Here is a 268,556-nt window from a genome sequence, read left to right as displayed (position 1 = left end):
AAGTTGGGTGGACCATGGTCCATGCAATAACAATTGCATTTTGACATTTTGACTTCAGTCAAAACGCCAAAAACCATGTTTGGTTACTCAGCGATTTGGAGCAGCGGTTTGCTCCAAACCGCTGAAATCCTAAACGCGGAGCAGCATTTGGGGTTGGAGTTTTGGGGAAGGGAAATTCTTCCCCCAAAACACCCTCCATTTTTATTTCTATTTTATAAAAAAAAAAAAAAAAAAAAAAAAAAAAAAAAAAAACTTGTTTGGTTAATAGCGAATCCATCATTTTGACGTTTTGACTTCAGTCAAAACGCCAAAAACCATGTTTGGTTACTCAGCGATTTGGAGCAGCGGTTTGCTCCAAACCGCTGAAATCCTAAACGCGGAGCAGCATTTGGGGTTGGAGTTTTGGGGAAGGGAAATTCTTCCCTAAAAACACCCTCCATTTTTATTTCTATTTTATTATAAAAAAAATAATTACACTAATCCGTACTTTAAATAAAGAAGCCTCAGGCTTCTCTTCTCTTGCCCATCCGATGTGGGATGGGCAAGAGAAACTAATTGGCGTTGAGCTCCCTTTTATAAGGGAGCTCAACGCCATTTATTTTCTAAAATTTTTGATGTGGGATTTTTATCCTACATCATTTTTGTTTTTTTTTTTCCTTATTATTATTATTATTTCAAAAATTATTATTATTATTATTATTATTATTATTATTATTATTATTATTATACTTTTTTGGTCATTTTACATGTTAACCGCTAATCTAAACAACTAATTTTACCTAACATCTTTTTACAAACCGCTGATACAATCTGCTGGTCAAACCCGCTAATATAATCCGCTATTTGCTAACCGCTAATACAATCCGCAAACGCTAATTGCTAAACAAGGTCATAATCCGCTAACGCTAACTGCTAATTGCTAATTGTCAAACAAGGACATTGCGAGGTAATTCTCACTTCAATTTGTTGTGTGATTTGAATACTCTTTTTGTCAACAAATCCCTCAAGTAGTTAATATGATTGGCTTTATTAATTATTATTTTTTAAATTTTTTCATGGTATTAATAAAATACTTGGTAAATAAATATATAGCATTATTTTGTATTTTAACTTTGATATTTAATTAAAAAATAGTGCACAACAAAGATAATAGACAATGTAGTGAATATAATCAATTGATGAATTTGAATGTAAAGAATTTTTACATTGGAAAAATATAAAGACAATATAACTAATAAAATTATTTTTCTAATTGATTTATTGATAATGAATAATTTTTTTAATAAAGACATTGTAGGGACAATATAGCAATATAATCAATTGATGAATTTGAATGTAAAGAATTTTGATATTTGAGAAAAATAAAGACAATATAACTAATGCAATTATTTCTCTTTTTTTTTTTTTTTTTTTTTTATTTTTTGAATGTTACTGGCCCTATTACATTGTAGTATCTGTTCATATACCTTCTCAACCTACTGAAACACAAAGAACCAATAACGCCTCCACTGAGACACATAATTCTAAATTAAAGAAATGCATATGTATTTTTTTTTTTTTGTTGTAGCTACTAAATTATTGTTTTTTAATTTAATAAGAGTAAAATAGAGTACTAATTATGCCAACTTTGATTTGGATGAGGTTCGAACCTAAGACCTTTCTTATTGAAATCAATGAGTAAGTTAACGGTGAACTAACAGAAGTTAACGGAAAAGATAATATTTAACGGAAAAGTTAACGGATAATCATATTCATTAAGGATAAATTAGGAAATCTTAAGGAAAAATTAAAATCTGATCAATCTGAGCCATTCATTTGATTAAAAAATTTGACCGCCATTTTTTCTACCCATTATAGGCCTAACTCTCTTGAGCTCTTATTAGTATATATATATATATATAGTAGATAGATAGATAGTAGATATTTGCTCCAATTACTCAAAAATCAAACCACTTTCAAAACTATTTTATACAAACATGTAATTAATGTAATCAGTTGACCAAATCAGTTAATATTTGATTCTTAAAACAATCCTGCTTGGTAACGGCAGCCATAAACATCTATGCTTATTGCTTTTGTTGTAATGAGGTTGAGATTTTGTTGGGATTTCCACTAATGCCAATGCCAATGCCAAATCTTTGATTTACTATAAAGTCCGTTATTAAAAGACACATGAAACATGTTTTATAACTGAGAATGTCAAATCTGATATGGAGTAATTAAAGTTGTATACTAATCATCTGGGAAGGAAGTAACAATTTCAAATTAAAGCAAGCAGCAAAAACCATATTGAAAATTAAAGATTGCAAGGATTGGAAAGCCTGTGGGGGCAAATGGACAACATTTTTTAATCTGCTTGGGTCGGTGGATTATATTGTGAAAGAGTCAATCTATAATTAGATCAATTTATCTTGCTTAAAAACAATTACCCCGTATATCGTAAATGTTGTCACGTACATACAAATTCAAACTCTTAACTGTAATTGAGTTTCAAATAACTTTTGAATTAAACCAAATCATTTTATATGTTTGAATTGTCAAAACCCACATCTACATCCAAAATGGGCCAATCTTTCTAAAACATCCCCATTTCAAAATCACCAATCATTGACGCAAAATGGACAAGGAGGATGGCTGAAGAGATGATGATGATGCACATTAGGATTATTGGGCTGTCGGATATCCAACCATTGCATGTGGAGTAGCACATAGAAATTGGGACTTTGTTTCTTTACGCGAAAACGACAGCCGAAGACTATTTTAACGTACGCTCAACCACAAGTCAGCATCAGACCATTTAATTTGAAACTACTTAATCAAATAGCTGTAATCGCCCACAGGGGGTGTGATTAAGATAAGATTATGTGCAATTTAGGTTCCTGTCATTTCAATTACTCATCCTTGGTTGACAACATTTTTGTGCAGAATAAGAAAAGATTTGGTTGGTCTATGAGCATTGGTTGCGTTGTTAGGGGCGAGAGTGGTTAAGACTCGTGAAAAGGGGTTTGAAAAAATATGTTTGATTTAATACATGAGTGTGACATTTGATACTTATGACAATTATAATTTTGAGTTTAGGTGAGGTTATTTGCATCATTTAATTATTGCAAATTATATCTTGAACCAGGATTCACAATGTATGTTCTGAATTATAATTTTCTTTGAAAAACTCTTATAATTCATATTATGTACATACTATTAATATATTATATATGTATTTTCAATAAACATATTATAATTGAATGTACATATATAATTAACTAAACATACATAATAATTGATATACGTAATCTATTAATTGTATGTATATAATTTAGACCAGATTCCAAATGCTATTGGTTGACCCATGATCCACGAGATAACGATTATATATTAAAATATTCTCATAATTTAAAAAGTATACAATATTGTTATATCATAATATTTGCATTTCAATAATAACCAATTCACCACTATTAATTATAGTTATCCACGTATTTCAAACTTATTCTATGTTTTTTACTTATCCAAACTTTCATTATTTATAAAAAGACATAATTTATCCTATTAACAGAGTATGATAAAGACTTGTATTAATTTATTTCATACTATATTTGAAGATTGAACTATATATATCTCAGGATTTAAATCTATAAATGAGTGAAGCATGCGGCATGAAACCGAATCAACCTCATCATAATTCTAATTTTGAAACATAAAAGTGGGAGAAAATGAGATGATGACTTTTTTGCTGAGGTTTAGTTGGTGGGACATATACCTGAGGTTGTTGGCTGTTGGACAAAATTTTTGAATTTAAAGCAATTTTCAAACAACAAACAAAATAAAATTATTAAACAAAACATTAATCTTGCGGCTGCACCTGCGGGTTATTGACTTATTGTGAAGATTCAAATTAAAGTTCCTCGTACAGTGATTATAAAATATTATTTATATTTTAAAAAGTATGTGGTGTCAATCGGTAAGTGTTTTTTACACGGATTATACTCTTTTTAGATAAAATGTTAGATTTGTATGGAGTATAATGAAGATAATGTTTTGACAATATGCAATAAAAATTAATTTAAAGTATTTTCCTTTTACTTTTTGGTTATTTTCGATGCAAGAAGTATTGGTGTTAATCGATACTTTACAAATTTGCTATATGTTTATAGTAGATAAATTGGTTAAGTGGTTGACTTAGTAACCACAATATTACTAGTTCGACTCCTAACAGGAATGACCTATTGACATTATCGGTTTGAGTTGATCATATATGAGAAGCATAAATTGATTTACCTCATTATGATCTTCTGCACAAAGTTTATCTAATGCACACCATTTGGTGTAACAGTCAGCATTATTGCCCCTAGATGGATGGTCGGGTGAGTGGATAACTCTTATACGTGTTAACGGTATTGGCCCGAAATTGATGGTTAAGTGGGTGGATAACGCTTTGTACATGGATGTTATTACTAACATCTTTTTCAGTTGAACCTGTCGCACATGGTCTTCATAATTCAATTTATTTATTTTGTATTACTTGTGAACTATTACATAAGTAATGACTACAAGTTTTTATCATAATGGGAATTTTTCTAAATTCTAAATTCTTATAGATAAATTGTAGATTTTTAATATGGAACTGTACATTGACCATTAAAATGACGAAAAGCTAGTCTAAATACAAACAATATTATGTGTTTAAATTTATAATTATTCGTTGATATAATTTTATTTGATTGATTATAAAATAATAAATAATGAATAGTCAATTTTGTTGTTATAATAAGATGCAAACTAGGTCAGCGATTATTAAGTACAAAATTGATGACATCTACGGTTTTCTATTGATGAATTGGAAGTTTTCAGTTGAAAATTGACTTGGTTGTTAGATATTGAATTCTTTTTAATATATGGTCATGTGTAATTATTTGTGATATTATGACTAAGTTTAGCCAAATTGCAGGTTCAACTATCATCTAAATGTTGACTCCATAATGAGTTTTAATTACAGTATATTGTAAATCAAGAGATGCATAAATGAATATTTAAAAGATTACAAATACAAATAGAGATCGTAACGGTTAAATGAAATAAAGCACAAAAGAAGAAGATTGGGAGACGATGGATAATGTTTATACTTATCAACGATAAGTTATTCACGTAATGCATAATTGATAAAGTGACATGCACTTTTGAATAATACAACAAATGTGTTCGATTGTCTAATCAATTTAAAATAAGAGAATGCATAGAAAAAAAAAACATGAGAAAAACTATATTGAAACAACAACGTGATTTTTTTAGACGTTGTTATAATGTAGTCTTGTTATGTCGCTTGACCACAAGATGTTTGGTTTCATTCTTTTCGTCTCTAAGGGCTCGTTTGGTTCGCGAAAAATATTTTAAGGGAAGTGGAATTGGAATTTCATGGAAAAAAAATTACTAGGAAAATGAATTTCATTGTTTGGTTGGTGGAAAAAGAATTACTGGGAATATTAATTTTATTGTTTGGTTAAATTTGAAATTGTAAGGAATAATGAGTATAAAGATCTAAATGCCCCTACAAATTAATAAAAATAATATAATTAAAAAAGAAAGTAAGGGTAAAATAGACAATCTATTCACTTTTTCTTCCCATCTTCCATAGAAAAACAAAATCATTGGTTCAACCAAGGATTTTGTTTTCCTCAAATTTGAGGAATTTATTTTCAAATGGAAAATGAATTCAATGAACCAAACACTAGAAAATAACATTTTCCTTCACTTTAAGAAAAATGGAAGGAAAGCCTCTCCGAGAGAGCATTGGGGTCTTTGCACACAAGGAACCCCCGCTCATACATTACCGTCGGTGACACTCGATCCTTAATCATTTTTCTTAAATTTCACCCCTATGACCAGTTGAGCTGCCCATGCAGGGATGATTTTTTTTTTTTTTTAAAGTTTAATTTTATAAAAAGAAAATGGACGAGGAAGTCTTGCTCAGCAAGGCAACGATGGACGGTGAATGACACAATTGCCCATATTTTGAAAACTGAAACAAACAAAAGTGCAGATTTATGGGCCCCAGGACAGCATGTGACTGATACCTACGGAGAGAGAGAAAGTGAGCCCCACTTCTAACGTTCGACTTATTTTCTTTTTTCATTTAAAAAAAAAAATTATTTCTGTTGAGTCACCACAAACAAACCACCACCCCCATCCTCCGTCCCCACGTCCACTGCCCACCGCCACGTCGACCACCATTTTTTACGCTCTATTAAATTCCTCACTAATTCTTCTGAAATAAACAAAGACAAAAACAAAACCAGTTTTATTCAAGATTTTGCAGAAATTCTTTCATTTTCTTGATTTCTTCTTCTTTTTTTGATTACTTGATTTCTTGATTTTCTTCCCCAGCTCAGAACCACCATTAGTAACCTTAAATAGCTAAATCCCATTCCTTAATCCGACATTATTAAGGAATACACACTGTTCTCATTCCTCTTCTTTTGTCCCATGAGGGATTATGCGCAGTAGAGAGAGTGAGAGAGTGAGCAGTGTAGTTGAAGTTCTTACCATTATAATCCGGCTTTAGAAACTAATTTTAGTGTTCTTTCCATACTTGGTCTTCTCGCTTCTGGAAACACTTTCTTTCTCTCTCATTCTGGTAATGCCCATGCCTCCTTTTATTATCCCTCTGTAGATTTTATTATATTTTGGTCTGTATTGTATATGCGTTTGGTGTTTGTGTAATGCTGCACTGCAAATCTGCAATTATCTCTTTTTGATGTTATTGGCTGTTTGCAGAGAGGAGATCAAGGAAGATGTTTACAGAGGGCTTGGACAGTAACGCCCTCAAATGGGTTCGAGAGGTCATCTTTTGCTCTTCCTCTTTCATTTTAATTTTCTAATCGTCCTTGACTAGATTCCAAATAGATTTTTACCTAATTCGTGAATTTCAAACTTCAAATTGCGAGTCAAGTACTGGAGTTTTTATACAATGTTCTTCATAAATGATTATTGTCGTATCTAGTTTGACATTTTGGGGTTTGAATGGTTTGATAGTTGGTTAGTAAGGAGAATTGAAATTGGGGTTGGAATTGCAGGGTTCTGGTAATAATCATAAGAATGAAGTTCATTATACTCCAATGTCGACTCATAGAGCCAGCAGGATTGATACTCTCACTGGTCTTAGAAGTGGAGGCAGAAGTGCTGGGCTTCCGCCTTCTAAGTTCCAGAGCGGTAACTTGTCGGGGGTGATCCCGGTGTCTAGAGTCATTCATTGCGATTCAGACGACAACGGGACAGCCTCTGAGAATGACATGTGCACAGATTCAGATTCAGAGGTTTACCGGGGAAGATACTCGCTGGATTCGTCTCCCCAGGACGAGAGACTCCCGGGCAGGGGCCCAGCTCAGAGATACTATAATTATGCACAAAGGCGTGTGCCACAGTATGGGAGCGAGAGTGCATTCTCTGATGATGTTGATGTTAATTCGTCCAGGGAGACAATTGGGAGAGGGATTGGCCATGTAGCGGAAAGGGCAGTTAGGGGAGCTAGTAGGTTCCCCGAGAGAAACGGTGCTTACACGGAGGAGGAGGAGGAGGAGTCTGATTCGGCAGCGAGTTCGGAATTCTCCACCACACAAGTCGGGACCAATAGTGGAACTGTTCTAAGGTCAGCAACTAATGCATCTGAAGGTTATTCATCCAGTGTTCCCTCAAAATCAAATAGGGGGAGTTTGACTCAGAAGGTACTTTGTGATTGCGCTTCATTCCTTAGATTACTAAGTAATAAATGCATACATACATTATATATGTTTGTAATAAATGCATATTTATATTCCAGTTTTGATATACATCCACATAGCTAGTTGTTGTGATTGTATGTTAATATAAATGGGAACTTATCATCTTTATCGTGGCATGATCAGTTTGAGAATATGGGATTTTTAACTGATATATAGACTTGCTAAGCAAATGTGATTTCAGGATATGGTTGCTGGAAGTTTGAGGAAAGTTTCTTTTGATGAAGAAATCCCCAGTGCGCCTCCCATTTGTGGTTCTGCTGGGGAAATCAAACAAGATAACGACGAGGTTCCAGCCTGTGGAGCTACTTGTAAATCATCTGCAGTGGATGCAAATGGTTCCTCAGCAGATGCGAATATTTCAGCCAGCATTCACAAGCAGGAGAATGTTACGAATCTTTCTGGTTCACCTCTGAGGTTTTTACTTTTTACCATCATGTCTATAAACCAATTAGGCCTTAATAAGTAAATTGGAAAAAGAATTTTTAGTATTATATGTTAAAATTTCTTCTTTTTCTGTTTTGCAGGGCTACTGTTGGTGTGGAAAATGGTGGACCTTCAGGTTCCCATCCCACTCGGCTGCCAACGTTTCATGTCAGGTAATTCTATTTTAAACTTTAGAGACTAAAATGCATACGCTCTTCGTATTGTTACCTATTCTGAAACCTTTTTCTCCAATCCCAGTGCACTGGGCCCTTGGCACCGTATTATTGCATATGATGCATGTGTACGGCTTTGTCTTCATGCGTGGGCCAGAGGTTGTATGGAAGCTCCAATGTTTCTGGAGAACGAGTGTGCTTTGTTACGGGAAGCTTTTAGGCAAGTTTTGTTCTCTCAGTTGATGCATTTTCAAAATGTTTCATCATTTTTCCTGTTGTATAAAAGGGTTACTTGGTTGACAGTTTGCAACAGGTCCTACTACAATCAGAGGAGGACCTGATGGCAAAGCGTTCATCAGAAAGGACCGAGACTGCAATTGAGGGGGCTGCTCCAAAGTCTAAGCAATTGGCTGGAAAGATGAAGGTGCAAGGTAATGCTTGCCATTAACTTTCTTTATTCCAGTATTTAGATTATTTAAAAGGGTCTCCTAACACTCTGCTCGTTTTACAGTTAAGAGAGTGAAAATGGTTGTTGACCCGCCTACTGGATGTAGTTTTTCATCCTTGAAAGCCCCAAATTTAAAGATGGACTGTGTAAAGCAACGCCTATATAGTCTGCGATTATCTATCTCTTCTGGATGGCGAGCACTTTGCAAGGTCCGGTTTGCTCCTCAAGCTCCTAGAAATGGTTCTTTTTCACGCCAAAGCTTGGCATACATGCAAGCAAGTACTCAATACATAAAACAAGTTTCTGGGCTCCTGAAAATAGGAGTCACATCTCTGCGCAGCAGTCCATCATCTTATGATTCTGTGCAAGGTATGTAAACTTTTTAATAATCTTACATAGCAATTTACAGATGTATTGTTTTTTGGTACAATATTTACATGTCAAGCCTCTTCTGATGTGATTTATTAACTATAGCCATATATTTTTTATGAATTAATTAAAAGGTGTACCAATTGGGTTATCTCCTGAAGATATACCACTGCTCTATGCTAAAAGGAATCTTATTCAAGTAACTTTTCATTTGATCAGAGTCATACTCTTGCTTACTGCGACTAAAAAGTTCCAGAGAAGAGGATGCAGTTAGAATGCAGCCTGGATCTAGTGAAACCCACATATTGTATGCTATCTTGCGAACCTTGATGTCTTTTTTGTTTTGTTTGATGAATCATGTCCTCTTTTAATTTGAACCTGCTTTAATCTACTGAACAGCTTTCCAGATAGCCTAGCAGATGATCTAATTGTTGAAGTTTATGATTCCAAAGGCCAACATTATGGTCGTGTCCTTGCTCAAGTGGCTACAATTGCTGAGGAACCGGTATTTATTATTCTTATTTTTTTTTTTCCTTCTATGGAGATTGGATTTTCTTTTTGGAAACTGATAATTCTTGATACTCACACTGGATAATGATTGCAGGGTGAGAAACTACGGTGGTGGTCCCTATACCATGAGCCAGAACACGAGCTAGTTGGAAAAGTGCAATTGTTTATAAACTACTCAACAATTATGGATGAAAATAGCAATCTCAAGGTGAATGTTCCTTGCTCAAGATAAGTTCTATGTGGAATGTAGAGAAGAAAAAAGAACCACAATAAAATATGATGCATTGAATGTAAAAGCAAATCTATAATGACAGATCTGCTGAAATGTTTGAGTCTCTATTATTATTATTATTATTATTCCTTTTCTTGAAATGGTGATACATTCCTGAAGGGATATCCATTTCATCTCATGGTTTAATTTTTCCTCCCCCTCAAGATGTAATACTAAAAAGATCAATACGCTAATTTCTTATTGCGAGTTTTGACACATCTTTGTTCTTGTTCCAGTGTGGCTCAGTTGCAGAAACTGTGGCATATGACTTAGTGTTAGAAGTTGCCATGAAGATTCAGCATTTCCAACAAAGAAAATTATTACTGCATGGCCCGTGGAAGTGGTTGCTCTCTGAATTTGCTTCATATTATGGGGTTTCTGATACATATACCAGGCTAAGGTAAAAGATACATGCAATAAGGCTCTTTAAGATGCTAGTTGAGCAAGTTATCTGCTTCCCATACCTACCAATTTTATATTATACTCCGTAGTTGCTAAGCTAGAGGAACTGCTGTGTCATCACAGGTACCTCTCATATGTTATGGATGTAGCAACCCCGACAGCCGATTGTCTAACGCTGGTGTATGAACTGTTGTTGCCAGTAATGATGAAAGGCAATTCCAGGAGCACTCTAAGCCATCAAGAGGTAAGGCTTCAAATCAATAAATAGGTGTTTATCCTGGTGAATACTGTTATTATCAATAAATAACATTCTTTTGGTATTCCAGAATCGCATCTTGGGAGAAATCGAGGATCAGTTAGAACAGATATTTGCATTAGTTTTTGAAAACTACAAATTGTTGGATGAGTTGGCACCGTCAGGGTTAATGGACATTTTCAGACCTGCTACAGGGGTGGCACCACCTGCGTTGGAGCCTGCTGTTAAGCTATATTCACTTCTTCATGATATTTTATCTCCAGAGGTCCAAAATAAGCTTTATAGCCACTTCCAGGTTCGAAAGGGGTGCATTGTTGTGATATAGAGTCTAGATATTTGCTTATTATTTTCAATGTTTATTGACAAGAAATTTTTGCACACACATGCAGGCAGCTGCCAAGAAAAGATCGAGAAGGCATTTAACTGATACTGATGAATATGTTAGTGGTAATAATGAAGCAACTTTGATGGACGCAGTGACTGTTTCTACAGCTTATCAGAGAATGAAATCCCTGTGTACCAACATTAGAAATGAAATTTTTACAGATATAGAGATCCACAATCAAAATATACTTCCCAGGTATACCTTATTTTGTGAATATGCCGTTTTTCACTCATAGATAATGCAACTCACGAGCTTTTGGCTTCATTCTTGAATTTTGCAGTTTTATAGATCTTCCAAACCTGTCTTCTGCTATATATAGTGCCGAACTTTGTAGTAGGTTGCGTGCATTCCTCATTGCATGCCCTCCAACAGGCCCATCACCTCATGTAACCGCACTTGTGATTGCAACATCGGATTTTCAGAGGGACCTTGCCAACTGGAATATAAAGTATTTTCTTTCCCCCTCATGAATGCACTTCTCGCAATTAGTTTACCCGCTTTAATTTATACTGACTTAGTAAATAATTCTTCCAGGCCAGTCAAAGGAGGTGTTGATGCAAAGGAATTGTTCCATTTGTATATTATGCTCTGGATTCAGGATAGACGACTTGCTTTGCTTGAATCATGCAAGCTAGACAAGGTATTATATTCAACACTATCTTGCTGATACTTTATGTTTGTGACATTTTGCAATGAGGCTTTAGAACTTATTTTGACGAAGTGCTTGTTTGGCCTAGCTTGAGCTTTATGAAAAAAGAGGCTTTTCAAAAAGCATCAACTTTTGGATCTTTTTAAAGAAGGGACCTTTGCCTCTTAGCCTTTTTTCTCTTTTTAGTGTTTGGCCTAGCTTATGCTTTTTTTGGAGTATTAAGCTCCAAAATAAATTGCCCCAAACAAGCACTTGGAGATAAGGAACTAAAACTTCACAAGATTGAATCCAATCAATTAACTAGTCTAACCCATAGCCTTATAAACCCATATATATTCTTTCTTATCTTTTAAATGTGGGACTCTTAACAAGCAACATGTATTGCAGGTGAAGTGGTCAGGAGTTCGCACGCAGCACTCAACAACCCCGTTTATTGATGAAATGTATGATAGACTGAAAGATACTCTAAACGATTATGAGGTCATCATTTCACGCTGGCCTGAGTACTCATCTTTCTTGGAGAGTGTATGTCTTGACGGAGACCTCGTTCTTCTTAAGCTATTTCTACTGCACTATATCTTTAATACAGTCTGTGTATAAGTTTTGTCATTATTCATCACTGCATCTTGACTTGTATATTCTCCTTTTCTTTTAATTAAATAGGCTGTTGCTGATATCGAGAAGGCAATTTTGGAGGCTCTAGAGAAGCAGTATGCAGATGTCTTGTCGCCACTGAAGGAGAATTTGGGACCTAAGAAGTTTGGACTCAATAAATATGTCCAAAGACTTGCCAAAAGATCAGTATGCCATTATGTAGTGCCAGATGATGTAAGCACTTCTTCAATTTTGTTCAAAACGCATATTTTTAAAAAAATATATATATATAAAATCATCTTTCTTTCATTTCCAGCTTGGCATACTTTTGAATTCCATGAAGCGCATGCTTGACATACTGCGCCCAAAAATAGAGCAGCAATTTAAGTCTTGGGGGTCGTATATTCCTGAGGGGGGAAACACTGCCCCGGGAGAACGTCTCAGCGAGGTGACTGTTATGCTTAGGTCCAAGTTCAAAAATTATTTACAAGCGGTCGTTGACAAGCTTGCAGAAAATGTAAGTAGTATTTACAAATCATATTGAAACCTTCTTCTATGAAGACCATTTGTTCATTTCTTGCCTTTCTCTGATTTAGATGAAGGCACAGGGAAGCACGAGGCTAAAGAAGATATTGTGTGATACTAAGGATGCCTTGACGGAATCAGATGTGAGAAGCAAGATGCAGCCATTGAAGGACCAGTTAACAAGTACGATAAATCATCTGTATACCATCTTAGGTCCTACTGTCTTTGTAGCACTTTGCCGCGGCTATTGGGATAAGATGGGACAGGTAAACTCATCTGCCTTTATTACTATTGATAATCGTGCACATGTTCACCAAAACTTGCAACTTAGTTCTTGTTTATACATCTCTGCAGGATGTTCTCAGTTTCCTGGAGAGCAGGAAAGAGAATCGAGCTTGGTATAAGAACTCGCGCATTGCTGTCTCTGTGAGTGGCCAATCAATCTCTCATAGAGTCATACATCCATTTCCTTATGTGTTGAAACTACAATCAATTGGGGTCAACCCCAACCCCAACCAACAAGTTCGACTCTCAGCGAGAGCGGCTTGTTGTTATTGACCTTCTTGGTTTGAGCCAGTCTCCTATGGACAACCTAGGCTGGTTTACCACTTGTGGTGTTCTTTTGCGGGCTAGGATAGTGGTTGCGGGTTTTCCTCGCCACTCAAAAAAAAGAAACTACAGTCAATTGGGGTCAACCCCAACTTACAAGTTCGACTCTCAGCGAGAGCGGCTTATTGTTAATGACCTTCTTGGTTTGAGCCAGTCTCCTATTGATAACCTAGGCTGGTTTACTCCCTTGTGGTGTTCTTTTGCCGGCTAGGATAGTGGCTGCAGGTTTTCCTCGTCACTAAAAAAAGAAGAGAAAAAAAAAAAAGAAACTACAATCAACTAGCAAATCCCTATTGTATTCTCATTGTGATATTTTTGGCCTTTGGTTCTTGCAGATTCTGGATGATACATTTGCCTCACAGATGCAGCAGCATTTAGGACATTCACTTCAAGAAAAGGACCTGGAGCCTCCAAGGTCCATTCTTGAAGTGAGATCAATGCTTTGTAGAGATGGATCTGCTAACAAGGGCCCAAACTACTATTACTAAAATGCCATTTTTTGTGTACATATCTTACAAAATGATAGGAAAACTATTTCTCTTTCCCCATAATACTTTGGGGTGGGGGTTGAATTTTTTGATCAGGACCTTAGCTTCCATACATAAATTGCTAGTTTTTGTTATAGAAGCACTTCTGCATGCTGATTGAGGAAACCTAATGTTGTATGCTGACTACATTCTTATAAAGCTATTATGCATTTTGCATTCATATTTTCATGTATTTTGCAATAAGATTTCATGTTCGATTTCTAAAGAAAATGGCCTATTTACCTTATTAATTTTACCTTATTAATACAAACTTTAATGTATGCTGTTGAGGAAATCACACCCTAATGTATGTCGATTAATGAAACATGTGATCTTACCAAAAGAAAAACACAAAATTTTGTCTTATACAAGATTAATTGAAAGAAATAATGGTGTTTAAACTTTTTTTTGATTAAAGTTTGTATTTAATGATATGTTTGAAGGTGTTTTATATTATTTGATTATTTGTAAATGAGTATATATTATTACAAACTAATTATATAAAATATGGTAGATGATAGAAAAATAGGGGTGTAAAAAAATTAAATAAAAAAAATTCGATTCGTGATTCGAATTCAAATATTTCGAATTCGAATACGTTTTTTGATTCGAATATTTTTCGAATACAAATACGAATTAGAGTGTATTCGATTCGAATAGTATTCGAATATTTTATGTTATTTAAATATAAATTTTTATTACATTTTATCTTAATTTATTAGTAAATTTTGTAAAAAATTAAATTAGGCATTTCGAATTCGAATATTTGAGTCGAATCGAATATATTCGAATAAACTGATCGAATCGAATACGAATCAAATTTTAGATTCGAATATTAAACGAATACGAATACGAATATTTGAATATATAGTCGAATTCGAATCGAATACTGAGATATTTGACTCGATTCGATTGGTTTACACCTATAGAAAAATTACAAATTGTATGAAAGTGATAAAAAAAAAGTGTAAATTGCAAAAAAAAGGAAAAGAAAAAGCAAAAGAAAAAAAAAAAAAAAAAAAAAGAAGACGAGAAGAAAAACAAGTTTACTAATTAATCTGGGAGAACTTGACCTTTGGCCCCACGCGAAATCTATTAGGGGTCGTTTGGTTCACGGAATGTCAGATTACCTTAGGGAATGTTAGATTGTTGGGAATGTTAGATTACTGGGAATGTTAGATTCCTGTGTTTGGTTAAAATTGAGGTATGTAATATAATCATGTTTGGTTTAGGTTATCTTTTATACACACTATAATATCCTTAACATATTTTCATATATTTTAATAAATTTAAAAATTAAAATAAATAAATAAGATAACGGTATCATATATAATTACATGATTTTAAAATATTAACTAAAATCTTGAACTTGAAAAACAAAATTATTTTATATGCTAACATAACATAATAAAAATAAAATATATATATATATATATATATATATATATATATATATAATTACAAAAATAATTATATATATATATAATAATAATAATAATAATAATAATAATAATAATAATAATAAAAAACTAACATAACCAAGGTTATCTTACATTACCTAAGATTTTGAAGGGAATCACATTCCCTTCAAAATCCTATGTGGAGGGAATGTGACATTCCTTGGGAATGTTAGATTCCTTAAGATAATATGAACCAAACACCGGAATGTGAACTTTGGAATGTCACATTCCCTTGGTTATGTTATATAACCTGAACCAAACGCCCCCTTATTGTTGTCCTCCAGATTCCATAATATGCCCAAACGGAAACCCAACAACGCAGGCGGCTTACGCCACCACCAATACCAAATTGTATTTTTCCCCTAACCCCAAATTGACATTCCTCCTCTTGATTTTGGATCCGACCCGGTCTGAGAGCTTAAGTTCCAACCTCCGAACCCTAGCCATGGGGTATTCCAATTCACCAATCGTATAAGAAGCACAGAGGTCTAGTTGACTTTAAACCATTCGCCGCTTGTTTGTCCCGTCCTCGTCGCGTGCATAGGTGATTAGGTAGTTGTGGATTGCTTGGGCATGGAGGGGACGGGTGTCGGTGCGGATGAGAAGACGATCCGGGTTGTGAGAGCCAATTCGGGGACGGATCGTCTTCGGGTGAAGCGACAGACCTTGGAGACGGTGCTCCAGCAGTGCCAGAGAGCTCTTGAGCTCATTAATTCTGTAGGGGGTACTGAGGAAGACGACGACGATGTTGGAGATGCTGGGAGAGATGTTGTGGAGGAGAACGATGAGACCTCATCCACGCCGTCTCCTGATGCTGAGACGGAGGAGGTGATAGATTTTATTGTTTTTTTGTTTTTGGATTTTAGGTTTTCTGATTCATTTTTTTTGGGAACTTGAGGTGCTTGGTTAGCTGGGAACTTGATGAACTGCAGTTTTTTTTTTTTTTTTTTTTTTTTTTTTTTAGTTAGTGATGAACTTGAGGTTCATGCTGGGTTTTTCTTAGGGTTATAATAGTCCTAGATTGGCACTTGGATCATGCACTTAGACTTTTCAGTTGATACATTCAGAAAGAAAACAAGTTATACTTGCATCAGAGAATTTCTTATGCTCTTTTGATGGCCCTATCTCGATTAACCTCATAGTTTTATCATACTTGTATTAATGCATTAACATGGCCTTTTCAGTTGCATAGTACATCTATCCTAAGGTCTTGTATTATACAGCAATTGCCAATTGCTATAAAGCCTTTTGACTTCTTGTTTGCCTATCACAGTTTTTAATTTACACTTTTGATATACTGATTTATGTAGAAAAAGTCTCCTTCACATTCTGCAACTGTATCTACTTGTGCAATTTAGCTTGCTTAATTGGTTTCTGTATGAAAATGTCTTCAGATGAGAAATCATTTTTGTTTTTTGGTATTCTTAAGAATTATCTTGCTTCTTTTTTGATGAGTTCTGTTATTTATTTTGAACAGTTATGTGATCTCTTGAAATCTAGAGTTGATAGCCCAGATTTCCTTCAAAAGCTAGAAAATGCCCAAGCATCAGTTCCACAAAGCATTGCTGGTATGCTCACAAAGACTAGTCAGTAGGAGAACTTTCTCCCATCGTCTTTAGAATTACTCCAATTTTTTTTTATTTTATACATTGATTTTTGGGGGGTGTCAAGGGAAAAACTTTTTTTTTGCAACTTGTGCTGTTAATGTGTAAATCTCTGTCAATAGTCTGGGGGCAAAATATTCTTGCTGTCAACCAAATGTATAGCTTATTAAATTCTTGCATAATATAGAAGAATGCAGTTCATGGGACATGGTCAATGACAGTGATCTGTGGGAAAGTGGAGATCCTGAATTGGACAATGACGATTATGTTTTAGTTCGGCAAGAAGACATAGTGGATGGTATAGCATGTTTCATGGCTGCATATCTGTTGTCTCTTAAACAGACTAAGGTAGGCAGTGCCTTCTTTTTATTGCTGAAGAAAAAAATTAATTTAATTGACAAGTCATGAACAAAGGTGAGGTTGCATACATCTTCTTTCCTTGGAGCCTTATGCACTTGTGTCCATAGAGCATAATAGAGAATTTCTTGCTTATACTAGCAAAGAAAATACTGTCAGTAGTCTTTTTGGATATGTCTCTCTGGTCAGTTAGTCTCAGTTATGTACCTTACTTTTTGCAGGATCTGACACCAAACCAATTGCAGGATGGTTAGTTTTTACTGTTTCCTTTCTTAATTTTTTCTGGAGAATAGTTGTACAAATAAATTTATGGTGTACATGAGATGGGGAGCAGAAATCTCAAGGCTGAATTTTCTTACAGCCCTCAGCAAGACATTCTCTGTAAAAAAGAAGAAAGGAAAGCTTCGGAAGGCATGGGATGGAAGCAAAATAATTTATAATGTAGCATCTTGGGGGGCAACAGCAGTTGGGTAAGCAAATTTAATGTATTCCCTGGTATCTATTTCTTCTTTCTCGTGTCCTGAGGGGGTAAAATCTTTGTTTTTGGCTCATACTTGTCACTTGTAGAGTTCCATCATGCTCTGTGATTTGATGCTTACACACTAGCATTTGAACTGAGAAAGTTCTGCCAATGTGAATCGAATAGAATGTGGAAAATTATTGGTTAAACTTGTTTACCTGGCCTGAGTAGGACTTTACTCCCGGCATGTTTGCTATACACCTACCTTAGTGATTTAGAGACAATTTCAACAATTGATTGCAACTATGATCTAGGAACATTGGGAGGACATTTTCGTGAGCATAGCTGTGCTATGAGTCTACAAGTCCCAAAATTCTGTAACTATCCTAAATAGCATAGAGGATATGCACGTGTTAAAGTCATTGTTGATCTTTGATAACGAATTATGTTCTCGTGTTGAACCGCTCTATTATTTAAATTTATTTTATTGAATTGAGGGATATTTCTACATCTCAACTAATGAAGCTCTTTGACTGATGTAATGTTGTTGTGGATATGGCTTGACCAGGATATACCAAAACCCGGCCATTCTTAGAGCTGCCTCGGCAGCCTTCTGGACATCCTGCCACGTTATATCAAAGCTGTTCTGAGCAGCACATGTAAATAGGTGGAAGAAGTTTGATTCTCAGAATGATGTAGTGGTCAGACTGCCGTAGTAGCCTTAAACGTTCATCTACTATCTGTAACATAAGTACCATTCTTTCGTGCAAATTTGATCAATGTCTCCTGTCAATTAGTCCTGTAAATATGTGATGCCTTCAATTGAAATGCCCTTTGTGTGTAAAACTTGTTTGCCTCATTATTTATTTATTTGGGTGACAAGAAACTCGTAGCCACTACTTAAAAGTGTGAATTGGATGAATCTCTATTCTGTGTAATAGCTCACAAACCACACATGAGAGGTAAATCGCATTGAGAAACTTCTGTGTGACAACCGAAAGGATGACAAGAATCGAACTAGTGACCTTCTAATATGTAATTATGTTCTACTTGTCACCCTTTGTCTTCAATTTTAATTTTTAATAATGGTTAAGATTTTACATTCAATCTTATTCATTTAATTTGATTGCATTACCTTCGTGATTTCAAAAATAAAATCAAATTGAAATCATGAATATAATATAATTAAATTAAAAATGTATAACCCTAAATTACTATACGAGAATAAGATCAAAATTTAATTCAATCAACATAAATTTTTTATAATAAAAATTTAATAACTTTAATTTATGGGAAATATGAAGTATTTGGTTTTGTCATTAGTTAGTGGACAATCAATTTTACTTGCGTTTAGAATTGTTACTTATAAACAGAATGATTGTTAACGTGTAATTGTCACATCACAAACATGCAATTATTGTTACATTTGGAATTGAATGGTAAAAGTATAGAAAAGTACGTGACAACATGATAAATATTTTATTTATTTTTAAATAAAAAAAGTTATGAAATCTGATAAAAATGTAAAAAGTTATGTCTAAATCTCTATACGGAAAATATAAAAACAATATATTAAGAGTCGACGAAAAACAAAACAGAAGCTTTAAGACCTTTAATAGTGAATAAAATTTCCCTCCAAAATATAAGTTGGACAATTGGGAGGGAGAGATGTACGGCCCACGTGTAAGGAAATCAATGGCTGCGAATAGGCAGAGGCCTAAATAGAAAGATAAAAAACCAGAGCTCTCTCTCTCCTCTCTCTCTATCTCTCCAGGCTCAATGCCCATGCGTTCTTTGCTTGACCTTCGGGTTTCCGTTAGCCAGAGTCCTCCACGAGGGCCGTCGCTACTCTCAGAAATGAAAATGTAAAAACAATCCATTCTTTGTTTTGTTTTTAAAGAATAAAAATTCAATTCGCCATAGGAAAAAAACGTCCTCTTCATCATTGCTTTCCCTTTTTGGATAACTATATACGGATGGTTTGTATTACTTTCTGATCCGCCTTTTTTTTTTTTTTTTTGGGATTTGAATCGAAGAGGAGCTCCGATTCGTTATGCGGATGACGAGGCTTTAGAATAATTGAATCTGATCATTTGAAAATGTAGGATAATCCTTCCTGATTGAGATTGTGGATGACGTTATTCAGAATCGCAACATGACCAACCGCAACGGTGATGTTCCTCAGGTATGATTTATGCCTCTCCGTTTTATGTGTGTTTTTGAAATGTTTTGGCTTTTGAATCCAGTGTCATTATTATTATATTGAATTTTTGAAAATTTTCCTTTTTCTGTTATCATTTTGGGTTGCAGGGGGAAGGCGGTAATTTGCCGCCTGTTAGCTCCAATGATCAAGACCCGAATCGCGCTGGCAATAAGGTAATCATGATCTGCGAAACTGTCTTTTATTTTATTTTTAAAATTTTTAAATTTATCCGCAAATGCTTTTCTGTTTTTACAGGAATATACGTTTTACATTATACTTGCAATGCTATATATAGATTATAGAGTTGGTGTGTGTGTGTTTTTTTTTTTTTTTTTTTTTTTTTTTTTTTTTTTTTTCATTTCAAAGGTCCAATCCAATTTTATGTTTTTTTTTGCAGGTTTACAAAACCGGCCCCCTGTTTATATCGTCTAAAGGTTTGCCTATCCTCTTCTTTTGCTTTGGTTAGAAATCTTATTGTACTTAGGATATAAAGGATCTTTTTTAGTGTTATTCTACATTTACATGATGTTTATTGAATTTCTGTCACTACTTATGAGTTAGTTAATTGATTGAGGCATATTTTCCTTTTTACCTATACTTGTTTCTAAACTATTGCATTGCATATGTTCTTTGTGAACTGTGAACTTCACTGGTAAAACATTTAACAAGATTCCTTCCTATACTCCATAATAAGATTTAATCTTGAGTTCCTAGTAAGAGTGTAATAGTGTCTCAAGTTTGTTAGTGGTCAATGAGTAATCTAGGTAGTATTTGCCTCAATTTGGTCTCTTTTAATATATAATTATATTTCTTGGGTAGTTTTGAACAACCTAATTGCTTTGGTAGCATTATCCATTCTCTTACATTTCATCATTTGCATTTATAGATCATTTGGCACATCATAGTCATCTTATTTAGCAAAAATCATATTTAGTATAATCCCTGTTTCCTGCATTATACATTGTACACAACACTCCTTGTCGCAAAATATTTGTTTTATAATTAAATAAGAGTAATGTCCAAATAGAAATTCAGTACATAACAGAATGGAAAATGCAACACCTGAAATTTGGTAGCCAATAGCATGTTCCTTGAATTTCCTAATTAATTTTGCATGTAGGTATTGGATGGACTTCATGGAAGAAAAGGTGGTTCGTTTTAACACGTACCTCATTGGTCTTCTTTAGAAGTGATCCTGTATGTCTCTCTTTCTTATTCCACAGTTTTATATTAAGACTTAGTTGGTATTATTGCTCTCAGACCAATATCATTTTATGACTGATTTAGTATAATGTACAAATGCTGCTCCAGTTGACATGCAACATCCATATAGATATTGTTCTTCCTTTACTAAATTACCTGAACTATTAACTTGAAACATGTTTTGGGTTCTTTGCACTTGGTGTGGGGGACAATGGTTTAGTTTCACTCGCTGATGGTTAGGATATTATTGTAGGATTTTGTGGAAGGTAGATGGCTTTTTGGTACTTAAGTTGCACATTCATTATTAGTATTATTTTAAATTTGAATTAATTATCATTGTCCTAATTCAAGTCTCAACTTCTGCTTCAGGCAGGTTGATTTAACTTTTACCGAATCAGTGTTGTTGTCTTCTTCATTACTTATGCCTTTATGGAATTAATGCACTATGCCTTTTATTCTTCATGTTAACAGAAAATCTCATGCTAGTTTATGAGAATATGTGTGTGTGTATGCATGTGTCTCACTAGATTTCTGTTTTAATCCTATTGGTTGGATATTTTAGACTGCTGCTCCTCAAAAAGGAGGTGAAGCAAATTTAACACTTGGGGGTATTGATCTCAACAGTTCAGGCAGGTTGGCTTGTCTTTATCATTATGCTTCACAAAGTTTAATAGCTTCTTTCTTTTGTTGTAAATCAAATGTATTTCCTAGAAGTCTGTACCCTTTATTGTGCAAGTGTTTAATCACTTGTCAATGAATTTACAGTGTGGTTGTCAAAGAAGATAAGAAGCTCCTGACTATGCTTTTTCCTGATGGTCGTGATGGGCGAACTTTCACACTTAAGGTGTTTGGTCTTTTTGATGCCTTTTGTCTAGATTTTCCTTTTCTTTTCAAATGTTTTTTTTTTCCTTTTTATTTATCTTGTATCTTTTCATATCTTTGTTTCTGCTTAACTATTATTTTCTTACTTCTCTTCTGATTTTGATATTCTGGTAGGAACTAGGGGGATATGATATATTTGAATATCTGGACTTTGACTTTCAATTTAAACTTTCATCCTCTACTTGTGTCGTCTGCAGTCATCTGCTTGTGTATAATATGCTCTCTTTAGTTGTTATGTTGTGTTGAGCACTCCTGATATTTTAGGCTGAAACATTAGAAGATTTGCTTGAGTGGAAGACTGCACTGGAAGAAGCCTTGGTAAATGCACCAAGTGCTGCTCTCATGGTGGGACAAAATGGAGTTTTCAGGAATGATCAGGCAAATGGGGTTGATGCTTCTTCAGAACAATGTAAGTGTTTTACTAATATTGCTATGGGTCAAATGAGCTGTTTGATATAATAAGTTTCTGTTAATATTAGCTCCATGAACTTTTGAATTGTTGTAGTACAGAAAATGAAATAAAAAAGTAAAAGAGAAAGGCTTGCTTTGTCAGTCTGAAAGTCTCTGATGTGAGCAAAATACACTGTCTTTTCAGCTTTCTGATTTAATTTGCATGGCATATTGTGAAGCCCATGTACTGACATGCATGAGGTTGTGTCTGCAGTGGGTTCAAATTCATATGCTAGAATACTATTTTTATTTTTTTTTCTCATTAAAAAAAACCATAGGCTTCCAATTTAGCAAGTACAAAGTATTTTTTGTAGAAGTTTATGCATTATTTTCTTTAGAAATTGTTAGATTCATTATGTAAAATGATAACTGGAGAACTTCTGGTAACAGTTGGCTACATTTGGTTTTCTACAACCTGATGCCGTTTCAGCAAATAGAAATTCATCAGGGGAGCTTTACTAGAAAATGGCATCTTTTTGAGTTATGATCACTGCTTGACTACTATATATTTCTCCAAAGAGGGGAGATTCCCTTTGACTGAATTGAGATACATATTTGGTATTAAACTAGCTATGATAAGTCAGCAGAGTTATTTCCTAGACTTAATTGTACAAGATTCCTCTCATCTGAAAATTCAAAATTTTATTTGACCAAAAATGCATTTGCTTCAGTATTTAAGTATCTTTCTCTTGGAGCTAACTTCAAACTGCATTCATTTTCGTTCTGTAGCTAAGGACAGGCCACCCATGAAATCCTTGGTCATTGGTCAACCAGTTTTACTTGCTTTGGAAGAAGTAGATGGAACTCCATCTTTTTTGGAGAAAGCCCTTAAGTTTCTAGAAGAGAACGGTAAAGTTTCCTACCACTTTGATGTCTTGAATTTGCTAAATATGTACTTATGTACTCTCTTTTTTTGAAGAGACCTGAACTTGCTGTAGTTTCTAAGTAGGGTTTGGGTTTCCTTTGTACTGGTACTAGCATATAACTGTTGCTGCTGGCCATGTGCTTAAATGAACTTCTATTTTTAATCAAGTTAGAGTATTACCAAAAGGATTCTTGGATTAAAAATGATTAAATTAGATGTGTTATGCATAAAATGTAACAGTAAATACTAAATAGTACCCAAAGCAATTCCCATCTAGCCTCATTTATGCAAATCCTCTGTCATCCTCTAGAACCTGCAGGTTTTAAAATTAAAAAATAAAATTATTCTGAGACATAAATCTGGATCTCATCCTGATTCTTGATTCCTGATTTGACAAAGAAAGGTTGCTTTGAGGAATTATTAGGTACTACATGGTTTTGGTAATAAAGTATGATTCCTGATTTGACAAAGAAAGGTTGCTTTGAGGAATTATTAGGTACTACATGGTTTTGGTAATAAAGTATGCATTCTTACATTTGTTCATATTTGGGGTAAAGAATTTGTACTCCCTATGCATATATTATTGGGTTAATTTCCTTGAGGACCTTTTGTCCAGCATGGGTGCTGCAATTATTTTTGGAACTTTCCCAGTGCATTTAATATAGGAAAAATTGTAAAAAATGCCCCTCTATAATATGCCAATTATCAATGTCACTCCTGAATTATGAGTGGTGTAAATGTTGCCCCTCAATTATCAAAACGGTGCACATATAGCCCCTCTCGTAACGAACATGTGGTTCCTCGTTAGTGTACGACACTCTTAAGTCGGAGTAAATATGTAATTTAGTTGTTTTTTCCCTCCCTCTATTCGAAGTACCAACGATGGACAACTGTGGGGAACCACAAGTCCGTTACGGGAGGGGCTATATGTGCACCATTTTGATAATTGAGGGGTAACATTTACACTACTCATAATTCATGGGTGACATTGATAATTGGCATATAATAGAGGAGCATTTTTTAAAATTTTTCCTTTAATATATTATTGGGTTAATTTCTTTGAGGACCTTTTGTCCAGCATGGGTTCTGCAATTATTTTTGGAACTTTCCCAGTGCATTTAATACATTACTTGGCTTACCAAAACTGAAAAAGAGAATTACATAGCACACATAAAGTCAACGCACTCACCTTAATTTCTCTTAAAAGAGAAACCTGCAAAGGAAATCATTTTAAAGAATTTTCATTCATCAAGTTCTTCGACTTATTATTAGTGTTCAAGCATAACTTGCCTTTTCTTCCTCATACGCTTTAGTCATAAAATTTTTATGCTTATGTATGATTAAATTTGACCACTTAATAAGCCCTTTTCTGTGTAGAAAACAGTGGTTGAGCCTTCAATTGAAATACATATTTGCCAATTGTTAGGTGCTGATTGATTGGATTCCTTTTTTCAGGGCTTAAAGTTGAAGGCATCTTGAGACAAGCTGCTTATGTTGATGATGTTGAGCGTCGAATCCGAGAATATGAACAGGGTCTGTTGCTTTTCCACTTAGCTTTTGATGATCCCTTTGAGTTTTTTCTTTAATTGAGAAATGAGCTGGATTAAAGATATTTTAGTAGAGAACTAGCAGGGAAGTGCTATGTTTTGCATTCAAAAAGCATCTGAAGCTCTCATAACAAGTGAATCATTCTTGGAAATGACTCTTTCAATTGGCTACAAACTTCTTTCAAAGATCCATTTGTTAAGGACCGACTTTTCCAAGATACATGTTCACAGCATGAAAAAAAAAAAAAAAAAAAAAAAGTAACCCTCCCCTCCTTTTTTTTTTCCCCTCCATTTTGTTTAAACTTAAAATAATTTTTAATGTGTTGGGAGGACTTATTTAAAATTTGCAGACATGAGGTAGAGAGAGTGAGAGATTGCAGTTCCTATTTAGTATGTTATGCTTTTCTTGATAAGCGAATAGCTCTGTCCTAAAATTGAAGCCTAGATATCACTACATATACTTGATATTATGAATGCCCAGGTAGAAATTAAATTATTTGGTACTGTTCAACTTTTATTCCAGGGAAAGTTGAGTTTTCTGCAGATGAGGATGCACATGTTATAGCTGATTGTATAAAGGTATATCCTTTTATGAGAAGCATAAACAATGGTTATGTTAAATAATTGTAGAAACTTTTCTTATGTTGTTTTATACACTGAATTGCTCTATAGTATATACTCCGGGAGCTACCATCTTCTCCAGTTCCTGCATCTTGCTGCAGCGCTCTTTTAGATGCATGCCGTAAGTTTCTTGCAACAATTTTCCATTTGGACATTTTCTATTCCTGGTCCGTAATTTTTACAGAAGAGCATAGAGATCCTTGTGATGGTGAATGGTATAAAAAAAGACTTGATAGAACAGCATGATTTGCTGTACACAATTGGGCTCAAGCACATAGAGTTTCTATTTCTTTTGCTTAATTAAACAAAACTCAATCACACTATTTTCTTTGTAAACATCAAATTAGTGCATTCAAAAGGGGATTTAACGATATTTGTCCAGGGGAGTCCTCCAGTGAAGGAATCAAGTGAAGCTATTTCTTTTGCTTTCTTTTTACATACACACATGAAGGAAGAGATTAATCATGACACAGGACCAGGAGAAAGTGAACTAACTGAGGGAAGAAAGCAAACCACTTCTTACCAAAGATTTAGGACTTAGGAGAGTGCCATAGATTGAAATTCTTGGAGTAAATAAGTTTATTCTTGTCATCCACATGGGTGGAATATCACGAAATTCAAAGGAAGGGTGAAGTCAAATTGGCAATTCTATTTTGGCAGTTCTTTATAATTTTCCGCTTATTTTCTTTAATAGTTCTTTATAATTTTCAAAACCGGCCTTCTGTGTGTTTAATATAATTTTAAATGTAGTTTCTAAATATATAAATTTTATTCAATAAATTAAATATTACAAAAAAATAAATTGTAAATAAGTTGAGTAAAGTTTAGTTAACCATGTAAGGCAACCATTTTGGGCAGAGATATCATAGGTAGTTTCTCTACCTAATGGCTGGAGATCTTGAATATATTAGGTTTTGTGGTTGTTATACATGTTCTCTAAAGTGGTAAAATTGAAGGGTTTGTCACATCTAACTACTCTATTAGAGCTTTGGTTAATTTTTATTTACTGGATTGTTTTATATTTACTGTTAGGTATTGACCGTGGCATGAGAGTCAATGCTATTCGTTCAGCTATATTGGAAACATTTCCTGAGCCCAATCGACGCTTATTACAGAGGTGTCAATAATAACTACACTCTTGATTCGTTTAACTTTTGTTGTATGATGTCAGGATTGTCTTTGAAGTTGCATTTTTAAAATCCTTTTTATGCTTCTTAATTTCATTTTAATCCCTTTATGTGTGTGCACATGCATGCCTGCTGATGATTAAGTGCATTCTTGGAAAATTTCTTAGTTCTATGTTGAATTGATTTATTATAATTCCCCTAAGCGCATAATGTTCTTGCTAGAATAACTAGATACATTTTGTTGGATGTAGACCCTTGTAACTTTTATTTCATTATTCTGCATATGTTTTTTAAATGCTGAAGAACTTCAGGTAAATTTTGACGAATTCATTTTGCTTTTATGAACCAGAATTCTTGTAATGATGAGACATGTGGTTGCTTACAAGAATGAGAACCGAATGAGCACTTCAGCTGTTGCTGCTTGCATGGCACCTTTGCTACTTCGCCCTCTATTATCTGGAGAGTGTGAACTTGAACATACCTTTGATTTAGGTGGTGATGGTTCTGCTCAACTTCTGCAGGCAGCTGCTGCAGCAAATCATGCTCAAGCTATTGTTATCACTTTACTAGAGGAGTATGATAATATTTTTGGGGTATGATTATTTTTTAGTTATTTTTATATCTTGTGATTGCTATTAACTAACACATCAATTGAGAAGTTGAGATTTAAATCATCAGTAAATTTGTAGTCATTTTGGGAGGGCATCCAAAATTTCTTTGGTATGCATGCAGAAATGAATTTGCTTGTGTGACACATACATCATTTCATTTGGTATGTGTCGGTTTTAATTTAGCTAGCCCAACATAAACAGCAAGTTTCCTTGCAATCATAGCAAGAAAAACAATAGATGGGTTAAAGCTTTTGTAGCAACTAAGGCCTGTGACTACACATTTGCTAGAATGCTAGTAACTGGCTGAGATTGTGTGAAGATAAACAGATAAGGTGAGGGCCTTTAAATAACTCCTATGTTGACCTGAGAGCAATGCTCAAGAACCCACTTCCACATCTACTGCCATGTTGTAATTGATTCATTGCTACCTTTCAATGTCTCTAGCAAAATCTCAGCAGCATCTGATCCCTCTTGTCATACTGGGTATTTGCCCCTGGATCTAGACCCTGTGACCTGGGCCTCTGAGCACCCTTCTGATGCCCCCCTAGGATTGTTGGACCCAGACCAAATTATGGCCAATTCTGGGCTGGGCTGAGTATATTAGCCCTGATAGTATGCATCTTGCAAATTCATGAGTAATGGTTATGACCTTACAATAAACTCACACTCCTAGCGAAAAATGAAATTGTTCTGTTTCTCTTATAAACTTCTTTACATTCTCATATATTAAGAGTTAATGCAATAGGATTTCTCTGGTTGTTTGTTTAAGGTGTTACTAGTTGATCCATATAGTTTTTTTGGTCTAACTCATTCAGGTTTGTCGGGTTTTCTTCTGTCCTAGTGTACTCCCAAAAAATTGTTATTATCCTCTCCCATGGGGGAGATGGGATTGCTATTTCCTGGAACTATCTATTTTGAACCAAAAAACACATTTTAGTTTTCTTGAGAACAACATTGCTAATGACCCACCCACCACTGAGGTGGCTTGGGGAACCCATGTTCCTTGAAACAAGCAGCACTGTGAGCATGCCTGAGATTGGAAGGATGATTCCATCCAGGCTTTGTTTTACTGGTTCTAGCAGGCTTCTTGTCAACCCACCAAAAGTAGTTTGCTGCTCTCTCTTTTTTTTTTTTTTTTTTTTTTTTTTTTGAAACATTTGCTGCTTTAGTTTATCACTGTTTTACTAAACAATAAAAGATATGTATTCTGGTCAGCCTTCTTTTTTCAGTTACAAAGAATATTTCCATCTTCTGTTCTTTTGTGCCTAGTAATCTTTCTTTCCCACCCCCCCTAAATTTATACTTGGTTAATAACCAATTTAACTGGTAGCAGGAAGGCTCTGTGCAACCTGAACTTTACTCTGACTCGGATGGTAGCGGAAGCGGGAGTGAAGAACTTACTGATGATGATGGAAGTTATGAAGGTAGTGATTATGATGAAGAAGGAGAAGAAGAATATGAAGATGATGGTGATGATGCTGATGAGGGCTCTGATGCAGACATCATAGAAGATTCTGAGCATGCATCTAACGCTACCAGTGAGACTGGAAATGACTGTGCTAGTAAGGTTTGTTGAAATTTCCCTCAGCATCTACCAGACATAGATGAATATGAAATCATCCATGACACCCCTTTCACTGATTATATATTCTGGTTCCCTCATTGCATTACCATCTTTGCAAAACCCCAGTATGCATCTTTATGCTTGAGAGTCCTGTAGCTTGGACTTGTTTTTATTTTTTTTAATACTTCAGATGGATCTGATGCCATGCATGGCAAAATATCCGACAATCTAAATTTGAGAACATTCAAAAATGAACTAATATAACAGCTTAACTAATTTCAAGAAAGGCATGAGTGGTGCCTATCGAGAACAAATCGAGCAAAAATAGATTAAGATGGTTTCAATATGCTTCATGTAAGGCAGGTATTCTGAAACTTTCTTGGCTTGAAGTAATTACAAAGATTTCCTACATCAAGAGCTTGCAATGAATTTAGCACTTAGTAGAGTTGAATAATAGTGAAATTCCTGCACCAACTAAATTAGAATTAGGGCCTAATTGAGTTGAGTTGTGTGCAGTCACCAAGTCATCCTGGATGGTATAACCTGGTATCTCTCTTGAAGAATAGCAGTAATTTAAGCCCTTTACCACCATATAAATATTTCATTTTTGGTAGAAGTGTTTGTTCACAGTTAAAATGTTTCAAAGACTTGTGCTGAACTTTTTCCAATGCTTTCTGTTGAGTGTCCAATATTCAGTTTCTTTTGTTTATTCCATTTTCCTTTATATGTCAACCATAGCCTTTATATCTCAACCACAGCCTTTTATTCATCCCCCAGCCATCTCCCTCTCTCTAAAACTAGTAAACTTATTCTGCTATACTGAAGATGCAGGTCTCCAGTCCTAGGTCACCTGAATTAGGCAATGCTCTTGAAACAAAGGGAAGGATAGGCAGTACTGAATCCAATGCTGAAAGTTCTGACATGTCCCCTTCTCAAAATTCTAGAAATTATGCAACAGTGCCTGCTGTTCAGCGACAAGCCCTCTTGGGACGTGTTCCTGTTAGTATTACAGTATCTTTTAGATAACATATACCTTTTCAATGCAGACTTGTTCTCATTTCTATGTCACTTCAAGTTCTCATTTACTATTTTACTTGGGTCATCAATTTTTTTCCTTATTGTTAAACTATTTTCTAGATAAGTCTCTACATTTGAAATGCTTTTAATAGAATTGTTACTCATGTTCTTTTCTTTTGTTTCTTGAACACAGGGCAAGAAGAAGAAATCCATGGAGGCTGTTGCTATCGCCCATGACGATGAGTAAGTGATTCCCTTGCAATCTGTTAAATTATAAGGCAAAACATTTTTTTTACTTTACTCATTTACAGCTCACAGCTCTTGTTCTTATTATTTTGGGATTACCCAGCTTGATACCTGAGCCTTTTGCATTGGGGCAGACCAAATGTTATTTGCTTTACAACCTTTTCTCTATCTATAAAAATTTGGTGTTGATTACTTTTGTCTTCACCTAGATCTTTTTGGACTAGATTACCTACTAGGATAACATACTGTAGGTTAAATTGGTAATAGGATTTGGTAAATTTCAGATTGTGTTACGATTCCATCTTGATATTGCATGCAATATTTAGAATGAGATGTGCTTCTTCATGCATCATATCTCTTTTTTTTTTTTTTTTTTAAAAATCTGCAAACTGACTTCTTTTTGTATCATCTGCACCAAAATATTTGACAAATTATTCTGGTATCCTGTTGTTTCATTCTTCTTAGTGCTGACCTCGAGAGGCTTGAGGCCACCAAAACTGACTTACAAAACAGAATCGCTGAGGAGGTATCATAATCATTTTTCATATGGAGTATCCACACTCTTTATCTTGATTATATGTTTCTTTTCTTGTTCATTTTTGTTATCATAATTTTTATCTTGTCTTGATAGGGTAAGGTGAATCAAGTTCTACAAGAAGGTATGGAGAAACGAAGGATTACTTTGCATGAGCGTCGTTTTGCTCTTGAGAAGGAAGTATGTTCTTGATCTGGTACTCTTGCTTTTTTAGTTTCTAGATGAGTGCCTTTTTAGTTAATACTTTTTTCTATACATATATAAAATAGAACTCACTTTGAGGTTGCAGTAAACCCTTGGACATGCTAAAGTGATATATATTGATGCTTACAACTAATTTTTATAGACTGGTGCAATGCCATGATGAAATGAATACGTACATTAGCTTTAAAACACCTTAAAGCATATTTGACTGCAGGAATTTCCCTGACTAACATTGCACCTTCAATCAGGAATTGTTTGAGGGAACAAAAAATAGCATTGTCTTTGATTTGCACATCTCTTTGGTATCAGTCGGGTCCCTTTTGAAAGCCTCTAACAACAGTTACTGTTTGCACAATGTGGTCAAATATCTTATCATCTATCTTTCCACTTACATCTGTATTGTGCCATATCCCATTCATTTTTGTGTAAGAAGTTCTAGACATGCGGACTATTTAGCTTTAGGATTCATTTTTCTGATTTTAGATGCTGTCTTCCCTTTTGTAATTCTGATACCCTGATCAAACTGTCACAAAGTTTTGATTGCCTTCTTGTCTAGTAGATTTGAAATCTTTAAATTTTTTACATGGACAGGTGGCTAGGCTTCAGGAACTGTTGGAGAAGGAACAGGAGTTGAGGATGATATTTGCAGCTCAACTTACCAATCCTCAAGGATCACAGTCCATCCCTTCCACTATAAACAGAACTGTGAGTTTAACTCCATCTCTGGCAATTATATCTTATTATGCTGGTAATAATAATCTTCTTTGTTGCAATAGGTGAAAGCAAAGCTTGAGGAGATTGCTCAAATTGAGGTAGATGTTATGAATTTGAAACAGAAGGCTTCTGATATTGAAGCGGAACTCAACAAACAGCGGGAACAAAATATGAAATATCATACCGAGGCAGGCATTCCACATCAAAAACCAAATTATCAAGGAAAACTGTAAGTGTTTTTTTTTTTTTTTTTTTTTCCCCTTCATTTCCTTTGGGACAAGTCTCTATCTGATTACGCTTTACATGCTTTGCCACTCTATTGTCTTGTTCGTTAAGGCCCTCTTCAGCCTTCCTGCCTCCCAAGTCCCAAATAGAAAATCCCGTCTTTAAAAAAATGAAAGAAATATGGATGAAATGGCATTCTATTTTCATCTGCTTATATTTGGTTATCTGGCTACAGAAAGGACAAAGCAGAGGGTGACAAGGACAAGAAAAATGATTTTCAGCTGGCAGTGAATAAACCGCTGATAAATTTTAACGCTCCCGCAGCATCATTTGCTGCCTCTGTGGAATCTCTGTTGGCTAATAGGCCTCCAACTATCACCAAGAAATCTGGTTCAAAAACTGAGGTATTTTTGTTAATAAAATGCTAGTTTCACCACTTTAAGCTCTCAGCTTGTGTGAAGTTAACGGTTTACATGTTTGATTGTCAGGGGGCCACTACTTCTTCAGCACTGACAAAGCTAACAAATCGGCTCAACTTCTTGAAGGAGCAATCACAGCAACCTCCAGATAAACCAAAACCCTCAGATGGGCAAAACAATCCGGACCGAGAAAAATCAGAAAGCAGTGGCAGCAGCAGCAGCAGCAGCGCCCCTGATAAAAGCCGAAATAAGGTCTCCCCTAGGACAGCCTCCAGATGATCTGACGGATTAGGCACATATATGTATGTATTATCTGATGGATTGTTGGAGGACAATAACACCAGAAGGATGGATGATAAACAAGCTAGCTAGCTTTCCAAATGTGTCCTTGCCCTGCTGCAGCTGATCAGCTGGTTGGGACTTGGGAGCAAAGGTAGTGCTGCTATTTTATTTTATAGGTTTCTATTGCCAAAATAGAGAATCTATCTATTTTTTTTTTATAAAAGTAATGTATAGTGGCTCATTAGAACTCACTCATCCGCAACCTTTGTTTCCCCTAGAAGCTTAAAACCACTGACATAAATCTTTACAAAGAATTTTACTTATTTATTTATTTATTAATTTATTTATTTTGTTTAATTGTAAAGAACATGAATTTCTCCCTCTCGGGATAGTTTGAGAGCAAAATTCAATAAGGTTTTTGCTTCCTTCGTTCTCTTGTAAAAATACATTACTGTCTCTAATAGTCTGTAGTTACTACATTCTCAATTTGATTGGATGGGGTATGCACATAATGAAATAGGTTCAAAGATGAGCTCATAAATTACACTACTAAAATAAGAAATACCATTTACCCTATTCTATAATATGGTATTACAGTCTTGCATTTTTATTATTATTATTATTATTATTATTATTATTATTATTATTATTATTAAATACTAAAAGAAAGAGAGAAATATGGGTAAATTGATCTGCAGTCCCGCACTTTAATTTTTTCTCTTTATTTTACAAATTTAAAATGATGTTACATAAACTAGTATTTGCGCCCGTGCGATGCACAAAATGGATTTGTTGTAATATATTAAGAATATTTGGATTGCTATATAATTATTTAAATTAGAATATCAAATATTATATAGTGCAATTGAAAATATGGTTCGGATCGTTTATATGTTTTGATGTTATCATTGCTTGAATTTGAGCAAATAATTGCTCAAATTAATAACTGATGTGTAGATCTACGCATGCGGTGCTGCGGTACTGTAACTTTGAAGATTTTATTTATCATTGTTTAGTATTTTTATAAATTAGGCAAACATGATCATTCTTTAGCAACTCAGTTATATGAATGAATTGCTTTCCTAATTCATTTGTATGATTTTTTTTTTTTTTTTTTTTGTCTAGATATATAGCAGTTTTGTCATTTAAAAAAACCTAATATCATTGATTGTATTTACACATTATTGAACCTCATTGTATACGACATTGGTAGTAGCAACACAATCTTGTCAATCCTCGTCTATAGTTAACATCTTCGGTCCATTAGGATGGGTGACTCAGATGAAAATATATAATCGTAGAATATTAGTCAATTAGTGATCCTTTTATATTTTCAGTCAATTAGTAATATCATATTCATTTTCAGCCAATTATTTTTATTTTTTTTTATTTTCTGTCAATTAGTCAATTAGAATATCAGATATAGTGATATTTTTACCTAATTTTCGTTCTATTTTTAATTGATGATGTAGAATATTATTATTGAAATATTTCTGTTCCATTTTTAATTTACCTTTACTATTGTTTAAAATATGCATTTACTATTGATGATGTATATTATTATTGAAATATTTCCGTCCAATTTTTAATTAAAATGCAATGATCTGACCATTTTTTTTCACTTTAGTCAATTATGAATCATTTTTTATTTGTAGTCAATCCTTTTATATTTTCGGTCAATTAGTAATATCATATTCATTTTCAGCCAATTATTTTTTCTTTTTCAGTCAATGAGTCAATTAGAAATTAGATGTAGTGATATTTTTACATAATTTTCATTCCATTTTTAATTGATGTTGTAGATATTATTATTAAAATATTTCCGTTCTATGAAGGCCTAAGTTTTGGGGGGAAATTTTCATTAGATTTTAAATAAATGTTACCATAATTATATGCAATAATTTGTCATATATAAATTTCTTACTTTAGTAATATTAATCATATGATAATCTATTCTATTAATAAAAAATAAAATCCTCCCTGCATAGCACAAAGAGAACAATAAAAAACACCATCAGATACTCAATACTTAAAACACAACCCACAATATATGTTAAAAAAATTGAATCGAACAAATAATCCATACTCTAAAAACAAAAAATATAAGAACATTTTTTTTTTATATAAGAATTAAATTACAGGAAATCAAGTTTAGGTCAATAAAAGCAAAAAAAAAAAAAAAAAAAAAAAAAATACTAAATGGTACTTTCAAGCATGCACATACATGGATATTTTATCTACTGACCTTCAATTCTTTCTCAGAATCAAATGAAGAGGAACCCGCTTTTCACCACATTCTTCTGAATCTTGCCTTCAACATTTTTTTTTTTTTTTATCTCTATAACTTGTTTTAAAGTTGAATCTTTTTTTCTGCTTTTTTTGCGTTGGCCTTCTCGACCGCAGCTTTCGCTTCCCTATTAACTACAAAGTCACCAAAAAACAGGGAACTCGGGTGGTATCCCCTACTGACTCTGTAACTATTGCATCGCACAAATAACAAAAACCGTGCCTGGAAATAAAATATATAAACAATATTTCAAACTTAATGTTTTAAACAAAGCAAAAATACAAAAAAAAAAAATACATATAATACAAAATTTTAAAAACAAAACAATAATTAAAAACTACGGAAGATAAATTATAAACAAAAATAATACGAAAGAAATACTTTTCTAAAAAAAATAAACTTGTTTGCATCGGCTTAGTCGAAGCAACTACAACTGGTATGAAGTTGCATCAACCCGGACAAATCCATAATAAAGAATGTAAATGAAAAAATAATAACTTTTTCATAGAGATAATAATAGCTAGAAGAGAAAGTGTACCTTTAATGCTTTTAAATATGCATATTAGTTTGAGTGGCTATTGAACCACAATGATTAATAAATTGATAAATGAGTGATGAGAGAGTCATCTGCAATGGGAAAGAGGGACCAAAGATAAAATGAAGACTCATAATTTTTTTAGTCATCAACTCATTGTATTTATAGGTGAAAAATATGAGAATTATAAATTTGTAAAATTTTTCAAAAGGAAAGTGTATTTATTTATTTAAGGTATTGCCATAATCAATTCATTATATTGATATTCCTAATCAAGTCATTATATTAATATTAATATTCCTAATTAATTTTATTCCTAATTAATTCATAACATTGATATTACTGGCTATTCATTATAGATTGGATTTATATTTACTTAATTTACTACCTAATTGTTACCTAATAAGCTAATATATAATATTCACACAGAATTTACTTTATATAGAGTATATAGACGGAAATGAATAATATATAATATATAATTTCTATATTTTTTTAATTAATTAAAGTAGAAAATTAAGATGTTATATAAATGTCCATAATTTTTTTTTTTGGGGGGGGAGAGAAATTTGGGAAGGAGGATTTCACTTTTATATATATATATATATATATATATATATATATATATGTGTGTGTGTGTGTGTGTGTGTGTGTGTGTGTGTGTATATATATATATATATATATATATATATATATATATATATATATATATATGACTTAGTAACTTGGTAATTGGTATCAACATAGGCAATGGAAGAATTATACAAGTGAGAAAAATATGAGAATGTAAAAAGAAAATAGCATTAATATGATCCACAGAGAATTGTAAGAATAAAGATTGTCTAATGCAATATTTACAAGACACTTAAAAACAAAATAGAGAAAAAACAACCCTCTGACAAAAATAAAATAAAATACTCCGTATTATTACACATTTTTTTTTTCAAATTTAAATTTCTATTTAAAATTTTAAAAAATACTACTCCGTAAAAAAAACAACCCTCTGACAAGCCAACTTTTTAACTCCTTATATTTTAAAAGTTTTACTATTTACAAGACACTTAAAAACAAAATAGAGAAAAAACAACCCTCTGACAAAAATAAAATAAAATACTCCGTATTATTACACATTTTTTTTTTCAAATTTAAATTTCTATTTAAAATTTTAAAAAATACTACTCCGTAAAAAAAACAACCCTCTGACAAGCCAACTTTTTAACTCCTTATATTTTAAAAGTTTTACTATTCTATGTGATGGATACTGATAAACTATTTTTTCCATGGAAGTCCTAATACAATTATACAAGTGTTTACGTCAAAATTTTGTGTATAAAATAAAAAGAAATAAAGGTCAAATAAACCACTGAATTACACATTATATTACAATTGAGTCATTCAACTTTAAAAAGAACTACAATTAAGTCTCTAAATAATGCAAAATTATACAATTAAATCAAAGGTGACATATTTGACGGCTGACGTGAGAGTTATTAAATTTTAACAATAAATTTATAAATATTTTAAAAATGATTTTAAATTAAAAAACAAAAAAAAAAAAATCCCAAACCCCGCGTTGACTGCATTTTAAATTGGATTACAATTTTTTTAAAATTAGATAATCCAATTACAATTTTATGTGTAATTAAGTAACCTATTTAAACGGGACAGCACATCAGTAAGTTTACTCACGGATTGCATGGAATTGGCTACGATTATCAGGCACCATCACACGCCGATCCATTCGTACGTTGGGGTCACAGTTGACCAGTGCAGAACGTTTATGTCGTTGTTTAATCGTATTACTTTGGATTACATCTCTAGGCAGGTTAATTTACATGCGCATACTTTAGCTACGTTAGCATTTACTCAGGATCAAGCTATGTACTGGGATGCTATCCCACCTGACGCTATTTCGACTTTGATTCATTAATACAATCGCAAGATTGACCTTCAAAAAAGTAACCTATTTTGATTTTTATTCCAAATAAAAGTTAATAATAAAAAATAAAAATACACATAATATTTTCAATATTTTAATGACTGGTAAGTGGTAACCTGTCGTGATGTGAGTATACAAGAATCTGTGGATGCATGGTGAAGGACAGCCAGCATACTAAAAGCACACTACTTTTAATTTGGTTCCGATCCCACAATCATCACATTTCCAATTTTACTCTCTCACTTGATTTCAATCAACTCGCCGCTGTTTCTCACTTCTCGCTCGCAAATTTCACTGTGTTCTCTGTTACAAATGGGCTCTGTATCGCTCAAAATAGGAGACGGCACAGCAAGATTCAAGAAGAGGGCTTCCATTTGCTCCTCAGCGGTAAATGTTCTTATGATCTGCTCGGTACTCACCACAAATCTCTTTGCTTTTTACGCTTTCACACACGCCCCCAACACCCATCAAACCCATCTCCTACTTCACCAGACCCACAAGAACATCTCCCTCATCTCCGACCAAGTCTCCTTGATCCTCAGGGAGATCGATTCCTCTCAGAAGAAGCTTGCCCAGGTGCAGAAACAGCTCCTAGGGTATGAAAGCATTGATCTTTCCACACCCAATGTTGCTGCTGAGCTCAGGGCGTTTCTGCTTCACCACCACCTCCCTCTGGGCAAAGATTCAAGAACTGGGATCACTGAAATGGTGGCTTCCGTCGGCCATTCTTGTGAAAAATCTGTGGATTTGCTGTCACACTTCATGAACTATAAGGTCAGTGGGGCTTGTCCGGATGATTGGAGTCTTGGGCAGAAGCTGATTTTGAGGGGCTGTGAGCCTTTGCCAAGGAGGAGGTGCTTTTCCAAGACTATACCTAAGGTGGGTTTGCAACCTTTTCCTATTTCTCTTTGGAGCAACACTAGTGAAAAGATTTATAGTTGGAGTGGCCTTGCTTGCAAGAACTTTGCTTGTTTGAATGCTAAGAAATTGAACAGAGATTGTGCTGGTTGCTTTGATATAGTTAGTGGGTATGAGACTCAGAAATATGTTAAGGCTAGAGGGAAGAATGATTTTCTGCTTCATGATGTGCTCTCAATGGGAAATGGTGGAATCAGGATTGGGTTTGATATTAGTGGTGGCTCTGGAACTTTTGCTGCTAGAATGGCTGAGAGGAATTTAACTGTGGTGACTGCATCTTTGAATATTGAAGCACCTTTCAATGAGTTCATTGCTTCAAGAGGGCTTTTTCCGCTTTATATAAGTTTGGATCATCGATTCCCCTTTTATGACAATGTGTTTGATCTGGTTCATGTTGGAAATGGACTGGATGTTGGTGGCCGCCCTGAGAAACTGGAATTCTTGATGTTTGACATTGATCGGGTTCTTAGGTCCGGAGGGCTGTTTTGGTTGGATAACTTTTATTGTCAGAGTGATGATAAGAAAAAGGCTTTAACTCGGTTGATCGAGGCATTTGGATACAAGAAGTTAAAATGGGTTGTGGGAGAGAAGAGCAATGGGTCAGAAAAGTCGGAGGTGTACCTGTCTGCTGTCTTACAGAAACCAGTTAGAGCATAAGTACATCACGAGATCAGAGTAGTTTTGGTAGCACTAAATTTCTATGCAATGCCGGGAGGTAACTATTCATGTAATTTCAACGTTTTAAACTCATGAATTTCTTTATAGCTTTGAATGAGTGATATGCAATGCCTAGGATGACCAATTCTTCAATTTAGATGGTTTGAATTCTGAAAAAACGATCTCACTTTTTTCTACTATGGCTATAAGAATTGAAAAACTAAACATGGTATCAACTCAATGTTTTGTTTGCATCAAAATATACCGCTTTTGAATCCCATTCGACCATTCCCTGACACTTTCAGTTTTGGATGGACTTATACTAGAACTGTAGCCTATCTGGTTGTGTTCCACAATTTCAATGGTTACAACATTTCAGTCTCATCTAATATGTTAAAAACTTTATTGGTTTCATAGTTTGTATTTTGCAGAATGCAACTTACCAAAGTGATAATTGAACAAAATAAGTTGTGCTATAAGATGCCATGAAGGCATAAATTGAATTGTCTGTATGAATTTCTTGTGTTATTGTTTACATTGTTTGATTTCATCTCCCATCAAATGTCCCCGAAAAAGAGAGAAGAGGGGGGGGGGGGGGGGGGGTGTGGGGTTGATCCAATTATTACTGATTTATCAATATGTATAAAGCTTCATAATGTGGTGGCACTACTTTTTCTTGGTGGATCTTTTAGCTTCTTCACCATATAATAAAACAATTCCTTTTCTTTTTTTTTTTTCCTGCTCAGATGCATATTTTCCAGACAAGCTTATGGAGAGTAGATTTGCGACAAGTGCTTGTTGGTAAATTTTCAAAATGACATCTCCATTGTTTTCCATCTGAAGTAGAGAGATTTGTGCTTGGCCAACCACTCCCGTTGCAACCTCATATCTCTTTGTTATATGTTGTTTTTTCCCTCAAGAACGAACAAAGACAAATTAGTGTAGAGACACCCACCCGCAAATATATAACCATAAAAAAAAAAAAAAAAAAAAAAAAAAAAACCCTCCCTTCCTATAGCTGTGCCTCCTCCTTCCTTCTTTGATGGAGTTGAATCACCCAACATCAATCTGGAAACCTTAGAAAGGAAGGTGGAGTGTAAATTTAGGAAATGGAGGTGCAGAGATTGCGAGGAGTGTTGTTACTCTGGTTAAGGTTGCAAAATAATCGAGTTGCATTTGAGGGCGGTAATCACACTGCTGCCAGGTTTTGCACTCGCTAATCTTTCCATTTTTTGCATCCTTCAACCCAATTTTGCTCTTAGTTAAAATAATAAATAAATTTGCCTACTTTCTTCTTCAACTCTCTCTCTCTCGAGTCCCCTAAAGATCTGTAGCCTTTGTTTCCTCCGATTTCATATAAAAAGTTTTCATTTCAAGATCCTGCTTTCTTCTCAGCCTGTTTAATCCCAGAGATTCGAGTTTTAAAGGAATGGATCCTCTGTTGGGTTTTCAACCAAAACATCAGGATAAAACGAAGATCCTGCAGATTGATGGTGGAGATGCCCATTTCTTGGTGATTAGATTGTGTAATTCTTGGATTCTGAAATTGTTGGGTGCTGTGATTTTGGCATTGGTTATTGTCTCTTTTCCCTGGGTTAGAACAATGACTGGAGAATCATGGCCTAATCTGCATGAACCTAGGAACATTTCTGATCCTATCAGTGTGGATCTATTGCCTGGAGTGTTTCATGATCTGGCTAATGAAGGGCTTCTCAGACATGGCGATCGAGCCCTTTTTGTCAGCAACGAGGAAGGCATTTGTGGTTGTCGAGTAATTTCTGATTATAACATGGATTTGGTCTCTGTTTCAGACATCCAGCGCCAAAGGTTGATCCCAGAGGAGACATATGATTTCGCATTTGCCCATGGCTTGACAGAAACCTCGGATTTCGTGAACCGGGGTGTTAAGGTAGGTGGATTTGTTGTTGTGCAGCTCACTGACAACCCTGCCGTGGGGTTCCAGAAGCCTGGGAACTCGAGGATTGTGTACCTCAGGAAATTCGAGTCCGCCATGATTGTAACCATGAAGAAAACAGGCACCAATTCCACCCCGAATAGGCGGCGGTTGCTGGGGATTGAATCAGAAGCCCGAGTGGCGGCGCTCAAGAATCTTGAAGATGTCCTCCTGGAACCCCCCCGAGCCGCCTCCGGCAAATCCACCTCCTACAGCAAGAGAACCCGGTATCTCCCCGACCTGATGGGCGTCTCCCTGGAAAGCTACCCCCGCCGAGTGTTCATCTACGCCACCCTGCGTGACAACAACGACGCCTCCACCTCCACCTCCACATCCGCCTCCGCTTGGTTCACAAAGAACTACCCTTTAGGAAACTCCAAATTCGAGATATTCCAGGTAGGGAATAGGGATGTCAATCCAGCACTACTAGAAATTATGAAATCTCCGACCACCTGAAAGTGATCTTAAATCAAGTTGAAAGCAAAAGGTGATCTGAAATAGCAACAAAGGTTTTTCCAGATGCCAAAAGTGGTCGGAACAAGGCTTTCGACTTGATTTAAGATCACTTTTAGGTGGTCAGAAATTTCATAATTTCCAGCAGTGCAGCCAGCTCGTTCCTTTGATAGTTTATCAGTTTCGGACTATAAGATTGATGTAATTTCAGGTTGAAGCAGTGGCAGAGGCGTCGGGGTCGGGTGGTGGCGGGGAAGTTCCGGGGGTGAGCATGTCGGATTGGGTGGGGAAGAACGTGGAGGAGAAGGATTATGTAGTGATGAAAACGGAAGTGGAAGTGGCGGAGGAAATGATGAGGAGTAGAGCAATCAGGTTGGTGGATGAACTTTTCTTGGAATGCAAGCATCAAGGGATAAAGAAAGGTGGTGACAAAAACAGGAGGGCATATTGGGAATGTTTAGCTTTGTATGGTTCACTCAGGGATCAGGGTGTTGCTGTGCATCAATGGTGGGGTTGAATTACTATTTTAATTAAAAAAAAAAAACAATTTTCATGTTTTGTTATTTTTTTCATCTATTAATAGGATTTGATTTTATCCTTTTGTTAATCTTTTATTTATTTGTCTGAAATTAAGAAAGTATAGAACATATACTACTTTGTAATAGAGTCAATAGTACTCAAAAAAAAAGTTTATTGAATTTTTTTTCAAAAATAGAAAAAGTATAGAACATATACTACCTTGTAATAGAGTCAATACTCAATAGTACTCAAAAAAAAAAAGTTTATTGACTTTTTTTTTACAATTTTTTTAAGACTTGATAATTATAAATTATTTAATACTTTAATAGTTAATACTAAAATATTAAATATTAACGTAAAAACATATAAGATTTGAACGATTTAGAATTATTTTGCTCAAAACGACGTCATTTTAAGTAAAATAACTCTTTAAAAAAAAATAACAATATCTAATCAGCTGACTAGGCAGCCTAAGCAGTTGATGCCTAATCGGCCTAGTTGGCCGTCTAGTCGGTCGACTGCCTAGACCGCCGATTATGATGATACACTAGGTGATTGGCAGGCGCCTAAGCGCGATTTTTACCATATTGATTATATGTTCAAACCTAGATCCTAACGCGGATTTATGCGCTAATCGAATGGATCATCACATTATGAGAGTTCTTTAAAAATCCTCAAAATGTCTTAATTTGTTGAGACACGAATTTATATAACGTTTTTGTTTGATTTAATTATTCTATTGTATTTTATATATAGTCACGAGGTCACAGCCTCACAGGTGATTAATCAAACATATCAGCTTGATAACGCCAAATGGAACCTGGTGTGGAAAACGAAACTCCCTTACAGAATTAACTTTTTTCATGTGGCTCGTCATGCATGGACGAATCATGTGTAATGCTAAGCGAAGAAGAAGACACTTCACTCAAGATGACTATTGCCATCTTTGTCATGGAACCAGTGAAGATATTGACCATGTGTTGAGAAAATGTTCAGCTGCTGCAAATGTCTGGAAAGCTCTTATGCCTCCCATTATGGTGAACACTAGCACCTATACTAAATTGAGCACCTGGGTGGCGGAAATCTGAAGTTCAAGCTAAGGGTGCCAAGCACGGCTTCCAGGATTGGAGTGCTGCTTTTAGCGTTACTTGTTACAAGCCTGAAGATGGAACAATCGCTGTGAATGTTGATGGCAGCAGCAACGCTAAGAGTCAAGAGGCTGGTTGTGGTGGAGTTTTGAGAAATCATAAAGGCGAATAGATCGTGGGTTTTCAACGTAATCTTGGAAACTGTCCTGGAGATGTTGCTGAAGCCTGGGCGATCCTCACTGGTCTTAGAGTAGCTTGGCATATGAAGTTTATCAAGGTGGCTATCTAAAGTGATTCTGCCAATATTGTCAACTCGATTAATGATCCGCTTTTTGACGCCAACCGTGGAGGTACTCTTAATAACCTCATTTTTGAGTGCAAATCTTGGTTGAAAAAAAATTGGACTGCCATTTGCTATCATATTTTGAGAGAACAAAATTAAGTAGCGAATTTGCTGGCGAAGAATTCTCGATTTCATCCCGATTTGGCCCTGTTTTATTTTTTCCCAAACGCCGATCTCGACACGTGTTCAGAGGGACTATATCGGGGCGCCCTATGCCCGTGGTGATTGACTTTTCCCTTTTAACCCGGGGCTTCGCCCTTCCTTTTTTGTAAAGAAATATAACCTTTTTGTTTGATTTAATTATTCTATTGTATTTTATATATAGTCACGAGGTCACAACCTCATAGGTTAGAGTCTCAGCTAAAAATTATGTAGTCATGAGTTCTAGACAAATCAAGGTTGGCAGGCGTGGGATGAGAAATTGTAGGATCGTTATATCGTGGACCATGGACCTTAGTCCAATACACATAATTTATGTTCATAATGCACATACTTCATGTTTATAATGCACATAATTTATGTTCATAATACACATACACATAAATATGATATAATGAACATAAGTTATGTGCATTATGAACATGAATTCTGTACATTATGAATATGAACTCTATGTATTATGTTAAATGCTTATGTGTATTCATTATACTGTATTTATGTATATGTATATTATAAACATGAATTATGTACATTATAAACATAAATTCTGTACATTATGAAATCAAATTGTGTGTATTGGATCAGGGTCTACAGTGCACTGTAGACGCTGATCCACGATATAAATTGTCGAAATTGTAGTGCGGAGGTCGGAGAAGGGCCAAACGGCCTATCAATATAACTTTTGGCCTAGTGGTTAAGGGGATGAGGGATTGTTACGCTTGATTCATGGTATCCTGTTTCAAATTCGAGTTTACTTACATAGATTAGGAAAATTCTCCCTTGTGATGATGGTATGAAACGTATGTAGAAAATGAATAAGAAAGTGTTGGCATTCAACACCGGAGGCTCTTGCGGCCGGGGCGGGGAAGTCAAACAATGGATGCAAATTAAAAGTCAAAAGGCACCACTACAAATAACAATTTAACGTCGTTATTTGATTAAGGCATACAAAGTCATGAATTGAAGCAACAAAAACGTACGACCAAACTAACCCACCACCGCAAATCAGTAACTCAACCGGGCCGACAAACAAACAACGATGGTCCCTCGTCCCTGCGGTCAGCCGTTAGATTATGCGAATGCTGACTATAACAACAATATAATGAATTGAAGGCGACAATAATTATTTGGGCATGTCCAGTTCAGATGGATCGGATATCCTTCTTCATCTATCTCTCTTCTCCTTTACACCGCCTCTTTTGACTTAGCTCAATCTTCCCCTTTTCCTGTAGGCCACCCATCATTCAATTATAGGGTAACTTATTACTGCCCAATTGCCCATGTTTAATAAAGTTAAATAGATGTTGAAAAAGTTTGGGATTTTTAATTTTATTATCAAAAAATATTTATTGGTATTTCTAATCACCACCGGAAAGTTATATGATTTTGCTTCTTAATCCTGGAAAAAATAGCTAACAAAATACAATGTACAATTTACTCATTATAAAAATAGAGCGTTGTAATTAAGCACTGTAGGAAATCGGAATTAAAAGAATGTGGTTTTTTCAACGGCGGATCGGAGCACCGGAACGGGAATCTTTTAGGCACAAATCAAATCATCATCTATCTGTAGAAAGAATGAAAATGACGGCAGCGCCGCCCCTGCGGCGGCGCAGCGGCAGATCCCAGTGCAGGCGGATCGGAGGCTTTGTCCGACAAAGCACCGACATTATTGTACTTATATTCTAGATTAGATCAGAAATCCCAATTCTCTTATATATTCTAGAATCTAGATTAGATTATCAGTAACATCTATGAATCAGCATGCACGCATGCATTATAAATTTTGGATCTTTTTTAAGCCTATATCTTATAGGCGCCGCAGTATCTAGTTTGCTTTAATTTGTCTTATAATGCACCCAAAATGAAAAATAAAATTAAGGGACTTAATATAATGTATTAAATTAATTGGAAATTTAATTTCCATAAATGGGAATTAATTGTCAAGTAATTTTTTTTTTTTTAATGTCAAACACTATCATCTTAATATTTGTAGTTTTCTTACAATACAATTAACAAAAAATATAAGAGATTATTTTAGAACTTCTAACTTATTTTATAAGCTTTGTTTGGTAAAATAGGGAGAAGTATTGATTTCATAATTATTTTTTATTTTCTTTTTTTATTAATTTACAAAAATAATGACATCTACACTTCATTAATCAAAATTCTAATATCTTAATTTATCTTTGTAAGATTTTTCTAATAATATATATTATATATTAGAGCCTTAATTAAGTGGTACAAGTTGACTATGCTTATTAAGTGGTCTGGTTAGACTGAATAACTAGAAGTTGTTGTTAGTTAACTAAACTCTTTACCTAATATAATCTTGGATTGACGGGATACAGGATGATTATGCTATAGCACATTCAGTTACGATACTCATACTGCTTAGTAGACACAAATACATCATCTAGGGTTCTGAGTCAGGTATGAGGATGATTATGCTATATTCAGTTACGGTACTCATATTGCTTAGTAGACACCAATACACCATCTAGGGTTCTGAGTCGTTATGAGGCAAAACATGGTTAACGGTCTACTGTTCCGAGGCAACACAACAAGAACATCAACTGTGGCTGGAGATCAACACGGTTATCGCTTCCGCTTATACAAGCTCGGGTTTCTCATATACTATTATTTAGTACAGTTAGATTATTTATATCTAACATTCTTTTTATATCCTTTTACACTATCATCTAATTTAACAATTAATTTTTACATCTTCCCAAATGCTCTGTCGGGCCGGGATGTGGAGGACCCTTAGGGTTGGGATTCAACCTTTTGGAAGAACAATTAATTTTATCAAACATTTTAATTACAATTAGTTTGTTTATTAGCTACTTGCATTTTAACTTTCAACTAGATTTTCACTAGACGTGCCAAAAAGAACTTATAAGAAATATAGAAATGTCACACTAATATAATACGGAGTATGAAATAATTTAGGTCTACGGGTCCTACAACCTCAACCTCGAGTTGCACTCTTCTTCCTTTGACGCGCGTAACCTGACGTACCCCAGCTTGTTATTTATGGACCTACATAATAAAAATATCTGATCTTATTCATAAATAAAAGTTGAACTCTATCTAATTATCTATTGACATAACGAAGGTGTGAATTAAAGAAAGAAAACTCAAAGTTGATTGGATAGCTCGCCTGTCTCATCATAAGAACTGACCCAACCCCCACAAAATAATAAATAAATTATCAATTTAACTATGTTTTTTGTCATTTTGTTTTCGTCTAGTAAGCTCGAATAAAACTTTAATGTCCAATAAAGTAAATAAAGATATTATTCACCAGGACTATGTGGTCTAATGGTATCCGGGTTGGACTTCTATTTGGAAGATTATGAGTTCAAGCCTCAATGGAGGCGTTATTGGTTCTTTGTGTTTCAGTAGGTTGAGAAAGTATATGAACAGATACTACAATGTAATAGAGCCAGTAACTTTCAAAAAAAAAAATAAAGATATTATTCATTTTCTTTTTTCTTTTTGATTTTATACTCATCAAACAAAAACCTATTATGATGAGATTAATTTTGAGACATGTACATCATAAGTTTTATTCAATTCGCATACCAATAATAATTGTAAATTGCATACTGATATATTTATTCTCATATAATTCTCTTTTCCATTTTTTTAAATATGTATATTGTAAGAATTCTAAAATTAACAATCTTTATAAATATGACACTCTCAATTTTAGGGTGCCCGATCTAAATTTAGTAATAAAATGAAATGTTATTTTCATTATTATACTTCTTTTAATTCATTTTACATGTCACCTTTAATTTATTACTCATTAGTTAAATAAATATAATTATTTTTTCTTTAGTATTTTCTTATCATTTTTTATATTTTGTATGTTTTTTTTGTATGTTTAATAGTACTTTAATTGTAATTTTTAAATATGTAACTTTTATATGTTAATATGGAGTACTAAATTTAATATAATAAAAAATTAAATTGTAAATTATATCAATCAAACATCATTAATCAAACAAACACAAAATAGGACAGATGTATTATAGTACTATATTTTGAGATTGAATTAAAATTGCGAGGATAAGAAAGAATTCCATGAATGATTCTTAACTATTGACATTTACTAATTTTTATTTTCAACTTTCAATTGGATCATAAATGGTTTATAGACTATTTACAAGTGTCAAGTTTCATCCTCGAATTTTAATTTGACCGTAAATGGTCGCTTGACTATTGATTTTGTTTCATATTTAGTCATCCAGTTAAATATCAATTTAGTAAACATTAAATTTAAGGATAATAATGTAAAATTTTGGTTCTGCACATTTCCACTAATGATGAAACCAATGTATTAAGTTTATGAACTCAATTTGCCATCTCAACAATAAGTCAATTTGTGCATACACTATTACCCTTAAATTTAATATTTACTAAATGAATATTTAACTGGGGGACTAAATTTAGAAAATAATTAATCAATAGTTAATAGATTATTTATGATCAAATTAAAACTCGAAGATGAAAATTGATAAAGGTCTCAATACTCAAAAGACCATTTATGATCCAATTAAAAATTGAGAATAAAAATTAATAGACGTCAATAGTCAATGAACTATTTTTCTGGAATTAGCTCGTAAAATAATGATAAATTTCAAGAGCAAATCAAGGAGGTAGATAGCCTAAAAGTCCAAAAAAAAAAAAAAAATTGTTAATACCTAGTGAACTACATAGATAATGACACGTTTCAAAAAAAAAAAAAAAAAAAAAAAAAAAAAAAAAAAAAAAACCAAAACAAAATGACACACTTAAAATAAAATAAATAAATAAACAAAAAAAACTTTTTATATAGAGTGGCAATGTGGCATATCTCCTATAGTGGGCTATAAATTGTATGTATCTTTTTTACATATTGCACTAATATTTAATCTTGTTAATTTAATTGAGTTTCGCCTAACCTCATTTAGAAAGAAATTAAATTAAATCTCTTCCTCAGGCCTCAGCCAGCTGCCCAGCCACGTGCATCTTTAAAATCACTTCAACAAATACGTTTGTCATGTTTATATAGGTGCAGAATATATATATATGACGAAAAGGAGGCATGCATGCACGCTTTATAGGTTTCTTAAATTTTAGACTCTATTCCACTTATTCATGTATTGTACTTTGGAATAACATATAGTCCAGTAACATTACCATATTTTGATGTGCATGCGCACATTTAAGAAAGCATCCTCGACTCCGCTGGATTATTGCAAATTGCAAATATAATAATAAACTTATTTTTGTGCGCATACTTTACAAATAGTGGTTTGTATTTATGTTATTCTCTTATTGTGTAATACAAATTATATAAATTGTATTAAGAAAATTACGAGTGTGTTAACAAGAATCAGACTCATGATCAGCTTTTGATATGAGAATTATTATCCACTTAATCGGTCATCTAAATTTTTGTTTTAAAGATGAGATCAAAGTTGGTGCATGGGAAATCAAACTGAATGGAGAAGGGCTCAGGGCATTGGTATAATGGATAAGAACTCTTACTTAATTAAGACTTGTTTTTAGCGGCAGGATAGGGTTTAAGTTCTACCACGAATATTAGGGGTTTGAGTTTGGATTTAGTTCATTGTGCGTAAAAGTATACAATTTAGTATATATTAAGTTTCAAAATTAGATTAACTCAATTTACCTCCTCATAAATTTTGACGACGAATTTATGAAGTTTAGATTATACTCCAACCAAAATGAATGGAGAAGCTAGTAGGTTAGAAGAGCAGCTAATGCAGTGTTTAGTTGGCATGAATTACAATTCATACACTTCTTCCCAAAGAATTCCAATTTAGTAGTAGATTGCAATGAAAAAATAAAGAAATTTATAAATTTGCCCTTAATTAATTATTACGAGATATTATATAAAATCATTTTAATCTTTATATCACATTTTTCTTCCATTCTCAAAATTTTATTACTTATCCCTACCAAAATACCAAACAATATAATTTAAATTCTTACCATATTCTCACTAAATTACATTTCATTTTCCACGTAATTCTTTCCTTCTAACCAAACACTTCTTTAAATGTTGAATGTTGACGGGAAGGAAGTGGTTGAAAATTGAAATTGGGATTCATTAAGATGTGAGAGGAGTGGAAGGGCTTAGTGTTACGTACAGCTACTCCACTAATTATTAATATAGCGATGATAAGACCGGAAGAGGCCAGCACAGAATATGCAAAACCACTACCATAACCCATCATTATTAAATTCAACCATTCCACACCTATAATCTGTTGACTACGCACCGGATTTTTTGAAAAAAAAAACCATGGATAATAATGCCATAATAGAAGCTGAAGTCCAGAATATCAAATCACATTTCAATCTGAACCTGCTAGGTAGACACCACTCCTTACAATCAGTCAAAAAAACAGACTTCCGAGCTAAGCTATAGACTGCTTAGTTCACAGATCGTCTAACATACCTAATGAAAATGTGATTACAATTACTTAATGTTACGCACCTAACTCGATCTTAATTGGAAGAAACTTGCATTATTCTTACATATTTTGATCAATTAAGACTTATCCGATCCGTTCATTTGAATGTTTGAAAAGAAATCGAATAGTAAAATAAAGAACTTTAGTAATATGTCTGTATAATTTCAATGTAATTAAAACACTATGATATGCATATTGCTAGCTATGTCGAGAAATTAATAGTAAAATTAAGAATAAAGATTGGTTGCATGCACGGGTTTAGTTCACTAATTCAGTAGGTAGTATTTAGGAGAAGAGAAGAATAAAGATTTGTCATTATTGGATAGATAAGTGCATGGAGCAAAGTGTGGTATTGTAAATGAATATTTTAGTACAAGATAAATCGTGTTTTTTTCATTACAATTACTTAACTATTTATACTAGATTGCCAACAAACACATGCGTTCTCCTTGTCCGCTTCGCCAGGGGTAGTTTTATTTGGGTATATTCAGGATTTTCACTGTCGGACACAGTGACTAATCCCTTTGCTGGATTGTAGGCACCGCCAGCAAAGATGGAGCCAAAGGGAGAGCAGGGGGGCAATTGCCCCCCCCACCCCCCCCCCACCCCATATATAACGTAACCTTTGTATGTATATATGTATATATAGTACAAGTTTTAGTATTAGTATAAAAAACAGATGAATGTTAACAAGAAGTGATTTAGATTAGTTGGCAAAGTATGTATTTGGTTATAATGAAGGTTATGAGTTCAAATTTTGGCATTAATACATTTTCACAGTTGCAACCCATGACCGTTGGTCTAGCTCATGTGCTCCATCTCAACTATAAGCTTATAGTTGGATTGCATATTAATGGTTAAATTGTATGCTCAACATATATAACATTCTTTTATATTAATAATGAGATGTGTAATTTATAATATATTTTTTATTCAAATTATTTTATCAAATTAATTATGCTTCATATGTTGTTATGAATATTTTTATAAACCTCCCAAATGAGTTTTATTTTTTTTTGGAAGAATGAATATTTTTATAAAGTTTCAATAAGTTTTATTTTTTTTTTTCTCATATCCAACAATATTTATATTTATATTTTTTAGATTTTTTTTTTCAAATTATCTCTTTTGTTTTAATGTTTTGCCTTCACTGAAAAAAATTTCTGGATCCGTCCCTACTTCTTCGCCCTCTTAACGGAATTCCTGACTTTGTCCCTGACCACCAGGATAGTTGGCATCAAGTCTCTCGACTCCTACCCAACTGCTATGGTTGACTCCAAACATGTAATGAAATCTTGAGTTGGCTCAAGAGTTAGCCATTAAATTGAATTATACCAGATGTACGTAAAATCTCCGATCAGCCAAATACCTTACTCGTCATGAAGCATTAAATGTTTGTCTTGTTACAAACTAATTAACCAAACAATATATAAGCCAAATTAATAAATATTTAAGGTGTGAAATTTAATGATTTATTTAAGAGAAGTTGACGGTTCTAGTCCATTAGTTATATCTAAATTGTAAAATCAGTTCATAAATTATTACTTTATATAACTTTTTACCTTTAATTATGTTGAAAGCGGCAATTTCAATCTATTACTAATAAATTTTGTTAACATTAACAATTTATTTTAATTTTTCAAATTACTAAAGAACAAATGGGTCATTTTGTAAAATTTTTCCAAGTATAAAAAAAGGCTTTTTCACATTGATGATTTCAATTGAATGTTAGGTTTTCTGTAATGTTGATCACTCAAGAATATGAGATGATGGGAAGTTGAGACCATGAAAACACAATTAGTTGATGCATCCACCACTTCTTTATCTTCATATCAGAACATATTAAACTAATAACATGCTAAACTTATAATTCAGTGTATCTTCAATCCTAAGTAATTTTTTGCTTGTTATTTTTGCTTCTCGTATTATTTATCAATTAGGATAAACAACAAGGCTAGTTTTTGCCCCGTGCATAATGCTCAATATCACATGGCCTCAATTTTAGAGGGCCCAATATCTATTTTTGACCTAGCTGCTTAAGAAATTAAAAAAAAAAAAAAATCTGCAATTAAATTCACATTCCTTCACTTCTCTTTTTATCTTGCCTAGTACTCATTAGTTTTTTCCCCAAATCACACACTACCATTGAAAATGGCAATATTCTTCATTCCTCCATTAATTTTACAAAATTTTCCCAAATTTCTTTGATTACCTACCAAAGTTGCAATTCAATATTCACTTCTCTCTCCTAATTAATTGAGCATGATTATGGCAATATCGTTCAAAATCTTTGAAATAATCTTTATATTGGAAAATAATATATAATTAAAAATCATATATTTTACGATATTGATTTTAAAAATTACCGCTTATACTTTTAGTAGGGCCTCATTTATTTACAAGAACGGGGCCACAAAAATCCAAAAGACGATCCTGATAAACAAGTATTTGCCAAGGGTTTCCCGTAAAAGTGTTGTATATAAGAAGAGTCATAGAGAAAATTTTAGAAAATTTTACAAAATAACCAATTTATCCTTTAATAGTTTGAAAATAATATTTTTTTAATATTAACAAAATCTGTAAGTAATGGACCAGGACTATGTGGTCTAATGGTACTCGGGTTGAACTTCCATTTGGAAGATTATGAGTTCGAGCCTCAGTGGAGGCGTTAATGGTTTTTTATGTTTCAGTAGGTTGAGAAAGTATATAAACAGATACTACAATGTAATAGAGCCAGCAACTTTCAAAAAAAGACTTCTCCAACATAGGAAGAAATTGCTATTAATTAACTACCATTCTGAGACTACATCCGAGGTAAGATATAAAGAGGTCTCCATCATCCAATTCAATTACTCAATGTATAACTTCCAACAAAAGAAAAACATGTACTAATACCATTTGAATTTAAAAAAAAAAAAAACAGAACAAAACAAAAATCAAATTATTGTAGAATAACATTATTACTGGTATTTGGTCGCACAGTTGACTTGTTTATCATAATATTTTAAGTTTGACTTTCTACGAGAGTTGTCTATTGACTTTTTTTATTTGAGTCGATCATCTATGAACAATCTAAATTGGTTTACCCTTTGTAATCTTTTATCTACAAATTTCACCATAAATCAGAATTTTGTATTATTTGATGTGATTAATGATGCTAATTGATTGATTGGACAAAAAATCATATCAAATAATGCAAAAGTGGGGGTGATGTATAAGTAAGTGTTGACTAAATTTGGCTAAAAATGTGAGGAGAGGGTAAGTAGTAAGTACAGCTAAGAAAGGAGGAGTGGGCCAAAAATGGGAAAGGAAACAAGTCTTGAGAGGAAAGCTGTGTGGAAACACCTCCACTTTAGATCATGTACTTAGAAGAAAAGGCAGGCCTGAGGCCTCCCCAAAACCCAGAAGGAAACAGACAAAACAACCAAAGTACAGATGAGATCAGAAAATGGTGAAAGATAAAGTTAAATGAGCTATGGGTTTTGAAAGCATTGTTTCATCATTTCGGATAAACCAACTCATCACACCTCATTCATTTCAATCTCAACCTGCCCATCTCTCTCTCTCTCTCCCTATCTGTGAACCACACAGCTGGAAAACAAGTGGCCAGGATTTAACCCTGCCCATACCCCCGCTGCACTTTATCATATTCTCAAACTCTCCGGATTGAACTTAATCCTTTTTATCCTATTCTTGAACTCTCGGGATTGAACTGCAATCCTTTTTCTGTATTCTTAAACTCTCGGGATTGAACTACAATCTTTTTTACTGTATTCTTGAACTCTCAGAATTAAACTGTAAGTCTGTAGTCCTTTTTACTCTATTCTTGAATTCTCGGAGTTGAACTGTAATCCATTTTACCCTATTCTTGAACTCTCGGGATTGAACTATAATTCTTTTTACCGTATTCTTGAACTCTCGAGATTATGGTGCAACTCAATAACCATCAATCAATCAAAGGAGAGTCGTGGAAGATCAGAGGGACAAAGCCATTATCTGATGTTGTTGACCCACTTGCCTCTGCAAGTCCAAATGGGCACCTATCATGCCTGCAAGCTGCACCACCACAGGGCTGACACTGCACCATCCTCTCTATTCTCACACTTCAAGGCAATTCCCATTCCTTATGGTCACTCTCTTTAACATTGACTAAACCTTAGCTTTTCACCACATTTCCCTTCCACCTTACAAACCAGAGGTTGGAATATAATGGCAGCATTTAACATACTATACCCTCCCAACCTTCAATCCCCATTCTTCACAAACTTCAAAGTTCAAACCCCCCCTTCACCATTATACCCAAAAACCCTAACTTTAATACTAAATTAAAACATATATTCTTAGTTATAAGTATAAGTTTGACTCCTAATATTTATTATCTTTATCGGCTAGGATCACAATGCAAGCACATCTTCAAATAGTAACTGCAAATTACCCTCGTATATAAACTCTAAACTAAAAATCTACCAGTTCGTTCCTAGTTCAATACTATATTATATTCGATCTCAAATTCAAATTTACTTAACTCTAATACTAAATTAAAGCATATATTCTGTCTAGAATAATATGAACTTTGACAATCAACTTTCACATTTATATTGCAAGATTGGTATTTTAGTGTTATACTATTTGTAGTAGAACACACAATAAATGTTTGGACAAACTGAATTATAATATAAGGAGCATCAAGGAAGCTAAAGCCATATTTGGATCGAATTACTAGCTTGGATAGCTTACAGTGCAAAGAACTATATTGGGTAGTGTGTGAGGCAATGAAGCATAGATATATGCATATATCGAAGATATTAATTTAAGTAGGACCAGCAAGAAACTAAATAATATAATATATATAGTAATAGAGGGAAAGTACAGAGAGATGATACAAACTAATTAATCAAAGGCGAATTGAAAACTACATTAAAATATGCGATAAAAGCAAAAATCTACGGAGTTTTCGCAGTACCATGAAAGAGTTGTGAACATGAAGAAAACATTCCATCTAGTAAGGTGGCGGTGGCTGTCTGGCGGTGGGAGCCCAAATCACATCAGGAGGCATATGGCAACTATTATACATCGAAATCCCGCACGAATCGGCGGCGCCGCTGTCGCCGCCGCCCGAGACGTCCGTGTGCGGCGGCGAGTGCTGTAGGTCGGGGCCGTCATTCCCGCCGCCCGAGCCCTTCCCGTCTTCCTCCGCCGCCGCCGGGAGTCTGTGATAGGAAGGGTTGGTGAAGGTGGCTGCGATTAAGTATACTGTCCCGGCGGAGAGTAAGGGTCCGGCGACGGCGCCGCCCACCACCTGGCCCTGCGGCCCGGCTAATGATATGGTGAAACCGTTGGCGATTCCGTTGGTCATGAGGATCGAACCCAGAGACGGAAAGGTGGCATTGGGGCCCACCAGGGTGGCTGAGATCGAGAGAATATCGAAGCGGCCGTGGAAAGTAACGGTGGCCCCGGGCGTCGTGGAGGGCTGTCGGAGCGTCACGTTCGAAACGGTGCCCGACCCGTTGAGTATACAGAGCCCCATATTTCGCTTCCGGCAGAACCGGGTGGTGGAGTCGATTATATCAACCCCGCCGGGGAGTTCAAGAATGTAAGGGCTCATGCCCGGCTCGGCGTCGCGGGTTATGACCACCGGCGGCCTCGGCTTATTCTTCGACCCCGGCGGCCGCCCGCGCGGGCGCCGAACCACTTCAATGGTGGCGCCGTCGTTGCCGGAGGAAGGCGTTCGCGCCCCCACCACCGCGGAGATTGGTTGCGGGGTGATGGGTTGCTTCCCTGTGGTGGATGGAGTGTTGGGGCTGCGACTGTCGGTATCCTCGGAAGTTTGGCATTCCCGGGCGGCGGCGGCGACCTGGAAGGGGTGGTGGAAGGTGGGCTGAGCTTGAGGCTGCGGCGGCGGGGGCGGAGGTTGGTGATAAGGGTGGTGGTGGTGGTGAAACTTCTGGGTTTGATGGAGCTTAGCAAACATAGTGTTGGAGTGATCTTTCATTTCTTCTACATATTCCCCTTTCATCATATAATAATCTTTATAAATTTATATAGACTATATAGTTTTAATATATCTTTCAACAAGCAACTCTTTCTCTCTCTATCTCTATCCCCCCACTCTCTCTCTCTCTACGGACCGTCTATGGATGATTGGGGTGTATGTCATTGAATTGTGTATAATATAATAAAATAAAGCCAACAAAGTTGAAAGGCTAGATAAGGAAAGAGATCAGATAAGGGGTTGTTTGCTTTTCGAGAATTGTAATAACAATCCCTTTTTTTCATATTTGGTAAATTTTATAGATAGATCCCTAAAACACAGAAATAATCCAATAATAAACAACTTCCATTTATGAAAAGTTTGAAGTTTTGACTCAGCATTAAATCAACTTTGTAATCCTAATTGGTAAGGATCACAATGAAATAAAACAGTTTAAGTTATTCAGTACGAAAGAACTATGTAATTTAAATGGTGAATTTGAGTGTGTTTTATATTTGGTAGGTGATCGATATGCAATTTTTCTTTGAGTGAATGTCATATGTGGTCTTCTGAGTATAGTGATTTTGTCACGTTTAGTTTAAACTTTCAAATTGACTATATGTAATCCTTCAACTTTCAAATTATTACCATTCATGGTACATGTTAATCACCCATGATCCTTCAACTTTCAAAATTTAATCAACTGTGGTCCTTCTGGAAAGACCATGGCGAGTTAAGATTTGATAGTTGAAGGACCATGAATGATCAACTTGGACCAAAACCAATCTAATCCGAATTTCTTGAGTTTTACACACAAATTATTTAAAAAAATTACATAACATTATTTAAAAAAAATTATATGAAAATGTCTAAATATAATTGTGACCAATCCTTTATATAATAAAACTATATGGTTTGGGAAATAATTAATATTACAATTAAGTCACAACATCCTTTATTATAAAAAAAAAAAAAAACACAACATTTAAAAAATAAAATGGCTATATATTATATAATCATATAAAAAATATACTTTTAAAAAATAAAATAGCTATATATTATATAATTATATAAAAAATGTGTTCAATTAGAGTTTAAATTTACACATACAAAATTTGAAATTTGCTTTCCAAATGTAATTATCTTAGTTATTATTTGTATTGTGAAAATTATAATATAGATGAAATACAATTAAGAATAAATCAATGTAATTATGTAAATTATCTCTATAAGTTTATTTGAATATGCACATAATTATAGATTATATTAACCATACAAAATTTTAATTTTAATTGTAATTTTGTATTCTATAAAAATAATAAATACTTAACCAATGGAAACTCAAAAATATTATTATATTAAATAATTTAAAATATTTTAATTTTTCTATTTTTTATTTATATTTATAATAACATAATTTTTTTCCGTGCATCGCGCGGGTGAATTACTAGTTAATACTTAAATCAAGAATATTGAATCATTTTTAGAGTTATATACTGTAATTGGATACCATTGTCACAAAACACAAAAGTTTGTGTTTTTTTCACCAAGTTTTGAATGTTTGGATATAATTGCTATAAGGCTTCAAGATTTGTTTAAAAAAAAAAAAAACAAACAATAAGCCTATTTTTAATTGCTATGTATAAATATATAAAATTTGAAACTCAATCACTCATAATCACATAATTACTAACTTCATTTGCCAAATACCTTATGGTTAAGCGGTATAATTGTAACTCTTCTAAATGGGATGTGGGGCATTACCTATTTGTGCTTTAATAGGTTGAGAAATATATTGTAACAGAGTTGATAATATTAAAAAAAAAAAAAAAAAAAAAAAAAGTCCAATTGGTGTGTTGACAATCCCTTAATTATTGCCCATTATGTATGTGATAACTATCTTTCAAATTGAATAAATGCGACCTTCCAATTGTAAAAACTTAAACCCTCATATTAAAAATCAAGCAAACACTATCTCATAGCTTTGTCCAGTTTTTAATAAAAATTAATCACGGTTTAAAGAATTGAGGAAGTACACTTGTCCAAATTGAAAGGCATAAACCACATTGCATAATTAGTAATAATAGTTGAGGGATTATAAGTAGATTCTATTCTTAACTTTGTATATATATGGAGTAATAAGTATACATGTTATATTATATTAGTGTAGTAAGGCACTGAGTACCATTAGCATTTTTTTTTTGAGAACCATTAGCATTAGTTTTGACAATATCGTGTACACTAAAATATAGTATACATAATTACCACGATTATCAACATCGGTGCTTATTGACATACAAAAATTCTCTATATGTATATAGAATGAAGTTTTTAAATGCTTTTACTACAATTTTTTTTTTTTTTTTTGTCAGAAAGTAATAAAATATGAAACATTGTTGTTATATGTGATTTTTTATTTTCAACCCAATTAACATGACCAAAATATTTTGTTTTTGTTTTTGTTATTTTTTTCATTTTTAAAATGGAATATGATAAGCCATTTGCAAAAGTTCATATATATACCTTATTATATTACAAAAGAAGAAAATGTGAATGATATTAAAGGAAAGATTATTTGTATAATTATTTTTTAAGCTCCTACCAAATATGAAACTTACTATTAACAATTTAGATTTTGTTTTAAGGGTTTTAACTTTTAATCCCTCCATTTTGCATATATGAATATAAAAGTGCATAGAAATAATGTTAAAATAGGCCATTGAAATGCAAGTGATAATGCAATTGGGTTATTGAATCTAAAACAAGTACAATTAGATCCATAAATTAATCAATTTTGTGTAATTCATCCAATTTGTTGATAAAATCTTCACTACCCAGTTACTAACTGCAATATAAATATATATATATATATATATATATATATATATATATATATATATATATTAAATGAATGTTTAAATTGAAATTGATTAATTTAAAGATTTAATTATACTTTTTTTTTTAAGTTTAAACTTTTTTTTTTAAATACTTATTGACTCTATTATAATGTAGTATCTATTCAAACATATTACAAGTCAAATAGTCAATGCTCCACACTGGAGTTTAAACGTAAGACATTTCATTTGAGAGTTCACCCGCTTAACTACAATACCTTTGGCTTAAGTTCAATAGACTAATTGCATTATTGCATACAATGTGATGACCTATTTAAGCAAGTGAATAAAATAGAAACATGGAATTTACCCTAAAAGAGATTAGATATAGGAGAGGGGAAATGTGGGTGGGGACAAGGGGGGTGGGGGTGGGGTATTGTATATGGAAATGTAGGGAGAATGAAGAAAGGATTTTGGAATTTTGCTTGAAAGGGGAAATGAATATGGGAGAAAGTGATGAATATTGCTTAAAGGGTAAATGAACATGGAGGAAAGAGAGAGCGGTGAGGTGGGTGAGCTTGGAAACCAAGTAAACACCATTGGCGCCGCTAGTTGAGTTGGGTGTTAAGTAGGCTCCACTTATATTGCATACATGATACATACATCCAGATAGAGATACGCCACGATTCATATATATGATGTGCTTCAAATATTATATTATATTATAATAATACCAAATCTTCCCAAGTTCATCGCCTCAATTGGGTGTGGTTCATTGTTTCAACTGTATTCTTACATTATACAAGTTCTATCATATCAACTTTAATTTTATATTATTCACGATTAAAGTTCAGAACTTATTTCATAACTCTGTATATTAAAAAACAAAATCAAAACAAACGATTTTTATAACATGCCATTCAAAAAAGTAAAGTAGGAAACGTCGTAGATACATAGACATAAAGTTATAGACCTATTTCGGCAACATTAATCTACCTCCTATTCATCTATTGACTAAAGCTAAAATTACAAATTGTTCTCCATATAACATTTTTTGAGTAACAATGAAAACTTGAAAACACTATTTAAGGGTACAAATTTTAGATCAAATGTTTGTACTCAAATTGACACTCTAAATCCATAATCCAACGTAACACTCATTAAGAACATTCACAGCCCTAATCGCTTTATATTTAAATAAATCAACTAAAAATTGAATACTATATATCGTCAAAGTTGTAATAAGCCTCATTCCTCCGGACAAAATTGAAGTGATTAATTGGTGTAGGCGATCACCGGCCTTGAGTTGTCCCACGAGAAAGAAAGAGGGATGGGGCGTGGGGCAAGGTTCCGACCGAGTGGATTGATAATGACTTCTTCATGTGTCCTTCTTTTTGTGTAATGGGGGGTGCTGCTTTTATTTTCTATCTTTCTTCCTAGCTCTTTCCCTCTCTCATCTATTACTATTACACTCTTCTTTTCTGTTATTTCTATCATGTTTGGTAAATGATTGTTAGCTAATTGAGTTAAAAGGCATAACTAAGAGTGTGTTTGGTTCGCACATAGGAATCGGAATTGGAATGGGTATCAAATATTTGGTAATGGTAATGGGTTTTGGTGAAAGTATTTAACATGTTTGGTAGTAGGGTGGAATGGGAATGGTTAGTAATAGTAGTGCTTGAGAATGAATAAGGGAATGATACCCTTATTTTATTTGGGTATGGGTTTTTTAATTGATAGGGTAGTCCAAACCCATAGTAGTGTTCTAAAAACCTATCAACCAAACAACGGCAATCACTTTCATACCCATTTCTATGGGCAAAACCCACCATAATTGATAACATTAGCTAATTGTAGAAAGGTGTTTGATAAATTAATTTTAACTGATGATTTTTTATTATAATTTTTTTTAAAAAAAATTAATTGAAAAAAAAATACTTTAAATATTTTTTTAAATTTTTAATAGTATTTTAAAGTTACAAAAATGTAATTAATCAAATACTTATATTAAATTTTTAATCATGTTAAACAATTAATAATTAAATTAAGTATTATATCAAACAGAACCTATGTGTTTACATACTCAGCCTACATCATTTCATATAAATCAACTCACCTTTCCCATCTTCCAGCCATGCATGTATGCCGCCACTACACTGTTAAATGTATGTACCACGCCGTAACACTTTTGCTTTATAAAATAATAATGATTTTCGCCCGAGATTTTAGGTTTACAATAAGTATTGTAATTTTATAAAATAATGATTTTCGCCTGAGATTTTAGGTTTACAATAAGTATTGTAATGATAGTAATTGTATATGAATTGGTCGATATAGTTATGTGTATTGAAATTTTACCAGTTTGAAAATTTACGCTTATAATAAATACTGTAAATAATAGTAATTATGTATTCCGTCTTTCAATTTTAGTCAGTAAAAGATTATAAAAAGATAAATTAATTTATATTGCACATAGCTAACTGATGCTCTCATATTATGATTTTAGTCCGTAAAAGATTATAAGATTGTAAATTAATTTATGTTGTATATAGTTGATTGGTTCAAACTAAGATATTTATTCTGGAATTGTGCTATGATATTTATCTTTTGACAGAGGTTGTCCCGGTACGCTGTATTTAAGTGGCAGCTCACTTCTTTTGACTATTTTCCATTTTCTCTTTGACTTTCAAAGCTTTCACTTCTTAATCTTGTGATCGACATGGAGGTGGGGGGTGATCCTGACATTGTAGCAGCAATCTCTGCTCTTATGACTATTGGAATTCAATTCAAGCTCAATCCTCTACGACATTCTAGAAGATAAGGAACCCTGGTAGACTGAAATACTTAGCTTGCTCACAAATTCAATAGTTTGGGAGTTTCAAAAATTTTTGGTGAGTGATATTTGAGGTAATAATACAAAAAATTATGATAAAATAAACGTAACAAATACGCACACATAATTTTTTGGGCAAGTAATATTATCTTGATAGGATATATTTAATACATTATGAGTAATAACCGCAATTATAATATCTTTGATTTAAGAAAAAATTTGTTATTGCTATCCATAGCTGCAATAGTGCCATTTAATTTTACTTATGAAGGAAGAGTTATTTTGGTCTTACAAGATTGATGACATTTTCAATATGAGCAATGTTACATATCTCTCATAAGTTTTTCTTCCAGACGTGACATTATCTGTTTAGATTTTTCATTACTAAGTAAAATCTTATGTTTTAAACTTGTGGTTTCATTATTTGATTATTAACTAGTGCTACACACCCTTCATAAATTTTCCATCCAATTTTTATTTCTTAGACATTATTTGATTAGCTTTTTCAGTATTTGATTACTAAGTAAATATATTTTTCAATTCATTCTTCCAAAGGCTGAACCCCAACCCTAAGGGCCCCCCACACCCCGACCCGAGAGAGCATTTGGGAGGATGTAAATCATGGTAACTCAACTGAACATGAACCACAGAGGCTAGACCTGTGCTCACTGCGCACAAGGAACCCCCTCACTTTGAGAGGTTGCTCCCACAATGTTGCTGGTGAGACTCGATCCCTGGTCAATATATTTTTCAATTCATGGTGGGGGTAAGAACATCTACATCAGTAGATAATAAGGGGATATTGCAGCATTAATTCACCCACGTCAAGTTTATAGCTGATGTAGGGGAGAATTAATTTGAGGAGAATTCATCTGCAAAATCAAAAATAATGTCAGAAAAGGAGAAAATGAAGAAACAAGCTGCTGTGCGCGTTCTGCGCACAGCAGCAGCCCACACGGGCGCACCTGAACCCTTTATTTATTTTTTATTTTTTTTATTTTCGTTTTTTAATTTTGGTTTTTTTTTTCCCTCCCCTTCCCACATTCTCTTTCCTAATCACTCTTACATTATCCCCCCATTCTCCCCAACCATTGTGGATGCTCTAAGCCCCACCTTGTGACAATAGAAAGAGTTTTATTGCTACATAACTTATGAGCAATCAAAATTCGCACTTTCTACTTGAGCATGTCATGTGAACGAATATTTTTGCCCATAAACTTTAATTGCAAACAAGCTAGCTAGCCATGTGACAAAGCTCAATGAAATTTCATTAGTTTCCTTGCCTAAAGAACCAAAACTGATTAAAACAAAGCGTGCACCTATAGCAGCAATTTTTATAGTCTCACATCATATCATCAATAGTAAAAAAATATTACGAAATTCATAGGATAAAAATAACACAGACAACAATCGGTGCATATATGTAATAATGTAATGCTGAATATTACATAAGTGAATCCAACTCACAAAGACCGAGTTAAAGCTTATGATGTACATTTGAATTTTGAGATGAATTTGAAGGGGTGGGGGGGAGGCCTACTTAGTTGAGGAATGGGAATTTAAAGGCAGCAATGATAATGGCTTACGCGTTACGTGTGGACTTTGTTGACAAAGAAAAGTCAGAACAGTGGAGGCGGGAGGAGGTTTCGGGTTGGTGTAGTTGTAGTTGTTAGTATTCAACCCCATGGGAATTGGGAAAAGTCAGGTATTGGATCTGCTTCTCTCTTGCCTTGTACTGGAGTTGTCAACATGTGATCGTTCTTGAGCCGTCTATTTCATGCTCATTCTCGGACTGCTTAATTCATTTTTCTTCCCATCCATAATTTGACAATTGAAATGATTGGATTCAATCATCTTTCTCCAATGATTTCAATACGAGTAATATAAATTCGATTCTCTCTAATTTGGTTTCAACACCAAGATTGAAGTGATGTAGGATAATAGGGACATAGGGTCCTATTGGTGAGCATAATATGTGCGGAGTATTAATGTGTAAGTCAAGCTCTAAACCAATCTAATTTTGGTTGATGCGTATAGCATTTGCTGCCTTAATTATTGTTACTATAACACTAATTCAAATTCAATCCAAATTGGTAAATTTATTTTAATCTTTATTTCAGACTGAAGTCAAACTATATCCTAAACTCTATAAATCCACCTCCAACATCATGACGATTCCAACCCAAATCCAAACCATTAATATTCATGGTAAGAATCAAACTCTTAACTCACCCCAGAGATAAATCTTAAGTAAGACTTTTTATCTATTAGACTAATGTCTTAAGGGTTAATAGTCTTATTAATGATTCATGTATCTATTTTGTGGATGTGTTATGTGCTGATGAGTTTTCATATCAATTAGAAGCGAATGTTGATTACTTTCTATCAAGGGAATTTAAACGAATCTTACTATAAATTTCAAGCATACCAAAACTATATAGTAAAAGCGGGACGAAAGAACAAAGTGGACGGCCCAAAATAGGAAAAAGGAATTATAGATTTTCCCAGAAGAGGACAAATTAGTAGGAATCCCACAACAATTCCCCCCTTGGCTTTGAGAGTTTTCACTGAAAAAGCAATGAATAAAAGTGAATTCCCCCTCGTGTTAATTGGCTTGGAGTTAATTCAGTGAAAAGTAGTTCAACTTCTTTGCTGTCCCATGGGTACGTAAGACACGCTTCCAACACCGTGAAAATAAACTTTAGTGGGTGGTTTACTGCACAGTTCTTACCACTACATTCGCATTAATGTCCTGATTCCAGATAAGGACAACCTACATTACTATGCCAATAGACATTGATTCATAAACCACCAAGAATTCTAGTGAAACACGCCCATCTATTCTAGTCTGCAGATAAGATGTGTTTGGTTCATCGATTTACAAGCCAGAAATGAAAATCAAAATCATAGTTATTGTTTGATTGATAACTTTTTAAAACACAACAATAAAATTTGATTACACATCCAATTAAAAACAAGTATCATTCCAGCTTATTAATAATCTCATTTTTTTTGTTTGGATTAGTGATTTTTTTTTTTTTTTCACATTGATGCTTTGGATGTCATTATATTAAGATAAATTGCCTTGATTTTTTGTTTTTATATTTTTAAAATTTTTATTTCCATTATAAGATTATACATAACTAAACACTTGGTAATCATTCTAATTTCACCTTACTAAACCCATTAACATTAGAAGTATTTGATTAATTCCGGTTCAGATTTCCATGTGTGAACCAAACACACCCATAGTTTAATTTACCTCCATGGCCTGTCTAGTTTATGTTTTTTTATGGCAGCCTTTACCATGGTTGTACAACAAAGTTATGCCTAAGGGCAACTTTCAGTTCAGACATTATTGTAGAACTAGTCCCCAATATAGCCAAGAAAATGGTTAGGAGAGACGTTCTTCAGGTAATGTGAGAAAGAAACTGCTCAGATGTCAGCATGCCTGGTACTAAGTTATACATATGCCAGCCAGGATAACAGAAGCTGAAAAGGAGATTAGGAGAATGAAGAAGGGGAAGCCAAAAGGATGGCCATCAGATCAGATCCGAGCAACATAAGAATTGGCTTGTGTCACGTATCTCACCCACCGATAGGGGTTGTGCGTTTTTGACTTCTTTGGGATTTGTAAATATTTCACCTGCATCAAACATCCATCCCATTGCTTAAAGCTGAGAGTTGAGAGTAAAACTACTTTTACCCAACATACTTGTATTTAAAAATGATGCGCGCTGTATAACTCTGGTTTAGAAGGATTTGCTTCTAAATCAACAGTAGAAAGTTTAAATTGTTTTTTTATCAAGATAAAATAGAGAACTAAATAGTAGAGAAGTCAGGTCCAGAAATAAATTCAATATGATGCCTTTTACCTGCAGTCTAGAAGGATTGTACATAGGTATGGTGAAGGTCATGCTGACAGGCCCAGCTTCTTTTGTGATATTTCCTGTATCAGCCAGCACTCATATATATCAAGGGAAAATGTTATGTGTACTCCCATTTTCTACTCTCAACTTTTACTCCCATACTCAAAACCTTGATGTAGACACTTGCATTGGGACCCACATAGAAAACATAGCCTATAGAGCCCGCCACATAAAGAGTAAAATTGAGGGAGTACATGTACTACAACTCTAAATCAAGATACTTGTAGAACAGGAATAAATATAAGAGCTCAAGGTAATAATGCACATAAAAATTTTTAACTCCTTACGCAGACCATGTGCCTCTTGTGAAAATGTTAGCTTTGCATGAAGTGTGCATTCAGACCCACCCACAATCTGTGATGTATTGGAGATATCAATCAGAAACATTATTTCATAAAGCCAGACTTGATTATTGTAGGTTATTAGGCACTGCAAAACATAAGAAAAGAGATAATACCTTCTTCAGATACCACTCCAGCCTCTTATTAGATTCTTTGAAATCAGTTGTTTGCCCAACCGCTGCAGGTTCCAACTCAAAACCAACCCTGAATTATTGACAGGGGCAAAAAAAGTGAGTTGACAACTACACAATGTACTCAAAGCTAACCCTGAATGATTTAGAACTTGTCTTGATAAATGAGAAAAAGTGACTAGCATTGTAATTACCTGGACGTATATGTTGGCACTGGCATCTGTACCGCAACTGTATTTGCTGTTATGCTTGAAGGAAACTCGGCTCGGATCTTCAAAATGACTTCCGCCTAGTATATAATTAATGTAAACAAACAAAAATAGCAGTGTGTTTAGATAAATATTGCACATGACTATCTTTATTTTTTTTAATAAAAAAAAAAAAGGCTCACGTTATAAGAGAAAGCCTGAATGAGACTCAAATTGTGCAAAAAAAAGTGCAATCACTTTGATCATTAACACAACTGCATCTTAACCCAGAAGGTAGCTGGCAAAATTCAAAATCTACAGATCCTTCTAGCCTCTTGAATATATATATCCTACCTTAAGCAACCCAGCTTCTTCAATCAATGCATTAATACGGAAAGGAGGTTTGAATTCCTGGGTTATACGGTAATTCATGACAGGAAATTCACCATCTGGTGGGACCTAATAAAAGATAGCAAAATCAAGCATTTGATGTCACAAGAAATTAATTTCCATGAAAAGGCCAAATTAAACAATCTCTTCCATCATCCTATTTCACTCACAAGAGTCAAGGTTCTGTCCATGTCAAAACTATCAAGATGTACCGATTCATGGAAATTGCAATCATCCAATATCACGGCACCAGCCCCAGAAGAACCACTGTAATCTTGTTCCAGGGAAAAATAAGAAAGACTGATTGAGAAATGAACTTAAATTTAGTATTGATGGCATAACTAGGAATTATGTACCGGAGCATAAATATGGTTGAAGGAAGAAAATAGGAAGCTCGCCAAAAAAAAAAAAAAAAAACAAAAAAAAAAAACAAACAAACAAACAGTAGAAGTAACAAAGTATTGTGGTGAATTAAATAGTTCAAGATAAGAGTACCATAAATTGACCCCCCTCCTCTGCCTATGCTCAGATTGTCATTAAGAGCTAATCTGACTTCTGGATTACCAGTTAGGTAACTCTTCATTTGAATAGTGCCATCAATTTCAGAAGTCAATATATATCCCTGTTATTTTTTTAGGGAAAAAAATGGATTAAAAGACACATCTTGAAGCAATGTATGTCGAAAGTAAATGCAGCAAGTCAATAAAACTACAAAACACAATGGAAAACTGGAAAAGGGTGCCAATCTAATTATTAAGCCACTAGCATAGCCGGTACATGGAAACAATTTGAAATTTTGAATTCAGGAGAAATAAAGGGTGCCACCAATCTAATGATTTTTCCCCTGAAAGTCAACATATCCACCAGTTATTACTTTTGCCTCCCACAATTTGTTTTCATAAAGGTTGAAAATATATTGTTCTACAGATAGGGTGTTATGGCATAAATGTCAAATTTAGATTGAAGTTTTTTGTCACATGAGCATTAGATAATCATTTACAGACATTTCCTACCTAATCCACCAAGTGCTCATACTGTGACTCATGATCGTTACCTTGGTTCCTTAATAAGAACAAGATTTGCTGCAACACATAAATTGCTACAGAATCTAAAACTGTTACTCACACTTGAGCTGAATGTAATGCTTATTTTCTCAATTACATCCACAAATATTTCCTCCCTCTTTCTACCACCTGGCTCATTCGCTACAACAGACTTAGTAATAGCTGTCCCTGGCATTCTTTTCGTCCCTTGCTGCCAATGTCAAGGTGAAAGAGCATCAAGGAGGGAGATGAATTACTAATACCAAAGTAAAATTGGTTCTAATCATGTTGTTAGTCAATCTAAAATACCATAAATATAGCAGAAGGACTGATTGGTGATAAATGTCCAGCATCAATAACAATTGGCTCATTAAATATATAGGATTTCAAGACCTCAGTGGATGTTGTTTGAACATAACCAAAATCCTGGAATAAATAAAACACAGATAGATTAAGTTTCCTTTTCAATCTTTAAAGAAATATTTTAAAAAATCATTAAAGCAGCTGAAACTCCAAAGCCTCAATCATCAATGCACAAAGACCAAAGGCTAAAGGTAAAAAAGAATCACAGATATCACTAAATATCCTGAACGTAATTGCCCAAAAAAACTCAGAACTGTTGGACAGATTGACACAAATATTTTCAAAAAAACAAAAACAAAACAAAACAAAAATGTACTATGATATAATATATCTACTGCAGTTTCAGCAATAAGTGGCAAAATGCTGTAGTTGAATGAAGGATAGGTGTCTTGCTTCTTAATTTTCATTACAGATCATGCCAATAAATTACTTACAATGACTTCATCAAGAAGCTCATACACCAGCACAAAATTTTTTCGCAGGGAGTCTTCATTGAGAATGCCAAGGTAATCTTTGGTGACACGTGCAATCCTTTGCAGAAGCTCCAACACTAGAGAAGGTGATAAATTGGTCCTTGTAGTTGCAACAAAAAGGAGGCCAACAACCTTCACATGGAAATAGTTCACACCATCGGCGTTCTATAGAGGAAAAATGAAAGCCAGCAGATTATATTTGTTGAAATTAAATAACTAGATAACACATAGAGGAGTTCATAGATCACTGCACCAATGCTTAAAGATTAGGTGTTACAACGATATAGGCTTAATCATATTTTAAAAACCATTTTTTCTATGAAATGCATAATGAAGACGGCATCACACTGGTAAAAAAAAAAAAAATACCTACAAATACAGGCGGTGCTTCCTCTTCACCGTCTTCTTTCCAGAACTTTACTTTGCGGAAGAAGATCTCAGCACTTCCTTTAGGTACATCACCTCGATCTGCAATTCAACAATAATTTAAGTAAAATCCTTAAAACCACACACATTCCAATAGTGGCTGAGTATAAGAATATACCTCAACTGTCTATAATTAAATTACTCTAGTTCATTCACAGTCTATAACTGAACTGAAAATGCAATGGCCGTGTAATTATTATTCTCATTTTTTCAAGTCATATCGCAATTCATATCAGCTAGCTCAGCTTGAGTTCAAATAACTTCAATTCCGTTCATAATTACGAAGTTTAGAGGAATATAATGGAGAAAATTAATCAGCAGCATATTTACGAGATTTGAAAACGAATTCCAATTTACAGAGCGCATTTGCAGACTACTAGACTAGCGTATATAAATTAATCATAATTACGTGCATATACAGAGAGTGAGAGAGCCCTCACAGTCACGGAAGACGATGCTGTCTCCCCTCTGAGAAAGAACGAAGAACTGAGAGATCATTACTCGTTGCTACTACGATTTCAGCTCTCAACTTCTGTGCTATCTGCTGCTAAATCCTACTTGCCTCGATTGAGCGGTTGCACTATCTAACAAAGTATATTTTGAAGAAATTCCAGAACTAACCTCTTTTAATTCATATTTTTCACTTGGAGACCCCAAACAAACAGTTGTTTTTTTTTTTTTTTTTTTTTTTTGGAACAACTTTGATAGTCGATGATGGTGAAATTCTAATAATTGATTGACCATTTTAAGTAAAAATTGCATAATAATAGTCGATGGACTAACTTTAGTAGTCAATGACTAAACTGGTGAAATCTTAATAGTACTATTTTAAGTAAAAGTTGCATAGTTAGGGACTAAATTAAAATTCTAATAGTGAGAGATTAAATTGGCATTAACTCTTGCTTTCAACTTTTCAATGAAGAGTCAACAACGCCCCCACTCTAAAGCTCGATCTCATGATCTCCTACATGGCAGACGTGACTATATGTCATTTAAACACAAGGTGCTTAGTTTATGGGCATATTATTAAATTTAATCAAGTGTTTCTTGTTAAGGTGCTAATATTGAAATTAACATTCACTGTAAGTCCAAACAAAGCTCTAAATTTTAAAATACTATACTAAGATATATATATATATATATATATAACACTACTGAAAAAATATTTTTTTTTTGATCGAGTATGATCTTTATAATGTAATTTAACTTTTTTGAGTAATTTTTAAATTACTATCATATAAAAGTAGGAGATTTCCCTCATCACAAAATATATATATTTATGAGGGATTGGACTTCTTGGCTTTACAAATCTTTGGGATTAAACAGTATTGAATAACAAACCATCCGGAAGTCCAGATCCATTACTAAGCGAACCACATATCTGGGCCGAATTGTTAGCATGCCCGTCTACTTTCGGGCCGGCCCATGTATCGGCCCGAAACCTACGGCACAACAACATTCCCAACGACCGGTTTTCCACAACGGCCTTAAGGGCACGTCTAAGCGACCCAAGATCCTTCTCCCCGACGCCACCGCCGCACCACCGAACCACCACGTCCACCTTGGTCCGCCCTCCCACCGTCGCCATCTCCGCCCTCACTACCCGCCCTTTAACCGACTGCACCGCCTCCGTCAAGTCCCGGTTCAGCCCCGGCCTATCCTCGCAACAAATCGTCGCTTTCACCGCCGACTCTCCTTCTCCATCGCAGGGAACCACCGCCACCTCATCATTCTCCCCCGGCAAAAATAACGGCGTTTCCCCCTCGCTCTGATGCTGTTCCAGCTGCTCCGCCACCTTCTGTCTAAGCTCCTTCAGCTCCTTAACGGCCTCCGTAAGCACCCTCGGTTTATCCTTCTGCAAACACAGCAACCATAAACATCATACATACATACATACATATAAACCCATGCACGTGCATGCAATGGTCAACATGCAAAAACAAAACCAAAAACATCAATTAACCCGACCAGTCAAATTGATCAAACTATTTACTTGGTAAACCATAATGCCAGTTAGCGAGCAACCTAAACTGAGTTACCTTCTTGTGTCTTTTTTATCAAAAACCAAAATTTATTCAAGATTTGAGTTTCCTCGGTGCATATTTCAGAATAGTAATTGTGGGTTTCTAGACTTAAAAAAAAAAAAAAAAACTACACGTACTTTAGTGAGATGGGGAAAGAGTTTCCTGAGGGTAGAAAGATGAGAATTGATTCTTTTCCTGCGTTCACTTTCAGCCTTGGCATGTCTGTTAGCCGCTTCTTTAGACTTTTTCTTGGCTAAATACCGACGTTGGTGATGAAGATGATAATCTACCTCGTTTTGTGTCTGCAGAGGAATAGAGTTCAGCATTTTCATGATGTTTTTTCTTTTTTTCCCACTGCACCCTATAATATGTTCAAAGAAACCTTTTAATGGAGAGAAGGGGGAGGGAGATACTGAGTATATTTATAAAGAGGGGGAAATAATGAAAGAAAATACTGGATGGGTATTAAATGGTTGATTTTGATGGAGTTAATGACAGAGAATAATAAGGAAAGAGGATGATGTTGAGGAGCAGCTTTAATGTTCTTTGTTAATGTGTTTTATGGGAAGACAATGAGGAAAGATCAGAGGATTGTATGTATGTATGTATGTATATATATGTCAGCAGAGAGAGAAAGGGAGAGAGAGAGAGAGAGAGGGGGAGCTTACAGAGATATATACTGGTGGAGTGTTGGGGAGATTGGAACAAGAACTGGATGAGAGCTGAGAGCCTTTTTACTACCGTTTGCATGGCGGGCGGGTTGGGTTTATTCAAAGTGTAAAATCATGGAATGAGACAGATTTTGCAGGTTGAAAAAGCCATTTCGAGATTAGGGAAAACAGGCTGTTACACATTTTTCCAAATACTTCTCTTTAATAATTTACTTTGATATCCGCCCAATAATTGCATACATGCTTCTGTATTCATATCATAGTTTTTGCTGATGTTCAAGGGACATGGGGTTACCTTAAATTAAAAATTTTCAATAGTGTTATGAGGGTTTTGTTTGGTAAAATAGTTAACTTATCACTTAATTTTGACTTATTTGATCACTATTAGCTATTTGACTTTATTAAAAAATTAATATTTGATTAATTAATTTTTTTTGTAATTATAAAATGTTAAAATTTAAAAAGTTGTTTAAAACAACTTTTTTTAATTAATTTTTTTGAGAAAAAGAAATTATATCAAAATAGCTATAATTTACTAAACACATTTCTATAATAAGCTATTAGCTAACAATCATTTACCAAACATGACCGATGTGTTATATATTACAAAATAAAAACTCAATTAGGTAATTAGTTTGATATGATCTAACTTTTGAAAATAGGGTATTTGACATATGGGTGAGATCCAATACATGAAAAATAATTAAATATTTCAAATAAATTGTTTTTTATCACTTGTTGAGATATGTTGTGGCCCCACATAATGTTTTTACATGGGTGAAAAATAAGTTACTCAAACAATTAGTTATATATACATTGGTTTTCAGTTTAATAAAATCTCAAACCTAATATATTATTAGACTACTAAATCATATATCCAAAGAGTTTATCTTAGGCACATTTCAATTAGTGGATGTGTGTTTCCCTATTCACCCAACCAAAAAAAAAAAAAAAAAAAAAAATTAATGATGGATGTCTGTTATGGATACTCATTATAACTTAGGTATTATTTTTAGTGTTTGTCGTTCCATTTTCCATATTCATGAATTGTTGATTCAAAGTGAGATATCACAGGTATTATTAAATATTGAAAAGTAAAATTTATTATATAGATAAGTAATTAACGGGTGATATTGTGATAAATTATGTTATTATAAAACGTGTCTCAGCTCTCTGATTGAAGCAAAATGAAAGATGGACACTGAACTGAAAAATCAACTCAAACATTCCATTTTACAGTCCATGCACAGGGGGATATATGTTAATGCTGGGCTGCCTTTGTAATCTGATTGTCATGTATGTGCCTCAAGAATGAGTGGATTCACAGCAGAAGTACATATATATGCAGAGGTGGGAAAACTCTGTTTAGCCTTATGAACTTTTGCTGTTTGTTGGTGCACTAGCATGCTGTAAGTTTGTACTATATATATATCTATTAGTCCTATTTCAAGAATCAAATATTTAATTTGGTATTAATGGTAAATAAAAAAAAAAAAAAGTACCACTCTCAAATAAAGTATCACAATTTCGCATTATTTTTAATTATTCTTCCAAAAGGTTGAACCCCAACCCTAAGGTTGAGCATTATTTTTAATTATGATACTACAATAATATGCAGATGAAGTCTTGTACGATACTGTTTCACGGTAAAACAACCATACGCTGTATTTATTATAATATGCATTGGGTTTACTTGATACGCAAATAATGAAATAAATCACTATTGTGTCATTTTGATTCAACCTATAGTTGCATTCATCAAGACTTCTGTATATAGAAGTTTCTTTGAGAGATGGTAAAGACTTCTGCATATAGATTAAAGTCCGCCTTGTGACTCCAAACAACAAATAAGCATAAGGAGAGTAACTAATTACTTAAGTTGAAACGCCTCCACAAAGGAGTCGAGAACTTCAAATCTTGTGGTTACTAAATCAACTGTCCGACAAATTTGTCTAGAATTGTTTGGCATATAGGAATCTCTTTGCTATATATATATATATATATATATATATATATATATATATATATATCTTTTATTACTATTATTATCTTTTAGCCGTGGTTACTTTTTCTTAAGTCATATTTATACTTTTAAAATTGTAACCTCTACAATTCTTATTTTGTAAGAGTGTTAGCTTGTTTTCTAGGGTACACGTAACATTTTGTGTTGTTAATATATTTATCTTTATGATCCAAAAAAAAAGAGTTAATTCATTATTGTTGTAGACATATAAAATAAAGGGATTTGAATCTAATTATTTTAAATGATTTTCTAAAGTTTTCCTTATATATATATATCTACATGGGAATGATCAAACATTCAAACAACCCATCGATGCCCAAATAATTGACACAACATTACAACAACACCCAAAAGACTTGTGGTGGGGTGGGGCCCAATCTCACTGTAACAAGCCTTTGACAGGACAACTGTGGACAATAGCACCAGATAGGATCAGAACAGCTTCAGCTCATCAGCTAAGAATTAGCTTCATACAGAGGACAAAAAAGAATTAATGGTGGATATGCAGACACCAATATGTATGCTTATAGTGAAGTTGGCAAGCCATTTAGTATTTACCAATACAAAAAATGTTCTTTTTTTACAAAAAATTATTCACTATATCACAAAGTTACAAGTTCAACTCCCTTGTCTCCCTAATTTGACCCCGTCAGCTATGAGTAACATAAACTAGTTTATCTTCTGGATTGGCGTGAGTGATCGTGCATTCTCGTCCCTTAAGATATATCAAGAGTTCGAACCCCCTCTCGTATGGATCTGTCCAGCATTTTGCCCTTTAATTGTGTCAGCCCGGTACGAACAAGGATTAGTCTGAGACTCTGAGTATGGTACGGGCTTAAAATGCTTTATACAATTAGGGCTTGCTCAAGACGCCCGTGGTCTGACAAAAAAAAACTATTAGTTTTACCTTCTTGTGGTATTTACCTAATACACATTCAGATAGTGACGGTGTGTTTTCATTGTCATTAAAAAAAAAAAAATATTCTAACCTATACCTATGGATTATTCATGAATTCAATACTTAATCTTTTTCAGCACAAAAAATTAATTTTTTCACTATCGGGGTCCGATGTGTCATTACAAATCTACTTAATACATCAAATATTTAGGAAAAAGCCTACAATAATCATTCAAAAGTACATGATTCAAATTTAAAATTTTATAGTTATCAAGTTAGTTGTTGGACAAACTCGATGGATATATCAAAATCCCTGTCTTACCAAAGAAGGTGCACCAGTATTATGGTGCATCAGAGGAGCAGGTTATATTTTTTTACCCAAATTTCCCACCAGGAAATCTCAGACAGCCTCAACACTGCACATATATTCCCATCTCCATTTGTCTCTGCTCCCAGACAGGGCCCCACCATTGATGTTAACCACACAAAAGGGTGTTGTTTCAGCAATTTGAATGTAACCATGTGGGAACACTCCTCTGAATCTCTGATCTTTGCTTCCCTTTTGTGTTCATAATCTTGTAAGTTTCTCATGAAAAATGTTGAACTTGGCTTAATGTTAGGTAAGAAAATTCCAGTTTTCATTACTCAGAAAGATATCAGCAGCATCTGTTACTTCCACAACTTTGATGGGGAAATTTTCATTCTAACCTGCAGGCATCTTACAGGACGATATATGCACAAATTGCTTAAAGATGTTTCAAGCTCAATGTCTGGACTCGGTTCCCAAAGTGTTTGTATTCTGATGCCCGTAACTAGATAAATTCATACAACTCGTAGAGTATAAACCCGCATGTGGCTATTAGAGAAGTAAGTTATTGTACCCCGAGGGCTTTTAGACCATTTTATAAAAGGTTTTCACCCCAAACTTGAGTTAGTGGTCTCAAGTTCTTTAAAGTGTTTGTATATTGATGCCCATAACTAGACAAATCCATACCACTCCCTCAATATGGTTTGAACCAGCACATTGTGACTACCATGAAACAACCTATCATCATTACTTTGGATTATATTTGTCAACTTACTAAGTTGCTCCCTGAGGGCTTTTGGGTCATTTTATAAAGGTCTCCACCCCCAAGCTCTAGCCATGGTGTCAAGTTTCTCAAAGTGTTTGTATAGCCTCGAGTACAATTTGAACTTGCACATTGCGACTACCAGCCAAGCAGACTATCATTACTTTAGATTTGCCAACCTACTAATATGTGCCTTGAGCGCTTTCAGGCCATTTTATAAAGGTTTTCACTCCAAACTCAAGCACTAGTCTCAAGTTCTCTAAACTGTTTCTATACACTAAAATTCACGCTTTGTAACTTTGGGATGTTTCTATACCAGTGTTCACAACCAACATGGTTGGCGTGGTGGTTTAGCACCTCGTCCCTTAAGCATGAGGCACCCATGTGAATGGGGCAAATCATTTGGCCAGTCCCCTACCACTTAGTGTGCTGATAGTAAGGACACAAGATTAGTCTTCTTACTGACAAGTTGTCAACCTACCAAATTGTGCACTTCCACAAACTAAACTAGGCTCTTAACATCAATTGTAGATACTCAAAATCAGACCTCATCACAAAACATTGATTTAGTAGATAAGAAAACTCGCTGAGTTTAAATACTATTCCACAATTTTTCATAGAATCAACATAAAAGCGATAACACAAATGCTATTTTATTGGGCATGAGCAAAAGTGAAGGGGTTTGAGACCGGGAGCTTTGATGTACCATGAAGTGGGTATGTCATGTCAAGGCAGTGTAGTGTACATTGGAGAATTATAGTGAATAGTACAAACCATAAAAGACTAAACCACCTCTGTTTCCAAGCCATGTGCATAGTGTTACAATGTGTGCTATCTTCTCTGCCAAGAATACGAACTATTCCACATTTTTCATTTCCTTTTTCACCTTCTTCCTTTTGGATGAGTTTGAACTCCAATATTCCAACCTAGCTAATACTGCAATAATAATAATCTTTCATACCAGTTATAAGTTATTAACATAATCTGCATTTTGTCATTTGTGTGTCTTTGCTAACTTTCCTTTTGATTTATGGAAAAATTTGCATCCACCTACGTGAATCCTGCCTTCTGACCCTTACCCACAAAAGATCATGGGTAGATAAACCAGTATATATATATATATTGGTTATAGTTTACGGACTCAAATCAAGAAGGCAAATAGACAGTTTTGAAATGAGTCATGAAAGTTTCTTTAATGAAGCTAAGGAAGTAGACTATTCAATATTTATCAAGTTTGCAAGTAATTCTTTGGTCCCTCTTACATGAGGCTGGAGGCTAATTTTAATTGAAAATAATTTGTTCTTATTTATTTAAAAAAAATTTGAAACCTCTTATTTATTTAATTAGGTTATATGTATTACGATTTCATTATACTAATTCTCATTTGAAGTGGATTCCTACGTTCATTAGTCATTTAGTTGTACTCCGTAATACATTAAATATTCGATAAATTTTTTTAAAAAACAAAATGGTATCTTTGAATTGTAGTGACATAATTTTGTTCCCTTAATTATATATATGCATTCACATTTTTCCCTCAAGTATTTTTAAAAGTTGTTAATTTTACCAAAGCCATGTCAAAACTATTAAATACAAACAGAACAATTCATAATTCTAAAATTTGAAAGAGTTTTATATAATGTTAACCTACTCCCTTAATTATCCTTCCATCAGTTGAATAACTTGTCCTCTCCCTTTAAATGATAACTTTAAATTACATAAAAGTCCTTCAAACTTTAGGATTTCATATTATTACTCCATCGATATATATTCAACAATCTTTGTATGGTTGCGAAAAATTAGTCACTTTAAAGCTAATTGTTGGAAAAATTATAGTATGCCTATTGAGGAGAAAGATATACTATATCACTATAATTTAAGGGTCGGAAATGTCATTTTCTACCGCAGGACATTGATTTAGTTGATAAGAGGTCTCACTTAAAGACCTGCTTCCAGCGTCATGGTGAGTGTTTGATCCCTGCCATGAACATTGGTTGTTCAGGGTTGAGATGTGGTTCTAGAGTGCAGAAGTGTACAGTTTAGTATTGAGTTTCTAAGTTAGATTGGTTTGATTTACCTTTTTATAGGTCTTTGTGACGAGTTTATAGGGTCGAAGATATAGTATAGCAAATGTGAAAAATATGAGTTATAAAAAAAAAAAAAAAAAAAAAAAGAAGAGAAAGAAATGTCATGTTATCAAATAAATAAACAAAATCGAAATAAAATACATGGAACCAAATTTAATATTCTCTCACCTGACATAGTGAGATGGGACCAAATTTTGGTCCAACAAGAGTCATGGTCTGATTATGAGTTGTTGAAAGGAGTTTGTTTTACATGGATGATATGCTTGTAGCTCATGGATAAATACATGTCTAGTTGTGTCAATTTACTCAATCTTATTTACAAATAAAATATTTTGCATGTTCATTTCACTTTGACTACATCAACATCTACACAAGACATCGTTTGTCTTTATATTATCACATACAAATGATTATGTGTTATTGAAAAATCCATAGACCTAATGTTAGAAATTTTGTTGGTAAGTACATTGTTAATATGCAATGATAAATGTTAACAATTATTTATTTTTCACTTTTTTTTTTGAATGTTACTGGTCCTATTACATTGTAGTATTTATTTATTCATTCACTTCTTATTACTTTATTATTTTAAAGTTAATTGATTTTTATATGTAAGGTGAACTATATATTAATAATATTTATTTTTTAAAATTTTAATTTTAGTATCAATATACACACATTAAAACAAACATTTAATATATTAAAAATGAACATTTATCTTCTAAAAAAATGAACATTTATAGTTCACGGTATAATTTGCTTTCAAGGAACAGAAAGAACGTCGTTGTGACGGCAAATTATTGTGTGGACCATGGTCCATACAGTGTTGTGTGGACCATAATAGAAAGTACGTTTTTAATATACTAAATGTACATTATTTTTGTACTGAATGTACATTATTTTATAGTATACAAAATATGGTCCACACAATAATGATTGCGTTGTGACGCTGTATTCAATTTTACAGCAATTTATATCGTGCACCACGGCACACATAGCAATGTGCGCCCAGGCACAAAACGCGCGCATTTCGTGCTGACGTCACTCCGTCCGTCCGAACAGACCAAACCCCATTATGTGTATTTAATTAAAAATTTATGTGTATTGTGATATGAGTTTATGTGTATTCAGTTAAGAGTTTATGTGTATTATGTTAACGAAACCCCATTATGTGTATTCAGTTAAAAGTTTATGTGTATTGTGTTATGAGTTTATGTGTATTCAGTTAAGAGTTTATGTGTATTATGTTAACCAAACCCTATTATGTGTATTTAGTTAAAAGTTTATGTGTATTATGTATTTTGTTTGATCTGTTATTAGTTTATGTATATTCTGTTATGAGTTTATGTGTATTCTGTTATGAGTTTATGTGCATTCGAAACAGAGGATTTTTTTTAACAACTTAACAAAACGATGTCATTTTGAGAGACGCCCACAGTGCTATGTGCGTCGTGATGCACAGTATAACGATTGCAATTTTACTAATTGAATATTTGAATGCATTAAAGGAGCAATTTTGGGCCAGCTTCTATAACGGCCCGACAAGTGGGGAGTTGGGGGCCTAAATCTATATCCGTTATAGGCCCATCTACGTGGGAATGGCAAATTATGTTGTGCATATGCACCATGTACATGATGCATATGGATGCAAAAAAGACGTCGTTTTATTAAAAACGCGCGTCTCACTTAAAAAAAATAAAAATCAGTTTTGATTCCCAACAGCAACATTATATTGTGCATAATTTGAACTATATATCCAGAAGCGATTAACTAAAATTTCAGAATCTATAAACTAAAATTCCAGAATGAATGAACTATGGGAGTGTTGATGTCAGTATTCTATAGTTCTAGTTATTATATATTTCTAGTAATTGTTATCTTCTATATATATATATATATATATATATATATATATATATATATATACTTGTATGAGTTGTATCACATTCAGTTATTTGTGAATACAGCAATATCCGACGTACAACTCTGTTAGTTCTAAGCAGACTATCTCCAAAGCCAGTCTTTTCTCGCATACGCAGGTGGTGCCATTTCTCCACCGTTAGAACCTAGCTTCTTGGATATCACCCATTGCAACAACCATTTGAATCGTTTGACGACATGCACTAATATAACTGCTTTACCACTTATTTGGAATGGTAACCGAGATGCTATCACTATGTTAATTGGTATGTACTAATATAATTTAATATTTTTATAATTAATTTCACTTTTGGTCCACGACTTTTGAGGTCTTATTATTTTTAGTGTACAATTTTAAAATTTTTAAATCTTGGTGCCTAACTTTGTTATTTTTATAGTTTTGGTCTTTCTGGCTAAATTGACGGTGAAATGTTGCCTGATTTTATATTTTAGGGGCAAAATCGTCATTCCAATGAAATATTTTCAATATCTAAACAAAAGAAAAATCATATTAAGATAAAAAGAAGAGTTTGTCGATGGTTGACGCTATAAATCTCATAGATCTATGTCTAGTTTTTGCCCGTCTTCCCCATTATTTTCATTGATCAAACACATATATATATAGATATGATTTTACAGTGATTTTTTTTAGATATTGAAGATGTTTCATTTGGATGACGATTTTACCTCTAAAAATATAAAATTCAACAATATTTTATCGTCAATTTGGCCAAAATGATCATAATTGATAAAAATAGTAAAGTTAGGCACCAAAATTAAAAAATTTTAAAATTATACATAAAAAGTGATAGAACCTCAAACGTCATAGGACCAAAAGTAAAATCATATTTTTATGATCGATATTTGTATAATTATTCTTCATGAAGAAATAGAAGAAGCAAGACACCATTATGGTAGTGGTGAGTGGTGAGATCATCAATTGCAACAATGGTCGTTTAATTTACCGACACGTTTCACTAATCACTATAATTTGATATTCTCATGCATGATTGATATTTGCAAAATTTTTCATCGAGAAATAGAAGAAGCATGACTTACGGGATTATAATTTATAGGAATAAGGGTCAAATAGGTCATTCAACTGCATACAATAATTCAATTAGGTTACTGAATCTAAAAAATCAATAATTGGGTTCCTAAAATAATCAATTTCAAACAATTATTTCAATTTGAAAGTTTCCAACAGGTTAACAGGTCATCATTCAAAATTAATTATTTTTTTTAAAAATAAATTTTTAAAATTAATTATTTAAATAAAAAAAAGGGGACTGGCATCTCCAGCCGGAGTATGTTTTTTTTTAACAATTATTTTTTAAAATTTATTTTTTAAAAAATAATTAATTTGAGAGAATGACGTGTTGACCTGTTTGGAAATCTTGAAATTGGAAGAATTGTTTGGAATTGGTTAATTTAGAGACTTAATTGTTGATTTTTTAGGTTCAGTGGCCTAATTACATTATTTTGTACAATTCGATGGCCTATTTGACCCTTATTCCTAATTTATATATATACATGAAGAGATGCCAAATATAATTTGATGGATCCGTTTACAGCAAGCGATGACTCCAATTCCCCTGTCTTGTACACTTTCAAATCATCTGATCATAATTCATACATAAATAATGATTAATATTATCCTGTCTTTTAGGTTTTCGATCAAATCATGCACGATATATATGATGTTCATACTCAAATAATTTCTCATAGGTCGACAAGATTCATGTTTTCCATGTTCCTTAATGCGTAGTAGTCAGTAGTGGTCGCGTTCCATTCCACGTTAGTTAGTGATGATGATGAGGGGACTATATATGCAGATAATGTTTGGTGGCCAATAATTTAATAAACAGTACGTATGGTTATCCATGGTGTATATATTCATCTTTCGTACCGCAAAACCTCCGTCCACATATCATGGGAAACAAGATATCATTCTATATACACTTTGCACATTACCTGGCCTACTATATATATCATGTATAAATTTGGTGGATAAGGTTACCTCAACTCGAGCGCACAAAGTTGATATAATTGATATTTTAGATTGATCGATCTAGTAGCAAACACTGAAGTAGTCATAAAGTTTACAAAACGGGAAGGGATGAGAGTTTGAATCAAACAAAGGTGAGGCCTCCCGGCTTCCTAACTGCATTTGAGAATTTTGGGTATTGAGATATATCTGTCATGCAATACTTGTGGGTTAATAAGAATATTTTTTTTAATTGTTTGATGGGGTTAATAAATTGAAAAGAAATAAATAGTACGTAGTAATATTTTATCAAAATGCTATAATGCAAACACTATATATAATGGTTGGTTTCAGACAAGATCTTCAAGGATTAATGATGAACTCACTAGCTAGAGAAGTGTAAATTATGGCGGAGAAGAGTTTATAGGAGAATAAACTTGTACACATCTTAAGAAAGCACAATATATAGGCCAGAGTCGTTTAACAAGCTCGCTAAAGATTCAATTATGCATAATTGAAGTCTTAGGCTTTGGGTGCTTGTATGTCCTCTATGCTCTTTATACAAATGCCTTTTGAGAATGCTCTACTATCAAAATTAGGACATTTAGTGACAATTTTTTTTGTAACACATAATGCCATTACAAATAATACATTTTTTGTGAATAAAAAAATTGACACTATTGCTTGTGGTAATTGTAATAACTACCTTTTATTTTTTATTTTTTTTAATCACATATGATATGGTAATTGTGACAATTAAATTATCAGTATTGGCTCTGTTTGGCAAACTTAGCTGAAAAGCTATAAGCTAGGAGCTGAAAGCTGAAAAGCTATAAGTTCGGAGCTGAAAATTGAAGAGCTGTTAAGCTAGCTGTTATGGTTAAAAGTGTTTGGTGAAATTAGCTTTTTGATAAGCTGATAAATGTAAAAAGACTAAAAATGGCATCTCCATAAAATTTAAATTAGTTTGTTTACATATTAAAATTTAACATTTTATCTTTAAAAAAAAATTAACATTTTGAAATAAAATTATTAGCATAATTATTCAGTTGTCACTAAATATATTATATGTACATTTTGACATTGTTGTAATTGTGACAAGAGCAAATATAATTGTGAAAAAATATGGTGTGGTCACAATTTTTTTTTTTGTGACAAAAAGTTCTTAGTCAAAAAAAAAAAAAAAAAAAAAAACTATTTATGACAATATTTTTGTCAATAAAAATGTAATTAGTTAGTACTTTCGGAAACGGGATATGATTGTAACAAAAGATATATATAGTGGTCACTCATATTGTCAAATTTTGTGATAAAATTGTAACAAATGTGTAACACTCTAAAATTCCATCATAATAATTACAGTTGTTGTGACAATAATTATGTTGGCTCATGTCATTAATGCTATGATAATTTATAATTGTGACCAGTAGCCTAAGTATTTGCTACAGTGATATTATTACTATAAATAGATGAGTAGTGTCTCAAGTTATGTTGTAATGATAAGCCCTTGATCCTATAATTGATATCAGAGCTAGGGTGCATAATGTGCAGTTGGGTTGCGGCTAGGAGAGTCGAGTTTAGCATTACTATAGCTTTTGATGGCATAACTATAAGCGCTTGATCCTACATTTTTTTTTTAAAGTAATTTACTCAATTATTAATATCTATCTTAATATACATAATAACATTCAAGAAAAAATGTCTACAGTTTTTAAAAGTAATTTATTCAATTATTAATATCTATCTTAATATACTTATATACAGAAAACCTCAAGAAAAAAATTTAGTTGCACTTCTATCGCTCATCAAACATTTCGATTTGGTTTTAAAAAGAAAGTTAAGTTATGCACATGATTTAGGCCTTAAAAAAATAACTTTGAAGACTCAAAAGAAAATTCTTTTAATTTTTCAAGCATAAATGGAGACTTAAAAGAAATGTGAAAGTATTTTAGAAGGATAAGTTGCAAAATTAAAAGAAATTGAACGTCATATTTGTGACAACATATATACATCATTTGTAAGACAATGAAGTCTTTTTTTCTTTTCCTTTTTTTTTTTTTTTAAATACAAATTTACAAATTGTATTTGTTGAATGGATTATTTATTCCTAACAATAATAAAAACCTTGATTGAAACAAATAACTTTATATAGTTTGTGATAACAGTAAATTAGTTTTATTTAAACTAAAAAAAAAAAAAAACTTTTATGCCAAAGTAATGATTACTTAGCTTAAAAAATATCAATAATATTGACAAAAGCGTTGTCACTATTTCCATATATTTTAGTGGCACAAATTTTGTCTCTACGAATTACTTTTTTAGTGACAATACATTGACACTATTTTTTTTATTTGACTTTTTTTTTTTTTTTTTTTTTTTTTTTTTTTTTTGTGATGAGAAAAATTCACACCCACTATTAAATAGTGTACAATTGTACATGGTAACCTTCATGTGTAATAATTCAAAAGTCACATAGGAGAGCTAATTTCACTATGAAGACTGGGCACGACCGCCACAACCAAGAGGGCCACAACTATGTTATATCAATACTAAAAATATACACAACTCAACAACAAATTTCCTAAAAATGTCACATAGCACATCTAATTAGGGATGACCACAGTTCAATTTCAACCAAACCGAAACCTTGGGTTCTGGTTTGGAATCGATTGATTTCGGTTCCAAATAAATAAATAAATAAATAAACATACAAAATAAAAAAAGTCTTTTACTTTAACTTTAAAGTTTAAATATTTGATATAATCATTTTAAAAAAATAGAATGGCAAAATTCTAAAAAAAAAAAAGAATAATAAAAATAAATTCCATTTGAATTAATTGAAACCTTTCTAAAAGATTTCAGTTCTGATTTGTCATTTTTCGAACCATGAAACGAAATCAAACTACGGCTACATCTAATCATCATGTTACCATCATATAACATGTTAAAAGTGCTAATTATAACTTTTTTACAAGTTCAAGAATCTAATTTAATAATTTTTTTTTAATTCAAGAAAATAATTGCATTATTGCAAGTATGCGGGGTCTATTAATTCCAGAAATGATCACTTAACCATTGTCTTTTATCAATTTTTATTATTCGATTTTCAATTGGACAATAAATTGTCACTTGACTATTGATTTTTACCAATTTTTATCATCTACTTTTAATTTAACCATAAGTGGTCCCTTGACTATTGATTTTTTTTTTTCAAATTTTGTCCTCTAGTTAAAAATTATTTTAATAAACATTAAATTTAAGGGTAATAATGTAAAAAAAATTAATTCTTCACAATGATAAACTCAATGTATTAAATTTATGAACTCAATTTGTTCATCTCAACAAATTTTTACATTATTGTTCTTACATTTTATATTTATTAAATGGATATTTAACTGAATGACTAAGAACAAAATCAACCGTTAAGAACCATTTATGGTATAATTGAAAGTCAAAGGATAAAAATTAATTGGTAAATGTTAATAGTAAATGATTTATTCATAAAATTAACTCATTTGATTTTTTTTTTTTTTTCAAAAGAGTAAGGTAATTGTATTTATTTTTTGAGTCTTGTGGATTTTTAGGTGCATGGTACGAGTTGGGCTAGGGTTTGTTGGCAGTAGTTCTAGGAGTCTCATATAGTCATATGGGCAAATTATGCTATGGACCGGTGTCCACTATGTGCATAGTGGACACATTCTATATTCATAATTTATATACTGTAGATTTATAATTTTTATACTGTAGATTCATAATTTCTAAATTGTAGATCTATAATTTTTATACTGTAAATTCATAATTTCTATACTGCACATTCATAATTTCTGTACTGTATGAATCTACATTATAAATTTTATGAATCTTCAGTATAGAAATTATGAATTTACAGTATAGAAATTATGAATGTGCAGTATAGAAATTATGAATCTACATTATAAATTTTATGAATGTACAGTATAGAAATTATGAATATACATCGTGTCCACCATGCACATGGTGGACACGGGTCCACAGCATAACGCTCCAGTCATATGTAGGTGGATCTAGGGAGTTTGTGGTGGACTCATATTGGACTTCTAAGAGCATCTCTAATTAATGGTAATATTTGTGAGTTGTCTAAAGAGTAAATACCCAAAATGATCCCTCGACTATAGCTAAATTCACAAATTGGTCATCGACTTTCAATTTCAACCAATTAAATCCTTAACTTTGTAATTTTAACACGATTTGGTCCTCCGTCTATTTGACTGTTTGTTGACCGTGATCTCTGAGGATATATATGTAATTTCATGTGCAAAGCTCAAGAGAACGCTCTTGGAGGTGATGGCGCCGTTTCGAAGGGGAGAAGTGCTTCTCCGTTGCTGCTTGAGGATCACGAGCCGGTTTAGCTTTCTAACGTCGCTGGAGTCATGGCTTTCTCGAAAAGCCGCTCCAGGGACTTCAGCGATCTGTCTATCAAAAGCTATAATTTCTCTAGCATGGGGTGTAGCGCCAGCCTAATCTCGATCGATCTCGCACGTGATAACCTCCTGTACGTGCACCCCAACTCTAACGCCCTAGTGGTTAGCAAAGAGATTATTACGCCCAACTATTACAAAGGATCGGAGTGAGCTATGCTCCTCCCTAACTGCCTCTTCGGAATGGGCGGCGCCGTGATTCTCGTGTCCAACAAGAAGCGCGATTCGGGTCGGGCCAAGTACCGGCTCATGCACATGGTTCGCATGCACAAGGGCGCCGACGACAAAGCCTACCACTGCGTTTACGAGCAGGAAGATCCGCAAGGGAAAGTCGGAATCAACCTCTCAAAATACCTAATGGTGATCGCTGGCGAAGCCCTCAAATCCAACATAACCACAATCGGCCCACTCGTTCTCCCGGCGTCGGAGCAGCTCCTCTTTCTCTTCACCCTAATCGCCCGGAAAATCTTCAATCCCAAATGGAAACCCTATATTCCCGACTTCAAACAGGCCTTTGAACACTTCTGCATCAACGCCGGCGGCCGCGCCGTCATCGACGATCTCCAGAAGAACCTCCATCTCTTGTCGGAGCACGTAAAGGCCTCCAAGATGATGCTGCACCGGTTCGGAAACACCTCGTCTTCTTCGCTCTGGTATGAACTCAACTACATTGAATCCAAAGGGAGGAGGAAGAAAGGCGACATGATTAATTTGGCAGATTGCTTTCGGTAGTGCGGTCTGGAAATGCAATCGGAACCTTAAAAAACTGACGATGGACTATGAAATTACATATATATCCTCAAAAATCACAGTTAACAAATGGTCAAATAGACGAAGGACCAAATCGTGTTAAAATTGCAAAGTTAAGGACTTAATTGGTTAAAATTGAAAGTCGATGACTAATTTGTAAATTTAGCTATAGTTGAGGGACCACTTTGGATATTTACTCTTGTCTAAATCATTCACAATATATAAAATTTAATATTGGTTTGAAAATTTGAAAAATGACTTCTCAAAACTTCTAATGTTTGGCTATTAATAAAAAAATAAAAACAAAAAATACTCATTATGGTCAAAAGAAAATGATCCATTTAAAAAAAATGTCTTTCAAAATTTTTACTTGTAAAACATTTTATGAATTTAATTTCTTTCTCTGATCTCTCTGAGTGGCGTCATATAATTCATATTGATGGGTTGCTTTCCATCTATGTGGATATATTTGAGCAGGATTAAACTAGTCTGGTTAAAATATGAGTATGGTTAAGATGGACAATGGTCTAAAAGATTTTTAAAAACATTTAATTTTTTCTTCAATTTTTGTTATAGTTTGGACTTATTACATTTATGCCAACTACCATTTTTTGATTACGTGCAATTTTAAATGAGTGGTGTCGACTTGATTTAGATGGTCAGGAGATTCTATAATTTCCAGCACCACCCTTTTTTGGTACTATTGTTCATAATTACGTAAAGCTCAAACCCATAACATCACATATGATAGAGCAACTTGGTGCCACAAGACCACAAGATCCCATTGAGAATGCTCAGCTCTAATATAATGGTAGTAAAATTTTCATAGTTGGAATAAATAATAATTTTTTTTGTTTTTACCAACCAAATCACCAAATCCCTTTGAACTTTACCTTAAAAAAAAAAAATTAGAAAACATTTTCGTGGCCTAGCGTGTTCCAATATACATGGAATATTGGAACATTTTCTCTTTATTTTCTTTCCTTGGTCATAAATAGTAAGACTTTCCCTTTACTGAACGAACATTTCTGGGAAATTAGTGTTCTTTCCACTTTCTCTGTCCCTCTTTCCCTATTATATATTCTACTTTTAGAGAGAGAGAAGCACAAGAAGTTCCAAAAGAAGGAAATTCTTTTTGGAGATCGAGAAGCATCACCTTCCTCACTCCCAAAAATCCCATACCCGCCAATCCAAGAAGATCAGAAGAAAAACTGGTGTTCATTCCAGATTATTGGCCACAATTTTTTCTTGAGTTTTCCGCCAGATCTAAACTGGGAATTTTCCATTTTCCATCATAGGGTTTCTCCAAGCCACTGCATTTTTGTCTGCTCTATATTTAGCTAAAAACAATAGTTTATTACAACTGTTTCTTCGTTTTCGTACGTGCTGGGAAAATATTTTGTTCGCTCGCGTGTTTTTATGTGTCTCTCGCTCTCCGCGCTAATTTGCAGTTTGAGGAAATCAATCAAGTTGGTTTAATCTTGGTTTGTCGATTGATCGAGAAGCACTAGCTGGATCATGACTCGGAAGAAGATAAAGATAAAGAAGATCGACAACATTGCAGCGAGGCAGGTGACATTCTCTAAGAGGAGAAGAGGGCTTTTCAAGAAAGCTGAAGAGCTTGCCGTCCTTTGCGACGCCGACGTCGCCCTCATCGTCTTCTCCTCCACCGGCAAACTTTTCGATTTCGCTAGCTCTAGGTAACTATGTCCACTACTTCACTCTCCCGGCCGGGCCGTTTAATTTTCGCCGGAAATTAGATTCCCAGTCTTTATTTTTTTTTTATTTGCATTAATAGTATGTGGTGTTGATCGAGAACATATTTTATTTTGGTTTAATTTGGTTGGTGTCGTGTTTCTTTCTTAGGTTTTTCTCATCTCCTCAGATTTCTTGCTCCGACCCAGTTACCATTTATGTTTGATTTCCAACTTTTTTTCTTAGTTTTCCCAACCATCTGGCAATCTGGTCACTCATCCTCCACTGCAGATTCTGCATAAACTCGAGAAAATCAATGGCCCAGATTTCATAGTACTATACCTAGTTACTTACTTGTCATATCAGTCAGCTATCTCACCTTTAATTTGATAGATAGACAGACAAGAAGGTTCATTATATATATATATATATATATATATATATATATATATATATATATTATATATCCAGCTACTTTCTGTAGACTATGTTTATATATGTTTATGATTCCACCCACAATCTAGTTTATTACAGTTCATTTGACGGAGTTTCTAGGCAATACTTTGATGGATGTTAACTTCAAACCTAGAAAGTAGATTTCAATTAATCTGAGAATTGAATAATGTACGTATGTTGTTGGTGTATGAATGATCTTTAATGGGCCATTGTGCATAAACTGATAGTGAAATTATACATTTATATATGAAATATTTTTAACAGGTGATTGCGTATAAATTGATAGTAAAATTATATGTTTATGGGACAGAATGCACATTAATTATTTTACTGAGGCGTGATCTTATATGTGTTCTTATGGCAGCATGAAGCATATCCTTCAAAAATATGTATCTCATTCAAGTAACATCAAGAAGTACCAACCTCTTGAATTTCTGCAGGTATAATTTACTGTGTGCCATTTGCATTAATATATGATCATCATAACAGTATGTATTTGAAAGATAAATATCTTGACCTTTCTTTCTTCATGTGAAACATAATTTTACATATACTATATGTGAGGCATATGATGATATCATTTTTTAAATCTATATATACATAGATATCAACTTGGGTAAAAATAAAAAAAAAATAATAAAAAAATTACAAACTGTCATGACTCATACTAATACTTTAAAAAATATATCTTCATCTTTCTTTTTTCATGTGATGAGACATAATTTTACTTAAAACTCTATGCGTGACATATGATAGATATTACTTTTTGAATCTATATATACATATAATTTGGATAAAAATTTGTAACCGTTTATGACTTATGTTAATACTTTTGAAAAGGTATATCATGATTTTTCTTTCATATGATGAAACATAATTTTACTTTAAGGCTCTGTTTGGCAGAGCTTATAGCTTATTTTAAGTTTTTAATAAGCTATAAGCTCTGTTTGGTAATGTTCCATCGTAGCTTAAAATAAGAGCTTATTTTAAAACGCTATTCAAAATAAACTAGTAGCTTACTAACGGTTTTTTTCTATCTTCATCCTTATTATTTTAATGAAATGACATCATTTTATCTTTTCCAATTAAAATTATTTTCTCATTCTCCTTTATCCACAACTTTAACCACAATTATTATTATTATTATTATTATTATTATTATTATTAATATTATTGGATTCGCAACAATATTGCTACTTCATTATGGGATGCTAAATCATGATTATGCTAATGATTTTATTTCAAAATGTTAATTTTTTTGAAGACAAAATGTTAAATTTTAATATGTAAACAAACTATTTAAATTTTATGAAGATGTCATTTTTTTTTTGTCTTTTTACATTTATTAACTCAAAAAACTAATTTTACCAAACACTTTCCAGCATAACAGATCTTCAGTTTCAGCTCCTAGCTTATAGCTTTTCAGCTTTCAGCTCCTTTTAAGCTTCCAGCTACCTTTTCAGTTAGGTTTGTCAAACATAGCCTTATACTCTATGTGAGACATATGTTGAATATTACTCCGTCCTCAGATCTATATATACATATCAACTTGGGTATATATATAATAACTGTTCATAACTCAAACGTGTAGTTTTGAAAAGATATATATCTTCTTCTCCCTAAGAAAAAAAATAGATATATATCTTGATCTTTCTTCATGCGTAAATCTCATTCAAGTAACATCAAGCTAAGAAGTATCAGCCTCTTGAATTTCAGCAGGTGTCATTTACTGTGTGCCATTTGCACTAATACATGATCATCATAACAGTATTAGTTAATCCATTAATGATTAATTAGCACAAGATTAAGCTTATATGATGAAAGTGTATTAAAATATAAAAAAGTAAACATCTTTTTAACTTATACCAACTTCTAATAACGTAACACAAGTTTTACTTAATTGTATTCTATTTGAGACATATGATGAATTCCACTTCTTGAATTTGTATATACTATACACACAAACACCTTAATAATAAAAAAAATTAAAATTGATATGATCATGGTAGCCATGGCTCATGCAAGCAGTTTTGCAAAGATATATATCTTGATCTTTCTTTCTTCATGTAAGAAAATTCTTTATATACATACTCTATGTGATACATGTGATGAAAATCACATCATGAATCTATATATACATATCAACTTGGGTAAAAAATAAAAATAAAAATAAAAATTTATAACCATTCATTACTCACTTCTTGAATCTATATATACACATCAACTTGGATAATTTTTTTTTCATTTTAAAAAATATTACAACCATTTATGACTCATGCTAATATTTTCAAAAAGATACATCTTGATTCTTGATCTTTATTTCTTCATGTAATGAGACGTAATGTTACTTATACTCTATGTGAGGCGTATGATGGATATCACTTCTTGAATCTATATATACATATCAACTTTGGGTAAAAATGAAAACAAAAATTTGCAAATGTTCATGAGTCATGCTAACATTTTTAAAATGATATATCTTGATTTTTCTTTCTTCATGTGATGAGACATATATAATAATTTTATGTATACTCTATCTGAGACATATGATGATATCACTTTTTGAATCTATATATCCATATCAACTTGGATTAAAAAAAATAGTATAAAAGTTTACCACTGCACCAATAGTGACTCGTGCTAATATTTTTGAAAGAATATATCTTGGTCTTTCTTTCGTCATGCATGTGATGTGACATAATTTTACTTATACTCTATGTGAGACATATATATGATAAATATTACTGTATTTAAATATATATATATATATATATATATATATATATATATATATATATATAAATATGAGTAAAAATACATATATAGTTTTACAATAATCGTTCATGACTTCATGGCGCATATAGGTAGTTTTGGAAAGATATATCTTAGTTTGATTTTTCTTTCTTCATGTAATGAGACATAATGTTACATATACTCTAGGTAAGGCGTATGATGGATACCACTTTTTGAATCTATCTATTTATACATATCAACTTGGATAAAAATAAAAATAAAAATTTACAACCTACTTGTGCACCTAGTTTTGGAAAGATATATATCTTGATCTTTCTTTCTTCATGTGATGAGACATAATTTTACTTATACTCTACATGAGACAATGAGTATCATTTTTTGGATATATATATATATATATATATATATATATATATATATATATATATATATATATATATACACACACACACACACACTAAACATTTCAACTTGGGTAAAAAATAAAAAGAAAAAATTGTAACGGTTCATTACTCATGTCGTAAGACATAATTTTACTTATATATACTATATGTGAGACATATGATGAATATATCACTTCTTTAATCTGGGTAAAAAATAAAAACAAAAATTTGTAACCGTTCATGACTCATGCTAATACTTTTAGAAAGTTAGATATAATATTGATTTTTCTTTCTTCATGTGTGTTTGTGGGGGGGGGGGGGGGGTGGGCGCTCTATGTGAGCTTAAATTTGGAAATCAAATAAAGGAAATAAGTTTTATTGCGGTGGAAGTCTTAAAGCTTCCACAAAATAAAATTTGTAGCTAAGTTTGTTTCACGTGAAAGAGTGTTTGAGTAGAGTATATGGTTAGTAAGAAAAAATAAATAGTAATGAAATATAGAGATCAAGAAAGAGATTTATAGTGGTTCGGAAATCGGAATAAAAGTGGTACTCCACTCTTCTCCTATACAAATACAAGTGACACAGAAGCCAATAGTTTCTGTTAGGAACAAGTGTATTTAGATTTTGATGATACCAAACTGTCTTAGAATGTAGACCTCTATTTTTCATTTGTTAGATAAGTCTCAAATGACATAGGCATAAGATGTTAAACCATGCACGAGACTGGTACAATAGGTCTACATGAAGATTCGAAGATGATCGAAAGATGCCTCTAGTATAGACGAAAGAAGGATTAAAGCAAGTCACGGATGGACTGCTTTTACAAAAGGAACCTTCGTCTAAGAAGAAAGAACGAAAGATGAGGATCATCTTTCGTCTCTCATTCCTAAGTGAACAAGTCAAGGACAGACTTGTAGAAAGACAACACTCATTAAAGGAAACAATGAGAATGTTGTCTATCACTCAGATGCGCAAATCATTCGGACAAAAAGTATCCTAGGAATGATTTTCACTAACGACAAGGAGCATTAATTAAAAACTTGTACTATCTTGTCAGAGATCAAGGACAAAAGTCATAATGCTTTTGGCTCCAACGGCTATACAGTACAAGTGCATTAAATGCCTTTTGCCCACTGAGTAATACACACTGGTTATTAGGTTTGAAATTTTCATCTCCCTCCAATGGATGGATTTTATAAATACCTCTCTTCACCATTGAAGAAGGTGCTGGTTAACTCACTCTTGCAATCCTAAGAAAAGCTCTTCAAGCAGTTTTATCTCCAAAAAGCTTTTCATAACCAGTGTTAGTTGTGAAGTTTTTCAAAGGCTTATCCATTCTCATACTTCATAACTTGAAGCAGTCTTGTACTTTTCTCAAGTGAATATCCATCCAAACGTCAAGACAAGCTTCAACCTGTTGGAGAACCATCAGATTATCTTTCCAACATTTCAGCTTAGGAAGAAGTTGATAGAGGCGGAGTAAACTCGAGGAGTTGAAAAACCTTTCAAGTGGTTGTCCGACTTAGTGATCAAGGAAGCCATCTTAAAGTAGTTTGTACTAGGAGTGATAGTGCAAACCTTTCACAAGTTGTGGAAGAAGAGTGGAGTAGGCACAGTTGGCCGAACCACTATAAAAATCTCTCTGTCCATCTCTTTTTACTTATCACTTTTACTTTCATGCTTTGCATATCATATCATATCGACCAAACGCTAAGTTTTACTAACACGAAAGCATGCAAAGAATATTTAAAACGAAACACTATTTCCGCTGCGTATATCTCCGAAAGGAGATTATTCGAAAAGAACCGATTAGAGTCTATTCACCCCCCCTCCCCTCTAGACTCTCTCTGACCCTACTGGGACCAACAGTTTCTATTGGATGGCGGTCCTTGAGACAATTATGAACTTCTCGTCGTCTTGTCCTTCACTGCTTGATTACAACTAATCAATGGCCAATCACAAAATTGCATTGCTAGGTTGATCTCCCAACTTCCTTAACTTGAAAGATAATGTTGTTTGTGTGTTGGACTTTGTAAGAATCAGAACGGTTCTTCTTTTTGCTTAGAAGACTAGATTTTGCAATATAGCCGTTTTTCTCTCTAGATAGCTTTCAACAATATATCGCAATAGTCTATTTTCCACCCCAATAAAAATAAATGTTCTTCTAAGTTTAGGGCCCTCTTTTTATAGACAATAAGGAGATGTGAAATCAAGTCAATGATATTTAAATGGAACGTACTATAAAGGTCATTCATTGCTATCACCAAAATTCGAGGAAACTTTAATGAAGATTTTTATGGAAGATCATTATCGAAAGAAGCTCATACGAGGAAGAATAAAAAGAGATGTTTGACACTGCAACTTGTGACACCAAGTGTACACAAATTGGTGATACTCTTTTGAACCAAAGTGTGCTTATACATGACTACGGAAACTGTAATTGCCCTATGGTTCTCAAGCTACATAAGCTAAGAGATATGACAATGGATTTTCGAGAACTGTGGTTGCTTTCTAGCTTCCCTTCTTCCAATCTTTTCCTTTCAGTTGCTTCTTTCCGAAGTCTTTCCTTCTGGTCTTCCTTAGCTTCCTAAACCTTTCCTCCTGATAGTGTTCTTCTGAAACTACTTTCTTTCGGTCAGACGGTTGTTGAAGCATATTATTCTTTTAAAAGTAATGAGAATTCAACTTACAATAAGAAATGAGGGGGTATATTATGCCTATATACTATCTTGACATCATCAAAATCTATTAACAATTATTCCTAACACTTATACTCTATGCAAGACATACGATGAATTTCACATTTTGAATCTATATATATACACATATACTTTGGTATTTTTTTAAATAAAAATAAAAATAAAATTTACAATTGTTCATGATTCATGTTGGTACTTTTGATTTGGAATGATATATATCTTCTTTTTTTTTTTTTTTTTCCCATCATGTATGAGATGATTTCTTATAAGCAGCACACTGTCTATTAACTTAACCTAAAATCATTTTCTTGTTTTAGCAAGAGAATAGCCTTCAGGTGAGATTAAGCAAGGAGATTTCTGACAAGACTCGTGAGCTTAGGTAGCAAGTGGAAAATGTCATCTTTTTTTTTTTTTTTACTGATTCTTTTTTTGTAAATAAACTTTTACAGTATCCAAGCAAGTAGGTAGAAATGGTTATGCACTAATAAAAAGCTGCATAAAACAGGCGGATGAGAGGTGAAGACCTTGAAGGATTAAGCTTAGAGGAACTAGAAGAACTGGCACAAAAGCTTCAAGTTGGATTAAACCGTGTCTCTGAGACCAAGGTACCTTAGCTGGAATCTTCATCTGATCTCTATCTTTGCTTTCCCTCAATCATATCCCTTTTGATTTTGAAGTCAGTAATTATGCAATTCTTGAATTTTTTGGTTCCAGGATGAACAGATAAGGAATGAGATTGCCACCCTTCAATACAAGGTATATATATATATATATATATATATATATATAGTCTGCACAGTTAGGGTTTAATCATCTTCTCTTTCTGATCTGCTGTTCCTGCCATGTTTTTGCAGGGTGCTGAGCTCATGGAAGAAAATAATCGGTTGAAACAACGAGTAATCTCTTCTCTCTAACAATTAGTTTTTTGATTGACCAGAAAAAATCCCAGTCACTACCTGAGGGTATGCACTGAAGAAACGGTAAATCATGTCTTGTGATCCTAGTCAATAAAAGACAGCTTGGGTTGTCCATAGCTGACTGGCTTAAATCAAGATAGAAGACCAATTAACTGCTTCTACACAGAGTCGAACTTGGAACCTTATAGTTGTCCCTGATTGACTTAAATCAAGATAGAAGGCCAATTAGCTGCTTCTACACAGAGTAGAACTTGGAACAGCCGGACCAACTTGTGCTCCTCTTGAGTACAGTTAACTTTTTACTAATCAACCTAGCTAGGAGCTAAAGGAGATTATTATTATTGTCATAAAACACAGGTTGCAGAGATGAACAATGACAGACGAAACGGACTGATTATTGCTGACATGGATCGCATGATCCTAGAAGAGGGTCAGACATCTGAGTCCATCACCAATAATAGCACCACCCAGCCGCCGCATCTACAGGCTGCAGACTGCTCAGATACATTGCTGAAACTCGGGTGAGCTTTAATTTAATTAGTTTACTCTATACCCTTTTCTGTAGTAATATATGCTCACCATATATATAGTTGCAGCTAAGCTACAACGTTAATTAGTTTCTTGAGGAAACCTGTACTATGTTTAGCATGAATCCCCAGTAATTGGTGGAAGGTTTTAGTCTGATCCACCCTTTCACTGGCTGAATCTATCCTCACTGCAGAATGCAGATTATTAAGCTTTCCATGCATATATCTGTTGACTTCTTGAGGATACTGTTGTCTTTTATATTAACCTATAACGTAATCATTGTCTTTTGAGTCTTGTTTATGGTTATTTTTCTTGTAGTGATATATCTTGCCATGGCTATAATTTGTATATGCATCCATCCATGCATACCCAATCATATGAAACTTCTATTATAGTCTGCAATTTCACTTCACTATATATTCCCTTTCATCAACCAATGAAGCATCTTGGGCGGAGGCCGATAAGGGCCAAGTCCAGTACCATGGGGCTACAGAGATTGTTGGGCAAATTATTGTATGGACCATGGTCCACACAGTGTTATGTGGACCATAACAAAAAATATATTTTTAATATACTAAATGTACATTATTTTTGTACTGATATAATGTACACTCAGTACAAAAATAATGTACATCCTCTGAATACAATATACATTATTTTTGTACTGAGTGTACATTATTTTTGTACTGAATGTACATTATTTTAGTATATAAAATATGGTCCACACAACTTGTATGGGCCATGGTCCACACAATAATGATTGAGATTGTTGGGTAGAGGTCGGTAAAGGGTCAAGTTCAGCACATTGACTCTTAAAAAATGTGTGGCGGTATAATGAAATAAAGGCTATAGCTTTTGGCATAGTAGTAAGCGCTTCATCAGGTACACGGAAATAAAGTTGTGTCTTCATTGCTAGCTATAACTTTTGGCGTAGTGATAACATACAAAACATTTTTAACGGATCATGACTCATAATGTTGATAATTTTAGAAAGATATATATCTTGATTTCTCTTTCTTGCAAGTATTTATGCTATAGCTATTCAGTAATATATATGTTAGGGCCATTGGAAATAATTAATTAATATACATACTTTGCATATTTGATCAGGCTACCCTAACACTAGCTGAATATGAGCATCAGAAATAATGATAATGCATGCCCAGGAAGCTGGAGAGTATATGTATAAGCTAAGGTTGTCTGCTGGTAGTGTTGCTGTAAGTATGAACCTCTGATCTGCTTGTATCTTATGTTAGGCAAATAATTTTAGTTGCTCTATCTGCACACTTGTTTAACAAGCTAGCAAATAGAATGAAATAGTTTGTGTGTTTTTGGTGTAATATAATACAATTTGGTGGTATATTTCAGCTGATAGGTGTAAAGGGTGTACTTAGGGGATTCTCGTTGAGGGGTTTTTCTCAGTTTTTTTTATGAATTTTCAGTGATGTGAAGGAGAGAAAGAACGCACAAGTTTTTTTGCTAATTGAATTTTAGGCATGATGTACACTGAGGGTGTCTAAATGTGTGTGCATTTCACAAGCCCGCTAGGGCATTTATGGTTCGTTGCCAATTGACAACCACCTGCCTTTTTTTTCTTTTTTTTTTTTTTTTTCTTTTTTCTTTTCCATTTGGCTCCAAAAAATTTGTCAAAAATCTAATTATAAAACCTAACCAATAATCTTCGCTTTTTTGGCATTATCAACCCCAATCATTATTGTGTTGATCATATTTTGTATTTATAAAATAATGTACTTTTAATATATTAATAACGTGTATTTTATTCAGGAAAAGTACATTTACTGAAAATACATTATTTTGTATAATGTACATTTATAATATTAAAAATGTACTTTCATTATGGTCCACACAGCACTGTGCGGTCTACACAATAATTTGCCCACCAACCCAGCCTTCTTCTAATCATCTCTATACCCTACACCACGGCGCACATAGCACTGTGCACCGCGCGCCTCCCAAAACGACGTCGTTTTGGGATCGTTTTGGGAGGCGCGGTAGGAAGTTGCTGGGATTATGTGAATTTGTTCACATAGTTATGTGTATTTGTTCATACAGTTATGTGTATTGATTCATACAGTTATGTACATTTTTTATACAATTATGTACATTCTTTTTATACAATTATGTACATCCGAATCAGAAAATTTGTGTGTATTATGTTAATAGTTGATGTGTATTATGTTAAAAGTTTATGTTTATTATGTATTATGTTAGATTATGTGTATTATCTTTTAAAAAGAGTATGTATATTTTGTTATATAATTATGTACATTCATGTATACAATTATGTGTATTCTAGTATAACATTATGTACATTCTTGAACAGCGGTTTTTTTTTAAAGAAAAAACTACTGCCATTCACTGGGGCGGGAAATTTCAAAAAATAAAATAAAATTAAAACGACGTCGTTTTGCATCTGGGCGCATAGTTCAACGCGCGCCGTGGTGTAGGATATAAATTGCCGCCTTCTTCCCTTATATCTCCTATTTTATGGGCCCATCTCCTCCCCATCATCTATAATCTCTCATCCTAGCTATTTTCTATCCAACCTTTTTTCCTTTTCTTTACCTTTTTGAAGGTGATGTAATTCCTTTTAATAATAATAATAATAATAAAGGATGTGAATATCATTAAATGATATAATGTTCACACCTTCAACATTTAATGTTGCTCTCCATATATAATCTCTCTTATTTCTCATTCCATCGGAGATGCCTTTTGTATACTTAGTTGCTAGGTGTAATGAGTGTGCTGGACGGCCTGATATGTTTGATTAATCGGACAATTGAAAATATTGTGTATTGAATGTTAGAATTAATGAATAATTAAAGAATTATGCAACCACTTATTGTCTCCTATAAGTGTGTTAGGGCATCTCCAATCTAAGAATTTTCTCTTCCTTGAAGAAACTTGCTGCAAAGCCAATGTTCGCTCGATAGCAAGTTGACATTTTATTGAAAATAAATAAATAAATAAATAAAGTAAAAGAGAATTCATGTTTTTTTTTAGGAAAAAAAGAAGAGAGATCAGAATTCAGGTTTGTGCACACACCAGGGCCGGATTTTAGGCTGTGCAAGCTGGGCTACCGCACAGGGCCCCCAACTTTAGAGGGGCCCCAAATTTTAAAGGTCTAATATTTAATTTTTACCTAGCTAGTTTATAAATAAAAATTAAAAGTTTTTAATTAAACTTAAAAGGTTTTATGAAGAGATGGTAAGAATGTGTATTTGTTGTATTTTAACTTGGAGGTCAAAGGTTCGAAACTTACAGTGTATTAATTGTGATTTTGGTAGGGCCACATTTATTTACTAGAACAGGGCCACCAAAATTTAAAATACGGCCCTGGCACACACCAAAGCAGATGTAGGGCGCAGCTTTTTGCTTCTTTTTTTTTTTTAAATATATATATATATATATATATATATATATATATATATATATATATATATATTAGTAATTGGGAAATAAATGAGCATTGTGTTTTTTTTTTAAATACTATATTCTCATTAGGTAGGATCTGTTCTATACTTTTTCAAAAAGTTTCAGCCTAAAAAATCTAAATTTTCGTCACCGGAGTTCGAATTTATGACCATTCATTTAAAATGGTAACCGAGATGTCATCACATTACATGATAGTTGACAAATGAGCATTGTGTTAATGATGTGAAAAAGAAAATTCCATATGCAGTGAGAAGAGTGATAATTCCCATATAAATTCTTCTTTTTTTGGGTTATAAAATGGGATGTGAAAAAGTCTATAATAAAGGAGGTCTCCGACAACTTCATGACAAATTCAGGGTGTGTTTGGTTGAATCGGAATTGGAATGGGTATCAAATACTTGGTAATGGTAATGAGTTTTGGTGAAAGTATTTAACATGTTTGGTAGTAGGGTGGAATGAGAATGATTACTAATAATAATGCTTGAGAATGAATAAGGGAATGAAACCCTTATTTTATTTGGGTATAAATTTTTCAATTGATGGGGTATTTGAAACCCATAGTAGTGTTCTAACAATTTCTCATCGATCGAACAGGCACTTGTAACGTATGGTTCAGCAATGCACGTGGTTCTTACCTTAGCTTAATCTTTTAATTTGATAAAATGCAGATACAACAGTAGTGTATTCGCATTTAGTCAATAAATACTTTATTAATTCTCACATGAGTATGAAGAAGCTGAGTTGGAAGCTATGGGTAAATATCCCCATTCAGAATGCATTCGCATTTAGTCAATAAATACTTTATTAATTCTCACATGGGTATGAAGTGTTGAGTATATAATCATTATGCAATCCAACTAGAAGCTTAGGCTTTTAGTTAAGATGGAGCACATGCTTCACTTTGATATCAGAACCAGATCAAAAGTCACGGTAAATATTTCAATTTGAATATAGTACAATTTTCATCATTTGAATAAATAATATTTAACAATAAAATCACCAAATCCCTTTCAAGTGCAATTAAACACTTAAATTTGACATTTGTTGTTGGAAATACAAGAATAATAATTTAATAATAATCCTATGAAAAAAGGATTATTATTTTCCTGGAAAAAATTGGGAAATATAAGCATAGGGATGAAAGCTAAGGGTATTTTCGACTTGGTTGTAAGTACGAGTCGAGTTTCACTACCTTCTTAAAACTAAACTTAGAACCTAACAAAGTAGAGCATGAGAAGAACACATGCAAGGTTAGAGCATGGGAAGAACACGTGCAAGGTTTTGAGAGAAAAACGTGAGAGAAGAGGGGCTTTTGTAGGCTCTTGCACACGAAAAAAATCCTTTATGCTATACAATTCAATAAGCTTTAGAAATGTTCTTGTATAGATAGTTGTGCAAATACACTTCCATAATCAATGTGGGACAAATGCTACTTTAAACCCTTATTTCCCCTTCATTTTTTCCAAACTCAAATGGGTATACTTTGAGAATCAATTTCTCATTCACCCATTATTCGTTTTGTGCGTATAATATATCAATCTCTTCTTCTCACTACGAAGGATCCGAATCCACCTTGACCCGGCCCAAATCGAAAGTGGACCCGCCTAATTTGTACCACAAAATAACCACTTATTATGCCATTTTCAAGCTATTTTTTCAACAACATTTTGGTGCATTTAAACCTAATAGCCAGTTATCCACCTAGAATAATCAATCATTAGGATTTCGGCGAACGACATTTGCTGGTGACCGGTCCTGGTCATCTGCGATCGGCGATAATTTTTTTTTTGTTTGATAGTTCAGACAATCAACGATGGTTAATGATGATCAACGACTTTTACTGAATGAGTTACTGAGAAATTTTGAAAAATACTTAATTGCATTTTTAAAAAGTTAATGTCGTATAAAATTTAATGGCCCTTTCCCCCCAACAAAATTATAAAACATTTTCTTGGCCTAGCGTGTTCCAATATACATGGAATATTGGAACCTTTTTTTTTTTTTTTTTTTTGGTTTCCTTGGTTATAAATAGTAAGACTTTCCCTTTACTGAACCACATTTCTGGGATATTAATTAGTGGTCTTTCCACTTTCTCTGTCCCTCTCCCTATTATTCTACTTTTGGAGAGAGAGAGAAGCAGCAGCAAGTTCCAAAAGAAGGAATTTTTATTTATTTATTTATTTATTTGCAGAGAATTGAAGCATCGCCTTCCTCACTCTCAAAATTCCCATACCCGCCAATCCAAGAAGAAGAAAACCTGGAGGTCGTCATCACGTTCATTATATTATATTCCCGATTATTGGTCACAGATTTTTTCTGGAGTTTTTCGCCAGATCTAAACTGGGAACTTTCCATTTTCCATCATAGGGTTTCTCCAAGCTACTGCTTTTTTGTCTGCTATATATGTTTAGCTAAAAACAATAGTTTATTACAACTGTTTCTTCGTTTTCGTACGTGCTGGGAAAAGATTTTGTTCGCTCTTAATTTGCAGTTTGAGGAGATGAAGCTAATAAGGTTGTAAGAACTGATCGAAGCGGAAGTGGTTTAATTTTGGTTTGAACTTAACACTGGATCATGACTCGGAAGAAGATAAAGATAAAGAAGATCGACAACATTGCAGCGAGGCAGGTAACATTCTCTAAGAGGAGAAGAGGGCTTTTCAAGAAAGCTGAAGAGCTTGCCGTCCTTTGTGACGCCGACGTCGCCCTCATCGTCTTCTCCGCTACCGGCAAGCTTTTCGATTTCGCTAGCTCTAGGTACGTATGTCCACTACTTCACTCTCCCCGGCCGTTTATTTTCCGGCGGCCGCTGTTTCGCCGGAAATTAGATTCCCACTCTTTATTTTTGTCCGGTGTTTCATCCCGTTCTGTCCAACACCTATCATCTTCTAGTACATATGAGACATACAACAATAGTATGTCGTGTTGAGAACATATTTGGTCGGCGTGTCTGTATGTGTTTCCTTCTTAGGGTTTTCTCATCGGATTTCTTGCTCCGATCCGACCCAGTTACCTTTTATGTTTGATTTCCAACTTTAATTAGTTTTCCCAACTATCTCTGGTATATATTCTGGTCACTCATCCTCCAGTGCAGACTTGCACTACTAGATTCAGATTCTGCATAAACTTGAGAAAAATCAATGGTCCAGATTTCATAGTACTATACCTAGTTACTTCCTTGTCATATCAGTCATCTATCTCACCTTTTAATTTGATGGATAGACAAGAAGGTTCATTATATTATATAACCAGCTACTTCTATAGACTATGTTTATGTTTATGATTCCACCCACAATCTCCCTTTAATTTATGTTTTGGTTTAGTTTACAGTTCATCGGATGCAGTTTCTGGGCAATACTTTGATGTTAACTTCAAACCTATACCTAGATATAGTAGCTTTCAATCTGAATTGAATAATGCATATATGTTAATTAAGTTGTTGATGTGTATATGGATAATCTTTAATGGGCCCGTGTGTATAAACTGATAATGAAATTATACGTTTAGAGTATCTTTAATTGGTCGGTACGTATAAGTTTTATTGTGGAATTATAAAGTTATGGTTCTTCGATTCGATCTTTAATTAACGGATTGGTATAAATCGATAGTGAAATTATGACTTTATAGAACAGGTATATGTGTGCAGAATGCACATTTTACTGAGGTGTGTGATCTTATGTTTTTATGGCAGCATGAAGCATATCCTTCAAAAATATGTGTCTCATTCAAGTAACATCGAGAAGTACCCACCTCTTCAATTTCTGCAGGTATCATTTACTGTGTACCATTTGCATTAATATATGATCATCATAACAGTATTAGTTAATTAATTCTTAATGATTAATTAGTACAATATTAAGGTTATATGATGAAAATTATTAGAATATAATAAAGAAAACATCTTGAATTTCCATATACATACTAAAATTGTACGTAAAAAAAAATGCAATTGATATGATCATCACTCATCATGCCGGTACTTTTGGAAAGGCCAAAATTAGTGCGTGTTCTCATTTGATCCTTAATATATATATATATATATATATATATATATATATATATATCTTGATCTTTCTTTCTTCATGTAAGACAATAAGACATAATTTTACTTATATTCTATATGCGATATATGATGAATATTACTTCTTAAATCTATGTATACATATATAAGAATTTGGGTAAAAAAACTAAAAAAAATTTACAACCGTTCATGACTCATGCAAGTAGTTTTGGAAAGATATATATCTTGATCTTTCTTTCTTCACATGAGACATAATTTTACCTATACTCTATGTGAGACATATGATGATTGATGAGTATAATAATATCGCTTTTTGAATCTATATATACATTTATATCAACTTGTGTAAAAATAAAAACAAAATTTTGTAATTGGTTCGTATGGTGATATTTTCTTTCTTCATGTAATAAGACATAATGTTACTTACTATGTGAGACGTATGATGATATCACTTTTTGAATCTATATATACATATCAACTTGGATTTTAAAAAAATTAAACATTGCAACGGTTCATGACTCATCCTAATACTTCTGAAAAATCTTGATCAATTTTTCATGTGATGAGGCATAATTTTACTTGCACTTTATGTGAGACATATCATGAATATTACTCCATACTTAAATATATATATATATATATATATATATATATATATATATATATATATTACTTTTTGAATCTATATACACATGCATATTGGATAAAAATAAAAAGAAAAAAGTGTCAAATAAACTCATAAACTTTACATCAAAAGTCAATTAGGCACCTAATAAACTTTAAAAAAAAAATACAATTAAACTTCCAAATATGTCAAATTGAGACAAAATGAAGCCCAAGAACCGGTAAATGACTCATTTCCATTCTGGCGACTAGTGACTGCCATTGGCTACCAGAGAAGGCCACCAAATATATATATATATATATATATATATATATATATATATATATATATATATATATATATATATATATATATATATATCTTCTTGCATCTATATACATATATCAACTAGGGTTTAAAAAAAAAAAAAGAGAAGAAGAAGAAGCAATCGAATAATTTGTGAGATTATATTTCTTTTTTAGGGTTGCTTCTTGCAGTACTTTCTTCATGTGAGATTTTTTTTTTTCTTTTTTCTTGTTTCCAATAAATTGAGTATTAACATGAAAGCTTGAGTATCCAATTCCATGTATGAGATGATTACTTAGCTTATAACCATCAACTGTCTGTTAACTTAACCTAAAATTATTTCCTTTTTTTAGCAAGAGAATAGCCTTCAAGTAAGATTAAGCAAGGAGATTTCTGACAAGACTCGTGAGCTCAGGTAGCAAGTAGTGGAAAATGTCATTTTTTTTTTTTACTGATTCTTTTTTGTAAATAAACTTATTTTACAGTATCCAAGCAAGTAGGTAGAACCGTAGAAATGGTTATGCATGTACTAATAACAATTAAGCTGAATAAAACAGGCGGATGGGAGGTGAAGAGCTTGAAGGATTAAGCTTAGAGGAACTAGAAGAACTGGAGAAAAAGCTTAAAGTTGGATTAAACCGTGTGTCTGAGACCAAGGTACCTTAGCTTAGCTTGAATCATCATCTCATCTCTATCTTTAATTTGCTTTCCCTCAATCCCTTTTGATTTTGAAGTTAGTAATTCTTCATCAATTCTTGAATTTTTTGGTTCCAGGATGAACAGTTGAGGAATGAGATTGCCACACTTCAATACAAGGTATATATAGTCCGCACAGTAAAATCAATACACATATAGTGCCAAGTTAGGGCTTAATTAATCATCTTCTATTTCTGATCTGCTGTTCCCTGGTTTGTCTTTGCAGGGTTCTGAGCTCATGGAAGAAAATAATCAGTTGAAACAACGAGTAATCTCTTATCTCTAACAATTTTATTTTTATGATAAGCAAAATTCAAAACCACTATCCGATCCGATGGGAGGTAAACCAGTTCAAATTAAGAAGGTTAATAAGTTGTTCCCACGGAAAGTTATTGGAACCTTATGGTTACCGAGTTAATAGTCAGATCAACTTGTGTTCTTTCGGATTACATTTAACTTCTGTTAATCAATCTAGCTAGCAGCTAATTAGAGGAGATTATTGTTGTCATAAAACACAGGTTGCAAATGACAGACGAAACGGGCGGATTGTTGGTGACATTATGGATCGCATGATCCAAGAAGATGGTGAGTCCATCACCAAAAATAGCACCACCCAGCCGCCGCTTCTGCAGGCTGCTGACTGCTCAGATACAATGCTGAAACTCGGGTGAGCTTTAATGTAGTGAATTTGAATTTTCTTAAGCGAGATGTTTAATTTGATATATTATATGCACAAAATATATAATAGTTGAATGGAAATTAAATTAATTTTCAATGTGTAGGTTAAGAAAAATGAGATTGGGAAGACTTGTAAGTAACATTTTTTATTCTACATTAAAAAGGGGTGTGATTTCTGTTACACTAGTATATATATTACTCTTTTTTTAATGGAGTTATAATTGCATAGCGTAGAGATTGTCTCGCGAAAGTGACAATTCACGACTGGGTCACTTGTTCATCAATTTGTAGATAAATATAATCCTTAATATATATCTTATGGCCATGGGAAATAATTAATTAATATATAGTTTGCATATTTGATCAGGCTACCCTTTCACTAGCTGAACAAGACCATCAGAAATAATGCACATATATGCCCAGGAAGCTGGAGAGTATATGTATAATTAAGGTTGTCTGGTAGTGGTGCTGTATGAACCTCTGATCTGATCTGCGTGTATGTGAATTGTGATGCTTGGCAAATAATTAATTGTAGTTGCTGTATCTGCACACTTTTTAATTTGGTGTTGCGTGGAACATGTTGTCATTTTATACGAGTTAATACCCAATTTAGTCATCGATTTTAGTGGGTTTTCTCGATTTAATTAGTCTTAAATGACTTTTTGTGTTCAGTTAGGTCATCGATTTCGATAATTTTACCTAATTGAGTCATCGACTATTATTAGAATCAAAGACTAAATCAATTAAAATCACTATAATTAATTATTAAATTGCTTTCAAAAAAAATAATTATTAAATTGAGTAAAATTATTATATAGTCAAAAACTAACTTGGGTAAATCTATTAAAGTCAAGGACTAAATTGTGTATTAGTAGAGGTGAAATTACCAAGCAAGCTATCTTAACAAAGGATTCAATTGGATAAAAACATCAAAGTTGATAACCTAATTAAGTACAAAAAGATGCTTAGGACTAAATCGAGAAAAATCACTATAGTCGCGGACTAAATTAGGTATTAACTCCATTTGATATTGTCCATATATATATCATGTGAGAACGAATGTCCAAGAAAGAACTAAGAACCAATGGCAGTTGTTCACGTGTTCAGATTTAATGGATTAAATGTAATTAAAAAAAAATGACGATTTTGGTCCACATGTTTAATTCCTACCAATTTTCATCCACGACTATTGTTTTAGTATCAATTTTAATCCACGACTATTGTTTTAGTACCAATTTTAATCCACGACTATTATTTTAGTACCAAAATTCATCACGTCGGTCACCCATCTATTTAAGACATCCCGAAATCTAAAAATTTTAAGGGCATTTTTTGTGATTCCAATTTGAGCATAAATAAATGAATTTAAGCCCTAAGATCGGTCCCAATTCGCAGTTCTCCACCTCATCCTACCTTAATTTGAGGAAGGAAACTGCGAATTAGTATAGATCTTAGGGCTTAAATCTATTTATTTATGCTCAAATATGGATCCTAATTTGAAAAGCACGAAACTACCCTTAATAATTTCATATTTCGGCATGTCTTAAACGAATTGGTGACCGGCATGATGAATTTTGGCACTAAAACAATAGTTGTGGATGAAAATTGGTACTAAAACAATAGTCGTGGAGGAAAATTGGTAGGAATTAAACATGTGGATCAAAACTGTCATTTTGCTAATACTCATGAGACCAAAATTGGTATTTGCTTTAAAAAGAAAAGTAATTAAAATGACTAAAAGTATCTAAAAAATAATAATTTAGAATGTTAAATGACAAAAATAATAGTCTAGACCTAAATTTGAAATTGCCATTAAAAATAAGGGATCTTTTTGTGGAATTAACTCTAATTGGGAGATGAATAAGTATTGTGCTAATGATGTGATGAAGAAAACTTCTATCTATATGCAGTGAGAAGAGTGAGAGTTCCCTTATAAATTATTTATTATTTATTTATTTTAGAAAGGGAAATAATCTCACATGCATCAACTAACCCGACAATCAAAACCTTAAAATTTGTTTGAGACGTTAATTCGATTCGATTCATTTTTTTACTGCCATTTTTATGTGCTTTATACTGAACCAAGATATAGTTAAAAATCAACAACACTTTATTACGTTGTAATATATTTTTTAAAGATAACATCCTAACTTTATTTAAACAAAAAAAAAAAAAAAAAAAAAGAAAAGGTACAAGACAAGGGATAAAATAGATGGGGACCACCCTAATCAAGTTGATTTGACAATTATTTTAATAATTACAAGATTTTAAGTCGAATTGAACTCTATATAACTTTCTTGGTTTGTGTCGATAAAAAAAATCATTACCTATTTGAAGCAAGAACAAGGCCATAAGTTTCAAAATTTCCTACGATCTCAAGGGCAGAGTTGCTAGAGTCTTAGTCAAATGACAGAGGCTTATTTAAACAGTTTAATTATTCTTTATCTATTTTAAGTGTATAATCTATCATATTAATCATCTCAAGTTAGAGAATTTAAATTCACTTTAACATAATTCAAATTGGGAGTAGTTCATACTCTAAATATTGCTTCAAAATGATCAATCACTTTGAATACAATTTTTAACTATTTTTTTCAACATATATATAAAGATTTGAAATAAATACAAACTTATAATGTGGAATAGTAATCAAACACCCACATTATCAAGAAGCCCAACCCAGAAATTGAATTATCACTCTTTTACCGAAAACAAGTTTTAAGTCAAATTTTTTATTGACTAAATCAATGTGGAGCTAATTGTACTTACTTTCAATTCATTTCTTTCTTTCTTTCTTCTACTTATCTTCTCGCTCTTGATCTTTTATTTGTTTATTTTTTTTTTTGGAGTTCACCATTTATAGGAAAAAGTGAACTCAGTGGTCCAAATTCATTATATTTAATTTTAATAAGTCCGATTACTTCGCAAGATGTTCAAAAAGCTTAACTATTTTCGAATTCAGATGCCTAACTATTATAATTTGGGGCTATACTGTTTTTTCAACTTTGAACCGAGACCGCAGTGTTTTTGTTACACCGTTGCCAAACATCTTGTGATGTTTGCTCTTCATTGGTATTCCACACAAACTTTTCAGGGGACTTGGTTTTTTTTTTTTTTTTTTTTGCTTGTTCGATTTTGAGTCAATGTCACTTTGGGTCTTGAGCTTCCCGCTTTGAGGGATAGAACTCTGGCAGCGAAGGGAAAAGCAAGCACACTAGGGATGGCGACAAAAACTAAACGAAGTAGCTCGATGGGAATTGTACTATTGGCGGTAGCGGCAACAACAAAAGAAGACACTTCAGAGAGATTGGTTTCTATAGAAGAGAGCTACGTTCAAATCAAACTCCATTTTCCTTGAAACTTTGGGCATAAGGCCACAAAGGATTGAAGGAGTTGGGTGTTTAATAAAATCATAGGAGACTAAACCACATTGGTGGTGTGTCTAAATGCAAGTACTCACAACTTGGTGGAGAAGAGAGAGGGTACAAGGAGTTCGTCATACAGAGAATGAAGAGAAGTAAAAGGAAACGTGAAATGAAAATTATCAAAATATTTTTAATAAATTCTAAGTTATAACGGGATCTCATAACTCCATTAGGGGATCTGCATATGTTGCAAATATGTGAAAATTAAGGAATAATATTTACACCACTAAAAATTAAAGAGTGACATTGATAATTGATATATGCGTGGGGATATAATTTCCATTTTTTCCTCGCAAATTATAATGCCAACTCACAGGTTGAGGCGTGTTTGGATGGACTGAAGATCAGACCTTCTCCTGATCTAGTCCCACTTGACTTCGCCTTTCATCATCAATGCATTTGTGGCTCCCCAAACACGGTGTATCCAATTTGAATTCAGATGCGGCTCTTATATATAATTTTGATCGTTGATTTTTTTGTCGTCACCATCTTGTCTCTCACCAGATTCAAATTCAAATCATCTCTCCCCCCTTCCCCTCCCCTCCCACCCCTCAACGGGCATTATCTTCCCTCTCCGCCGTTTGCAACTCAAACAGCCTCCCAACACTTCTCTGCTCCCGTTAACCGTTGCCCTAACGGCGGTAAGGTTTCCGGCCGGCTACTGATTGAGCGGGGATGGAGAATTCGGATCTCAAAGATGCATCTCAGTGCGTGAGGGTCGCCGTCAACATACGGCCACTGCTTACTTCGGAGCTCCTCGTTGGCTGCACCGATTGCATTACGGTCGTCCCCGGCGAACAGCAGGTACGGAAGCAAATTTTCATTTCTACTCACCTTCTAATTTTATTTATAATACAGTGTTTTGAGCATTAAATTTGAATTGATCTGCCTGACTTATGAGGATGTATGTAAGCAAATTGTTTAGAATAGGAAATGTGTTGCTTAGAGTCTAATAGAATGGTTTAAATCAAGTAAAGAAAGTGTAATTTTTTTCCCCAACAGGTGCAAATTGGGTCACATGCATTCACATTTGACTGTGTGTTCGGGAGTGCGGGATACCCATCCTCGCGCATTTTTGACGAGTGTGTTCTGTCATTGGTTGATGCTTTATTCCAAGGCTATAACAGTACTGTTCTTGCATATGGTCAGGTATCGACATTACTTTTGATTTACTAGATGTATTGCTTTCAGCTCTGTTGTTTAAATTTTTAGGGCTTGGTTGATTCAATTCTGATGTTTAAGGGATCATAAAGTTTTATCCCTCTTTAGTTTAATCCCATCTTTTTGGAAATGAGTTGCATAATTCTAAACCTTTAAAGCTAACAAATTGCAATCACCTATATGTTCGAATTTCGTATTAATTTCAAATGCTTTGTTTATGTTGTCAAAAGACTGGTTCAGGGAAGACCTATACAATGGGCACAAACTATAATGGAGAAGACTACACTGGAGGGGTAATACCTAGAGTTATGGAGACTATATTCTCTAGGGTAGATGGCTTGAAGGATTCTACTGAATTTCTAATTAGAGTTTCTTTCATTGAGGTAAGGGAAGTGACCTTTTGGTGATTTAGTAATGCATCATTTCTTATTAATAAATTGATTTATGATAACCTGTGATTTTGCAGATTTTTAAAGAAGAGGTGTTTGATCTGCTAGATACAAATCCTCCGGCTATTTGTAAAGGCGAAGGGGCAAGGGCAGCTGGGCACACTAGAGCTCCCATTCAAATAAGAGAAACTGCCAATGGAGGAATTACGCTTGCTGGTGTTACAGAAGCAGAGGTTAAAACAAAAGAAGAGATGGCTTCCTACCTCTTGCAAGGTGCAGTTTCGCGTGCCACTGCGAGCACAAACATGAATAGTCAGTCGAGGTATTCTCTTTATTTTCCATAGCATCTTATGCTATATTAGTTTGATCAAGAGTCCATCCGACTATATTGGTATTTTTGTAATGATTTTATTATCATTTTACAATTTGGAAAACTAATTTTTTATGAATTGCAGCCGATCACATGCCATTTTTACCATCTCCATTGAACAAAAGAGAATTGGTAAGTGCCCAATTGGAGGAGCAGCTGATGACATCGGAGACGATATTTTATGTGCAAAGCTTCATTTAGTTGATCTTGCCGGTTCGGAGAGGGCAAAGCGAACTGGAGCAGATGGAATGCGTTTACGTGAAGGTGATAAACTCTATTGCTTATGTATTTACTGAAAATTTATGTACTAATATTTTTTGAAAGTATTCAAATTTGTTCTTTTTATTGTCTTTTAACAGTTAGCTTTCTATATTGCCTAAATTATCATTTGACAATTTTATGCCTCTTTTTTTACATTATGGTTTTCTTATGATGTAGGAATACATATCAACAAGGGGCTACTTGCTTTGGGAAATGTAATTAGCGCTCTTGGTGATGAGAAGAAGCGAAAAGAAGGCGCTCATGTTCCATACCGAGATAGCAAGTTGACGCGTTTGCTACAGGTTAGATTTTTTTTCTTTTTTTCTTTCTTGTTAGACAGTTTTGTGCTTTAATTTCTTTGTGGTCTTTCTCAGGATTCTCTTGGTGGGAACAGTAAAACTGTTATGATCGGTATGTTGTATGCAGTAATACTGTGGTATTTCTAAGTTATTGTTATTAGTTGTAGAGATTTTATATGATTATTCAATTGTAATGCTAACTTTCTCTAGTGATCTTTTATTTGTTTTTGCTTTGATGAAGCTTGTGTGAGCCCTGCTGACACAAATGCTGAGGAAACTTTGAATACTTTGAAATATGCAAACCGTGCTCGTAACATTCAAAATAAAGCAATTGTAAGTTTCAACTTGTTATAAAATAAATACATGTTTTATTTGGCTCTGATTTTCCTCCAATCATAGGTTAATCGGGACCCAACAGCTGCTCAGATGCAAAGAATGAAGAGTGAGATTGAGCAATTGCAAGCTGAGCTTCTTTATTTGCGTGGCGATTCCAATGTTCCATTTGAAGAACTACAGGTACAAATGTTGTGATTGTATCTTTGAGCAAACTTGGTTATCAGTTATTAATTTATTGGCTTTAATTTACAGATTCTCAAGCACAAGATATCTTTGTTAGAGGTAAGCAATATGGAGTTGCAGCAGGAACTTATGGAGTGTCGGACTAATTGTGATCACTTGTCAAAGAGAGCTATTGATGCCCAGGTTTAAAGATCATCGTAATTTTGTATTTAATTCTATAATTGATATCTCTTTCAATCAGCATCACTTTCTTACAAGGACTTGGTTTAATAGGTTGAAAGGGACAGACTCATTATAAAGTTTGATGGAGCTGAACACAGTAACCACTTGGATAGCACTGATGATAAATTGGATCTGGTGAAAAATTATGTCTCCAAAATTCAAGAGCTAGAAGGAGAATTACACCGTGTGCAGAGATTAAACAATTCAAGGCGTACTGTATCTGATGGTTATCTTGGATTGGACTATGATGATTTTCACTCAAAGGGTTTATCTTCTGCTGAATCTGACACTAGAAGCACAGATGTCAATGGTAAGTACGACATGAATTATACATTGTTTTGTGCATGGTTTGTTGATCTTGAACTTTGAATATTAATGGTTTATTGGACTATACTAGATCATGTATTTAAAGAAGAATATGTTTGTTTTTTTGACTTTTTTCTAAATATAATCATCTTGTCTGTATTTGCTGAAGATTTCTGTTTCTGAAAAATTAATATCTTAATCTGAGCCTTATTGCTTCTTGAAGGTGGGGCTGAAGTTGAGGAAAAAGAGTTAGAACACTCTTCTCTTCAAGAAAGGTTGGATAGGGAGCTCAAAGAATTGGACAAAAGGCTTGAACAGAAAGAGGTATAGATGCTTGTTTTTCTTCTGCTTTGATACTATTACGCTTTTGTTTCCTTACTGAAACTTTATATACATAATGACAATTACTTTTTAACACACACTGTCTCGTATAATAGGCTGAAATGAAGAGATTCGCAACTGTTGACACCTCAGTTCTTAAGCAACATTATGAGAAGAAAGTTCAAGAATTGGAACAAGAAAAAAAGTCCCTGCAGGTGAGTATATTTTTTCTTTCATTAGATCAAGTGTATATTTTTTCTTGCTCACTTTAGTTCAACATCCCTTCTCATTATTCAGAAAGAAATCGAGAAACTTCGAAACAATCTTGCGAATTTGGCATCCAATTCTGATGATAGTGCTCAAAAACTCAAAGAAGAGTATCTTCAGAAGTTGAATTTCCTAGAATCTCAAGTGAGTTTTTTTTTTTTTTTTTTTTTTTTTTTTTTCATGGCTAATTGAAGAGTTTACGCTGCTACATTAGTATGTGATTGTTACATATTTATCAACCTGATTGACTGATGCCAACTGCCTCTGCAGGTTGCTGAATTGAAGAAGAAACAAGATGCTCAATCTCAGCTTTTAAGACAAAAACAAAAAAGTGACGAAGCTGCTAAACACCTTCAGAATGAGATACAGAAGATTAAGACTCAAAAGGTACTGAGAATGGTGTTTAGATACTTGTGTGTATAAAGTAACCAGTAATTTCTGATCATGGGTTTATGCTTTTACTATAGGTTCAATTGCAACAAACGATAAAGCAAGAATCTGAACGTTTCAGATTATGGAAAGCATCACGAGAAAAGGAAGTCCTTCAGGTAATTATGTTCTTGGTTAATATTCTTCCTTGCCTTCTTTCCCTTAGTTTTCTTTGTTTTACTCTTCTCTTCATAGTAGTGTTTTTATTTCAGCTGGTAGAGGAAATATTTGCAAAATTGTTACTACATTTGATTTCTCATACATTGTCATTTCTACAGCTTAAGAAGGAGGGTAGAAGGAATGAATATGAGATGCATAAGTTGTTAGCATTGAACCAGAGGCAAAAGATGGTAAACAACTCTACTACTACCATTATGACATTATCATTCTTGTTATTCTTCATGATTTATTTATTTACTGGCCATCAACAGGTTTTGCAACGAAAAACTGAAGAAGCTGCTAATGCAACTAAGCGACTCAAAGACTTGCTAGAATCCCGAAAAACATCACGTGAAGCATCTAGTAGTAATGGCCCTGGAAGTCAGGTATATTTTTCTGCTATATATATATATATATATATATATATATATATATATATGTGTGTGTGTGTGTGTGTGTGTGTGTGTGTGTGTGTGTGTTTCTGTTTAGATCTGAGCTAATTATTGCTCTTCAATTCATAGGCATTATTGCAGGCAATTGAGCATGAGCTTGAAGTCTTTGTAAGGGTACATGAAGTGCGGTCAGAGTATGAGCGCCAAATGGAAGAGTATGTCTAATTGTGTTTGTTACAAGGACTACTTATTTTACCCTCCTAGTGTGGAATTGTTCCATTCTTGACCAATTATTGACTTCACTTTCCACAGGCGAGCTAAAATGGCCAAGGAGGTTGCAGACTTGAAGCAAAGCAATATAAGGTTGGTTCGAATTAAACTAGGAGATATACTTTTAGAACCTGTTTTTGATGTGTGGGGTGTTCATATTGTTACGCCATTTCCTTTGCAGTGATTCCCCACAGATAATGTCCCCTGGTGCTAGGAATTCAAGAATTTTTGCACTTGAAAACATGCTAGCTACTTCATCCAGCGCACTTGTTTCCATGGCATCACATTTGTCAGAAGCAGAAGAGCGGGAACGAGCATTTAGTGGTCGAGGACGATGGAACCAAGTTAGATCTCTTGCTGAAGGGAAAAATATTATGAATTTTTTATTCAATTTAGCATCCTCTTCCAGGTAATTGCAATTTTTTAAGTCGAAATCCTGTTGAAACAACTCTACTGGGTATATAGTAGTAACTAATATTTTCTTCTTGTTTCCAAAAGATGTCAGTTAAGGGATAAGGAAGTTGAATGTAGAGAGAAAGATTCAGAAATCCGGGAGTTGAAAGAAAAAGTTGTCAACTTGGTTGGACAGCTAGAATCACAAAAGGCTGAAATAATTCGTAAGGAGCAACAAATCAAGGTTAGTACAACCGCTAAATATTTCTAGTATGTTAATGTTTCTTCTTTCTAAGTATGTGAAATGCAAAGCACATATAGAAAAGGATATGATTAGTAAAATTATGGATTGATAATTTTGTTTAAAACTGTGGCAGAAGCTGGTTTCAAAGAAACAGTCCAAGGTGGAGAATAATGGGCACCACGGACACGTTTATGACCTAAGGCCAAAGGTATAATAGTTGCCAACGCTATCCCTTGTAAGTGTATTGGAGTTAAAATAAAGCATAATCTCTTTCTTTGTTATTTATTTATTTTTTATAGGGAAGCCGTAGTTCCTTTGTTTACAATGGTGGAGGACTGTTAGAAGATATGGACATGGAGATATCAGATTCAGACAACAATGATAATGATTCTGACGTAGAGTACATTCCACCTTGCTGCCAATGCAGTAAGAGCTCGTCCTGCAAAACGCAAAGGTGCGAGTGTCGAGCTGCAGGACGCGATTGCGTTGTGTCATGTCGGTCTTCCAAGTGCAGTAACGTGGAACACAATGCAAATAAATCTTCTGAGCATACCGGAAACACCACAGAAGGTGATGGTGAAACTGAGGGCGAAAAAGCTCTGGCTTCTCAGGGTGCGATGCTACTCCAAACCGCCTTTTCAGATAAGACTGAGACAAAGGATGAAGCGGGATCCAAAAGAAAACCTCTCTCTGATATTGGAAATACGCTGGTAAGACAAATCAAATCACCCGTGACTCCTAGGCTCTTGATACAGTTTTTATCTGTTTTTGTTTTTCACCTTTCAATGGTTCATGGACTGACATTAGAAGGATGAATTTTTGCATGGTGTAGGTGAAATCCAATGCTCCTAAACCACCGAATCAGAGAAAGACATGGCGGAAATCCATGCGAAAATCTGTCATTCAACTCGTTCCTTCTGCACAACCTGCTCCTGCCACTTCTCAAGATCAAAATTCTGCAGCTCCAACAAAACCAGATAACATCAACAACACGACAGAGACTCCTGACATTCCATTGAAGTTGCCGCGAGCCATCAGTTCTACATTAGCCAATAACACCCTGAAAGATAGAAACTCTAGCTCCAGTGATTCTTCTGTTCATGATAAGGATTTTCACCTGCCAGCTCCCAAAAGCCCTCAACGGAGGCCAAGGACGAAGAACGAGAAAGAAAACCAGTGAGTTTTTAGTTCAACAGATGTTGATTCTTGTTGGTTTGGTTACTAGGAGAAGTTCCAACATTCTTGTCAATCTTAAGTGTGAGTTTTTGAGGTTCAGCCTAATGGTAGGCCAAACCTGTTTACTAGCAATCTGTGCTAAATGTTAAGCTTGATGATGGGTTAAAACCTTAAAACCCTGTTTTAGGAAGTTGGTCATGTTTGATTTTTATCTCCTTTGTCATGTTACATTGTACCCAACTTCCAAAAAAGCTACGAGGAAAATGTAGTTTATATTTTAAGTGATGTATATTTTTTATTTTTATTATATACATTTTTAAATACTCCGTATGATTTACTTACAAATTAAAGAAATTGTGTTAATTATTTATAAAATCAAATTGTACTTTGCGGTGGCTTTTTAGGAAGAATTGTTCACCTATGCCGTGCCGTAATTTAGTACTACTATCTGTCCAACAACCCAAGTCAATATTCCATGTTCCGTTTGTAAAGAGATATTCAACAAAGGACACTAGATACATTTGCAAGTTTTGGTACACCTAAGAATCACGTTTGGTCCAATAATAATTAAAGCATGTGGAATTTAATTTGTTTGACACAAATAGTGTTATTTGATTTAAATAAAAGACTACAAGGAGGTAAATTTTAAGTTATTTATAACTAACTAGCTTCAAATTAAGAAGATCACTCTCACCCGTATTTTTGAAGGACAACTCTCGACCAAGTTAGTTGGATAATTGTCTTTGTAACCACAAGGTCTTATGTTTGTGAACTTAAGACCTTGTGGTTACAAAGTCAATTATCCAACCAAGTGACCAACTTGGTTGGGAGGTTGGGAGTTGTCTTTCAATAATAGTATTCTCGAAAGCAAAGAAGAAATAACAAAGCTAATAATCAAGATTCCATATGAAACGTAACAAAATCACTCTAATACAATCAGTCGCTAAAAGTGATCTAATAAACTAATACTAGTAATGGGTGATTAAAGATTTGAAGGTCAAATTGTAAAGCCCTAAAACTTGTTGTCATTCAATCTACACATGTATTTGACCAAAATAAATAAATAAATAAATAATTGCCACCTTAGTAACATCATTTTATGCACTCTCACAAATAAACACACGTACGCAGACTCTCTCTCTACTAGTTTTTGCATATATTGGGATAAGACTAATGTAGTCAAGTCTTGACCAGACCTCATTTGGGAACAATTCTCTCATGAGCGTGACTATATGCACATAGGTTCTAAGCAATTTAAACCCCTTCTATTTGAACCAATATCTTTTATTATTTTTTTAATAGTAAAATCGAGAGTTAACATTTAACGACTAAACATTGACAAGTATGTGTCATACACAACATATTGTCAATTTATAGTTTACTTTATAGTTTCTTTTTTTCCAATAAATGCAAATGGATGTTCTTTTCGTATTGATAAATAATAATAATAATAATAATAATAATAATAATAATAATAATAATAATAATAATAATAATAATAATATACACATATAGACAATATCAATATATATTGGAAATAAATTGAAAGAATAATGGTTATGATGGCAAGCAAAGTCAAAAATTTAATTTCTTGTAGAGACAAGAAACTCCCATGCAATTTCTGACCACATGTGAGACGTACCATACAATCCATAAAGCATTTCCGATTTGTTTCTATCAGACCAAAGGGTTCCATGTGCACCCACACATTATATTGTTAGTTAGATGACACAATACCATCAATGATTGAAGATGAATCCCATAAAAAAGGTCAATATTTTTTTTAAAAAATTTAATTAATTCGTTAATTAATTTTCTATGGATCTTGACAACTTATCCTATTTGTCTTTATCATTAATCTCCTTTGTCATAATTAAAAAAAAAATTAAAAAAAAAACTTAAAAAATTGACATAAGATCGCATATTTAATAGTTCTTATTATTGTTTAATGTATGTGTATGTTATTAAAAATAATATAAAATGCCCCAAAAGGAGTTATCGAGCGGGTAGAACATGATTATATTCTCGTATCAAAATGTCACGAGTTTTTTTTTTTTTTTTTTTTTTTGAAAACAAATGTCACGAGTTTGATTCTTGAAAACATCTTCTTCGTTGAGCCCGTTGCACAAAGTTTTCCAAGTGTGATTTACATCATTGGCAATTTCAATGTAGTTTTCAGTGTTTAATAATAATAAATATCCTATTTAATCTATAGGGAAGGGTCCAAGTGCGGGTATAGCTTCCCGTGCGGTTGTGCGGTTAGATCTGAGCCATTGATCAAATCTAGATCAACGACTCAAATCAATGAAAATTAAAAAAAAATAAAAAAAAACGTGTCTGAAAATAAGAAGCATAAGCTAAAAATGGCGCACCTTAAGTGTTAGATCTTAAGCACAAACTCACACACATTAAGTACAAAATCCACGCACATTAAGCACAATCTCACGCACATTAAGCACAAAACTCACACACTTTAAGTATTAACTCACAGACCTTAAGTTTCAACAACTACTGACATTAAGCACAAACTCACGCACATTAAGTACAAAACTCACGCAAATTAACCACAACCTCACGCACATTAAGCACAAAACCCACGCACTTTAAGTATTAACTCGGAGACCTTAAGTTTCAACAACTACTGACATTAATCACTAACCTCACACACATTAAGCACAAACCCTACGCACATTAATCACAAACTCCACTCACATTAAGAACAAATCTCACGCACCTTAAGCACAAAAATCCACACTTTAAGTTTTAACAATTACTCACATTAAGCACAACCCCACACACATTAAGCACAAAACTCACGCATCTTATATACAAAACTCACGCACATTAATCACAGAACCGCTACACCCTAATTTTGACCTAGATGCAAAAATTACAAAATTGCCACCGCATTTTTTTTTTTAAAAAAAAATTTGGTAATCCTGGACGTTGATTTAAGTGAGATAAATGGCCCAGTTTAAACCGCGTCTGTCGTTCGTTATCAAATAACATCTAATTTTTTGCCGCCACCGTCTTACACCCAATCATTGTTGACACTCTGAGAGGAAAGTATTGTAGAGGAGAACAGAGAAAGAATGGAGAAGAGATATATTAAATTTAATGGAGATATAACAACATTTTTCATGTACATAACTATAACCCCTAATCCACTATATAACTACTGTTTAAGAAACATATTAGGGAAAAAAAAAAAAAGAAGAGAGACCAAATCCTTGTCTGACACAACCCCAATGGCCAAGAAGTTGACACTTGACACAAACAGACGTGGCCATTCAAGTTGCTCTGGCAATCCAAATCTGACGTGGCAACCAACATTTCTTTGTAAATTGGATTGTCCTTCTCAATCCTTGTCACCAATCATATCCACTCAATTTTCCTCAAATGCCAATGCTACCCTCATAAATTTGATAAGAGGTTTTCAAGAAATAAAATAAAATTTGATAAGAGGGTCCGAAATATAACTGAATTAGTTTCATTTGGTCAAATGCAGATAATCAGTAGTATAGACGTATAGTATTAAAAAAAAAGTTTGATTTAAGATTACAAAGTTAGACTTAGCGGGACAAACTTTTTAACATTCTCGATATTTTCTTGTAGTTCTTTGCCGACTAGAGTTACAAAATATGATTTATCTAGTGGTGGTAGTAAATTTTTATCGTTACTCATAAATTTTTTTTTTATGTGATCAGAAAATTCACAATTACTACCTCAAGACATACACGTAATAGCTTGCATAAGTAGCTCAACTTGTCACAGAGATAAAATTTATCAAAAAATATCAAGAATTAAATCACTATAATTTATCACTTCACAATCTTATCAGACCCGAATGTATGGCCGCTAACTTATGTATATTATATCACACACAAATAAATAAATACAACACATTTTTACTATAAAAAGTGTAAGAAAATAAACTAAGAATATATATTTTATTAAGATAAGACATAGCAAAAATTGAACCATTTTTACAGAATCATATAAGAATATTATAAGTACAAGTATTATATATAGTGTAATACAAATAATTCTACAATATAATATTTGGTGTTCAGGAGTTGAGCTGTATGAGAAGCTGTGATTCCTGTGAAGAAGAAAACAATCACACGGCTTCAAACTACTGAGTCCTAAAGATAGAGAACACCCTAAAGCCTTTCTCTTCACTCCTTCGCTCTCTCTAAATCTTTATCTTCTTCTTTCTTACAAACATCAAATTCACAGTTCGGAAAGCTTTTTATGTAAATATTATTATAGCGTTTAGCAGAGGCCTCTGATCATTATCTATTTTTTGTTCCTTAAGGTATCTATTCTTCTTTTTTTCTGGGTTGATTCTAAATTTTCAGAAAGTATTCGACTTTTTGATACTTGAGGAAAGTACTATGATTGTTTTGTGAAATCCCAGGTTGGAATTTTTTAAAAAGTGGCCTTTTTTCCCTTCATCTTTGGGTCTTTCTATCCACATCTTTTGCATACGTGCGTTGTTGTAAAGATCTGAGTTTGTTGTTTGCTTATTGGAAAATATATGGGTTTTGTAGGAATTGTAGCTTCTTTCTTTCTTTCTTTTTTAATCATTATTTTTTTTTTTTGAAAAAAAAAAAAAAAAGTCTTTTGTTTTTGATTCATTGAAAAGAGCACCTTTTTCTTCATGTTGTCTACTGCATAATATTAACGTGAATTATTTACTATTAATTTTTTTAACGAGAAAAAGGGGAGCAAAATCCAGCTAGTTTTGGTAAAATTTTAAGAAATTTTTACCTTTTTGATAAAAATCTGAACTTGTGGTTTTCTTTTGCTTTAGCGAAAAAGGGCTATTTTTAGTTAATACTGTGTCTCGTTTTCCATCTTTTGGCATACTTTTGGGTGGTGTTTCTTGGTTGTCATTTTGTACTTTTGTTTCAAGTTGAAAACGTTTGACTTGTAAACGTTGAATGGTACAAAGATTAGAAAAAGGAAAGGGGAAAATGAATGAGAGATTGTTATAATAGTGAAAGGGTTTGAGGTAGTTTTTGTATTTCTTTGAATGAAGTTGGGATTTTTGACAAGGTTCATGTGAGCCCTTTAATCTGCTCTCATTAATTAACCCCCTTTCCCTCTCCATTCTTCATTCTTGAATTTTGCTTCAAAGCATTTACTGGTGATAGGGTTTTGATTTTGATTTGGGGATTTTAAGTTTCTAATTGTGAATTTTTCTTGGAGCAGGATAACCAATCTGGTTGATTTGGTCAGCATATTGAGTTTTGAATTCTATCTGGTGAAATATCTGTTTGAATACCCAGAGTATTGGATTTCGGTTTTCGCTTGAAGATCCAAGCAATTCTTGGGCTTTTTGCAGAATGGCTATAGCATTAACCTCCCTGTCATGGTGGCTGTGGAGTGGGAAACACCAAGAACCCAAAATCTCGAAAGGGAGTACCTTAAACCCATTGCCTGAATCTGGGTTGTGGGAATTGGATACCGTGAAGTTTCCCCTCGATCGCAGGCAAAATATGGCTTCCACTTCCAGAAGGGTTAAGCGGAAATGGCACAGCAGGGAGGAGAGGAAGGTTGATAAAGAGTATGACATTGTTCTCGTGCCATCGGACGGTGGATGTGTGTCGGGGTCTGATTCTGATGATTCCGATTGGTCAATTGGATGGATGGAGCCTCATGGCTCGGGCTTCCAAAGTGACGATGAATCAGATGATAGTTTCGCTGTGCTGGTTCCTTGCTATGGGCGCGGTGGTGGTGGTGGTGGAATCAATTTAGCAAACAATTTGCAAGAACAGTTTCTGTGCACCATTCGAAACATCCCAGATATATATGCCACAGGTAAGATGATTACCCCCTTTTTACACTTATTTGGTATATTCGGTGCAACTTTATTTAATGATTAAGATGATTAGCTAATATCGGTCTTCCTGAAGTTATTGATGATGAGTAGTAATTCTGGGAAATTTATGTTGTTGTGTTTGCTTATATTGTGTGGCAGTGCATTAAAAAAACGAATGAAGTATGAAATAAGAAACAGATATCCTCAAAAACTCTCGGTTTAATTTGCAGACAATGCAGACAGCAAGACATACATGGAACAATGGCTTTCCTCACTTCAGAATCGTTAAAGTCTCACAAACAAGAAAGGCGGGGAATCAAGAACACTAAGATACGAGAATAAACAGCAGAGGATTGAAATATTGTGCTTCCTATATGATCGTGTGTCTAAAGTAAAAGACGATGAAGAATGTAAATATGCAATTTTAGTACTAGGTTGATTATATGGTGTCTTGTCTCTTGGCTCTCTAGCTTAGGCTTAGAAAACGCTAAACCAGAACGAGGAAGGGAGAAGGCGGGGTTATGTCGTGTGCCTTACAAACATTCTTTGGAATTTGGAGTATATAATTATGTGACATCTATTGCTTGGTTCTTTATTCTACCTTGTTGCATATAGATCAGTTTGATTGTGAATGAAGATGTTCTACTGTAAATAACTGGATAATGTATCATCCCATTATAATGTATCAACTTTATTCTACCTGTTGCATATAGATCTGTTTGATAATGTTTGATTGTGACAATGAGGGGCAACCCCCCCCCCCCCCCCCCCCCTTTTTTTTTTTTTTTTTTTTTTGTAACACTCGTTATTCTTTACACAAGATAGGATCTCTTTTATACTTTCTCAATCATTTTCAACCCAAAGAATCAATGCCCGAGGTTTGATATTTAGAATGATAACAAAGATGTAATCACACTACATAATAGTTGACAGGGCAACTCCATCTAGATTGGTCAGACAAGGAGCTGTCTATTGGCCTTCTTGATTTGAGCTGTCTATTGGTTTTCTTGGTTTAAGCTGGTCAATTATGGGTAACATAGATTAGTTTACCAATCTTTTATCAGCTAGGGTCACAAGGTAGACTTCTCCCATAGCGCACCTTCGAGTAACAGTTGCGAATTTTCTCGCAAATTAAAGTATAAAACCAATGAAAGTTACTTTGTAGATTGAAATATTAAAAAAAAAAAAAAAAAAAAAAAAAAAGTGCCAAGCCTCAATGGTCTATTGTCTACAAAATTACATGCCAGATTCAATATTTGCTCCTACATCTGTGCTTTCTCTAAAGATGCAACAAATCCTCCTCCATTTTTGGCTAATGCCATGCACCTTCCTCTAAACAGTTAACTTTTTTCCTTTCATTTTTTTTTTTCCTTCTTTCCCAGTCATAGAAAAAACTTTAATTCTTGTTGTTGTTTTTTTTTTTTTTTTTTTTTTTTGAAGAAAGTTCTTGTTGTTGTTGTTGTTGTTGTTGTTGTTGTTGTTGTTGTTTTTTGAAGAAAATTCTTGTTGTTTTGTAGGTCATTAGAAATCTATGATTCTGATAATCCTTTTTGTCTTGTTCACAATGATCGATTAGTCCCAATTCTGGTTTTGTAAGAGAGGCAAAGCAATGTGTATCTGAGCATCTTGACAGTTGATGAACTTTCAGAGAAGAAGGGAGGAAGAAAGATGTTGCAGAGAGCAGCCAAAAATGCATATTCCTGGTGGTGGGCTAGCCACATTAGAACAAAACAGTCAAAATGGCTGGACCAAAACATACGAGGTATGTTCTCTTCACTCCCACTGATCTTATGTTTTTTTTTTTGTCTCATTTTATAATCCATTTTGTTCTTGGAAATTTTGATGACATAGAATGTTGCTTGATTTGCTTGATGTTCTGTTCCATTGTCACTTAAGATCCATGAAGAGAATAGGAGAATAGGGGAACAGGAGAATCTTAATTATGCATAACAAATGTTTGACAATATGCCAATTCCCAAGAATGGTTGATTAAAGATGAGAAAATGGTTGATATATACTGCTTGGATTGTGGTTGCAGATATGGAGGAGAAGGTAGATTACATACTGAAGATCATAGATGGAGATGGAGACTCGTTTGCGAGGAGGGCAGAAATGTACTACAGGAAAAGGCTAGAACTCTTGAACTTTGTTGAAGATACATTCAGGAACTACAGAGCTCTAGCAGAGAGATATGATCACTTGTCAAGAGATCTGCAGACTGCTAATCGAACGATTGCAAGTGTGTTCCCAGAAAAAGTTCAGATATCGATGTTTGATGAGGATGGAGAAGGCTTTCTGACAGGAGGTTCGGCTGCTCCTCCCGAGCAGTGGAGCAATGATATGCCAGCGGCTCCAAACTTAACCATCCCGAAAATCGTGTCAATGATGAAAAAGAAGAGTGATAAGCCTTCAAAAGTGATGACTAAGAAGGGATTGCTCAAGTTCAGTGCAGATGATGATGCTAATTTCAATGCCAATGCCACTGCAGGCTCAGGGCTGAACAAAGATGAAGCTCTTCTGGAGATTGATAATCTCCAGAAGCAGATTTTGGCAGTTCAGACTGAGAGGGAGTTTGTGAAGAGTTCATATGAACACCAGATAGGCAAGTACTGGGAATTCGAAAACCAGGTTTCAGAAATGCAGGCTAAAGTTAATAGGTTACAAGACGAGTTTGGGATTGGCACGAATATTGAAGACGAAGAAGCTAGAAGTCTGATGACCTGCACAGCACTGAAGTCATGCCGGGAGACATTGGAGCGGTTACAACAACAACAGGAGCAATCAAATGAGGCTGCCAAGACTGAGAGCCAAAAGCTTCATAATGCTAAGCTAAAATTCGAGTCTATCGTGAAGGCACTCACTGCCAACCAGACCATCAGACATAAAGTATCTGTGGATCTGAACGAGGAATCGAAGAAATTGGAGCAAAAACTGGAGAGTTCTCATTTGGAGTCTTCAAAGATTAAAGAGGACTCAGAATTCTGTACAAGCACTTCTTTTACTGTGTCTGAACTGGCAGAAAAGGTTGATGATGCTGTGGAAAAGGTCATAGGTTTGGAGATTTCAGCGTCGTCTCAGAACGCTTACCTTAACAGATTGAAGACGGAAGCAGATGAGCTTCTTGTACAGCTAAATCAGGTGGAAGAGGAAAAGGAGGCTCTGGTTAAAGATTCAGAGGACGCGAGTAAGAAGATAAGAGAGCTCGAGGAAAAGCTTAAGAGAGTTATGAAACTTGAACAAACCATTAATGACCAGAGCAGCCATTTGCAGACTCATTTTTCTGATGCAAATTCCACACTTGATGGCCTCTCTGTGAAACTCAAAACCGTGCAACCAGATGAGGAGGTCGACGATAGTTCTTATTCCAGTTGTTCAGACGTTGATTCACAGAGCGAGTTTCAGGTGCATGGAAACGACGAGGTTGAGAAACAATGTGGTCCCTATCCCATTTCTCCCAAAATGGCAGACCAAAACATTGAACTTTCTGATAAAAGAGACACTGATGCATATGATAGTACTTTCAGATCTCCAGATGTAAATTTATCTGATCTATCGACAAAGGATCCACCTAGCACCATCAATGACAACAAAAATGATTTCAATAGTCCTCCAAAAGGGCCTAAATCAGACGCACATGTGAATTTTGCTGATACCACCATTTCTGCAGTTTTAGGAGGTGCAGAAACAGGAATGAAGCAACAGCGAGATGATTTTCCAGATCAAGGCACTTCTCTGGCTAAAAGAGAACATGCTGATAGCATTTCAGACATCCTGGGAGATGAAGTAACTGAAGAGAAGTTGAAAAAGGGTAGTTATCCAGATCAAGATACTGCCACCGCTAAAAGAGAACATACCGATAGCATTTCAGGCATCGGGGGAGATGAAGTGCCTCGAGAGAAGTTTAAAAAGGGTGGCGGTCATCCGGATCAAGGTAGTGGCGGTCATCTGGATCAAGGTATTTTGCACTCTCATAAAATAAAACCAGACATCTGATTACATTAACCAGTACTAATCCCTGAACTTTTGCAGAAAATCTTCAGGATCCAAGAACACGAAAAGAGGGCGAAGAAACTGATACAGAATATGATCAGCCGAATTGGAGAGAGTTGTTTTTAAATGGTTTAGATGAGAGGGAGAAGGTCCTATTAGAGGAGTACATAACAGCCCTCAGAAATTACAAAGAAGCGAAGATGAAACACAATGAAGCAGAAAAGAAAAGGAGGGCTAGTCACTTCCAGTATGTGATTCAGATAAAAGTCCTGAAGAGTTCTATTGCCTCAAAGGATGCAGAGATTCAATCTTTAAAGAAGAAGCTCAATTCAGCTCAAGAAAACCATGTTGAAACTCGGAAATCCAATGAAAATATTACTAAATCCAGTTCACTGCCCACGGCTGAGAAGAAGTCGCTGGATGAATATATGAAAAGTCTATTGCAATTAATCGATGTGCCAACCAGTAAAGATGCTCCTGTAAGAGAAGAAGCAAAACATTCAGAAGAGACATCTATATCCAACACAAAAGGTGATGATGATGAAGTAGATGTCAAGATTGCCAATCTCGACGAACCTCAGACCTTTTCAACAATTGATAAAGTAGATGTCAAGATTGCCAATCTCGACGAACCTCGGACCTTTTCAACAATTGATGAAGTAGATGTCAAGATTGCCAATCTCGACAAACCTCAGACCTTTTCAACAATTGATGAAGTAGATGTCAAGATTACCAATCTCGACGAACCTCAGACCTTTTCAACAATTGATGCAGTAGATGTCAAGATTGCCAATCTCGACGAACCTCAGACCTTTTCAACAATTGAAGAGAAGATACGCATGGATATTGATGACCTGCTGGAAGAAAACATAGAATTTTGGCTCAGGTTTAGCACTTCTTTGCATCAAGTGAAAAAGTTTCAGACATCTGTGGAGGATTTGCAAGCTGAACTGCAAAAAGTGAGGGAGAAAAACAAGCAAGAGGGCAGCAGTAAACCTCCATCGCTACTCTCAGACATACGCCCTATATACAAGCACATGAAAGAAATAAAGACCGAGTTATTTCTATGGCTGGAACATTCCTCGGTGTTGAAAGAAGACTTAAAGCACAGGCTGTCATCACTTACCAACATCCAGGACGAGGTAACAAAGTTGTCATTGGCAGGGACAAATAAGGAAGAAATCCAGCTGACCACCTATCAAGCTACCAAATTCCAAGGTGAGATTCTAAACATGAAACATGAGAACAACAAGGTTGCAAATGAGTTGAAATCAGGAAGTGAATGTGTAGAGAAACTTCAAGCTGATGTAAAGACGACACTATCCAAACTGGAAAAAGAACTCGGGATCAAGAGCGAAAGAGGCTCCAATTCTAAGATCCCCGTGACATCTTTCTTGTTTGGAATGAAGTTGAAGAAGCAAATGCCTACAAACATATTGTCTCGTGTAAGTCCTGCAATAATGCAGAAACCAACAAAATAGTTCTTTATCATTCTTATTACTATTTTCCCTTGTAGTTCTACCAGTACAGACTACTAGTCCATTGACTCCATTCTATGCAGTGTAAAAGTTATCCGAACACAAAAGGGTTCTCTCTTGCTTAAGTATGAATTCTCAGACTTAGCTTTTGATTTTACTTTCAGCATCTGAAATTCATAAACATCTAAAGTTCATGCTTACTATTTGCCATATTTTTGTTTTTAATAAGATGATGTGATAAGTGTATAACTTTTTTATGACTATTTAGAAAGGGCATGTGACAACAAAAAAGTAAAATACATCTAAAACTATTTTATTTTGATAAATAAGATTTCAAAGTACCTGAAAAAAAAATTCCTCATATTAGTAGTACTTTCAAAGTAGGCTGATGGGGTGAGACTCACTATAACTCACTATAGCTCATTAACATATTTAACCATCCATACAGAAACAATTAAAAAAAATATTAGTTTACACAGGCCATACAGATATATAAACACTGTATACCTTTCTTTGCGTGCTACATCTACAAACCTATATAGAGAAAAGAAATGGCAAACAGGGAAGGAAGGTGGGGGGTGTTTGGGTATACTGCAGTGGTTGAGAATCAAACAATACGTACAATGGAGGACCAAGAGAACGCCATTACTCTCCAGTATTCTCTCTTCAAGTTACTTCCTCATCAGCCCCATCCACAGCCATACTCGACGGGTCTATTTGATTTCTATTTGCGGGTTGCTTTTCATTCATCTCCTTGCTAGTGTTCCCAACTGGTGAAACTATTGCACTGTTGTCATTTGAGCTTGCACACTCAACCTCAGCCTGGTTGCGGTCATTAGCAGAACATTTGACTGTAGTTACATCAGTCGTTGATGAAGAGTTGATTTGCTTTTCTTGAACACAAATGTTTGCAGCACTAGCTGTAGAAACAGAGGCTTGATCCCTTTGTCCATTCTCCTTTGGTGCATCACCTGAAAAACAAGTTTCTTCAATCTTCTCTTTGGCTGGAATAGCAGTTTGGTCCACTTGGGCCAACTCCAATGGCACTTCTTTGGTGGAAGCAGCTTTATTGCCTTCAGGGGAATTGCATGGGCCAGGTGCTCGACTCTCTTTGGCTGGCTTTTCCATTACAGTTTCCGAGCCAGAGATAACAGAATCCTTTGCAGTTTTTGTGTCAAGCTCAGATGCTGGAGTAGAGTTGGTACCATTTGGCACCTTAGACACTGAAGTAGAGTTAGTACCATTTGGCACCTCAGCCAAGGCTTTTGGTCCTGAGATAACAGCATCTTCAACGGTTTTTACATCAAGCTCAGCAGCTAGACTAGAGTTTGTACCATTTGGCACCTCATTTGAAGCTTTGGGTCCTGAGATAGTAGTACTAGACAGGTTAGACTGAACTATTTGTGATGCAGGTTTTGCGGAGTGGCCTTGAACTGGCTGAGGTCCAGTTCGCGTGGCATTCGGCAGTGTTTTTGAATGAGACAATAAACCAGTACGAATGAAGTGCACATTACTGGGTAATGCATTTGCACCAACAGCAGGTGGTTTAACCATAGGGCCTCCTCCTCCAGGCATTATACGGACAGCATTCATAGACTGTGCAGCCTTAAGCAGTGATGCAGCATCTGAAGGGGTAGCAATGCGAGCCCCAGCAGCAACTGCAGCTGCTTTGACCATTGAATCTGGGCTGAGGGTTGTCTTTGTCGGTGGCTTTTTTGGAGGCACTCGTGCTTTTGAAGGTCCCAGTGTTCCTGGCTTCTGTGACGCCATTCCAGAGTCTTGTTGCTGACCCAGATGATTCTGGGATTGGGTACCAACAAATGAAGTCTCCGCAGCAGGAGGATTAGCAGGGTTACCAGGTGAGATATTTGTGTTTGCCCCTGCTGTTTGAATATAAACATAGATTTGTCAAAGCTTTTCAAAATATATGAAAGTACGAGGGAAATGAGTAAAGGTCAATGCAAAACCTTCTAGTTCAATTTCAAAATACTGGCATAAAGAAGACAACTTTAAAAGAACAGGTAGAAGGAATGAGTTGGAAATGGATGAAAATTCACACTACGCTACCTACCACATTCAACTAAACAAGTATATTAAGAAAATACAATACACTGCTTAAGTTTAGAGCTACTTATTTGCCTCACACATGGAAGACATTTAACTACCAACTACCTGTTGTTTGAGCAGAAAAAATTTGGTTCCCCTGAGCAACATATATCCAGCTCCCTCCTATATGGGGTCTCGTAATAGCTCAACTTTGGATTAGTCAGAGTGCAATGTGGCTACCAAATACCTAGGGGTCTCTAGCTAGAAGAACAAGGAAAATGAAGACATTTAACTGTTGAATTTTTCTTTTAGTGGGAAGGAAATGTAACTCAATGCAGTGCTCTGCATTTACATGGTTAATCCTTACAAACTTAATTTGTTACAACTTACAACTAGAAATGTACAAGGATATACCCGCTGTTTAAGGCTCAAGCATCATGCGAGGTATGGGACAAGGATGTACACACTTTACCTCTGTTATTGGACAGTTAGTTTTGGGGTCTTGAACCCATGACCCAATTGTAAATAGGGACCAACAAGTGGCCACTACTATAAGCCCAACCTTTGAATGTCATATCGATGTGCAACATCTGCACAATTGATAACAAGTGACCACTACACTGAGCCCAACGCCCCAACCCTCATATGTCATATACATATACTGCACAATATTCATGCATTATGAAAAGTTTTGAGGCAAGGAAAATTTTGCAACATAACCACAAAAGGTTTTTGAGCTAGAAATCATAACCTTAAGGGAGTGTTTGGTTCAACGAATGTTTTGAGATACATAAAATTCCCAAGAATCTCACATAACCTAAGAATTTGAAGGGAATGTGATTCCCATGTCCAGAGAATTACCAGTATTGATTGAGCAAACTGCTTTCAAATTATCACCCATAGGCATATCAAGAGCCAGGGACATTGCACGACGAGCTGCTAATTGAGCCTCTGTGGGTTGTGAGCTGTTCCCAACCAAGGTGCCTTGTCGCTTCCTAATAATTGCCCACCTCTGCACAAATTGCAATAAAGTAAATAACAAACTGAAAAATTTGTAGCAAAGTAAATAATGTGGTTAATATATGAGTATATGACTAAGCATCTTGTCAAGGAAAATGATGGTCACGGTTCACTATCTTGTTTACAAAAATTTAGGTCAGGTTGGTTATACAGAGCTTACTATAATATCATTCCGTTGCCGGGATTTGAACCCGGAAAACCTGGGTAAAACCTAGACATCCGAACCATACAAGATAACAACGGACATTCAGTAATTAGCAATAAACAATCCCTATTTAACCCAGACATCCTGAAGTTATCTTTATTTCTAGTCTGTCTCAAATAAAGATATTTTGTAACCTTAATCTACAACATGCTTTTTTTTTAATAAAAAAAATATTAGTAAAATTCATTTTCTTGTCCTTTTTCTTATTCTTTAATTTGTAAAACATGGCTATCATCCACCAATTTGTAATGACAATCTTTTCTCATAGTGCAAAAAAAAAAAAATGGTAATTATATAGGTCTGTGATAAAGCAGGGCATTTAAAATAGAAACAATGAAAGATCATGCATAAATGGTAAGAAAGAACCATATATATTCTAGAGAAAAGATTAGCACAAAAGAATATGTGCTTATCTATAATCTTAAAGCCATCAAGCAAGAACAAGTACTGAAATATAAAAAGGGACCTGAGAAAGCTGTGAAGCTGTTCTGTCACCCTTAAAATCCCCTTTCAAGATATTTGCCCAATTTCCTTCACCACATTTTTGAACCGCAGCAATAAGTTCCAAGTCCTCTGCTTCAGACCATGGTTTTCTTTTTCGACGAGGAGGCAAGGTTGCATTTGATGCTCCATTGGTATCTAACCCCTCAGCTGATGCGACATTGGGAAGCGGTTGCTTTTGCACAAAAACTGGAACTGTAATATTTGTCCCTTGCGAAATACTTTGGTAACAATTATCTGAAGGGTTCCTACACGTTTGCCCAGTGGGAATATTTATAGTCAATGGAGCCTCAACAATTGTGCCATTTGACAAATAGGAATCGTTTGGCACCCCAGAAGCAATAAAGACCTATACAAGCAAAGGCAAACACCCATCACATATATGCAAATATTTTAGTTCTCACTGACAGATCAACTTACAAGGAAGAAGGATATCATCCAGCCTTATAGTTAGCCAGACAATTAGCACTATAAAAAACTAAATGAAAAAGTGAAAAGAATTACAGAGAAAAAACAAGACAAAAAGAGAGAACAAACAGAAATAATGTAATGAATGGCATCACACGATTGTCATGTTTGAAGCTCTATACTATTTGAATGTCTAAAACATCTGTGCATTCAAAAACAAATATTGAAAGACATGTTGTTCTCCACATATAAGGGCAAGGCCAGTAAACATGTAGTAATGATTTGTGAACCCCGCACAGTGAAAGCCACATGCAGAACCTACCGTATTACCCCCAGGATGCAGATGCATTACTGACCATAAAATTTTGGACCTTTCAGGAAAAATAAATAAATAAATAACTAATTGGTGCAGGTATTTTTGTCAATAACAAGTTGAAGTCCATCAGTGCATGATACTCAAACTACTAAATCCATCACGTAAATAGAGTGTCTGCCACAGAGAAACATTAAAAAAGGAACAATATAGGCTTGCACAGTTGTTGTGGCATAAAAGGTATTAAATTCTAGAAAAAGAGATTAGTATCATGCAATCATAGTTTGGATTACCTTCACACATGCAGCAGCCTCTGCTGAAGCTTCACTGCTAACTGCTGGAGAAGCTTCCAATTCATATTCTAAATCACTATCATCATCCTGGCATCCAAAATGATAAAAGCAATGACCATTGGTACATGGAGCAGAAAATAACTGGGCTGTTAGATCTACCAAAGGAGGCACATTGCTCACACTTATGTCAAAGAATTACACAGTTGGTGAGGATATACAACAGCCAAGAGGATGTACTGAACCAAACAACGTACAGATATTAATGGGAAACAGAGATACATGTAAGAATCTTTCAACCATCTTTAACATATGACTGTTAACAGGATGCTCAACTTGCTGAACAAGACAAAGTTAAGATGATAATGGGATGCAGTAGAAATAAAGAAACAAGAGCAAGGATTTTGTCAACCGACTCTAGATATGCTTTCTTTTACAAGGTCATATCAGGTATCTTAAACCTATACACAAATGCAAACCTTAACCAAACAACCCCAAAACCTAAAAATAACAAAAAGCCCACACACAGGAGAACCAAATTTTAAGCAGCACAGCTGTACAGTAGAGCTGTTGCATAAAATTCCACAACAACTTTTATACATGTTGACAGAAGTAGCATCACTAACCTGTATGCATTATTACATTGTCCAGTTCATGAGATCCCTTCCCATTCATAACATTCTCAAGCTCATCTAATCTAAAGGCTCATATAAGAAAGCATCAACAAAAAGATTCAAAAGTCTCTAACTTAAACTGAAGTGTGAATGCCCACACACTGGAAATCCATGTATACCCCCATTCTTCTTAAATTATGCTATCAAAGTGTATAACAGTCGATAGAAGCTTCACAAACCATTAATCAAATGACCCCTACCCACACATAGAAAGAGAGAATCGTTCAAAAGTTGACTGACCAGAGGTAATGCACTGTCATCCAGCCTATCAGCCAATCCATGGCGATAAGCCAAATGACGCCACAGCATTTGGTACTCCCTAGCATTTGTAATCCCAGTGCTGCTCTTCTTCACCAACTCATTCCAATCGATTTTCACCTCCGTAACCTGCGCCACCTCTCGCAACAATGCCAGCACTGTCGTCGCGTTGTACCTTCAATAAACCCCCCAAATATAAATAAATACAAATACGAATTTAAGCTACCAAAAAAAAAAAAAAAAAAAAGCAGTACCTCTGTAGAAGAGTAGAGATATCTTCTTCACTGACGGAGCACTTTTTCCGCTTACCCGATTTCTCAACCATTTTTAACTCTCCGTATGACGTATGTGAGTATTTCTTTCTAAGATTGGACTTTGTTTTCCCGCGAAACGGTTATGGAGCGGGGGAGGAGGGTTTTAGCGAAGATAGTAAAAACCCTAAGACGGAAAGGAGGATGATGACGTTTGCCGGTGACGGAGTAAAAAAGCGACCGGCTGTGGAAGAAAGATAAACGGATGTGTACCTCAAGTACCGGTGTGAGGGTGGGTGTGGAGACAGGCGCCGGGGACCGGGGTTTTGGGGGAAGAACGAGGAGGCCACTCGGTCAAAATGACACTACCTGTCTACCACGGTGTCGTTTTTGGGAGTCGACAATGTAACGTCAGAAAGTAGGTAATGACAGTAGAGCCCTTGTGTAATGTATAGATTTTGCTTTATTTTAAAAAAAAATCTTTATCTGAAACTCAAATCTAAAAAATATGCAAGCAAATCATTTGAGCTTGATATAATGATATTATGGGTGTAGCCGTGTAGGATGGCATCGTCTCATATGGTTAGTCTCTAAAAGGTAATTTTGTTCACAATATAAGTTTGATAAATTATTAAATGTTATGCTTTTAATGATTACTGTGACTGTGATTTGAAATAAATTAAAATAAATGTTCTATCTAATTTTTTTAAATTTAAAAGTTATCACAACCATACCATATATCGCTTTCCTTTTTTGTTAAAGTGAAAAGAAAGATGTGACTTTCTGTTTTTTATTATATTCCTTCTGTGACACTTGAAATTCCATTGCCAATGGAGTTAAAGAATTGTAGCAGAATATAAACCACATGGCACTATGGCAGAGTTAGTTCGCGCAAGGCAGATTTATTCCACCACACGTTTTACAAGCTACAGTAATTTTATATATTTGTTAAATTAATAACTATATTTATAAAAAATATAATGAATGTTAGATGAAATCCGAATCCAAATACCGGGAGAATTGACGTCAATAGAACCGAACATCTATAAAATGTGGGTAATGATATACTCCGTATAATATAATTTGAATTACAGGGAGAAGAAACATTTATTCAACCATGTATAACAAATATCCTATAATAAAAATTATGAACCTTTGATGAATAATATGTTAAAAGATAATCATAGTCTTTATATGACAAAATTTAGATGTTGGGAAGACTCGGACCCCTGTGTTTCAATATTGGCAATCGGGACACAGTAATTTACAGGCAAGAATAGTGAGCGTGGTAGTGATCACCAAACATCCCTGAGATACCTCCCATCCGTCTGGAGTTTCTTCACCGTGGCCTCAGCCTTTGACGCATCTACCTTTTCCTGAATTCGAGTAGAACAAGCAGGTGAAGTGGACGCATACGTAGAGATACAGACTACAATAATAACATCATTTGGGGACAACCCGCCCAAGGTCAACATGTTAACTTGGTAACCACAAGGTTACAGACTCTCAGCAAGAGTGACCTATTGACATTCTTAGTTTAAGCTGGTCAGCTAAGGACAACCCAGTGTACACCCTCAGATACTGAGTGTAAGTTTCCCTTTTGTCGCTCAAAAAAAACATCATGTCTACAACTAAACGTATATAGCTAACATTAGTAAGCATAATACCTGCTCTTGGACAATCGTATGGAGAGTATGATGTACATCTCTAGCCATCCCTTTGGCATCCCCACATACATATAGATACCCCTTTTGGGATATTAAATTCCATACATGGGCAGCCTGCAAATGAATTAAAATGAAGTAAAAACAGTAAAACACTGATCTCTATAACAGAAGCAGGTAAATACTAATTAATATCAACAGGCTTACTCTTTCCATCATCTTGTATTGAACATAATCTTTTTGAGGCCCCTCCCGTGAAAATGCAATAATTAGCTCCGAAATGATGCCTTGATCTACAAAATTCTTGAGCTCCTCCTCATAAATGAAATCCTACAGTGTAATGCTAAGTCAAAATACATTGCAGCAGAATCACATGCATTAGTATGTGCATAAATTGAAACTTTACCATTCTTCGGTTCCTACAACCAAAAAACAACAGTGCAGGGCCAAGTTGAACCCCACTTTCTTTAAGAGCTGCTCTTTCCTGGAAAGCAGAGCAGGTAAAAAGGTATATCAACCCTAGTAAATATTTGTGCAGTAAAAAAACACAAGCAAGAACAAAGTGGAAATGTAATCCCCATACCTGTAAAAATCCTCTAAATGGTGCCAATCCAGTACCAGGTCCCACCATAATAATTGGAATTGATGCATCAGCTGGCAATTTGAAGTTTGATGGCCGAATGAAAATTGGAGCTGAGCTGCAGTCATGACTTTTCTCCAACGGAATTGCATTCTAATTTAGTGAAAGAGCCCAAGTATTTTAGAGATTAACAAAACCAAAACACAAAATTAGAACTTAAGTACAGTGCAACAAGAAAGAACGAAGGTACTCCCCCCCCCCCCCCCCCCCCCCAAATCCCATTCACTATCAAACTTCAACAGAACATTTAATGACAAATTTCTAAAGATACCCTTCAGTAGTAAAAGCACGGAAGCATCAAATGCAAAATGGCATCATCAGAATAATTTAGCAAAAGTGGTAGGTATAAATGGCATTGGGTGGACTTTGATTAAACTGTGTCTGTAATTAAAGGAGCCCAGAAAATTGTATGAAGAAACCAGCAGATTAAGTTCTTCCTTTCTACAATCCAACTTAAGATTTTTTTGTACCTTCATCCATGTTGAACACACTCCTCTATGAATCCTGCCTGTAGGGGTAGGACCACAAACTAAAGCACAGGTTACATGGACTCTCTCAGGAGCATATCTACACAGATTTGAAAAACATGGGTTAACAATGTCCATTAGCCAAGATGGAAAAAGGGAGACTCATATTTACCCTCTTATAAAAGATATTTTTACAGGCATATTCATAATAAAATACTCACTTGGGCGAGGATGAGATAGAATAGAAACGCGGTTGTAAGCGAGGAGCAACTGCTGCAAAGAATACACCAAGAGGAGGCCTAGCAGAAGGAAACTCTGACATTACCTCAAGTAAACTTCTTTGACTTGCAACAACCCACTGTGAGTACTCATCCTATACAAGAGAAATAGGCATTTGAACAGACAATAAAGTAAAAGTGTACCAAATCACAAGTTGGTTATCAGAAAAAGTCTTTCTTCTAAATTCACAGTTGGGGAGGAAGGTGACCTAAAAGTCTAAAACTAAAGAAAGCAGTAAGAAATAAAGAATAATGGAACCACTTTACCTTTCCCTGTGGAGAAGACAAGAACTTGAGCCTTTCTGCCTCACCAGCATCAATTGCATGAGCAGCTAACACAACCAGAGTCGCCTGAAAATGACATCATTTAAATCCAAAAACCAGTCTAGAAATTACAAAAGATCACACCTGGCTTACAAAGCTCCCACATCATGCAATGTTTGTGGATTACCTTTCGAGGAGGATTTAACAGATCTGCATAGCGTGCTAGAGCAGTACGAAGAGTGCAAGGACCAGGAAAAGGTGGTTGCAATGAACCTCCCAAGGGTGTACCATCATCTTTGTCAGTATGCATAGAAAATAGTAAATCCAAAGGTTGACCCAAAAACTTCGCTGCTTCCTCAACAGTTTCATCACAGTTTTCAGCATAGACACCAACATGGTCTCCAGTTTCATATCTGAAAGCAGCAAAATGTGTTTGCCCATATGTATACATTGCAAATATGATAGAAAATAGTCGGAAAAAGAATACAACATCATGCTAAGATTTTAAAAATGAAATAAGAGAAAACACAGCCAGACTTAACCAAAATTAATTTGTCCCATTAATTTTCAATACAAAGTCATGAACTTACGTTATGCCAGTGCCAGATATGTTGAATTCCAAGTGTGTGCATGAACGATCAGACTCGGGTGTATGAAGCTCTCTTTGAACAGCAATATTAACTCTGCAGTAAAAGTTAGAATAAAGCATTCTACAAAGAAAAACAGAATAAAGCAGACATGCATGTTTAAAGGACCTACCTGCATGGATGGTGGATATCATATACAGCATTTCCATTGGCCATACTTGCATGCACATCATCATAAGTTTTAGTCCCATGGTCATGAACCACCACACGATATTCAGGAATTACAGCAGTGTATTGTGTAGATGCAGAGTTTGCATCACCCTCATCCTTAAGTATTATATCCAATTCAGGCCACAGTTGTTCCCGCCTTAAAAGAAAGCATTATTATAATTAACATTGTAAGGAAAAAAAATGTTTCTGCTGTTTTCATTAGTTCATTTAAAATAGAAATGAACTATTTTGTACTCCATAAACAAAACTAAAATAACATCTACTCATATGTGAAACTTAAAAGTTAAAAGAACACACAAAACCCAAACCCAAAAAACAAGAGTGAGTGAGAGAGTTACCAAGCAGTAAAATCATCTTCAATGCATTGATCATCATCACCAAGACCAAGTGGAACTAAACATTTTGCACCTAAAAAGTTATCATATAAGCGCACATCCTTCAGTTCTATTTTATTTTTATGGACATATCTCAAATAACATGATAAAACCTATAACATCCAAGAGACCAGTGGACACAGAAGTATCAGGAACCCCTCTAAAAAACCATAATTGCTATAATAATAAAAATAAATAAACATTAAAAAAAAATAAAGGAAAAGAGCAATGAAATCAACCACTAAATCACGAGGATCACCATCTACAACCAGTCAACCACAGACCTGGCCACTCAACCAAAAAGAAAAGAAATAAGCAATGAAAAGAAAATTAGTATTTTCTTTATTCAAGAAATAATAATTTTATTGTTGCAACAGAGATTATTTCGTCACTATGGAAATTTTGAATCATTTGTGCCATTTTTTCATTTCAAACGTGAATTTCAAAACAAAAACCAACCCCTCTTTCTAGCCTGTAGAAAGACAACATTGCAAACACTTGCTAACCAAGGAGAGAGAGAAGAGGAGGCATTTTGCCCAGTCATGGAATTTTAATCAATTATCAGAGGAGACAATGCAGAAGATATAGCAAGTACTTACACTCATACAGAACAAGTGCAATACGGAAAAGGTCTACATACCTTGTTTACTAAGTTGTTCATCCAAAACTTTACCTATCTGTTTCAAACAGGTAAGTGTCAGAAATCAACTTGATGAACAGATCAGAGATGCACGATGACAATGTCACTCATACCTTGTTAAAATGTTCATACTGACGGTTCCCTAAACCAAATACACCATAGGTAAGCTGTTGAAGCCAGGGGCTCCTTTCTCCTCCCTTGTAGTTTAAAAATATTAGAAGGGGAAGCATATGTTAAAAAAATATTTAGCTTTAACAAGCGGAAATTCAATCAAGGTTGAACCTACCTCCGCAAACCATTTATAGAATCTCGCAGCATTATCGGTTGGCTCCCCATCACCATAACTATCATAACAGTCTCAATATGTAAGACTCAAGCATAAGTCAGAAACTTCTAGGCAAAAAAATTTAGATCATAAATTACTGTCTGAGTAAAGGTGTATCTTACGTTGCAACCATGAAAAATGCTAATGTTTCTTTTTTCAGTTTCTCCTCATACTGGTCATCATCGGCAGCATAATCATCCTTTAAAGACAAAATACAAACTATCACCATGTGAAAGTTAGATAACTGGAAGTGGGTTAAAGCAATGGTTAATATTGCACATACCAAGTCCACAAATTTCACAACTGCCTTCTCATACCTTGTCTTGATCTCCTCAGCTAAAGACTGCAAGAATGATCATGTAAGAAGACTATTGATTAAAAGAAATCAAGAGCCACAAGGTTAGACATGTATACACCCACTTAATTCCAAACAATAGGCCATCAGAGCAAACTAGTAAAATCAACTCAAAAAGCATAATACCATTGCTTCAGGAAATACAGCTTAGTTTAGATAGCAGAGTAGATAAATGAAAACATTGTGTGCTAGAGAATCCTAAATGGAGTAAAATGTGTTGCTGTCATATTGAGATATCCACATTTTGGTTAGATAGCTCTTTGCATCTTGAGAGAAATTGCAACCCAACCAACAGTGTCATACCCACGTGTTTTTTTAAGGACTTAGCCGAAGAGTTACTACCACTTCGTAAACTAACGAGTCCGAAATTCAATATAACATGAATTCTAAGGTTTAACTGAAAAATGAGAATGAAAAGCTCTTTTTAATATTTATATCTTCTCCCAAAAAAGGTTGATCCCCAACCCTAACTTTTAGCTCGTTTGGTTCGCTGGAAAATATTTGAAGGGAAATGGAATTGAAATTCCATGGAAAATAAATTCCAAGAAAACACCAAGACTATGTGGTCTAATGGTACCCGGGTTGGATTTTCATTTGGAAGGTTACGTGTTCGAGCCTCAGTGGAGGCATTATCGGTTCTTTGTGTTTCAGTAGGTTGAGAAAGTATAGAGTATATGAACAGATACTACAATGTAATAGGGCCAGTAACATCCAAAAAACAATGGAAATATGAATTCCATTGTTTGGAAGTGTAAGGAATAATGAGTATAATGACAAATATAACCCTACACAATAATAATAATAAGAGTAATTAATAAAGAACGGTGAGGGTAAAATTGTCATATTAGTTTTTCATGGAAAACAAAATACCTAGCATAAGCTAGGAATTTGTTTTCCTTGTTCTCTAAGGAAAACTTTTTCCAATGGAAAAAATGAACAAATTGCACTTTTGGTCCTGTGAGTATTAGGGTACTAACAATTTAAGTACGTGACTTTCAAAACTCCCAATTTAAACCTTTAACTATGCAATTTTTGGCACATTTGGTCCTCCGGGCCAAATTGCCGGCCAATTTTGGCCGGAAAAAGATTTAATGTTTCGAATTTATTTATGATGAGGGTAAAAACGTCATTTCACTCTCTTCTTCTTCGTTCTTCTTCTTCATCCTTGCACTGGGAGCACATGTGCAAGCATTGCTACAGAAGGTGAGCTTCCCTCTTTGAATTCCATTGGCGCGGATGTGCTCCCAGTGCAAGGATGAAGAAGAAGAACGAAGAAGAAGGGGTGAATGAAGAAGAAGAGAGTGAAATGATGTTTTTACCCTCATCAGAAATAAATTCGAAACATTAAATCTTTTTCCGGCCAAAATTGGCCGGCAATTTGGCCCGGAGGACCAAATGTGCCAAAAATTGCATAGTTAAAGGTTTAAATTGGGAGTTTTGAAAGTCACGTACTTAAATTGTTAATACCCTAATACTCACAAGACCAAAAGTACAATTTGTTCGGAAAAAATTTTCCATCCAACCAAACAACATAAAACATCATTTTCCTTCGCTTTTAAGAAAACATTTTCCATATGTTTTCCATCCAACCAAACACCCCCTTAATATTTGTACGGAGTATCAGTTATGCCTTGGGTAGAAAAATATAAATATAAATTGTGGTCCACCACGTTATACCATTCGTAGTCAACAATCATAAGCGCGCATGAAGAATATAGCGAGTACGGTTCGTTAGCATTCATAAAGAACGAGGAAAAAAATAGCAGCAAATATTATTCTTCTTCTCTGAAAAAATAAACATCATTACCTTAGCAAACCCCTCGGCGGTACCGGTCTGAGTACCGAAGAAGACGGTGACCTTAACCTTGCCCGTGTCCACAATGGCGTCTTCCTCCTTCTCAACCGCTCTGGCCTTCGGAACAACCACGGGCCTCACCTCCTTACCCGTTCTCATCCATACCAAAACCAGCAAGCCAACGACGACGGCGATCGACGTCGTCAATGCAACCACCGCCACATCATTCCCTATCGACACTCCGAACGCCGCCCCGATCGATCTCAGCAATTCCGAACTCGACTCCATAATCCTCTCAGCAGGAGAAGTCGTTGGTTCCCGGTAGCTGAGCTCCAACGCCTTTGCTTCCTCCTCGGTTTTAATTTATCTCTATGAAACAAAGGAGGAGGATGAGCACGGCGGAGAGTGCCGGCGGAGCAGAGACAGACAGAATACGCGTACGACGGTGCCGGTCGTGGTAAGAGAGATTTCGTTCGCTTACCTTTTTCTTTCTCCAGAAGTTTCCGGGCCAGGGAAAGAGGGTCTTATTCCGGAGGACGGGGAAAGGGTACCCTTATATAGTGTGTGAGAATTTATGTGGTGACGTGTACAAACCGCAAAAAGTGTGGTGCCTCTCGGTTGACAAATGACGAATGGGACCTTCCCCCTCGTGTTTGGAAATTTGGGAACCGGACGATCATACGTTTTTTTGTGGAGTTCAAATTGTTTGGAATACGAGTTGAATTATAATTGAATTGTATGCGACAATATAATTTGATCATTAAATTAAAAATTTTATAATTAATCTTTTTTGAGAACTATAATTAATTTTTTAAACAAACTAGATTCATAGATGACTCAAACTCACAACCTCCTCATCCCCTTATATGAGAGTTAGTATCAATATATCACAAGGTTATTGACTTTTCCTTTTTTTAGTGCTACTGACTCTATTATAAGGTTAATGTTGCTTCTAGTGAGACTGGAATACACAACTTCCCACATAAGGGAGTAACTTGGTGCCACTTCACTTATTATTTATTTTAATTGTTGGATAAATTGAAAATACCTCAAAGGCATTTGCAAAATGCATATGAATGTGCGCATTAATTGACAAATGTATTTGATTTTTTTTTTATACATATTTTCACCGTCGGACACAGTGATTAATCTCCTTGTTAGATTGTAGGCACATCTTTTTGGTGGGACAGTTGACTTAAAGATTCTAAGATGTATTTGGCATTTACAAATTAAGATTCAATAATAGTATTCCATCTCAAAAATTTTAAAAAAATAAAAATCTAATGGACATGATGCAATTTGGAAATAAAATATAATGACATTTTAGTAAATTTCTCAAACTTTAAAATATAAATTTTGACAATATAGTCATTTATGACTAAATGCTAAAATCTAAATCAAAAAATTATATTGTAAACCTAAATTTTAAATACTAAACCTGTATAGCTGGTCGTTTGATACTTTCTTATCAATTAAATTTTTTGAAAAATGTTTTCAAATAATGTATTTGATGTGAATAACTTTACAAAGAACATTAATTAACATGTTTGGTGTTACTCGGTAAAAAAATCACACCAGTCTAGGTGGGATTTACTTTTCATGATATTATGAAATTTGATTCCCAGTTGTTCCGAACTTTCCTGCTAGGAATAAACCAAACGTAAAAATAATTTTTCCAACTTTTAAATTTTCAAAAAAGTTTAAACTTTCCCTTTTACAAAACGCCTTCACAAAAAAAAAAACGCATAAACCAAACTAAAAACTGAAACATTAAACCAAACCTTAAACTCTAAAAAGTAAATCCTACTGACACTACACTTTAAAATTAACTAAATTGCACATTATAGTATTATTGTACAACTTATAGTGTTGGAAAGTGCATTACTCTCCCACAAATTTTTCCACTCATTGCTCTAAAAACCATTCGAGTTGAGCAAATTATGTGAAATGGTTTTAGAGCAATGATTTGACATTTGAGCAAACTCCTCAAGCTTACATGTATATAAGTACACACAAAGGACTATTGGGTTGAAATTTTACAACAGAAATAATGAAAATTAAACACAGTACTTCATTTGTTGAAGACTAGTTTAATTTGGTGAAGTGCCCAATTCTTTACTGATCTCATTTTTCAGCTTCCCAAGAAGGTGTTCAGGCAGGATCACATTCACAATTCTTCCACCTTCTTTACCCTTCAAATTCTCAGGCCCAGGCAGCACCAAAACAGCTCCTTCATCACCAACCCCACCAATGGTATAGTTTGCAAAAATGGGTTTTTGCCCCTTCATATCAAACCCATAAATCTTCACCTCTTCCAAGTTCACAAATGTCAGGTTTGCTCCATACACAAAGAAATCTGCAGACTTCCCATTTTCTTCTTCCATGGTCTCATCAATAATCCCCGTTTCATCCACTGCCTTCTCACCAATCAGATTAGCCAGCTCCAAAACATCAGCCTCAGATACCCTCATCTCCGCCTTAACAGCACTTATCACCTGCCCATTTCTGCAGGGAAGCAGCCCATTTCCTCTACTATGAAAGCCGTTCTTGACAATTGTCACAGTCTCCAACCCTGATCCCTCCTTCACTTTAGCCAAAGATTTCCAAAACAGCGCAGAGATTGCCTCAAATGGCTTAACTTTGGCCGACTGTTTTAGCCCTGAAACCTTGAAGATTAGCGCGTTTAGTTGCTTGTCTGTGATGTGGTAAGATTGTGTTGCCATTTTGCAGGTGTTGGTGAGTTTCCAATGGTCTCCGACAGGGCCAACGCTTCCTAGGGAGAATGGGAACAGCTTCTGAGTACGAGGTTTTGGGGAGTTGTGGTTGTCGGCAGTTGGCATATGAGGATGCTTAGGTGGGAGATCACGACGGCCTGCCATGGCTGGGCCGTACTTGTTGAGGAAGTCTGAAAGTGAGAATGCATCTCCAAGAACATGAGCCCAGCTTATCCCTATCGAGAGTCCTCCACATTTGAACCAAGTAATCTATAGTACGTAATAAACAAACAAAAATTAATTTTTTTTTAAAAAAAAAAAACAATTATAAGCAAATAGTACAACTGTACAAGGTGATTACTATTTCCAACAACTCATGGTACTTAATAATATCAATATGATTTTTTCATATTTGTCAAAACGGTTGAAAACCTAAAGTCCTAAACATACACAAGATTTTTAACCATTTTTTTACTGACCAAAAGCCTTGAGAATAAAAATAGTTAAATATATTGTTAACTTGTACATTATACTTTCTTTCTTGTACACTCATAGTTGTTTTCTAATTTTACCCTTCTTTTTCCTTTTGTGTAAAGTTGTTCAGGCCATCAAATAACATCATAAAATTAAATACAATAACCTATACAATGTAGTTACTATCTTATACACTTATAAAGTATTTTTCATTTTATAATTTTATTATTAAAACATGATTTATTAATTTATTCCTATTATCCTTTATACTTTTTTATACGGAGTAATTGTTATAAGATCCTATAATTTTAGACCCTTATTTGTTTCATTAGACATTTTTTACTACACATTGTGTAGTATTTTTAACTAGCGTATAAATATAAGAAAAAGGAGGAAGAATATACGTACATATGGAATGCCAAAATTATATTTTAAAAATTTCAGAATGGTGAACAATATAATGAACTTTATTCTTCATCTGCCTCATTCAAAATTAAATTAGCAATTAATATGACCGAATACGAGGTCTTACGTACGCTACCCAAAAAAGCAGTTGTCCAAAACGACCTATTATCGCTCCAAAAAGTAGTTGGAAGGTTGGACCATACAACTTGCAGGAAACATAAATATACTTAGTAAATTATTAGCAAAAATTTAACATTTAACATAAAATTATAAAAGTATAATGATCATATTTCAAGAATAAAATCAATAACATTATTTCAGCATTATATTTTTCTATTAACATGAAAATTCAGAACTCCAACTCAAAAGTGAGCTCTGAATATATATATATAGTAAAAACAGACCATACACTCATTCCATTTGATCCACCATTTTCAATATAACGACAAAATTTCATATCATTTTCTTTTATCCAAAAGTTAAATTGCACTTTAAAAAATAATACTAATAATTTACGAATTAGACAGATCAAAATGGGGTTACTAGCCAATATCAAATTCATACTTTTTATTAAGAGAATTATGTTCCAATCACTTAATCACCGCTTTCAGAACAAAAATATTTTTAAATTACATTATTAATATACTTTATTTTACATATGAAACAAGGCCCAAATTGTGTATTAACTGATAAACACCTCAAAAATATTTTGAGCAAATATTATTTTATTTTTATTTTTTTTTGTGAAAAATGTGTCCAAAAGAGTTTGAGAACAGCTTCCCCATTTCAATTTTGTTATGTGCTTTTTTTTTTCATGGATGGTTGGGCTGTTGGGAGTTGGGACTTGGGGTAGCTAAGAAAAGTAATTGCTGGAAAAAATATAGATGAGAAGCATTGAATGTCTAATCATGTTAGATCACGGAACGCGTTGATAATGTACATAGGTTTATGACGCATCACCGTCATTACGTACAATTATTTCATCAAAAGCATGTCAGCCAGACACCACTTCTACCGTTATACATGTGATCCAGCATTCATATGAAATAAACTAAGGAAGCAATAAATTTTGAGATAGAACATTAAATCTCTATTGTTGCTGTTGTCACTATATATTAGAGAGTATATTTTTGTGTTCTTATAATATGTAAAAGTACAAGAATGAGCGTACTTTATAATTTTGTATAATATATTTTTAATATTTATATATTTATGAGTTGCACTTTTACGTATCATAATGTATAAGATTAGAGTGTGTATTTTTATAATTTGTGATACACTCATAATTTGATTTCTCACATCAATGATCCATGGTTAATTTTTTTTCATATAATAGCTTCATTTAAGATTTACTTAAAAACGATTTGAAACCTAGATATAGAATTAGAGACGACTTTGAAAAGGAGAAGAAAATATAGAGACAGAGAACGTATACTCGTATAGTATGCATACCTGTATAAAAACAAGAGGTGAAAACCCCAGGTCAGGGCCGAGAACTTGATCGTGATGGAGAAGATGATCATATTCCGATTGATCACTCATATCCAACCATTCATCAATGGTTTTGCTGCACTTAGCCTCGACAATCCTAACGCCGCTGTCATTGCACTTCACGAACGGCCGCCCATCCTCCGGCGACGTCCGGATCCTGCCGGCGGCCGGATAGAAATCCTCCAGCATCCGGAACATGGGAGACTTCAGGTCACCGGTGTTCAGGCCGTCCACTGCTTCGCTTCTGAACAAGTAAACGCCTCTTAGGTAGTGCAGCTTCATCGCCAAATCAGCGTTTGTCAGATTCAGAACCCTGCCCTCCCCGGTAATGGTCGCCGGAACCACCGACGATAGGCGGTGATCGTACACGATATTCTCGACGTCCGGTGACTCCATGATCGTAACTGTCTCCGTTTTTTTAGGCTATAGATAGTTGGATACTCACAGAGAAGTTGCAGCTAGCGGATTAATGTGAAGCAGGTGGAATGTTCGAGACTCATTAAAATAATTTATTTTTGGTGTGCGTATAGTGCACTAATCTAGCTCTTTCCACGACAATTCAACCTCCGCCTCGTGGATATGCCAGTTGGAGTGCTCCCACTACAAAACACACGAATTGAAGTCCGTTCATTCCGCTCACCAAAAATATTAAATGTTACGTCTTCCGGAAGATTAATTGATTCACTCATTACTTCATTAGCCCATGTTTACCAATCAGGAAGTCATTTTTCACGTTTAGCAATTAATTCAACAAAAATAACAACTTTTGGCACAAAATGTTTTTTTTTTTGGTATTTCAACGTCGAATATAGTGACTAATCCCCTCAATAAATTATAAGCATATTTTTTTAATAGAACAGTTGCTCTGAAGATTTAAGATTACTCTATAAAATGTCTTCTACAATATAATTTTGTTTTACTTATAAAAATAACTTTTGATTCTTATCTCAATTTTATCTCTCCATTTGAGCACTGTCAACTTGACGAGTTGGTCCAACATTTGTTTGCTTATTATTTAAACAAGCTTATTATTTAAGCAAACATTTCAGACATTTCAGTTTTGTTTCTTTCATTTATTTAGTCTAGACCTATTACATTTATTAATTAAACTAGTATTTTCTGATGCGCGATGCGCAAAAATTATGTGCCTAATATTAGTATTTTATATTAAGATTTTTAATATTAAAATTATTATAAATAATAATAATAATAATAATAGTGTAAACATTTTTATACATTTGATATTTATATTGTAGGAAATAACTCCAAATTATAATGTATAAATATTATTATTATTATTGAATAAGATAAGAAAATATATGGTGGATGCATGTGCATGGTAACAATAGTGGAAAAGATAACGGAAGTTATAACGGTAGGGGTATGTTTGTCCAAAATATTATAAAGTACAACCTTTATAGCATAATGTATAAAAAAACTTAACGGAAAAAATGGACATAAATAAAGGGTATAACTTCATTTGGCATAATCAAACAATAAAAATCTTGACGTGACCCACAATTCACAAACAAAATAATAATAATAATTCCCCAAACCCCGCCCCCAACCCCTCACACCCCCCCCCCCCCCATAAAAAAAAAAAAAAACCATGTATACAACATTTCTCCAGTACCAAATTGTATGGATTACATGGCACCATTATTTCTCCATCTATCTCATTTTATATGTCCTACTTACTATTTATTGGTCAAATAAATTTTTTCTTCTTTGTTTATTTTTTAGTATTTTTTTTATTATTTTAATTTTTTTTTTTTTTTTGTGTTTAATAGTACTTTTAATGTAGTTTCTAAATATATAAATTTTGTATACTAATACTAAACTTAATATTATGAAAAAATAAATTAAATAACTTCAGTCAAACCTCGTTAACCGAACCAGACACATAAAATAGGACAGGGTGAGTATTAAGACAAATTATATCGTGCACCAGGGTGCACAATGCATTTTGCGCCCTGGCCCAAAACGACGTCGTTTTCCATTTATGTCGTTAACTTCTAAACAAAAAAAAAAAATCCATGTTTCATGTGTACAGAATTGTATAGTAGAATACACATAAACTCCTAGCATAATACACATAATCTAACATAATACATAATACATAATATATATATATATATATATATATATATTACACATAAACTCCTAACATAATATACATAAACACAAATGTAAAAAAAATAAAAATAAAAAAATAAAAAAATGTAACAAGATTGGATGAACGAAATAGTGTCCGTCGCATCAACTCTTCATAACTTATATAACTAAATTGAAACATGTGCTCCATCTCAACTAAAAATCTAAGCTGATAGTTGGATTGCACGTTAATGGCTATATGCTCACAAACTAAAAATCCGAGTATTAATTACACAACTGAAAACAAACAAATTGATGGAACAATTAATGAGTAGAACGTGGCTGAGCTAAGCCCAAGAAATAAATCGTACACACTAAAATAAATTGAATCATGAATTTCATGGAAAATTATGCTATGTAACCATCTTCACCTTTTAAAATGGACACAGTTTCAAAACTATTCTTAATTATGAATATATATTTCAAAAATTATGAATATATATATATAAACGATGTCCCACGCGTGGCTGTCACCAGTGGTGCATTAATTCACTTTTTATAGTGGGTCCCACCATTTGTGAATTCTCCCCTTCACTTGCAGAGTTGTAAGAGAATTATTTCTCAAATAACTCTTCTCCACATTAGCTATTATCTTGGGTGGGGAGAATTAATTGAAATAACTCCAAAAAATCCACAAATGTGGATGCTCTAAGTACAAATCACGAGCGTCATTTCTTGCTGATGTCCCTTCAAGTTGGGAAAAGAATAATTATTACCAACATTTTATTGATCATTATTGTGTGATTTTTAAACTACTACACAAGAGTGAGATAATCAACACTATCATTTAATTATTGTGAATTTTCCTCATCATTAAAAAAAAAAGTAAAATAGAATCATTAATGTTGATATATTATTTTAAAGGGATCAATGGGCATATACTTTGGAGCGTTATGCTGTGCAATCGTGTGCACCATGCATGGTGCACACGGTTGCAAAAACGACGTCATTTTAACGTCCGACTTATAAAAAAAAAAATCAAAATTGCATAACTACACATCCATAACTTCATAACTATAAATACATAATTGCATAACTACGCATCCATAACTTCATAACTATACATCCAGAATTGCATAACTACACATCCATAACTTCATAACTATCAATCCAGAATTGCATAACTTCACATCCTTAACTTCATAACTATACATTCAGAATTGCATAACTACACGTCTACACATCATAACTTCAAAACTATACATTCAGAATTGCATAACTATACATCCATAATTTCATAACTATACATTCAGAATTGCATGCATAACTACACATCCATAACTTCATAACTATACATTCAGAATTGCATAACTACACATCCACAATTTCATAACTATACATTCAGAATGTGAAATTATAACTTCATAACTACACATTCAAAATTGCATGCATAATTACACATCAATAACTTCATAACTATAAATCCATAATTGCATAACTACATATCTATAATTTCATAACTATAAATCCAGAATGTGAAATTATAAAATTATGAACATATATTTACGTAACTAACGGCAATCAATTTTTTTTATTTAAGTAAAACGATATTGTTATGGTGCACACAGATGCACAACATAATTTACCCATGTAGTTTAGAGTAGTCCCAAAATCTATAATTCCAATGAAAACCAAATTGGGCTTTCTGAATATTCAAAAAGCACTCCCAAGGCCCATATAATATTCCACTTTATAGCCATCGATATCTCAACAATCATTATTGTGTGGACCATCCAAATTGTATAGATCATATTTTATCACTGTAAAATAATGTACATTCAGTACAAAAATAATATATATTTAGTACAGAAATAATATACATTGTATTCAGGGGATGTACATTATTTTTATTCTGAGTGTACATTATATTATATGATGTACATTCAGTACAAAAATAATGTACATTTAATATATTAAAAATGTACTTTTTTGTTATGGTCCACGTAACATTAACATAATAATTTGCCATATCTGAAATGAAATAAACGTTTCACTGCGAGCAGCCCAATTAAAGCTATTTAACCATCATGATTCAAAATAAATAAATAAGTCGAAGACATTTGTATATAAAAAAAAAATGTACTTAAAATTTATTTTCAACAGCAAATTAATATTTGATTCCTCATAAACATTGAGGATTTGAATTTAAATTATATTTCTTGTATGCAGAGTATCAATCATTATTTTGTGGACCATGATCTACATATTTAAATATGAACCATAAATAAAAATTAATTTTTAATATACTAAAAGTACATTATTTGTATACATAAAATACATTATTTGAGTGTACATAATTTTTATATATTATCAAATAATATATATTTAGTACACAAATAATGTATTTTTAATATATTAAAAATATATATTGTATTCATAGTCCACACAGTTATATGGGGCAAATTATGTTGTGCATCTGTGTGCACACGGATGTAAAAACGGCGTCGTTTTACTTAAATAAATAAAAAAAATTCATTTTCGACTGTGGTAGTTACGTAAACATATGTTCATAATTTTATAATTTCACATTCTGAATTTATAGTTATGAAATTATTGATGTGTAGTTATGCAATTCTGGATTTATAGTTATGAAGTTATGGATGTGTAATTATGCATTCAATTCTGAATGTATAGTTATGAAGTTATAATTTCACATTCTGAATGTATAGTTATAAAGTTATGGATGTGTAGTTATGCAATTCTGGATTTATAGCTATGAAGTTATGGATGTGTATTTATGCAATTCTGAATGTATAGTTATGAAGTTATGGATGTGTAGTTATGCAATTCTGAATGTATAGTTATGAAGTTATAGATGTGTAGTTATGCAATTCTGGATGTATAGTTATGAAGTTATGGATGTGTAGTTATGCAATTCTGGATTTATAGTTATGAAGTTATGGATGTGTAGTTATGCAATTCTGGATGTATAGTTATGAAGTTATGGATATGTAGTTATGAAATTCTGTTTTTTTTTAGTCGGACGTTAAAATGATGTCGTTTTTGCAATCGTGTGCACCATGCATGGTGCACACGGTTGCACAGCATAACGCTCCGTTATATGGACCATGGTCAACACAATAATTTTCCGCAAAAGTATATACTTTCTTCATGGGGCTAATAATATGGATAAAAATAGGCTAGGTCCCTATCAAGGCCCAAGGGGCTTACAACATGGCCTACTTTGGGCATACCTTGGCCTAGCCTATTTAGTAAAGAGGTTAGGCTGAAGCCTATTTAACTGAATAAGACCTATGCTTATATATTTAAAAACTAACATATAGGTTTACAGGTCTGGCATATATATATATATATATATATATATATATATATATATATATATATATCAATTACAAAATCCTAACCCCCAAAATCTTTAATTTTAAATACTATTTTTGTAAATCTGTATCTTTGCTCTCACTTTCTCCCTTGTGACTGCGAGACGATTCTTAATTGTTGTTAAGGTAAATTTATAAGTCTCCTTTTATGGTCACTATTGTCACTGTTTATTTGTTTTGTTTTTTGAGGCACAACGAGTATTAGGTATATTTAAAAATAAAAATAAAAATTATGACTTACATAAGAAATAGACTTTTAAACAGACTTCCGCCCATGCCAGACCAATTGTAGACTCAAGCTTGGTGTTTCTGTTCAGACTTTCACCCATGATATTTCTTTTATTTGTATTTGTTTTTTTAGTCATGAGAGGATTGCACTTGAAAAACTACACCGCTTGTGCTATGAATTTTGACGGAGGAACTAGCTAGCAAAAAGTACTAAAAATATAATGTCAAATCCCACATGGCCACATTCACTTCCTAGTTCCTCCGTCAAAACTTTATAGTACAAGCCGTGGGGACTTTCAAATGCAATCCTCTGAGATGACTAAAAAAAATACAAATAAAAGAAAGAAGAAGAAGAAGAAGAAGTAATGTTTGGTACAGAAAGTTGGTTTTGGTGCAGAAGAGTGATAGTACGAGCACATATATAAATTGACATGTATACGTTACCGATGTTGAGGTCAGGATTAGGGTTAGTAGGAGTATTATTTACTATATTCTGTCTTGTCTTGCATTGCCTCATTATTCTTCTGCTTTCGAGTTTAAAGGTATCCAAAGCGTATTAAATCAATATTTGTCAAATGGCTTTGTGGTCTACTCTCAGGAAGCGGCTCTCTTCAATAGAAGGTCATAGGTTTAATTCTCTGTAGGGATGATATTGGCTTTTTGTGCTTGTACTTTGAAAAAATAGTTACAAAATAGTTATAAATATATACTACATTATAACTGAGTCAGTAGTACTAAAAATAATAATAATAATAAACATCATAAATTCAAGGATAACATGTTGAATAACCAAAAAAAAAAAAAAAAAAATGCACGATAAAAATGGTGAGTTTGAATTTTCTGGTTGAGAATTGGTAAATTAAAGTCAACTTAACTACCACCTTTACTTTTGTGAAAGGTGACAAGTGATTTGGTGCTAATGTGTCATTCTAAATAATATAAACAAAAAAATCGTAACAAGTTATATATGAATATTCTAATAATGAAGATCGTATTTGTCTAGTGAACAATACAAATGGCCAATGCAAACAATGCACGGGTTATTTTCCTCTCATTGGACGAAGACATAAATAACGTTATTTGTCTGGCTATTTTTTTTTTTTTTTTTGGAATAAGGTTCAAATTGGCCACTGAACGTAACCTGAAAATGCAATTAGGTCACTAAACGAAAAAAAGTGCAATTAGGCCACTGAACACTCTAAAAATGTGCAATTTCACCTGATAGCAGGTTACCCTCAATTTTAGCAGGTTATCTGCTTACATGGCAGCTGAGTGCTCAATGGCCTAATTACACTTTTTTTTTCGTTCAGTGACCTAATTGCATTTTCAGGTTACGTTCAGTGGTCCATTTGAACATTATTCTATTTTTTTTTTTTTTAAATAGAGATTGACAATTTCAATTCGCTATGCGATTATGTACCCATATCCACCATGCATTGATTTTTTTTTATTATTTTTTTCTTTTTTTTTTTCTTTTTTTGTGGGCAATAGCGTGTGGTGCGTCAGAGTATGCATTAAAAAAACTAAACCCGCATAAAACCATACATGACTCACCATGTTATTATATATATATATATATATATATATATATATATATATGCACTTTGGTGTGAATAGAGCGCTCATGTGTGGATATGCGAATGGCTGATATCCGTCTACATTTTCAGATCTAATGGATGAGAAACATTGATTTTTTACAAAAAAAAATACGGTGACATTTTTGTAAATAATTGAACATCGAAGTGCAAGTAAAATGTATTATAGGTACAAGTAAAATTTACACTGAGCATCAATACTAAGTGCACCTATAGTTATAAGTAGTTGCACCTAGGTGCATGAATGTTTGCGAGTGGTTTCACGGGTACTACTACCCGCTGAACTCCCCGCAATAACAAAAACGATGCCAAACAGAACGAACTCAGATCAGTGAATGTTAACAAGACAAATTACATGCACTTGCAAATGAAAGTATGTGCACTTGTAGGTGAAAGTAGGTGCAGCCGATCAATGAGTGCTGACAAAAATTACATGCACTTGCAGGCGAAAATATGTGCACTTGTAAGTGAAAGTAAGTGCACCTGATCAATGAATGCTGATACGTGGCGCGCGCTGATTAGTTCGCATTTCACAATTGGGCGGACATTCGCACCAAAATGCGATCCTATATATATATATATATATATATATATATATATATATATATATATATATATATATATATAAGTAGTATGTAGTTAATTCTACAAAATTAACTTTTTACTAATTTTAATTTTAAACTAATACGTTTGTTTTAAAAAATTTACAATTTAGTTAATATATTTAAATATTTTTATTATTTTATATTTTAATATAACTAATACTTCTTTTTTTTGGGAAGAGATAACTAGTACATTTTATTGTGTATAAAAACATTAAAATATTATTATTTTATACATATTTTTAACAAGATAGTAAATGGTGAATTTTGAACCATTGAAAATTGGGCGTTGATGAAAAATGTATAAAGGTATGTCACCCATAAGTTCATAACCCATTACCACCCCTAAAATGAAACATTACCAAATAAATTGGAATACCAACGCCAAATCATCACCTTTCTCAATAGTTCGTGTGGAAGTCAAATACATACCTAATATACAATAATCAATTGGTTACCTACCATTTGGACCGACACATAAATAATTTTATTTTTACTATTATGTTTTTATTTATATTTATAATGTAAAATGTTTCTTGATTTGTACGTACTATAAAAATAGTGTATACTATATTCCCATGGCGTGATATATGTTATAGAGTAGGAAAGTTGTATATACGATTGATCTTGGTAGTTACAATATGCATTTTTACTATTTTGTATGGTGATTTTTTGTGGATACCAAATAGTACGTGGTTTTTTCATCTAAGGAATCGGTAATGAATAAATTAAAATTAATTTTGAGTTGAACTGTTAACTAACTCAATTAAATAAGAGAATAAATAACGTAAAGACATGAAGAATTCTCGTAAATGATAAAAATAATACTTGCAAAGGTTGTTCGTAGGTTACAAAGGTTGTGTAGTAATGAGACAAAATAAGATGAGTCCTATATCAAATTGCTATAATATTACAAGAATAATGTTTTTGATAGGACATGAGATGTTTAAAAAAGACAAATGCACTACTATTATCCATTTATGTAAGTTGTGTTTGGGAAACCATTCACCCAGTATGGGTATCGCCCTGGGCAGAGCTGTTGGTTACAACCACCCTAGTTGATCGCACTTCGCCAACTCGACCAATCCCATCCCGACGGCTTGATATCTTTGTTTGCCGATCGCATCCCGCCGACCCGACATATTTCACCATGATATAATTCATTTACATTCTCTGTCCGTTTAACGGTCCAGGTTCACTCGAAATTTTCCTACACAAAAATCTCATTTGACATTTGAGCTACCATGTTGGGTTGAACATTTTATATATTATAATATTATAATATAATAATAATGTACGATACTTCTTTAAAATTTTAAATATTTAAATATTAATGCTAATGTTTTGTCAATTTGATAGTCGAAATTGGGATAGAAGGACGGGGGCAGTCAGTAGACCTTTGTTTAGCCTTTTATATCATTCGCTTCTGATTCCCAAAGCCTGACATTCATGGCTACATCAAAGGAGTCCCATAGTAATAGAAGGGATACTATTGCTTTTTCATTCGCTTCTCTCTCCTTCGATGCCTCTTTATCTCTCCTCTTGATCTCGTAAGATTTATCTGTTTTATCCCCATTGCATTCTTGCCCTTTCGCATTACTCGATACGCCCTTCTTTTTCTTTGCTTCAGAGACCATGAGAAAACCCGAGGGTAGCAAAGCTTCTGCCATGGAGTCTGCATTATCAGGTACCGCTTTTTTCTAATTAGTTTTATAAGAAAATCTCAAGCCTCTTTGTTTGTGGTAGCTTTTGGGACCTTTTTCTTCTGCTTTTTACTGGGATTTTGTTTTGAATTATCATCTAATGGTTTGTTGTTGACAATGTGGCTTTGCTCGTAGAACATTAGAGGCTTAGAGCATTATTTTATGATTTTTTTTATTTATTTAATGGAAATATTGCCCATCTGCAGCTCAGTTTTGTGTGTATAAACTGTTCATGAATCATGATACTGGGGTTGAAGGCTTTGGCATGGAAGTATTTTTCTTATATTTAATCTTAGAAAAAATCCTTCAAAAGTACAAGGGCTGTGCTTTCCTATTGTGTTTTTTGTGGGGCTTAATACTCAAAAGTCACTGCTGAAATAATATTCTTTCAATATTGTCAATGTCCTTTGACTTTTCTGTTTGATGGGTAGTGCTTTGGTTGGTAATAATTATCAGGAACAAATAAAAGGTTGCATTTGCTATATAGTACTGTTGTATCAATAAATTATTCGATCTTGGACTCATCTTGACACTGACAATTGTTCCAAAAGCTTTATATATGTTTATAGCTAAGGGTTTGGCAATGATGGTTTGGTTTTCATGCCATGTGGTGGTTTAAAAAGGGGAAAAGGATATTAGTGGTTTGTGCTTATGTCACTGGCAACTGGATCATATATTAGGATTTCTGTCTGTACAAGAATCCTAAGATTTATGATTAGTTGTTGGCTTCAGGATTTACCTCTTAATGTGCATATTATTTTGACTTCTATAAATCATTCCTTGTCTGTATTATTAATAAGGTGAGGCATGGAGGGGAGGGAGAAGATGCGCCTCAGTTGGCTTTCCTTCTTAACAAATAACATTTGAATCCTTTTTTCGTTTTATTTTTGTTTCTTGTAGGTAAATGACTTGAAATATTGACTTAATCCTCTTTAAAGTTTGGTTTTGGAATACTTCAATGTTGAAGTAGACAAACAAGACAAACACACTTTGTTTGGCTATGCCTGCAACAACGGGTTAATCAAGAACTTTGCCTTAGATAGACCATTAGAATCACGTAGGTTACATATCATGATTATAATTAATCTGGGTGAGAGTTAGAAGATGTAAAGCACCCGAAAATGAATATAATGAACTGGGTGGTGAAATAGAACCATGTAGATTGCTTGTAATGGTTACAAGTTAATAGGGGTGATGGAGTTAGATGGTGTATACTCCAGATAGTAAAGTACGTACTGGTTTTTATTTAGTAGAATATTGATGCAATTTAGAGGATGCTTTTGAAGAAATTAGTCATTTAATAAACTAGCCATGATATTAAAGATGTCGGATGATTGAATGGTGTAGTTGGGGATAATCAGATTACATGTATGCCTATTGAAGCTACCTCCGATAGATATGCTGTACACCACTTCTCTGTCATTCCAATGGAGAATCTTGACCATTAACCATGTGAAACAGAACAAAACAAACATGTATTCAGTGTTTTTTGTTCTCCTCGGACCCTTCTAAACCAAAAAGTTGGCCTAAAGTTTACAACTTCATTTGTGAATGTACAATTGTAATGGTTCTTAAAGGTGAGAATTGGATATGATTATGCTAGTTATTGTAAAGCACATATTTAGCAAACCTTGTTTTTTCTACCTCTACTTCGAGTTGGGTTAAATTTGGATAAATTACTACTAATCTATTCCTTCTTTGTTTTGTTTTAATTCTCTAATAGCTCTAAGTTAACTTATATTCATCTCTGTAAGACTAAGTGGGCTTGGTGATTTTGTATGCTTTCTCTTAAGGTAGGATTGATTTCATAAGACTTCTCCAAAAAAAAGTTGGAGTAATTTAATAGGTAATACAGAAATTACCTTTCTTACGCTGATCCACTAGAGAATAATTTCCATAATATGTGGAAACTAATTAACTCATGAATAAGATATATATGCTTTAATAGTCTTTTTAGGAATCAAGTTTTGGGATGGAAAATCCCTACTAAGAAGAATAGATCTGAAAAGTCAATGTTAATTCACTTGGCTTTTCTGGTTACAATTTATTCCTTAATTAGTAGATACTTGCGTATGTGATGCCCATCTGAATTGTTATGATTTATTTATTATAAATTTATAATAACAGGAAAATGCAATGGCAGTGAGGTTAGGATGGTCATACAAAATCTCTTTTGCTTCCCTTTTTTTCCCCTTTTTTTTTTCTTCAATATGGTACTCATACTTGACTTCATTACAAATGAGATTCTTTTTATCCTCAGGTTTTGTAATTAGTCCTTCTAAATATAGCCAGTTGAGTTTAGAAGAGCGAAGGCAATTAGTTTACGAAATTGTTCAATGGTCGGAAGATGCCCCAAAGGTCCTAAGTTCATTGACCAGGAGAGATCTGCTTGAACTAATATGTGCTGAAATGGGTAAAGAGAGGAAGTACTCTGGCTTCACAAAATTAAGAATGATTGAGCATCTTTTAAAGCTGGTTTCTCGTAAGTCCACGAGAAGTACCAATACACAACTTGATTCCTCCCCCATCCAGAGCGGGGGTGGATTGAAACGACAGTGTATAAAAGAAAACCTATGCCTACCTAATCAGTGTGATGAGGATATGGAAGACATATCTGAGGTCCTATGTCAGAATTTAGCATGTAGAGCTATACTTAATACTGGAGACGCTTTCTGTAGAAGATGTTCCTGCTGCATTTGTCATCAGTACGATGATAACAAAGATCCTAGTTTATGGTTGATCTGCTATTCTGATTATCCCGATGAACCTGGGTCGTGTGGGTTGTCATGCCATCTCAAATGTTCTCTTTCACACGAAAGATCCGGTATATTGCTGAATGGTCCTTGTGTAAAATTGGATGGACATTTCTACTGTGTTTCTTGTGGAAAAATTAACGACTTGATGAGGTATTAAACTCTTCTTTTAATTTGCAAAGTTTCTGTATTTACCTGCACATACAATATCAAGCTCAGTATTGTACAATGATATGTCATCATTAGGTCCTCAATCGATTTATGTAGAGCAGTTAAAATAAAATCTTGAAATATACTACTACTTCATTTAATGCCTGGTTGAGATTGTATTGATAATTAGGCGACTTCATTTAATACGTTTACATCAGACAACTATATACTACTATAGTGGCTTTTAATTATTTGTTTTTTATGGTATTTTTTTTTTCAGTTCTCCCTGATAAAGAAATAGCACTCGAGTTATTTGTTGATTAATAGGATGCGACTCTGCATTTCTTAGCACAAGAATAATGTTCATAATGTATTAGCAGCAACAAGTAATCTTGGCTTACATTTTAAAACGTGCTGTGTATCTTTAGGACTTTGAGGAAACAGCTGGTGGTAGCAAAGGATGCGAGGAGAGTTGATGTGTTGTGTCTAAGAATCTCCCTTAGCCACAAGATTCTGCAGTACACTGAGCGATACAAGGGACTGCTACAAGTTGTTGAATCTGCAGTTCATGCACTTGAGAACGAAGTGGGGCCTGTTGACCTGGCATCAGAGAAGATGGATCGCAGCATTGTCAACAGGCTTTCTTGCGGTACTGCAGTGCAGAAGTTGTGTGCCTCTGCAGTTGAAGCTTTTGATTCCTTGTTTCTCGACCAGTGCTTTCATGCTAGAAAGCAGGAGCCACCGAGTAAGTGTCCGTTTTCAACTTGATGTCAAAAAAATACGAGGGAGGGAAACAGGAAACCACATTAACTTTCCTCTTCTAAATATGCAATTAAGAAAGAAAAAACGAGTTTATGACCATGCTTAAGTGGTTAATACCAACTCAGTATAGGTTCATGGCTTTAAGTAGAAATACTCTTCTGTGTTACTATGAGTGTATATGTGATGTTTCTTTATTTAGCAAGATTAGTATGACTACTGGGGGTTAGGGAAGCTTATTTTTTAATGCCTGCCCTATCTACAGATTGCAACCCAATGCCTTACGAAGAACTTGGAGAGAGAGGAAATCCTGTTGTGGATGTCGCCTATCTACGTGCAGAGTCTATGAATTCTAGTGACAACAAAGTAGCGGGAACTGAAAACCCATCAAAGCTGGGCTCCCTGAACGACAATGAAAGCAAGAGTCATGGAAGATCTCAAGTGAAGCGTGTTCCAGCCATGAGTCCCATTTCAAATGGTCCTGCCACGCCTTGCAAATCTGGTGGGGCTAAGGAAGTGCCACTTGTGGGCTGCAAGAGGCAAGCGAAAGAGAACAAGTATGAGTACTCGGTGGGAGTGATCAGAAGATTGGAGCACGAAGGCCACATAAAAACGGAGTTCAGAGTGAAGTTCCTCACTTGGTTCAGTCTGAAGGCCACAACACAAGAGAGGAGGGTGGTGAGTATCTTTATAGAAACCTTCATTGATGACCCTTCAGGCTTGGCTGGGCAGCTAATGCATACCTTCATGGATAAGGTGTGTGGTGAACAGAAAGTGGTTTCACATCATGGGCTCTGCACCAGTTTCTGGCATTGAACCGGCCACTCTCTAGCTGTTACAAGGAAAAGTTGATTTTATTCCTTAAGAAATTAATGCATTTAGAAACTAATCAAATCTTAGGCAATTACTTTGAAGCAAACAAGGATTGCCAAAGACTTCCTTGAAAACCTTTAACTTAAGTGTTTGATTAAGCTTTGACTTCTTGGAGTAAGGAATCTCAAATAACTTTCAAAACAAACACTCATTTTTTTTGTTGTGATTCCTTTGACTAAATATGAAATGACAAATATTTAGAAAAATTACAAGATTCTTATAAACACTAGGTGTCAAACAGAAGCAGTAGTCACTACATGGCTCTATTTGAGTTTTCAGAGTCAAAATCATGCACTAGACTTGTCATTTTCACCCTCGTTGGCTGCTTCATTAAACGAGGCAGCAAGATATTCGGCAAGGCTTTGCTGAGAGCTTAACTTCACTTGAACTTCTGCAAGCCTCGCCTTTTTCATACTGATGGAATTTGGAAGCCGTGATTTATGTGAGCCAGGGGTATCTATGTACTTTGAGGGAGTATTTACTTTCTTCCAAATGGTAGGCTGCAATTGTTCCCATGGATCTTCTACCATTGACGTGTTATAATATAGATCTGGTCTTGCCTCTGCTGAGGAGCCTTCCCGATTACCTGATCCTCTCCTGCCACTCTGCATAGAGCTAAAACTAACATTATTACCTTGCCATCTACCCCTGCCTCTACCTGAATCTTGGTATGGGCTGTTTGCACGTCCTGAATATGGCCGGGGGCTATTACTGAATACATATCCTCTACCTCGCCTTTGATCAAAACCAGGGCTACCTTGCCCATGATAAAAACCAGGACTACCCCGCCCATGATCAAAACCAGGGCTACCTCGCCCATGAACAAAACCAGGGCTACCTCGCCCATGAACAAAACCAGGACTACCTCGCCCATGAACAAAACCAGGACTTCCTCGCGCGTGATCAAAACCAGGGCCTCGTCCATGACTATGGTTTGCAAAGTTACTGAATCTTGGGTAATTAGGTGGAAAGTTGCTGGTATGTATGCCACCAGGACTACCCCAAACATTAGGAGGATTTTCTGGTAGTGTGCCAGGCAAACTACTTTGCAGTGGGCTAAAGGTATTATGTACTCCATGTGCTTGTTGTGGCCTTTGATCTAGAAAGTAGCTTCCCTGAGCATGATAAGCTGGAGAGTCTGAGTGCCCCGGTCCTGCAAAACCAAAATATCAGCAATGCTCATAGTGTAAATTTTTTCTAAAGGTTATCAAGAAAACATAGAAAATAGGTTCTAATACTCCATGACAACATTAATCACAAGTCCAATACTCGAATCCAGCCACAGAGTAAGTTTAAATCCCAAACATTCACAGGGAAATTTATTTGTTGTATCATCAATTCATCATCATAAAATTTAATTAGAACCTATACCCTTCCTTCCGGGACCACCGGGCTACCAAGCTACAAGAAGAACAAGTTGATACCTTGAAATTTATACACTCTAGTTTTCCTAATACCAGACAACTTCTAGCAGTAAACTTGTTGCATATCAGCATATGCAAAATATAATCCACACATTTGATCATTGGAGATATTCTGTGATAATGCTCAACAAGTCAACAGAAACATTCTACAATGTTAGCATCACCCTCTGTTACATGTCATAACATAAATTATAAAAAAGAGTCATGTTTTTCTTCTAAAGAAACCCAAATTCAGTAATTAATGTGAAAAAGCCTTATTTCAGGGTGTTTGAAAGACAGTGCCAAAAAAATCAAAGATAGCATATCACACGCCTGAAGGCTATGAACAATTAACTGCAAAAACAGATAAAATAGACGACTCAAGAAGAAAACACAATTACTTGGAGGTGTGGAAAATGGTTGTGAGACCGGAGGGCTGTGCTTGCTCTTCCTCTTGTCTGCAGAGTAGGCTGCCATGGGGTCAGTATAGAAGTCGAATCTCGGTCTTGAATACGGCTCAGCTATGCTAGGCTGAGCCGTCTGAGATTCAATTAGTGGGTTGGCTAGGTCCATAGAAATCTCAGCTTCATCCTGAGTTCCTGCCTGCGCCGCTTCCAGTCGCATTGCCTTCAGCCTTTCTCTCCTCTTTTCTGATTCCTCCATTATGCAGATATACCTAAAAAAACAGCAAAAAATTGAAAGCTTATGATTCCTGCATACGTTGGCGGTCTTATGATTCGACGAAGTTAAGTGGGTGCAAAGTCGAAACAATCAAATTGCTGAAATTAGGGTTTATGCTTAATGAAATTAAACTATCAACTTTCTGAATTAGCCAAAAAAAAAAAAAAAAAAAAAAAAAAAAAAAAAAAACGGATAAATCAAATCAAAACATAAAGACGGATAACAAGAGATACCTTTCTTCTTCTTGAGTTAAGAACGCGAATGAATTTATTCCGCTGAGGGGAGAATTTCAATAATGGAGTCGGGAAAAAGGTAAAAAGAAGAGACGATGAAATCTGAAATCTGCAGCAACTGATGGAATGCACCGGACGAGGGTGGGGCTAGGGTTTCACCAATCACCATGCACGGGGGATATCACGGTAATTTTACTACTTAAAATGGCGCAATCCCCAATTCGGCAATTTTCCTATTCCCACTCCATTACAATGAGCCAACCGCCTAACCCGGATTATATACAGTGGGGCCCACCTATAACCCGGATTAGGGAACAACCAAAACTATCATGCCAAACAAGTGAGGAACTTTTTATACTTTTGTTCAATTTAATTCTTTTTTCATACATAAAAATAAAAATAAAAATAAAAATAAAAATAAAAATTATAATAATAATAATTACACTTTACGATTATGAAATAGAGACAAACAATCCCAGTTGGGTTGTCTGTAACGGATGGATATCGCAAATCAAGTTCTAAGTTTTCAAAGTGTATCACCAGTGCAATGAATATAACATGATGAATATAGCATCTCCATTATTTTAAAACTAATAATTTTAATTATCATAGTTACCTTTTAAAAAAAAAAAAAAATAAGGCATACCTATATATTAATGAATGAGTAAAGCAATAGCGGGGGACGGAGTCCCAAACCATAGAGTGTTTCTGGCGAAGCTGATGTATGAGTATGTAAATTACACAATTCTATATTTTGTATTTCAATATATTGAAAGTTCCTAACTTTTGATGACTATCTTAACTTTTTGTTTTTTTTTTTTAATGCTACTAACACCTACTGAAGCACAAAGAGCCAATAACGCCTTCACTAAGGCTCGAACTCTCGCGACCATCTTAACTTTTATTGTCCACAAAATGAGAACTTTCTTTTTTCATAGGATCTTCATACTCCGAAGCAACAAGATAGTAAATGGCTAAATCATGGTAATTCAACGATCCATTAGGTGGGAAGACCATTGTTTGGTGCCTACAAGGAGTCCACCATATTAGGTGGAACTCTCACACTACGATTATCATAGTTCAATCTTGTGTTCACAAGGAGTCTACCATATTTCACAATCGTAAAAGTGTTATTATTATTATTTTTTATGTATAAAAAGCAATATTGCAGTAGGCGCTAGGCGCTAGTCGGGCACCCGAGCAGCGTCTAGCGCCTAAGCGGCCTAGGCAGCGCTAGGCGGGCACAAAAAAAACAGTGGTAGACTTGCAGTTTGACAATTTTAATGAGGTTGTTTTCAACATTCAATCAAATAACACATCCAAATAAATGAAATAATGATAATTCATAAGTCATAACATCAAAATAATATTAAAAATTAAAAATACTCAAATACTCTGTATTAAATACTCAAATATTTCAATCATCCAAAGATTCAAAATATCAAACTAATCTACGGGTGTATATATGATTATATGTATGTATGTGTATACACATACATATATATATATATATATATATATATATATATATATATATATATATATATATAATGATAAATAATTAGCTAGGCCGAGCTGATCGGGTTAACTTGACCGAAATGGACAAATTAACTCGGCTAAGTTAGACGCTAGGCGGCCAAATCGGCCGAGTTAGGCGCTAGACGGACGCCTAGGGGGAAAACCGCCACGGTCTAGGGGCACCTAGAGCCTAGGCGGGCGCCTAGACCGATTTTTGCAACAGTAAAAAGTAGTACACCGTACAAAAAAACTAAATTGAACAAAAATATAAAAGTCTCTCATTTGTTTGGCATGATAGTTTTGGCTGTTTCGGATGATTTATGTACCTCACAAATATGTCAAGTTATCAACGTCACCCCTGAATTATTAATGATGTAAATGTTGTCCCTCAATTTTCAAAATGTGACATATATTACCCCTCCCCTGAATTATTAATGGTGTAAATGCAGTTATTCGCCGTCTTTCCTGTTCAAATACCACATTTTCTTTCTTTGTTTGTTCTACTTCTGCATACAACAATGTTTCTCATTCTTCCGAGATGGACAATATATGTCACATTTTGAAAATTGATGGACAATATTTACACCACTAATAATTTAGAAGTAACATTGATAATTAACATATTTGTGAGTGGCATAAACTACAATTTTCTCAAACTAAGACAATGAGATGTTAATGCATTTGATTTCCCGATGCACTAGTACAAAAAACTTCAATTCATTATGCATTTTTAATTACATGTATTTATTTTATATGTGTGTCTAGGATCAGGTGCGAAGGACTCCTCAAGTGAAAAATGAGTACAAATCTCAACCATTAAATTCATATAGTTCTAATGTTTTTTTTTTTTTTTTTTTTTTTTTTTTTTTTTTTTTTTTTTTTTAAGTTAAAATTCGAATTAACAAAAACTGTGAACTTGAAAGCACAAAAAATTTTGCTTGAATGCACAAAAATATGCACTTGACGAAGGAAAATGTGTATTAATCTTCACGGAATTATTGAACCTGTTTCCTTCCATCTTTCACGAGATTTAGCAACGGATCTATTGAGCTTGTTACAATATGCACTAGAAGGCACAACATGTGCACTGAAATACACAACAATGTGCACTCGAAGACACAAAATTGTGCACTGAAAGTACAAAATGTTTATTAATCTTCACGGGATTATTGAATCCGTTTCCTTCCCTTATTTCACGGTACTTAGCAATGGGTTGTAGAACCAACCTGTTAAAACATTAAAACATATCCACTTGAAGAATGAGAAATATGCACTTGAAGAAAATGTGCACTTGATGAAGAAAAATTGTGCACTCAAAGATAAAAGAACAATTGAACTAACTTACGCAAATTTTTCATAATACCACATCAATTTTTTTTTTTTTTTTAATTGTCTTCATTTTACACCCTTGATCTGGAATGGATGTCTAGATCAATAGATGAGATTGAACCTTATTTTTTATCTAAAGAAAATTTCGCATATAACCCGTAATCTATATATACTTATACGCACCACGTATGTATAATTTTTATTTCCATCCCTGCACTTATATTATCTAAATAGTGCGAATATTTTAATACCCAGTTAGGCAAAGATCCAAGGACCTCATACGGTGTGGGTAAAATTGTCATCTCAAGCGTTGAAAGCTGTGATATGAATTTTTTAAATATATTTTTATTGTGAAAATTATAATTTATATCCTTTCATAATATGTTAATTATCAATGTCACCATTAAATTATTAGTAGTGTAAATGTTGCATTTTAATTTTCAAAATGGTATATATATTGCTCATCCCGTACTTTACAGGATGGACAATATATGTACTATGTTAAAAATTTAAAGGTAATATTTATACTATAAGAGACTATATATGTACTGTTTTGAAAATACCATTAATATTTATAGGTGATATTGATAATTAACATATTATAGAGGGACATAAATTGTAATTTTTTATTTTTTTACGTGAAAGACACCTCCACTGAAATCCCCTAAATTCCCTTTAGTTTCTCGAACCAAATGTCCCTCAGGTCTCAGACACTTCAAGATAAAAAGGTGGTCCGGTTTTCTCTCGGCTTAGCTCTTGCCTTGCCGGATTCTCATTCCGAAACGCCGACCTGAAATGTCTGCTAGCGAGAGCTTCCAAGGTACTTCTCCCTTCCATCTGCCCCTCCCCACGCATCACTATAGATTGTCAAATTAGTTTTAGCTGAACTCAATTAAACATGCATTTATACTTCTGCAGTTGTACCTAGTTATGCTTCTGATTCTGCAAAAATAAAAATACTATAAAAACAAAATTAAAAATTGAATTTCTATTTGTTTGAAAAGTAAATTTGGGCTGCATTTTAGTATATTTTTGGAAAAATTAGTATTTTTTTTGGATGGTGAAAAGGAGAAAGAAAAAAATTTGATTCTTTCTTTTCGTTTGATTGTTTGTTGATCTTCAAAAAGTTAGCTTAAAAAAGAATGGTGCTTTACTGCTTTAGGTCGACGCTAGTAAGTAATAGGGTTGTGAGTGATAATGGAAATAAAAGAGTAAGAATAAAACGGAATCTAGTGGATATCTGATAATTTCTCTCTTCTTGTCTAAATTTTAGAATTTCTGAATCAATTATGATCTCCCAATTCTTGAATTGGGGGAAGCTACCAAACATATGAACTTTAATTAATTTGCCAAATAATCTTGATTCACCAATTTTATTTTATTTTTGGCTTTGTTAGTGATTGTAAGGCTGCACTTTCTATTGAACTATTGGAGATATGTGTGTTCTCCTTCAATGATAATTTTAACATTGTTTTAAGATATATGATCACCAAATATTTTACACCAACCCATTCTAATTATAATTAGAGACTTGGTGCTGCTGTGCCTTTGCATCAGATCTGGGTGGACAGAGAACCATCACTTTCCTCTTGGGAAAATGGTTTCAGCTTTTTGTTTGGAACTGGGAATGCACTATATATATAGAGAGAGGGTTTCAAACTAGAAGATATATCCACACCCTCCATTTATCAAGATCTTGTGGTCCTTATTTTTTGTATAGATTTAAAGTTTTTAAAACATAACTGTTATTGAATTAATTGTATATTTATTGAAATACAATTTTGCGTTGAGTTAATTATGGTAAAATAAATTTGTCAAGATGAAGGGTCAAGATATGTCCACACTTTTTACAAGGAAGGTGTTCTCACCACCCTCCCCTATATATATACATACATAGTGATATAGTTAATGATCTCTGGCACATGAATCTGACATTTGTATTTTCATATTTGCGTTGTGTTTTTGTGTTGGACCTTTGTTTCCATGAGCTGTTTGCAACCATATTTGTTGAGCTAAAAATAAAATTCACTAGTGTTTGGTATGTGTTTACTGTTGTATGGTTATTATCTTAGCTTAGTGTCTTGTTACTGATCTTCTGATATGTAATAGGTGTATCAAACTGTTATGTGTTCAAAAGTCGCTTGCAAGAGTATGCTCAGAAAGTTGGACTTCCTACACCTGTTTATGAGACTATAAAGGAAGGACCTTCCCATGAACCCACTTTTAGGTCGACGGTGATCGTGAGCGACACCAGATATGATTCCCTACCCGGATTTTTTAATCGCAAGGCAGCAGAGCAGTCAGCTGCTGAAGTTGCTCTCGTCGAACTTTCTCGGTCTGGGGAAAGGAAAGAATGCATTTCGCAACCAGTGGTAAGTGCTCTCTATCTTTCATTGGTTTGTTTCTCTTCTCCATTCTTGACACACTCCTTTAGTCCGTTTCCCGTTGTACTATATATTATGTCGATTAGCCACTCAGTACTCTGGGTCCTTTTGGTATAAATTTGTATGCATTTTGTGTTGGTTATGAAGCTTTCAAATGGTAATAAGATTCTCAATTGAGTATGAGATATTTTGTTTCATGTATAAAATTCAAAAAGCTATTCAAAGCAGTTTTTTCGATCAGTTTTTTGAGAAAATAAATTATACCCTTGAAGGTCATTTTGCATGTAATCAGCTATCAGCTAACAACTAATTTACCAAACATCTTTCTACAGCCAACTAATGCTATCAGCTATCAAACCCGCTAACGGCTATCAGCTAATAGCTATTTGCCAAACACCCCCGTAATAGTAGTGATTGATATACTATCTGTTAGTAAAACTAGACTAAAATCGACACTGTTAGCTGATGGCTTGGTCATTTCTTCTCTCCCTAGTTCACGAAGAGCTACTATGTGAGAACTTCCCGTAAGAGAAGAGTCCTTCTGTGTCTTGTTTTGTTGATTGTTAAATAACTAGTCTAGCCTGTTTCAGACTTCCAAATAGTATTTCTCTCTTTATTCAAACATATGGATGGTTCAGATTGTAAAATCTGAGTGCTTGACCTTATATATTTTGATGTACTTTCAGCACGACACAGGCTTGTGCAAAAACCTATTACAAGAATATGCACAAAAGATGAATTTCGCGATTCCATTGTATGAATGCCGAAAGGAGGAAGCAACAGGCAAGCCTGCTATGTATGCTTGTACTGTTGAAATTGGGGGAGTTAAGTACATTGGGGCATCCGCGAGAACAAAGAAGGAAGCGGAGCTCAAAGCTGCAAGAACCGCGTTATTGGCCATCGAGTCTGATCCTTCCAAGTCCAACAACAGGCCGACTGACTACTCCTCTTACACCGTTCTTCCGTTGAAGAAGAAGGTGGCAGATCTGGGAATCAGTCACCAGGAGACCGCGGCAGCTCTCAAGCCAAAAAGGGGTCGGGCTGCTCGGCTCAAGAAGAAATCCCGCAAAAAGAGGAAGCTCCTCCCCAAGAGCGATAGCACTGGTAGTATAGACGTTACAACTGATGAAGCGGGACCGGAACTGGGTACAAATGATGCCACCGCTTTAGAAGTAACAGATTATGGAGTGTCACACATGGAAATGAAACTGGAACTCATCCATACGTTCGGGGAAAACGACTTAGGAGGAACAGCTGCAATTCTTGGAGTTGGAGAGGTAAATCCAGTGGATATCAGCCCTACACTGTGCCAGGTGGAGCTTCATAGTGGCATGAATGTCATGGAAGAAGTTGCATCTGTCATGGATGCATAATCAATTGATCATAATTATTTGATTCTGAACTGCATTTTGATAGAAAATTCTTGAGGTGGGGGGGGGGGGGGGGGATATATTTAACTATATTTAAGCCTATATTAAGAGATGATTAAATTTATGTAAAATCATCCATTTGAAAACTGTCAACCTTGATACAAAAGGTTCTGAATTGTGGTGTTGCATTTGTTGTGTGATTAACAGAAAAAAAAAAAAAACCATTGCATCCATGCAAATGGCATTGCAGCTTTAGCTTGACTTGATTCAAACGATTTCTCTAACATCTTGATTTAACATTTTGTGATACTATATCCTTCTTTTATTGGGTTACGAGGAAAATCATTGTCATTTACTTAGTAAATCTTGCATTGTAATTCTAACCAGTAAAAAATTACAAGATAAATCAAACTAGATTGGTCAGTTTCACATTGTGATCCTAACCGATAAAAGATCATAAGGAGATAAATCAATCTATGGTGTCATAATTGACCGGCTTAAACCAATAATATACCATTTTCAATTTTACATGACTGATCAATCTTGCAGCCTGTCATCTATGATGCAACTTTCTTGATGGTACCACTTTACATTTGTGATTTGCCCTTTGTATATACAAGCCACTTTGATGGAAGAAAGTATGCTCTTAAGATAAAATTTCTTGATGGTACCACTAAATGTACATTTGTGATTTGCCCTTTGCATATACAAGCCATTTTGATGGAAGAAAGTATGCTCTTTTAAGATAAAATGGAAAAACAATTGGGAGAAAAAAATCATTTTACTCACAAATAAATTATAGTAATGTTTTTTTTTAATAGTAGTTATATATTTTGAAATTGTTCATTTTGATAATAATAAATTAAAAAAAAAAGAGTATGTTTTAAGTCTGTAATTTTTACTGAACAAGTTTTAATTTGTTTAACTTTTATAATAAGGTTTGAGTAGTTCTTTTTTTTTTTTTTTTTTTTTTTTTTTTTTTTTTTTTTGGAGTCACTTTTTTGCCACTAAACGATAAGGTCATTGGCATTGGAGTTGCTCTCGTAATTATATTTATAGAACAATTAACAAGTATACAAATTAAATTTGTATATATATTTAATTGGAATGATTTAGTTACGATTTATGTAATTTAAATTTTTCTTTTTGTTTTTTTCATCATTTTATTTGAAGTTAATTAATAAAATGATATCTTGATTATCGCAAAATTACTAATTTGATCTTTTGACTATTTTGTTTACATGATGAAGTCCTCCCTCCGTTAGGGTTGACATCAAACGACTGTTAAAACTGAGGGTAATAAAAGAATTTCACCTTGTTTCTTGGACAGATCGGGCTTTCCACGTAATTACTTCATGAATTAGGGGTGTTTTTAGTAGTAATGAAAAATCCTAATGCTTAAAAAAAAAATCCTAATTCAATGGCGACCGACGTCGATTCATTTAGACTGCTCAGAGTGGTTCGAGAGGAAGGGCTCATCAGAGTTTCTCCAAACCTAAATTTTTGAACAGTTTCAGCTCGAGCAGATTTGGGGAGTTGGCGATGCTCTCTGGAATTAAACCCTCGAGTCGATTCTCGAACAGGTTGAGTTTGGCTATTTTGATATCCTTTCTGTCTCTTATGCATTTGTTGTGTTTGGCTATTTTGATATTCTCTTTGATTGTTAATAGCTGAACTGTGTTGCCTCTGTTGTTGAAGTTGTGCCTTTTTCTACTGTGGCTTCACCGAAGAAAATCAGAAATGGAAGAACATTGCTTGAAGAGGAGAAAAACAGCAATTGAAGTGAAATTCCGTAATTACCCTCAACTTAACCAAAAATTTGACGCCTGACAGGACGGAGGATTATATTAGTTAACGTTTACAAAGTTGAGAGGACCAAATTGATAATTTCGCGATAGTCAAGGACATTTTGGTAATTAACTCTTTTATTTGATATCGTTTTGCCAAATTCATCGCCGTTCTTTGTTCTACAAAACTTAAAAAGAGAAGCTTCCACTGAAGCCGGTCGCCGGAATCTTCTCTTTCTCCGATCCCAGGCCACAAATTGTGTGAAAAGATGCATGGAAGACCACGAAGAGCTCCAAGCCAAGAAGAGCAAGAAGCTTCAGCGATCAAAGCCGCCAAGCTTCGATCTCTTCAAACTCAGTTCATCCACTTTCATCACAATAAAATGTATACTACCTCCTTAAGATTTATTTCTTAATTCAAGTAAATCTATAATTGATGGTAAGTGGCTTTTGAGTTTCTCATTTGGTGAATATTTATTGTAATTTTTATTTTTATTTTTCATCAGTTATGATAAGGAAGCGCTAGAACTCAGCGCGAAGCTGCTCGAGGCCAATCCGGAGCATTACACTGCTTGGAATTACCGGAAGCTGGCTGTAGATCTCCGACTTAATCAATCTGAGACTGAGAACAATGCCGAGTCTATCAAAGCAATTCTCGATGAAGAACTTAGACTAGTATGTTTATTCCACTCTTCGTAGGACAGCAGAAAATTTGCAGCTTTTCTGGAAATTTTAGTATGGAGCTGATTTTGAAATGAAGAGATTTAGTTAGAAGCTGGCATATGAAGGATTTAATCACTAGGACTGATAAAGACTAAAAAATGTGATTGGTTTAATTGGATAGTGTTAGTTGAAGCTTGAAGGTTTATTAAATGGAAGTGTTATTTGCTGTTTAAAATCTGATGGTTGGGTGAGGATTATAGACTGCAATATGCTTGTTGCCTTATTCTGTATTTTATATGTGATTCATGTAATGTTTGGATTAGGTGGAGAATGCATTGAGGAGCAATTATAAGTCTTATGGAGCATGGTATCATCGTAAGTGGGTTCTAAGCAAAGGGCATTCTTCAACAGATCGGGAATTACGGCTTCTGGCCAAGTTCCAGAAGGCAGATTCTCGGAATTTCCATGCTTGGAATTATAGGAGGTGCCCTGGATTTTTTAAATTGATGCAAGTGAGACAGACTTTGGCATCTCAAGTCATTTTCTTTGCTCTGCTCTTTCAGGTTTATAACGGCATTGAAGAACATTCCAGATGAGGAGGAACTACAATATACAACAGACATGATATATGATAATTTTAGCAATTATTCTGCTTGGCACAACAGAAGGTATACTGGGATTATTCATATCAAAGCTTGTGGTTAATATCACAGTGTTAACTGTGACTAAACCATCCTAGATAGAGTTTAACATATTTTTCTTAATAGTTCTGATCTTCTATTTCTATGGTTCCATCACCCACTAAAGATAAGGGGTCTAAATTAACCCAAATAACACAATGTATTTGATACTGATAACATTCTATACATCAAGATCCGTATTTGGCATCCCATCAAAATGCAGCAGTTTGATTCTTAGATGCTGTTTAGAAAATTTTCTCCTGGAGGCTGTTAAATAAATATTTATGTGTCAGCCTCTCCCCAAAAAGGATTTATTATCGTAATTTTTGTTCAAATGACTTTTTACAGTGCTCTTCTGATTCGCTTGCTAAAGGAGAATGTAAAAGGATATTCTCCCAAGGAGAATGTTTTGACAGAAGAGCTTGAGTTCGTCCGCCATGCTCTTTTTACAGATCCAGATGATCAAAGTGGTTGGTTTTATCATCTATGGCTTCTTGATCAGACAGTAAAGTTAACAACTTTGTTGGTTTCTTCATGGCCACCTCATGGCTCTAGTCTTCATTTGACAAGAGATAGTTTGCTGGATAATTTTATTTTGTCACCTTTAGCCGGTTCCAAGTCTAATGCTAGAACACTTCCCCTCGTTCTCTACTTTAGTGAAGCTGTTAAAAATATAAATCCATCGACAGTCAAGGTTGAATGTGAAGGTAATCTGAATACAGATCTTGTTTGGAGACCACTGTCAGGAAATGATATTGAGTGTGCCCAAGCCTGGTTGACACACCTGAATTTCGCTGATGGGGTCCAATCTTTAGAGTCTTATCTTGTAAAGGTCAACATTTCGCATTCCCAAGGCATTGTCTCTTTAAGTGGCTCTGTTTACTGTGCTGCTGCTGCTCAACTAATGTTTACAGTGCATGTGCCACCTTACAATTCAGAACATACAGAAATGGAAAATGAAAAGAGAATATCTTGGAAAGAGGAAAACTTTTGCACATATGAAACTGTTTCTCCAGAGTCAGTTTTAGTTAACTCATCCTATCAAATGAGAATGCCTATAGATGACAAAGCAAGGAATTTGGATTGGAATATTCAGACACTCGACAATGAGATAGCTCACTGCAGGGAGTTATTGTTATCAGTGAACTGGTATGCCCTGTGCCTTTATTTGTTATGCGCTTATGCAAGTTGGAATGTTCATCAAGCTGTAATTTTTAATTGATCTTCTCTATGAATTTCTCCTTTTGTTGCAGTAAAATTGGAAAGTTGACACTTGCAAGATTGTTGATGGCACGTGAGCAATTGATGTCATATAATGACTCAAATGCTGGCAACCACTATGGAGAAGTTCTTCAGTTTTACAATGATTTAATGGAATTGGATCCACCACACATTCAGTACTATAAGGATGAATACAGCTCTGTCTTACTAAGACAGGTGATTTTCTTGTTTCTGTTAACCACTTAGGCATGATTTGTTGTTGAATGTTAGAGTTCACCTTGGCTGTGGAAAAAGAGAACTCCTTGTTATGTGCTCGTTTGTCTAGGTTTCTGGCTTCTTCAAAAAGAGTCTCTTTTTGAGCTTCTTAAAAAAAAAGATTTTTTCCTCTTAATTGAACTTGAAATCCTTTTTATATTTTTACAGTTTGACTCAGCTTTTTCTTTTTGGTGTAAATAAGTTCAAAAATAAGCTGGGACCAAATAAGCATAGTACCTGATGTTTACTAGAGGGCATATTGAGTGGGGGGGCTAAAGTTGATGATCAACTGCTTTTTATTGAGCAGATGTTTGTCATGGCAAATGAACTGCAATGAGGGCTAATTGAGTGAGATTCTGAAGAGATACAATATATAGAAATTGGATTTTAAAAAAAAAAATTATCTTCTAAAGAGAGTGTTGAGTTTATCTTCATAATGTCCTTTTGCAGTTATTCTCCAATCAAGAGTCTTTGCTGGAACGCTGCCATCAATATCGAGAACCATCTTCTTCAATCATTTATAATTATTCATGTCTGCGGCTAAATAACCTCTCACTTTCTCGAGTTGGGTGTGTCGAAAAACTTTTGTGGGTCCAGATCCTAGATCTTAGCTGCAACCAACTTCGGTCAATTGAAGGTACAAAACTCCGGTTCTTACTTATAGAACTCGTGGCATGTTGATTTATGCCTTCTTTTCATCAATTTATGGCGTAAGGTGTAGCAGGAAACATTGCCTGTTCTTTCTCAATGTTTAAATTGAAAATGATATTAATACCATGTTCTATGAATTTTGGTGCAGGCATGGAGGCAATGCAGCTACTCTCTTGTTTAAACCTAAGCAAGAACTTACTTTGCAGTTTCACTGCTTTGGAGCCTTTAAGGCAGCTAAGATTGCTAAAAGTATTGGACATCTCATCCAATGAGATCGGTGCGCACTCAATTGACACAAGAAGGTACCTGTGTTCTTCTCCGCTGTGCCACAGTAATGGAAGTGCTTGGAACATCGAGCAATTTTCAACCGATGCTGTCAATGCAACTGATTACTGGGAAGCATTCTTAGTCTTTAAAAATCTGAATTTGATACAACTAGATATTGCGGGAAATGCTGTTTCTGATGAAAAGTTAAAGTTGTTGCTGTCTGAGCTAATGCCATCGCTCAAATGGCTTGATGGTCAAAAGCTCCGATAAGTTTAAAGTGCCCTTCTTATTTTCTCGTGTACTTTTATGTAACAGTGACTACAGATGAACCTTCTTTCCTTGATACAACTGAGATATGGTAAATTTTATCCCGCATTTTCAATTTTTTGCTTCTTTTAAATGATTCATGGATGCTTGAAATGCTGGATGTCTCAATCCGTTCTTGTTTTGATAAGGATACATCTTTTTAATGCTCATAATACAAAGGGTTTAATGTTTTGGCCTTGAAGATTCATTTACAGGGAAAGCAAAGCAAAAGGGCATTCGAGTTTTCAACAAGATGAAAACTCAAGAGTACAAAGTAGAAACCGAGAGAGTGAAGACGATCCAGAATAGCCACGACATAACAGAAAACATTGGTTGCAGGGGCGCAACGTATCTGAACACGACTAATTTGGCAACGAAGAAGTTGAGAAACTTAACAGCCGAGGTAACAAAGGCATCCCGAAGTTGATTTCTCATTATTTGCTCTATCTTTCATGGATGGCCTGGTACGCATAACCTCACTGTGAAATATGCAAGCATTCCCAAGAATGCGTATGAGTACAACTTTTGCATGTTGCTCTTCTTCTGTCTCTCTGGGAAATGCATTTTTGACTCCATTTTTGGCCCTTCTTGTTTCAACTCTTTCTGTTTGTGTTATCAGACAGCTTGATTAGGCTATTTATAGGTACTTAGAGAAAGTCAAATCACAGCTTATTCTTGCTGGACAAGGTAGACCCTTGGATCAATGAATAGATGATTAATCCTAGAATCAGGTATCTTGGAGAGTACGAGGTCAACTGTAGAGGTTGCAATTAAAATAGTTGGTAGTCAAAACCGTGGGGAGGAAGCCTTGAACCTAATCCTATTACCTCGATGCATATGGATCTCTACTTTGCTTTAACTCTCTGTTTTCTTAGGCGGTGGATGAGATAAATCACATATGGGGTGGATGAGGTAAATTACATATTCCATAATAATTGATTTGATAAAAGAACACACTTGGAAGTAAAAAAAAAAAAAAAGCAAAAATAGCTTTTGATTTATGAGAAAGTTTGCAGTTGCTATTTGAAAGTGTGCATAATATGAAGTTGAGATTTTAGCCGACAAAAGATTATACAAGGAGGTAAACTAAGTTAGGAGATCAATAGACAATTATCGATTGAACTTATCAAATCAACTGTCCTACCAACTTGGCTGTGGTTAACTCAAAAGTAAAATTGCTGATAAATATCTATTACTCAAAAGTAAAATTGCTGATAAATATCTATTCTTGCTTCCTACTTGTAGAGCAGTTGCCCAAGTCACCAACTTGATCAATTTGCCACACAATCCAAGAGGGGTAAGCAATCAAGAAGAAGAAGAAATTATCAATTTCTAACTCAACTTATCCTAACACTCCAACCTCAACTCTCTACTAAGTACTAACTACAGAAGAAAAAAAGTATTAGTGAATCACTTTTTTGACACAGGTAATTAAAATCTAAACCGAAAATTTTCAAATTTATAAAATATAAAACCAATTGATTTTTATTTAATAATAAATTAAAATCTAACTGTTGGACTCGACTCGTTTCAAATAATCTGAACTGAAATGTCCACCCTTACCTTGTACATCTATGTTGGGGAGTAGTGGAGTCTGGCTTACAACTCAATATGTCCATAATTTTATTTCCATGAAATAAAACATACCGCATTTCATACAACCTAATCAATCACAAAACCAATGATGATCCTGAGATTTACACAAACAATTCAAATTGTTCTCCCATAGACCCATGGCCACGCTCATGATTATGCGTTAACAGCTTATGTTGGGCAATTTATATCGTGCACCACGGTGCACATAGAAATGTGTGCTCAGGCTGAAAATGCACGCGTTTTAATTGTTGACGTCACTCCGTCCATCCAAACCTCATTATGTGTATTCAGTTAAGTCTCTGTGTATTGTATTATGAGTTTCTGTGTATTCAGTTAAGAGTTTATGTGTATTAGATTATATGTATCAGTAATGAGTTTCTATGTATTCTGTTATGAGTTTATGTGTATTCGAAACAGAGATTTTTTTTTTTGGACAATGCACCAAAACGACGTCGTTTTGAATAAGGCGGGACACACAATGCATTGTTCGCCATAGTGCACGATATAACGATTGCTTATGTCGAGCATGAAATCAAGATTGAGAAACTATAACCTTAAAAAACAGAAACAAATGTACGTAAATAATAATGGATTATTGTTGCTGGGGTACGTGTCTATTGACACAAGTTTTTAGTCTAGTACAGAGCTGCGTCCATCTGGTTTCTGTAAAATACATAGTACACAGAAGAAGAAAGTGATAAGATGAAGACGACACAGAATAGAAACCGAGGGTTGCAGTGGCGCGTGGACATATCTGAATACCACCAACTTGGTTGTGTAAAAGTTTACGAATGTTGTGGCCAAGAAGGTGATGAAGGCATCAGGGATAAGCCAACTCCAAAACATGCGATGGCTGTAACGTTTTTCCTATTGCTATTATTATAACACTAATACTCGACCCGTGCAACACGCGGATAATATTTGTAGATGCAATTTTCATCAATTAGTTTTGTTTGGCAAGTTAAATAAAAATATCGAAAATGATAATTACAAAATACAGCATACATTATACGACCAAAACAAATTTATTTACTGTAACATACATTTGAATTGAAGGTACCATTATTATGAACATGTAACATTCTAGGTAACGAGGCCTAATAACTCGAAGAAATGATTGTCTCTGCAATGCAATCCAAGCACACCATGATGTTCACAAGCATTGGAATGCTTTTGGTCATCAATTCAATTCAATTTAGTATAATTAAAATTTATTAACTGATATAGTTAGAGTAACATACAATTCTTATTTTACATTTTCACTATAAACCCAACAAATTTTTTTAAATATCATACCAAATATAATTTAAAATACAATATGTTCAAATAAAAAAATAACCACCTAATAATTATGGTGCAACATAAACATAAACATATATCAATATATAGATATTTTTAGTACAAATCAAACATATATCAATATAGATATTTTTTGTATAGAGAGAGAGAGAGACAAGGCAAATCATCTGCCCATTTCTTGCAAAGCATATATGTCAGATTTTATTTTTGGATTAATTTGGTTCACATGCAATGAATATTTAAGAATTAGTTCATCTATTATTATTATTATTATTATTATTATCATTATTATTATCATTATCATTATCATTATCATTATCATTATCATTATCATTATTATTTGAGAACCTTTTTGGCTTCAATTTTACCATTATTATTATTCATATATATCACCATCACCATATATATATATATATATATATATATATATATATATATATATATATATAGCATAATGAGAGCAATCAATAATTAATGATATTCAATAAGATTTTTTATTTATAAAAAAAAAGAAAGAAAGATGAAACATGTCCAATGCATAGCACCCGTGCGTTGCACAACATTAATTTAGCTCAATATTTAGAAATATATAGCAAAAAACTATATATTGAATTAACATTGTATTTCATCTACTAATCTATATTTGAAATATTTTTTTCTGAGGCCCAAACACCATTTTTAATTAAGATGTTAAGACATGGTCCATTTTATATTTTTTTTTTCTGAGGCCCAAAGCACATTTTTTCTTACCCGAATATCTTATCTCGGTTAAGACTTGACAATCGTTATGCTGTGGAACCGAGTCCACCTTGCAAGGTGGACACCGGGATTCCAAATTGTTTATAATTACTAAACTATATGTTAAAGACGCATAGCATAATTTGCTCTGTCAAGATCTCTCTCTACACTCCCTAGCTCAATCTAGAATCCACCGAGATTTGTTAAAAGAATTCTTGACATTTAGCATTTTATCCCATCCTATTAATCCCGGGAATGTAAATTTGGTAGCAAACCAAATTACGCTTAATATGGAAACCTTACTTGAGAAGAATGATGGGACCACCCCGTGACTGAAACAGCCTTTCATTCTTCATCATTTAGACAATTTTCTGGACAAACCCTTGCATTGAGAGACAAAGCAAGTCAAAGTGAACAAGAATAGAGGCATTAATGTACATTGAGCAAGAACATTAAGGGTGTGTTTGGTTGGTGGATTTTGCCCATAGGAATGAGTATGAAAGTGATTGTTGTCGTTTGGTTGATAGGTTTTTAGAACACTACTATGGGTTTCGAATACCCCATCAATTGAAAAACCCATACCCAAATAAAATAAGAGTTTCATTCCCTTATTCATTCTCAAGCATTACTATTAGTAACCATTCCCATTCCACCCTACTACCAAACATGTTAAATACTTCCACCAAAACCCATTACCATTACCAAGTATTTGATACCCATTCCGATTCCTATGTGCGAACCAAACACACCCTAACATCTTTAGGCAAGCAATAATTCATAGGTTATGAAACAGAAAATTACCTGCTCCAAGGAATTGAACAAGAATAACAACTTTAGGCACATATTCTGGTGTGTCATTTTTTAAAATTGAAAATCATTTTTAAAACTAAAGAACACTTCAAAATCTTTTTTAAATACTAAAGACCACACTTCAAAATCATTTTAAAAATTAAAGAACATTTGTAAATCATTTTAAAAAAAGAACATTTGAAAATCTTTGCTAAACTAGAGAACACTTAAAAATCATTTTTAAAACAAAAAGAATACTTGAAAATCATTTTTAAACAATAGCACACTTGAAAATCATTTTTAAAACTAAAAAGAACGCTTGAAAATCATTTTAAAACTAAAAAGAATACTTAAAAATTATTTTTTTTTAAAATAAAAGAAATACTTTAAAAATCATTTTTAAAACTAAAAAGAATCCTTGAAACAAATCATTTTTAAAACTAAAAATAATACTTAATTTTTTTTTTTTTTTTAAACTTATAAGAATACTTGTTATTTTCCATAAGCAATGGTAATTAATTGAGCAATTAAACATAGAATCTAGCCCTATAAAGTAAAAGACTATTTTGTTGCATTAGGAGTCTGTAAAAATAATAAATTAACAGAACCTAAACTCATTTGACAACACATATAAAGCAAGGCAAAAGCTTGATTCTTACCTTATGAGCCAGATGGCGAAATGTATATACAACAAGCACTCAATATATGTAAAGTTTATTTCTTCATTCTTTCTCCAAACCATTTATTTCTGAGATGAAAATCAGATAATTAACAGAACCTAAACTCATTTGACTACACATAAAGTGCAGCACAAAAAGGCGCAAAAGCTTGATTCTTACCTTATGAGCCACCCGATGGCGAAATGCACAAACAAGCAGCAATCAATATATGCCCAAAGCTAACCAACCAACTCAAACCAAGAATGTCAATAGGCCGCTCCCGCTAAGAATAGAACTTGTAACCTTGTGGTTACCAAGTCAAAAGTCTGACCAATTTAGCTGGGGGTTCCCAGCAGAAACTTTTCTTTGATAGACAGCTGAAGCAAAAAAATAGAGCTAATATTTTATCGTGCCATCTTTCTGGCCACGGGGAGGGGGGTGGGTGTGGATGGTGACTTGATGACAAAAAGCATATTACCATATAGCAAATACTTTCTCAGGAATCACTTGGAAATAGAAATTACCTGTTCATAGAAAGCAAAAAGAGAAGATGAAGGAATACGAAAAATGAAATACGAGGGTCAAAACGAAATTAATGAAAAGAATAAAGAGAAGAAAAACAAAAAGGTGGATGAGGATAAGAGATAGAAAGTGAAAGGATGAGGATAAAAGGAGAAAGAAGAAAGACGAAAAAGTGAGAAAAGGAAGTTGAAGGAGTATGGAAAATGAAGAATGGGTGTCAAAACGGAGAGAAAGATAAACATTACACTTTAATGAAAAGAATAAAGAGAAAAAAGGTGGATGAGGATGAGAGAGAAAAACGAATGGAGGAAGATAAAAGGAGAATGAAGGGGAAGATAAACAAAAAGACGAAAAGAGTGAGAAAAGGAGTTTGGAGAGAGAGAGAGAGAGAGAGAGAGAGAGAGAGAGAAGGTATGGAAAATGAAGAATGAGGGTCAAAACGGAAAAAAAGATAAAAATTACACTTTAATGAAAAGTATAAAGAGAAGAAAAATAAGATGGTGGACGAGGATAAGAGATAGAAAGCAAAAAGGAAGAGGATAAAAGGAGAAAGAAGAAAGACAACAGAGTGAAAAAAGGAGCTTGGAGAATAAGAACGAAATTGGAAATTGGAAATTGGAAATTGGAACAAACAGACACACACACACACACATGGGAGTTGAAGGAGTATGGAAATTGGAAAATGAAGAATTGAGTGTCAAAACGGATAGAGAGATAAACATTACACTTTAATGAAAAGAATAAAGAAAAAAAGGTGGATGAGGAGGATGAGAGAGAAAACAAGTGGAGGAAGATAAAAAGAGAAAGATGGGGAAGATAAACAAAAAAACGAAAAGAGTGAGAAAAGGAGTTTGGAGAATAAGATAAAAATTTTATATATATATATATATATATATATATTATATATATATATATATTATAGATAGAGAGAGAGAAAGAGAAGGTCAACAAAGAAAAAACGAGAAGGGATGGGAATTAGAGTTGGTGATTAAGAAAGGATGGAGAACACAGGAAAAAGAAGGAAAGAAAGAAAATTTTGAAGTAGACGACAACGAATAGAACTGACAATTAAGAAAAAGGGAAAAAAAAGAGAAAGATAAACACGCACAAATGAGATGAGGGACGTTAGATGATGGATAAAAAGAAGAAAAAAATAACAAGACGGAATAAGATATGGAATAAGCTGAAAAGGTTTTGAGGGAGAAGGGAAAGGTTTCATAGCGGCAATAAAGAACACTTTTAACAAAAGTAAAATTAACACAAGGAATAAACAAAAAGCACATGAATACTAAAGTAGTCTCTTAAACTAAGGCAAGATGTATACACTCAAGAAAATAATGCGGTCACTCAAAATGGAGGTACCTTCTTATTTAGAGGGCGAGCTTTAAACTTGAGAAATTTTGCCATCATTTCTTCTTCCAACTCAACTGAGCTCCTAAGTTTTACTGAACGGTAACGTTGAGCTGTTTCAAGTTCAGGTTCCTTGGGCCTTGTCAGTGTAAGTTTAGGATTCCTCTGCACTGAATCCAGCCATACCATCCTCAAAAATAGTTTCAATTTTTAAAGAAAATGTACTAGAAAATTAATAGAACTTTTAAGCAAGTTATTTGTATTTATATGTGACATGGAACAATTCAAGCGTGGCATTGATATCTCCCTTGTACTAGATTCGAACTTCTTCATAATTTCTGCCATTAAAATAAATAGGGCTGCTGGTTCTCACAAATCTGAAATAGAAATTTTCACCACGTATTAGATTCAGAAATTAATGTCCATAAATGAAATGCAAGATATAAAAATGCATACTAACCTGTCTTTCTTCCGTACAAGCTTTAGCAATTAAAGTGTGCAAGATATAAAAATGCATACTAACCTGTCTTTCTTCCGTACGAGTTTTAGCAATTAAAGTGTACAAATTGTCGGTAAATTTCCCAAGTCTTGTTTTATGGAGCAAAGTCTGAGGTTGATTCTAAGGATACAAGCAAAACTGAGAACAAACATATTTTCCCCTCTTCAAGTTTTTGCCTCTCTATAGCTTGATTTTCTTGAGCAATATTTGGAATTTCAGATGTAATTTTAATATTTGCGTTCCTGTGAATCAATAATTGAAAAGAAACATATTACACAGATTCAAGCTCACCAAAACAAAGACATATAGAACAAAACAAGACAAATATGGGAAGTAAAAGAAAGATATCTACCTTCTTGCACTAGCTGGATTAATACCACCAAGTTATAATAAATCAGGGAAATGAAGAAAGAGAATAAATATGAGGACAAGGGGAAGAATAATACCTCACACCATGAGAAAGATAAACACGCACAAATGAGAAAGGAGTGTAGATGAGGAAAACGGGTATAAAAGCTTAAAAATAGCAACACGAATAAGAGATCGAAAGAGAAGGAAGGAGGAGATTACCAAAAAGACAAATAGAACTTGGAGGATGAGAGGAAAGGACAAGATAAAAATTATGAGAGTAATGAAGGGAAAAAAGGAAGAAAATGTGAGTGAAATGAGAAAGAGAAGAAGAAGTAGAAGAACAAGAACAAGAAGAGAAGGAAGAAGAGAAAGAGTGGGTATAATAAGAAGAAAGAAAATGAATATGAAAACAAGAGAAGAAAAAAAGAGTAGCAGTAGACAAACAGAGAAGATAGGATGAATGAATATGGAAAATGAAGAATGAGGGTCAAAATCGATAAAAGATAAAAATTACACTTTAATGAAAAGAATAAAGAGAAGAAAAATAAGAAGGTGGATGAGGATAAGAGATAGAAAGCGAAAGGGAGAGGATAAAAGGAGAACGAACAAAGACGAGAGAGTGAGAAAAGGAGTTTGGAGAATAAGAAGGAAAAGAGATGATAAGGAAAAAGAAGGAATGAAATAGAGAAATGGATAAGAAAGATGGAAAAGATAATAAAAAAATGAGACCATGAAGAAAAAGAAGAAAAAAACAAAAAAAGCTAGAGAAGGAGAAACAATGGTCATCAAAATGAAAAGAGAGATAAACAGGCACAAATGAGAAGGGAAGTTAGATGAGAGATAAAAAATAGAAAAATAACAGGACATAATAAGAGATGGAAGGAGAAGGAAGGGAAAGTGAAATAAAAAAGACGAAAATGATAAGAGTTAAGAAATTTGGAGAACGAGATGGAATGAGAAGGAAAAGTGGCGAAAAAAATCAAAGATATATAGAATAATAGAAGGGAAAAGGAAAAGAAGAAAAAATAGGAAGAAAATAAGAAAGAGTCGGGATAAAGAATAATGTGAACGAAAAAGAGAAAGAGGGGAAGAAAAAAATAGTAGTAGACAAATAAGAATGAAATGGAAGATAGATGGGAAGATTAATAAGGAATGAACTAAAAGAAGATAAAGAAGGAGGATGCGGATAATAATAAAAAGAACTATAAGAGTAATTAAGGAAAAAAAAAAGTATGAGAATTATTCTAAGAAAGGATGAAGAACATGAAGAAAAAAGAAGAAAGAGAATGAATACGAGGACAAGATGGAGAAAAATAATACCCCTCACACAATGAGAAAGATAAACATGCACAACTAGAATGGAATTTAGATGAGGACAAGAGGTAGAAAATTGAAAAATAACAAGATAAATAAGAGATGGAAGGAGAATAACTAAAAAATAACAAGACAAATAAGAGATGGAAGGAGAATAATAAAAAGACGAAGAATAAAGAGAACTTGGAGGATGGGAATTAGAATTGGTAAGAAAGGATGGAGAACATAAAAATAACACTTCAACGAAAAGAATAAAGAGAACTTGGAGGATGAGAAGGAAAGGACAAGATAAAAATAAAAGATATATAAATGGGGAAAAAGAAACAAAGAAAAAATAAGAATTATGAGAGTAATGAAGGGGGAAAAAGGAAGAAAATGTGACTGAAATGAGAAAGAGAAGAAGAAGCTGAAGAAGAAAAAAAGAAGAAGAACAACAACAAGAAGAAAAGGAAGAAGAGAAAGAGTGGGTATAATAAGAAGAAAGAGAATGAATATGAGAACAAGAGAAGAAAAAAAGAGTAGCAGCGACAAACAGAAAAGAAAAGATGAAGGAATATGGAAAATGAAGAATGAGGGTCAAAATGGAGAAAATGATAAAAATTACACTTCAATAAAAAAAATAAAGAGAAGAAAAATAAGAAGGTGGATGAGGATAACAGATAGAAAGTGAAAGCAAGAGGATAAAAGGAGAAAGAAAAAAGACGAGAGAGTGAGAAAAAGAGTTTGGAGAATAAGAAGAAAAAGAAATGACAATATATACATTGAGAGAGAGAGGGGGGGGGGGGGGGGTCAATAAAGAAAAAAATGAGAAGAGATGGGAATGAGAGTGAGTAAGAAAGAATAGAAAACATAAACGAAAAGAAGGAATGAAATATAGAAACGGATAAGGAAGATAGGAAAGAGAAGAAGAAAATTAAGAAGAGAAAATGAAGGTTAGAATAAAAAGAAAGGACATGATGAATATTAGAACGAAAAGGAGAAGAAAAAGAGAGCAGAGTAATAGATTAAGAAATGGGTAGAGAGGCGAAAAGAAGAATAATGAAAATTTTGAAGTAAAAGATAATGAAAAATGAGACGATGAAGAAAAAGGAAAAAGAAAACGAGAAGAAGAGAAACGAGGGTCAAAATGAAAAGAGAGATAAACATACACAAATGAGAAAGGAAGTTAGATGAGAGACAAAAAGCAGAAAAATAACAGGACGGAATAAGAGATGGAAGGAGAAGGAAGGGGAAGAGAAATAAAAAAGACGAGGATGATGAGAGTTAAGAAAACTTGGAGAACGAGATGGAAAAATAGCGAAAAAAATCAAAGATAAATAGAATAATAGAAGGGGAAAAGGAAAAGAAGAAAAAATAGGAAGAAAATAAGAAAGAGTTAGGATCTGTGAACGAAAAAGAGAAAGAGGAGACGAAAAAATAGGAGTAGACAAAGAAGAATGATATGGAAGATAGGTGGAAGGAAGAAAAATAGGTGTGAAATAATGAAAAAGATGGAAAGATTAATAAGGAATAAACTAAAAGACGATAAAGGAGGATGAGAATAATATTCAAAAGAATTATAAGAGTAATGAATGGAAAAAAAGTATGAGCATTATTTTAAGAAAGGATGGAGAACATGAAGACAAAAGAAGATAGAGAAGGAATACAAGGACAAAGATGGAGAAAAATAATACCTCACACCATGTGAAAGATAAACATACACAACTAGAAGGGAATTTAGATGAGGACAAGAGGTAGAAAGCTGAAAAAATAACAAGACAAACAACAGATGGACAGAGAAGGCAAGGGAAGATTAATAAAAAGACGAAGAGACTTTGGAGAATGAGAAGGAAAGTAGAGGATAAAAATTAAAGATAAAAGGAAAAAAGGTGGAAAATAGAAGGGGAAAACATAAAGAAGAAAAAATATAAGGAAAATAAGAAAAAAGATGGACACAGAGAATAATGCGAAATAAAAAAGAGAAAGATGAGAAGAAGAAAGAGTAGATAAAGAAAAATGAAATGGGAAGATAGGTGGAAGGAAAAAATAGGGATGAAGAGGATGTATAGATAACAATAAGGAATGAACTAAAAGAAGATAAAGAAAGGTGACAAGGATAATAATAGAAAGAGAGAATTATAAAAGTTAAGAGAACATAAGAGGAAGGGAAAAGAAGTATGAGAATTATTTTAGGGAAGGATGGAGAACATGAAAGAAAAAAGGGAAAAACGAAGAAAATGAGAGGAAGATGAGAAAGAGAAGAAGAATAAAATGAAGAAGATAAAGAAGTGAGAAGAAAGCGAATTAATACAAGGACAAGGAGGAGAAGAAAAAGAGAACAACAGTAGATTAAAACGAGGAAAAAGAGCAATAAGAAAAATAAGAAGAAAAGACAAAGAAAAAGAGAAATTGAAGGAATATGGAAAATGAAGAATGAGTGTCAAAATGGAGAAGATAAACATTAAAAGAAAGAAGGTGATGAGGATAAGAGAAAGAAAACGAATGGAGGAAGATATAAAAGGAGAAAGAAGAGGAAGATAAACAAAGAAAATGAAAAGAGTGAGAAAGAGTTTGCAAAATAAGATAAAAATTAATATATATATATATATATATATATATATATATATATATATAGATGGAGATAGAGAGAGAGAAAGAAAGTCAACAAAGAAAAAACGAGAAGGGATAATTAGAGTTGATGAGTAAGAAAAGATGGAGAACACGAAGGAAAAAGAAGGAAAGAAAGAGAGAAATGATTAAGGAAGATGGGAAAGAGAAGAAGAAAATTAAGAACAAAAAAAGACAATGAAGAATGAAATGAGGAGAAAGGCGAAAAGAGGAAGAATGAATATTTTGAAGTAGAAGACAATGAATAAAACAGACAATGAAGAAAAAAGAAAAAGAGAAAGATAAACACGCACAAATGAGAAGGGAAGTTAGATGAGGGGTAAAAAGCCAAAAAAATAATAAAAATAAAATTAACACATGGAATAAACAAAAAGCACATGAATACTAAAGCAGTCTTTTAAACTAAGGCAAGATGTATACACTCTCAGGAAAATAATGCGGTTATTCAAAATGGAGGTACCTTCTTATTTAGAGGGCGAGCCTTAAACTTGGGGAATTTTGTCATCATGTCATCATTTCTTCTTCCAACTCAGCTGAGCCCTTAAGTTTTACTGGACAGTAACGTTGAGCTGTTTCAAGTTCAGGTTCCTTGGGCCTTGTCAGTGTAAGCTTAGGATTCCTCTGCACTGATTCCAGCCATACCATCCTGAAAAATAGTTTAAATTTTTAAAGAAAATGTACTAGAAAAAATAATAGAACTTTCAAGCAAGTTATTTGTATTTATATGTGACACGGAACAATTCAAACGTGGCATTGACATCTCGCATGTACTAGATTCGAACTTCTTCATCATTTCTGCCATTGAAACAAATGGGGCTGTTGGTTCTCGAACACAAATCTGAAATAGAAATTTTCACAACGTATTAGATTCAGAAAATTAATGTCCATAAATGAAATGCAAGGCATAAAAATGCATACTAACCTTTCTGTCTTTTGTACGTGTTTTGACAGTTGAAGTGTTCAGGTGCTGGTAGATTTCCCAGGTCTTGTTGTATGGAGCAAAGTTTGGGGTTTGATGCTAAGGTTCTAAGCAAAAGTGAGAACAAATTCAGGAGATCAGATTAAAAACATGTGAAAAATTCAGGCATTCAAGATTTATTTCAAAGCATAAAAGAACAGAGACAAATTCACAAAGGTAAACACAAAGCTGAAATTAATAAATTAACCATCTCTCCTGAAAGCATTTAATATAAATCAGTTAGTAAATAGTGGTTTCACATACTGTGACAGGCTGGTTATACCATTTGTGTGAAAAGAATGAATTACCTGAAAATGCTATGGAAAACATCCATTCCAATTATAATTGTGAGAATCGATGGAGAACATTCTACTGCCAGCAAGAAATTCATACCACCAAATTACAATAAATCAACAAAATAATTTGAGTAATAAAGTTACTGAAATTTCTTTGTTTTTTTTTTTTTTTTGCAGAACACTATTGAATTATATGAATGGAATACCTTGGCATTGATTTTCAGTAGACGTTGGTGCAATCTTATTTTTTCAGGTTCCTTGGGCCTTGTCAGTGCAATCTTAGGCTCCCTCTGCACTGACCCAGCCATACCATCCTGAAAAATACTTCAAATTTTTAAAGAAAACGTACTAGAAAAATAATAAAACTTTTAAGCAAGTTACATGTGACATGGAACAATTCATGCATGGCATTGACATCTCCCTTGTACTAGATTCAAACTTCATCATTTCTGCCGTTGAAATAAATGGGGCTGCTGGTTCAAGTTGCAGGTCGATTTCCCAGGTCTTGTTTTATGGAGTAAAGTTTGGGGATTGATGCTAAGGATCTAAGCAAAAGTGAGAACAAATTGAGAAGATGAGATTAAAAATATGTGAAAAATGATACACTTAAAAAGGTAAAAAAATTTAGTCAATAAATGACCCACCTGTCTAGCTTTTTCCCTCTTCAAGTTTTTGCCTCTTTATAGCTTGATTTTCTTGAGCAAAATTTGGAATTTCATATGTAATTCTAATATTTGCATTCCTGTGAATCAATAAATTGACAAGAAACATATTACACAGATACCAGCTCACCAAAATAAAGAGATATAGAACAAAACAAGACAAATATGGGAAGTAAAAGAATGATATCTACCTTCTTGCACAAGCAGGATTAATGCTTATCACATGTGATTGGGTTGCTGACTTCAATGCAGAGGGGTTCCTGATCATACTTGCTACTTCTTTTAGCTGTCTGGTGCTTCTTAGCATCAGTTTGTTCGGCTGTTTTCTAAGAAGTTATTTTTGGTGGCTGAGGGGTGCATGCTGCTGTTAAATAATCTCAGCAGTCAGTGAAACTAAGTTGGCTTTGTCAGTGAAGCTTAATTGAGGCATACCAAATGGTATAAACGAAGTTGATATTCACAGAGTGGAGCAAACCTTGAAGTGAGGACGGCTTCTTACAGGATCCTTGAGAACTGATATATTACAGCAGAAACAGAACCATGAACAGCTGACTGCTTGTCACCAGATCCCCGAGAAATTAGCGAAATGTAATAAGAATCATAACGCCCAAAACAACAGTAGAATACTATACAGATGGGCAAAACATATCAAATTGCTTCCCCGTCGGGAGTCACTTCTTGAGAGAGAGAGAGAGAGAGAGAGAGAGAGAGAGAGAAGGTCAACAAAGAAAAATCGAGAAGGGATAGGAATTAGAGTGGGTGAGTGAGAAAGGATGGAGAACATGAAGGAAAAAGAAGGAAAGAAAGAAACAAATAAGGAAGATGGGAAAGAGAAGAATAAAATTAAGATGAGAAAAGGGGGGATAGAACAACAAGAAAGAAATTGATAAATATTAGAACGAAAAGTAAAAGAAAAATAGAGTTAGAGTAGTAGATTATGAGCTGAGCTGAGCACATAAGTTTTATTGGACAGTAATGTTGAGCTGTTTCAAGTTCAGGTTCCCTTGTCAGTGTAAGCTTAGGCTTCCTCTACACTGATCCAAGCCATACCATCCTGAAAAATAGTTCAAATTTTTAAAGAAAACGTACTAGAAAAACAATAAAACTTTTAAGCAAGTGATTTGTATTTACATGTGACATGGAACAATTCATGTGTGGCATTGACATCTGACTTGTACTAGATTCAAACTTCCTCATTATTTCTGCCATTGAAATAAATGGGGCGTTCTCAAACATAAATCTGAAATAGAGATTTTCACCATGTATTAGATTCAGAAATTAATGTCCACAAATGAAATGCAAGAGATAAAAATGCATACTAACCTTTCTGCTTATCCTCGGATCATAGCTTCATCTCCATCCTCATCATCATCTGCCATTTCTCTATCAGACTCATCGTCATCATCATCACTTTGAAATCAGTCCATCTCAACCTCATCTTTAGCTTCCTCTGCCTTTGCAGCTTCTGAAGATTTAGAAGGTAGAAAATGATATCAAACATTAAGAGAATAATCGAATATACCATCTAAAGTGCAAATGAAACAAATAGAAAAACCAGTATGGGAAGAACATAGGAAAAAAAAATTAAAATAGTTACTTACCAGCAAGTTGCTCGTTGTGCATACAAGGAGGTCAAGAATGGCCTTAAAAATGCCCTCTAAGGTTGCTGCTGGCATTTGATCAGCAGGAAGACTGAGCAATGATGTCAAACCCAAGCAGCAAACCTTCTTCTCATGCTCCCTGCAATACCAACATGGTAAGTATTAGAAACCCATCACTTTCCTTAGCTTTGTTTTTCTTATGCCTTTTACATCTCTCCACAAGAACTACAAGACCAACATATTGCTACCTTTTAGAATTAGCCCGAGCTTCACTTTTTTTAGTTTGTTGTAGCATATGGAACCAAAGATTGAAGATCTCTGTAGCAACACCAAGCAGTATGCTCAGTGTAAATGAAGGGTTATAGTAAAGAGCATCAGCAATCTGTCAATAAGAAACAAATTTAGAAGTTATTTCACAGGAAAAGGACACAAACACAGAACGTGTGAATCTGTAGGGGAAAATATAGAAAAAAGTAGATCCACTAAAAAATAAAGTATCTAGTAATTATTTGGTTTTAATACAGTAGACTTCATGTATCATTTAAAGATATTTCACACCCAGCTCATATATCAGGCATATGCAGAACTGCAAGTGCACTCACAACCTTCCATTGAAATTTGAACTCATTTACATGCCAATGTGACCTATGCCTCCTAAACAGGAACAAAGGCAAAGAAACGAGTTCAAATCACAATATTACTTGTTAGATTATTAGCCACAAATAAGTCTTCTAATCATGCAAAGGAACAGTACACACATAATCTCCATGTTTTATAGACTGGGAACCACTTTACAAAAAAAAAAAAAAACAGGGGAAACAAATGAATATGTATAAACAGAGAAATATTTAAGTATCTTACCACTTGGATCAGGAGGCACTTCAAGTATGGTGTTTCACTTCGATGCAGACATTCAATTGAGATTCTGAGATATGGCTCAACCCAGTGATCGACCTGTACTTTGCAGTTTTGGAATGGAACTTCGATGAGCTTAGGTGCAGACTCGATGTCACTATCTTCTATGTTTTTGTCCCATCAATTTCAGGTTTTCTCTGAGTTCTCTCTATATAGACCTGAAAAGTGAAAAATGCATATTATGGCTACAAGATGATTCTTGTGTTCCACTGACATGTGCATGTGCATTGAAGGCCCTGGATATAAAACCAAAGATCATTGGTGAATAATAAAGAAATACTACTCTATACAAAAAGCTATAATAAGCAGACACAATACTTACGAAAGGGGAAGGGGGACAAGCTTGGGAATCCAATACATTTTAAAAATCAGAAAAGGTGCCCAGGCAGATATGTAAGAAAATACACATTTGCAAATGGTTTTCAACTTTAAAATCTGTTTTAAACCATCCAGAGCAGTATCAGGGTTTGATCGTCCTCTAGAGCATGCAGAAGTGTCGGAACAATCTCATCAATTGCTTGCATTCAGGAAAGCAGTAAGAAATTTTTCATACAGGAAAGGCACAAACATCCTTCAATACATATGATGTTTCGTATCATACATAATAACTTCAATACGTTGTGAATTTAGTAATCGTTTCAAGATAATCTTTGACGAAACAAATGTTTCATGTTTCATGTTTTCCAGGCATAATCCTAAATTGTTCAGAAAGATCAAAGGGGAGCAAATGAAAAAGGTGCATACTTTGGAATATGGATGAAGGTTGGCCATCATGGATCATCAATCTTCACTCCAACTTCTCCACAATTCATTCAACCTCTCTATGATAGCCTGCAGTTTCAGCACAAATCAAACATCCATTTTTTCTGCAAAATCTATGCAAAGTACACTTCACTAGAGCAAGGATAAGGCACAAGAAAGATCCTTCTTCTCGCGATTACACTCACCTTCTGGCTTGTTTTTTGGAGCTCCCCAGCGAGAATGAATTCATCTAAGATTATATATACCTTCATAGGAAAACAATCAATCAGAAGTATAAATTACAATGCAGCATACACAAGGTGAATACACTAGAAATAAAAGAAAATACAGAGATTCACAATGAGAAAGACTGACAAACCATACCTTGTGAAAGTTAAAAACCAAATCTAACTCCCAGACATTACTAAAAAAGTGATCCAGTATCTCCACAAACAAGTGGATGCACTCCAAATAAGCCAACTCGTTGTCCGTCATTTCAACACAGCGAGAATTGCACTTTTAACTTGCCATGGGACCCTATTATATGAATCAACGGCGTACACCAAATAACAATCTAGAATGACCTTACACTTGTGATCCAAAGGTTCAGACAAATGTAGAGGACTGTTTTATAGTTGATACACTAACAAAGGGCACAGTTCACTGCATACCATAAATAGGCAACATAATGTCTACGTATAGCTTATTTTGTTGGTTGCAATCCTTTTAATAGTCTCATAGTCAAAACTAGCAATGTGTAGAAATATAGTAACAGCTCATACCCTGTGATTGGAATGAAAAACTCCTTTAATGCTTGCTCACTTCTCACTTCAATTAACTCTCCACGGCCCAAAGCTGCTTTCTGTTATAATTCAGCAGATCCAAGAGACCCTACGATAGATAATAAAGGAAATTCACATAACCATGCAATCAAAGCTCAACAATCTTGCATTCCAAATACTTGTTACCAATGCTTGTAATAATGCAAAACAGATTCCAAAAACGACAACAGCAATAATAAAAACAATCTTTTTGTATCATTAATAGATTATACATAGTTTCTTACATATAATAATTCTTGGAAGAATTTCTATGCTATAATTATTAAATATTAGAAAATTTGGTATACAAATGAAGAGATTCTTTCAATTTATATATTAAGTTCACAAACAAAAGATAAGCAGGAATACCTGGAGGAACATAGGAAGCACAGGTTGAAGAGCTTTCCGGGGGCAAAACCAGGTATTTTAACTGGTCCTCCCTGCATATTTCTATACATCACGAACCAACTTTATATATGAAGGAAGAACTTCTTTAGGAACTGAACTTATCACACTAGACAATGCTTCCCCTTTCGTAAGTATTGTGACATGGAACAATTCAAGCTTGGCATTGACGTCTCCCTTGTACTAGATTCGAACTTCTTCATAAATGAAATGCAAGACATAAAAATGCATACTAACCCATTCTGTCTTCGGTACGTGTTTCAGCAGTTGAAGTGAAAGTGTCGCCGGTAAATTTCCCAGGTCTTGTTTTATGGAGCAAAGTTTGGGGTTTGATGCTAAGGATATAAGCAAAACTGAGAACAAATTGAGGAGATCATATTAAAAATATGTGAAAAATGATATAAAAATTTTTAGTCAATAAATGACTCACCTGTCTAGCTTTCCCCTCTTCAAGTTTTTGCCTCCTTATAGCTTGATTTTATTGAGCAAAATTTGGAGTTTCAGATGTAATTTACATGTGTTCCTGTGAATCAACAATTGATAAGAAACATTTTACACAGATTCCAGCACAACAAACAAAGAGATATAGAACAAAACTAGACAAATATGGAAACTAAAAGAGAGATATCGACCTTCTTGCACTAGCTGGATTAAATGCTTTTCACTTGTGATTCAGAATTTGACTTCAATGCAGAGGGGTTTGAGATCATACTTGCTATTGTTTAGCTGTCTGGTGCTTCTTAGCAATTAGCATCAGTTCATTGGGCTATTTTCTGAGAAGTTATTTTTTGTTGCTGAAGGGTGCATGCTCCCGTTGAATAATCTCAGCAGTCAGTGAAACTACGTTGGCTTTGTCAATGAAACTTAATTGAGGCAAACCAAAAGTATAAACGAAGTTGATATTCACAGAGTAGAGCAAACCATGGAGTGAGGACAATTTCTTACAGCATCCCTGGGAAGTTATCGAAATGTAATAAGAATCATAACCCCCCAAACAACAGTAGAATACTATGCAGATGGATCAAAACATACCAAATTAGCTTCCCCGTCAGGAGTCACTTCTTCCTATCAACATGGCTCAAAAGTTAAGGCTCATTATACAAATTCCAGTGCATTAGTGCCCAAATTATAGAATTGAGAATCAGACCAATTGTGAAATCCTATATATACAGGCATTCAAGATTTATTTCAAAGCATAAAAGAACATAAGAGACAACAAAAAGCTGAAAAGGCATACAGGAAAAACAAAAAAAAAAAGATAAAAATTAAACATAAGAAAGAAAAGGCACACTCTCAAATCTAAATCAGTGAATACCAAATCCATAGACAGAAGAGACGAAGCCACCACCAAGGTTGCAACTGATATTTTCAGTAGTCGTTGGTCGACATAGCCGCTACAAAGAAAACAGGAGACATTAGTAGAGAAAAACTAAATAACATATTATATACAAGCACACAGAGTGAGAGAAAGAAAAAAAAAAAAAAAAAAAAAAAAAAAAAAAAAAAGAAGAAGAAGAAGATCAAAATTAAACACAAGAAAGAAAAGACACTCTCAAAACTAAATCAGTGAATACCAGATCCATAGAGAGAAGAGACGAAGCCACCACCAAGGTTGTGATATTTTCAGTAGCTGTTGGTCGACATAGCTGCTACAAAGAAAACAAGAGACTTTAGTAGAGAAAAACTCCATAACATATTATATACAAGCACACAGAGTGAGGGAAAAAAAAGATCAAAATTAAACATAAGAAAGAAAACATACTAGAAAAATAATAAAACTTTTAAGCAACTTACATGTGGCATGGAACAATTCATGCATGGCATTGACATGGAACAATTCATGCATGGCATTGACATTTCCCTTGTACTAGATTCGATCTTCTTCATCATTTTTGCAAATTGAAATAAATGGGGGTGCTGGTTCACGAACATAAATCTGAAATAGAGATTTTCACCATGTATTAGATTCAGAAAATTAATGTCCATAAATGAAATGCAAGGCATAAAAATGCATACTAACCTTTCAGCTTATCCTCGGATCATAGCTTCATTTCCATCCCTCATCATCATCTGCCATTTCACTATCAGACTCCTCGTCATCATCATCACTTTGAAATCCATCCATCTCAACCTCATCTTTAGCTACCTCTCCCTTTGCAGCTTCTGAAGATTTAGAAGGTAGAAAATGATATCAAACATTAAGAGAATAATCGAATATACCATCAAAAGTGCAAATATAATAATTCTTGGAAGAATTTCTATGCTATAATTATTGAATATTAGAAAATTTGGTATACAAATGAAGAGATTCTATCAATTTATATTTTAAGTTCACAAACAAAAGATAAGCAGGAATACCTGGAGGAACATAGGAAACACAGGTTGAAGAACTTTCCGGGGGCAAAAACCAGGTATTAGAACCTAACACAGATCTTACCAATCCTAGTTGTGAGTGCACTTAGTTTACCAAGGGCAAGAGCAGCACTTGATCGAACAGTCCTGCAAACAACTTGCATAGCATGAGCTAGGAATATACATCGTAGTACCGAACCAAACATACTAAATGAGTCTCAAGATGAACCGAAAAACCATAAGTATTAGAATCTAACCTTAACCTTGTATTATCCTGCAAACACTTAACGAATGTCGTTTGAAGCTGGGGAAGAAATATCCTCACGAATTCCAACATCTGAAGCCTGCTGCCCATATCACCACAATATTAGATTTTGAAAGTTAAAACTAAAGAAAAAAAAAGCATAAGAAGAAGTATGTCACCTGTAAAGCACATAAAAGATCACTAACCAAAGGATCAATCCTAGTTGTGAGTGCACTTAGTTTACCAAGGGCAAGGGCAGCACTTGATCGAACAGTCCTGCAAACAACTTGCATAGCATGAGCTAGGAATATATATACATCGTAGTACTGAACCGAACAGAATAAACGAGTCTCAAAAAGAACTAAAAACCATAAGTATTAAAAGCTAACCTTGTAATATCCTGCAAACACTTAACAAATGTTGTTTGAAGCTGGGGAAGAATTGAACTTTTATCTTGCCATGGGAATCTGTCCCCTATTATACGAATGAACGACCTACACCAAATAACAATTCATGAACAAGCAATCTAGAATGGCGTTAAACTGGTGACCCAAAGGTTCAGACAAGTAGAGGACTGTTTTATAGTTGATACACTAATAAAGGGCATAGTTCACTGCATACCATATATAGGCAACGTAATGTCTACGTATATTTTGTTGGTTGCAATCCTTTTAATAGTGTCTGGTCAAAACTAGCAATGTGTAGAACTATAGTAACAGCTCATACCCTGTGATTGGAATGACAAACTCCTTTAATGCTTGATCACCTGTCACGTCAATTAACTCTCCAAGGCCTAAAGCTGCTTGCTCTCTTAATTTAGAAGATCCACTTATAAGACCCCCTACAGATAGTAGAGGAAATTTACATTACCATGCAATCAAAGCTCAACAATCTTGCATTCTTAATACTTGTGGCCAATGCTTGTAATAATGGTATACAAATGAAGAGAAACTATGAAAACTTTAAGTTCACAAACAAAAGATAAGCAGGAATACCTGGAAGAAAATAGGAAGCACAGGTTGCAGAGACTTCCAGAGGCAAAAACCAGGTATTAGAACTGGTCCTCCCTGCATGTTTGCAAATCAACAGGAAGCATAAACAATAAACAGGTTGTACCACCATTTGGAGTAAAATGCACACTCCTTTACCTTTTTATTCCTACGTTCTTTATCCCTGGAAGTTGATACTGCATCAAAACCAACTTTATATACAAAGGAAGAACTTCTCTAGGAACTGATCTTATCACACTAGACGATGCTCCCTAAGGTCAACCTGTAAAAGAGCATGGCAAGATAAACTAGTACATTGAAGTGCGGTGTATAAATGTCATGCAATGAATCAAAATAATACCATCACGGTAGCTGAATCTGAATCAGGTTGGATATCACATTTGGAGCCTCATCAACAAGATATAGATCGCTGGTTTTGGATAAATATCCAATTAAGCATGCAGAACTTTGTCTGATTGATGCCTGGAAGAATAAAACGTAAATAGTGTTAGCTAAAGAATGGGAATAAAAAGAAAAGAAAGTCACATAATCATTATGTAAAACAATAAATCATGCCTGAATATCAGTATAGCCCATTGCAGTGAGTAAAGCATGAAGGATGGTACCAAGGTGGACATCAAGACCAGGTCCAGCAACCTCTGCTAAAGCTCCCAAAGCATGTGCATTGAGAAGGCACTGGATATAAAGCACTCTCACATGAAAACACTCTATCTAAAGTTCAGAAGCAAACTGAATCATGAATAGGGGGAAGAAATGACCCAGCAATCACAATGTCTTCTTCAATCCTATGACATGAACACTCAATCCATCTTCTTTACGCGTAAAATCGAAAGAAATTCTAGAGATTCAAAGTCTCAAACAGAAGCAGGCATAATCCTAAATGTTCAGAAAGATCAAAGGGGAGCAAATGAAAAAGGTGCATACTTTGGAATATGGATGAAGGTTGGCCATCATGGATCATCAATCTTCACTCCAACTTCTCCAATTCATTCAACCTCTCTATGATAACCTGCAGTTCCAGAAGAAATCAAACATCCATTTTTTCTAAAAAATCTATGCAAAGTACATTTCACCAGAACAAGGATAAGGCGCGAGAAAAATCCTTCTTCTTGCGATTACTCTCACCTTCTTACTTGTTTCTTGGAGCTCCCCAGCGAGAACGAATTCATCTTAGATTAGATATACCTTCATAGGAAAACAATGCAGCATACAAAAGGTAAATACACTAGAAGTAAAAGAAATACAGAGATTCACAATGAGAAAGACTGACAAACCATACCTTGTGAAAGTTAAAAACCAAATCTAACCTTGCATTATCCTGCAAACACTTAACAAATGTTGTTTGAAGCTGGGGAAGAAAAGGCATTAGGGCCAACCCACCCTTCCGTATTATGATGCTCAAAGTTGAGAGAATTGGCACTTTTAACTTGGAATGGGAATCTGTCCCCTATTATACGAATCAATGACCTACACCAAATAACAATTCATGAACAAGCAATCTAAAATGGCCTTACACTGGTGAGCCAAAGGTTCAGACAAGTAGAGGACTGTTTTATAGTTCATACACAAATAAAGGGCATAGTTCACTGCATACCATAAATAGGCAACGTAATGTCTACGTATAGCTTATTTTGTTGGTTGCTATCCATTAATAGTCTCATAGTCAAAACAAGCAATGTGTAGAACTATAGTAACAGTTCATACCCTGTGATTGGAATGACAAACTCCTTTAATGCTTGCTCACTTGTCTCATCAATTAACTCTCCAACGCCAAAAGCTGCTTGCTCTCTAAATTCAGCAGATCCACTTATAAGACCCTACAGATGATGGAAATTCATATAACCATGCAATCAAAGCTCAACAATCTTGCAATCCTAATACTTGTTACCAATGCTTGTAATAATGGGAAACAGATTCCAAAAACGACAACAGCAATAATAAAAACAATCTTGATGTAGGATTAATAGAATTAATATACTAATTCTTGGATGGATTTCTGCGCAATAATTATAAAATATTAGAAAATGAAGAGATTCTTTCAATGTAAACTTTTAAGTTCACAAACAAAAGATAAGCAGGAATACCTGGAGGAAAAAAGGAAGAGAGCTTTCCGGAGGCAAAAACCAGGTATTAGAACTGATCCTCCCCGCATGTCTGAATACATCACAAACTAACTTTATATACAAAGGAAGAACATCTTTAGGAACTGAACTTATCACACTAGACAATGCTTCCCAAGGAATCTGTAAAGGAGCACAGTAAGATACTAAGATAAACAAGTACATTGAAGTGCATTGTATTAATGTCATGCAATGAATCAAAATAATACCGTCACGGTAGCTGAATCTGAATCACTCCAAGTATGCAGAACTTTGTCTGATTAAATCCTGGAAGAAAAAAACTTAAATAGTGTTAGCTAAAGAATGCAATACAAAGAAAGAAAGTCACATTATCATTATGTAAAATAATAAATCATGCCTGAATATCTCCAACTCCTTTAAGAACCTCCGACAGCAAAAACTCTATACCTTCCTCATCATTTACAGTGACAACTGCTTTCTTGGTGAGACTTTCAATCTCCTATATTTTCAAGGTAAAAGCATTACAAATGCAAATTATGCAACGGCTCAAATTTACAAATGAAATTAAGCAATGACTCAAATTTAAATGATGTAAACGAAGAAACCAAGTAAATGGCATTATGGGCATAAAAATTAGGTTCCTACCATAATATAAGTATAGCCCATTGCAGTGAGTAAAGCAGGTCCAGCAACCTCTGCTAAAGCTCCCAAAGCATGTGCATTGAGGCACTGGATATAAAACCAAAGATCTTTGGAAATAATAAAGAAATACTAGTATACAAAACGCTATAAGAAACAGATACAATACTTACGAAAGAGGAATGTGGACACAAGCTTGGGAAGGATATGAGGCAGCACAGCACTGGTCCTGACACTGAAAAAAGCATCCAATACATTATAAAAATCAGAAAAGGTGCCCAGGCAGAAATGTAAGAAAAAACACATTTGCAAACGATTATCAACCTTAAAATTTATTTCAAACCATCCAGAGCAGTATCAGAGATTTGATTGTCATCAAGAGCATGCAGAAGTGTCGGAACAATCTCATCAATTTCTTGCATTCCAGCAGTCTACACAAGGAACCATCATCAATTCATCATCAAACTAATATTCACACACCAAGAACTAACTAGTGGTACCTTGTAGAGAGTGCTGAATGCCAACCCTGCCGATTCACGAACCTCAGGTCATGCTATAACATCAGAAAATCAGTAAGAAATTTTTCATACAGGAAAGCAGAAACAAAATTGCTTCCTTCAATACAAGTAAACAATCTCAAACCCTATCACAAAGTGCTGTCCGAATGATAGGGATAAGCTTGCGCATGAAACTCAGCAACTGGCTATTCCCAGCACTTGCCATCACTTACTTAAACCAATGCAAACACCCTGAAATCAAGTTCCATTACATTAAAGGCTTTGGTAGATTTGAAGAATTCAACAAATAGTGAATAAGAGAAAGAAAGAAGAAGGTGCAATCAGTTGAAGAACAAAGCAGGAATACCTGGAGGGAAATAGGAAGCATAGGTTGAAGAGCTTTCCAGAGGCAAAAACCAGGTATTAGAACTGGTCCTCCCACAGCATGTTTGTATACATCACGAACCAACTTTATTTACGAGGAAGAACTCCTTTAGGAACTGAACTTATAACACTAGACAATGCTTCCCAAGCAATCTGTAAGATAAACCACTAAATTGAAGTGCATTGTAATAATGTCATGCAATGAATCAAAATAGTGTTAGCTAAAGAATACAATACAAAGAAAGAAAGTCAACACTATCATTATGTAAAACAATAAATCATGCCTGAATATCTCCAACTCCATTAAGAACCTCCAACAGCAAAATCTCGATACCTTTCTCATCAATTACAGTGACAACAGTTTCTGCTGCTTTCTTGGCGAGACTTTGAACCTCCTATATTTGATGTGAACGAGGAAACCAAGTAAATGGTATTATGGCATAAAAATTAGGTTCCTACCATATCAGGTTAGCCCAAATCAGGGTTTGTTCCTAACATACTTTTGTGCAACCTTGTCCAAATCAGGGTTTGTTTCAAGAATCTTCTGGGCAAGCTTGTTTGCATATTACTCTACATCGGGCCCGGCTGCAGATTTAGGGGAAATAAACTGTTTTAGAAGTATATATCATTATAGACACATGCACAGTAAAACTATAATGGCATTTCACCTCCTCACAAGAAAAGGATGGTTGCAATGGTTGCAACACTGTCTCAGTCTGAGTAGCAACTCATGAATGTTTGCAAAGTTGTGAAGAACACTACCTCCCTTCCTTGTCCTTTGTTTCCTTTGTTCTCCTAAGCATTAATGGCCTAAGAATTGCCTTGATCAGTTTCAATGCTCTCTGATCACCATTCTCATAAGGTCTCTGTATTAACTTATTCCACCTAAAAGATAGCAAACATTTAAGTAATTCAGTTAAACTTATTAGCATGTATATATACAGTTAGTAATATAGAAAACATACCATGCGTTTAGGGTTTAGGGTTTCCTTGATCAGTTTCAATGCTCTCTGATCACCATTCTCATAAGGTCTCTATATTAACTTATTCCACCTAAATGATAGCAAACATTTAAGTAATTCAGTTAAACTTATTAGCATGTATATATACAGTTAGTAATATAGAAAACATACCATGCCCAATTGCACCATGGCTCAACATGCAAGAAACACAGAAGGCTGTAAAGATCTTGCAAATTATTCTGCAGCAATTAGTGAGGACATCATTAACATAAATCAGATTTCTATCAAATGAGACGGTCTTATGAAAGCCTCATTTTTTTAGGAAATATGATAAATGGGAACTTAGATGAGGAAACATACCTGAAGTGGAATACCAGTGAGACACCACCTGCAATGTGCAGACAATGTGAATGCAGCCCTAGCACTCACAGTTCTCCAGGATTTTATGGTGAGTGCTTCATCCAGTACAATTCGATGCCAATCAACTTCATGGAATATGCTACTCTCCGCATCCTAAATCACAGTTAAAAACTGGTTAATGCACATAGAACCAAATGAACAGAATAAATACACTTTCAAGCTCATGGGAAAAACATTGATACTGATCTGAAAAAGGCTGGATTACTTACAGCCTTATATGCAGCAGTTAGAAGACCATAGGTTGTCAAGACCACATCTGTTTCTACTATCACTCTAGGGTCATTACTTCTTTCCCCACCATAATGAACAAAAACAGAAATGCTATCTGGCTTTGAATGGGCTTCAAGTTCATCCTGTTATGAGAATTATAATCAATGCTATCTGGCTTTGAACGGACTTCAAGTTCATATTGACATTAAGCAAGAAAGGGGCTACAGACTAAAAAACTCACCTTCCATTGACCAAGTAATGCCATAGGATGAACAATGAAGAGCCACACCTTCCATTGACCAAGTAATGCCATAGGACGAACAATGAAGTGACACACCCTCCATTGACCAAGTAATGCCATAGGACAAACAATGAGAGTGCCACCTTTAATCCTTCTGTTCCTAGAATGCTAAGTAATAGGCATGTCCTCAGCAAGTTCTTGATTATCAGGGATACCCTTGCCCGGCCTAGCAAGTATTAGAGCAATTGTCATTACAGTTTACCCCAGGCCCATAGCATCTTCTAAGATCTGCAGAAACCACATTTCGCAGAGAGATTAATATATGCAACAACAACAAAAACCAGGACATCAAGATATTAAATTGGAGTAACAAAATAAAACTCACTCCCCCTCTTGCTGTTTCCAATGCAGAAGGAAATTCTGCAGTTGCTTCACCAGAGAAAATGTTCACACTCCTTCACGAACCAACTTTATATACGAAGGAAGAACTCCTTCGGAAATGAACTTATCGCACTAAACAATGCTTCCCAAGCAATCTGTAAAGGAGCACGGTAAGATAAACCAGTACATTGAAGTGCATTGTATTAATGTCATGCAATGAATCAAAATAATACCGTCACGGTAGCTGAATATGAATCACTTTAAGTATGCAGAACTTTGTCTGATTAAATCCTGGAAGAATAAAACTTAAATAGTGTTCGCTAAAGAATGCAATACAAAGAAAGAAAGTCACATTATCATTATGTAAAACAATAAATCATGCCTGAATATCTCCAACTCCTTTAAGAACCTCCGACAGCAAAAACTCGATACCTTCCTCATCAATTACAGTGACAACAACAGTTTCTGCTGCTTTTTTGACGAGACTTTCAATCTCCTATATTTTCAAGGTAAAAGCATTACATATGCAAATTATGCAACGGCTCAAATTTACAAATGAAATTAAGCAATGACTCAAATTTAAATGATGTAAACGAGGAAACCAAGTAAACGGCATTATGGGCATAAAAATTAGGTTCCTACCATAATATAAGTATAGCCCATTGCAGTGAGTAAAGCAGGTCCAGCAACCTCTGCTAAAGCTCCCAAAGCATGTGCATTGAGGCACTGGATATAAAACCAAAGATCTTTGGAAATAATAAAGAAATACTAGTATACAAAACGCTATAAGAAACAGATACAATACTTACGAAAGAGGAATGTGGACACAAGCTTGGGAAGGATATGAGGCAGCACAGCACTGGTCCTGACACTGAAAAAAGCATCCAATACATTATAAAAATCAGAAAAGGTGCCCAGGCAGAAATGTAAGAAAAAACATATTTGCAAACGATTTTCAACCTTAAAATCTGTTTCAAACCATCCAGAGCAGTATCAGAGATTTGATCGTCATCAAGAGCATGCAGAAGTGTCGGAACAATCTCATCAATTTCTTGCATTCCAGCAGTCTACACAAGGAACCATCATCAATTCATCATCAAACAAATATTTAAAATATAAAAACAGGTATGTCAACACACCAAGAACTAACTAGTGGTACCTTGTAGAGAGTGCTGAATGCCAATCCTGCCGATTCACGAACCTCAGGTCATGCTATAACATCAGAAAATCAGTAAGAAAGTTTTCATACAGGAAAGCAGAAACAAAATTGCTTCTTTCAATACAAGTAAACAATCTCAAACCGATCACAAAGTGCTGTCCGAATGGTAGGGATAAGCTTGTGCATGAAACTCAGAAACTGGTTCTTCCCAGCACTTGCCATCACTTCACTTAAACCAATGCAAACACCCTGAAATCAAGTTCCATTACATTAAAAAAAATTTCATACAGGAAAGCAGAAACAAAATTGCTTCTTTCAATACAAGTAAACAATCTCAAACCTTCACAAAGTGCTGTCCGAATGGTAGGGATAAGCTTGTGCATGAAACTCAGCAACTGGCTCTTCCCAGCACTTGCCATCACTTCACTTAAACCAATGCAAACACCCTGAAATCAAGTTCCATTACATTAAAGGCTTTGGTAGATTTGAAGAATTCAACAAATAGTGAATAAGAGAAAGAAAGAAGAAGGTGCAATCAGTTGAAGAACAAAGCAGGAATACCTGGAGGGAAATAGGAAGCACACGTTGAAGAACTTTCCGGAGGCAAAACCCAGGTATTAGAACTAGTCCTCCCAGCATGTTTGTATACATCACGAACCAACTTTATTTAGGAAGGAAGAACTCCTTTAGGAACTGAACTTATAACACTAGACAATGCTTCCCAAGCAATCTGTAAGATAAACCACTAAATTGAAGTGCATTGTAATAATGTCATGCAATGAATCCAAATAGTGTTAGCCAAAGAATACAATACAAAGAAAGAAAGTCAACATTATCATTATGCAAAACAATAAATCATGCCGGAATATCTCCAACTCCATTAAGAACCTCCGACAGCAAAATCTCGATACCTTTCTCATCAATTACAGTGACAACAGTTTCTGCTGCTTTCTTGGCGAGACTTTGAACCTCCTATATTTGATGTGAACGAGGAAACCAAGTAAATGGTATTATGGCATAAAAATTAGGTTCCTACCATATCAGGTTAGCCCAAATCAGGGTTTGTTCCTAACATACTTTTGTGCAACCTTGTCCAAATCAGGGTTTGTTTCAAGAATCTTCTGGGCAAGCTTGTTTGCATATTACTCTACATCGGGCCCGGCTGCAGATTTATGTCCATGCTGTGTTAAAAAATTAAAGATAAAACTGAATAAACCTCGGTGCAAAAACGGAACCCTTGAAATTCCTTCTTCTGATCAATCCTATGAGCACAATCCTGAGCTTGCAAATCAACCTGTGGATTTCTGCAATGTTGGTGAACACAATACCTCGATGGGGGTGTAATACTTGGCCAAACGAGTCTCTCCTTACCAGTTTTGAAGCACAATGAATCGAATCTGCCGATTGCAAGTCCAAACAAAACCATCAACCAATTTCCCAGAAAAATTATTCGAGAGAACACCGAAATGGCAATGCTTGAAATTACCATTTTGATAGAAACCATTGGACCCTAGAGACAAGACTGGGTTGATTCAGTCCAGCGATCAGAGAAAAGAGAGAAGCTTTTCTGTTTTCCCCGCTGTCCGGAACAGTATATTATTTTGTAGTATTTATTTTCGTTTTAAAAAAAATTTACGACCACCAATTTTTTTTTTTTTTGAATGATAGAGAGAAATTATGTTACTACACGTGTTCTAGAAGCACTGCTCACACTTTTGCCAGCATGTTTTATCACTCCTTTGAAAGCAATCAAAATAGCCTCACAAATTCCAACATCTGAAGCCTGCTGCCCATATCACCACAATATTGGATTTTGAAGGTTAAAACCAAAGAAAAGAGAAGAAAAAAAAAAACATAAGATGAAGTATGTCACCTGTAAAGCAGATAAAAGATCACCAACCAAAGGATCAATCCTAATTGTGAGTGCACTAAGTTTACCAAGGGCAATAGCAGCACTTGATCGAACAGTCCTGCAAACAACTTACATAACATAACAGAATAAACGAGTCTCAAAAAGAAATGAAAAACCATAAGTATTAAAAGCTACCCTTGTAATATCCTGCAAACACTTAACAAATGTTGATTGAAGTTGGGGAAGAAAAGGCTTTAGGGCCAACCCACCCATCCATATTATGATGCTCAAAGTTGAGAGAATTGAACTTTTAACTTGCCATGGGAATCTGTCCCCTATTTATACGAATCAACGGTGTACACCAAATAAAAATTCATGAACAAGCAATCTAGAATGGCGTTACACTGGTGACCCAAAGGTTCAGACAAGTAGAGGACTGTTTGATAGTTGACACACTAATAAAAGGAATAGTTCACTGCATACCATAAATAGGCAACGTAATGACCACGTATAGCTTATTTTGTTGGTTGCAATCCCTTTAATAGTCTCATAGTCAAAACTAGCAATGTGTAGAACTATAGTAACAGCTCATACCCTGTGATTGGAATGACAAACTCCTTTAATGCTTGCTCACTTGTCACTTCAATTAACTCTCCAAGGCCCAAAGCGGCTTGCTTTCTTAATTCAGCAGATCCACTTGTAAGACCCTACAGATAATAAAGGAAATTCACATAACCATGCAATCAAAGCTCAACAATGTTGCATTCTTAATACTTGTGGCCAATGCTTGTAATAATGTGAAACAGATTCCAAAACGACAACAGCAATAATAAAAACAATCTTTATGTATGATTAATAGATTATACTTAGTTTCTTACATATAATAATTCTTGGAAGGATTTCTCTGCGATAATTATTAAATATTAGAAAATTTGGTATACAAATGAAGAGATTCTTTCAATGTAAACATTAAGTTCACAAACAAAAGATAAGCAGGAATACCTGGAGGAAAATAGGAAGCACAGGTTGAAGAGCTTTCCAGAGGCAAAAACCAGGTATTAGAATTGGTCCTCCCAGCATGTTTCTATACATCACAAACCAACTTTATATATGAAGGAAGACTTCTTCAGGAACTGAACTTATCACACTAGACAATGCTTCCCAAGCAACCTGTAAAAGAGCATGGTAAGATAAACTAGTACATTGAAGTGCATTGTATAAATGTCATACAATGAATCAAAATAACCGTCACGGTAGCTGAATCTGAATCACTTAGTAAAATAATCAGGGTGGATATCACATTTGGAGCCTCAACAACAAGATATAGATCACTGGTTTTGAATAAATATCCAATAAAGTATGCAGAACTTTGTCTGACTGAATCCTGAAAAGAATAAAACTTAAATAGTGTTAGCTAAAAAATGCAAAACAAAGAAAAGAAAGTCACATTATCATTATTCAAAACAATAAATCATGCCTGAATATCTCCAACTCCTTTGAGAAGCCCCGACAGCGAAGACTTGATACCTTCCTCTTCAATTACAGTGACAACAGTTTCTGCTGCTTTCTTGGCGAGACTTTGAACCTCCGATATTTTCAAGGTGAAAGCATGACACATGCAAATTATGCAATGAAAAAAAAAACACAAATCAACTTAAGCAATGACTCAAATTTAAATGATGTGAAAGACGAAACCAAGTAAATGGCATAAAAATTAGGTTCCTACCATATCAGTATAGCCCATTGCAGTGAGTAAAGCATGAAGGATGGTACCAAGGTGGACATCAAGACCAGGTCCAGCAACCTCTGCTAAAGCTCCCAAAGCATGTGCATTGAGAAGGCACTGGATATAAAGCACTCTCACATGAAAACACTCTCTATCTAAAGTTCAGAAGCAAACTGAATCATGAATAGGGGGAGGAAATGACCCAGCAATCACAATGTCTTCTTCAATCCTATGACATGAACACTCAATCCATCTTCTTTACGCGTAAAATCGAAAGAAATTCTAGAGATTCAAAGTCTCAAACAGAAGCAGGCATAATCCTAAATGTTCAGAAAGATCAAAGGGGAGCAAATGAAAAAGGTGCATACTTTGGAATATGGATGAAGGTTGGCCATCATGGATCATCAATCTTTACTCTAACTTCTCCAATTCATTCAACCTCTCTATGATAGCCTGCAGTTCCAGAAGAAATCAAACATCCATTTTTTTCTGCAAAATCTATGCAAAGTACATTTCACCAGAACAAGGATCAGGCGCGAGAAAAATCCTTCTTCTTGCGATTACTCTCACCTTCTTACTTGTTTCTTGGAGCTCCCCAGCGAGAACGAATTCGTCTAAGATTAGATATACCTTCATAGGAAAACAATGCAGCATACACAAGGTAAATACACTAGAAGTAAAAGAAAATACAAAGATTCACAATGAGAAAGACTGACAAATCATACCTTGTGAAAGTTAAAAACCAAATCTAACTCGCAGACATTACTAAAGAAGTGATCCAGTATCTCCACAAACAAGTGGATGCACTCCAAATAAGCCAACTCATTGTCCGTCATATCAACACAGAGCGAGAAAAATAGCCCAGCATACCGCCTGTAGATTATCTTGTGTGCTCGGAACTGACAAGTAAAACATCAACTACACGCCATTAAAATCCCGCAGGACCAAAGAATTCACTCTCATAGTCTGTAAAAGTGTCTTCAAAACGACACCCTCGGGGATTAACAGTATATTTTATCTCATCTCCTTCTTGGATTAGTTAGTAGAACTGTGGAAGAGAACTAGCAGGTGAGAAACAATTAACTATTTCCTTCACATTCCGCTCTTAACCACAATCGACAGAGTCAGTATTCAATCAGAGCATCTTTGGCAGTACAGTTTAAGGAATCAATGGCCTCTTAACTTTGAAAGGAAAGAAAACACAGCACAGATCTTATCATTGCATGAAAAGTTTCACATGAGGCAATAGAACGATTTGTGAAAAAAAAAAAAAAAAAAGTTCTAACACTCTCAGCTCCACAAAGTTGGTGAATTTGGGGTCTCTATTCACGACCAACCGCTGAACCTCCAGAACCAGATCGAATGTTAAAACTCAGCGTTAATGACACAAATGTATCAAGATATCATAGCAAGAACATGTTTTCGACTTTGTGCTTCTCGGATTCCTCGAGGGGGGTGTAATACTTGGCCAAACGAGTCTATCCTTGCCAGTTTTTAAGCAGAATGAATCAAATCTGCCCATTTCAAGCCCAAACTCAACCAATTCACCAGAAAAATGAATCGAGAGAACACCCAAATGGCACTGCTTGAAATTACCATTTTGATAGAACCACTGGATCCAAGAGACAAGACTGGATTGATTCAGTCTGGCATTTAGCGAAAAAGAGAAGCTTTTCTGTTTTGCCCGCCGTCTGGAACAGTATATTATTTTGAAGTATTTCCTTTCTTCTTAAAAAAGAAATACAACCACGAACCACCTAGTATTTTTATTTTTAATGAGAGAAACTATGTTACTAGACGTGTTCTAGAAGCATTGCTCACAGTTTTGCCAGCATGTTTAATCACTCCTTTCAAAGCAGTCAAAATAGCATCATGAATTCCAACATCTGAATACTGCTGCCCATATCACCACAATATTAGATTATGAAGGTTAAAACCAAAGAAAAGAGAAGAAAAAAAACACAAGATGAAGTATGCCACCTGTAAAGCAGATAAAAGATCACCAAAACCAAAGGATCAATCCTAGTTGTGAGTGCACTTAGTTTACCAAGGGCAAGAGCAGCACTTGATCGAACAGTCCTGCAAACAACTTGCATAGCATGAGCTAGGAATATACATCGTAGTACCGAACCTAACAAAATAACGTGTCTAAAAAAGAACCAAAAAACCATAAGAATTGAAAGCTAACCTTGTATTATCCTGGAAACACTTATCAAATGTTGTTTGAAGCTGGGGAAGAAAAGGCTTTAGGGCCAACCCACCCTTCTGTATTATGATGCTCAGAGAATTGCACTTTTAACTTGCCATGGGAACCTGTCCGGCTGTCCCCTATTATACGGATCAACGGCCTACACCAAATAACAATTCATGAACAAGCAAACTAGAATGGCCTTACACTGGTGAGCCAAAAGTTCAGACAATTAGAGGACTGTTTTATAGTTGATGCACTAATAAAGGGCATAGTTCACTGCATAACATAAATAGGCAACGTAATGTCTACGTATAGCTTATTTTGTTGGTTGCAATCCTTTTAATAGTGTCTGGTCAAAACTAGCAATGTGTAGAACTATAGTAACAGCTCATACCCTGTGATTGGAATGAAAAACTCCTTTAATGCTTGCTCACTTGTCACTTCAATTAACCCTCCACGGCCCAAAGCTGCTTTCTCTCTTAATTCAGCAGATCCAATTATAAGACCCTGCAGATAATAAAGGAAATTCACATAACCATGCAATCAAAGCTCAACAATCTTGCATTCTTAATACTTGTTACCAATGCTTGTAATAATGCGAAACAGATTCCAAAAACGACAACAGCAATAATAAAAACAATCTTTATGTATAATTAATAGATTATACTTAGTTCCTTACATATAATAATTCTTGGAAGAATTTCTCTGCTATAATTATTAAATATTAGAAAATTTGGTATACAAATGTAGAGATTCTATTTAGGGCAAAAAATAAATGAAGTAAATGAAGTAAGCCTACAAAAGAATATTGACACCTATAAACTTAAATGAATCAACCACATTTCTCATAGTATTTCAAAGAGAGAGAGAGAGAGAGCGCGGTAAGCATAAAGAACAAGCTTAAAGCATGTAATTATAATACATAGCCCGTTCAACAGGAAGGAGCACATTAAGATGCCAACTCCATAGCAAACATGTAAACCTTGTATATAACAACAAAATAAAAGATTACCAGCGTTCGTGATATTAGGATAGTCATAACAACAGGAAGATCTTTGGTTCCAAGCACATCAGCCACAGAATGTAAAGCCAATGCTATCCCTTGTCTGCCGATCCAACCAGCACCAATATTGTCCTCACAAAAACCAGCATCACGGATATACAATCATTTTTAAACTAAAGAGCACACTTGAAAATTATTTTTAAACTAAAGAGCACAATTGAAAATTATTTTTAAACTAGAGCACATTTGAAAATGATTTTTAAACTAAAGAGTACACTTGAAAAATCATTTTTAAACTAAAGAGCACACTTGAAAATCCTTTTTAAACTAAAGAGCACACTTGAAATCATATACCTATTAATAGTACTTGAACCAAATAAAAGGAAACCTGCTGCGGTTTTAGTTTTTCAGCAAAGGACAAGGTCAAAACATTTTATCACACAGTATAGCAAAAACTAATTAACCCAAAAGGATGAAATAGGCAGGCATACCTTTGACAGAATCAACAAAGAAAACAAAAGGATCCGCCTCATCAATGGCTGATTGCAACTCTTCATCATCACAAAAATCATCATCAGATGAGTCATCCTCGTCATCATTGGAGCGGAAAGCACTCGCCTGAAAACCACAAAGTTACAGCATATAGAGATGGATGTTAATTTCACAAAGGAAAAGAACAGAAAACAAGCAGGAACAAGATGCTTAGATGGGTATGATACAATTTGTCTCTTAATTCTGTTACCTTTGCTGCCAACTTTTGGAGCTTTAGGCTGTCAGCTTCATCTCCATCCTCGTCATCATCTGCCATTTCTCTATCAGACTCATTGTCATCGTCATCACTTCGAAATCCATCCATCTCAACCTCATCTTCAGCATCCTCTCCCTTTGCAGCTTCTGAAGATATAGAACGTAGAAAATGATATCAAACATTAAGAGAATAATCAGAATATACCATCTAAAGTGCAAATGAAACAAATAGAAAAACCAGTATGGGAAAAACATAGAATAAAAAAAATAAAGTAAAATAAAATAAAATGGTTACTTACCAGCAAGTTGCTCCTTGCTTGCATACAAGGAGGTCAAGAATGGCCTTAAAAAAATGCCCTCAAAGGCAGCTGCAGGCATTTGATCAGCAGGAAGACTCAGCAATGATGTCAAGCCCAAGCAGTAAACCTTCTTCTCATGCTCCCTGCAATACCAACATGGCAAGAATTAGAAACCACCACTTCTCTTAGCTTTGTTTTTCTTATGCCTTTTACATCTCTCCACAAGAACTACAAGACCAACATATTGCTACCTTTTAGAATTAGCCCGAGCTCCACTTTTTTTAGTTTGTTGTAGCATATGGAACCAAAGATTGAAGATCTCTGTAGCAACACCAAGCTTTTGCAGTATGCTCAGCGTAAATGAAGGGTTATAGTAAAGAGCATCAACAATCTGTCAATAAGAAACAAATTTAGAAGTAATTTCGCAGGAAAAGAAGGCCACAAACACAGAGTACTTTTTTTTATTTGAATGATAGAGAGAAACTATGTAACTACAAGTGTTCTAGAAGCACTGCTCACACTTTTGGCAGCATGTTTGATCACTCCTTTCAAAGCGGTCAAAATAGCCTCACCAATTCCAATATCCGAAGCCTGCTGCGAATATCACCACAATATTAGATTTTGAAAGTTAAAACCAAAGAAAATAAACAAAAAAAAAAAAAGAAACATAAGATGAAGTACGTCACCTGCAAAGCAGATAAAAGATCACCAACCAAAGGATCAATCCTAGTTGTGAGTGCACTTATTTTACCAAGGGCAAGAGCACTAGATCGAACAGTCCTGCAAACAACTTGCATAGCATGAGATAGGATTATACATCGTAGTACCGAACCAAACATAATAAACAAGTCTCAAGATGAACCGAAAAACCATAAATATTAGAATCTAACCTTAACCTTGTATTACTCTGCAAACACTTAACAAATGTTCACACTCGTATGACTATATTTTCAAATGCAAACCAAAAAAGAAGAATGCACGAAAATTGGAGAAAAAAATCCTACATCCCAAAAGTAAAAGAACATCAACATTCTACTACTTGTTAACAGCCCTAAAATATTATATGCTATGCAATGACGTATGTATGCAGGACCACACATTTAAGACTTGCTCCCTAACTGTTAAGTAGCCACAGGAATGTTCACACTTGTAGATTATATTTTCAATAACAGACAATGATTGTATACAGTAAAACATCTAAGATTACTACCATTATTACCATGATCACCACAAAGAAGTTCAGATTCATTAAACCAACAGCATTATTGACAGAAGGTGATTTACCTGTCAACCTCCCACATCATAGCCTTCACTTCAACCTGATCAGTTATATAAAGAATATTATATTCAAATATAATGTCAACTGGATTGAAGAAAACACTGCGTAGAAATTAAAATAATAAAAAACCTTGCCGGGATGTTGATGGGATTGCGGCTGGATACGATTTTGATCGGAGAATACGCTCACAACTGCTTCTCCGATTCTGTCTCCCGCGGCGGCGATCTCGTGTGTGATCTCGTTCCGGCAGACGTCCGAGCATGACTCGCTGATCGCCGGGATGAGATCGCGGATTGTCTCGTATATGTCCATGAATTTGAAGAGCCGTCGACGGAGATGGCGTGGTCGTCGAAGATGTCAAGGGTGGAGTCGTATTTGAGAAGGTGTGAGGCCTGCTTGACACCTCCGGTCCCATTGATGGCAATGACATCAAGGGGAGAATCCTTCCTTCCATGCCAGCATCTCAAGAAGTACCTTCCAATTCTTCCGAATCCATGAATGGCCCCTTCCTCTGCTTCCCTTCTCTGGCCTCCTCTATAGCCGAGACAGAGCAATCGGAAAACCAAAATAAATAGCCGGGTACGATCTTCGGCGCCGACTTAAAAATTTAATCCGTTGAAGATTTTCTTACAAATTAAATCCGTTGGAGATTCTCTTACAAATTTTAATCCGTTGGGAGATTTTCTTGAAATTTTAATCCGTTGGAGATTTTTATAAAAATTTAATTCGTCGGAGATTTTGAAATTTAAAGCCGGCGAAGGGAAGGAATCGGAGGAGATTTTAGATAGTTTAGAGAGAGATGAGAGCGTACAGTGTGGTCTGCCTGTCCGAAGTCCGAACAAGGGTTAGGGCTTTGGATATTTATACGTGGGCCGATGGGTAATAAATTGGGCTTAGCACAAGAAATGTTCATGGATAATTAATTAGGCCACTTTTTTATATAATTTGGGGCAGTGTATATGTTGGCAAATTATGCCCTGGACCCGTGTCCACATTGAATTGTGGACACGGGCCCAAAACGACGTCGTTTTTTTAAAAAAACGTGTCATTTAGTTAAAAAAAAAAAAAATTGCGCGCGTTTTGTCGTTAACGGCGTTATTTTTTTTTTGGATTATGAATGTACAGTTATGCCGTTATGAATGTACAGTTATTCCGTTATGAATATACAGTTATGCAATTATGAAATTATGAACACAGAGCTCTAACATTATGAACTTACAATTATGAACATATATAGTGATAAAATTATGACCATGGAGCTTTAAAATTGTGAATATAGAGCTTCGAAGATTATGAATGTACAGTTATGGAGTTATGAATGTACAGTTATAGAGTTATGAATCTACAGTTATGGAGTTATGAATCTACAGTTATGAGATTCTGAATCTACAGTATGGAATTATGAATGTACAGTTATTGATCAAATTATGAACAAAGAGCTCTAACATTATGAACTTACAATTATGAACATATAGTGATAAAATTATGAACATAGAGCTCTAAAATTGTGAACGTAGAGCTTCGAAAATTATGAATGTACAGTTATAGAGTTATGAATGTACAGTTATAGAGTTATGAATGTACAGTTATAGAGTTATGAACGTACAGTTATGGAGTTATGAATGTATAGTTATTAACATATAGTAATAAAATTATGAACATATACTCTTACAATGAAGCGGTCTGAAATTTAAAATTTAAAAAAAAAAAAAAAAAAAAAAAAAAGGAGATAACAGTGCCTAATGGCACTGTTACCCGTGTCCAGCAAGCATGCTGGACACGGGTCCAACGCATAACGATTGGTATATGTTTATGACTATAAAAAATAAAAAGGCCTTGGATCATTACTTCTCATCATTATTCTATAGATATAGACTATGGTCTATAAATTTTTGTAAACTATAAATAAAATATATATTTTTATTTTTAATATACTAAAAGTAAATTATTTATATCATAAAGTACATTATGTATATACATAAAGTACTAATGAAGGGGGATTATTAATGTAAAAATTTAATTTAAAATAAGACTAAAATTTTGCTAAAAATAAGCACACTAATAATTAATGGAGTGAGCACATACATACTTTTTCCTATTAGAGTTTGAACTCCGTTCAAAAGAGTCATAATTATGTTGTTTGACCACAATATTTTTTATGAGTATGATTTTTTTTTTAAATACTCATGATTTTTTACAAGATAGTATCGGGATATTTTTTTTTAATTCATTAGTAATTCATGATAATAAATTTATAAATAACTAATAGGAAGTAGTAATTTTGGTGTGTGTAACATTTACCTTTATAAATTACTAATGATAATGACTAGGTCCATCTGTTAGTGTTGGCCGTTTCTAACAAACTTAGATATAAAATATAAAATAGTCAAATAGGCATCTAAACATTACACGATGAATCAAGGAAAATTATTGTATGGACCATAACAAAAAAATACATTTTTATTATACTGAATGTACATTATTTTTGTACTGAATGTACATTATTTTACAGTAGACAAAATATGGTCCACAGAACATGATTGATAAATCAATTAGGCCCATGAACTTTTAAAAAGTGCAATTATACACATCAACTCGCGATTTTAAGGCATCCAACAACATTAGCCAGTTACATCTCCAGTAAGTTTTGGTAAATGCCTCTGTGACTTGGCACATAAGCTTTGTTTTGAGTATTTGACTCGCCACATAAACATAAATAAAAAAATTAAATAAAAGAAATTTTAAAACTCACATCTATAAAGCAATGTGATCACCTCTACTAGACTCAAACCCATAACCTCTCATCTAAGAATTCAACTTTGATTAGTTGATGCCATTAGACCATAAAGTCTCGACTGTGAAGTGTCTAACTACTGAAGTAGTTAAGTACTTAAGTTATATGAATGTAAGTTTGTAATAGCTTATGATATTTTAGTTTGTAAGTTTGTATGTTTCTTCTAAAAAAATGTCAAATTGGTTATTTTAATTAAATAAACAAAATCGAATTATCCGACGGTTTTAACGGATATCAGCAGATTAAATCAACTGTATATCCACGGTTTTAAGTAAAAAAAAAAAAATGATAAGAGCTTAAATAGTGTATCCGATATCCGCTCGGGATGACTATCTGTGAACTCGAGCCGTCCGAACCCGTCTTACGCACATCCTTATGTCCAAGTACCAATCATTAAACGTTAATACATATTTTAATTAATTTAGAAGTTAAAAAAAATTAAGATAAAACTAACAACCGCTACATATGTATTATGGATAGAGCTCACATTGTGACTTTAACTGGGAAAAGATCACATTAAAATTAATCAGCTTAGATTATTTATAGTTAACTTGCTCAAACTGAGAAGTCCAACAAAATTGTTTCTAGTGAAAACAAATTTGAAATTTTATAATCATCAAGTTAAAAATCTGACTCATTCGAATGGGATACGCCTATTAATTTAGAAATTAGAAGTATTCAAGACGCCGCGTTTGGGCATGACTTTAGGAGCACGAGGGGGAAAGTAGAATATAAAGGCCATGTTTGGTAAATGGCTGTTATTGATAACTGTTAGCTATTAGCTGATTGTGTTAATTAGATGGTATAACTTGTTGATAACATTAGCTGTTGTAGAAAAGTATTTGATAAATTAGTTATTAGCTGATATTTGTTTGGTATAATTTCTTTTCTAAAAAAGCTAATTGAAATAGTTGTTTGAAGTAGCTTTTTGAATTTTAGCATTTTGGAGTTGCAAAAAGCTAATTAACCAAACACTTATATTGATATTTTAACTAAATCAAAAAATTAATAGTGGTCAAATAAGCCAAATTAACCTATAGGCCAATTTTTTACGGGCCAAAGTCTAGCTAACTATAATGCACGCTACAACTTTTTACGGTTAGCTTTTTTAGGTTTCAAAATTATTATTTTTAATCTAAACAAAATTTAAAATATATTTCTCGAGAAACAAAATTGAACAATTAAATTTTTACATATTTTTAAAAATAGTTAATTCTCTTTTTTATCCTAGGCTTATAATAGCATGGATAATTTTAATCTTTTATAAAAAAATGTTGTCAATTTATAGACACTTATTGTGACGAGGACAATTTTAATCCTCTATTTATTATCTGATTAGTTGACCGTCTAAATAAGTGACGTTTTTGTTAATTTGGCAAAAGTCAAGCTGATTCTCTTCCCCAAATAACACAATGTATTTGATACTGATAACATTCTATACATCAAGATCCGTATTTGGCATCCCATCAAAATGCAGCAGTTTGATTCTTAGATGCTGTTTAAAAAATTTTCTCCTGGATGCTGTTAAATAAATATTTATGTGTCAACCTCTCCCCAAAAAGGATTTCTTATCGTAATTTTTGTTCAAATGACTTTTGACAGTGCTCTTCTGATTCGCTTGCTAAAGGAGAGTGTAAAAGGATATTCTCCCAAGGAGAATGTTTTGACAGAAGAGCTTGAGTTCGTTAGCCATGCTCTTTTTACAGATCCAGATGATCAAAGTGGTTGGTTTTATCATCTATGGCTTCTTGATCAGACAGTAAAGTTAACAACTTTGTTGGTTTCTTCATGGCCACCTCATGGCTCTAGTCTTCATTTGACAAGAGATGGTTTGCTGGATAATTTTATTTTGTCACCTTTAGCCGGTTCTAAGTCTAATGCTAGAACACTTCCCCTCATTCTCTACTGGAGGGCATATTGAGTGGGGGCTAAAGTTGATGATCAACTGCTTTTTATTGAGCAGATGTTTGTCATGGCAAATGAACTGCAATGAGGGCTAATTGAGTGAGATTCTGAAGAGATACAGTATATAGAAATTGGATTTTTTTTTTAAAAAAAAATTATCTTCGAAAGAGAGTGTTGAGTTTATCTTCATAATGTCCTTTTGCAGTTATTCTCCAATCAAGAGTCTTTGTTGGAACGCTGCCATCAATATCGTCATATCGAGAACCATCTTCTTCAATCATTTATAATTATTCATGTCTGCGGCTAAATAACCTCTCACTTTCTCGAGTTGGGTGTGTCGAAAAACTTTAGTGGTCCAGATCCTAGATCTTAGCTGCAACCAACTTCGGTCAATTGAAGGTACAAAACTCCAGTTCTTACTTAGAACTCGTGGCATGTTGTTTTATGCCTTCTTTTCATCAATTTATGGCGTAAGGTGTAGCAGGAAACAATGCTTGTTCTTTCTCAATGTTTAAATTGAAAATGATATTAATACCATGTTTTATGAATTTTGGTGCAGGCATGGAGGCAATGCAGCCACTCTCTTGTTTAAATCTAAGCCAGAACTTACTTTGCAGTGTCACTGCTTTGGAGCCTTTAAGGTAGCTAAGATCGCTAAAAGTATTGGACATCTCATCCAATGAGATCGGTGCGCACTCAATTGACACAAGAAGGTACCTGTGTTCTTCTGCGCTGTGCCACAGTAATGGAAGTGCTTGGAACATCGAGCAATTTTCAACTGATGCTGTCAATGCGACTGATTACTGGGAAGCATTCTTAGTCTTTAAGCATCTGAATTTGATACAACTAGATATTGCGGGAAATGCTGTTTCTGATGAAAAGTTAAAGTTGTTGCTGTCTGAGCTAATGCCATCGCTCAAATGGCTTGATGGTCAAAAGCTCCGATAAATTTAAAGTGCCCTTCTTATTTTCTCGTGTACTTTTATGTAACAGTGACTACATATGAACCTTCTTTCCTTGATACAACTGAGATATGGTAAATTTTATCCCACATTTTCAATTTTTGCTTCTTTTAAAAGATTCATGGATGCTTGAAATGCTGGATGTATGTTTCAATCTGTTCTTGTTTTGATCATCTGTTCAAAGGATACATCTTTTTAATGTTCATAATACAAAGTGTTTAATGTTTTGGCCTTGAAGATTCATTTACAGGGAAAGCAAAGCAAAAGGGGACATTCGAGTTTTCAACAAGATGAAAACTCAAGAGTACAAAGTAGAAACCGAGAGAGTGAAGACGATCCAGAATAGCCACGACATAACAGAAAGCATTGGTTGCAGGGGCGCAACGTATCTGAACACGACTAATTTGGCAACGAAGAAGTTGAAAAACTTAACAGCCGAGGTAACAAAGGCATCCCGAAGTTGATTTCTCATTATTTGCTCTATCTTCCATGGATGGCCTGGTATGCATAACCTCACTGTGAAATATGCAAGCATTCCCAATAATGCGTATGAGTACAACTTTTGCATGTTGCTCTTCATCTGTCTCTCTAGGAAATGCATTTTTGACTCCATTGTTGGCACTTCTTATTTCAACTCTTTCTGTTTGTGTGCTATCAGACAGCTTGGTTTAGGCTATTTATAGGTACTTAAGAGAAGTCAAATCACAGCTTGTTCTTGCCGGACAATGTAGACCCTTGGATCAATGAATAGATGATTAATCCTAGAATCAGGTATCTTGGAGAGTACGAGGTCAACTGTAGAGGTTGCAATTAAAATAGTTGGTAGTCAAAACCGTGGGGAGGAAGCCTTGAACCTAATCCTATTACCTCGATTCATATGGATCTCTACTTTTGCTTTAACTCTCTGTTTTCTTAGGTGGTGGATGAGGTAAATCACATATGGGGGTGGATGAGGTAAATCACATGTTCCATAATAATTGATTTGATAAAAGAACACACTTGAAGTAAAAAAAAAAAAAAAAAAAAAAAAAAAAAAAGAAAGAAAGCAAAAATAGCTTTTGATTTATGAGAAAGTTTGCAGTTGCTATTTGAAAATGTGCATAATATGAAGTTGAGATTTTAGCCGGCAAAAGATTATATAAGGAGGTAAACTAAATTAGAGACCAATAGACAATTACCTGATGAACTTATCAAATCAACTGCCCTACCAACTTGGCTGTGGTTGACTCAAAAGTAAAATTGTTGATAAATATTTATTCCTGCTTCCTACTTGTACATCAGTTGCCCAAGTCACCAACTTGATCAATTTGCCACACAATCCAAGAGGGGCAAGCAATGAAGAAGAAGAAATTATCCATTTCTCACTCAACTTATCCTTACACTCCAACCTCAACTCTCTACTAACTACAGAAGAAAAAATTTATTAGTGAATCACTTTTTTGACACAAGTAATTAAAATCTAAACCGAAATCATTCAATTTATAAAATATAAAACCAATTGATTTTTATATAATAATAAACTAAAATCTAACTATTTGACTCGACTCGTTTCAAATAACCCGAACTGAAATGTTCACCCTTACCTTGTACATCTATGGTGAGGAGTAGTGGAGTCTGACTCACAACTCAATATGTCCATAATTTTATTTCCATTAAATAAAACATACCGCATTTCTTTATTTTATATTTTGCATCCACTAACAACCTAATCAATCACAAAACCAATAATCCTGAGATTTATTACACAAACAATTCAAATTGTTCTCCCATAGACCCATGGCTAGGGGTGTAAACAAATCAAATAAAAAAAATTCGATTCGTGATTCGAATTCGAATATTTCGAATACGAATCCGAATTCGAATACTTTTTTCTTATTCGAATATTTTTCGAATACGAATACAAATTAGAGTGTATTCGATTCGAATAGTATTCGAATATTTTATGCTATTTAAATATAAATTTTTATTACATTTTATCTTAATTTATTGAAGAATTTTGTAAAAAATTAAATTAGGCATTTCGAATTCGAATATTCGAGTCAAATCGAATATATTCGAATAAATTGGTCGAATCGAATACGAATCAAATTTGAGATTCGAATATTAAACGAATACGAATATTCGAATATATAGTCGAATTCGAATCGAATAGTGAGGACTCGATTCGATTTGTTTACACCCCTACCCATGGCCACGCTCATGACTATGCGTTAACAGCTTATGTTCGAAACGCAGGAACGATCTGACTAGAAAGTCATTCAAAACTTGATCGAAAAACCAGCGTTTATTGCAGACAGAATTCAAATGGTATAATTTGGGACCGAAGAATATTTCTTTTTTGACTCTATCCGACAACCATATCAATAATATGGAAGAGTCCTTACATTTATTTTTGACTTCTGAGGAGCCGTAGGGCAATATATATCGTGCATCACGATGCACATAACAATGTCTGCTCATGCACAAAACGCGCGTGTTTCAATTGCTAATGTCATTCCGCCCGTCCAAACGTCCCAAATCCCATTATGTGTATTCAGTTAAAAGTTTCTGTGTATTGTGTTATGAGTTTCTATGTATTCAGTTAAGAGTTTTTGTGTCTTTAGTTAAGAGTTTCTGTATATTATGTATCATGTTAGATGTGCATTTAGTTATGAATTTCTGTATACTCTATTATGAGTTTGTGTATTTGAAACAAAGATTTTTTTTTTTTTTTTTTTTGACAATGCACCAAAACGATATCATTTTGGGTAAGGCGGCGCACAATAGTGCACGATATAACGATTGCTTATGTTGAGCATGAAATCAAGATCGAGAAACTATAACCTTGAAAAACACAAACTAACGTAAATAATAATGAATTTGCTGGGGTGTTGACACAAGTCTTTGGGCTAGTATAGAGCTGCGTGCATCTGGTTTCTGTAAAATACATAGTACAAAGAAAAAGAAAATGATAAGATAAAGATGACCCAGAACAGAAACCGAGGGTCGTAGCGGCGCGTCCACATATCTGAATACCACCAACTGGGCTTACGAATGTTGTGGCAAAGAAGGTGACAAAGGCATCAAGAAAACATGAGCCAAATCCGAAACATGCCATGGCTGTAATGTTTTTCCTATTGCTATTATTACTCATATATATCACAATATAGCATAATCAGAGCAATCAGTAATTAATGATATTTAATATGATTTTTTCTTTAAAAAAAAAAAGATGAAAAAAAACACGTCCAATGCATATCCACCGTAATATAGCATCCGTGCATGGTACAACATTAATTTAGCCCAATAATAAAAATATTAAAAATATATAGCAAAAAACTATAAATTGAATTAACATTGTATTTCATCTAATCTATTTGAAATATTTAATTATATATATATATATAATGAGTAATTAACAATATATATATATATATATATATATATATAATGAGTAATTAACAATATTAAGTTGTTAAGACACGGATCAATTTTTTCTATGGCCCAAACACCATTTTTAATTAAGAAGTTAAGACATGGTCCATTTTATATTTTTTTCTAAGGCCCAAAAGCACATTTTTTCTTGCCCTAATATCTTATCTCTGTCAAGACAATGGCAATTTATATCCTACACCACGGCGCGCGTTACAGTGTGCGCCCAGATGCAAAATGACGTCGTTTTAATTTATTTATTTTTTTTGAAATTTTCCGCCCCAGTGAATGGCAGCAATTTTTTCTTTAAAAAAAACTCGTTGTTCAAAAATGTACATAATGTTATACTAGAATACACATAATTGTATACATGAATGTACATAATTATATAACAAAATATACATACTCTTTTTAAAAGATAATACACAATACATAATAAACATAAACTTTTAACGTAATACACATCAACTCTTAACATAATACACATAAATTTTTTGATTCGGATGTACATAATTGTATAAAAATGTACATAACTGTATGAACAAATACACATAATTGTGTGAACAAATACACATAATTGTGTGAACAAATACACATAATCACAGCAACTTCGTACCGCGCCTCCCAAAACGACGTCGTTTTGGGAGGCGCGCGGCGCACAGTGCTACGCGCGCCGTGGTGTAGGATATAACGATTGCAAGACAATCATTATGCTGTGGAACCGGGTCCACCTTGCAAGGTGGATACGATTCCAAATTGTTTATAATGACTGAACTATGTGTTAAAGAACAGCATAAATGTCAAGAATTCTTGACATTTATCATTTTATCTCATCCTATTAAATCCCGGGAATGTAAATTTGGTAGCAACCAAATTACGCTAAATATGGAAACCTTACCTGAGAGAGAATGATGGGACCACCCCGTGACTGAAACAGCCTTTCATTCATCATCATTTGGACAATTTTCTAAACAAACCCTTGCATTGAGAGGCAAAGCAAGTCAACGTGAACAAGAATAGAGGCATTAATGTACATTGAGCAAGAACATCATCTTTAGGCAAGCAATAATTCATAGGTTATGAAACAGAAAATTACCTGCTCCAAGAAATTGAGCAAGAATATCAACAATTTTAGGCACATATTCTGGTGTGTCATTTTTTAAATTTGAAAATCATTTTTAAAACTAAAGAACACTTCAAAATCTTTTTTATACTAAAACCACACTTTAAAATCAATTTTAAACAAGAGAACACTTGAAAATCATTTTAAAAATTAAAGAACACTTGTAAATCATTTAAAAAAAAAGAATACTTGAAAATCTTTGCTAAACTAGAGAACACTTAAAAATCATTTTTAAAACAAAAAGAATACTTGAAAATCATTTTTAAACAATAGCACACATGAAAATCATTTTTAAAACAAGAGAGCACACTTGAAAATCATTTTTAAAACTAAAAAGAACGCTTGAAAATCATTTTAACATTTTAAAACTAAAAAGAATACTTGAAAATTAATTTTTAAAAAATAAAAAAAATACTTTAAAAATCATTTTTAAAACTAAAAAGAATCCTTGAAAAAATCATTTTTAAAACTAAAAATAATACTTGATTTTTTTTTTTTTTAAAAAAACTTATAAGAATACTTGTTATTTTCCAAACCAACCTATTGTAATTAATTGAGCAATCAAACATAGAATCTAGCCCTATAAAATAAAAGACTATTTGTTGCATTAGGATTTAGGAGTCTGTAAAATAATAAATTAACAGAACCTAAACTCATTTGACTACACATATAAAGCGCAGCACAAAAAGGCGCAAAAGCTTGATTCTTACCTTATGAACCAGATGGCAAAATGCATATACAACAAGCACTCAATATATGTAAAGTTTATTTCTTCATTCTTTCTCTGAACCATTTATTTTTGAGACGAAAATCAGATATTGGAAGTTTCAATGAGAATGTTAGTATCCCGATACAAACATGAAGGTATAGCAACTGTATAGAGGGAAAATAGATATTGTTCTCCTAATTCCTAAAAGACATAAGATCTGTAAGTAAAGGCCAACAATTAAAGACAGCAGTTTTGCAATCTGAAAGAATACTAATTGACCAAGGTGGCAGTTCATAGTGCCTCTGATTGAATGTCACTGTGGCAGGTGAATTCAAATGGAAATTTGCGAGAAAAGACGCACAGCCACCAGACATGGAAGAAAATACATGTGCCTAGAAATGAAGACATTTGAACACGTGAATAAAACACATGTTAACTCCACATAGCAGAAACTTTATTTTTTTTTGAAGTGACGAGGGAAACACGCAGCTACTACCTGAGGGTAAACCAGCCTAGATTGACCATAGCTAACCAACTTAAACCAAGAAGGTCAATACAGGCCGCTCCCGCTAAGAATTGAATTTGTAACATTATAGTTATCAAAAAACTTTTCTTTGATAGACAGCTGAAGCAAAAAAATAGACACTAATATTTTATCGTGCCGATCTTATTGGCCACGGGGACGGGGGTGGGTGCGGATGGTGACTTGATGACAAAAAGCATATTACCATAGAGCCAACACTTTCTCAGAAATCACTTGGAAATAGGAATTACCTGTTCATAGTTTCCCAACGGCGTAACAGTCGGATCTGCATTAACTAAAGCTCTCTCACTTAACGTAATCGCCTTATGAAGTTCCATCAAATGGTCATAACTTTGGCTGCCTAAGCAAACCTATTTACCAAGGAAGAAAATGTGATTAGTTAAAATGGAAAATCGAAAGTGACAAATAGAAACAAGCATTCAAAGAAATAAGCTTAGAGGAATTATCTCAGTACTCTTACCATAAAAAAAAAAAAAAACAGAAAATAAACCACATTAGTTCAGGAAAAGGTGGAAATGAAGAACTAACAACACATTGCCAGGTGAATGTTCATGGAGGTTCCAGAACACATAGGTATCAATAACATCCAAGCCTCCATCCTTAGTCTTCTGTATAAGGCCCTCCCACATCTGCGGCATTACACCCATGACCCACTGTGTTTTTAGAATCTAACCTATTATAGGTGATAGGGGAAAAGGAAAGCAAAAAAAAGGAAAAAAGTTAAGAACTTGAATACCTCAGCAAATCCACTACCAATGAATGAGCTGAGTGGAGCCTAAAATCACCACCAAACACGGCAAAACCAAATCTTTAGCCGCCAATTTTCTCCTTTGCTTTGGGGATTTAGGGGGGGGGGGGGGGGGGGGGGGGGGGAAGAACATAAGATGCAGATTTCCCCTACAATGGAGGGAAAATAAATAATTTGGTACACAAAATTAAAGTTCTGCAAATGGCCAAACACTAAATATGTCTTGTATCTATCAGGTCACTGACACGAGTTGGACAAAAGAACAGACACCAAAACACAAAAAGGTGATTGGGTATTTATTGAAGGAGAAGACTTTTACATATGTTAAAAACCTACCCAAGCCCCCCTCGGCCCCTCCTAAACCTCAAATCTAGGTTTGGCAACCGCTCCACAATCACCTCACGGAATGATTTACATATTACAAACTGCTCTCAGCTCTATGATAAGAGCCTTCTGTACAGCATCGCGCTCCACATTTTCAACTAAAGTCTAAGGAATTGAGCAAGAATGTCAACAACTTTAGGCAAGCAATAATTCATAGGTTATGAAACAGAAAAATTACCTGCTCCAAGGAATTGAGCAAGAATATCAACAACTTTAGACACAAATTCGGGTGTATCCTTTTTTAAAATTGAGAATCATTTTTAAACAAAAGAGCAAACTATATAATCATTTTTATAAACTAAAGAACACATGAAAATCATTTTTAAAATTAAAGAATGAAAAGGAAGAGAAAAATGAAGGAAATTTGAGAGAAAATGTGAGTGAGATGAGAAAGAGAAGAAGAAGAAAAGGAAGAAGAGAAGATGGGATATAATAAGCAAAAAGAGAATGAATATGAGAACAAGAAAGAGAAGAAAAAAAGAGTAGCAGTAGACAAGGAGAAAAGAGAAAATGAAGGAACATGAAAAATGAAGAACGAGGGTCATAACGGAGAAAACGATAAAAATTACACTTTAATGAAAAGAATAAAGAGAAGAAAAATAAAAAAGTGGACGAAGATAAGAGAGAGAAAGCAAAAGGATGATGATAAAAGGAGAAAGGCAGGAAAGAGAAACAAAAAGATGAGAGAGTGAGAAAATGAGTTTGGACAATAAGAAGGAAAAGAGATGATAAAAATTAAGAAGAGAGAAAGGGAGGGTAGAAAAAAAAGAAATAACATGATGTATTAGAACAAAAAGGAAAAGAAAAAGAGAAATGGGTAGAGAGGCGAAAAGAGGAATAATGAAAATTTTGAAGTAAAAGATAATGAAAAATGAGACGATGAAGAAAAAAAAACGAGAGAAAGTGAAAAAGAAACAAGGGTCAAAATGAAAAGAGAGATAAACATGTACAAATGAGAAGGGAAGTTAGATGAGAGATAAAAAGCAGAAAAATAATAGGACGGAATGAGAGGAAGGGGAAGAGAAATAAAAAGACGAAGATGATGAGAGTCAAGAAAATTTGGAGAATGAGAAGGAAAAGTGTGAAGAAAATCAAAGATATATAGAATAATAGAAGGGTAAAAGGAAAAGAAGAAAAAATAGGAAGAAAATAAGAAAGAGTTAGGATCTGTGAACGAAAAAGAGAAAGAGGAGACGAAAAAATAGGAGTAGACAAAGAAGAATGATATGGAAGATAGGTGGAAGGAAGAAAAATAGGTGTGAAATAATGAAAAAGATGGAAAGATTAATAAGGAATAAACTAAAAGACGATAAAGGAGGATGAGAATAATATTCAAAAGAATTATAAGAGTAATGAATGGAAAAAAAGTATGAGCATTATTTTAAGAAAGGATGGAGAACATGAAGACAAAAGAAGATAGAGAAGGAATACAAGGACAAAGATGGAGAAAAATAATACCTCACACCATGTGAAAGATAAACATACACAACTAGAAGGGAATTTAGATGAGGACAAGAGGTAGAAAGCTGAAAAAATAACAAGACAAACAACAGATGGACAGAGAAGGCAAGGGAAGATTAATAAAAAGACGAAGAGACTTTGGAGAATGAGAAGGAAAGTAGAGGATAAAAATTAAAGATAAAAGGAAAAAAGGTGGAAAATAGAAGGGGAAAACATAAAGAAGAAAAAATATAAGGAAAATAAGAAAAAAGATGGACACAGAGAATAATGCGAAATAAAAAAGAGAAAGATGAGAAGAAGAAAGAGTAGATAAAGAAAAATGAAATGGGAAGATAGGTGGAAGGAAAAAATAGGGATGAAGAGGATGTATAGATAACAATAAGGAATGAACTAAAAGAAGATAAAGAAAGGTGACAAGGATAATAATAGAAAGAGAGAATTATAAAAGTTAAGAGAACATAAGAGGAAGGGAAAAGAAGTATGAGAATTATTTTAGGGAAGGATGGAGAACATGAAAGAAAAAAGGGAAAAACGAAGAAAATGAGAGGAAGATGAGAAAGAGAAGAAGAATAAAATGAAGAAGATAAAGAAGTGAGAAGAAAGCGAATTAATACAAGGACAAGGAGGAGAAGAAAAAGAGAACAACAGTAGATTAAAACGAGGAAAAAGAGCAATAAGAAAAATAAGAAGAAAAGACAAAGAAAAAGAGAAATTGAAGGAATATGGAAAATGAAGAATGAGTGTCAAAATGGAGAAGATAAACATTAAAAGAAAGAAGGTGATGAGGATAAGAGAAAGAAAACGAATGGAGGAAGATATAAAAGGAGAAAGAAGAGGAAGATAAACAAAGAAAATGAAAAGAGTGAGAAAGAGTTTGCAAAATAAGATAAAAATTAATATATATATATATATATATATATATATATATATATATATATATATATATATATATATATATATATATATATAGATGGAGATAGAGAGAGAGAAAGAAAGTCAACAAAGAAAAAACGAGAAGGGATAATTAGAGTTGATGAGTAAGAAAAGATGGAGAACACGAAGGAAAAAGAAGGAAAGAAAGAGAGAAATGATTAAGAAAGATGGGAAAGAGAAGAAGAAAATTAAGAACAAAAAAAGACAATGAAGAATGAAATGAGGAGAAAGGCGAAAAGAGGAAGAATGAATATTTTGAAGTAGAAGACAATGAATAAAACAGACAATGAAGAAAAAAGAAAAAGAGAAAGATAAACACGCACAAATGAGAAGGGAAGTTAGATGAGGGGTAAAAAGCCGAAAAAATAATAAAAATAAAATTAACACATGGAATAAACAAAAAGCACATGAATACTAAAGCAGTCTTTTAAACTAAGGCAAGATGTATACACTCTCAGGAAAATAATGCGGTTATTCAAAATGGAGGTACCTTCTTATTTAGAAGGAGGATGAGAATAATAATAAAAAGAATAATAAGAGTAATGAAGGGAAAAAAAGTATGAGAATTATTTTAAGAAAGGATGGAGAACATGAAGACAAAAGAAGAAAGAGAATGAATACGGGGACAAGATAGAGAAAAATAATACCTCACACCATGAGAAAGATAAACATGCACAACTAGAAGGAAATTTAGATGAGGACAAGAGGAAGAAAGCTGAAAAATAACAAGACAAATAAGAGATGGAAGGAGAAGGAAACGGAAGATTAATAAAAAGACGAAGAGACTTTGGAGAATGAGGAGAGGATAAAAATTAAGGATAAATAGAAGGGGAAAACAAAAAGAAGAAAAAATATAAGCAAAATAAGAAAAAAGGATGACATAGAGAATAATGCATAATAAAAAAGAAAAAGATGAGAAGAAGAAAGTGTAGATAAAGACAAATGAAATGGGAAGATAGGTGGAAGGAAAAAATAGGGATGAAAAGGATGAATAGATAACAATAAGGAATGAACTAATAGAAGATAAAGAAAGGTGACGAAGATAATTATAGAAAGAGAGAATTATAAAAATTATGAGAACATGAGAGTAAGAGAAAAGAAGTATGAGAATTATTTTAGGAAAGGAAGGAGAACATGAAAGAAAAAGAAGGGAAAAAAAGAAGAAAATGAGAGGAAGATGAGAAAGAGAAGAAGATGAAAAGGAAGATGAAAAAGAAGTAAGAAGAAAGAGAATTAATACAAGGACAAGGAGGAGAAGAAAAAGAGAGCAGCAGTAGGTTAAAAAAAGGAGGAGAAAGAGCAATAAGAAAAATAGGAAGAAAAAGACAGAAAAAAAGAAGTTGAAGGAATATGGAAAATGAAGAATGAGTGTCAACATAGAGAGAAAGATAGGTGAAAAAGAGAAAAAGGAGATGCAAAAATAGTAGTAGACAAAGAAGAATGAAATGGAAGATAGGTGGAAGAAAGAAATATAGGGGTGAAATGATAAAAAAGATGGGATGATTAATAAAGAATGAACTAAAAGAAGATAAAGAAGGAGGATGAGAATAATAATAAAAAGAAGAGTTTATTACCGAAATGGTCCCTCGACTATTGTGAAATTACCAATTTAGTCCTCGACAATTTTTTTTACCCAATTAAGTCCTCGACTTTGAAAATGTTAACCATTTTGGTCCTCCGTCCAAATTCCATCTATAAGCTATTAATTTTAAGGATAAAAAGGTAATTTCATATATTATATTTATTAAAGCTTTCCTTCTTCGTCAATCCGGTCGAGACGATGTGAGCAGGAAGCAGATTGCGACACAATTTTGGCGAGAAACCGGATTCGCATTGACGATCGGGTGGTGCGATTTAGACGGTGGTCTCCAGTGAGTACAGAGATAGATCATCGATTGCAATGGTATGGATCTTGCTCCCTAATCTTCCGATTCACTTATTTGATTGTATATTCATGCAAGTGTTTATTACTCCTTTCCCTTTCAGGTATCCTTATGAAGCTCTTCGTGTGGTTACTGCTGATGGATATGTTCCTGTGTTGGAAAGAATACCCAGGTCTGGATTTTTTTCCAACAGTGAGCATTATTTATCTTTTGATTCCAAATATAAAGATGAATCTCATCTTTGGATGGTGTTTGATTTTTGTATTTCCACTTGCAGACGTGATGCTCGAAAAAAATAAATAAATTATTTGATTGTCGAATTATGGAAAAATTGTGTGCTCCGATTGGGAGCTTTGTGGCGTTGGATTCGGCAACAAGCAGGAAGTCTAGGCCGAGTATTGCTAGGGCAAGAGTAGAATCTAGTGAAGCCTTTAATTGATAAAATCTGGATTGAATTCATGAATAGAGATGGTAGATTGAGTGGTTTTTTGCAGAAGATTGGGTATGAGGTCAGAGGCAGAATATGGGGTACGAGGTTAGAGGTAGAAGATTGGGTACAAGGTTGAATTCACGAGCAAAACATACATAGAGGTGAATGATGGGACTTACTGAAGGCTCTTCCCAGTGAGGTAATCTGGTTTGAATTTTGTTCTAGTTGTACTGATTAGCAGGCTCTTCTAGCTGAGAGTGATAAAATCCAGGTTGCTTTATGTTCCAGTTGTACTGATTACCAGGTTCTTCAACCGAAGGAGAGCGAGGAAATCCAGGCAGCCAGGCTGCGATCTGTTCCAGTTGTACCGACTAGGAAGGCCATGGACACTCACAAACTCATCTCTCTGCACATATCTCTGAACCTGATCTGGCATATAGTCATAATAATGACCACTCCCACCGCCGCTACTGCTGCTCATGTTTCCTAAGATCCTTGCGTTCAAGCAGAAACTTCTCGACGAAAACGGATCAAGAATTTGGTTGGGGATCTTAGTCTGTCCTTTTGTGATGCCCAACTTCTGGAACAAGAGACCATCAAAGTAGATATTTTGCAAAATTCCATCAATGCCCTCCAATTTAACGGACTTCTAACGGCTGATTTAACGGAGGACCAAAATGGTTAACATTTTTAAAGTCGATGACTTAATTGGGTAAGAAAAATTGTCGAGGACTAAATTGGTAATTTCACAATAGTCGAGGGACCATTTCGGTAATAAACTCTAAAAAGAATTATATTATAAGAGTAATAGGGGAAAAAAGTATGAGAATTATTTTAAGAAAAGATGGAGAACATGAAGACAAAAGAAGAAAAAGAATGAATACGTGGACAAGATGGAGAAAATAATACCTCACACCATGAGGAAGACAAATATGCACAACTAGAAGGGAATTTAGATGAGGACAAGAGGTAGAAAGCTGAGAATGAGAAGGAAAGGAGAGGATAAAAATTAAAGATAAAAAGGGAAAAGGTGGAAAAATAGAAGGGGAAAACAAAAAGAAGAAAAAATATAAGGAAAATAAGAAAAAAGGAGGACATAGAGAATAATGCATAATAAAAAAGAGAAAGATGAGAAGAAGAAAGTGTAGATAAAGAAAAATGAAATGGGAAGATAAGTGGAAGGAAAAAATAGGGATGAAAAGGATGAATAAATAATAATAAGGAATGAACTAAAAGAAGATATGGAAAGGTGACGAGGACAATAATAGAAAGAGAGAATTATAAAGATTATGAGAACATGAGAGGAAGGAAAAAGAAGTATGAGAATTATTTTAGGAGAGGATGGAGAACATGAAAGAAAAAGAAGGGAAAAAAAGAAGAAAATGAGAGGAAGATGATAAAGAGAAGAAGAAGAAAAGAAAGAAGATAAAGACGTAAGAAGAAAGAGAATTAATACAAAGACAAGGAGAAGAAGAAAAAGAGAGCAGCAGTAGGTTAAAAAAACGAGGAGAAAGAGCAATAAGAAAAATAGGGAGAAAAACACAGAAAAAGAGAAGTCGAAGGAATATGGAAAATGAAGAATGAGTGTCAAAATGGAGAGAAAGATAGGTGAAAAAGAGAAAAGGAGAAGAAAAAATAGTAGTAGACAAATGAGAGGATAAAAATTAAAGATAAAAGGGGAAAAGGTGGGAAAATAAAAGGGGAAAACAAAAAGAAGAAAAAATATAAGGAAAATAAGAAAAAAGAAGGACATAGAGAATTATGCATAATAAAAAAGAGAAAGATGAGAAGAACAAAGTGTAGATACAGAAAAACGAAATTGGAAGATAGGTGGAAGGAAAAAATAAGGATGAAAATGATGAATAGAAAGAGAATTATAAAAATTATGAGAACATGCGAGGAAGGGAAAAGAAGTATGAGAATTATTTAAGGAAAGGATGGAAAACATGAAAGAAAGAGAAGGGAAAAAAAGAAGAAAATGAGAGGAAGATGAGAAAGAGAAGAAGAAGAAGATAAAGAAGTAAGAAGCAAGAAGCAAGAGAATTAATACACGGACAAGGAGGAGAACAAAAAGACAGAAAAAGAGAAGTTGAAGGAATATGGAAATTGAAGAATGAGTGTCAAAATGGAGAGAAAGATAAACATTACACTTTAATGAAAAGAATAAAGAGAAAGAAGGTAGATGAGGATAAGAGAGAGAAAACGAATGGAGGAGGATAAAAGGAGAAATAAGGGGAAGATAAACAAAAAGACGAAAATAGTGACAAAAGGCATTTGGAGAATAAGATTAAAATTATATATATATATAGAGAGAGAGAGAGAGAGATAGAGAGAGAGAGAAGGCCAACAAAGAAAAAACGAGAAGGGATGGGAATTAGAGTGGGTGAGTAAGAAAGGATGGAGAACATGAAGGAAAAAAAAAAAGGAAAGAAAGAGAGAAACGATTAAGGAAGATGGGAAAGAGGAGAAGAAAATTAAGAACAAAAAAAGGGGGGAAAGAATAAAAAGAAAGAACATGATAAATATTAGAATGAAAGGGAGAAGAAAAAGAGAGTAAGAGTAGTAGTAGATTATGAAATGAGGAGAAAGGCGAAACGAGGAAGAATGAAAATTTTGAAGTAGAAGATAACGAATAAAACAGAAAATGAAGAAAAAAGAAAAAAAGAGAAAGATAAACACGCACAAATGAGAAGGTTAGTTAGATGAGGGATAAAAAGCAGAATGAAATAACAAGACGGAATAAGAGATGGAATAAGCTGAAAAGGTTCTGAGGGAGAAGGGAAAGGATTCGAAGCGACAATAAAGAACACTCTTAACGAAAGTGACATTAATACATGGAATAAACAAAAAGCACATGAATACTAACTAAAACAGTCTCTTAAACTAAGGCAAGATGTATACACTCAGGAAAATAATGCGGTCACTCAAAATGGAGGTACCTTCTTATTTAGAGGACGAGCCTTAAACTTGGGGAATTTTGCCATCATTTCTTCTTCCAACATAGCTGAGCTCTTAAGTTTTACTGGACGGTAACGTTGAGCTGTTTCAAGTTCAAGTTCCTTGGGCCTTGTCAGTGTAAACTTATAGGATTCCTCATTTCCTCTGCACTGATTCCAGCCATACCATCCTGAAAAATAGTTAAAATTTGAAAAAAAAAAATGTACTAGAAAATTAATAGAAATTTTAAGCAAGTTATTTGTATTTATATGTGACATGGAACAATTCAAGCGTGGCATTGACATCTCCCTTGTACTATATTCGAACGTCTTCATCATTTCTGCCATTGAAATAAATGGGGCTGCTGGTTCTCGAACACAAATCTGAAATAGAAATTTTCGAAACGTATTCGATTCAAAAATTAATGTCCATAAATGAAATGTGCAAGACATAAAAATGCATACTAACCATTCTGTCTTCTGTACGCGTTTTAGCAGTTGAAGTGTACAAGTTGCGGGTAGATTTCCCAGGTCTTGTTTTATGGAGCAAAGTTTGGGGTTTGATGCTAAGGACATAAGCAAAAGTGAGAACAAATAGAGGAGATCAGATTAAAAATATGTGCAAAATGATACACAAAGGTAAAAATTTTTAGTCAATAAATGACTCACCTATCTAGCTTTCCCCTCTTCAAGTTTTTGCCTCTTTATAGCTTGATTTTCATGAGCAAAATTGGAAATTTCAGATGTAATTTTCATATGTGTTCCTGTGAATCAATAATTGATAAGACACATATTACACAGATTCCAGCACAAAAGATAAAGAGATATAGAACAAAACTAGACAAATATGGAAACTAAAAGAGAGATATCGACCTTCTTGCACTAGCTGGATTAATGCATTTCACTTGTGATTCAGATTTTGACTTCAATGCAGAGGGGTTTGAGATCATCACTTGCTATTGTTTTGCTGTCTGGTGCTTCTTAGCAATTAGCATAAGTTCGTTGGGCTGTTTTCTGAGAAGTTATTTTTGGTGGCTGAGGGGTGCATTTCACTTGTGATTCAGATTTTGACTTCAATGCAGAGGGGTTTGAGATCATACTTGCTATTGTTTTGCTGTCTGGTGCTTCTTAGCAATTAGCATCAGTTCGTTGGGCTATTTTCTGAGAAGTTATTTTTCGTGGCTGAGGGGTGCATGATCCCGTTCAATAATCCCAGCAGTCAGTGAAACTTAATTGAGGCAAACCAAAAGTATAAACGAAATTGATATTCACAGAGTGGAGCAAACCTTGGAGTGAGGACAGCATCTCACAGGATCCCTGAGAAGTTAGCGAAATGTAAAAAGAATCATAACCCCCAAAACAACAGTAGAATACTATGCAGATGGATCAAAACATACCAAATTGGCTTCCCCGTCAGGAGTTACTTCTTCCTATCAACAACATCGCTCAAAAGTTAAGGCTTATTATGCAAATTCCAAGGCATCGGTGCCCATATTATAGAATTTAGAATCAGACCAATTGTGAAATCCTATATATACAGGCATTCAAGATTTATTTCAAAGCATAAAAGAACAGAAGAGACAACACAAAGCTGAAATTAATAAAATAACCATCTCTCCATTAAAAAGCTTTTCAAATAAATCAGTTAGTCAATAGTGGCTTCACATACTGCGACAGGCTGGTTATACTATTTGTGTGAAAAGAATGAATTCCTGAAAATGCCATGGGAAACATCCATTCCAGTTATAATTCTGGGATTTGATGGAGAACATTCCACTGCAAGCAAGAAATTCATACCGCCAAGTTATAATAAATCAGGGAAATATTTTTGAGTAATAAAGTTACTGTTATTTCTTTTTCTTTTTTTATAGCAGCACACTGTTGAATTATATGAATGTAATAAAGTTATAATAAATCAGGGAAATATTTTTGAGTAATAAAGTTACTGTTATTTCTTTTTCTTTTTTTTTATAGCAGCACACTGTTGAATTATATGAATGTAATACCTTGGCATTGATATTCAGTAGCCGTCGGTCGACATAGTCGCTACAAAGAAAACAGGAGACTTTAGTAGAGAAAAACTCAATAACATTTTATATACAAGCACACAGAGTGAGGGGAAAAAAAAAAGATCAAAATTAAACATAAGAAAGAAAAGGCACACTCTCAAATCTCAATCAGTGAATACCAGATCCATAGAGAGAAGAGATGAAACCACCACCAAGGTTGCAACTGATATTTTCAGTAGCCGTTGGTCGACATAGCCGCTACAAAGAAAACAGGAGACTTTAGTAGAGAACTCCATAACATTTTATATACAAGCACAAAGTGAGGGAAAAAAAAAAAAGAGATCAAAATTAAACATACGAAAGAAAGAAAAAGGCACACTCTCAAATCTAAATTAGTGAATACCAGATCCATAGTGAGAAGAGACGAAGCCACCACCATGGTTGCAACTCCAGGCCAGAGTGGAGCTTAATTGAGGCAAACCAAATTGTATAAACGAAGTCGATATTCGCAGAGTGGAGCAAACCTTGAAGTGAGGACAGCTTCTTACAGGATCCTTGAGAACTGATATTACAGTAGAAACAGAACCGTGAACAGCTGACTGCTTATCATTAGATCCCTGAGAATTTAGCGGAAAAGAAATAAGATTCATAACCCCCAAAACAACAGTAGAATACTATGCAAATGGAGCAAAACATACCAAATTGGCTTCCCCGTCAGGAGTCACTTCTTCCTATCTACAATCCTTACACATGGCTAAAAAGTTAAGGCTTATTATGCAAATTCTAGTGGATTGGTGCCCATATTACAGAATTAAGAATAAGACCAATTGTTAAATCCTATATATACAGGCATTCAAGATTTATATCAAAGCATAAAAGAACAGAGACAAATTCGAAAAGGCAAACACAAATCTGAAATTAATAAATTAACCATCTCTCCATTAAAAAGCATTTCATATAAATCAGTTAGTAAAAAGTGGCATCACATACTGTGACAGGCTGGTTATACCATTTGTGTGACAAGAACGATTTTCCTGAAAATGCCATGGAAACATCCCTTCCAATTATCAATGGAGAATACTCCACTGCAAGCAAGAAATTCATATCACCAAGTTATAATAAATCAGGGAAATGAAGAAAGAGCATGAATACGAGGACAGGAGGGGGAAGAATAACACCTCACACCATGAGAAAGATAAACACGTACAAATGAGAAAGGAGTGAAGATGAGGAAAAGGGGTAGAAGAAAGCATAAAAATAACAACACGAATAAGAGATTGAAAGAGAAGGAAGGAGGAGATTAATAATAAATGTTGCAGAACACTGTTGAATTATTTGAATGGAATACCTTGGCATTGATTTTCAGTAGACGTTGGTCAACATAGCCGCTACAAAGAAAACATGAGACTTTAGCAGGGAAAAACTCAATAACATAATATATACAAGCACACAGAGTGAGGGAGAAAGAGATCAAAATAAAACATAAGAAAGAAAAGGCACGCTGTGAATCCGTGAATACCAGCCAGAGTTTTCTTCCAATCGACGGCAATATCCATTACCGGGATAAGCTGAAAAGGTTCCGAGGGAGAAGGGAAAGGTTTCGAAGCTGCAATAAAGAACACTTTCAACAAAAGTGAAATTAACACATGGAGTTAACAAAAAGGACATGAATACTAAAGCAGTCTCATAAACTAAGGCAAGATGTATAAACTCAGGATAATAATGCGGTCACTTAAAATGGAGGTACCTTCTTATTTAGAGGGCGAGCCTTAAACTTGGGAATTTTTGCCATCATTTCTTCCTCCAACTCAGCTGAGCTCTTAAGTTGTACTGGAAGGTAACGTTGAACTGTTTCAAGTTCAGGATCCTTAGGCCTTGTCCGTGCAATCTTAGGCTTCCTCTGCACTGATCCAGCCATACCATCCTTAAAAATAGTTCAAATTTTTAAAGAAAACGTACTAGAAAAATAATAAAACTTTTAAGCAAGTTACATGTGACATGGAACAATTCATGCATGGTATTGACACCTCCCTTGTACTAGATTAGAACTTCTTCGTCATTTCTTCCATTGAAATAAATGGGGCTGCTGGTTCACGAACACAAATCTGAAACTGAGATTTTCACCATGTATTCAATTCAGAAAATTAATGTCCATAAATGAAATGCAAGACATAAAAATGCATACTAACCTTTCTGTCTTCTGTACGTGTTTTAGCAGTTGAAGTATACAAGTTGCTGAAAGATTTCCCAGGTCTTGTTTTATGGAGCAAAGTTTGGGGTTTGATGCTAAGGACATAAGCAAAAGTGAGAACAAATTGAGGAGATCAGATTAAAAATATGTCAAAAATGATACACTTAGTAAGGTAAAAAAATTTTGTAAATAAATGACTCACCTGTTTAGCTTTCCCCTCTTCAAGTTTTTGCCTTTATAGCTTGATTTTCTTGAACAGAATTTGAAATTTTAGATGTAATTTTCATATGTATTCCTGTGAATCAATTGATAAGAAACATATTACACAGATTCCAGCACAAAAGATAAAGAGATATAGAACAAAACTAGACAAATATGGAAACTAAAAGAGAGATATCGACCTTCTTGCACTAGCTGGATTAATGCTTTTCACTTGTGATTCAGATTTTGACTTCAATGCAGAGGGGTTTGAGATCATACTTGCTATTGTTTAGCTGTCTGGTGTTTCTTAGCAATTAGCATCTGTTCGTTGGGCTGTTTTCTGAGAAGTTATTTTTGGTGGCTGAGGGGTGCATGCTCCCGTTCAATAATCTCAGCCGTCAGTGAAACTACATTGGCTTTGTCAGTGAAACTTAATTGAGGCAAACCAAAAGTATAAACGAAGTTGATATTCACAGAGTGGAGCAAACCTTGGAGTGAGGACAGCTTCTTACAGGATCCCTGAGAAGTTAGCGAAATGTAATAAGAATCATAACCCCCCAAAACAACAGTAGAATACTATGCAGATGGATCAAAACATACCAACTTGGCTTCCCCATCAGGAGTCACTTCTTCCCATCAACAACATGGCTTATTATGCAAATTCCAGTGCATTGGTGCCCATATTATAGAATTGAGAATCAGACCAATTGTGAAATCCTATATATACAGGCATTCAAGATTTATTTCAAAGCATAAAAGAACAGAAGAGACAACACAAAGCTGAAATTAATAAAATAACCATCTCTCCATTAAAAAGCTTTTCAATTAAATCAATTAGTCAATAGTGGCTTCACACACTGTGACAGGCTGGTTATACTATTTGTGTGAAAAGAATGAATTCATGAAAACGCCATGGGAAACATCCATTCCAGTTATAATTCTGGGAATCGATGGAGAACATTCCACTGCAAGCAAGAAATTCATAACGCCATGTTATAATAAATCAGGGAAATATTTTGAGTAATAAAGTTCCCGTTATTTCTATCTTTTTTTTTTATTGCAGCACACTGTTGTATTATATGAATGTAATACCTTGGCATTGATATTCAGTAGCCGTTGGTCGACATAGCCGCTACAAAGAAAACAGGAGGATTTAGTAGAGATAAACTCCATAACATATTATATACAAGCACACAGAGTGAGGAAAAAAAAAAGATCAAAATTTAACATAAGAAAGAAAAGGCACACTCTCAAATCTCAATCAGTGAATACCAGATCCATAGAGAGAAGAGACAAAACCACCACCAAGGTTGCAACTGATATTTTCAGTAGCTGTTGGTCGACATAGCCGCTACAAAGAAAACAGGAGACTTTAGTAGAGAAAAATTCCATAACATATTATATACAAGTGCACAGAGTGAGGGGAAAAAAAAGAAGATCAAAATTAAACATAAGAAAGAAAAGGCACACTCTCAAATCTAAATCAGTGAATACCAGATCCATAGTGAGAAGAGACGAAGCCACCACCAAGGTTGCAATTGATATTTTTAGTAGCCGTTGGTCAACATAGCCGCTACAAAGAAAACAAGAGAATTTAGCAAAGAAAAACTCCATAACATATTATATACAAGCACACAGAGTGAAGGGATAAAAAAAGATCAAAATTAAACATAAGAAAGAAAAGGCACAATATCAAATTTAAATCAGTGTACCAGATCCATAGTGAGAAGAGACGAAGCCACCACCAAGGTTGCAACTCCAGACCAGAGTAGAGCTTAATTGAGGCAAACAAAATTCTATAAACGAAGTTGATATTCACAGAGTGGAGCAAACCTTGAAGTGAGGACAGCTTCTTACAAGTTCATTAGGCCTTGTCAGTGCAATCTTAGGCTTCCTCTGCACTGATCCAGCCATACCATCCTGAAAAACAGTTCAAAATCTTAAAGAACATGTACTAGAAAAATAATAAAACTTTTAAGCAAGTTACATGTGACATGGAACAATTCATGCATGGCATAGGCATCTACCTTGTACTAGATTCGAACTTCTTCATCATTTCTGCCATTAAATTAATGGGGCTGCTGGTTAACGAACATAAATCTAAAAATGAGATTTTCACCATGTATTAGATCAAGAAAATTAATGTCCATTAATGAAATGCAAGACATAAAAATGCATATTAACCTTTCTGTCTTCTGTACGTGTTTTAGCAGTTGAAGTGTACAAGTTACTGGTAGATTTCCCAGGTCTTGTTTTATGGAGCAAAGTTTGGGGTTCGATGCTAAGGATCTAAGCAAAAGTTAGAACAAATTGAGGAGATCAGATTAAAACTATGTGAAAAATGATACACCTAACAAGGTAAAAAATTTTAGTCAATAAATGACCCACTTGTCTAGCTTTCCCCTCTTCAAGTTTTTGCCTCTTTGTAGCCTGATTTTCTTGAGCAAAATTTGGAGCTTTTGGAGCTTCAGATGTAATTTTAATATGTGCGTTCCTGTGAATCAATAATTGATAAGAAACATATTACACAGATTCTAGCTCACCAAAAAAAAGAGATATAGAACAAAACAAGGCAAATATGGGAACAAAACAGGTCTTGTTTTATGGAGCAAAGTTTGGGGTTCGATGCTAAGGATCTAAGCAAAAGTTAGAACAAATTGTGGAGATCAGATTAAAACTATTTGAAAAATGATACACCTAACAAGGTAAAAAATTTTAGTCAATAAATGACCCACTTGTCTAGCTTTCCCCTCTTCAAGTTTTTGCCTCTTTGTAGCCTGATTTTCTTGAGCAAAATTTGGAGCTTCAGATGAAATTTTAATATGTGCGTTCCTGTGAATCAATAATTGATAAGAAACATATTACACAGATTCCAGCTCACCAAAATAAAGAGATATAGAAAAAAACAAGGCAAATATGGGAAGTAAAAGAAAGATATCTACCTTCTTGGGGTTTGATGCTAAGGATCTAAGCAAAAGTGAGAACAGATTGAGGAGATCAGATTAAAAATATGTGAAAAATGATACATTTAATAAGGTAAAAATTTTTAGTCAATAAATGACCCACCTGTCTAGCTTTCCCCTCTTCAAGTTTTTGCCTCTTTATAGCTTGATTTTCTTGAGCAAAATTTGGAGCTTCAGATGTTATTTTAATATTTGCGTTCGCGTGATTCAATAATTGATAAGAAACATATTTCACAGAATCCAGCTCACGAAATAAAGAGATATAGAACAAAACAAGACAAATATGGGAAGTAAATGAAAGATATCTACCTTCTTGCGCTAGCTGGATTAATGCTTATCACTTGTGATTGGGTTGCTGACTTCAATGCAGAGGGGTTACAGATCAAACTTGCTACTCCTTTCTAGCTGTCTTGTGCTTTTTAGCATCAGTGTGTTGGGATGTTATCTGAGAAGTTATTTTTGGTGGCTGAGGGGTGCATGCTCCCGTTAAATAATCTCAGAAGTCAGTGAAACTAAGTTGGCTTTGTCAATGAAACTTAATTGAGGCAAACCAAATTGTATAAACGAAGTTGATATTCACAGAGTGGAGCAAACCTTGAAGTGAGGACAGCTTCTTACAGGATCCTTGAGAACTGATATTACAGCAGAAACAGAACCGTGAACAGCTGACTGCTTGTCACCAGATCCCTGAGAAGTTAGCGATATGTAATAAGAATCATAACCCCCAAAACAACAGTAGAATACTATGCAAATGGAGCAAAACATGCCAAATTGGCTTCCCCAGGAGTCACTTCTTCCTATCAACAATCCTTATACATGGCTAAAAAGTTAAGGCTTATTATGCAAATTTCACCCCATATTACAGAATTAAGAATCAGACCAACTGTGAAATCCTATATATACAGGCATTCAAGATTAATATCAAAGCATAAAAGAACAGAGACAAATTCACAAAGGCAAACACAAAGCTGAAATTAATAAATTAACCATCTCTCCATTAAAAAGCATTCCATATAAATCAGTTAGTAATAGTGGCTTCACATACTTTGACAGGCTGGTTATACCATTTGTGTGAAAAGAATGAATTCCCTAAAAATGTCGTGGGAAACATCCATTCCAATTATCGATGGAGAATAATCCACTGCAAGCAAGAAATTCATACCACCAAGTTATAATAAATCAGGGAAATTAAGAAAGAGAATGAATATGAGGACAAGAGGGGGAAGAATAATACCTCACACCACGAGAAAGAAAAACACGCACAAATGAGAAGGGAGTGTAGATGAGGAAAAGGAGTAGAAAGCATAAAAATAACAACACAAATAAGAGATTGAAAGAGAAGGAAGGAGGAGATTAATAATACCTGTTGCAGAACACTGTTGAATCATATGAATGGAATACCTTGGCATTGATTTTCAGTAGACGTTGGTCAACATAGCCGCTACAAAGAAAACAGGAGACTTTAGCAGGGAAAAACTCCATAACATATTATATACAAGCATGCAGAGGGAGGGAGAAAAAGATCAAAATAAAACATAAGAAAGAAAACGCACGCTGTCAATCCGTGAATACCCGCCAGAGTTTTCTTCCAATCAACGGCAACATCCATTATCGGGATAAGCTGAAAAGGTTCCGATGGAGAAGGGAAAGGTTTCGAAGCTGCAATAAAGAACACTTTCAACAAAAGGGAAATTAACACATAGAGTAAATAAAGAAGCACATGAATAATAAAGCAGTCTCTTAAACTAAGGCAAGATGTATAAACTCAGGAAAATAATGCAGTCACTTAAAGTGGGGGTACCTTCTAATTTAAACGGCGAGCCTTAAACTTGGGAATTTTTGCCATCATTTCATCTTCCAACTCACAGCTGAGCTATTATGTTTTACTGGACAGTAACGTCGAGCTGTTTCAAGTTCAGGTTCCTTAGGCCTTGTCAGTGCAATCTTAGGCTTCCTCTGCCCTGATCCAGCCATACCATCCTCCAAAATAGTTCAAATTTTTAAAGAAAACGTACTAGAAAAATAATAAAACTTTTAAGCAAGTTACATGTGACATGGAACAATTCATGCATGACAATGACATCTCCCTTGTACTAGATTCGAACTTCTTCATCATTTCTGCCATGGAAAGAAATGGGGCTGCTGGTTCACGAACATAAATCTGAAAATGAGATTTTCACCATGTAGCAGATTCAGAAAATTAATGTCCAAACCGTTATGTCTTATGTACGTGTTTTAGCAGTTGAAGTGTACAAGTTGCTGGTAGATTTCACAGGTCTTGTTTATGGAGCAAAGCATGGGGTTTGATGGTAAGGATCTAAGCAAAAGTGAGAACAAATTGAGGAGATCAGATTAAAAATATGTGAAAAATGATGCACTTGATAAGGTAAAAATTTTTAGTCAACAAATGACCCACCTGTCTAGCTTTCCTCTCTTCAAGTTTTTGCATTTTTATAGCTTGATTTTCTTGAGCAAAATTTGGAGTTTCAGATGTAATTTTAACATTTGCGTTCCTCTGAATCAATAATCGATAAGAAAGATATTACACAGATTCCAGCTCACGAAAATAAAGAGATATAGAACAAATCAAAACAAATATTGGAAGTAAAAGAAAGATATCAACCTTCTTGCACTAGCTGGATTAAAGCTTTTCACTTGTGATTGGGTTGCTGACTTCAACGCAGAGGGGTTCCTGGTCATAATTGCTATTTTTTTTAGCTGTCTGGTGCTTCTTAGCATCAGTTTGTTGGGCTGTTCTCTGAGAAGTTATTTTTGGTGGCTGAGGGGTACATGCTCCCGTTAAATAATCTCAGCAGTCAGTGAAACTAAGTTGGCTTTGTCAGTGAAACTTAATTGAGGCAAACCAAATTGTATAAATGAAGTTTATATTCACAGAGTGGAGCAAACCTTAAAGTGAGGACAGCTTCTTACAGGATCCTTGAGAACTGATATTAGCGCAGAAACAGAACCGTGAACAGCTGACCGCTTGTCACCAGATCCCTGAGAAGTTAGCAAAATGTAATAAGAATCATAACCCCCAAAACAACAGTAGAATACTAGGCAGATGGAGCAAAACATGCCAAATTGGCTTCCCCGTCAGGAGTCACTTCTTCCTATCAACAATCCTTATACATGGCTAAAAAGTTAAGGCTTATTATGCATATTCCACCCCATATTACAGAATTAAGAACCAGACCAATTGTGAAATCCTATATATACAGGCATTCATGATTTATATCAAAGCATAAAAGAACATAGACAAATTCACAAAGGCAAACACAAAGCTGAAATTAATAAATTAACCATCTCTCCATTAAAAAGCATTTCATATAAATCAGTTAGTAAATAGTGGCTTCACATACTGTGACAGGCTGGTTATACCATTTGTGTGAAAAGAATGAATTCCCTAAAAATGTCGTGGGAAACATCCATTCCAATTATCGATGGAGAATAATCCACTGCAAGCAAGAAATTCATACCACCAAGTTATAATAAATCAGGGAAATTAAGAAAGAGAATGAATATGAGGACAAGAGGGGGAAGAATAATACCTCACACCACGAGAAAGAAAAACACGCACAAATGAGAAGGGAGTGTAGATGAGGAAAAGGAGAAGAAAGCATAAAAATAACAACACGAATAAGAGATTGAAAGAGAAGGAAGGAGGAGATTAATAATACCTGTTGCAGAACACTGTTGAATCATATGAATGGAATACCTTGGCATTGATTTTCAGTAGACGTTGGTCAACATAGCCGCTACAAAGAAAACAGGAGACTTTAGCAGGGAAAAACTCCATAACATATTATATACAAGCACGCAGAGGGAGGGAGAAAAAGATCAAAATAAAACATAAGAAAGAAAACGCACACTATAATTCCGTGAATACCAGCCAGAGTTTTCTTCCAATCGACGGCAACATCCATTATCGGGATTAGCTGAAAAGGTTCCAAGGGAGAAGAAGGGAAAGGTTTCGAAGCTGCAATAAAGAACACTTTCAACAAAAGGGAAATTAACACATGGAGTTAACAAAAAGGACATGAATACTAAAGCAGTCTCTTAAACTAAGGCAAGATGTATAAACTAAGGAAAATAATGCGGTCACTTAAAATGGGGGTACCTTCGTATTTAGAGGGCGAGCCTTAAACTTGGGAATTTTTGCCATCATTTCATCTTCCAACTCAGCTGAGCTCTTAAGTTTTACTGGAGGTACCTTCTTATTTAGAGGGCGAGCCTTAAACTTGGGAATTTTTGCCATCATTTCTTCTTCCAACTCAGCTGAGCTCTTAAGTTTTACTGGACGGTAACGTTGAGCTGTTTCAAGTTCAGGTTCCTTAGGCCTTGTCAGTGCAATCTTAGGCTTCCTCTGCACTGATCCAGCCATACCATCCTGAAAAATAGTTCAAATTTTTAAAGAAAACGTAAAATGAGATCTAGATTAAACCAACTAACCTTTTCATCATTAAAGTCAAAAATATCAGCAGCTGCATAAAATGAGATCTAGATTAGCCTAGAGGGGGGAGGGGGGGGGGTGTTGGGGGTGCATCTTCTGTAAACTTCTTCATCTTGACATTAAGTTCAGCTGTAGCCTCTTCTCCTTCAGCAATGATCCTATCTATATCTTCATCTGTGATTGTGCTATCCTTGTAACTGAAAACCATCTCAGCACCAAATCTCACCATCTGAAGTAGCTCATCCTTACAGCTGCACTGAGTCAAGCCAAGGATCCGCTGCACTGAGTCAAGCCAAGGATCCAAATTAGTTAATACGGATTACAGCTATATATCAAAAATAGCAAAACCATGAGAGAAACCATACCTTTTGCTCTGCCAGCCTTCCTTGCTGGATAACCAAAGCATCAAGTGCAAGATTCTTATAAGCTCTTCAATCACCTTTTCCTCAATAGTATACTGTTCATAGAATTATAATTTATGTCCATGCTGAGTTAAAATATTAAAGATAAGACTGAACAAACCTCAGGAAAAATCATATCAAGAATGTAAATGTTAAAAAAAATAACTCTGAAAATTATTTTAAAAATGACAAAGGAAAAAGAACCCAAAAATGTGGGGAAAACCAGATGGGCAGAAAAGAATTTAGGACACAAAATAATCAAGAACAGGCAGGAAATTCAGATAACAGACCCACCCACCCACCCCCCCCCCCCCAAGAATACATTGATCACTATTATTTTCAATATAACAACCAATGGTAATTAATTGAGCAATCAAACATAGAATCTAGTCTTATACAGTAAAAACATCTATAAAAAAAATAAATAAATAAATAAAATAAAAATAAAAAAAACACTTGAAAACACTAAAGATGCAAACCAAAAAAGAAGAATGCACGAAAATTGGAGAAAAAAAATCCTATATCCCAAAAGTAAAAGAACAACATTCTACTACTTGTTAACAGCCCTAAAATATTATATGCTATGCAATGACGTATGTATGCAGGACCACACATTTAAGACTTGCTCCCTAGTTGTTAAGTAGCCACAGGAATGTTCACACTCATAGACTATACTTTCAATAACAGACAATGGTTGTATACAGTAGAACATCTAAGATTACTACCATTATTACCATGATCACCACAAAGAAGTTCAGATTCATTAAACCAACAGCATTATTGACAGAAGGTGATTTACCTGTCAACCTCCCACATAGCCTTCACTTCAACCTGATCAGTTATATAAAGAATATTATATTCAAAAATAATGTCAACTGGATTGAAGAAAACACTGCGTAGAAATTAAAATAATAAAATATGATTAAATATTACCTTGCCGGGATGTTGATGGGATTGCGGCTGGATACGATATTGATGACCTTGCCGTCGACGGAGATGGCATTGTCGCCGACAGGACTGACGTCGGCGTCGAAGATGCCAAGGGTGGAGTCGTATTTGAGAAGGTGTGAGGCCTGCTTGACACCTCCGGTGTCATTGATGGCAATGACATCAAGGACAGAATCCATCCTGAAAAATAGTTCAAATTTTTAAAGAAAACGTACTAGAAAAACAATAAAACTTTTAAGCAAGTTATTTGTATTTACATGTGACATGGAACAATTCATGTGTGGAATTGACATCTGACTTGTACTAGATTCAAACTTCCTCATCATTTCTGCCATTGAAATAAATGGGGCTGCTCGATCTCGAACATAAATCTGAAATAGAGATTTTCACCAGATGTATTAGATTCAGAAATTAATGTCCACAAATGAAATGCAAGACATAAAAATGCATACTAAACTTTCTGCTTATCCTCTGATCATAGCTTCATCTCCATCCTCATCATCATCTGCCATTTCTCTATCAGACTCATCGTCATCATCATCACTTTGAAATCCATCCATCTCAACCTCATCTTTAGCTTCTCTGCCTTTGCAGCTTCTGGACCTGGTTCATCAACAAGAAACTGTTAGCAGTCCCAAAAATGCATATCAGATTTCGAACCACATGTCTGAATAATCTGAAAGAACCCTTGAAAATGCTGTTACTTGCTGGGGCTGTAAATCTTACTTTACATTTCTTGTAGAGGGCATCATAGAAATCGCGCTCTGCTTCCGACTGTTCACACTCAATGACTTGGATGTAAGTTGGTGGCAGGATAAGAATTGGCCTAATTCAAGGCTTTGCCTCTCAAGTAAACTTTGAGTTTCAAGAAAACTAGAAAACGAGACAACTACCTCCCTTCCTTGTCCTTTGTTTCCTTTGTTCTCCTAAGCATTAATGGCCTAAGAATTGCCTTGATCAGTTTCAATGCTCTCTGATCACCATTCTCATAAGGTCTCTGTATTAACTTATTCCACCTAAAAGATAGCAAACATTTAAATAATCTAGTTCAGTTAAACTTATTAGCATGTATATATACAGTTAGTAATATATAAGACATACCATGCCCAATTGCACCATGGCTCAACATGCAAGAAACACAGAAGGCTGTAAAGATCTGGCAAATTATTCTGCAGCAATTAGTGAGGACATCATTAACATAAACCAGATTTCGAGAACAGTCTAAAAAGTATCACATTCTCAAATGAGACGGTCCTATGAAAGCCTCATCTTTTTAGGAAATATGATAAATGGGGACTTTGATGAGGAAACATACCTGAAGTGGAGTACCAGTGAGACACCACCTGCAATGTGCAGACAATGTGAATGCAGCCCTAGCACTCATAGTTCTCCAGGATTTTATGGTGTGTGCTTCATCCAGTACAATTCGATGCCAATCAACTTCATGGAATATGCTACTCTCCACATCCTAAATGACAGTTCAAAACTGGCTAATGCGCATAGATCCAACTGAACAGAATAAATACACTTTCAAGCTCATGGGAAAAACATTGATACTATCTGGAAAAGGCTGGATTACTTACAGTTTCCCCAGGCCCATAGCATCTGCAAAGATCTGCAGAAACCACCTTTCGCAGAGAAATTAATATATACAACAACAAGAGAAAAACCAGGACATCAAGATATTAAATTGGAGTTAAAGAAAAAAAAGAGTTAACAAATAAAATTCACTACCCCTCTTGCTGTTTCCAATGCAGAAGGAAATTCTGCAGTTGCTTCACCAGAGAAAATGTTCACATAAATTGCAGGACCCCTCCTGTTGAAAAGCTTGGTCAGCAAATTCCCAAATTAATAGAGCACTTGGGCAAATATTTTACAAATTTAGCTGGCACACGATATATTCAGAAATTAGTTATTACAGATTACAGCTATATATCAAAAATGGCAAAACCATGAGAAATCTTACCTATTTACTCTGCCAGCCTTCCTTGCTGGATAACCAAAGCATGACAAACCTAATTGTTCAGAAATTAGTTATTACAGATTGCAGCTATATATCAAAAATGGCAAAACCATGAGAAACCTTACCTTTTTGCTCTGCCAGCCTTCCTTGCTGGATAACCAAAGCATCAAGTGCAAGCGTCTTAAAAGCTCTTTCAATCATCTTTTCCTCAATAGTATCTGCACATTGAATTATAATTTATGAATATTAATTTATGTCCATGCTGTGTTAAAAAAATTAAAGATAAAACTGAATAAACCTCGGTGCAAAAACGGAACCCTTGAAATTCCTTCTTCTGATCAATCCTATGAGCACAATCCTGAGCTTGCAAATCAACCTGTGGATTCCTGCAATGTTGGTGAACACAATACCTCAATGGGGGTGTAATACTTGGCCAAGCGAGTCTTTCCTTACCAGTTTTGAAGCACAATGAATCGAATCTGCCGATTTCAAGCCCAAACAAAACCATCAACCAATTTCCCAGAAAACTTATTCGAGAGAACACCCAAATGGCAATGCTTGAAATTACCATTTTGATAGAAACCACTGGACCCAAGAGACAAGACTGGGTTGATTCAGTCCAGCGATCAGAGAAAAAAGAGAAGCTTTTCTGTTTTCCCCGCTGTCCGGAACAGTATATTATTTTGTAGTATTTATTTTCATTTTAAAAAAAAATTTAGACCACCAATTTTTTTTTTTTTGAATGATAGAGAGAAACTATGTTACTACACGTGTTCTAGAAGCACTGCTCACACTTTTGCCAGCATGTTTTATCACTCCTTTGAAAGCAATCAAAATAGCCTCACGAATTCCAACATCTGAAGCCTGCTGCCCATATCACCACAATATTGGATTTTGAAGGATAAAACCAAAGAAAAGAGAAGAAAAAAAAAACATAAGATGAAGTATGTCACCTGTAAAGCAGATAAAAGATCACCAACCAAAGGATCAATCCAAATTGTGAGTGCACTAAGTTTACCAAGGGCAATAGCAGCACTTGATCGAACAGTCCTGCAAACAACTACATAACATAACAGAATAAACGAGTCTCAAAAAGAACTGAAAAACCATAAGTATTAAAAGCTACACTTGTAATATCCTGCAAACACTTAACAAATGTTGTTTGAAGTTGGGGAAGAAAAGGCTTTAGGGCCAACCCACCCATCCATATTATGATGCTCAAAGTTGAGAGAATTGAACTTTTAACTTGCCATGGGAATCTGTCCCCTATTTATACGAATCAACGGCGTACACCAAATAACAATTCATGAACAAGCAATCTAGAATGGCGTTACACTGGTGACCTAAAGGTTCAGACAAGTAGAGGACTGTTTGATAGTTGACACACTAATAAAGGGAATAGTTCACTGCATACCATAAATAGGCAACGTAATGACCACGTGTAGCTTATTTTGTTGGTTGCAATCCCTTTAATAGTCTCATAGTCAAAACTAGCAATGTGTAGAACTATAGTAACAGCTCATACCCTGTGATTGGAATGACAAACTCCTTTAATGCTTGCTCACTTGTCACTTCAATTAACTCTCCAAGGCCCAAAGCGGCTTGCTTTCTTAATTCAGCAGATCCACTTGTAAGACCCTACAGATAATAAAGGAAATTCACATAACCATGCAATCAAAGCTCAACAATGTTGCATTCTTAATACTTGTGGCCAATGCTTGTAATAATGTGAAACAGATTCCAAAAACGACAACAGCAATAATAAAAACAATCTTTATGTATGATTAATAGATTATACTTAGTTTCTTACATATAATAATTCTTGGAAGGATTTCTCTGCGATAATTACTAAATATTAGAAAATTTGGTATACAAATGAAGAGATTCTTTCAATGTAAACATTAAGTTCACAAACAAAAGATAAGCAGGAATACCTGGAGGAAAACAGGAAGCACAGGTTGAAGAGCTTTCCAGAGGCAAAAACCAGGTATTAGAACTGGTCCTCCCGGCATGTTTCTATACATCACGAACCAACTTTATATATGAAGGAAGAACTTCTTCAGGAACTGAACTTATCACACTAGACAATGCTTCCTAAGCAACCTGTAAAAGAGCATGGTAAGATAAACTAGTACATTGAAGTGCATTGTAGAAATGTCATACAATGAATCAAAATAACCGTCACGGTAGCTGAATCTGAATCACTTAGTAAAATAATCAGGGTGGATATCACATTTGGAGCCTCAACAACAAGATATAGATCACTGGTTTTGAATAAATATCCAATAAAGTACGCAGAACTTTGTCTGACTAAATCCTGAAAAGAATAAAACTTAAATAGTGTTAGCTAAAAAATGCAAAACAAAGAAAAGAAAGTCACATTATCATTATTCAAAACAATAAATCATGCCTGAATATCTCCAACTCCTTTGAGAAGCCCCGACAGCGAAGACTTGATACCTTCCTCTTCAATTACAGTGACAACAGTTTCTGCTGCTTTCTTGGCGAGACTTTGAACCTCCGATATTTTCATGGTGAAAGCATGACACATGCAAATTATGCAATGAAAAAAAAACACAAATCAACTTAAGCAATGACTCAAATTTAAATGATGTGAAAGACGAAACCAAGTAAATGGCATAAAAATTAGGTTCCTACCATATCAGTATAGCCCATTGCAGTGAGTAAAGCATGAAGGATGGTACCAAGGTGGGCATCAAGACCAGGTCCAGCAACCTCTGCTAAAGCTCCCAAAGCATGTGCATTGAGAAGGCACTGGATATAAAGCACTCTCACATGAAAACACTCTCTATCTAAAGTTCAGAAGCAAACTGAATCATGAATAGGGGGAGGAAATGACCCAGCAATCACAATGTCTTCTTCAATCCTATGACATGAACACTCAATCCATCTTCTTTACGCGTAAAATCGAAAGAAATTCTAGAGATTCAAAGTCTCAAACAGAAGCAGGCATAATCCTAAATGTTCAGAAAGATCAAAGGGGAGCAAATGAAAAAGGTGCATACTTTGGAATATGGATGAAGGTTGGCCATTATAGATCATCAATCTTTACTCTAACTTCTCCAATTCATTCAACCTCTCTATGATAGCCTGCAGTTCCAGAAGAAATCAAACATCCATTTTTTTCTGCAAAAGCTATGCAAAGTACATTTCACCAGAACAAGGATAAGGCGCGAGAAAAATCCTTCTTCTTGCGATTACTCTCACCTTCTTACTTGTTTCTTGGAGCTCCCCAGCAAGAACGAATTCATCTAAGATTAGATATACCTTCATAGGAAAACAATGCAGCATACACAAGGTAAATACACTAGAAGTAAAACAAAATACAGAGATTCACAATGAGAAAGACTGACAAATCATACCTTGTGAAAGTTAAAAACCAAATCTAACTCGCAGACATTACTAAAGAAGTGATCCAGTATCTCCACAAACAAGTGAATGCACTCCAAATAAGCCAACTCGTTGTCCGTCATATCAACACAGAGCGAGAAAAATAGCCCAGCATACCGCATGTAGATTATCTTGTGTTCTCGGAACTGACAAGTAAAACATCAACTACAAGCCATTACAATCCCGCAGGACCAAAGAATTCACTCTCATAGTCTGTAAAAGTGTCTTCAAAACGACACCCTCGGGGATTAACAGTATATTTTATCTCATCTCCTTCTTCGATTAGTTAGTAGAACTGTGGAAGAGAACTAGCAGGTGAGAAACAATTAACTATTTCCTTCACATTCCGCTCTTAACCACAATCAACAGAGTCAGTATTCAATCAGAGCATCTTTGGCAGTACAGTTTAAGGAATCAATGGCCTCTTAACTTTGAAAGGAATAGAAAACACAGCACAGATCTTATCATTGCATGAAAAGTTTCACATGAGGCAATAGAACGATTTGTGAAAAAAAAAAGTTCTAACACTCTCAGCTCCACAAAGTTGGTGAATTTGGGGTCTCTATTCACGAACAACCGCTGAACCTCCAGAACCAGATCGAATCTTAAAACTCAGCGTTAATGACACAAATGTATCAAGATATCATAGCAAGAACATGTTTTCGACTTTGTGCTTCTCGGATTCCTCGAGGGGGGTGTAATACTTGGCCAAACGAGTCTATCCTTGCCAGTTTTTAAGCAGAATGAATCAAATCTGCCCACTTCAAGCCCAAACCAAACCATCAATCAATTCGCCAGAAAAATGAATCGAGAGAACACCCAAATGGCACTGCTTGAAATTACCATTTTGATAGAACCACTGGATCCAAGAGACAAGACTGGGTTGATTCAGTCTGGCATTTAGCGAAAAAGAGAAGCTTTTCTGTTTTGCCCGCCGTCTGGAACAGTATATTATTTTGAAGTAATTCCTTTCTTCTTTAAAAAATAAAAAAAAAAAAAAATACAACCACGAACCACCTAGTATTTTTATTTTTAATGAAAGAAATAAAAAGTATTTCTTCTTTAAAAAAATACAACCACGAACCACCTAGTATTTTTATTTTTAATGAAAGAAACTACGTTACTAGACGTGTTCTAGAAGCACTGCTCACACTTTTGCCAGCATGTTTAATCACTCCTTTCAAAGCAGTCAAAATAGCATCATGAATTCCAACATATGAATACTGCTGCCCATATCACCACAATATTAGATTATGAAGGTTAAAACCAAAGAAAAGAGAAGAAAAAAAACACAAGATGAAGTATGCCACCTGTAAAGCAGATAAAAGATCACCAAAACCAAAGGATCAATCCTAGTTGTGAGTGCACTTAGTTTACCAAGGGCAAGAGCAGCACTTGATCGAACAGTCCTGCAAACAACTTGCATAGCATGAGCTAGGAATATACATCGTAGTACCGAACCTAACAAAATAACGAGTCTAAAAAAGAACCAAAAAACCATAAGAATTAAAAACTAACCTTGTATTATCCTGGAAACACTTATCAAATGTTGTTTGAAGCTGGGGAAGAAAAGGCTTTAGGGCCAACCCACCCTTCTGTATTATGATGCTCAGAGAATTGCACTTTTAACTTGCCATGGGAACCTGTCCGTCTGTCCCCTATTATACGGATCAACGGCCTACACCAAATAACAATTCATGAAAAAGCAATCTAGAATGGCCTTACACTGGTGAGCCAAAAGTTCTGACAATTAAAGGACTGTTTTATAGTTGATGCACTAATAAAGGGCATAGTTCACTGCATACCATAAATAGGCAACTGCATACCATAAATAGGCAACGTAATGTCTACGTATAGCTTATTTTGTTGGTTGCAATCCTTTTAATAGTCTCTGGTCAAAACTAGCAATGTGTAGAACTGTAGTAACAGCTCATACCCTGTGATTGGAATGAAAAACTCCTTTAATGCTTGCTCACTTGTCACTTCACTTAACCCTCCACGGCCCAAAGCTGCTTTCTCTCTTAATTCAGCAGATCCAATTATAAGACCCTGGAGATAATAAAGGAAATTCACATAACCATGCAATCAAAGCTCAACAATCTTGCATTCTTAATACTTGTTACCAATGCTTGTAATAAGGCGAAACAGATTCCAAAAACGACAACAGCAATAATAAAAACAATCTTTATGTATAATTAATAGATTATACTTAGTTCCTTACATATAATAATTCTTGGAAGAATTTCTTTGCTATAATTATTAAATATTAGAAAATTTGGTATACAAATGAAGAGATTCTTTTTAGGGCAAAAAATAAATGAAGTAAGCCTACAAAAGAATATTGACACCTATATAAACTTAAATGAATCAACCACATTTCTCATAGTATTTCAAAGAGAGAGAGAGAGAGAGAGAGAGAGAGAGAGAGAGAGGGAGAACGGGGTAAGCATAAAGAACAAGCTTAAATCATGTAATTATAATACATAGCCCGTTAAACAGGGAGGAGCACATTAAGATGCCAACTCCATAGCAAACATGTAAACCTTGTATATAACAACAAAATAAAAGATTACCAGCGTTCGTGATATTAGGATAGTCATAACAACAGGAAGATCTTTGGTTCCAAGCACATCAGCCACAGAATGTAAAGCCAATGCCATCCCTTGTCTGTCGATCCAACCAGCACCAATATTGTCCTCACAAAAACCAGCATCACGGATATACAATCATTTTTAAACTAAAGAGCACACTTGAAAATTATTTTTAAACTAAAGAGCACAATTGAAAATTATTTTTAAACTAGAGCACATTTGAAAATGATTTTTAAACTAAAGAGTACACTTGAAAAATCATTTTTAAACTAAAAAGAACACTTGAAAATCCTTTTTAAACTAAAGAGCACACTTGAAATCATATACCTATTAATAGTACTTGAACCAAATAAAAGGAAACCTGCTGCGGTTTTAGTTTTTCAGCAAAGGACAAGGTCAAAACATTTTATCACACAGTATAGCAAAAACTAATTAACCCAAAAGGATGAAATAGGCAGGCATACCTTTGACAGAATCAACAAAGAAAACAAAAGGATCCGCCTCATCAATGGCTGATTGCAACTCTTCATCATCACAAAAATCATCATCAGATGAGTCATCCTCGTCATCATTGGAGCGGAAAGCACTCGCCTAAAAACCACAAAGTTACAGCATATAGAGATGGATGTTAATTTCACAAAGGAAATGAACAGAAAACAAGCAGGAACAAGATGCTTAGACGGGTATGATACAATTTGTCTCTTAATTCTGTTACCTTTGCTGCCAACTTTTGGAGCTTTAGGCTGTCAGCTTCATCTCCATCCTCGTCATCATCTGCCATTTCTCTATCAGACTCATCGTCATCGTCATCACTTCGAAATCCATCCATCTCAACCTCATCCTCAGCTTCCTCTCCCTTTGCAGCTTCTGAAGATATAGAAGGTAGAAAATGATATCAAACATTAAGAGAATAATCAGAATATACCATCTAAAGTGCAAATGAAACAAATAGAAAAACCAGTATGGGAAAAACATAGAATAAAAAAAATAAAATAAAATGGTTACTTACCAGCAAGTTGCTCCTTGCTTGCATACAAGGAGGTCAAGAATGGCCTTAAAAAAATTCCCTCAAAGGCAGCTGCAGGCATTTGATCAGCAGGAAGACTCAGCAATGATGTCAAGCCCAAGCAGCAAACCTTCTTCTCATGCTCCCTGCAATACCAACATGGCAAGAATTAGAAACCACCACTTCTCTTAGCTTTGTTTTTCTTATGCCTTTTACATCTCTCCACAAGAACTACAAGACCAACATATTGCTACCTTTTAGAATTAGCCCGAGCTCCACTTTTTTTAGTTTGTTGTAGCATATGGAACCAAAGATTGAAGATCTCTGTAGCAACACCAAGCTTTTGCAGTATGTTCAGCGTGCGTAAATGAAGGGTTATAGTAAAGAAACAATCTGTCAATAAGAAACAAATTTAGAAGTAATTTCACAGGAAAAGAAGGCCACAAACACAGAGTACTTTTTTTTATTTGAATGATAGAGAGAAACTATGTAACTACAAGTGTTCTAGAAGTACTACTCACACTTTTGGCAGCATGTTTGATCACTCCTTTCAAAGCGGTCAAAATAGCCTCACCAATTCCAATATCTGAAGCCTGTTGCGCATATCACCACAATATTAGATTTTGAAAGTTAAAACCAAAGAAAAGAAACAAAAAAAGAAACATAAGATGAAGTACGTCACCTGCAAAGCAGATAAAAGATCACCAACCAAAACACTGCGTAGAAATTTAAAATAATAAAATATGATTAAATATTACCTTTCCGGGATGTTGATGGGATTGCGGCTGGATACGATATTGCCGTCGACGGAGATGGCATTGTCGCCGACGGGCTTGACGTCGGCGTCGAAGATGCCAAGGGGGGAGTCGTATTTGAGAAAGTGTGAGGCCTGCTTGACACCTCCGGTGCCATTGATGGCAACGACATCAAGGGGAGAATACTTCCTTCCATGCCAGCACCTCAAGAAGTTCCTTCCAATTCTTCCGAATCCATGAATGGCGCCCCTCCTCTGCTTCCCTTCTCTGGCCTCCTCTATAGCCGAGGCAGAGCAATCGGGAATAGGAAAACCAAAATAAATAGCCGAGTACGATCTTCGGCGCCGACTTAAAAATTAAATCCGTTGAAGATTTTCTTACAAATTAAATCCGTTGGAGATTTTCATACAAATTTTAATCCGTTGGGAGATTTTCTTGAAATTTTAATCCGTTGGAGATTTTTATAAAATTTTAATTCGTCGGAGATTTTGAAATTTAAAGCCGGCGAAGGGAAGGAATCGGAGGAGATTTTAGATAGTTTAGAGAGAGATGAGAGCGTACAGTGTGGTCTGCCTGTCCGAAGTCCGAACAAGGGTTAGGCTTTGGATATTTATACGTGGGCCGATGGGTAATAAATTGGGCTTAGCACAAGAAATGTCCATGGATAATTAATTAGGTCACTTTTTTAGGCAAATTATGCCCTGGACTCGTGTCCACAATTTATTGTGGACACGAGCCCAAAACGATGTCGTTTTTTAAAAAAATGCGTTATTTAGTTTTAAAAAAAAAAAAATGCGCGCGTTTTGTCGTTAACGGTGTTTTTTTTTTTGGATTATGAATGTACAGTTATGCCGTTATGAATGTACAGTTATGCAATTATGAAATTATGAACACAGAGCTTTAACATTATGAACTTACAATTATGAACATATATAGTGATAAAATTATGATCATGGAGCTTTAAAATTGTGAATATAGAGCTTCGAAGATTATGAATGTACAGTTATGGAGTTATGAATGTACAGTTATGGAGTTATGAATCTACAGTTATGGAGTTATGAATCTACAGTTATGAGATTATGAATCTACAGTTATGGAATTATGAATGTACAGTTATTGATTGAATTATGAACAAAGAGCTCTAACATTATTTACATATAGTGATAAAATTATGAATATAGAGCTCTAAAATTGTGAACATAGAGCTTCGAAAATTATGAATGTACAATTATGGAGTTATGAATGTACAGTTATGGAGTTATGAATGTACAGTTATGGAGTTATGAATGTACAGTTATAGAGTTATGAACGTACAGTTATGGAGTTATGAATGTACAGTTATTAATAATATAGTAATAAAATTATGAACATATATTCCTATAACGAAGCGGTCTGAAATTAAAAAAAAAAAAAAAAAAAAAAAAAAAAAAAAAAAAAAAAAGGAGATAACAGTGCCTAACGGCACTGTTACCCGTGTCCAGCAAGCATGCTGGACACGGGTCCAACGCATAACGATTGACTTTTTTATATAATTTGGGGCAGTGTATATGTTTATGACTATAAAAAATAAAAAGGCCTTGGGTCATTACTTCTCATCATTATTCTATAGATTATGGTCTATAAATTTTTGTAAACTATAAATAAAATATATATTTTTATTTTTAATATACTAAATGTAAATTATTTATATACATAAAGTACATTATGTATATACATAAAGTACTAATGAAGGGGGATTATTAATGTAAAAATTTAATTTAAAATAAGACTAAAATTTTGCTAAAAATAAGCACACTAATAATTAATGGATTGAGCACATACATACTTTCTCCTATTAGAGATTGAATTTCATTTGAAAGAGTCATAATTATGTTGTTTGACCACAATATTTTTTATGAGTATGATTTCTTTTTTTAAATACTCATTATTTTTTACAAGATAGTATCGGGATTTTTTTTTTAATTCATTAGTAATTCATGATAATAAATTTATAAATAACTAATAGGAAGTAGTAATTTTGGAGTGTGTAACATTTACCTTTATAAATTACTATAACAATGACTAGGTCCATTTGTTAGTGTTGACCGTTTGTGACAAACTTAGATATAAAATATATGAAAAATAGTCAAATAGGCATTTAAACATTACACGATGAATCAAGGAAAATTATTGTATGGACCATAACAAAAAAATACATTTTTATTATACTGAATGTACATTATTTTTGTACTGAATGTACATTATTTTACAGTAGACAAAATATGGTCCACAGAACATGATTGATAAATCAATTAGGCCCATGAACTTTAAAAAAGTGCAATTATACACATCAACTCCAGTAAGTTTTGGTAAACGCCTCTATGACTTAGCACATAAGTTATACCACCTCTACTGAGACTCAAACCCCTAACCTCTCATCTAAGAATTCAACTTTGATCATTTGATGCCATTAGACCACAAGGTCTCGACTGTTAAGTGTCTAACTACTGAAGTAGTTAACTACTTAAGTTTTTTTTTTTTTTTGGGATGAAAAGGGAGGGGGTAACCCTGCTAATCTAACACCTAGTGGCCCAGCACATGAGACACAGTATCCATGCTCATCATATCACCAACTTCCCTCGGTGGGCAGTGGAAGTCCACCCACTCACATTTTCGTCTCGGAGCTTCCTTAGCCAACCAATCCGCAACGCCATTTTTCTCACGGGGGACATAGTCGATGATGACTGTCCAATCCTTTCGTAACCATTCCTTACACCATTTAACTAGCGTGTCGCAATGACCCAGGATATTTGAGTGTCCATTTAACCAAGTCACCGCTTGTTGTGAATCGGTTCTTAAGTAGATAATCCTTATCCCCTGGTCCCAGGTCCATTTGAGGCCCAAGTAAATCGCCCATATAGCTCAGCTTCTGTTGAATTACTTGTCTTCATCATACAACTGAACCCCTTGATCCAATGTCCTCCATGGTCTCGCAACACTCCTCCACAACCAGTCATGGAGCTTCCGGGTGAGAAAGAGGCGTCAGTATTCAACAGAGTCCACGCTTGTGTAATCGGTCTGTTGCCAGCAACATCCATCTTTGTCCTGATGTGGAGTTTTTGACGTAGGAAGGCTCTCGTAGTGCTCTCCACCTGCTCCTTTATCCAATCAATCCTCCTTGTTAAGCTCCAGCTTTCTTCGTTAAAGGTTTTTTTTGCACCGCCACTTCCAAATCCACCAGGCTATTATTGCGAACATGGATTTCCAATTTCCTTCTTTGTCTTCAACAAGCTTACCTGTTACATTACGAGTAAACCAAGTATCAACATTTAAGCGGAAGAACCACCTTTGAGCCCCAGAAGGTAAGAATACTTCCCATATTTCCTTTGCTGCTGCGCAGTCTCGTAGACAATGGAGAACATCTTCCTCGTACGCATGGCAGTTGATACACCTTGCGTCAGTAGTGAAGCCTCGGCGTTTGCGTTCCACATTAGTCATCAGTTTCTTGTGTCTAAGGAGCCAAAGAAAGCTGTTGATTCTTTTTGGCACCTTCAGGCTCCAGATTACCTTCCAAGTATTGTCATCATCCCCTTTATCAGTTTTTAGCGCGAGTCGATAAGCCGAAGTGACCGAGCAGTGACCATTCGGCTCCAACTTCCAGAACATACCTTCCATCTGTGTCTGACGGCTTGTTCCTTCTGACAGAATGGGTTGCGCCTCACAAATCCCTCGCCAAAGATTAGAGCACGCCTTCTTTTTTGTGTAATTGCAGTCTTCGGATGTACCATGCATGTATTTGGCCAAGACAACCTTTGCCCAAAGGTTCTCTTTTTCTGTATGCAATCTCTAACCTAGCTTCGTAAGGAAAGCTAAATTCATTTCTCTCAACCGTCGTAGCCCCACGCCTCCTTGTTCCTTCGGCTTCGTTATGGTTTCCCAGTTTACCAAGTGAATGTTTTCCTTCCAAATAAATTGTCTGATTCTCCTTTCAATAGTGTCGCAAACACCTTTTGGTAAGTACGTGGATTGCATCATGTAGTAAGGCATTGCATTCAGAACACTTTGTGCAAGGGTAATACGGCCTGCCAAAGATAGGTTTTTGCCTTTCCATCCTTCCAACCTCCCGTCGATTTTTTCGATTAAGGGTGTGAAGATGTTGCTCGTGACTCTCCCATGAATTGATGGTACACCTAAATATCTGCCAAGGTCCTTTGTACATACAAAATCCGCCTCTCGGGTAATGTCTTGTGCCAAAGCAGGTTCAACATTTCTCCCAAAGTGAATTTGAGATTTTTGTATACTAACTTTTTGTCCTGAGGCTTTTTCAAACTTTTGGAGACAACCCTTTATCACCTTCATTTGTTCTAACGAAGCCTCTGCAATCAACACCATATCGTCAGCAAAAAAAAGATGTGTTAGTTCGGGACCATACCTTGACAGTTTGACACCTTTCCAATTTTTTTTGTGCACTTCCTCTTTAATTAGCCGGCTAAGCCGTTCCATACAAAGAACAAACAGATACGGGGATATGGGATCTCCCTATCTAAGGCCTCTTGTTGGTGTAATCCAATCCAATTGAGAGCCCTTCCATAGAATCGCCAGTTTCGGTGTTGTGACACACTCCATGATTATATTAACCCAGTGTCTTTCCATTCCCAGCCCATATAACGTGTCCTGAAGGAAGTCCCAAGATATGCGATCATAAGCTTTCTCTAGGTCAATCTTTAGGGTCATTGCTTTAAGCCCACTTCTCTTGGTTCTCATAGTATGTAGGAGCTCTTGGTAAACAACAATATTATCTGTGATCTGGCGTTGTGGGACGAAGCTACTTTGTTCTTCCCCACCACTTGAGTCATAAGGCTCTTGAGGCGATTGGTGATGACCTTGGTAACAATTTTATACTTTACATTACATAAGCTGATCGGTCTGAATTGAGTGATCAGCTCTGGATGGTGAACTTTAGGAATTAAAGCTATCAAGGTGTCATTCCAATGATTGTGCATCTTAGCGGTTTGGAAAAACTCCAAAATCTTGTCTGTTAAATCCATCCCACCATCCCAATTACGCTCCACATTCTTTGATAAAAAGCAGCATGAAAACCGTCAGGCCCTAGAGCTTTGTAAGGAGCCATCTCAAAAAGGGCTATCTTCACTTCATCGCTTGTGACTTTCATGAAAAAATCCCGGAATAGCTTATGATATTTTAGTTTGTAAGTTTGTAATAGCTTATGATATTTTAGTTTGTAAGTTTGTATGTTTCTTCTAAAAAATGTCAAATTGGTTATTTTGATTAAATAAACAAAATCGAATTATCCGACGGTTTTAACGGATATCAGCCGATTAAATCAACTGTATATCCATGGTTTTAAGTAAAAAAAAAATGATAAGAGCTTAAATAGTGTATCCGATATCCGCTCGGGGTGACCATCTATGAACACAAGCCGTCCGAACCCGTCCTACGCACATCCTTATGCCCAAGTACCAATCGTTAAACGTTAATACATATTTTAATTAATTTAGAAGTTAACAAAATTAAGAGAAAACTCACAACCGCTACATATGTATTGTGGATAAAGCTCACATTGTGACTCTAACTGTCAAAAGATCACATTAAAATTAATCAGCTTAGATTATTTATAGTTAACTTGCTCAAACTGAGAAGTCCAACAAAATTATTTCTAGTGAAAATAAATTTGAAATTTTATAATTATCAAGTTAAAAATCTGACCCATTCGAATGGGATACACCTATTAATTTAGAAATTAGAAGTATTCAAGACGCCGCGTTTGTGCATGACTTTAAGAGCACGAGGTCAACTAGCTAGTCAAGTATGAAAGACTTGGGGGAAAGTAGAATATAAAGGCCATGTTTGGTAAATGGCTGTTATTGATAGCTGTTAGCTATTAGCTGATTGTGTTAATTAGATGGTATAACTAGTTGATAACATTAGCCGTTGTAGAAAAGTGTTTGATAAATTAGTTGTTAGCTGATAGTTGTTTGGTATAATTTCTTTTCTAAAAAAGTTAATTGAAATAGTTGTTTGTAGTAACTTTTTGAATTTTAGCATTTTGAAGTTGCAAAAAGCTAATTAGCAAAACACTTATATTGATATTTTAACTAAATCAAAAAATTAATAATGATCAACTAAGCCAAAATTAATCTATAGGCCAATTTTTTACGGGCCAAAGTCTAGCTAACTATAATGCACGCCACAACTTTTTACGGTTAGCTTTTTTAGGTTTCAAAATTAATATTTTTAATCTAAACAAAATTTAAAATATATTTCTCGAGAAACAAAATTGAACAATTAAATTTTTAGATATTTTTAAAAATAGTTAATTCTCTTTTTTAACCTATGCTTATAGTAGCATGGATAATTTTAATCTTTTATAAAAAATGTTGTCAATTTATAGACACACTTATTGTGACGAGGATAATTTTAATCCTCCATTTATTATCTGATTAGTTGATCTTCTAAATAAGGGACATTTTTGTTAATTTGGCAAAAGTCAATCCGATTCTCTTCCCCAAGTTGAGTTTCATTTGTTTTGGTGAGGGGTTAACATTTGAATTTTCTGGGTGGAGGAGGCGGGCGAGCGGACGAGAGTGGTGGCATATATTGGTCATGTGGAGGAAGGGTGAGAAGGGTGGAGAGAGAGGAGGTGGCGGAGGGGGTGGTGGAGGAGTAGGCGAGGCGAAACGAACATAGATTGCGACGGGGGAATTCACTCATGATTGCGGCGGCGATTGCCTAAATTCGTGCCATTCCGCATGGCTCTTTCTTCCCTTTACCTAGAAAAATGGCGCTATCTTCCCTTTCTCTGCAAAAATGTCACTCACCGTTAAACACTTCATTATTAGTTTATGTTTGGTTGTTCTCTTTTCCTTTCTATCGCCGGTAAACGTTGTCGTCTCCGATCAGATCAGAAAACCTCTCGGACTGCACGACTATCGCAAAGAAACTCAACGTAAAGATGATTGAGGTTTCGCCTTCGCAAAACTCCCAACCAAGGTAAATCTCCTCTCAATCTATGTTGAATTTATGAGATTACATTCGGATTTCCAAAATTGGATTTCGTTTGAAACGCATCTGCTCGATTTCTAGAAATAAATCATCTAGTAATTTATGAGAAAGTTCGCAGTCGCTAATTGAAGGTGCGCATAACGTGAAACATGTCTTGTGATTCTAGTCGGCAAAATACTATATAAGGAGGTAAACCAAGTTAGGACATCAATAAACAGCTACCAAGGTTGAATTTAAAACTTTGCAGTTATTAAATCAAATGTCTTACCAACTTGATTGGAGTTGACTCGAAAGTGAAATAGATATATATTTATTCATGCTTCCTACTTGTGCAGCAATTGCCCAAGTCACCTACTTGATCAATTTGCGACACAATCCAAGAGGGGTAAGCAATCAATAAGAAGAAGAAATCATCCATTTCTCACTCAAACTTATCCTTAGAGCATCCACAATAGGGGTGAAATGGGGGTTAATGTCAGATTAATTCACTTGGGTGGGGTTAATAACAAATGTGGGGTGGGGTTATTTTAGAAAAGAATTGGCCTGCAAATAGCAAAATAATGTCAGGAAAAAAAATGGCCACACGGGCGCGTCAAGCGCGCTGTTAGCGTGCCTCGCGCGCTGTTAGCGTGCCTCACGCTTCAGTTTTTTTTCTCTCCCCTCTCACATTCTCTTTCCTAATCACTCTTACATTCTACCCCTAGTTTACACTCCAACCTCAACTCTATACTAACTACAGAAGAAAAAAAAAAGTATTAGTGAATCACTTTTTTTGACACAAGTAATTAAAATCTAAACCGAAACCATTCGATTTATAAAATATATATAAAACCAATCTATTTTTATTTAATAATAAACTAAAATCTAACTATTCGGTTCGACTCGGTTCAAATAATTAACTCGAATATAAATGCCCAACCCTACCTTGTACATCTATGGTGGGGAGGGAAAATTAACTGAAATGTGACACTAGCATCATACAATTTCCAAAATATGACATGTTTAATTTAAAAGTTGGACGAAATTATGAAAAAGACATTTGGGGAATACGTTTTATCACATTTCCGGTCAAACATAAAATGCAAGTGAGACTTGCATTTCTCGAGAAACACATTTAAAAAAAAATGACAACTGCATTGCGAAAGCGGTTACCAGTTGCAACTTCCGAAAGCCAGTCGATGATCGAACCTTCGCTCTTGTTATATGAGGTTGGCGATGCCTCTCTGGAACCCCCCAAAACTTCGTCACCCTCCAGCGAGGCGATCACCGTTTGCGATCTCCAAATCGGCGACGTTCGACACAATTGCAAATTGCGATTCAAAAATATCCCTTCGAGGTTGCTCCGATGTCTGAGATCCCAGTGGGTTGTACTGACTGTCATTCCGGCTTCTCCGGCGAAGGAGAAGGTAACCAAACTGGTCGCCTTCTCCTTCGCTTTGGTCGCTAGTTTCTCTAGCGAAGGAGAAGGCCACCATTTGCGTTGCCTTCTCCTTCGCCTGAGAAGCCGGTGACCAATTTTGGTCGCCGAAGACCAATTTTTTTAAAAAAAAAAAAAAAAAAACATTTTTCGAGAAACGCAAGTTTCACTTGTGTTTTATGTTTGACCGAAAATGTGATATAATACATTTTCTAAATGTCTTTTTAATAATTTTGTCTCAGTTTTTAAAAAATAACATATTTTGGAAATTATATGATGCTAGTGTCATATTTCAGTCAATTTTCCTGGTAGGGAGTAGTGGAGTCTGGCTTACAACTCAATATGTCCATGATTTTATTTCCATGAAATAAAACATACAGCATTTCTTTATATTATATTTTGCATCCACTTACAACCCAATCCTGAGATTTATTTCGCAAACAATTCAAATTGTTCTCCCATAGTCCATAGACCCATGGCCACGCTCATGCTTATGCGTTAACCGCTTATGTCGAGCATGAAATCAAGATCGACAAACTATATAACCTTAAAAAACACAAACAAACGTAAATAATAATGGATTAGTCTGTTGACACAAGTGTTTGGTCTAGTACAGAGCTGCGTGCATCTGGTTTCTGTAAAATACATAGTACAAAGAAGAAGAAAGCGATAGGATGAAGACGACCCAGAACAGCCACGACAGAACAGAAACCGAGGGTCGCAGCGGCGCAATATATCTGAATACCAGCAACTTGGCTATGAAAAAGTTTACGAATGTTGTGGCCAAGAAGGTGACGAAGGCATCAGGAAAACATAAGCCAACTCCGAAACATGCGATCGCTACTCCCAACAACGCCGCATAAGAGAGCTTCATGTCTGTCTTCCTCCCAGCTGTCATCTGTTTGTGTGATACAGACTAACAGACAGACACAACTGTTTTGTTCTCTACACTCTACTTTTCTGCCTTTCTTGTTTCAATGTATACTCATCTCTTTCTGTTTCTGTGTTGTGATGAGTGAGTACGTTTCAACTGAAGAACATTATTTATATGTGATAAAACATATATTTATTCATTTCTTGATGACAAATTTTGCCAATGAATTGACTTAGTCAACTATTTTTTTTATTTATTTTTTAATGTGCATTGAGTACTCGCTTTTATTCAATAACCTACAGACCACGCAAGAGAAATAAATTACTCTATTTTAATAAGAATCAGACCACCAAAAAGAATAACTTGTGCAATAGACTCAATGAGAGGATTTTAACAAGAATCAGACTTTTTTTTTTTTTTTTGAATGCTACTGGCTCTATTACATTGTAGTATCTGTTCATATACTTTCTCAACCTACTGAAACACAAAGAACCAATAACGCCTCCACCGAGGCTCGAACTCATAACCTTCCAAATGGAAGTCCAACCCGGGTAACAAGAATCAGACTTAATCAACCATATTTGCTGATTGCCTTTGACTTAATGAGGGAAACTCACAACTACTATTCAAGAATGTGCACCTAGCTAGCAAAAGATCTCAAAGAAGTAAACTAGATTAGATAAGGCATGCGTCAAGTTACTCGGGTTTAATTCGAAAAGTATTTAAATTTAATTCAATTATTGTCGTCTGTCTAGTTGAATTCAAGCATGCTTGAGCTAGCAACTTGTGAATTTAATTTAGTGTTTTTAAAAATATAATATTACATATTTAGCTCTATATTTATATTTATATTTTATAAAATGATCATAATTGATATATATTATTAAGTTTTGCTAAAATATTTGGTTGTAATTTTTTTTTTTTTTAACCAAAAGGAATTGTATATCATTGAAGAAATTTTTATTATTACAAATTTTTTGTATAAAAAAATTGTTAAAATAAATCAATGAACTTTTTCTAATTAAGTTTGAGTGGAGTTGAACTCAAGCTCAAAAATTAGAGCTGAATTTAGATTTATTGAATTTCAAATTTTGACTCACTCAACCCTGACGGCTAACACGATTGTGAAAGTCTTCCACGAAAATTCTAGAAACTACCCACTGATTGTGTTTGGCAAAATGTCTTCTTCTCAATTTCCACAAGATTGAATTTAATGGGTACAATACTATCAAGCCGAATCTTATACGTCGTTGAAAATTCTCTTCAACTATCCATTGAATTATTTAATGGGTACGTCTATTTTACCCCTTTTTCTTTTCTAAAAAAAAAAAAAAAAAAAAAAAAAAAGTAAAACTTCAAGAAAATGACATTTTTTCCCCTGAGTTATATACTTATAGCACTTTTCTCTCCCGAATTATACAAGTGGTTGTTTTCCTCTCTGAAATGTTATATGGACATATTTACACTTAAAATAAATATTTCATTTATTTTTCTTCTCCAACAAATTATGACCACAATTTGGTTCAAACCAAACAGACACTATAGCAACCAAACCGAAATATTCTAATTACAATTTAGAATCGAAACCCGATATTTATAGTTTATTAAAATTGCGAACCGGGATGGCCGGTTCATGTTCTAAACTGGAAAAACAAAATACATTTATTGTTGAATTTAGACTATTTTAAAATAAAGACGGTTCAAAATCGCGAACCAGATCCGGAACCGCCAATTCACGGTTCAGGATCCAGTTTTTTCGATTCATAATTTTAATAAACTGAAATCCAAATATTGAATTTTGGATCTTAATCATAACCGAAAACTTTTAATTCGATTGCTATAGTGTCCGATTCAATTCAAATCGGACCGTGGTCATCCCTACGTATACGCACTAATTTGTTGGAGAAGAAAAATAAATAAAATGTTTATTTTAAGGGCAAAAATGTCAATTTAATATACCGGGGAAAAACCACAACTTTTAAAATAATTGAAGGGGTTAATGTGCTTACATAAATAATTCAGGGGGAAAAAGTGCTATAAGTATATAACTCAGGGGGAAAGCGTCATTTTCCCTAAAACTTATGAATGCAAAAAAGAAATTCAGAGGACGATTAGGACCATAACAGTTGTTATACCGTGGACCACGTAGGGCCCACTTTGCAAGGTGGACTTGGTTTTAAATTGTATATTTTTAGTATTGAAATTGTGAACATCTAAAATATAAATTGTGTTTTAAGTTTTAAGAATTTGATAATATAATAGAGGGTGATAACAAATTGTAAATTTTTTAAAAATAAATTGTATATCTTTGAAACCGAAATAGATATTCATGTGGCGTGCAAGACTATTCAACCAATGTTAGTCTTGAATACGTTTGACCAAATCATTAAAGAAGTTTTAAGTTCTTCCAAAGAATCGAGCTTCAAATTTGTGAAACAGTCTGCGAATCATATTTTCTTTAGCATTGCTACGGAAGTTATTTCTATGTTTGAGTTCTTCTATGATCAAGCGATATAAACATCAACAATTGTGAATTGGATTGGTTTCTCCCCAACAAATAAGTGCTTGGGCCACTAAAATCCTGCCGAATGGAGAGATAGTTGGAGAGGTAAAAAAACCTGGTTCACCTCAACATTCCCCACTTGTCCGACTGCTGCTAAGCAGTTTTTGGATATCAAACGGTCCTCCCCAGAAGGTAATTTTATTGTGGCTGATTTTCCCTCTTTTGCAATCAGTTTCGCGACAACACCCGCTGCTCTAGCTAATTGTCCACCACTTCCAAGTGTGATTTCTATGTTATGTATAACCGTGCCTAAGGGCATTTCAGTCAAAGGTAGCATTGTAAGGAATGTTTAACCATTCCATCAATCTTTATATGCGTTTCAGCATATGATTAATAAAGTATATTCTTTATTTTTCAAAAAAAAAAAAATAGTTTACGAGATAATGTGAAAAATTACATATCACAGCAAGAATTTGAATAATAAAATTACGCATTACTCTTCTTTATTAAATAGT

At 34.5% G+C, this 268,556-nt stretch overlaps 29 protein-coding genes, 7 long non-coding RNA genes and 1 pseudogene across 65 annotated transcripts; 15 read left to right on the top strand and 22 right to left on the bottom strand.

Moving 5' to 3' along the window:
* Positions 1–6,358: 6,358 nt before the first annotated feature.
* On the top strand, positions 6,359–14,102 carry LOC109170389. The gene is made up of 23 exons (XM_019319482.1): positions 6,359–6,628; positions 6,769–6,833; positions 7,068–7,715; positions 7,954–8,186; positions 8,297–8,368; positions 8,454–8,588; positions 8,672–8,799; positions 8,880–9,185; positions 9,405–9,492; positions 9,585–9,690; positions 9,790–9,903; positions 10,203–10,366; positions 10,492–10,612; positions 10,695–10,919; positions 11,014–11,204; positions 11,290–11,457; positions 11,544–11,649; positions 12,046–12,183; positions 12,322–12,486; positions 12,569–12,769; positions 12,849–13,043; positions 13,132–13,203; positions 13,722–14,102. The coding sequence occupies exons 2-23, from the start codon at positions 6,786–6,788 to the stop codon at positions 13,872–13,874; spliced, it is 3,777 nt and encodes a 1,258-aa protein (XP_019175027.1). The 5' UTR covers positions 6,359–6,628; positions 6,769–6,785; the 3' UTR covers positions 13,875–14,102.
* A 1,570-nt stretch (positions 14,103–15,672) lies between these two features.
* Positions 15,673–18,646, top strand: LOC109170391. Of its 2 annotated transcripts, none has more exons than XM_019319488.1 (6): positions 15,673–16,201; positions 16,851–16,941; positions 17,168–17,325; positions 17,556–17,583; positions 17,696–17,804; positions 18,363–18,646. In XM_019319488.1, exons 1-6 carry the CDS (start codon positions 15,947–15,949, stop codon positions 18,442–18,444), a joined length of 723 nt encoding a protein of 240 aa, XP_019175033.1. In that variant the 5' UTR covers positions 15,673–15,946; the 3' UTR covers positions 18,445–18,646. The 2 variants fall into 2 exon arrangements, with proteins under 2 accessions (XP_019175033.1, XP_019175032.1); XM_019319487.1 differs by having other exon boundaries at positions 15,675–16,201; positions 17,165–17,325.
* Positions 18,647–19,523: 877 nt separating this feature from the next.
* Positions 19,524–32,934, top strand: LOC109170390 (rho GTPase-activating protein REN1-like). Of its 4 annotated transcripts, none has more exons than XM_019319484.1 (23): positions 19,524–19,659; positions 19,900–19,979; positions 20,105–20,170; positions 20,395–20,431; positions 21,118–21,194; positions 21,763–21,833; positions 21,966–22,044; positions 22,347–22,491; positions 23,262–23,381; positions 24,853–24,930; positions 25,468–25,523; positions 25,617–25,686; positions 26,598–26,682; positions 27,042–27,285; positions 28,637–28,870; positions 29,693–29,866; positions 30,078–30,127; positions 30,596–30,656; positions 30,762–30,845; positions 31,461–31,574; positions 31,646–31,812; positions 32,044–32,212; positions 32,297–32,934. In XM_019319484.1, exons 2-23 carry the CDS (start codon positions 19,950–19,952, stop codon positions 32,504–32,506), a joined length of 2,421 nt encoding a protein of 806 aa, XP_019175029.1. In that variant the 5' UTR covers positions 19,524–19,659; positions 19,900–19,949; the 3' UTR covers positions 32,507–32,934. The 4 variants fall into 4 exon arrangements, with proteins under 4 accessions (XP_019175029.1, XP_019175028.1, XP_019175030.1 ...); XM_019319483.1 differs by having other exon boundaries at positions 19,524–19,773; XM_019319485.1 differs by having other exon boundaries at positions 19,525–19,773; positions 29,699–29,866.
* Positions 32,935–37,470: 4,536 nt separating this feature from the next.
* LOC109170608 lies at positions 37,471–38,031 on the top strand. The gene is made up of 2 exons (XM_019319800.1): positions 37,471–37,866; positions 37,947–38,031. Exons 1-2 carry the CDS (start codon positions 37,583–37,585, stop codon positions 37,972–37,974), a joined length of 312 nt encoding a protein of 103 aa, XP_019175345.1. The 5' UTR covers positions 37,471–37,582; the 3' UTR covers positions 37,975–38,031.
* Positions 37,976–38,845, top strand: LOC109169804. The gene has a single exon (XM_019318695.1). It carries the CDS (start codon positions 37,976–37,978, stop codon positions 38,843–38,845), a length of 870 nt encoding a protein of 289 aa, XP_019174240.1.
* LOC109170607 lies at positions 38,585–41,794 on the top strand. Of its 2 annotated transcripts, none has more exons than XM_019319799.1 (4): positions 38,585–38,903; positions 39,592–39,646; positions 40,241–41,195; positions 41,464–41,794. In XM_019319799.1, the coding sequence occupies exons 1-4, from the start codon at positions 38,894–38,896 to the stop codon at positions 41,767–41,769; spliced, it is 1,326 nt and encodes a 441-aa protein (XP_019175344.1). In that variant the 5' UTR covers positions 38,585–38,893; the 3' UTR covers positions 41,770–41,794. The 2 variants fall into 2 exon arrangements, with proteins under 2 accessions (XP_019175344.1, XP_019175343.1); XM_019319798.1 differs by having other exon boundaries at positions 38,851–38,903; positions 39,592–40,049.
* A 6,165-nt stretch (positions 41,795–47,959) lies between these two features.
* LOC109170530 (AT-hook motif nuclear-localized protein 17-like) lies at positions 47,960–55,980 on the bottom strand. Its single transcript, XM_019319699.1, has 2 exons — positions 54,848–55,980; positions 47,960–47,970 (listed from the first exon to the last, which is right to left on the bottom strand). Exon 1 carries the CDS (start codon positions 55,872–55,874, stop codon positions 54,855–54,857), a length of 1,020 nt encoding a protein of 339 aa, XP_019175244.1. The 5' UTR covers positions 55,875–55,980; the 3' UTR covers positions 47,960–47,970; positions 54,848–54,854.
* Positions 55,981–64,794: 8,814 nt separating this feature from the next.
* On the bottom strand, positions 64,795–69,386 carry LOC109170529 (AP-4 complex subunit mu-like). Of its 3 annotated transcripts, none has more exons than XM_019319695.1 (13): positions 69,218–69,382; positions 68,725–68,819; positions 68,313–68,516; positions 67,825–67,941; positions 67,598–67,726; positions 66,968–67,094; positions 66,643–66,746; positions 66,437–66,541; positions 66,089–66,183; positions 65,880–65,967; positions 65,710–65,776; positions 65,369–65,442; positions 64,795–65,139 (listed from the first exon to the last, which is right to left on the bottom strand). In XM_019319695.1, the coding sequence occupies exons 1-13, from the start codon at positions 69,273–69,275 to the stop codon at positions 65,041–65,043; spliced, it is 1,362 nt and encodes a 453-aa protein (XP_019175240.1). In that variant the 5' UTR covers positions 69,276–69,382; the 3' UTR covers positions 64,795–65,040. The 3 variants fall into 3 exon arrangements, with proteins under 3 accessions (XP_019175240.1, XP_019175241.1, XP_019175243.1); XM_019319696.1 differs by having other exon boundaries at positions 64,805–65,139; positions 65,716–65,776; positions 69,218–69,381; XM_019319698.1 differs by lacking the exon at positions 64,795–65,139 and having other exon boundaries at positions 65,433–65,465; positions 65,633–65,776; positions 69,218–69,386.
* Positions 69,387–70,095: 709 nt separating this feature from the next.
* LOC109169803 (putative transcription factor bHLH107) lies at positions 70,096–71,382 on the bottom strand. Its single transcript, XM_019318693.1, has 2 exons — positions 70,939–71,382; positions 70,096–70,632 (listed from the first exon to the last, which is right to left on the bottom strand). Exons 1-2 carry the CDS (start codon positions 71,131–71,133, stop codon positions 70,096–70,098), a joined length of 732 nt encoding a protein of 243 aa, XP_019174238.1. The 5' UTR covers positions 71,134–71,382.
* A 14,484-nt stretch (positions 71,383–85,866) lies between these two features.
* LOC109169802 lies at positions 85,867–86,698 on the top strand (annotated as a pseudogene).
* A 983-nt stretch (positions 86,699–87,681) lies between these two features.
* On the top strand, positions 87,682–97,478 carry LOC109170381 (MADS-box protein JOINTLESS-like). Its single transcript, XM_019319466.1, has 8 exons — positions 87,682–88,364; positions 89,180–89,255; positions 94,969–95,030; positions 95,157–95,256; positions 95,366–95,407; positions 95,506–95,547; positions 95,926–96,089; positions 97,207–97,478. Exons 1-8 carry the CDS (start codon positions 88,183–88,185, stop codon positions 97,214–97,216), a joined length of 678 nt encoding a protein of 225 aa, XP_019175011.1. The 5' UTR covers positions 87,682–88,182; the 3' UTR covers positions 97,217–97,478.
* A 4,314-nt stretch (positions 97,479–101,792) lies between these two features.
* On the top strand, positions 101,793–106,318 carry LOC109170382 (MADS-box protein AGL24-like). The gene is made up of 9 exons (XM_019319468.1): positions 101,793–101,818; positions 102,047–102,311; positions 103,246–103,321; positions 104,839–104,900; positions 105,043–105,142; positions 105,260–105,301; positions 105,408–105,449; positions 105,700–105,848; positions 106,227–106,318. Exons 2-9 carry the CDS (start codon positions 102,130–102,132, stop codon positions 106,240–106,242), a joined length of 669 nt encoding a protein of 222 aa, XP_019175013.1. The 5' UTR covers positions 101,793–101,818; positions 102,047–102,129; the 3' UTR covers positions 106,243–106,318.
* Positions 106,319–109,753: 3,435 nt separating this feature from the next.
* Positions 109,754–116,769, top strand: LOC109170379 (kinesin-like protein KIN-4C). Its single transcript, XM_019319463.1, has 25 exons — positions 109,754–110,088; positions 110,287–110,433; positions 110,676–110,828; positions 110,912–111,156; positions 111,290–111,468; positions 111,643–111,767; positions 111,840–111,876; positions 112,006–112,097; positions 112,164–112,280; positions 112,353–112,466; positions 112,557–112,815; positions 113,035–113,135; positions 113,249–113,347; positions 113,430–113,543; positions 113,670–113,786; positions 113,867–113,947; positions 114,107–114,178; positions 114,260–114,373; positions 114,509–114,594; positions 114,692–114,742; positions 114,831–115,058; positions 115,148–115,286; positions 115,420–115,494; positions 115,586–115,996; positions 116,119–116,769. The coding sequence occupies exons 1-25, from the start codon at positions 109,960–109,962 to the stop codon at positions 116,464–116,466; spliced, it is 3,633 nt and encodes a 1,210-aa protein (XP_019175008.1). The 5' UTR covers positions 109,754–109,959; the 3' UTR covers positions 116,467–116,769.
* A 3,742-nt stretch (positions 116,770–120,511) lies between these two features.
* Positions 120,512–123,028, top strand: LOC109170383. 3 transcript variants are annotated; one of them, XM_019319471.1, is made up of 3 exons: positions 120,512–120,780; positions 121,680–122,288; positions 122,529–123,028. In XM_019319471.1, exons 2-3 carry the CDS (start codon positions 121,814–121,816, stop codon positions 122,576–122,578), a joined length of 525 nt encoding a protein of 174 aa, XP_019175016.1. In that variant the 5' UTR covers positions 120,512–120,780; positions 121,680–121,813; the 3' UTR covers positions 122,579–123,028. The 3 variants fall into 3 exon arrangements, with proteins under 3 accessions (XP_019175016.1, XP_019175014.1, XP_019175015.1); XM_019319469.1 differs by having other exon boundaries at positions 120,518–120,780; positions 122,520–123,028; XM_019319470.1 differs by lacking the exon at positions 120,512–120,780 and having other exon boundaries at positions 121,211–122,288; positions 122,520–123,028.
* A 356-nt stretch (positions 123,029–123,384) lies between these two features.
* LOC109170380 (protein NETWORKED 2D-like) lies at positions 123,385–127,957 on the top strand. Of its 2 annotated transcripts, XM_019319464.1 has the most exons (4): positions 123,385–123,700; positions 123,807–124,051; positions 124,328–126,244; positions 126,319–127,957. In XM_019319464.1, the coding sequence occupies exons 2-4, from the start codon at positions 123,958–123,960 to the stop codon at positions 127,758–127,760; spliced, it is 3,453 nt and encodes a 1,150-aa protein (XP_019175009.1). In that variant the 5' UTR covers positions 123,385–123,700; positions 123,807–123,957; the 3' UTR covers positions 127,761–127,957. The 2 variants fall into 2 exon arrangements, with proteins under 2 accessions (XP_019175009.1, XP_019175010.1); XM_019319465.1 differs by lacking the exon at positions 123,385–123,700 and having other exon boundaries at positions 123,794–124,051; positions 124,328–126,220.
* Positions 127,958–128,167: 210 nt separating this feature from the next.
* Positions 128,168–134,146, bottom strand: LOC109170597. 4 transcript variants are annotated; one of them, XM_019319784.1, is made up of 7 exons: positions 133,727–134,145; positions 133,455–133,647; positions 132,544–132,630; positions 131,495–131,878; positions 130,665–130,815; positions 128,484–129,640; positions 128,168–128,421 (listed from the first exon to the last, which is right to left on the bottom strand). In XM_019319784.1, exons 1-7 carry the CDS (start codon positions 133,795–133,797, stop codon positions 128,365–128,367), a joined length of 2,100 nt encoding a protein of 699 aa, XP_019175329.1. In that variant the 5' UTR covers positions 133,798–134,145; the 3' UTR covers positions 128,168–128,364. The 4 variants fall into 4 exon arrangements, with proteins under 4 accessions (XP_019175329.1, XP_019175331.1, XP_019175330.1 ...); XM_019319786.1 differs by having other exon boundaries at positions 128,168–128,634; positions 128,686–129,640; XM_019319785.1 differs by having other exon boundaries at positions 128,168–129,637; positions 133,727–134,146.
* Positions 134,147–134,767: 621 nt separating this feature from the next.
* Positions 134,768–141,882, bottom strand: LOC109170670 (NADPH--cytochrome P450 reductase-like). Its single transcript, XM_019319872.1, has 18 exons — positions 141,356–141,882; positions 139,477–139,536; positions 139,316–139,392; positions 139,155–139,212; positions 138,982–139,065; positions 138,869–138,905; positions 138,193–138,262; positions 137,796–137,990; positions 137,627–137,719; positions 137,224–137,449; positions 137,040–137,123; positions 136,716–136,867; positions 136,498–136,594; positions 135,971–136,120; positions 135,794–135,871; positions 135,595–135,717; positions 135,391–135,504; positions 134,768–135,099 (listed from the first exon to the last, which is right to left on the bottom strand). The coding sequence occupies exons 1-18, from the start codon at positions 141,629–141,631 to the stop codon at positions 135,019–135,021; spliced, it is 2,055 nt and encodes a 684-aa protein (XP_019175417.1). The 5' UTR covers positions 141,632–141,882; the 3' UTR covers positions 134,768–135,018.
* A 1,230-nt stretch (positions 141,883–143,112) lies between these two features.
* Positions 143,113–168,810, bottom strand: LOC109169992. Its single transcript, XR_002052327.1, has 3 exons — positions 168,461–168,810; positions 153,807–153,816; positions 143,113–143,124 (listed from the first exon to the last, which is right to left on the bottom strand). It is a non-coding gene; the product is annotated as an uncharacterized LOC109169992 (long non-coding RNA).
* LOC109169980 (protein ECERIFERUM 1) lies at positions 143,157–147,011 on the bottom strand. Its single transcript, XM_019318886.1, has 2 exons — positions 146,389–147,011; positions 143,157–144,327 (listed from the first exon to the last, which is right to left on the bottom strand). Exons 1-2 carry the CDS (start codon positions 146,821–146,823, stop codon positions 143,434–143,436), a joined length of 1,329 nt encoding a protein of 442 aa, XP_019174431.1. The 5' UTR covers positions 146,824–147,011; the 3' UTR covers positions 143,157–143,433.
* LOC109169979 (VIN3-like protein 2) lies at positions 155,740–160,687 on the top strand. Its single transcript, XM_019318885.1, has 4 exons — positions 155,740–156,031; positions 158,308–158,953; positions 159,379–159,695; positions 159,975–160,687. Exons 1-4 carry the CDS (start codon positions 155,980–155,982, stop codon positions 160,523–160,525), a joined length of 1,566 nt encoding a protein of 521 aa, XP_019174430.1. The 5' UTR covers positions 155,740–155,979; the 3' UTR covers positions 160,526–160,687.
* On the bottom strand, positions 160,712–163,126 carry LOC109169981 (translation initiation factor IF-2). Of its 3 annotated transcripts, none has more exons than XM_019318889.1 (4): positions 162,900–163,126; positions 162,387–162,661; positions 161,372–161,735; positions 160,761–161,317 (listed from the first exon to the last, which is right to left on the bottom strand). In XM_019318889.1, exons 2-4 carry the CDS (start codon positions 162,646–162,648, stop codon positions 160,870–160,872), a joined length of 1,074 nt encoding a protein of 357 aa, XP_019174434.1. In that variant the 5' UTR covers positions 162,649–162,661; positions 162,900–163,126; the 3' UTR covers positions 160,761–160,869. The 3 variants fall into 3 exon arrangements, with proteins under 3 accessions (XP_019174433.1, XP_019174434.1, XP_019174435.1); XM_019318890.1 differs by having other exon boundaries at positions 160,761–161,420; positions 161,499–161,735; positions 162,900–163,125; XM_019318888.1 differs by having other exon boundaries at positions 160,712–161,735; positions 162,900–163,125.
* LOC109169983 (double-stranded RNA-binding protein 1-like) lies at positions 166,423–169,772 on the top strand. The gene is made up of 3 exons (XM_019318894.1): positions 166,423–166,566; positions 167,856–168,118; positions 168,817–169,772. Exons 1-3 carry the CDS (start codon positions 166,542–166,544, stop codon positions 169,501–169,503), a joined length of 975 nt encoding a protein of 324 aa, XP_019174439.1. The 5' UTR covers positions 166,423–166,541; the 3' UTR covers positions 169,504–169,772.
* A 1,646-nt stretch (positions 169,773–171,418) lies between these two features.
* LOC109169978 (geranylgeranyl transferase type-2 subunit alpha 1-like) lies at positions 171,419–219,454 on the top strand. 3 transcript variants are annotated; one of them, XR_002052322.1, is made up of 9 exons: positions 171,419–171,672; positions 171,794–171,962; positions 172,274–172,434; positions 172,514–172,618; positions 172,979–173,779; positions 173,884–174,067; positions 174,557–174,743; positions 174,906–175,382; positions 219,030–219,454. XR_002052322.1 is itself a non-coding variant. In XM_019318884.1 (8 exons), exons 1-8 carry the CDS (start codon positions 171,557–171,559, stop codon positions 175,292–175,294), a joined length of 2,112 nt encoding a protein of 703 aa, XP_019174429.1. In that variant the 5' UTR covers positions 171,419–171,556; the 3' UTR covers positions 175,295–175,424. The 3 variants fall into 3 exon arrangements, 1 of the variants encoding a protein (XP_019174429.1); XR_002052321.1 differs by lacking the exon at positions 219,030–219,454 and adding an exon at positions 175,534–175,603; XM_019318884.1 differs by lacking the exon at positions 219,030–219,454 and having other exon boundaries at positions 174,906–175,424.
* Positions 180,592–190,206, bottom strand: LOC109169991. 2 transcript variants are annotated; one of them, XR_002052325.1, is made up of 12 exons: positions 190,102–190,206; positions 189,446–190,024; positions 189,162–189,334; positions 188,953–189,050; positions 188,690–188,853; positions 188,515–188,622; positions 188,321–188,384; positions 187,977–188,080; positions 187,863–187,892; positions 187,813–187,814; positions 182,296–182,607; positions 180,592–180,935 (listed from the first exon to the last, which is right to left on the bottom strand). It is a non-coding gene; the product is annotated as an uncharacterized LOC109169991 (long non-coding RNA). The 2 variants fall into 2 exon arrangements; XR_002052326.1 differs by lacking the exons at positions 180,592–180,935; positions 182,296–182,607 and adding an exon at positions 187,520–187,700 and having other exon boundaries at positions 187,793–187,892.
* On the bottom strand, positions 190,602–196,074 carry LOC109169990. Of its 2 annotated transcripts, XR_002052324.1 has the most exons (18): positions 196,063–196,074; positions 195,812–195,952; positions 195,474–195,616; positions 195,248–195,389; positions 195,028–195,102; positions 194,769–194,847; positions 194,486–194,518; positions 194,086–194,405; positions 193,884–193,976; positions 193,691–193,806; positions 193,418–193,488; positions 193,010–193,118; positions 192,612–192,764; positions 192,434–192,493; positions 192,231–192,317; positions 191,433–191,644; positions 190,820–190,953; positions 190,602–190,710 (listed from the first exon to the last, which is right to left on the bottom strand). It is a non-coding gene; the product is annotated as an uncharacterized LOC109169990 (long non-coding RNA). The 2 variants fall into 2 exon arrangements; XR_002052323.1 differs by lacking the exon at positions 196,063–196,074 and having other exon boundaries at positions 195,812–195,999.
* LOC109169801 (eIF-2-alpha kinase activator gcn1-like) lies at positions 196,090–199,410 on the bottom strand. The gene is made up of 6 exons (XM_019318692.1): positions 199,144–199,410; positions 198,764–198,876; positions 198,440–198,526; positions 196,439–196,543; positions 196,256–196,325; positions 196,090–196,152 (listed from the first exon to the last, which is right to left on the bottom strand). Exons 1-6 carry the CDS (start codon positions 199,366–199,368, stop codon positions 196,090–196,092), a joined length of 663 nt encoding a protein of 220 aa, XP_019174237.1. The 5' UTR covers positions 199,369–199,410.
* Positions 199,527–200,014, bottom strand: LOC109169996. Its single transcript, XR_002052331.1, has 3 exons — positions 199,953–200,014; positions 199,786–199,869; positions 199,527–199,639 (listed from the first exon to the last, which is right to left on the bottom strand). It is a non-coding gene; the product is annotated as an uncharacterized LOC109169996 (long non-coding RNA).
* LOC109169986 (putative SWI/SNF-related matrix-associated actin-dependent regulator of chromatin subfamily A member 3-like 3) lies at positions 201,395–202,980 on the bottom strand. Of its 6 annotated transcripts, none has more exons than XM_019318898.1 (6): positions 202,879–202,980; positions 202,590–202,781; positions 202,252–202,395; positions 201,983–202,135; positions 201,794–201,861; positions 201,395–201,545 (listed from the first exon to the last, which is right to left on the bottom strand). In XM_019318898.1, the coding sequence occupies exons 2-6, from the start codon at positions 202,611–202,613 to the stop codon at positions 201,419–201,421; spliced, it is 516 nt and encodes a 171-aa protein (XP_019174443.1). In that variant the 5' UTR covers positions 202,614–202,781; positions 202,879–202,980; the 3' UTR covers positions 201,395–201,418. The 6 variants fall into 6 exon arrangements, with proteins under 6 accessions (XP_019174443.1, XP_019174447.1, XP_019174444.1 ...); XM_019318902.1 differs by having other exon boundaries at positions 202,590–202,719; positions 202,879–202,955; XM_019318899.1 differs by lacking the exon at positions 202,879–202,980 and having other exon boundaries at positions 202,590–202,810.
* On the bottom strand, positions 210,866–213,457 carry LOC109169982 (importin beta-like SAD2). Of its 3 annotated transcripts, none has more exons than XM_019318891.1 (9): positions 213,260–213,457; positions 213,136–213,170; positions 212,538–212,631; positions 212,347–212,445; positions 212,103–212,242; positions 211,852–211,994; positions 211,548–211,699; positions 211,297–211,423; positions 210,866–210,926 (listed from the first exon to the last, which is right to left on the bottom strand). In XM_019318891.1, the coding sequence occupies exons 1-9, from the start codon at positions 213,440–213,442 to the stop codon at positions 210,898–210,900; spliced, it is 1,002 nt and encodes a 333-aa protein (XP_019174436.1). In that variant the 5' UTR covers positions 213,443–213,457; the 3' UTR covers positions 210,866–210,897. The 3 variants fall into 3 exon arrangements, with proteins under 3 accessions (XP_019174436.1, XP_019174437.1, XP_019174438.1); XM_019318892.1 differs by having other exon boundaries at positions 212,347–212,442; XM_019318893.1 differs by having other exon boundaries at positions 212,371–212,442.
* Positions 219,455–224,205: 4,751 nt separating the features above from the next.
* Positions 224,206–242,326, bottom strand: LOC109169800. Its single transcript, XM_019318691.1, has 16 exons — positions 242,271–242,326; positions 242,081–242,158; positions 241,705–241,771; positions 241,326–241,404; positions 241,027–241,050; positions 240,821–240,870; positions 240,697–240,721; positions 240,490–240,586; positions 240,143–240,248; positions 239,939–240,043; positions 233,631–233,737; positions 233,357–233,544; positions 225,315–225,353; positions 225,107–225,207; positions 224,809–224,928; positions 224,206–224,426 (listed from the first exon to the last, which is right to left on the bottom strand). Exons 1-12 carry the CDS (start codon positions 242,324–242,326, stop codon positions 233,511–233,513), a joined length of 828 nt encoding a protein of 275 aa, XP_019174236.1. The 3' UTR covers positions 224,206–224,426; positions 224,809–224,928; positions 225,107–225,207; positions 225,315–225,353; positions 233,357–233,510.
* On the bottom strand, positions 234,453–234,787 carry LOC109169995. The gene is made up of 3 exons (XR_002052330.1): positions 234,751–234,787; positions 234,640–234,670; positions 234,453–234,535 (listed from the first exon to the last, which is right to left on the bottom strand). It is a non-coding gene; the product is annotated as an uncharacterized LOC109169995 (long non-coding RNA).
* A 1,755-nt stretch (positions 242,327–244,081) lies between the features above and the next one.
* On the bottom strand, positions 244,082–245,207 carry LOC109169993. Its single transcript, XR_002052328.1, has 4 exons — positions 244,838–245,207; positions 244,588–244,696; positions 244,269–244,475; positions 244,082–244,175 (listed from the first exon to the last, which is right to left on the bottom strand). It is a non-coding gene; the product is annotated as an uncharacterized LOC109169993 (long non-coding RNA).
* A 196-nt stretch (positions 245,208–245,403) lies between these two features.
* Positions 245,404–246,593, bottom strand: LOC109169994. Its single transcript, XR_002052329.1, has 4 exons — positions 246,505–246,593; positions 246,371–246,402; positions 245,536–245,627; positions 245,404–245,426 (listed from the first exon to the last, which is right to left on the bottom strand). It is a non-coding gene; the product is annotated as an uncharacterized LOC109169994 (long non-coding RNA).
* A 383-nt stretch (positions 246,594–246,976) lies between these two features.
* LOC109169984 (putative SWI/SNF-related matrix-associated actin-dependent regulator of chromatin subfamily A member 3-like 3) lies at positions 246,977–248,698 on the bottom strand. Of its 2 annotated transcripts, none has more exons than XM_019318895.1 (9): positions 248,608–248,698; positions 248,486–248,534; positions 248,254–248,335; positions 248,103–248,147; positions 247,835–247,987; positions 247,621–247,688; positions 247,413–247,535; positions 247,246–247,293; positions 246,977–247,122 (listed from the first exon to the last, which is right to left on the bottom strand). In XM_019318895.1, exons 1-9 carry the CDS (start codon positions 248,681–248,683, stop codon positions 246,984–246,986), a joined length of 783 nt encoding a protein of 260 aa, XP_019174440.1. In that variant the 5' UTR covers positions 248,684–248,698; the 3' UTR covers positions 246,977–246,983. The 2 variants fall into 2 exon arrangements, with proteins under 2 accessions (XP_019174440.1, XP_019174441.1); XM_019318896.1 differs by having other exon boundaries at positions 247,002–247,122; positions 247,246–247,345.
* Positions 248,699–250,609: 1,911 nt separating this feature from the next.
* Positions 250,610–251,535, bottom strand: LOC109169799. Its single transcript, XM_019318690.1, has 4 exons — positions 251,509–251,535; positions 251,141–251,257; positions 250,893–251,000; positions 250,610–250,799 (listed from the first exon to the last, which is right to left on the bottom strand). Exons 1-4 carry the CDS (start codon positions 251,533–251,535, stop codon positions 250,611–250,613), a joined length of 441 nt encoding a protein of 146 aa, XP_019174235.1. The 3' UTR covers position 250,610.
* On the bottom strand, positions 251,194–252,094 carry LOC109169988 (AP-2 complex subunit sigma-like). The gene is made up of 4 exons (XM_019318907.1): positions 251,866–252,094; positions 251,711–251,770; positions 251,509–251,593; positions 251,194–251,257 (listed from the first exon to the last, which is right to left on the bottom strand). Exons 1-3 carry the CDS (start codon positions 252,013–252,015, stop codon positions 251,552–251,554), a joined length of 252 nt encoding a protein of 83 aa, XP_019174452.1. The 5' UTR covers positions 252,016–252,094; the 3' UTR covers positions 251,194–251,257; positions 251,509–251,551.
* An 848-nt stretch (positions 252,095–252,942) lies between these two features.
* On the bottom strand, positions 252,943–256,083 carry LOC109169987 (importin beta-like SAD2). 3 transcript variants are annotated; one of them, XM_019318906.1, is made up of 9 exons: positions 256,012–256,083; positions 255,745–255,883; positions 255,494–255,636; positions 255,200–255,351; positions 254,467–255,075; positions 253,830–253,942; positions 253,412–253,571; positions 253,204–253,302; positions 252,943–253,119 (listed from the first exon to the last, which is right to left on the bottom strand). In XM_019318906.1, the coding sequence occupies exons 2-5, from the start codon at positions 255,789–255,791 to the stop codon at positions 254,917–254,919; spliced, it is 501 nt and encodes a 166-aa protein (XP_019174451.1). In that variant the 5' UTR covers positions 255,792–255,883; positions 256,012–256,083; the 3' UTR covers positions 252,943–253,119; positions 253,204–253,302; positions 253,412–253,571; positions 253,830–253,942; positions 254,467–254,916. The 3 variants fall into 3 exon arrangements, with proteins under 3 accessions (XP_019174451.1, XP_019174450.1, XP_019174449.1); XM_019318905.1 differs by having other exon boundaries at positions 252,944–253,116; XM_019318904.1 differs by lacking the exon at positions 252,943–253,119 and having other exon boundaries at positions 253,699–253,942.
* Between the last annotated feature and the right edge of the window lie 12,473 nt (positions 256,084–268,556).

Source organism: Ipomoea nil, unplaced genomic scaffold (assembly GCF_001879475.1).
Source record: "Ipomoea nil cultivar Tokyo-kokei standard unplaced genomic scaffold, Asagao_1.1 scaffold3321, whole genome shotgun sequence".
In the NCBI taxonomy this organism is placed as follows: domain Eukaryota; kingdom Viridiplantae; phylum Streptophyta; class Magnoliopsida; order Solanales; family Convolvulaceae; genus Ipomoea; species Ipomoea nil.
Note: the sequence above shows the minus strand (reverse complement) of the source record. Positions and strands in the feature narration are given on the sequence as shown.

What these genes read in the sequence shown, in the direction of transcription:
- LOC109170389 (XM_019319482.1), top strand. Translation starts at nt 6,786, where the DNA reads ATGTTTACAGAGGGCTTGGACAGTAACGCCCTCAAATGGGTTCGAGAG. An exon ending in GATACATATACCAGGCTAAG is followed by an intron (nt 10,367 to 10,491) that starts GTAAAAGATACA and finishes GTGTCATCACAG; the next exon opens with GTACCTCTCATATGTTATGG. An exon ending in ACTCATCTTTCTTGGAGAGT is followed by an intron (nt 12,184 to 12,321) that starts GTATGTCTTGAC and finishes TTAATTAAATAG; the next exon opens with GCTGTTGCTGATATCGAGAA.
- LOC109170391 (XM_019319487.1), top strand. Translation starts at nt 15,947, where the DNA reads ATGGAGGGGACGGGTGTCGGTGCGGATGAGAAGACGATCCGGGTTGTG. An exon ending in CTGATGCTGAGACGGAGGAG is followed by an intron (nt 16,202 to 16,850) that starts GTGATAGATTTT and finishes TATTTTGAACAG; the next exon opens with TTATGTGATCTCTTGAAATC. An exon ending in TGGGGGGCAACAGCAGTTGG is followed by an intron (nt 17,805 to 18,362) that starts GTAAGCAAATTT and finishes TGGCTTGACCAG; the next exon opens with GATATACCAAAACCCGGCCA.
- LOC109170390 (XM_019319484.1), top strand. Translation starts at nt 19,950, where the DNA reads ATGACCAACCGCAACGGTGATGTTCCTCAG. An exon ending in TAAGTTTCTAGAAGAGAACG is followed by an intron (nt 23,382 to 24,852) that starts GTAAAGTTTCCT and finishes TCCTTTTTTCAG; the next exon opens with GGCTTAAAGTTGAAGGCATC. An exon ending in CCAAATTATCAAGGAAAACT is followed by an intron (nt 31,813 to 32,043) that starts GTAAGTGTTTTT and finishes ATCTGGCTACAG; the next exon opens with AAAGGACAAAGCAGAGGGTG.
- LOC109170608 (XM_019319800.1), top strand. Translation starts at nt 37,583, where the DNA reads ATGGGCTCTGTATCGCTCAAAATAGGAGACGGCACAGCAAGATTCAAG. An exon ending in GTGCAGAAACAGCTCCTAGG is followed by an intron (nt 37,867 to 37,946) that starts GTATGAAAGCAT and finishes ACCTCCCTCTGG; the next exon opens with GCAAAGATTCAAGAACTGGG.
- LOC109169804 (XM_019318695.1), top strand. Translation starts at nt 37,976, where the DNA reads ATGGTGGCTTCCGTCGGCCATTCTTGTGAAAAATCTGTGGATTTGCTG.
- LOC109170607 (XM_019319798.1), top strand. Translation starts at nt 39,955, where the DNA reads ATGGAGGTGCAGAGATTGCGAGGAGTGTTGTTACTCTGGTTAAGGTTG. An exon ending in GGTAATCACACTGCTGCCAG is followed by an intron (nt 40,050 to 40,240) that starts GTTTTGCACTCG and finishes CTTTCTTCTCAG; the next exon opens with CCTGTTTAATCCCAGAGATT. An exon ending in CCAAATTCGAGATATTCCAG is followed by an intron (nt 41,196 to 41,463) that starts GTAGGGAATAGG and finishes ATGTAATTTCAG; the next exon opens with GTTGAAGCAGTGGCAGAGGC.
- LOC109170530 (XM_019319699.1), bottom strand. Translation starts at nt 55,874, where the DNA reads ATGATGAAAGGGGAATATGTAGAAGAAATGAAAGATCACTCCAACACT.
- LOC109170529 (XM_019319695.1), bottom strand. Translation starts at nt 69,275, where the DNA reads ATGATCTCTCAGTTCTTCGTTCTTTCTCAGAGGGGAGACAGCATCGTC. An exon ending in GCATTACATTCAGCTCAAGT is followed by an intron (nt 67,095 to 67,597) that starts GTGAGTAACAGT and finishes AAAAAATAACAG; the next exon opens with GGATATATATTGACTTCTGA. An exon ending in TGGACAGAACCTTGACTCTT is followed by an intron (nt 66,542 to 66,642) that starts GTGAGTGAAATA and finishes ATCTTTTATTAG; the next exon opens with GTCCCACCAGATGGTGAATT.
- LOC109169803 (XM_019318693.1), bottom strand. Translation starts at nt 71,133, where the DNA reads ATGAAAATGCTGAACTCTATTCCTCTGCAGACACAAAACGAGGTAGAT. An exon ending in TCTTTCCCCATCTCACTAAA is followed by an intron (nt 70,633 to 70,938) that starts GTACGTGTAGTT and finishes CTGTGTTTGCAG; the next exon opens with AAGGATAAACCGAGGGTGCT.
- LOC109170381 (XM_019319466.1), top strand. Translation starts at nt 88,183, where the DNA reads ATGACTCGGAAGAAGATAAAGATAAAGAAGATCGACAACATTGCAGCG. An exon ending in GACAAGACTCGTGAGCTTAG is followed by an intron (nt 95,031 to 95,156) that starts GTAGCAAGTGGA and finishes TGCATAAAACAG; the next exon opens with GCGGATGAGAGGTGAAGACC. An exon ending in TTGCCACCCTTCAATACAAG is followed by an intron (nt 95,408 to 95,505) that starts GTATATATATAT and finishes ATGTTTTTGCAG; the next exon opens with GGTGCTGAGCTCATGGAAGA.
- LOC109170382 (XM_019319468.1), top strand. Translation starts at nt 102,130, where the DNA reads ATGACTCGGAAGAAGATAAAGATAAAGAAGATCGACAACATTGCAGCG. An exon ending in GACAAGACTCGTGAGCTCAG is followed by an intron (nt 104,901 to 105,042) that starts GTAGCAAGTAGT and finishes TGAATAAAACAG; the next exon opens with GCGGATGGGAGGTGAAGAGC. An exon ending in ACCGTGTGTCTGAGACCAAG is followed by an intron (nt 105,143 to 105,259) that starts GTACCTTAGCTT and finishes TTTTGGTTCCAG; the next exon opens with GATGAACAGTTGAGGAATGA.
- LOC109170379 (XM_019319463.1), top strand. Translation starts at nt 109,960, where the DNA reads ATGGAGAATTCGGATCTCAAAGATGCATCTCAGTGCGTGAGGGTCGCC. An exon ending in AAAGGCTTGAACAGAAAGAG is followed by an intron (nt 113,136 to 113,248) that starts GTATAGATGCTT and finishes CTCGTATAATAG; the next exon opens with GCTGAAATGAAGAGATTCGC. An exon ending in TTGAAGCAAAGCAATATAAG is followed by an intron (nt 114,743 to 114,830) that starts GTTGGTTCGAAT and finishes TTTCCTTTGCAG; the next exon opens with TGATTCCCCACAGATAATGT.
- LOC109170383 (XM_019319469.1), top strand. Translation starts at nt 121,814, where the DNA reads ATGGCTATAGCATTAACCTCCCTGTCATGGTGGCTGTGGAGTGGGAAA. An exon ending in CCCAGATATATATGCCACAG is followed by an intron (nt 122,289 to 122,519) that starts GTAAGATGATTA and finishes TTTAATTTGCAG; the next exon opens with ACAATGCAGACAGCAAGACA.
- LOC109170380 (XM_019319464.1), top strand. Translation starts at nt 123,958, where the DNA reads ATGTTGCAGAGAGCAGCCAAAAATGCATATTCCTGGTGGTGGGCTAGC. An exon ending in GCTGGACCAAAACATACGAG is followed by an intron (nt 124,052 to 124,327) that starts GTATGTTCTCTT and finishes TTGTGGTTGCAG; the next exon opens with ATATGGAGGAGAAGGTAGAT. An exon ending in TGGCGGTCATCTGGATCAAG is followed by an intron (nt 126,245 to 126,318) that starts GTATTTTGCACT and finishes GAACTTTTGCAG; the next exon opens with AAAATCTTCAGGATCCAAGA.
- LOC109170597 (XM_019319783.1), bottom strand. Translation starts at nt 133,797, where the DNA reads ATGGTTGAGAAATCGGGTAAGCGGAAAAAGTGCTCCGTCAGTGAAGAA. An exon ending in ATGACAGTGCATTACCTCTG is followed by an intron (nt 132,631 to 133,454) that starts GTCAGTCAACTT and finishes TTTGGATGCCAG; the next exon opens with GATGATGATAGTGATTTAGA. An exon ending in CAGCTTCACAGCTTTCTCAG is followed by an intron (nt 130,816 to 131,494) that starts GTCCCTTTTTAT and finishes CAATTTGTGCAG; the next exon opens with AGGTGGGCAATTATTAGGAA.
- LOC109170670 (XM_019319872.1), bottom strand. Translation starts at nt 141,631, where the DNA reads ATGGAGTCGAGTTCGGAATTGCTGAGATCGATCGGGGCGGCGTTCGGA. An exon ending in GATATCCACCATCCATGCAG is followed by an intron (nt 137,720 to 137,795) that starts GTAGGTCCTTTA and finishes CTTTTACTGCAG; the next exon opens with AGTTAATATTGCTGTTCAAA. An exon ending in TGTTAAATCCTCCTCGAAAG is followed by an intron (nt 137,124 to 137,223) that starts GTAATCCACAAA and finishes TGTCATTTTCAG; the next exon opens with GCGACTCTGGTTGTGTTAGC.
- LOC109169980 (XM_019318886.1), bottom strand. Translation starts at nt 146,823, where the DNA reads ATGGAGTCACCGGACGTCGAGAATATCGTGTACGATCACCGCCTATCG. An exon ending in CACCTCTTGTTTTTATACAG is followed by an intron (nt 144,328 to 146,388) that starts GTATGCATACTA and finishes TACGTACTATAG; the next exon opens with ATTACTTGGTTCAAATGTGG.
- LOC109169979 (XM_019318885.1), top strand. Translation starts at nt 155,980, where the DNA reads ATGAGAAAACCCGAGGGTAGCAAAGCTTCTGCCATGGAGTCTGCATTA. An exon ending in CATGGAGTCTGCATTATCAG is followed by an intron (nt 156,032 to 158,307) that starts GTACCGCTTTTT and finishes TTTTATCCTCAG; the next exon opens with GTTTTGTAATTAGTCCTTCT. An exon ending in TAGAAAGCAGGAGCCACCGA is followed by an intron (nt 159,696 to 159,974) that starts GTAAGTGTCCGT and finishes CCCTATCTACAG; the next exon opens with ATTGCAACCCAATGCCTTAC.
- LOC109169981 (XM_019318888.1), bottom strand. Translation starts at nt 162,648, where the DNA reads ATGGAGGAATCAGAAAAGAGGAGAGAAAGGCTGAAGGCAATGCGACTG. An exon ending in ACCATTTTCCACACCTCCAA is followed by an intron (nt 161,736 to 162,386) that starts GTAATTGTGTTT and finishes TTGGTTTTGCAG; the next exon opens with GACCGGGGCACTCAGACTCT.
- LOC109169983 (XM_019318894.1), top strand. Translation starts at nt 166,542, where the DNA reads ATGTCTGCTAGCGAGAGCTTCCAAG. An exon ending in TGCTAGCGAGAGCTTCCAAG is followed by an intron (nt 166,567 to 167,855) that starts GTACTTCTCCCT and finishes GATATGTAATAG; the next exon opens with GTGTATCAAACTGTTATGTG. An exon ending in AATGCATTTCGCAACCAGTG is followed by an intron (nt 168,119 to 168,816) that starts GTAAGTGCTCTC and finishes ATGTACTTTCAG; the next exon opens with CACGACACAGGCTTGTGCAA.
- LOC109169978 (XM_019318884.1), top strand. Translation starts at nt 171,557, where the DNA reads ATGCATGGAAGACCACGAAGAGCTCCAAGCCAAGAAGAGCAAGAAGCT. An exon ending in TCTGCTTGGCACAACAGAAG is followed by an intron (nt 172,619 to 172,978) that starts GTATACTGGGAT and finishes GACTTTTTACAG; the next exon opens with TGCTCTTCTGATTCGCTTGC. An exon ending in GCTCTGTCTTACTAAGACAG is followed by an intron (nt 174,068 to 174,556) that starts GTGATTTTCTTG and finishes GTCCTTTTGCAG; the next exon opens with TTATTCTCCAATCAAGAGTC.
- LOC109169801 (XM_019318692.1), bottom strand. Translation starts at nt 199,368, where the DNA reads ATGACATTAATACAATGCACTTCAATGTACTTGTTTATCTTAGTATCT. An exon ending in CTCTTCCTTTTTTCCTCCAG is followed by an intron (nt 198,877 to 199,143) that starts GTATTCCTGCTT and finishes CATCATCTGTAG; the next exon opens with GGTCTTATAAGTGGATCTGC. An exon ending in TTTGTCATTCCAATCACAGG is followed by an intron (nt 198,527 to 198,763) that starts GTATGAACTGTT and finishes TATTTGGTGTAG; the next exon opens with GTCATTGATTCGTATAATAG.
- LOC109169986 (XM_019318897.1), bottom strand. Translation starts at nt 202,565, where the DNA reads ATGGCATTACTTGGTCAATGGAAGGTGTGGCTCTTCATTGTTCATCCT. An exon ending in CATTACTTGGTCAATGGAAG is followed by an intron (nt 202,396 to 202,493) that starts GTGAGTTTTTTA and finishes TTCTCATAACAG; the next exon opens with GATGAACTTGAAGCCCATTC. An exon ending in CCATGGTGCAATTGGGCATG is followed by an intron (nt 201,546 to 201,793) that starts GTATGTTTTCTA and finishes GCTATCTTTTAG; the next exon opens with GTGGAATAAGTTAATACAGA.
- LOC109169982 (XM_019318891.1), bottom strand. Translation starts at nt 213,442, where the DNA reads ATGGACATATACGAGACAATCCGCGATCTCATCCCGGCGATCAGCGAG. An exon ending in ATGATGTGGGAGGTTGACAG is followed by an intron (nt 212,632 to 213,135) that starts GTAAATCACCTT and finishes AGTTGTTTGCAG; the next exon opens with GACTGTTCGATCTAGTGCTC. An exon ending in TCCAAAAGTTGGCAGCAAAG is followed by an intron (nt 211,424 to 211,547) that starts GTAACAGAATTA and finishes TGTGGTTTTCAG; the next exon opens with GCGAGTGCTTTCCGCTCCAA.
- LOC109169800 (XM_019318691.1), bottom strand. Translation starts at nt 242,326, where the DNA reads ATGGATGTTGCCGTTGATTGGAAGAAAACTCTGGCGGGTATTCACGGA. An exon ending in CAAGGATCCTGTAAGAAGCT is followed by an intron (nt 241,051 to 241,325) that starts GTCCTCACTTCA and finishes ACAAGTGATAAG; the next exon opens with CATTAATCCAGCTAGCGCAA. An exon ending in AAGAGGGGAAAGCTAGACAG is followed by an intron (nt 240,722 to 240,820) that starts GTGGGTCATTTA and finishes ACTTTTGCTTAG; the next exon opens with ATCCTTAGCATCAAACCCCA.
- LOC109169984 (XM_019318895.1), bottom strand. Translation starts at nt 248,683, where the DNA reads ATGATTGAAAGAGCTTTTAAGACGCTTGCACTTGATGCTTTGGTTATC. An exon ending in CATTGGAAACAGCAAGAGGG is followed by an intron (nt 248,148 to 248,253) that starts GTAGTGAATTTT and finishes TCTCTGCGAAAG; the next exon opens with GTGGTTTCTGCAGATCTTTG. An exon ending in ACAAAGGACAAGGAAGGGAG is followed by an intron (nt 247,294 to 247,412) that starts GTAGTTGTCTCG and finishes GAGTGTGAACAG; the next exon opens with TCGGAAGCAGAGCGCGATTT.
- LOC109169799 (XM_019318690.1), bottom strand. Translation starts at nt 251,535, where the DNA reads ATGGCCAACCTTCATCCATATTCCAAA. An exon ending in ACCTTCATCCATATTCCAAA is followed by an intron (nt 251,258 to 251,508) that starts GTATGCACCTTT and finishes CTTTATATCCAG; the next exon opens with TGCCTTCTCAATGCACATGC. An exon ending in CAATGGGCTATACTGATATG is followed by an intron (nt 251,001 to 251,140) that starts GTAGGAACCTAA and finishes AAAATATCGGAG; the next exon opens with GTTCAAAGTCTCGCCAAGAA.
- LOC109169988 (XM_019318907.1), bottom strand. Translation starts at nt 252,015, where the DNA reads ATGCGGTATGCTGGGCTATTTTTCTCGCTCTGTGTTGATATGACGGAC. An exon ending in TGGTTTTTAACTTTCACAAG is followed by an intron (nt 251,771 to 251,865) that starts GTATGATTTGTC and finishes TTTCCTATGAAG; the next exon opens with GTATATCTAATCTTAGATGA. An exon ending in TCCAAGAAACAAGTAAGAAG is followed by an intron (nt 251,594 to 251,710) that starts GTGAGAGTAATC and finishes CTGGAACTGCAG; the next exon opens with GCTATCATAGAGAGGTTGAA.
- LOC109169987 (XM_019318906.1), bottom strand. Translation starts at nt 255,791, where the DNA reads ATGCTACAACAAACTAAAAAAAGTGGAGCTCGGGCTAATTCTAAAAG. An exon ending in GCTCGGGCTAATTCTAAAAG is followed by an intron (nt 255,637 to 255,744) that starts GTAGCAATATGT and finishes TTGGTATTGCAG; the next exon opens with GGAGCATGAGAAGAAGGTTT. An exon ending in AAGCAAGGAGCAACTTGCTG is followed by an intron (nt 255,352 to 255,493) that starts GTAAGTAACCAT and finishes CTATATCTTCAG; the next exon opens with AAGCTGCAAAGGGAGAGGAA.